This window comes from Metopolophium dirhodum, chromosome 5 (assembly GCF_019925205.1).
Source record: "Metopolophium dirhodum isolate CAU chromosome 5, ASM1992520v1, whole genome shotgun sequence".
Lineage (NCBI taxonomy): Eukaryota > Metazoa > Arthropoda > Insecta > Hemiptera > Aphididae > Metopolophium > Metopolophium dirhodum.
This window is the reverse complement of record NC_083564.1, coordinates 27,281,491-27,547,587: the sequence shown is the minus strand read 5'-3', so window position 1 is coordinate 27,547,587 and position 266,097 is coordinate 27,281,491. Positions and strand designations below refer to the sequence as shown.

The 266,097-nt window shown below is 28.9% G+C and overlaps 13 protein-coding genes and 3 non-coding genes across 24 annotated transcripts; 7 read left to right on the top strand and 9 right to left on the bottom strand.

The window, feature by feature from the left end:
- The first annotated feature begins 31,036 nt into the window (after positions 1-31,036).
- Positions 31,037-45,737, top strand: LOC132945921 (zinc finger protein 12-like). 3 transcript variants are annotated; one of them, XM_061015744.1, is made up of 6 exons: positions 31,037-31,702; positions 36,070-36,177; positions 40,634-40,855; positions 40,916-41,533; positions 43,351-43,503; positions 43,561-45,737. In XM_061015744.1, the coding sequence occupies exons 2-6, from the start codon at positions 36,090-36,092 to the stop codon at positions 44,364-44,366; spliced, it is 1,887 nt and encodes a 628-aa protein (XP_060871727.1). In that variant the 5' UTR covers positions 31,037-31,702; positions 36,070-36,089; the 3' UTR covers positions 44,367-45,737. The 3 variants fall into 3 exon arrangements, with proteins under 3 accessions (XP_060871727.1, XP_060871730.1, XP_060871729.1); XM_061015747.1 differs by having other exon boundaries at positions 31,039-31,702; positions 40,916-41,449; positions 43,561-45,736; XM_061015746.1 differs by lacking the exons at positions 31,037-31,702; positions 36,070-36,177 and adding an exon at positions 39,873-40,512.
- On the top strand, positions 31,721-34,235 carry LOC132945922 (wee1-like protein kinase). Its single transcript, XM_061015748.1, has one exon. It carries the CDS (start codon positions 32,204-32,206, stop codon positions 33,776-33,778), a length of 1,575 nt encoding a protein of 524 aa, XP_060871731.1. The 5' UTR covers positions 31,721-32,203; the 3' UTR covers positions 33,779-34,235.
- A 2,730-nt stretch (positions 45,738-48,467) lies between the features above and the next one.
- LOC132945923 (zinc finger protein 14-like) lies at positions 48,468-58,338 on the top strand. Its single transcript, XM_061015749.1, has 8 exons — positions 48,468-48,794; positions 52,326-52,454; positions 52,656-52,790; positions 53,440-53,568; positions 54,325-54,471; positions 57,149-57,229; positions 57,298-57,427; positions 57,544-58,338. Exons 2-8 carry the CDS (start codon positions 52,326-52,328, stop codon positions 58,251-58,253), a joined length of 1,461 nt encoding a protein of 486 aa, XP_060871732.1. The 5' UTR covers positions 48,468-48,794; the 3' UTR covers positions 58,254-58,338.
- A 145-nt stretch (positions 58,339-58,483) lies between these two features.
- LOC132945924 (uncharacterized) lies at positions 58,484-59,722 on the bottom strand. 2 transcript variants are annotated; one of them, XM_061015750.1, is made up of 4 exons: positions 59,404-59,719; positions 59,198-59,347; positions 58,960-59,140; positions 58,484-58,897 (listed from the first exon to the last, which is right to left on the bottom strand). In XM_061015750.1, exons 1-4 carry the CDS (start codon positions 59,572-59,574, stop codon positions 58,566-58,568), a joined length of 834 nt encoding a protein of 277 aa, XP_060871733.1. In that variant the 5' UTR covers positions 59,575-59,719; the 3' UTR covers positions 58,484-58,565. The 2 variants fall into 2 exon arrangements, with proteins under 2 accessions (XP_060871733.1, XP_060871734.1); XM_061015751.1 differs by lacking the exon at positions 59,198-59,347 and having other exon boundaries at positions 59,404-59,722.
- LOC132945925 (large ribosomal subunit protein bL34m) lies at positions 59,625-60,247 on the bottom strand. Its single transcript, XM_061015752.1, has 2 exons — positions 60,044-60,247; positions 59,625-59,969 (listed from the first exon to the last, which is right to left on the bottom strand). The coding sequence occupies exons 1-2, from the start codon at positions 60,076-60,078 to the stop codon at positions 59,735-59,737; spliced, it is 270 nt and encodes an 89-aa protein (XP_060871735.1). The 5' UTR covers positions 60,079-60,247; the 3' UTR covers positions 59,625-59,734.
- A 3,975-nt stretch (positions 60,248-64,222) lies between these two features.
- On the bottom strand, positions 64,223-67,639 carry LOC132945939 (17-beta-hydroxysteroid dehydrogenase 13-like). Its single transcript, XM_061015775.1, has 6 exons — positions 67,457-67,639; positions 66,665-66,997; positions 66,106-66,235; positions 65,781-65,898; positions 65,570-65,683; positions 64,223-64,336 (listed from the first exon to the last, which is right to left on the bottom strand). The coding sequence occupies exons 1-6, from the start codon at positions 67,637-67,639 to the stop codon at positions 64,234-64,236; spliced, it is 981 nt and encodes a 326-aa protein (XP_060871758.1). The 3' UTR covers positions 64,223-64,233.
- A 1,951-nt stretch (positions 67,640-69,590) lies between these two features.
- On the bottom strand, positions 69,591-71,832 carry LOC132944612 (uncharacterized). Its single transcript, XM_061014055.1, has one exon. It carries the CDS (start codon positions 71,774-71,776, stop codon positions 70,181-70,183), a length of 1,596 nt encoding a protein of 531 aa, XP_060870038.1. The 5' UTR covers positions 71,777-71,832; the 3' UTR covers positions 69,591-70,180.
- Positions 71,833-78,974: 7,142 nt separating this feature from the next.
- Positions 78,975-85,328, top strand: LOC132944268 (uncharacterized). Its single transcript, XM_061013525.1, has 3 exons — positions 78,975-79,474; positions 82,219-82,646; positions 85,034-85,328. Exons 1-3 carry the CDS (start codon positions 79,268-79,270, stop codon positions 85,122-85,124), a joined length of 726 nt encoding a protein of 241 aa, XP_060869508.1. The 5' UTR covers positions 78,975-79,267; the 3' UTR covers positions 85,125-85,328.
- Positions 85,329-85,801: 473 nt separating this feature from the next.
- Positions 85,802-88,976, bottom strand: LOC132944266 (uncharacterized). Of its 4 annotated transcripts, XM_061013523.1 has the most exons (3): positions 88,839-88,976; positions 88,663-88,711; positions 85,802-87,092 (listed from the first exon to the last, which is right to left on the bottom strand). In XM_061013523.1, exon 3 carries the CDS (start codon positions 87,049-87,051, stop codon positions 85,999-86,001), a length of 1,053 nt encoding a protein of 350 aa, XP_060869506.1. In that variant the 5' UTR covers positions 87,052-87,092; positions 88,663-88,711; positions 88,839-88,976; the 3' UTR covers positions 85,802-85,998. The 4 variants fall into 4 exon arrangements, with proteins under 4 accessions (XP_060869506.1, XP_060869507.1, XP_060869505.1 ...); XM_061013524.1 differs by lacking the exon at positions 88,663-88,711 and having other exon boundaries at positions 88,839-88,970; XM_061013522.1 differs by lacking the exons at positions 88,663-88,711; positions 88,839-88,976 and adding an exon at positions 88,092-88,348.
- Positions 88,977-89,168: 192 nt separating this feature from the next.
- On the top strand, positions 89,169-92,144 carry LOC132944269 (SUZ domain-containing protein 1-like). Of its 2 annotated transcripts, none has more exons than XM_061013527.1 (5): positions 89,169-89,421; positions 89,709-89,764; positions 89,842-90,013; positions 90,077-90,156; positions 91,939-92,144. In XM_061013527.1, the coding sequence occupies exons 2-5, from the start codon at positions 89,733-89,735 to the stop codon at positions 92,066-92,068; spliced, it is 414 nt and encodes a 137-aa protein (XP_060869510.1). In that variant the 5' UTR covers positions 89,169-89,421; positions 89,709-89,732; the 3' UTR covers positions 92,069-92,144. The 2 variants fall into 2 exon arrangements, with proteins under 2 accessions (XP_060869510.1, XP_060869509.1); XM_061013526.1 differs by having other exon boundaries at positions 89,170-89,508.
- Positions 92,145-92,898: 754 nt separating this feature from the next.
- LOC132944270 (uncharacterized) lies at positions 92,899-97,385 on the bottom strand. The gene is made up of 2 exons (XM_061013528.1): positions 97,006-97,385; positions 92,899-93,313 (listed from the first exon to the last, which is right to left on the bottom strand). The coding sequence occupies exons 1-2, from the start codon at positions 97,109-97,111 to the stop codon at positions 93,144-93,146; spliced, it is 276 nt and encodes a 91-aa protein (XP_060869511.1). The 5' UTR covers positions 97,112-97,385; the 3' UTR covers positions 92,899-93,143.
- A 24,681-nt stretch (positions 97,386-122,066) lies between these two features.
- Positions 122,067-126,769, top strand: LOC132945682 (protein FAM200C-like). Its single transcript, XM_061015446.1, has 2 exons — positions 122,067-122,106; positions 126,261-126,769. The coding sequence occupies exons 1-2, from the start codon at positions 122,067-122,069 to the stop codon at positions 126,767-126,769; spliced, it is 549 nt and encodes a 182-aa protein (XP_060871429.1).
- Positions 126,770-145,240: 18,471 nt separating this feature from the next.
- LOC132945454 (G-protein coupled receptor dmsr-1-like) lies at positions 145,241-264,755 on the bottom strand. Of its 2 annotated transcripts, XM_061015200.1 has the most exons (5): positions 264,629-264,755; positions 228,710-228,825; positions 181,331-181,894; positions 149,136-149,421; positions 145,241-148,532 (listed from the first exon to the last, which is right to left on the bottom strand). In XM_061015200.1, the coding sequence occupies exons 3-5, from the start codon at positions 181,876-181,878 to the stop codon at positions 148,146-148,148; spliced, it is 1,221 nt and encodes a 406-aa protein (XP_060871183.1). In that variant the 5' UTR covers positions 181,879-181,894; positions 228,710-228,825; positions 264,629-264,755; the 3' UTR covers positions 145,241-148,145. The 2 variants fall into 2 exon arrangements, with proteins under 2 accessions (XP_060871183.1, XP_060871184.1); XM_061015201.1 differs by lacking the exon at positions 228,710-228,825 and having other exon boundaries at positions 264,629-264,751.
- Positions 199,010-199,081, bottom strand: Trnag-ucc (transfer RNA glycine (anticodon UCC)). The gene has a single exon. It is a non-coding gene; the product is annotated as a tRNA-Gly (tRNA).
- Positions 216,697-216,768, top strand: Trnag-ucc (transfer RNA glycine (anticodon UCC)). The gene has a single exon. It is a non-coding gene; the product is annotated as a tRNA-Gly (tRNA).
- On the bottom strand, positions 232,353-232,424 carry Trnag-ucc (transfer RNA glycine (anticodon UCC)). The gene has a single exon. It is a non-coding gene; the product is annotated as a tRNA-Gly (tRNA).
- Positions 264,756-266,097: the final 1,342 nt, after the last annotated feature.

Genomic DNA, 266,097 nt, shown 5'->3' with positions numbered 1-266,097 from the left:
GCACATCGCACATGCCCTTTCGGCGATCTATAGGTTCGCGTGATTTTTATTGTTATTTGTGATTTTATAATAATAATAGGACGCATATATTTTAATCTTAGATCATATACTGTGGATAGAGCTTCTACATTATAAACGCGTACTACGAGTTGAAGACAACATAAAGACAGTCGCAAGGTGACTGATTTATATTGCGCATGCGCGTCAGTACTCGTCGCATATTTATCATTAAGCTAGCGGTGATATCTTAGATCATATACAAATAAACGAATAATATTGATAAAAAAAATTAACTGCAATTGCTTCAGATATGATAGGTGACACGATTGTATTTTTCGCGGAATCGTTTCTTCTATGTTTTTAAGTAATCTTAGAGTAAAATCACTCATTACAAAAAAGATAGAGAATAATATTTTTGAGGGAATATCATATCGATATCTCTAAATATTGTTTCAAAACAATTTAAATATAATTTAAATTTACAACATTTTTTTGTTTATTTTAAAAGTCGAACACAAAGTCAAATAACAATAAAATATAAAATCGATAAGTCATTCCCTCTAAAATATTATTCTCTATCTTAATTGTAATGGGTGATTTTACTCCGAAATTACTTAAAAACATAGGAAATTCGGTTCTGCGCAAATGCGTTTAGTCTATGTTGCGTGTGGGTCAGAGAGAGAAAACATAGTGCGCTGACATCCGCTTAATATTAGCATTTTTCATACAAGAAAAAATTTACAAAATATTTTGATTTGTTTTGAACTGTTTACAGACATTTTCAGTTTCCAATTAATTTTGTTTTTTTTCTATGAATGTTAATGAAATCTTATTTGTTAATTAAGGAGCTTGAAAATTAAATACAAGGATCCTCATATATTGTTATAATGACATTTGAAAAATATTAAAACATAACCACAATATTTTTTTATAAACATTTATAGTTCAAATCTTGACAAAATACGTAAAAATCACGAAAATGTGCAAATTATTTTGTGTTAGAAATACATAAAAAATGTTCATTTTAAATCTAAGGTTTGAAAATATAATACAAGATTGCTCATAAGTTTGACACCTTCATAAAAAAAAATATCTACAAGAAAGTCAAATTACATTTTTATGAGCGTTTGAAGTTCATATTTTTACAACATTGGATATCTCTTGTAGCGATTTTCTTATTTTGTTGTAATTCATACGAATAACTGTAGATACATGAAATTTATACTATATGTTTATTTCATCAATTTCTATACTTCACAAAATTTTCAAAATATTTTGACTCATTTTGAACTGTTCACATTAGCAATATTCAATTTTATTTTTTTCTTTAAATGTCAATTAAATGTTATTTGTTGGGTAAAAAAGCTTGAAAATATAATACAAGAATCCTGATAAATTGTTACTGTAGCAATTAAAAAATATTAAAAATCATACGCACATTTTTTTTACAAGCATTTAAATTTCAAAATGTTGAAAAAATTTAACAAATTTAAAATTTAAAAATTTATAAAATGTAGCTTTAATGATTGAAAATTTAAAACATTCCACGTAAATAGCTTATAATATATAAATGACTTAATTCACAATAATATTCATCAAATATACTTATAATTTATAAGTAATATCAATATCATAGGTTGACCGTCTTTTCTCAGAATCGTTTTTCTTATGATATTATATCATTGAATTCAAATTTAACACAATCCATTACAGTGACCCATTTGTAACATACTGTACTGGCGGTGGCGTATTTACGGAGGGGTCCATGGGGTTCGGACCCTTCCCATTGACTCGTGTCTCGTACATGTTAAATTTTGTGTTTTTATATGATTAAGAAAAACAAATTTTGTCATACGATACGAAGGATTTTGTAAAAACTTTTCGTCGCTTCAATCGTCAAAATTTAAATTAATATCGTGATTTTTTTTTCTGTTATAAATTTACATTGCCAGTATTACATTGTGATTTTGAGCAAGCGCAGTATTTACATTGGCACAGAAAATCTCAAAATCCCCGTTTGAGCAACTCCCCGGATGGTGCTAAAAGTGTGAAAAATACTTTACGACCTTTCTCGTACCTACCAAATGTACAAAAAAAATTTTATCCGAATCGGTCGAGCTGTTACGGAGGAGTCCGTACATTAATACCGTGACACGAGATTTTTATATATTAGATGATTAAAAATTCAAAAATTTTACATGGACTTATAAGCTCCTTACAGCTCTGTGTTCTGAAAATGATCTGGACCCTCCCCATAACAAATTCCTAAATACGTCACTGTGTACTGCAGAACAACACTCATTTGCCCACCTTTTTATTTATATTTAAAATTACTTAAATATTTATATATTATATTACTGTGTAAGTGTTTTGTGGACACACAGTATATTATTTACCGTTTGCACTTCATGAAATGGACAACTTTTCATAAATAGATTTCGTACACGATTAATTAGTTATACTGTTTCCGATTAGAAATCAAAATTATATTATAATAAATAAACATTAAATATTATATTTTATGTTTGACTATTAAAATTTAAAAGTATCTAACTGATACTTTAATTTTACAGTAAAATCTAGACAAATTTGTTACTTGGAGTCGTCAAAATGACCTCCCACTAAATATAAATAAATGCAGTGTTATTACTTTTTCTAGTCTAGATAATGTTATTACTTATAGTTATTATAAAATAATTGTAGTTTATTATGCATATTAAAATATAATTTAAGATGTTAGGATTCATAAACAGGAATACGATTAATTTTTAAAACATTGACCCATTTAAACATTATTTAATTTAACTGTTTCTACTTACCTACTGTACTATTATTACTAAAGGCTGATACCTACCTACTACCTATACCTGTATATAAATAAAAAAAAACAAAATTATATAGCAATATTATATAGGTAATATAATATGTACCTACCTATTTATCAATATTATAATAATCTCCATTCAAATTTTATATTTTTTTATTATTATTAATTATTATTTTTGACAGCTGTATCCAACAATTAGGTATAGGTTTGGCGAATTTTTTTTTCTGGGGATTTTATCCTAGGTTTATTGTATTTGTTATAATAATTAATAACATAATATGCAGTATTATATAACATAATTTGTATATGTTATAAAATATATGCATAGTATATAATATACAGGGTGATTAATTTAAATATTTAATGTAAGACACTCATTATTTCAGAAAACACTTATGTTGTTGGAACTTTTTATTTTATACATCTACCTAATTTTAAATCGTTACAAAAACAACTTTTTTACTAATCAAAACCAAATTTCGTGTAAATAATTTATTTGCTACAACTTTACAAGTATATTTAAAAGTCATGCGTGCTGACCAACATTTAGCAGGGTTCTCTTACACTACTCCACTCTGCTCGTCAAAACTTTGAAATATACTATAACTTATAAACTACTGGTCCAAAATTCGATTTTTATACATCGAAGCACTCCCAAAAATATAACTGCTTTAAAATAATGAATTAAAACAGTATGTTTTCACAAAAAAGTAAAAATAAAAAATTATAACAAAACAGAATAGTAAAAATGTTAGTAAAATTTAAATTTTTAACATCTTAAAAATAGGTAAAAAAATATTTTCTATAACGTTTATAGGTTTTTAAATTATGAGTGTCTTGCGTTAAATAGAATCACCCGGTATTTGTATAATATGATATTTTTTATTTAATTTACTCCACTCTACTCCACTGTCCGTTAATTAACCGTTATCGGTCGCCGGTTCTTAGAATTTGAACACATTTTAAATGAAAATAATAATATTATATATTATTATTTTTAATCATAGAATGTCCGTTGTACATTTTCGGTTCGATGGTGCAAAATATTTCATCGATACATTATTATGCGTGTTTTAACAACTATTATATGGATAAAAAATTATTTTATTGTCAGGTTTATATTTTAGCCGGTGGTTGATGTACCTACGCCGTAATAATATTTAGAAAGTTTATTGAACTGAATAGACTCGTAATAATTATTGTGCGTGTAAACGTGAGCGATTGTAATCGCTCCCGATTGATAAAACTCGATCGTTTAAAATATTAAATAATATTATAATATATTATATTATTATAATTATCAACAATGGACGTCGTAAATTAGTTAAGTCTCTATTGACTCAATTATAAACGGTTTAATTACATTATTATATTATTTTCTCGGATAGGGACTATTATATTATATTATAAAAAAAATTAATAATAATAAAACACGAGGACGCATGACACTATATTATTGTGAATCACGTGAACGTGCGAATGGTTCGCAGTTGTATTATAATAAATTTATATGTAGTGGTCGATTTAGGGGGGGGGGGAGTGCTTGGGAGCTGAAGCACCCACCACTCCACATTTTGAACTCTTTTTTTATTATAAATTACTAAGATAATTACTCAGTTCCTGTATAGAACTAAACGTACTAATTTTAGACCACAGATGTGGTGTGACCTACTGCCATAAAATAGGTTAATTTGGTTTTTACCCTGAAGTTGTTCACCATAAGTAGGTAGGCCGTAGGCATAGGCAAATATAATCTGGTTGAAATTGATATTTTGATAATATAAATCTTATAGTAAATATAATAATATTATACTTGCAAGTTGCAATTTATATTCATTATTGAGTAATTTTAGATTCTGAGTGGAACGATGAATGTATTGATTTTACAATGATGTGTGTGTTTGTTTTAATTTTTTTTTATTTTTGTGTCTGTCATCACCTTTTAGGACAGTAAAAGTGCTTGGATTTTCTTCAACAGTAACTTTTCTGATAGGAAAGTGAATCTAGTTGGTACTTTGGTGGGGTCAAAAGTAAAAATCCCATTAATTTTCATAAGCGACGTGAAAAACAAAAGAAAAATTAAGGAAAACCGGGAATTTTTACGCAAAATCTGTTTTTGAGAAAATCGATTTTGGTTTTTGGTGTAACTCTAAAACTAATGACCGTAGGGACATGAAATTTTGACTGAATGTTTCTAATTGCATTTCCTATACACCATAAAATTTTCCAAATATTTTGACTTATTTTGAGCTGTTTACGGACATAGTCAATTTCCATTTTTTTAGTTTTTTTTTCTGTCGAGTAAAAAAGCTTGAAAATTTAATAGAAGGCTCCAAGGTTATTGTTTTAAAGGCAGATGAAAAAAATTAAAAATCCTTAGTCACAGTTTTTATTTATAAGCATTTAAAGTTCAAATTTTGACAAAATATGGAAAAATCACGAAAATTAGCAAATTATTTTGAGTTGAGAATTCATAAAATTTTTTTTTTTTGAAATCTAAGACTTGAAAATTTAATATAAGATTACTCATAAGTTTGTCTACCTTTATCAAAAAAAAAATGTCTACAAGAAACTTAAATTAAATTTTTATGAGCGTCTGAAATTTATATTTTTACAACATTTGATATTCACTCGATTTCTCATGTAACAATTTTCTTATTTTATTGTAATTAAAAAACGAATAACTGCAGATACTTGAAAATTTTACTGAATGTTTATATTAGCATTTTCTATACACCATAAAATTTTGAAAATATTTTGACTCTTTTTGAGCTGTTTAGTGTTTACGGACATTGTCAGTTTTCAATTTTTTTAGTTTTTTTTTCTATAAATATCAATAAAATTTTATTTGTTGGGTAAAAAGCGTGAAAATGTAATAAAATTTATCAAATTTATAATTTATTAATTATTTTGTAGTTAAAAATGTATAAAATGTTTAACTTTTATGGCTAAGGATTAAAAATTTAAAACAAGGCTCCACGTAAATAGGTTATATATAAATTACTTTATTCGCAACAATATTATCAAATATACTTGGTAATATCATAGGCTGACTGACCGTTTTCGCTCAGAATCGTTTTTCTTATACAATGATATTATATCATTGAATTCAAATTTAACACCATCCATTACAGTGACCCACTTGTAACCTACTGTACATCAGAGCGACATCCACTTACCCACCTTTTTTTCTTTGAAATATGGTTCAGCAGTGGCAGTGGTGTAGCCAGGAATTTTGTATAGGAGACTTTGGGTTTAGGATTATTGTAAATCATTTTTTAATATAATATTATAATATAGGCTAAAATAAACACACTAAATTTGGGTGGGCTATAGCCCCCTTAGCTCCTCCTGCTACGCCTCTGAGATGTAGAATTAAAAAAGTGGGTTGGCTGGCCTAAGGCAAAAGTAAATTTAGGATGGGCCCAGCCACCCAGTCCTACTCCTTGGCTTTACCTATGGACCTGGCCAATTTGTACCCAGACAATCATCATAACCGTTGGGCTTGTAAACGAATCAATCAAAATGCGTGTTTGCCTATAATAAATATTATGTACATAATTTTGTATACTTTTTAATCTTCCAGGAAATATTCTATCCTAACCTAACCTAACCTATAAGAAGTAAGTACCTAGACACCAATAAACTCTATGAATGTACCTTATGTACCTAACCATTGGCGCAAATAGGGGGAGGAGGTCTTGGGGGGACTTAGTCCCCCCAAATGTTGGTCAAGTCCCCCCAGTTTAAAATCTAGTAATTAGTACTCATTTTTATATTCTGTGGTACTAAGCAATATGGTGAGATGTGCTTGAGTCCCCCCAAAAAATTTAGTCAATTTGCGCCTATGTACCTATAACTAATATACGTCTTATAAATCTCGTATTAAGCATAATATATTAAATAATCTGTAATTTTTCTACTGAAAATTAAATAATATTATAAATTAGTAAAGCTTGATGAAAAAGATTTTACTTACCCTAGAGCTTTAATAAAGTGTTGATACTTTTTAAGACAAACACAATATATTACATTTTTAAGTATATACTTAGGTAGGTAATGAAAATATATGTTCGAAAGCCGATATATGGGTTCGGCGTTCCGTTTGATATCTTTTATACTTTTCCAGAAAAAAACCTAATTACGAATAATTCGTCGAAATGATTTTATTAATTGTTACCTACTATATAGTGAAGTACTGGAGGTCTGGAGCACATGTTAATCTAAAATTTTTGATTTAATTTTTGATCTAATACATAATACCTATGTACTCAATCCCATATTTAAAAAAAATCTTCTTGTATTGACAGATCGAAATCAGCCCATTAATTATTTTAACTAGGTAGGTACCTACCTATAAATTATTAAACAATAAACATAATATAATATAACACCTGATGTATGGCTATATAAGTATATAACTATAGGTGTAGTTGAGAAATTTGTAACTTCAGACTTTTACGTAGATTTTTGCTCTACTTTATAATTTTATAATAAACACGATATGAAAATAATGTAGGTCCTAAAGGTATTGTAAGGGAGAAGGGTTAGGAATATTACATAATTATTGTGTTAGAAGTTTAGGAGGTATTACATAAAATAGTAGTAAGAACATTTGTATGGTGGGATTATGGGATTAGAGTACTTATATCATATATGTTGTAAACGTAGATATTATTCAAATTAAAATTTCTTTGAGGCGTTCTGATTTTATTTAATTACGGATAATTAGCATTCAAATAAAACAAGTTCGACAATAACATAACAATCATTAGTCAATACATTTTTAATCCTTAATATATAGCACCTAAGATTTAAAATTAATTTATTCATCATTAGTACCTTTGTTATAAAATATATATCAATATTCAATGCAAAGTTACACAACTAATTAACAACCGATATTTAATTATATATTTATATTTTTTCCAGTTTTGATTTATGAACAGGCGAACAGCTTTCTTATTTGGTACTTATTTCTAAATACCTTCACTATTATTGTAACTATTCTACTCAAAGAAAATCACTGCCTACTAAGTAATAGTTTAATGTTTAAAGTCAATTCTAAAAAAAAAAATGTTTAATACTATCACAGTGTCATATATTTGAAAAAAGTATCTACTGTACCTAAATATAATATCGTCAATTTATATAATATATATGTAAACATTCCCCCCACTATGACAATATTTCAGTGGGCGCCCTTGACCATCTACCAATATTAAGGTAGGTTATAATAATATAACGTTTTATAAGTTGTAAGTAGGTTATAAAAACCATAACGATATAATTAATATAACTGCAATTAGGTATAAATAATACCTATATATACTGGTGTATTCATCTAACCTATATAGATACTAGATAACTAACTATCATTATATAAGTTATATTTTATATAATTAATTATAACAGATGTTGACTACTGATGGTATACAATTTTAATAATATTTTAGTTTCTTAATTTCTTAAAATCTGTGGTATTTTTTGTAAAACGAAGACGTTTTGAATTGATGATACAACAATATTTCATACACGAGTTTAAATTGCTGAATTTACCTTTCACGGCGTTATAGTTAAGTTCAATATATTTTTCTTTATATAAAATAATAAAATAAATTTAAGTGATACTAAAGAATAAAAAGTTTATATTATATTATTTTCTCCTTGTTAAACATATACTTGAAGTTAGCAATGTTACAGAATATTATACAATACATTGTTCTATTGAAAAATATGTCTGTAATTTAAATAATTGTATATTAGTTAATAATTGGTAATTATTGTATACCTTTTAGAACAAAAACCATATTTTCATAATAATTTAAATATAATTTTATGATTATAAGTGCCGCCATAACCGGTTAATATATGTTCAATAGTTTAGTATTTAATTAATTATAATTTGGGTAACACAATAACACTATATAGTAATGTACAATATATACTTAATACTTATGAATTTAATTTAATTGTAATAACACATAGTCACAAGTACAATATATTAAAGAAAATTATTAAATGTACGATAATCAATTATATAAAAAATATTAATTTATGTTATGTGGAAACATGAAATTAAATCCCAAAGTTTTATTATTTTATTTTTAGTTTTATAATAGTTAACTAATTGATGATTATATTATGAATTATGATGATTAAAATGTTAAATGTTTTCATAATTATAGAATGATTACAAATATAATATTTATTATGATTTATAAATCATGACTACTTTAGGGTGGTTTTATTTTTACTCAAGTACTATATTTTGTTTTGGAAATAATTTTAATATTTTAACCATTTGTATTTTTTTTTTAACAAACTTAATAAACACGCCTAAAATGTTGAATAGGTATATAAGATGAAAACAGATAATTTCCATTTTTACAATTTATAAAGTATAATGACTATAGGTTAGTCTATTAGTCTATAATGCTATATATCTCATCATTAATGAGACTATACTAAGTAATAGCAAGACCTATCATAACGTACTCACGCAAAACATGGCCAATAACGCTTGAGAACGAGAAAAAACTGGCTTTAGTAGAGAGAAAGTTTCTAAGGAAGATATGTGGACCGAAATTAAACAATTTAACACAAAGATATGAATTAACGTCAAACGAAGAAATATACAATGCCTTTGGAGAATCAAATATAATTGGAGTAATCAGAGCCAAAAGACTAATCTGGCTACTTGGGCTAGGCTAGGTCACATACTAAGGTCTAACATGATTGCAAAGGAAGTCCTAAATTGGAAGTCACGAGGAAAGAGGCACTTAGGCAGACCTAAACAACGATGGTTCGATAAAGTCCCAAAGAATCTAACAATGCTAGTAGTTAAAAACTATAGGGAGGTAGTAGCAATGGACACAGAGAGATGGAAGGAAGTGTGTATTGCAGCAATGGGCCTAAACAGCCAAAACAAAAAAGAAGTACAATGCATTTTTTACCGTTTGTTTTCAACATCAATATGTTTTTGGGCTGGGTAAGATATCTTTATTTACTGACCGATTTTGCGTAACGCTTTGTTTATTACCATAGAAACGAATAAAATGTACCTAATTCCCACCAGTTATATATTATATAATTAATGGTTACTTATTACTTTATTAGTACATATTTACGATTCGTACATTTTCTTCGAATTGGAAAATATCGAGTAGCGTGCCACGTTTGTCAATTTAAATACATATATAGACAGATTTTTTTACTAAACCCTTGACCATTGGGTAATTTATTACATTGTTATTACTTATTATTTATTACCTATGATATTCAATTGTATAGAAATTAAAAACGAAATGTTAACAATTTATATTTAATGACAATAAAACAAAAACAAACAATTTTAAATAAGATTGTCCATTTAAAATTAATATTAAAATTATAATTTATATCATCTTCAATAGTCTATTTTATCTCGTGAGTCAGTCAGTGTATAAATAAGGTCAAGTAAATAAGATTTTTCCTCTCTTATAGGAATAATCAAGGTTAGGTTATTAAATATACTAAAATAACAATTATTTTTAGGTACCTAATTTCAATTTTTATATAATATTTTAAATTGTGGTTTAATGAATTAATTATATCATATAATATATAACAATTTTGTTTTAATTTTTTTTATGAAGACAATTACAAAGATTCAAGTAATACACAACTGTAGATCTCACTATTTTTCACAAACTCTTTAAGAATTATAATAATTTGTGCATTCTTTTTAAAATACAAGGACATTGTATACAATTAAAATATAATTATATTTTTATAAATTAAAATGCATTTATATTGATTTATATTATTAAACACGAACGAAATCAATAACAACTTGACACTATGAATTGTTAATAGATTGAAAGATATAATATCATTTTTTTGAATAAAAAGGCAAGGTCGGGAACGCGAGGCCGGGAACGCATCTGGGGCCCCGGCTGTATTTGTATCGAGGGGCCCCGATAGTACTATGAATATTGGATATTGAATATTATTATATATTAAACCATTACAATTTATAATACTATTACCATTTTATCAAAAATTACTGATAGAAAGCAAATCAATTACACAATTTTAATAGTATTAAAAAATTTTAAGTTGTATAATATTATAATGTATTATTTATATTATTTATATAATCTTTTGGAACTCTAAATAATAATACTATAACTATGTAGTTAACTTAAATGTGTATTTTAAATAAGGTAGTTTTAAAAAAATATAATATTTTGCACTACAATTATAAGCACTTTTTTTTTCATTTTTTGAAATAACATTTTTGTGGGCCCTTCTGAATTAATGCATCCGGGGCCCTTTAAGTACCAGGTCGACACTGTTTATAAGTTAAGGGTTAATATATTATATAGTAAATAAAGTAAGTTATGAAAATATTTACTATCAAAATCTAATAAGAAATATTTATTCTAATATAATTTAAATAAGAATGCAGCATTTCATTATTTAACCAATACGATGTCGCACCTTCGTAATTACCGATATCTCACCCTTTTATACGGCTGTACATCATGCATGTTGGTCTGTCTATATACTATAAATACTTTAATTAAGAAAACGTATTGACTATTGGTAAAATAAAATACACCAGCAAAACGTGTTGGAACTTTTGTCAACAGTTGTTGTTTTTAATGGCCGACCATATAGTTATTTTTATTACCGATAAATAATATAAACTTTAAAATATTACATTTCCATTAATAGGTGAAGTTCCGAATAATATTAATAAGTAGTACTGCAGTGTTCAAACATAATTAATTATGTTAAATTAATGATAAATTAATAACACAAATATTTAAAATAGTATACAATATTATACACAATAGACATCTTTGATAGTTAAACGTGGTATGAAACACATATTTATATTATATAAATTAACATAATAAATAATAATACGGAGTATGAAAGTACGACTGTTTTTGAGTGTTTTTATATTTTAAAAAATGTTCTAATACCAATTATGCTAATAACAAATAGAAGCAAAATTTAGATTACATTTTCATTATTTAAAATTGAAATAGTATTGTGGTTAAGTGTCACTCCATAATAGCCTTCGTTTATACCAGCCTATGAAGTTGAAGGTTGCTGTGGCTTGTGACGTTCCCGTTCCACTCGATCAGGTTTTCCAACAGAGCATGACATTCTTTCCCTGATACAAAGAAAACGAAATTCTGGAAGTTAAATATAAAATATAAATAAATAATGGATTAGGTACCTATGTAATATCTTGCGTATACCTGGTATCAATAATATCTCGAATTTTGTTATATCGATTTTTTTTTTTTTTGGGGGGGGGGAGTAGTAGCCCTCTTGCCTTGGATTTTTTTTCAAATAAATAAATATGTGAAAATGTTTATGTACAGTGAAGTGAAACTTCTAAATAACGGACACTCTCGTTCGCTGAAACTGCAGTATCCACTATTTGGAGGTGTCCGCTTTTCTGAGGGTTCAGTAGGAAGTGTGTAGTTGGTTCTCGAGAAAACATCTGCTATTTAGTGGTGTCCTTTAGGAGAGGTTTCACCGTATATATGTATAATATATTTTTTAATACCACATCCGACCACCCCTTCCACAATAGATTCTATGTACGCCACTGTAATACTGTATACAAATAGTATTGCCGCACAATATGAAGGAGAGCAGGGAAGTTGACTAAGGACAAGTTGACTTAAGGTTTGGTTAATTATCCTGCCACAAGCAATGGTTAGATTATCTTAAATTTTTACATGTAATTCATAGTTTACTAAGAGTAAATGGTAATTTTTTGGTTTCTTAATATTTAGTACTTTATGTTTAAAAACAATGTAAGTATGTAAGTTTGTCAATTTCATAAACTTGCCACATGATTGGAGCAAGATGACATTTCAATGGGGCAAGTTGATTTTTGATTTGGTTCTTTCGAATAACATTTTATAAATCTCAATTAAATCTTTTAAAATAACCTTAATCAGTAGGTATATTATATTAATATCAAGATATAATTTGTTTATTGTATAACTTTTTTTTAGGTCTAAGTACATACTTGATTAGCTTCATCGACACATATAGAATCTTCAAATATTTTAATAATTTTACAAATAATTAAAAACCATCTTTTAATAGCATATTCATCACGTGACTTTCTTATCTAGTATATGGATACCTACATTTGTAAATCATATGAAGCTCTAAATGCAACCAGGCAACCCTTAGTATCGAATATAAATTATAAAATCCAAATACCACTCACTCTTCGCTACATATCAAAAACTCCAAACGTACAAACCTAAAATTTGGAATATAGTGGTTCCTCTAATGCTCTAGATGTGTGATAAGAAAGGATTTTCTGATATAGGTACCTGGTACGCATATGACAGAGGTTGCCAAACAGGGATCTTGAGATTCACGGTGGAAATTGAAACTTTTTTTTGTTTATAAATGGTTGCCATTGGTTGTAGATTATACCTAATAGTATAATAGTAGAAATGAGTATTATTTTTTTTTGTGTATAAATGGTTGACATTGGTTACTCGGGCAGATCAGGTACAACCAATACAAGCATGCATCAAATTGTCGCGCCTATATAGCATCGAATAAAGAAACTATATCTTAAAACCCATGTGTATAGTTTATGTATACAAAAACTACTCAATTGAATTTGACGAAAATCTCAGAGATTAATTTTAGAGATGTCAGAAAAATTTAAAGAGTAAGTATGGTTTAATCCACGTTAAAAAGCATATACCAAGTGCTAAATCCAATCCACGACTTGCGGTTGCCCATCTATAGGTCGAATTACTTCATAAAGTTAAGTACACTGACGCCGATTTGTCCATGAACTGCAGAGGTACACTCAAACCAAGATAGTATATTATACTTTATAGGATTTTCCACAAAAAAGCTATACACCGACGTAGCCAGGATATTCAGCTATATATCTTATATATATTATAATATATTATAATATATTTATAATTTATTTTTCCCCTGACCTGCTCCCATGGCACATCTTACTATAGGACTAAATCATAATTTCCTAATACGATCGATGTATTATTAACAAATAGTTTTACAAGGACGTGAATCCAATTTTAGTAGGTAATTTTAAATATTCGGGAAGACTAACAAATAACGGTGAGAAAACTGGAATATTTGCGCAACACCCGTTTTCAACAATATCTGTCAAAAAAATGTTATTTGTTGTAATTAGGAAAGTTTAATATTTAATGCAAAGCGTCCCTTTATAACTAATTATAGTTGTTTTTACAGCAACTCAAAATATTGAAAATACACAGACTACATTTCTTTATAAATATTTAAAGTTTATATTTGTTCAAAATATGTCAAAATCACAAATACAGTGAAACTTCAATATTACAAAGTCTCATGAAGCATAAAACAAATTCGTATTATAGAGAATTGCATTAAATAGTATTGAATTAATATGGTTCTAATTTGGTTTTTTTCTAGAAAATATTTCGTTAAACTGAAAATTTTGTAATTGGTGAAGTTTGTTATAAGGAAGTTATATACTCCATGTAAATTAAAATAATTTTTTTAATTAAAAAATCATAATCTATTTTATTTAAGAAAATTAAGTTCCTGACGTTTGAAAATTGAATAAAAAATTCCTAGCTTTTCCTATATTATAATTTGGAATTGGAAAAAAAAGTTTAGTAAGTTATAAAAATATCAAGATTTAACTATATAATATACTTAATTATGAGAATATATATACAAACAATATATTATATATAATATTTACATATAAAAATGGAGCGTGAAAAATTGCGTTACCTCATCAATCAAGAACGGCTGGTCTGATTTGGCTCAAATTTTTTTTAAGATGTTCGTAATTCCCAGGAGACGGTTTTTACGATAGAAAATTAGGAAAAGTAGAAAATCTGGATGCAAAAAATACAACAGTGGGGCAACAGTGTATTACCTATATATCGCAGGTTGCTATTAGTTAATCAGGCATGTTTGTTGATTTGTATTATTATTTTTTGTCAATATAAATATATATATATATGAATGTTTGTGTGTATAGATTAGACCTCTGGGAAGAAGACAGGCTAATTTAAAAATTGTTGAATTTGATTTTTTTTTTATTCATCTGATATTAGTACGGTTAGGTTAGGTTAGGATTTTGTATTAATTGATTATATTTATCCACCATAGGTGGAATTCGACAAACTTGGTATAACTTTGATACTTTAGAGTTAAATTATACACTGACATACAAACAGTTTGTGGTCCGCGATCTACCGCAGGTAGATTGTCTACCTGATAATATACTGTTGTGAATCAGAATTAAAAATTCCGGGCAACGGAAAAGTTAAGATACATTTTGAACACCATACACCGAATATTAAATAACGAATTGAACAAAGTTTGAGTCATATAGAGTTGGTACATTTAACGGGCAACGAAGTGCACGGGATCAACTAGTATATTATATATGTGCACAATTGTTTTATAGACGTTTGAAGTTAAAAATGTAATTAAATTGGATAAACGAAAAATAATGAACTTTCCTTTAATAATTTTAGTTATTTTGTAGTAATTTAAAAAATATTAGTTATTACTATATTAGGGTTTAAAATTACATTTTTCAAATATTTAAAATAATAAATTGTAATTTGTAATCTACTGCACATTGTGTTAAGGTGCATCTCTCTAGACCTATGAGTATATTATAATATAAATGATACGAAAAAATAATGATTATTATATTATATACGATATACCTACTATATTCGACGTTTTCTGCAGAAACTAGTTTAACATACCCGTATATTTCTAATAGAAAAATAAATTATTAACGGTAATATAAACAAATTAGGTAATATATAACCTTAGAAATAGTGTCTGGCACACCGTTTCCGCTCAGAATCGTTTTTCGTATCTAATGATTTATTATTGAATTCAAATTTAACAAATCTATTAGAATGACCTACTCAATGACAAGGTACACTCGACACCTACGACCTACCTACTTCACATCTGACAGCAGAGCGACTTCTGTATCCCCACGGCCCTACCTGGATCGCAACTATATGTCTATGTAGACATATTAACAAAAGCATACTACTTGCGTCCGAAATTATTATCAGTAGGTGAGTTACGTCCCTCAAAAAAGGTTAAAAAAGGTTAAGTCTTAACATTCATGTTTCGTTAAAATGCAAACAGATTTAGTAGATACAATTATATAATATATACTCATAACTTATAAGGCTATAATATAATTAATATTATATATAGGTATAGGTGTGGTAGGTACATCTTAATCGATTATTTTCGAGTTATTATAGTGAGCGAGTGTACTTTCGATGTTATACGATGTTATGACCTAATTGAATTTACATCAGTCAATTCAATACGAATTCATACAATTATATTAAATATGACTTAATGTTTATAATTTATAAATATGTTTTAAGTATATAGGTAGGTAGTCCATATATGTATAGTAATTTAATTAATACCAGATAGGTGTAAACTATTATCAATAAGTTATTGATATACGTCTGTGCTTAATTTAAAGCAGTAAAACCTATATAAATACTAAATTTAACGTTATATTATGTATAAAAAAGTATTATCAATATAAATTAATATAATATATGAAATAAAAATGTCATACTATAATGGTGATAAAAGAGAACCACACATTATGTAATTGTAAACCTGCAGAGCTTGTTCATTTTGGAACACAAAATTTTACATGCATGTTCTAAAATCTAAAGTCTAAATATTTATATTATATAGCAATGCAGCAATGCAAAACTGACTTACAAATATAATAATTCAATAATTCAATTTTCAATGGTTAACAATAAATTCTTCAATAATTTTAAATATAATATAAACTAATCTAATTTGACTCTATATCGTAGGTAATTACTAATTATAAAAAGAGAATAAGGAATTTTAAAAGAAAAATATAATTATTTTATCAAGGATTTAATTGTACAAATAATTAATTGTAATTACATAATTAGAATATTATATAATTAGAAAGGAAATATTAACATGGAATTTATATAGTTTTTAATGATTTATGTGATAAACAAAATTGGTACCTAGTATCAAAGATGATGAAAAATGTACTTAGAGATATAACAAAATATTAAAATTTATTACAAAAACAAAATTTATATCCATTTTTTTATGTAAATTATATATTTTATATATTATTATTTATTACAATGTTTGAATGGAAGATAGATATGTTTTTGCTATCAGAATATTAATATTATTTTTATTCGCTAGCGTGAATTAATTTATAACATAACAAAAATAATAAGTTATAATTTTTCATTGCTCTTACGATATATAATGATGTACAATAATTATACCTAACAAACAATCATTTTTGAATATGAATAATAGTACCTAATATTATAGACTAATACCCTAAATACTAATGACTGTATAATATAATATAAACTCTGTGGTACCTACTACCTACCTACAACCTACTAGAGCACCATTCATTGGCGCAACTAGACATTTGAACTAGAGGGTGCTTAAGCTCCAGGTTTTCTTGTGACTCAATGGGACCTAAGACCCAACGATTTTTTAGGGGGTGCTAAGGACCCAAAGCACCCCCCCCCCCCAGTTGCGCCAATGGCACCATTCACACTTATATAGACGATAAGAATATATGAATAAGTGTATGAACGCCAAATATAAATGTTTTTAAATAATAAATTAAGCAAAATAGTAAATGCTTAAGTTCCAACATCATGACATAATCTATAATATGGATCATTATATTGAAAAACGTACTGCCTAACTGCATATTATTAATAAATAATGTCAAATAAAGAATTACGATAAAAGAATTAACCAGTTTTAAAGTCTGATCGAAATGTTATCATCCCGATATTACAATTTATTTAAGATTCTGTAAATTTGACGTTGTTTGAAGAAAGTAAGACAGACAATAGTAGGTACATTATAATGTAATCTTAACAAATGTTAATACATTTGCTAGAATAAACAATGTCAAGAATATATTTTGTTTTTCTAGTTGGTAGAAAAACAGAAGTAAAATATACTGTATGTGTGTATACCTATAAACCATACATCCATACACATAAACGAAAATATAATACGTATTTTTCTTATTTTCCTTAGTATATACTACGTAAAATTAAATAGCCTTTTGAATATCTTAAAAAACATGGCATTTATAGCATACTTATTATACAGACCCAGTGGCATACTTAAAACTTTTTTTTTTTTTACATATAATATTATTATAGTTTTTCGTTATTATCGATCATAAAAATACATCTCATAAGAAATTAATTCTTACTACAAATTTTTTTTTTTTTTTTGGGGGGGGGGTATCCCCACGTGTAGTATGTCACTGTACAGATATATAGACTACCTAAAGGCTAAAGCTATAGATGTATTTATTCATCTCGTTTCGTCTAATTCAGTGCAAGATCATAGGTATACTCAATTTAAATAATTAGGTATTAAAATAAATTTTAGAATTTAAAAGGGTTTTTAAATTAGGATCTCAAAATCATGTCATAATTTATAAATTATAACCAAATAACTAAAATAGTGGTTAAGTGGATGTCGCTCTGCTGTACAGTAGGTTACAAGTGGGTCACTGTAATGGATGGTGTTAAATTTGAATTCAATGATATAATATCATTGTATAAGAAAAACGATTCTGAGCGAAGACGGTCAGTCAGTCTATGATATTACTAAGTATATTTGATGATATTATTGTGAATGGAGTAATTTATATTTAACCTATTTACGTGGAACCTTGTTTTAAATTTTCAATCCTTAGCTATAAAAGTTGAAAATTCCATAAAGTTTTAACTACAAAATAATTATTAAATTATAAATTTGATAAATTTTGTCAAAATTTGAACTTTAAATGCTTATAAAAAAAATTGTGTCTATGTATTTTTAATATTTTCCAAGTGCTATTAGAACGATATATCAGGGCCTTATATTAGGAAAAAAAACTAAAAAAATTGAAAACTTACAATGTCCGTAAACAGCTCAAAAAGAGTCCAATTATTTTATAAATTTTATTGTGTATAGAAAATGCTAATACAAACATTCAGTGAAATTTTCAAGTATCTACAGTCATACGTTTTTTAATTATACAACAAAATAAGAAAATCGTTACATGAGATATCAAGTGAATATCAAATGTTGTAAAAATATAAATTTCAAACGCTCATAAAAATTTAATTTTATTTGATTGTAAACATTTTTTTCTTGATAAAGTTAGACAACCTTATGAGGAATCTTGTATTACATTTTAAAATCTTAGATTTAAAAAGAAAATTTTTTATTAATTTTCAACTCAAAATAGTTTTTAATTTTTGTGATTTTTCCCTATTTTGTCAAGGTTTGAACTTTAAATGCTTATAAATAAAAACTGTGACTACGGATTTATATTTATATTTTTCAAATGTCATTGTAACAATATAGTAGGCCTTGTATTAAATTGTCAAGCTTTTTTACCCAACAAATAAAGTTTTATTGACATTCATAGAAAAAAGACCAATAAAATTGGAAACAGAAAATGTTCCTAAACAGTTCAAAACAAACCAAAATATTTTGAATATTTTATCATGTATAGAAAATGTATATATAAACGACCAGTGAAAATGTCATGTATATACGTTCATTTGTTTTAGAGTTACGCCAAATCCAAAATCGATTTTGTGAAAAACCAATTTTGCGTAAAAATTCCCATTTTTCCTCATGTTTTATGTTGTTTGTCCCGGCGCTTTAAAAAACTATTTGGAATTTAAAATTTTGACTTCCCCAATGCACCAACTAGATTCACTTTCCCGTCCAACAAGATACTGTTGAAGAAAATCCACAAACCGTGATGAAAGACACAATAAAAAAAAAAATAAAAAAAAACACACATTACTGTAAAATCAATACATTCATCGTTCCACTCAGAATCTAATACATGTTTTTGATAGAAACATAACATTTAATTAGTAAGAGAGGTTAATACGCTCAGTCTCAAAATATTATAAAATACGGTGAATTGTGGGGGGAATCTACATTCTACATAAACAAAGTTATTTTTGATAAATAATTTTTATCCAAATATGTTGTTTTATAACGACTTAACATTATGTAATAGAAATATTTTCAAAAATGACTTAATGTTGCCAAAAATAAAGAGTTACGTTGTTTTACCCCGTATATAGGTATACCTAATATTCTTTTAACACAGAACATCGACAAAATATCTTCGGCAATACCTCGTTATCGAATATCCTCGTTTATGATAAATTTAAATAAAAATATAGCTGACTAGATATCTTGCTTCTAAATTAGTTTCAAGTAAATATCTACATCATATTTTATTCATAAATCGATGTATGTCTATTTTCTATAGTCTATTATGCAAAGTAGGTACTATATAGCTTAGATTGTTATTGAAACTCTTTGTAAGACATTGTTTGACTGAGTCGTGAACTCGTAACCTATGTATGGAGTTTATCTCACTAGAGTCTAGACAATTCTTAATTTTCGTAACGATAATATTTTTTTAAACTATGAAACCTTAAATCGTTTATGTATTATGTAAAAAAATTAATTAATTATGTGCATCACCTAGAAATTTTATTTTTAGATGAAAAAGAAACGGTCAAACTATAATAATGCTTATAATATTATAAATACAGATATACTTATTGTTTGAATGACTGCAGTATTATTAATACTGAATTGATGATTTTTTAGCAACTTATACCGGCTACTAGTACCGTGTTTATTATGTTATACTGTATAGGTACCTACTGGCTACTATTATATGTATTGGTATTAGGAACCATTATATTATATTTATGTGAGTTATGCTTATGTTGTTATATATTTATAACTTATGGAGACTAATAATCGTGCGGACAGAATAATATTACCTATTATACTTTACTGCTGGACCAGTCGTCTGGCTTATTTTTCTCTCTTTCTCTCTCTTTTATGTCTGTCTAATACCTGCTCAAGGTCGTAAACTAGGGCTTCTCAAAAATGTTTTACATTCTCAGATACATTAATTTTATATTAAATAATACTGAAAACAGTTTAAAACTGAATAACGTAATGCGTAAATCGTCATTAGTAGTGTTATTTTTTGCACAACAATAATTTAAGAATAGTGTACATTAAAATTTTCAATGAAAATTAAATATTAAATGAAAGTTAATTTCTATGTTTTGGATGCACTTTTAACAATTAACATAAATCGTTGAATTCAGATTTTCTCGTTATATTTTTTACATGATTGGATCGCTGGGCATGTTAGGAGTTATAAAACCAGTACGACTGCAGTATTTAATTTAAGTCTAAAAGTAAAACAATCGTTTTTACTTTTAAATGGTTGTTCAATATTGATACTAAGGCATATAACTCCAGTACTCCACAGCCCACGTAACACAATTAATGCATGTTTTGAACAGGTTTATACAAATTATATTTTCAATAATTAAAAAATTAAAATTTATTAATAAGATAACTTATAAAATGTATAAGTGGTTTTATTTGTATTTAATATAAATCATTATATAGTATTTACAATTTTATTCTGTATGAATTCATTAAAAGCACTTGCATTCCGAAATTTGTTAGGTACCTAGTTAGTAATTTTTTTATTTTAAAATAATTATTAATCTTTTATTTAAGATGGTACTGCAATTTATTATCAGATGCTATAGGTGGTTAGATATTGGTGAATTAAGTATTACAGACGAAAAGTTATTCCATACCCAATAATAATAATAATATATTCGTGACAGGAAAAATTAAAGAGTATATTGTAAAAATAACTCGTCTCAAAAATAAAAACCATGATTTATGATATTTACGATTAAGATGGTCGATATTATGTAGATACTCCATTTTAATACACCTAGCTATTGCTTATTAGGCATGTGATTACGCATTGATTTGATTGCATTCATCTTAAAATTTAAATAATTTTTATAATTTTTATAATATTAGTTTAAGACAATTTCATGTATTATTCACATTTTTTAATGTTAAACCTTAATTCACTATACGCATTTACATAAGGACATATAGTGCGCAGATACACTTTCAAATAGGTCTTAAGTATATTAACCTTAGTTTAATCTCTGTGTCTTACTAAAAACTAACGTGACCTATTATATAATAATATATAGGTTATAAATAATAGGTAGATACCTCATGGGCGTTGCTTGTGGGCCATAACTCATCACAGTCATTCCTAAATATTTACTTAATTTGTTCATGTTTAATACTTGGCAAAACAAGACAATCATTGTTGAAGCTGATGATTATTTTTATTTTCTAAACAGGATTAGTATCACTAATATATTGTATCTACGTATTCATATGATGTGATACTTCATATAGATACGGTGTAATCTCTCCTAGCGAAACCTTTAAATAGCAGACACTTGAACACTTCCAAATAGCGGACGTTTTCCTGGGAACCAATTTTCTACAAACCGAACTTCTGGATAGCAGACAAAATTTCAGCAACCGAAAGACGAGAGTATTTAGAAGTATCGCTGTATATAAGTTTTCCAATAGTCTATAGATATAACAGTTAAAGATTAACAGTTTTGTAAAATATAAACAAAATCGTTTAACGCCGTGATATATAAATATCCAATAGGTAATCAATGTTTTCATGTACAATAAAATGTGAAATTAATAAAACCTTCATCGTAAACTATTAAAATACTCACCGTAATTCGTATAATAGATACATATTACACATTTGCGTCCGAGATTGTGATCGAACATGGTAAGTTATAGGTATACTATATTATATTTATTGCACGTATAAATGTGTTATAATGATTATAATGATAATTTTGAAATTTGTCGTTTATTCTCAGACCGCAAATTGTTTGCCTCCTTTGCATTTGTAGACCCGCAGTGATCATAATCATTTAAAAATGTGCTCCACAAAAATACTTATATACTCTTAAAGAAGTACCTATACGAAGGAGTAACGTTTATAAAAAAAAAATATTCACGATATAAGTTTATTATTATAACATATATGTATAATCTGCGTATTATACGATCTCGCTGCGTCGTCGCATACTCGAATAATATAATATATATAATATGTGCGTTTTACATACAAAATATATACAATATTATATATACCGACGACTATTATAATATATTAGGTATAGTATTCGAATCGCGCCATTTGTGTGTGGCGCACAACAATATAACCGGTTAGTCGGAATCGTCCGCTCTGGGACCTTCTGCAGGGGAGGCACATTCGTTGTTTTATATAACACGACGATATAATATATTATATTATATATATTATATGTATATATATTTTCGTCTGAGTCTGGGATTGCGATTATTGCCGGTTTCGTTTTCATTCGATCCGCACAGCTAAACCGCCCGATGGACCACTTCCGAGCGTCTGTCATCCGTAGTAGTGTGCCTATAACGCATACGCCGCATAGTTTATAAAAATAATATTATAATAATATACACACAATACGTACCGTACTATATTATATTATGCATAATAAGGCGATATATGCATGGCCTGCACATAAGCGTCTATTCAAATATAAGTATAGGTACATTTATAAAAATGAATGGCATGTATTTAGCGACTGAGCTAACGTCCGACCGCTGACAATTTTTTTTCTGTTTATTCGTTCCATTCCAATAGTGCCTTTTCGCAATCGATAATCATACATATTATATTATAATATATTCTGCGAGTCCAAATCTGAATTTGTTTGTTTTGTCTGTCTACGGTACCTACATGTAGGTACATACGTTTTATTTTAATCATTGCGCGCTGCTGCAGTAGGTATACTCTCTGATTTTTACAAAATGTATCCATTGTTATTTATTTTTTGTTAAAATTACAAGTGTTTAAATTTTATTTCAAAGTGTACAGTAGCGAAACGTTTTGCAGTATGTCAAGGATAATATGGTAAGTCACATTGATCATTATTCATTAGTCATTATTACATAACATCTTATACATATAATTAAACTAATTTAATCTGTCAATTGTCATACGGCTTGAAAAATAATCTTAATTTTATATTAATTATAATATCCCATTAAGAAAGAATTTTTTTAAAGCATAGTTATAAATAATTTGATATCATTATTTATTTTAATCAAGGTTTGTCGTCCGTGTGTATAAGTCTAATATAATTAACAATTATTAAAAAAAAAAAAAATTAATCCATCTAAAATTACTTAATAGTATAATTAAGTAATAATACATATAGTCATTGTATCAATAGGTACAGGTATGAGGTAAAGGTATATTGTAGATAGGTAGCTCACTAGTTTGTATTGTTATTTCAAACCTTAAACATTATCTAAACCTATTTTTATTTGAATAAAAAAATTTAAGAAGATAACTGAAATGCTTCATAGTATAACTAATAAATTGTAACACATTTTTAATTATTTTATTTTTTAACAAACAACAATCGTAATTATTACGATCGTCATATAAAATCCAAATATATCTATAGTTCTGTTATATTTTTCGAAAATCCGTTCAAGGAATACTTCTAAAGTTCTAAAGGATGAAAAAAAATAAATATTAGGTACCTACCCATTTCTTGTCAGGTGGCACTACTGAGGGCCTTCCTTTTCTAATATTCTTAGTGTCATATAAATAAAATGTTGTCATCATACTTACTGATTATTGTAAAAATAGATTGTAAATATATTCTTCTTAATAAAAAAAAAAAAAAAAGGTAGGTACCTACCTACCTACTTAAATCAATAATATATAATAATATATACGTTGAAAATAGAAATTATTATTTTATTATGTTATATTTGCCTAAATATATATGGTAGGTACATAAAATCTAAGAATGATTATTTTACAAAATTATATACTTATTACACATGTTGCTATGTTTGTATAATATAGTTAATATATCTGTTTAAAATATTGAATACTCAGTTTAAACCATTTAAGTTTTAATCAAAAGTTGAAAGAACTCCAGCTCTTAAAAAAGTCATTATTTGGCATTTGCTAATATTTAAAGTAAAATAATTATTGTTTATGCACCAGGCGTAGAGAGTATAGGTATCTAATTCTGATTGAAGTAGATCAGCGTCAACCTTGACTATACGTTAAATTGTTATGTCATCAGCAAACATTATTTTAGTGCTGTTTTGGAAAAAAAATTCATTTATGAAAATAAGAAATAAAATTGGTGCTAAATGAGATCCTTGAGAAACTCCCGAAGTAGAATGTGTTGAAATAGACCAAAACTCTTTGTATGCTACTATTTGCTGACCATCTATAATAAAATAAGTAATCCAGGATAAAAAAGATCCACATATACCAATTTGTTTTAATTTTATAAATAAAATCTGGTGTTTTATTTTATCGAAAGCCTTAGCGAAGTCGGTGTAATATGTGACATCAACATTATATCCATGAGAGATAGCGTCAGATACGAAAAGTTAAAAGTTAATAGTAAGTTAGGACTTGTTAGGTAGTAAAGTTTTTTATTTCGTCGGAAACCATGTTGATCATCTACAATTACATTATTTAAAATAGGTAAAACTTTATTAGCAACTATTGATTCAAATACTTAAGGTATAAGAGAAAGCAAGAAGATTGGTAGGTAGTTTGAAATATTTGATAAACCAGAAGCAGACTTTGGAATTAGTCGAATACAATTTGTTTTCCAAGTTATATGGAAAATACCGGTATATTATAGGTATTAGGTAAATATTATTTGGGTAAAAATATAATAAAACATATAAAACATAATATGTATACTATAAACTATATAAAATAGCTTAAAACATGGCAGTATTACGACTATTACTTATAATATAAGAAAAACATGTATATCGTTTATGTATAATGATCGATCATAGGTGTGAATTGGGGGGAGGGACTTTAGGGATTAAGCCACCTCCCAAAATATCGATAGCTCCCCCAAATATTTCCTAAATTATTTTTAATCTTATTTAGTATTATTATATTGTACGCGTGAGTCTCCCCCCTTCCCACTCAAATTTCAAACGCTATTTGCACCTAAGATAATAATATATTATATATATTTCATAATTTGAGAAACATCTGCTCCCACAAAAATGTTTCCACCTCAGAAATCAGAGGGACAGATAATTTTATAATCGTACTCGTATGGTTTTATAAGTTATATGTATATTATAATATATGTGTATAACATATTATTATAAAGTTAATAATTAATGTTATTATGTTAACACAATATTATGTTTAGTGAATGTGAATATGTTTTATGTAACACCGTGTTATTATTTTAATAATTGGATCTAACTTTTAAATACAAACTTTAAGTACCTAGGTACAGATTATTTTCTTCGGTGAAAACCTACAATTTAAGTATAGGCTTATTTTTTAATTAATACAATATATTAGTGTTTATAGTTTTAAAATAACTATCATCAAACATTTTAAACGTACCTACTAAGTATTATTTAATTTATAATATTATTGTCATAATTTGTATTATTATCTATTAAATTTATTTGTCACTAAAAATGTATAAATAAATAATTTCATTATGGGTACAATATTTTTTTTCTCGACCATTGGCGGGTTCTCAATAATTAAAACCCTGCAGTCAGATAACTTTTTAATTAAATTTATTACATTGACTAATTTATTATAATAATAAATAATCTTTTACACTGACTCTATTGGTTTTTTGCTCGCTCAATATCTATGAATAATATGATGATTAAAATTTATAATTAATTATAGGCGTGTCCAGACATCTATCGTATGTACCTAATATGGTATACTTCTGAAAAGTTACGGTAAATTAAAGTTGTCGATTTACATATGCTAACTTACTATAGCTAGTAACTCACTGGGTAATCGCCTTATCAGTTATGTTAGCTTAGGTCTAGAGTCACACAACGTCACCCACCCTAGTCGCCGGGGGTTCCGGGGTTGAGCCTCAAACCAAGAGCTCCATAGGACCCTGAGATTTGCGATCAAAGCCAGTAGGTGTGGGAAGCTTCTTCTTATTGTCATACCTACCTTGTGGGCATATCGTATTTTAAATGCAATATTTAAAATGTATATATATACCTATCTATGATTACGTAATTTCGAAACTAATGATTTGATCAAATGTTTGTGTATTCAAGCAATTTCCGTATACTGTAATATTGACAATCAAATTTCAATAACTATTAAACTAAACATTTTTAAAACACTTAAATACAGATATTTTGGGGGGACATTTATTTTAGAAAAAGGTGTCCGCTAAAGTATATTTGTTCCAAAATTGCCGTTTATGATGACTATATATAATATATATGTTTATTGTTTATAATAAACGTCTATCGATCAGAACGGTTGGATTGGAAAACTTAGATAGTTGAATAGTTGGGTCCAAACTATAGAAGCACTATACAAGTCGTCATTATAGGTATATTTGAATATTTTCTTTAAAAGGTTTGAAGTCCTTTAAAGAACAAAATATTATGATATTTGGGAGGGGTCTTTTTTAACCGGCTTATAGTCACATACTATATGTAGAGTGTAGGTACATACTATATTTACATCCGTCAATCATGTAAATTGTAATCGTGTTGCGGGCTACTTTACTTTGCATAATGCTATAGCCAGTTGGGCCTCTGAAAATTCTACCTAATATCGGCCTACATTATGGTTGTTTCAAATTAATGATACAAATAATGAAATAAAGATTAACGTTATCTAATTGATGTAATCAGTAGCGGATCCAGTAATCACCCAAGGAGCTAGGCAAATTTACAAAAATAATTAAATTACCTTTTTTCAGCCCGATATTATAATACAAAATAACATAAAACACAGCCCAATGGGGGGGGATAATTAGTATCCGTCACTTAATAATATATAGGGTACCTACCAGCTATTTATTATTATCTACGACTCTACGAGTTTGTTACATAATACATAGGCATAATATATTTATGTAGGCACTAATTTTTAAATTTATTAGATCGGAATTCGGTTTGAAGATTTTTTAATGAAAAATTTTATATTTTTATTACAGAATTTTAAATATTAAAACTACCATTGTGTTGAGTGTGATACTGTCGTGCATGCGTATGGGGATTTTCAAATTTATTAAGTTCAATATTATATTTAACTACCTACTTTAAAGTTTAAACTAGTAAAGTAACTATACGTTTAATATGGTTCTTAGCATAGACGTACTCACGGCCCATGGAGAGGAGCGTTCATAGGGTTTAACCCCCCCCCCCCCACATTGATAATTTATTTATGCCCCTGGTTTTTTGTGCACCAATAGCCCCTTACATATGTTCCTAGAAATTGTCCACAACCCCCCTTCCACCCATTGAAAATTCTTGAGAACGTCACTGGTTCTTAGTACTGGAGTAAATATATTACGTAGAAAAGTATCACAGACCCAGGGCCGTAGTTAACCTATATGTTCTTCAGACATAATAAGCCTCATGATCCTAGGCTAACAGAGCCCTACTAAAAAATCTAATTTTGTTTGTGCTATGAATGTTTTTAAAATGTTTTATTTAATTTATAATAATTTGAAGATAGGTGATTAAATTCCAAATACTTATTTATAGTTTATACATTGTATACCTAACTATAAATAAATAAATCTATTAAGATGTAATACCATATAATATCTAGATTGTTTCAATGTTTTAATAGATTTTTGATTATTGATTAGGTAGTACAAACTGGAGGTTGAAACTGCAACTATATATTGTGATATAAAGTTTTTTTTTAATAATTAATGATTTATTCTTGTTAGAAAAATGATATGGGATTACAATTACAGCCCACAGGTATACAAAAATATATAATATTATTAGGTACCTATATAAGTTTAAATAGCCAAATGTTTAATATACATCATAGACCCGGTGATCTTTTTAACGTAACTCCGTTATTTCAATATTTTTGATTCTCGGCGAAGCGATGAATGTTTTGATTTTAGTATTTTACAATATGATGAGTGTTTTGTTTTGTGTGTCTATGACCTGTGTAGTATGTACACGAAAAATAGTTGCAATAATACTTCGATTTTCACTTCAGTATCTTTTTTGGTGATTAAGTAAATCTAGTTGGTACTTTTGATGGGTCAAAATTGTAAAATTCCAAGTTGTTTTTAAAAGCGTCAAGAAAAACAAATAAAAAATTAAGGAAAAACAGGAATTTTTATGCAAAACCAGTTTTTGGCAATATCGATTTTGTATTTTTGATGTAACTAACAAAAAACCCTTAGTTATAATGTGCAATTTTCACCAAATGTTTATAATAACATATTCTATACAACATAATTTTTTTTAAATATTTTAACTTTTTTAAAGCTATTTATAGACATAAGAAATTGTCGATTTTTATTTAATTTTTTAAAATAGTTTGATATTTAAATTATTGTCAATAAAATATGAAAATTGTATACAAAGGGCCTCATAATTAATTAATATTGTAACAGAAAAATCTAAAAACTGTTATATAAAATATAAAACATATATTTTTTATTTCAAATTTGAATGAATTTAGATATTTAAATACAGAATACCAATATTAGTTATTTCGTTATTCGTTGTAGTTATTTAGAATTTCAGAAACATTATTCGCGGGGACTTATAAAATTATAAATATTTGAATTAATTAATAATTTTAAGCTCATACCTATTGATATAAAGAACCTATTCACATTATTCTACAGATATGTGGTATTGACCGAAAAGTTAATAATAATAACATAATATCATAGAAAATAAATACTTACAAGTTATAAATTACCTAAAACTAATAAATTACTAGTCTGAAATATGATCTGTATAGGTCAAAATATCCAAAAAATATTGTGCTTCGAAATAAGAAATTAAAAATATATGTTGTCATAAAAATAATTTAAAAATGGTAACGTTAAAAAATAGTAAAAATCAATTTTTTTAGAAAAACTTTATTTTGTAACGTCATAAAATCATGTTAAAGAAATATTTTCAAAATGTCAATGTTTTTTAAATCACGAGTGTCTTATACTTTAACGTAGGTAATGGAACACCTTGAATATGCAAGATTCTGGATAATTGTGTTTAATATAGATAATATAAATGCTTTATAACTATCTTATTTCGTAATTTTAATTTTTAATATTTTCATTCGTTATTATATTTTGTTCATTATAGATTTATTAATTATATATGAATAATATATTATATATTTAGTTATAGTTTTGAGATAGAATCATCTAAGTACTTAATTAAGTTTTTTGAGAAATATTATTATCATTATTATTGTCAAAAACCATATTATCTATTGTTTATCTATATTTGTAAGCCTTTTTATATTATTTATTAATAACAATTAAATTATTTTATTTCGATAGAGTGAATAAGTAACATATTAGTATATTATATTATTGGTTCGGTACTTCGGTACTTAAAAAGATTTTGAAGTTGAACATTATAATATTCACTATAATATTTAGCATTTCAGCAACCCACCCCTCGTCCCATTCATCCGTTATGCTAATTGCCAACGGTGTAATTATTACTTGTCAACAAATAAATTCTAACCCTTTGAATATAATATAGATGCATATGGCCGTAGGTGTCACATGTTATAAACATTAACACACAAAGCAAGCGTTTACTAAACAGCTATTATATTGTCTATCCTATTTGGTGTATTGTGCGCAGGTAGAAATTTACGCGATTTATTTATCTGCAATAAATTATACAAGTCTTATGGAAATATCTGGAAAACGGATAACAACGCAATTCGCAAACGAGAAATATTATTTAAAAAAAAAAGGACTGTTTAAATGTGTAGTGTGCGTATATTAAAATAATAACAAGAGAAAAATGATAATTTCGGACCACTTTTTTTACATTGCAGACACACACACACATAAACATTTATTTTTATTTTTATTATTCCTCCCGACGTAGTTCGGGTTGCTAAAATATTGATTGTCGGATTCGGATAGCTGCTCCGCTCCGCTGCTGAGGACCAGGCGGCGACGGCGGCGGCAAGAGTGAGTGTAGGACGCTTTTTTTTTAAGCAACCTTCTCCTATACACAAACGCACACACGCACACAATAGTACGTCGCAGGCGCATACAGGGTTCGTCTGGGACGTACATTTGGCAACGCCGCCGGGTTGTTCGGCGGCATCGCTCCCTCTAGCGCGCGCCGTACGATCGTCTCGTCGCCGTCGTCGTCTCGCGCGCCGGTGGTATTTCATTTGGTTTTTTTACATTTCATTTTTCTGTCCCGTCTTTGCCGCCCGCCACCGCCTCCGCGCGCACCGCTCATTCCGGTTCTCTATGGCGGAGGAGAGCGCGCGCGCGCGCGCGCGCTTGCCGGGTTTTTTTTCGTCGCCCCTTACCACCACGCCCCACCTCCTCTTCACCTCCGACGTTTATTACGTACGCCGTCGGCCAGTCGCACACGCACCGTCGTCTCCCCCGAATGTACTGTAGCCACCGCCACCGCAGTCGCCGCCGCCGCCGCCGTCGTCGTCGCAGCCGGTGTTTACTGTACGGTGCCGTTCACGAGCGTGTGTTGTATTATCGGCAGCCGCCGCCGCGGAGCTTTTCGAGTCTCTGACGACGCGCCGCCGGGTAATCGCGATCATTCTCAATTTAAATTTTTCATCTCACCTGCACAGTTCGCGTGACCTGTCATCTTATCAGTAATTGTAAAAAACAAAATAATAACAACAAAGTTGATACGTGAAAACAAATATTTGTATTTTGTATTTTTGTGTATATCCTCGGTTCACTGTAGAGTTGTACTCGTCCCGGTCATGAGGACCGCCGACGTCCACGGGATTACCGGACACATTTCTACACGGTAATATCGATAATATGCACACATAATAATAAATAATTATAATAATAATAATATGTCTATTGTACGTCTGACGTCGACGATCGCTGCGAGGTGGCGCGTATCGAAATTCAAAATTTGTCTCGTCCGCGTAACAAATAACAATACGATTTTTTATTTGATTTTTTAAATTTCCGTATGCAGTGTGTACACTGCAGCGCTATCACCGTGTAGGGCTACACTGCGCGCGCGCCGTTTTCCCTCGCAACAAACAGCAGCTGCTATCAAGTATCAACATTCAACACGACAATAATATTAGTGACAACAGTCGGTTGAAGTCGAGCAACTTACCACTTAAAGGCTAAAGCTCCGCTTTTTATCACTGTTTTTTTGTTTTACTTAATGCGTTAATGATTAAAAATTTCAATAATTCTAATAATTATTACTTTCGGTTTGGTTTTCAAAACGGTTTTTATTTTTGTTTTTGTAAGGCGCGTGTGATATTTGCCGGCAGGCGTCAGTGCAATGGACCCGGGCGGTGGTGTCAACAAGATGGAGTGTGACGATGATTCGTTTTTCGTTCAGAAAATGAGAAGACTCAGCTTCGACGCTGACAGAGCGATACCATCATTGGTCATCGCCAGCGCACCGTCGCCGCCCGACAGTCGCCGGTCTTTTTCGCCTGAGATTGGTGTTGACTCTTCGACACCGTTCCTCAAACCACGGGCCCTGCACAAGGTGCGCCTCAGGGGCCAGTCACCATTGAGCGACACCAGCAGTGAATCTACGCGTTCTAACAAGTTTCGGTTGTCGGTCAATCCCTTCACACCAACTGGCATTGAAATATTAAAAAACAAACATCGGAAAAGACTGTGCACTGTAAAACAGAACATAAGTTTCTCCAGTTCTGAAGATCATTCAAGTCATGACAGCAACAGTAGTTTTTCCACTCCGCCTGACAATAAAACGTCTCCTTCGGTCGATCCTTCCATCAGAGATCTTATGAATGAAGGCGAAGTGACCAATGTCAGTATTTATGATTTGCAGACTTCTCGTTTCAATGAAGAGTTCAGAATGGATGATTTTATTGCTACTGGTGCGTTTGGTGAGGTATACAAGTGTACAAATTTATTAGATGGAATCACATATGCTATCAAAAAGACCAAAAAGACAATTTACAAAAGCCAAGAATACTTTATTCGTAAAGAAGTTTATGCACACTCTGTAATTGGACGACATCCAAACATAGTCTCGTATTTCACAGCTTGGCATGAGAGAGGTCATATTTATATTCAAACAGAGTTTTGTAACGATGGAACCCTAGAGCGTATGATTCATGAATCTGACCATGTGTTTTGTGATAGTGCTTTAAGGCGATTGCTATGTCATGTATGTAAAGGTTTAGCTCATATTCATTCTAAAAAGCTTGCACATTTAGACATTAAAGCTGCCAACATTTTAATATGCCATACTGATGGTGCATTGTGGTTTGCTGAAGATTTAGATGATGATGAAACAGTTGACAAAGATATTGTGTATAAAATTGGAGACTTTGGACATACAATATGTGTTGAAGATGTTCGAACTATTGAAGATGGAGATTGTCGGTATTTACCCAAAGAACTATTACGTGATGATTATTCTCAGTTACAGAAAGCTGATGTATTTTCAACTGCGCTTACTGTGTATGAGGCAGCAACTAAAAAAGATTTACCTAAAAATGGACCAGAATGGCACCGATTAAGGGATGGTGAATTTTCATTGCCTCAAACTCCAGTTTTTAGTACTGGTCTTGAGAAAATGCTTAAAAAAATGGTTGACTTGGATCCTAAAAATAGGCCGAATGCATCTACAGTGGTTAATCTTTTACTTGATAGAGGAATGGCTGCTGTAAAACAACAACAAGACGAAATGGAAGTATGGAAGTTGAGTTCTAAGTTCCTTGCACCTTGTTACTCTGTTGAAACACAAACACCATCAAGAACAACAATTGGGCAGAGAAGATATGAAAATTCAAAACTGTATCGAACAAGAAAAGAACGAATTAAACGATTGGTCGGTAGAAAAATGAGCAGATCATGTAGTACTCCTAATGTTTAACTATAAACCATAATGTAATTTATTTAATTTATGTATTTGTTTTTTTTTTTCTCTATTTGATTGAAGTAATTATTTCAGAAGTATTGTAAGAATGATTTATGTATTAATTTGCTCCCTTCACTTTTTTTTTTATAATTTTTATAGCATTATTGTATTTTATAACTCTGTGATAAGACGTGAAAATTATTTTCAAATGTATTAAGTACCTCATTAGTAATTATAAAAGAATTAGAAGTCCAAAAACTACAAAGGATTTTAATGCCTAAAAATAATATTTATAATGTATTGTCAATTTATAATTTAATTATTACTTAATTTTTCAATTATCTTTATTTTTATTTGCAAGTATAATTAACATTAAGATGGACAATTTAATTTAAAAATTTCTGTTACAAAAAAATAGTAATAAGTACTTATTTTTTTATTATTATTTGTTAATATATTTTCTTGTTCTAAATGTGATTTTGTTTTTTCTTAGATATGTATGTTCAATATTGGTAATATTTGTGTATAAATTATATAGGTACATTTACAAAATATAACATCACATTTACCTATACCTACCTAATTGATTTTGCTTTAAAATATAATTAGGTATTCAGCTTATATTCTATGTATTTATTTTATTTTTTTTCTATCGAACTAAAAGTAAGTTTCATTATAATATCGCTCAAAGCATAATTAAAAAAAGTAGGTACTAACTACTTACCTACCTAATAAAAGTATAAACAATATTAATAAAATTTAATTTAAAAAATAATTCACATGGAAAAATGTATTAAAGGATATTATGTTCTAGATTAAATATCACAGTGACACTACTGTACAATACAACTTAGAATCAAAAGTTTACAAACAATATGTAAATTAAAAATGATACCAGGCAAACAGTATTTTTCTATTAATTGATCTATAATACAACTTGATATGAATTAATGGAATCTATCATCTGCTTATATACATATTGGCTATCAAGTATATTTAGGGCTGTTCTTACAATGTCCGGTAAAGTGTCGATTAATGCTAACCGACTGATAACAGATTTTATTACCAGCTGAATTTGGCACGTTAAGTGTCAGTTAACTTTAACCGGACATTGTATGAACGAATAAGCTAAGTTAATACTATTTCAAATTAATTTTAAATACATATTTTATACTTCACAATTTTACAAAAATATTTACTATTAAAGATTTTAAAGAATTCAAATAAAATGTGTTTAGCTTTTAAATCCTATAGTAGCTTGTTTTTATATTATACTGATAGGTGAAAATAAAAATAAAATTGAACATTATTATATACCTAACTATCTAAGAAAAGATATTTCGTTAAATAAAAAATAATATTTAAGGTCAGTTTGTTCTAAAGTGTTTATTTAGTTGATTGATCTATATTTACACAAGTAAACCACTATAAGATATGAAGCATTGGCAGAGTGGAGGTAATCACTAGAGAATTGCAACTGTCTTTCAAACCATTGTCTATTTTTTAAATCTGACCAGTTTTGTAATAGTACCTGAAACATAAATATTAATTATTATTACTGGATCTCACATTTTCCCATATGAAAGTATCTACTTAATAGAAGAAATATTTTTCAAACTAGAGACCTATATGGGTAACAGGTTAGCATAGCAGGTACTAGGTACATCATTATTTTAATTTTGAAATAATATCAGAAGGCTCTGTTTAACCATTACTACTACAAACATAGTGCCTACCTAATATCTTGTATAATGTACAAGACACAAGAACAAAAATATATTTTACAGTATTTTTTTGATAAATAATAGGTAGGTATCCAAATATCTTATCTCTAAAATTCATATTTTATATTTTACAATAAATAATAATTGGTAAATGATTAGTTGTATTCTGACTTAGCTTTTGTATTTTATGTATTTTGTAACTAAAATACTAAATATATTAAATATATATATGCATTTTATTTCTTACGCCACAGATTAATAACACCTATAAATTGTATATGCCACTGATTTTTTTGTAATTTTTCAATACCTACCAAACCAAATGTCTTTAATATTAGGTGTAACTGATTTATTTTTTTAATAATAATATTAAAGGTACCTAATCAATTAATTACTATTTTACCTATAGGCTATGATTATACTACAAATCTTCTGTTAAGATTATTATTTTCTATTAGCTAGGTATAAGACCTTGTGAGTTAAGAGTTTTTAAAAATATTTGACTAGCAAAAACTTTTTGCTACAATTATTAAAACATTTTTGTAAATTTGTAATAATAGTTGTTATTTTTAATTTGTTTAGGAAGTGATGACGGGGATATTATGGCAATCAATTTCTCAGCATCATTTGCAGCATGTCTGGCAGCAGGCCTCAAAGTTCCTCGGAATTTTATGTACTGCATTGCCCAAGGTAAATTAAATACCTAATATTCAATTAAATTGAATTTTAAATAACTAATTCTGTTTTTCAAATTTTGGGTAAGTACCCCGGTAAGTACCTACTTACCAGCTATCACGCGTAAGTTATTACGTTTATTTTTTTAGTAAATTTTCATTAAGTACTTGGTATAATTGAGAAGGTAGTAAGGTACTTACTATATTTTTAATTAGTACCTATAGTGAATATGGATCGTAACATTATTAACATACCTATTAATGCTATTATAGAAGTATTTTTTTCCATACTTGAACCAATTGAACTTTGAAGCAGAAATAATAAATAAATATGTGGTTTTGTTTTTAATATTACTAATAGTGGGTAAGTTACCCTAAAATAACAATATAGTTTTAAATGTACCAACTCTATATGACTCAAACTTTGTCCAATTAGTTATTTAATATTCCGTGTATGGTGTTCAAAATTTATCTTAACTTTTCTGTTGCCTGGAATAAAAATTCTGATTCGCAGCAGTATATTATCAGGTAGGCAATCTAAAGTATCAAAGTTATACCAAGTTTATTTTGATATAATACGGTGGATTAATATAATCAATTAATATATAATCCTAACCTAACCTAACCGTACTAAAATCCGATTAATAAAAAAAAACCAAATTTAACCCTTTTTAAATTAGCCAATCTTCTTCCCAGAGATCTGCACGCTAACATTCATTTATATATAATATAGATGATCCTGCGCACTTCGTGGCCCATAAAAAACTACAAAAAGATTGTGATTGTTCAACTCTTTTTTGGTGTAACTCACTGCAGTAAGTGCTTATACCTGATCCGATTAACCAATTTACAACCATTTATAAACAAATATTTCCATCGTAAATCTCAAAATCCCTGTTTGAGCACTTCTATTAATTGGTGGTAGCGTGATGTTATATAGCCTATAGCCTTCCTCGATGAATGGACTATCCAACAAAAAAAATATTTTTCAATTCGAACCAGTAGTTCCTGAGATTAGCGCGTTCAAACACAAATTATACAGCTTTATACATTGGTATAGATTTGTTTAGTTTTAGATTCTAAGCGAAGCAATGAATGTATTGATTTTACAATGGTGTGTGTTTTTTTTGGTTTTTTTATTTTTTATTTTTTTTTTTTTGTGTCTATCATCACCTTTTAGGACAGTAAAAGTGCTTGGATTTGCTTCAACAGTAACTTTTCTGATAGGAAAACTTTGAGGGGTCAAAAGTAAAAATTTCTTAGTAGTTTTCAAAAGCGACGTGAAAAACAAAAGAAAAATTAAGGAAAAACGGGAATTTTTACGCAAATACTGAATGTTTATATTAGCATTTTCTATACACCATAACATTTTATGGTTATAATATTTTGAGCTGTTTACGGACATTTTCAGTTTCCATTTTTTTTTTTTTTCTATAAATATCAATAAAATTTTATTTGTTGGTTAAAAAAGCTTGAAAATGTAATAGAAGGCTCCTAGGTTATTGTTTCAAAGGCTTCTTATTATTTTGGAAATTTATAAAATGTAGAATATAGAATGTAGATATTTTAACATATACATTTAATCCATAAGTTATAATCCAAGATAAAGAAAATTTTTTTATCATGTTATAATCTATATAATATTACAATTTTCAGTACATAATTACATTTTTGTTTCATTGTATTTTTTCTGCACCGCTAGGTACATATTAAGTTTTGGTTGTAACAAATATTAAAAATGTATAATATTGTTATATTGTAAATTAAATATTGTTCTTTTACATAAAGGTTTTTATATTGCAAGTAGCATAACAGATACCTAATTTAGATTTGTTAATAAATAATAATTCATACATGTTATTATTATCAATATCATTTATTCTAAACCGGGAACTTAGAAATATTGACCACAGATTTTAGTTTTAAATACACCATTAAGAAATGCTTCTAAAACTATTACTTGTTTAGTTTAAAATTGAAAATGTTTCATTTTTAAGTTAAAATTGCTTAAATTATTCGTGGTAAATAATTTATTGATCAAGTATATTGCGAACGGCTTTGTAAATGGTTGGTCCTCACAATACTGTGTGAGTGTGCTTGATTTTTCGTATAAAAAATACTAATTTTGGTCATCTCCCTGAAATAGGCGTATTTTTTTCATTTTCCCCGGGTGTTAAAAAACTTAGATCCAGCCCTGGTTAGGCTATACATAATATTGTATTTTAAAATTAAAAGCATTATTTCAACGAGTGTCCAAGATTAGGATTGTCTATTGTGTTGTTTTTATTACACCCATACCTGTAGGCTGTAACTTGCGGTTATATAGGTAATAGGTATTAGATACCTGTTGTTATATACCTACCTATACCGTCCTGTAACCTGTTAAAATGTTCAATGTATAATATGAAAACCACACCACTATGCTACAGGTTGTAACAAGAACTGATAAAAAAAATAAATTATGGTAGGTACCTACTTAAATATATGGTAAAACTTGTGAAAATTATATGGTTAATAAATAATTTAAGAAATATAATCATGTCAGGAAATTCCCAAAAATTAAATTTTGAAACGAGGTTATTACGTTCCATATTAATTTACTCAAAAATATATTGATACTTTAAAAAATGTTTATGCATTTTTATGAATTCTCAACTCAAAATAATTTGCTAGTTTTTGTGATTTTTCCGTATTTTGTCAAGATTTGAACTTGAAATGTGTATAAAAAAAAAACTGTGACTAAGGATTTTTAATATTTTTCAAATGTCATTGTAACAATATAGTAGGAGCCTTGTATTAAATTTGCTAGCTATTTTACCCAACAAATAAAGTTTTATTGACATTCATAGAAAAAAAGACTAATAAAATTGGAAACTAAAAATGCTCCTATAAACAGTTCAAAACAAATCAAAATATTTTGAAATTGTATCGTGTATAGAAAACGCGAATACAAACAACCAGTCAAAATGTCATGTATAAACGTTCATTTATTTTAGAGTTACACCAAAAACCAAAATCGATTTTGTCAAAAACCGATATTGCGTAAAAATTCCCGTTCCTTAATTTTTAATAATAATTTAAGTTTTAAAAGCTATAGTTGGGCTAGAACTCTGGAACAGTAGTTATGTTCTATACTTCTATATGGTTGTATAACAGAATCGTATACAGAATAGATTAAATCATTCCGTGGTTGTAGTCTATAAGTCTGTTTCTCTGTTGTACCTTACATAATATCTTTAACCATGGTCTGTACTCCATACATAGTTTGTATATTGACTATGCGTGATTATAATGTAGCTTTGATCAGTTTGATCATAATATATATTATACTATATTATGATCGAAGCTATACAGACTTTAGAGTGTACATCACGAAGACTAGAATATTGATATAGAAATATATCACAATATTCTAGTCTTCATGGTCTTCAAAATCTGTCTTCATAATTGAGGCGTTGACATGGAAAAGGTACTAAGTCATAAAAACCAAATTTTACAGGAGAAGGAAAAAACTGATTTTAGCATATTGTATGATTTACAACCAGTGCCATCTTGTGTTCAACGTAATTATTAATATTTAAAGAAATTTGAGTTAGTTCTTTTTCCAGGCCATTGGCATATGTATTTAGTACCTTTTCAACGAAAAAACGAAAAATTGATTTTTTTTGACTTAGTACCTTTTCCATGTCAACGCCTCAATTATTATATAAGGATTGATTACAATTACGGGTATAGATAATATTATCTAATATCTATAGCCGTGGCCCGTGATTACAATGACATTATTTTCATCAACAAAAATGAACATGAAAAATTGAAAATTAAAATAATAAAATAAAATAAACTTATTGTTAATTTGTTCGTATGAATATTGGTTTTTTTTTATGTTCGTACAAATCCGAATGTCTGGGTTAGCAATAAATAAATTATAATTAAATAATTAATACAATAAACAATAACACGACTGAGGCAGCGATACCATATGACGATGTCATATTGTGCATTTGTGCTGCTATCTAAAATCTAAATGTGGCCGTGATCATATGTTTAAACGGCAACGTTGTATTCGAACTACGTAAAACCGGAAAAAGAGAAGAAATAAGAAAAAAATATCCAATATTTTGTGATAAAAAAATGTGCTTTTTATCAGTTATTTAGTATTTTTTTTCCTCAGCACGTTTCCTTTTTTTCGGTTTTATTTTTGTATTTATTTAACTCGATCGTCAATACAAAATTATTCGTTGTAGGCACATTATCGTGCGGTTTATTAGACACCTTTATATTATTTTCTTAATTTAATGTATAATACCAATGATCATCAATTCGCAGGAAACACCCAAACCTGATGAAGGTATTTTACACAATTGAGTGGGAAGGTTCGGCGTGACTAATTTGGTCGACCTGCTTGCTGTTGTGACTCACTTAAACGTGCATACGCGATTTTGAGTGTGTATTCTATTTTTCTTTTGTAGAGAATGGTGCTCCATATGTTATATACAACAAAGATGGCCACCACCAACAAGGGCCAAACAGCAGTAATGGTCAGTGGGGTCCAGGGCCTTCACAAAACGGTTACCCAGCTCTTGTATCATCTCAACATGAACCAGCTGAACAATCGACTGAACAGGCATCTCAATCAACGATTGCTTCACCTTTACCATCACCATACCCTAATACCAATCATTCAATTCAAGGTAGGTAGACCATGTAGTTTATCCAATACAAATATAACTTTATTTAAATATCTTGAATAGGTTCTGGAAATGGTGGAGAAGATGAAACACCACCAGAAGACAATGTTGTTGAATCTGATCGAACCCAACCAGGCCATTATGGTCCGGCCGACCCTTCCAATTACTATTCAGGTGTAAGAGGAGGCCCTCCACATATGTTGAGTCCATCAAGTTTCATGTCCTATTTAAAACAGCCTGGTGTCATGTTAACTCCGTTAAATCCAGCAGAAGCATCTGGTGATTTCCCTAATATGCCAGACCTTATTCACCAACAACAAGAAGCATCAGGGAAAAAGGGTTCTGATCTGCGTCTATTCAAATGTCTTTCATGTGGCAAAGACTTTAAACAAAAGGCTACGCTAATGCAACACGAGCGCATTCATACTGATTCAAGACCATTTGTGTGCAGTGATTGCGGTAAACGGTTTCGTCAACAGTCTCATCTTACGCAGCATGTTCGTATCCATGCTAATGAAAAACCATTTGTATGTGTTTACTGTGAGCGAACCTTCAGACAGCGAGCAATTCTCAACCAGCATCTACGGATTCATTCGGGTGAGAAACCGTACGGGTGTGGAGACTGCGGCAAGGCGTTTCGGCAGAAAGCCATCCTGAACCAGCACGTCCGCACTCACCAAGGCGAGCACTCTCATTCCTCGTTAAATAGTAGTGATTCCTCAAGTTCACCTCCGCCCTCGCAACTTCACAATAATTTAAACGCTTTTCTCAAGTCTTCAGCTGAAGCGTTTAGAATGAAATACTACCCGAACTTAAGCGATAGCGCACAAGACGAACAACACTTGAACAACTCTAATTTTAGAAATGTTGCTTCTAGATTGCTTCAAAACAATCTTAAAATTAAGCATTCAAATTCTTCTTCCTATAATTCTTCATCCAACAGCCCTAAAACTTCTCTTAATTTATTTGATATACCATCAAGATCTTACCCTAGAACTATTGTTAGGACAAATATTGCTCATATCAGAAATGAAGAAAGTCTCCCTTTGAGAGTTGTAACTGAAATTGAAAAAAAATAAATTCTGACCCATGTTAGGTCAATACATGCAAAAAATCCTAAATTAAGTACTGTTTTCAGGATGGCTTGCAAAAAAAGTTTCTCTGCATCCGTATGATAAAATATTATGCTACCTATTATAATTGCTGTTTACTAATACACGTTTTACTGCCTATTGTCACTATTTCTCAACGTATTAACATTTTTTTTTTTAATTAATCAGATGTTATGTGCTTTTTTAATAATGGAGTGATATTTTAAACCACGCCTGATCTGTTTTGATAAAATGATAAGTTAACTTGATCAACATCCTTAAAAATGTTCTTATTATTATAACTGTTTTTTTTTTCAATATTTTTTAATATAATTTGTAACATTATATTTTTCTTGTAAATATAACAAAAGATATTAATTATTTTATGAATAATTAATATCTAGTATTATTTAGATTGTCTATTGAGAGTTAATTATTATGTACGATAAACAATTTAAATAAAATTAAATTAAACGTGGAAAATGATAACAATAGGCCTGAATATATTTTATTTTCAGTTAAAATTTATTTTCCACTTATTGTTAGTATTAAATTTATAGTTAATTCGTTAACTTAATTTACATATTTTGTCTTATTTATGTTTTTTTTAAAATTATTTTATCCTTATAATATATTAAATAGGTATATTTCCTTTTGTGTTATTCCTTTTAATATGTACAGTTTTATAATTGAAAGACAAATATAAAATGAAATCCTAAATGGTACCTATTCCTTATTATTAATGTCGAGCACAACTTGAAAAACAAGAAACATCGTTTATAAAACTTATTCATTGAAGTGATGAGTTTTAATGGTATTATTGTGTTGTCTGTCTGGTGGCTTCAATCCGGTTCGGAGCGGCATGTTCTTTTAAATTAGTTACGCTACACATGGATTATTGGTGACAACGTCCAAGGAGAAAATGTCGCTCCGCTCAAGGAAGGTGAGATAAAGCTCCATTCGGCAACACAGGAGTTTTATGTCTACAAAATTAAACTTTTAATTTAGTTAACTATTTTAAGTTAAATGAAGAATATAAAGTTTAAACCATTATAATTGTGTGACTTTTTTCTTTCGTTTATAACAAGTAGACATAGAACTGTTGAATATTTTACATTGTATGAAATATTTTTTTATAATATCTTAAATTGAATTTATTATGATTTCATTTTTAATTAAACATTTTTGTGTTCGACAATCATTTAATTCCTTTTTAAATTTGTTGAGTTTCTAATATTAACACTTGAATATTTATTTTCAGTCCTAAAATTAAAATTTGAACACATCATTTTCTTTTCTTGACAGGCCTAAATGAGAATTCCTAATTCCTAAACTTTTAGAAGATTTGAAATAAATTTTTAAAAAATACTGAGGTTCTCATTTTTATGATATTTTTAATTTTTCTAGACGTTGGTCCACACTTAGTGTATAAAAATGGGCAACTTTGGCCACAAGATGTGCCATTGCCGCAATCTAAAAGTGGACAGTATGATTCAAATGATTCGTGTTTTTCTCCAGAAAATGCTCCTCAGTTTCCTGCATATTTTAAAGATGCCAAAGGTAACCAAAATTAATTGGCTTTTATTATTATAAATTAATATATGTATTCCTCTTTAGGTGTTGTGCATGAAATTTTTGGCCAGGCTGGTAAAAGTCTACCCGATGTAATCCAACATGGTCGCAGTGCTGGCATGCCACTTTATGTTCGTTGTCCAATTTGTAATAAAGAATTTAAACAGAAATCTACTTTACTTCAGCATGGTTGCATTCATATAGAATCTCGACCTTACCCATGTGTTGAGTGTGGTAAACGATTTCGACAACAATCACACCTCACCCAACATCTACGTATACATTCAAATGAAAAACCGTTTACGTGCATTTATTGTGGACGGAATTTCAGACAACGTACTATACTAAATCAACATTTACGTATACATACTGGTGAGAAACCATATAAATGTTTACAATGCGGCAAGGATTTCAGGCAAAAAGCCATCCTTGATCAACACACAAGAACTCACCAGGGAGAAAGGCCATTTTGCTGTCCAATGCCAAACTGTCGTCGTCGGTTTGGTACCGAACAGGAAGTTAAACGTCATATTGATAACCATATGAACCCTCATGCAAATAAGCGTAGATCCGATAGCGGTAAACCAGGCAGGCCACCACACTTAAATACTATACTCAATCAACCATCGGGCATTGTGAAACCAGAGTTATACTTCCCACAGTGCTATGCAATGCCATCACCTTTTGCAAACCACCATCATCCCCAACAAAGTTTTGTATCTTCTTCTCCGGTTAATCATGTTCCTCCACCTCCACCAGAATTTAAAGGTGCAACAGTAGTTAACAATACAACAGACTTTAAGTCACCTGCAAACCTTACAACTGCTGCACCAATAGCAGTTGTCCAATAAAAATTGAGTTAAAAAAAAAGTGTATGGTTACTTGTCAATTATGATTAGTACATAAAAGTGGTGAATGTGATATATTCTAAACTTTTGGAATGGATAATTTAATTATTTTTGTTAATGACAAAACAGATTAGTCCGTAAAACATTAGTTGGGAAGTTGTTTGTCAAAAAGACATAAACCCTTGCGTTACCATGTTGTTTTCTCTAAAATATTCTTAAACTAATACATGTTACCAATAAAATATAACACATAAAACATAATACTATGGTCGTGTCTGTTGTATATAGTCTTAACAGATTTAAATTAATGAAACATATTTAAATATTTTTCCCTTAACATTTTTAATTTTGTTATAGAATTTAAATTTTTGTTATTTTTCTTCATATTTTATGTTTTTTTTTTCGATAGACTAAATCTTACCTTACCTACTCAAAAAAATGTCTTACTATTGGATAAATATTATTATAATATTAAAATTAAAATTCAACTAACAATTTTATTATCCCACCATTCAAATAACTTAATGTTGAAAAATGTGGATAAATACTAAATAGATACCTATTTTTGTACTTTCTTCATTAATTCAAAAGTCATTCTAATTGAATAGGATAAAGTAAATTATATTCACAATACCATATTTCTGCTAATATTGTCAAATAATGTTTAAAATTATGAAGACTATATTAGTCTATTCTTTATTTCCAAAATTATTTATTATATGTACCATTTTGCTCATTAATTATTACATTAAGGTCAGTTTAATACCTACCTAATGGAATTAGTAAACTTGCTAACCATGTATGTATCTTTAAACCGAGAAAAATGTATACTATTCAGTGTTCTTTGTATGATCATATTTTTGTTTCCCGTTTAAACAAATGTTTTGTAAATATGATGAAAATAAATAGATTAAACAGACATTAAAATGTATATATTATTATGAATGTATACGTTTAAGAGGTTATAATTATTTTAAAAATAAGATTTTTTAATATTTATTATTTAAAATTAGAATAGCCCTATGATATAGGGAAATTTATTTATTTTTTTTACGTATCAAATTTGTTAAACCACAAGTTATGTGTTTTGTCTGAAAAAAATGCATATTATAATGAAAAATAAATTATGTGCTATTGTAATAGCAGTATTGTATAATGTAACATTCTTGTGAATCTTTTATTTTTATATTTAGTTGTTTCAAATGTGACAACAAAAAATATTTGTGATTCCAAAAAATGAAAATTATATTGTATAACCAATTGAAAATACAAATGAGCTTCTTCAACAATTTTATCTTCCTTTCCTATAATCAAAATACAAACTTTAAATTTAAACACCTAGCTTAAATGGCGTACCGATGGGTGGGGGGAGGGAGGATGTTTAAATCCCCCCCCCCCAGATAAAACAAAAGTCGAGATAATAATATTTTTAAAGAATTAAGTCTTATTCAGAGTTGTAGGTACCTATATAAAATTATTTTTCTATAAACTTTTCAATAAAATAAATAATTTATGTAATATTGTTTTAATATTGTTTTACAATATACTCAAGTAGTTACCTATTTTAGTATATTATTAATTGTTATCCAGATATTTATTAGTTGTTTATAAACATTTGTATAGAATATATTATAATATAATATCATATATCTCTGAGGTGCAACTACTTGGTCTCATGTCTTCATGTGTATTATTTGATTCTGTTAATTATTCATCTAATTTACTTAATTTGCTATATTGCTTTATCCTGAGTGATTCATCATCACCTAGTCGGAACCGCTGAAACTATGAGCATGAAATTTGGACAGTAGTTTTGTTTTGTGATGTTATACGTCTCAATATTATGTAGAAGCAAACATGCAGATTTAGTAATATATATTTTTGAAATTTTTCAAACCAGTGACTTAAACAGGGGTGTTAGTGTTTGTAACAACCTTCCCCGAGCCATATTTATGCTAAGAACACATTTAATAAGTGCTCCAGATATATTAAAAAAATATGTTGTCATATTATTTCATATTTAATAATATTATGAAGAGCATTTAAGATGATTTAAGATAATATAATGATCAATCATAATAAAATAATGAAGACTGATGACTGATGAGTACAATGGAGTGTGTGAAACCCCGCAAGTTATACTTAAATTTAAAACAACCCCCTGAAAATAAATTCTAGGTTCAAAGTTCAAAGTTCAAACTATAGGTATCAGAACTACGACGTCATTAAAATAAATAATAATGTGAGTACTTCATACTTATATTAATACTTTTGTAATTATATGATAAATTGTTAGTTGTTTTTTTTTATCCTAATAGCCGAAGTGGAGGATATTGGAAAGTGAATTTAGAATGGTTAACATTAAAATATTGTATAAAAATCATAAATTACATAAAAAAAAATTATTTTTTGTTGATATTAAAAGTATTTGTCAACAAATACCTTCCGTTCTTATACAACCTTCTCAATTCCAAATTGTTCCACAAACTACGGCCGTAATAATCCTATATACCGTATGATGTGCATAGCTAATGAACTAAGTGGATAAATAGTTAAAAGTAAAATGTTTGGACCAAAAGGATATCGCACCCCTCCCCCGCCCCTTAGAAGATAAATCAAATCCACTACTGGGGTAACGAACTACGGGTGTCCATGTGTGTCAAATGTTATGTTTTTCAAAAATGTAAGCATAATAAATATGGTGTATAACTAAAATTTGACAATATCGGCGTAAACGACTTACGAGTGTCATTTTAAAATTCTATCGATGCCATAGTTTCCATTATAACCGATAACCGGTTGGCGCCTGGCGACTTGCTTCCGACAGCCCAACTCACAACTACTACCTACCTATATAAATTAAAATAATGGCTAATGCGTAACATACAGTAACACAATAAAAATGTAACATTCAACACTACAATTTTAATAGCAAAAATAGCACGCAGTAAGCAGTACGTACAGCCCGTAGACCACGATATAAGATATAATTTATTAATTTTACATTTTATAAACAATATTGTTTATATAATATCATCGGCTACAAACTGCCAGTCGCAGGGGAGGGGGGGGGGGGCGTAGTGTGGTGTCGTGGTTGTATAATGTATTTGACTTATACTGAAGTAAAATTATTATTGTTAGGCAGTCTGGCAGTAAATTGTGTATTTGTAGTTTGTACCTGGCTCCATCTTATCATCAGCGTGGCATTAAGTTGTCACCAATGCAATTTAATTAAATATTTATTATTATATACAAACATATTACATAGGTACATAATTATTATGCCTATTGATTATACTAATACTAAATAGTAAATACGCTACTTATTACATCGTATAACATACGAACAAACAGAAACCATTATTTTAGAAGTTATAGCCATCCTAAGTTTGCGTTATTACGTTTATACGCTGCGCGCCACACTACTTTAATGCCACGTGAAGCGCCTAAAATTAATTTCAAATTTTTTTTGTACGTATTTTAATTTTGATTTGTTGTGTAAAACCACCTTGGGTAGGCCTCGGAATTAAACAAAGCTGTTATGGCCAGTCTGTTAAAGTCACATAAGTATATGTATATTATAGTGACTCCATTCACGTGGCATTAAGTATAGTGTTGCGTGCATGCGTATTAAACCTAAGATCGCAAACTTTGGATGGCTATAACTTCTAAAATAATGGTTTCCGCAATTTTTTTTTGCACCATCGTTCTTAACTCGTTGAAATACGTATATTTTGAAAAAAATTCCAAAAATGTGCTGGGTAGCTAAAGTGAATTTATGCCACGGTAATAACACGGACTATAATTATAATTATAACAATTATTATTATAGTATTATACCCTGTGCCCTGAATAATAATAATAATATAATATAAAAATATATTTAAAAAGTTTTTACCTGCGACTACCTGTATGTTATCGTTGACCCTAATAATTTTATCATTTTATCTCGTGACAGCAGTCAGTGGTCACACTGAATCGTTGGCAGCAGTAATAAGTATAACTTGCAGTCATACACTCGGACGGTTCCATCGGCAGACCGAAGGGCGTCGAAAATAATAATATTCTTATTTTCGGAAATGCTTTGGCTCAATAACTTTTTATTCCATGCGTGTCACTACTGAATCAAAATGTAAAATATTGCTGACACACGTCCAGTCACCCACTACCAAGTTATTTACTATTTATCATTTTCGCCATGGCCCATTTGAATTATCCGTCCTCCGACGGGTTTATTTCTTTCTTTTCGCTTTTATGACAGTGAGCAGCTGACGAAAATCGTTCATAAACGTTACGCAGATATTGGATGAACGTCTTGCAGATTTTCGGCATTAATAATTCGCTAACGACGTTTCACCACGTTATAATTCGACGAATACGACATTAAAATAATAATTTAGAACGTCCGTCAACATTTTCTCAAAGACAACCGTAAGTATATATTCCGTATCGATCGGGTTGTATAATTTACTGATGAACTGTATAATATGAGTTTTCCGTTGACGTAATAATTTATTACGTTTTATCATTTTACTTTGATGGTATTATTTATAATATTTTAGTCTATGAATGGATGTCTGGTTGATGGTTGATCCATTTAACTGGCTGCAAGTGGCATAATTACCTGGAGGATTTAGGTGTCGTATCCCCCCTCTCATAGTCTCTTAACTAAATCTCTTTTTTTTAAGACTCACACCACTTTTATGTACTTAATTAACACTACAGTAGTATAATTTATAGAAATAATATTTAAAAAAAGCCCAATATCCTATGCTAGTTGCACATATAGAACATAACTCCGTAATTAACACTATTGAACAAATATTTTTATTTATTTTTCAAGAAGACGATTGATAATGTTCGTATGGGGGCAATGTATTATGGTACAAAAATAAACCACTGAGCACGTCAGCAACGTCGTAAATTATGTAATTATTTGTTTCCGTAATATTGGCATATTATACATAATATTATTTTATTACCACAATGTTTAGAGGGGCAGGGCCGTCCATTGTCTACCTCCCCCTGACACATTTTTTAATATTTAGTCTATAAATTTGACATTTGGTCGAGTTTTCGGCATCGTCAGTTTTTTATAGTAAGTATTTTTATTAGTCAAAAAATATTTGTATATATTTATATTTATAGCTTTTATTTGTATTTATAAGACTACATCGAATACTAAAAATAGACGAGTTTATCTACAATCGTCAATCAATGTGTTGACAAATTGCCATCGTGAAGCGCGACTGTACCCGTAGTCTGTTGATACTTTTTATCGGTATTGTAAATATTAGAATTTGAGCGGAGCGAAGAACGAATTGGTTTTACAATGATGTGTATTTTTAGATTCTGAGCTAAACGATGAATGTATTGATTTTATAATGATGTGTGTGTTTTTTTTTTTTGTGTCTGTCATCACCTTTTAGGAAAGTAAAAATGCGTGGATTTTCTACAACAGTAACTTTTCTGATAGGAAAGTGAATCTAGTTGGTACTTGGGGGGGGGGGGGGTAAAAAGTAAATATTTCCCAGTAGTTTTCAAAAGCGACGTGAAAAACAAAAAAAAAATTAAGGAAAAACAGGAATTTTAATACTGTTTTTGAGAAATTCGATTTTGGGTTTTAGTGTAACTCTAAAACAAATAACCGCAGGTACATGACTGAATGTTTATATTAGCAGTTTCTATACATCATAACATTTTGATTTATTTTGAGCTGTTTACGGACATTTTCAGTTTCCATTTTTTTTAGTTTTTTTTTCTTTAAAAATCAATAAAATTTTATTTGTTGGTTAAAAAAGCTTGAAAATTTAATAGAAGGCTCCTTAGGTTATTGTTTCAAAAGCAGATGAAAAAAATTAAAAATCCATATTCACAATTTTTTTTATAAGCATTAAAGTTCAAATATTGACAAAATACGTAAAAATTACGAAAATTTGAATATTATTTTGAGTTAAAAATTCATAAAAAAATGTTCTTTTTAAATGTAAGACTTGAAAATATAATACAAGATTATCCATAAGTTTGTCTACCTTTATCAAAAAAAATATGTTAACAAGAAAGGCAAATTAAATTTTTATGAGCGTTTGAAATTCATATTTTTACAACATTTGATATTCACTCGATTTCTCATGTAACGATATTCTTATTTTGTTGTACTTAAAAAACGAATGACTGTGGATACTTAAAAATTTCACTGAATGTTTAGATTAGCATTTTCTAGACACGATAAAATTTATAAAATAATTTGACTCTTTTTGAGCTGTTTACGGACATAGTCAGTTTTCAATTTTTTTAGTTTTTTTTTCTATAAATATCAATAAAATGTTATTTGTTGGGTAAAAATGCGTGAAAATTTAATGCAAGGCTCCTGATATAATCTTACAATAGCAGTTGAAAAATATTAAAAATACATAGGCACAATTTGTTTTTAAAAGCATTTAAAGTTCGAATTTTGACAAAATTTATCAAATTTAAAATTTAATAATTATTTTGTAATTGAAAATTTATAAAATGTTCAACTTTTATAGCTAAGGTTTGAAAATTTAAAACAAGGTTCCACGTAAATAGGTTATATATAAATTACTTTATTCACAATAATATCATCAAATATACTTGGTAATATCATAGACTGACTGACCGTTTTTACTCAGAATCGTTTTTCTTATACAATGATATTATATTATTGAATTCAAATTTAACATCATCCATTACAGTGACCCACTTGTCACCTACTGTACAGCAGAGCGACATCCACTTACCCACCTTTTTTTTTGTTTGTGTATCTTCACAAGGGGCAGTAAAAATGCTTCGATTTTCTACTTCTGCATCTTTTCTAGTAGGAAAGTGAAGCTAGTTGGTATTTTGTGGCGTCAAAGAAAACAAAATTGCCAGTTGTTTTCAAAAGCTTCAAGAAAAACTAAAAATAAATTAATGGAAAACTGTTTTTTTTATATGCAAAACCAGTTTTTAACAAAAACGATTTAGTTTTTTGGTGGTCTTTAAAAATAACCATAGATACATGAAATTTTAACCGAATGTTTATATTTGCATTAATTTCTATACACCTTACAATTTTCAAAATATTTTTCATTTATTTCAAAATTTTCTATTTGGGAAAATGCATCGTGATTCATGGGAGCTGTAAAACTGTAAAAGTATGATTACTTGTTAATATTTTTGTCGTCACTCGAAATAAAATTAGATGTAAAGCGAGAAAAAAAATGTTGTGTTGGTAAATTGATAGGTCTTCTCCCCAACCCATGAATTGTTCGGGACGGCCCTGCAGGACTTAAAGACACTTATAAATTATAATACACACAAGGGGTGGAGGGACGGAGGTATGTATAAAAATGTCATTCCATCACCCCAAAAACATGATCAAATTACGTCACAGCTTGCTATATTCATTTTTTAAAACATTTTTAAAAATCACAAACCTGAGTATATTGGCTATAAAGTTTTCACACTTGGTTATTTTCCGGGCGGGAATACAACATACCAGTATCAAAATATTTGACAATTTCCTAGAGTAAGAATCAATGCCCCAACTACACATTATCTACTATTATAAGTTATAACTAAAAATATTATTATAAATGGTAAATATTGTATATTATAATATATATATGTATACAGAGAGCGGCATAAGTTGGTTCCCGAAAAACTGCTTATTATTATTAAATTGAGGAGTCGACTTTTGCTAAATTCTGTATATAATATATGCAATTATGATATATTATAATATAATTATAATTTTTATTATGTTTTTTTACAATTCAATACACATATAATTTCACCTACCTACTGTCATTAATATATTATTGTAAATTGGAATATTATTTCGTAAATAAAATATTACTATTATTGTTATGGAGCGAAATTATGTAAAAAAAATTATACTTTTCGAGAAAATGAGTGGTAATGTGAAAATGTACAATGCTAAAATTATTGAATTTATAGATGTCAGCCAATGATAAGATTCGAAAACTTTGTCGAATATGTGGTGATGTTGGTTCCATAAATATATTTGGATCATTAGGACAGTCATTAGATTTATCTGAAAAGATAAATACACTATTGCCAATACATGTACGTACTTGTACATATTAAATATTTAATACCTATATTATTATTCAAAAGACATTTTATTGTACTGTTATTATGATATAATTAAATATATTAATATATATTAATGTATTATAAATAAACGGTTTTAATATAATACCTATTTAAGATTTTAAGGATTATAGTAGTAATAATAATTTTTTAATTTTTTAATTTGAATTGAAGATAGCACTTAACGACCGGCTTTCAATAATGGCTTGTGATGCTTGTGTCAATCAAATAACTACAATGAATCAAATAGTGGGAATAGCTATTCATACCAACGAGTTGATGATCAAACTACTAGAAAAAAAAGATAGTGTAAGAGATAAGCCATAACAGCAATGATTAAACTATAGTCCATAGTTAAATATAAATATATAATATAGATAGATTAATTTTTTTATTATTAACAAGTAGGTAATAAACTAATAACTAATAACTATATAATTATTATAACTCAGCTCAAGGGCGCCCGCAGGTGAAAATTCAGGGGGGGGGGGTAGCCTTAATTTTTATTAATAATCAAACACTTTTATAATGTATTATGTGTATTTAAAAAAAAATATTTAAACTTTAAAGGTAATTGTATAATATAGTATTACATTTTACACTTTTTTTTTACGTGGTACGAGGACCGGAGCGAGAACCGCGTTAGCATCACTTTCGCTCCGGCTTCAAACATTTAACACTTATAGTAACTAATTAAACACAAATTGCCACAAATTATAACGAAGTATATCTACTGTCTATAAATATCAATACATCTTTGTACCAAAAATGGTTTTTGGGATTTTGGGGTTTTTGGATATTTATTTTGGATATAATTGTAGCAGGAAAGCTAGGGGGGAGTGGTCCCCCCTGTGGGTGACCTTGCGGCTTATCTATTACAATAAAAATAAAAAAAACAATTATTATACGTAGTTTTAATAATATTCAATGCATTTTTGTATTCACTAATTGTGTACAGACTTTTCAAGAAAGGATGCTGAAACTTTGTCGTATCTGTGGAAATCCTGGATTGTTGCAAATTTATAATCAATTTAATGAAAATTCGCCGAACTTAGCTGATAAGATGAACTCATTTTTAACGCTTAAAGTAATTTTATCCTAACTTAAAATAATATACATTTATATACCATTGTATACTATCGGTGTTACTATTTTTCTTGTTATTAATTTATTATAGGTACCTATTTATAATCTATATTATAATATTATATATATACATTAATTTGATGAACATTTTTACCCTAATATCTATGTTAGTTTAGTTAAAAACTGATACCAATAATCTCGTTTCTAGGGTAGTCATATTTCTGACTTTAAGTTATGTGGTTCAATAGCGTAATTAGGAATTTGCCTTAGGGGGGATCAGTAGCGGATACGAATGATACGATGCCCCTTGGGTGACTTCTGGATCCGTTACTGGGGGAAGGGAGGGGGGAGGGGATAGACTTCTTACATACAAAATACTAAATAATAAATACTACATTTTCAAGTACAGTGGTCAGTGGTAGCTGGGAATACTATTTCATCAAAAATTCTAAAACTAATATGTAGGTACACACAATTATTACATTTTTCTTTAAAATTCTACACAATTTAGTACCTATACAATATTATAATAATATTAATATATTATTATTATTTTGTTTGTAATATAATATAATGTACTTACATAGTTTTTATTTTGTACGGTTTATAAAAGAAACTCTAATTTTCTTGTATATATAATGTATTATGAAGGCTCTGATCTATTCCCGTCACCCCCCCCCCCCCTTGATTACGCCCCTGATGGGAATATGTGACTGCATATCATAGACCTTATACTCTGTTGCATATTTATTTTTAGGTGTCCCCTGCTGATCAGCTATCACTGAAAATTTGTCAAAATTGTTTTAATCAAGTGGAAGATGTGTACCCTGTCATTGAATATTGTCATAACACTACACAACTAATGTCGATGATTGTTGGAAACGTACCACAGGATAATATGACAGTAAGAAGTTATTATATTCTAACTTATAAGTTATGAGGATGTTTCACCCGCATGTATATTACTATACCTACTATAACCTACCGTACTAACATTTTATATATTTTATTACTTGTTTTTAAATAGTTGACTAGTTATCTTAAGTATCATATTTATTTATTTGTTTTAATTTTACTAACTTTATCTATAACATTTCCCACGTTATCTAAAGTCGAATATGTCATATGCAAATAATAAATAACCCGCATGTATTGTCACCGTCTTCCGAGTGCGTAAAATAGCAATTCTCATTTAGCTTTGTTAGTTTTAATTTGAGTGTGAATTTACCTATTATAGTATTATCAAACAATAGGTAACAACGTATTCTGTGGTTTTTCGTTATTTTAATTTTGAAACGAGTTATGAGTATTTTTAATTTGTAATATTTTACATTCTTATATTTTATTTTGATTTAACTTTCTATTGCCCGGAACAAAATTTCTGATTCGCATCAGTACATTATCAGGTAGGCAACCTAACCTGCGGTAGATCAGGAACCCTGTGCTGTTTGTACGTAAGTGTATGATTTAGCTCTAAACTATCAAAGTTATACTAAGTTTGTCGTTTTTACTTAATTCCACCTACAGTGGATTAATATATAATCAATTTATACAAAATCCTATCCTAACCTAACCGTACTAAAATCCGATGAATAAAAAAAAAACAAATTTAACCTTTTGTAAATTAACCTATTTTCTTCCCAGAGGTCTAATCTACCCACAAACATTAATTTATATCTTATATATATAAAAATCTCGTGTGTATAATATATTTATCTAACTATATAAATACACAGACTATAACTATACAGACTAAACTCTGGAACTACTTATCAGATCTTTATATATATGTATATTGACAAAAGATAATACAAATCAACAAACATGCACGATTAACCAATAGCAACCAATAATATATTATACACCAGTGGATTTTCCTAAAATTGTCTTTCATATAAACTTTCTCCGTGAAATACTCTTACGTTTAAAAAAAAATCAAGAAGATCTGATAAGTAATTCCAGAGTATTTACAGACATTTTCATTTCACGTTTTAATAGTTAGGTATTATATTATAATTTATATTTAAAAAGTAAAGAAATAGTTTTTTTTTAAAATTATTATTATTATAATAGCTTAAAAAACCCACGGCAACCATTTATAAACAAAAATTTCCATCGGAAATCTCAAAATCTCCGTTTGAGCACCTCCCGGGTTTGGTCCTCTCCCTTTTTAAATTAGCTTATCTTTCAAGTTGGACCAAATTACACACAGTGAAAAAAAATTCATGAAGATCGGTCCAGTAGTTTCGGAGTTTATCCCGGACAAACATTGTGACACGAGATTTTGATATATATAAGATTAAATATCGTAAAACACTTCCAACAAACACAAGAATATGTTGTTACCATTAAGAGGAGGCCACACGGACATTATTGTGGTCTCCGTCTTACAAGGGTGTAACATAGACACATAGCAAATATACGCTCAGCAGATAACGTTTAGCTGTGTTAGTTTAAAAATTAGAGTGAATCGACCTATTATGAAACTTGATGGTAAGAACATTATCTGGTGGCGTCCTCTTAAGTTTAATAATAGTTAAATTTAAAACTCACTCTAATATTAAAACTAAATACTAACGAATAACGATGCTAAATGAGAACTGGGCCTCGCTACTGCCATCAACTTTAGCTGAAAAAACCTAAAGTATTGACAAAATTAAAGTTAGTTAATGTTGTCCTGACAATTTAAAAATTGTGATTTGAAAAATTATCAGATAATTTTCAAATCAATTGGTCTTGGTGGCTTGGTGGGGTAAGGGAAGCAACGAAGCATCATCACTTACGTCTTTGTTTGATCTATATAGACCGATTTTACAATTTCAAAAATCAATTTGCTATATTTGACTATTACGGGGTGCGTCCACGTCTTTTCGTTTGACCGATACGAATAATCGATTATAGGTCGCACTTAAACACTTAATTAAACATAATAAAATAATATGTTCTTTCACACAAGTAGACAACACACACAAACTACTAATTAGGTACATAGGAATCATAGGATTCATGTCATGTCTTATTCATTTAGGTGTCTACACTAATTATTTCGGAAAAATTCAACTTTTTAACTTAAATATTAATTTTTTCAAGTAATGACATCAAATTATATAAAAATAATATTTTAAATAAAGTTAAAAATGTTCGAAATAACGCGTGTACTCTTAAATGGATCATCTGATATAGTAGTATACCTACATACCCCACTTGCTTATATATTCCAACTAGTAATCATAATTTGGACAATAACTTCATAGTCAAAATTATAAAATTAAGAACGATTTTTCACCAACAGTCGAAAATTGAACAACTTTTAGCAAATGAGATTAGTTGTTGTCACATTGTCTTTTAAAATCAGATATGGGCAAATGGCCACATTGCCGCGCTACCACCCCCTGAAAAATGACGCCATTGCTATAATTATTTTAGTTTATATAGATAGATATTATTTGCATTTGTTTCAATATAACATAAACATTTAGTACACAGTTAATCGAAAAATAAATAATAATATTCTTTAAAACTATTACGTAAGTAGTAGGTATATTCTAATTATTTATTTTACAACATATATGTATGTATAGGTCGAAAATGCCTCGTTAGAAATCGCTGAAACCTTTCAAGACAATTTTATCGAATTTGATATTAATGAAGTAATAATCCAAGTGAGACCCTTAACTGTTAAAACATTAATATATTTAAGTATCATTCAACTAATAATATATTTTCTTAGGAAAATAACAATAAAGAAAATGAGTTTGGCAATATTATGAAGGAACATGATACTGAAAATATTATACATACGACTTTTAGAAGTACAAATCAAATACAATGTTTACGTTGTACAAATATTTTTACCTGTGGTGAGCATTATTATAATAAGAGTTTTTCCCTATTACAGTTTTATAGTATTTTATAACCTACTACTACTAATATAATACAACTAATTATTGTAAAATTATTTGTTTTTATTATATAGGTACAGAATTGAGACGCCATATTCTGTTGAACCATAACTTGAAAGACTTGGATTGTCATCATTGTTTTCGTCGCTGTTCCAATTTATTGGAATTTGAAAATCATGTAAAATTACATTTTAAAGCTGAACACCCTTACTATCCATGTGATTTATGTTTGATCAGCTTCAACAGTTTGGCAAGTCTTATACTCCACATTAAGACACATGACATACCACATTCCAAAGAGTGGGCACTTATTTACAACCTATCTGATAAATCTACATCTTTTAACTGTAAATATTGTAATAAGATTTTTATACATGAAGCATCAAGACAAATCCATGAGCGTATTCATTTTACATGCTTAATATGTGAGACATGCGGTAAACAATTGCCAAACAAGTCTCAGTTGAGTGTACATCAGCGTCAACATACCGGGGAAAGACCTTACCAGTGTATGAACTGTGGTTCTTCGTTTAAATGCTTGTCAACATTACGCCAACATGAAGTTGTACACTACGAAAAAAAATACAGCTGTGAAGTCTGTCTGCGTAAGTTTAGCCGGCCAGAAAAGGTTCGTATACACATGAGAGTACACACAGGGGAAAAGCCCTACAACTGTTTGATATGTCATAAAAATTATCAACAGAAAAACGATTTAAATCGTCATATAAAGAAGAAACATGAGGAGGATTATGCTATAAACAATATCAGACTAAATTTGTTTTAAAAATTTAATTACTCAATATTTAAAATAATCAAATTATTGGTTACAATTAATATTCTCATATATTTTTAATAATGTACATTTACTAATATTTTTATTTTTACTCTAGATAATTAATGTTCTTTTTATCATATATTAATTATTACACTAGCAATTCAATTAATTTTAATACCTTTCATATATACATAATTTATTTATCTGAATAGACTGAATAAACTAAAAATTTAGATGTATACTTTTTTAAGATCATTGTTTATTTAAAAATGAAATTTCTAGTCAAATATGTGTTTATATTTTCATTAAAATGAATTAAAATTATAACTTTTTTGTGGTTTTTAATTTTCTCTTAGAACTTTCATTAAGTGCTTGCATACTTTTTGGATTTGAATTCAGTACCAGATCAACAAAAGCCATGGCTAACATTAGGCCATTGGACATAAGTTCTTTTATAATTGGTTCTTTAACTGATCTATAAGTTAAAATAGCATCGATTGCTGGTACAACAGGTGTAATATATTCAGGGAAGATGCCTTTTAGCATCATTTCAGTTATATCTTGCGATGAAATGATTTCTGTACCAACAATAATTCGAAATAGTCTGGCGTGCAAACGCGCTTTCATTAAAACCACTTTGTTCATAGATTCTTCTAAAATATTAAAAAAATTGTGAAACATTGTTGTAGAATAATATCTATTGGTAAATATTTACGAGTATTATCTGGAGTATATACAGCTTGGCCGCTGTTTATAAGAGCAATTAGCATAGCAAGTGTTTGTAGTTTAACGTAAAATAAATTGGCACCAGCAACATTCACATTGTTTGGCATCTTCACATAGTTCTCAATTAGGTAAATATCACTTTCAGGTAAATTTTTCATGAGTGCCGCAACCTGAGTATAAACAATTTATATAATAGAAATAATATTAATACATAAAATATTGCTTACAGAATTATAGACATCATCTAAATTAAATTTGTTCATCTCTTCTGGCATGTAAAGTATTTTCCAATCTTTAAGAATGTTACCATCTCTGAGTATAGTGGTACAACTCAAATATCGACCAGACATTTGTAAAGAAACAATTTTTTTAATAGACTAAAAATAGTTATCTAATTAGATGCAATAATAGAAATACAGTTTATTAAAATTACCTCTCGCCTCACTTCTGAAAGTAAAGGCATGTAATAATTGACATTTCGACTATGTTTTCGTTTAATTTTACTAACTTCAATTGCTTCACTAAAACAGCGCATCAAGCACAATGGACGACATCCAAAAGATTTCAATATCACTAACATAAAAATGATAAATAATAAAGGCATATTACAACATTCTAGATATTTTAAGTACAAATAAATGACTCTACGAGCAATTGGTTATTATTCTTTTTTTAAAATTTTATTTTAGTCTAAAAAACATGATGAGCACATAATTGCCAAAAACTAACTGTAAATTATTTTAACATGAGTAACAAAAATAAAATTAATGACTGAGGACATATCGTCCTTTGAGTATTCTGCGCTGCAGTACTCTGCGTCCCTCTTTTGTCGCCATCCTTGTCCACCAACCATGTTTTTTAATACGTTTTGCTTCATTGGGTCGAGGGAAATGATGACGTGTTTTCGTGCGAACAAAGTCAATAGACCACGAGTTTAATGCTGACGGTGTTAAAAAACTGGTTGGTGTAGTCCCATGAGGAGTGACTCCGACAACTTTTCTAGGATGAATAATAATCGTAAAATAAAAATACAGATGAGTGGTATAAATACAGTTTGATTGATTACAACTTACTGGAAAGTGCTACGTAGAATTTGACCTAGAAACATTCTGAATGATTTCCAAAGGATGTATGGGGAATTGATGAGTTATAATCTGAATAAAGCTTACTTGTTTAGCCGATTTATATTGAAAAAATTGAGCCGGTTCCGACGATCGACCTACACATTAATTGTAAGCAAGAAATTGTATGCGGATTGTGTGGAAACTTATTGATAAAAGATAAACTGATTGTTACCGTCTTAATGATAAGCTAGTGATAATAATGTAAGCACAGTAAACACAATAATATGTCTTTAGGCACCATTATAATATCATCTACATCAGTAATCATTTATCGAGGACAGTACCTAGTTCATAACCAAGATAGCGCTATACCTATAATATTTATAAAATTAAATAAGTTGTAAATTGTAATAGTACGGTATTAGCATAGAACAATATAATATGATATTAGGTATTAGCAGGGGTATGAAACACTGTGAATTGGCCGAATCGGGCGATTGTATAACTATATTATATCTTAGTCCGTGGGTATTAGCGTTGATTATAAATACTATTTACAATCAATGGTATCAGGTATTTTTTAGTAATTGTTCTGTGCCCCGTGGTAGCACCTACCACGGTCTTAGATTATTACCTTCTTTAGGCGTCTAGGCATAGATATATGTATAGACGTATATTCGTATAGCCGTTAGCCAAAAGCCATTAGGTAGTAGGTACCCTACATATTATATATATTACACATTCAGTAGTCATTAATCTTCATATTGATATTATATAAAATATGAAATAGAACCACATGCAATAACCTGAAGTATATTTTTTGCACCAACAAGACTATGTAGGGTTTTTCAACACACCACTGTGCTTGGTACTTTGGTAGAACAAAGACCACAGACTTCTAATAATTCAGTACCTACCTAGCTATTTTTTCTGATTTTCCGGAGTGCAACACTTGTATTTGAATTTGATTACTCTAAAATGATTGTAAATTTGGGGGTGAATGCAAATTGTATTTCCTTTATACTAAATCTTATATTTTCAGTTATTCTTACAGGTTTTTTTTTATTACAAATTAACGTTTATTTACTATCTGTATATATTATAGGTATACAATATTAAAATAAGAAAATTACTAATGAGATAAAATTAAAAAAAATAGAAGGACAGGAGAGGCGAAGACGCCTATATTGGCGGCACCATGTGGTCTGACGAGTTAGGTACCTATATTTTTATTACATGAAAACCGCTTTAATGTTATAGAACGAAACTAAAAATCAGTCGTTCTACTTCAGCACCACGATTTAATATAGTACCCGGGTTGGTATGTATCGACGATCGGCCCATCGAGACTTCTAAGCGGCCATTTACATATTCAGTGGACCAAAATTACGTTTATAATTATTACGAGCTTATAGGTGACCAATCGTATTTCAAACATGAATTTATTTTCGTTCGCTCACACAACCGGCCCACCGAGATTTTCCCTGATAGTGCCTGCCTAGCCACCTATAGGTACCTGTCTTAAATCGTGATCAGCATTCAGCACTGTGGGTATGGATGATCAAATACGAGCCTTAAACTATTATAGGTATAACGCTATAAGTTATAACATATTTTGGTTTTTCTTTTAATCAATCCATTATAGCTATGACCATTGATTATAAATCAATGCTATGACTTATTTATATTTTGTTGTTATTACTATCCATGTTAGTATCAGCACTCACAAACAATAGTAGGTCTTTAAATACCTGTACACTATCGTCTATCACTATGCCACAACTAAAAAGTCATAATATTTTTGTTGACACCTTATTATTTTGTTTAGTGTTTTACTGAACATGTTCAGTAAGGCCCATTATCTTCTTGAAGAATAAATAAAAATAAAAAATTAATAAATATGTACGACGATATAACTATATAAATAAATTATACGGTATATACAATTTTTCTTTTCTACAACTTAATTTAAAAAATAAAAATGTTTTCTAACATCTACATGGAAGAATAGTGTTTTGAAGTAGATCTATCTATTTTCATAGTTCAAATTTACAGCCACGCATTGAAGTCTACGTTTTGCCAGGTATCTTACTATCTTAGTGGTACTTTACGTCCTAACGTCCTGATACCTATACACATTAATCTGTTTTGTTGACATTTATATATCATATATTATGATAGATATTAATAGTGGGTAATTGTATATGAATATTCATATAGTTATAGTTTGTATGTGGTATCTATATTCTATACCACTATAAATTCTCAGACAATATAATCAAACTCGTAACGGAAGTATTGAAGTGATGACAATATTATATCCTCAATACAAACAATAATATGGACACAATTTATAAAAGTCTAAACACTCTCAACGAAAATGTCTTCAATTCATTGTATTATCGTATCGAACCAGGTTAGGTATACTTAGTACATCAGTTAGGTACCTTCCTATACCACCTACACATTGTTTGTAGATCACGTTCGTGTAGATATATTTATTTTGTTACGTTTTTTTTTTGCTTCAATAAGCTATTATAACTTATTATAGTTTTACTAGGTAGGTATATAGTAAGTAGACATAGTATTTAATGACTACCTATACATTTTATACATTTAGAAATCGATACGATCGTATCAAACGTATAATAGTTATATTTGTCGACGGCCTGTGCTGTATATTAGTTGGTATAGTTATGTTCTACTTTTGAGCTGTAAATCAAATTATTTTTAGTCCTCAAATGAAACATCTGATATCGAGGTGTTGAAGGATCACACGAGTATAACAGGAAATTAATATAAGTTCCTTGGTATAGTAAGTAGTGATGTGGATTTTACGTAAAACATTTTGTTGGTAATTTACCGAGTAATTTTACTGCTAAATTTTTATTAAAATTTGATTTGTATAGTGTGGGTAAGTACCTATTGAATTTTGTCACTATATTATGTAAAGACTAAAGAAGGCAATAAAAATATAAAATAAGGCGATAACGTTACATATTAAAGTATATTAACTAGTAACCACATATCGCTGCAGTGACGCAATAGTTAACGAAATATTATAATTAATAATCACAATAATTCTTCTAACTTAGCGGTCTTTATCATTTTATAAAAATCTTTATTCGTAATCGAATTTCTGAATGGTAAAAAAATGTAAACGGTAAATATTTTTTTTTGTAAATTTATGGTTAATTTTATCTCAGTGATAAAATTTTACACGGTAAATTTACGAGACTCACATCACTTATAATGAGTAATACTACTAATACTAGAATGAAAAACTATTTAATTTAAACGGTCGATCGTTGTAATATTATTTTTACATTATTATTATTTTTTTTTGTTACATGTTATGACTTTATATTGCTTAATGCTTATTGCTAAACTTCTGCTGAAGTGCAACTATATATAAGATAAAAAACCTGGGGAGTTTCATCCCGGTCTATCTATACTATACCAACAGGCAACATGTGTACAAATTAGTGTGCCATTTTCTCCTTGCACCACTATATTTAACACATGTCTAAAAGAATTATTAATTAATGTATATAATATTATCATAGAACAATATAGAAGCGAAACTCGATCAGCTGATTGGGGTCTTGGTTACCTATGATCTGATATTATGTAATCGTAATTCGTAATACCGTCAATGATCATAATTATGCTGCATTATTAAAAATCATAGGTTCCATTTGGGATATAACAGTGTGTACTTTGGCACACCTATTTTTTTCTGCGTCTTATTGTAGTTATCGGCCCGCCATTAAATTTAAAAACGTTTCGACAGCCGTTGCATAAAAGTTAAAACATATTATAATGTGTATAATATTAAATGTATATTATAATTTCCAACTTGTTTAGTTCAATAAAATATTAAACATATAATGATAACCCTTCAAGAGGCTTCAGCCCCATATATACACCATACATAAATCCATCAAATACATGTATTTACTATGATGACGTAAAAGTGACCCGGCGATGAAAAAAATTGGCCTGCTTAAATGTTTGAACCTCATTAAAAAAAACTCAAAAGACACCACTGGATAAAAGCTGCAAGGCTCATTGCAAATTTTAATTATATACAAGTGCGACTATAAGTCGTTTTTCTTATGGCGGATAACACAATTGCATAAATATCTTCATTAGGTTAGGTTAGGTTAGGTTAGGTTTGTTTGTTTTCTTCAACATTTTTACTGACGATATCTGTTCATCAATTCCACATCTTTTGGGAATCCAATGATATTTACATAGAATACTCTGTTGATTATCCACTGTAAGTTATCAGGTAATGTCCTGAAAATAAATGTAATTAAAAGTGAAACAATTACCTATTAATTATTATAGTTATTACCAAATACTTTGAATTGTGTTAAAGGTTAAATGTAATGGTTAAAGTATTCATTATTACTTATAAGTTATAACAGTTATAAGATAATAACTGTTATCTGTATTACAAATTCCAACAATAAATGTATTATAAATTTATAATAATAACCATAAGTAATATGTTGTAATAATTGTAGTTAAAATTTGAATCATATACCGAAATACTGTATTCACAGGCGCAAATAGGGAATTCAATATCAGTGGAAGGGGGGGGGGGGCTTCAGCCATACCATTTTTTAACTAAAAATTATAAATTGAGGTTTTGTCCCCATACCTTTAAATTATCCAAAATTATCATTGAATTATTATTTTGAGTTATAATCACTATCAGCTCTAAAGTTGCAAGATAAAAGCTTAATTAAATTTAAAAAATCACAATCATATAAAAAAATTAATGTACACAATTTTATTTTAATTAATATTTACAAAATTTAATTATTCTTCTTTGAGTTTTTGCAAAATCATTTAAGACCGATTCCACAACAATATTTATGTCTTTTTCTATACCGAATTAGTATTACTAAATAAGCCCAAACTACTAAAACGAAATTGATATTTATATTGTCTACATTATCCTGCTAAACACGAACAAAATGTACGTTCTCACATTCTACTTGTGTAATGGATAAAGTAAACATAAATATGTACATGCAAAGTGGAGACTACGATATGTATTTGCGTATAAATTATATTTCACCAACACGTTGTATAGTTGTTGGTGGCAGAGCGGCGGTTGCTGGCCGATAGGCGATAAGAAATCTTTTGCAAAATACCACAGAATAGTAATAGATTTATGGATATAAGATTATAATATAATATTTTAAATTTCTATTGTAATTGTATAATATTAATATAAATTAATGAGCCATTGCGTTAACCACAAAAAGGGCTCCATTGTCAAAATACGAAGGGGGGCCCATCGGGAAATGCCCGGTTTCCTGGTGGCCTATCCACCCATGTACTTACCTAATTCAACTATATTAGAATTTATCAGATAATTGACCGATTTATTAGGTTAAATACATAAATAATTGAAATATGCATTAGTAATTCAAGAACAAATTTGTTATCACCGTTTAAAATATGTTATACCTATTAACTATAATGTAAGACGTAATAAGTCTTGAAAAATGCACATACCTTACAAGTTTAACAGGAAATATGAAGTGATTTGGAACTGAAAAAATTCTTCGATTTTCTAGTATACCATTCATTACGATTTCACCAACAAAAGACGTGGGCATTTCTGGTAATCTAAAATACATTTAGTCATAACTCATAAATGTATAAGTTCAATTATTTCTGTTATTAAAGTACATACCTATTATGCTTTAATATTTAACGTACCTACCTGAGCTCTAAATGTTTAGATATTTCCGGATTTGTCTCTATAAAATACGGACACACCGTCGTCGACACGACGGCTGATTTCAATGCTCTCAGTTCGTTGTGCAAACTCTCCATCATACCTAGACAAATATATTATAATATTATACAAATATTGAAATATTAAAATATATTACTTATAATAGTAATAATTCTAATAATCTAATAGGTACTATCAACAATTCTGTCATAATATTATGTGATAAAACCAAAAAAAAAAATAATAATTTCATAGTAATATAATATGTTTGATTTAATATTAGTTTTATAATTTACTATTATTTACGTACCATTCGTCGCCCATTTGGTGGCCGTGTAAGTAGATATTCCGGACAATCCACTCATCGACGACATGGACGATATGGCGACAATTTGTCCGTGATTTCTTTCTAACATCGAGGGCAGTAATTCCCTATTGATCTATAACAATATTTTATTGCAATCTAAAAATCGTTAGTGGACACTATTGGGAAGTGGGAACTCAATTTAATATTCGATATAAGTAGAGTGTTTTATAATGAAATCAGTTCAGATATCGAAAACAATAATTCAAATACGAGTTATGAATTAAAAATTGAAAAGTTAAAAATAGCTCTGTTGTAAACTCTAATTTTGTGACTTAGTACAAACTAGTGACGTATTAAATATATTTTCTGACTTAAAAGTTTGTTTTTCTAAAATCTTCAGATATGGCACTGGTTAATTGAAAAGTGATGAAAGGTAAAATCGACGGAAATAGCACGATACCATAGTATTGTCATCGGCGTGATAGAGTACTATCGTCATGGCGCCGCCTGTGCAGTAACCCGCATGGGTTATATAGGTCGCTCACTATAGGCAAGGGCTCACCCAAATTTGTCCCAGGATATTGACGTTGATCAGGTCTTCGATGAGCTGATCCGATTCGGGATTGATGTACATATGGGCCAGCACGATGCCCGCGTTGTTCACCACTATGTCCACGGGGCCCAGTTCTTTCACGACCGTCGCGTGCATGTCCCTGATTTGCTTCCGGTCGGTAACGTCGACTTTGTAACTTTTGGCCATCCCGCCAAGTCGATTGATCGCTTTTGCCGTCTCGGCGCACCCTTCGCCGTCGACGTCAACGCAAGCGACTTTGGCGCCCAACGTGTGGAACCTCATGCAAAGCTCGCGGCCCAAACCTCGAGCTGCCCCGGTAACCTATATAAGTTGATTATAATGATTTGTATTAACCTATAATATAGGATTCTAATACGCGTCGTGTGCAGATGCGCCGCATTTAGGGGATGGGAACGATCGTCGTGTAGGGCTGAATTATTGTATTATTGCACACAAATTAATTAGCCCCACTGCACCGATGAGTGTAAAATAGAGTAAATTCTAAATTCGTCAAGCTTTGACATTGAAATAATGTTATAATAATTAATAAAATATTAATATCTATATTAGGTATATATCACAACATAAAAGCGTATCCGATATCCACCTAAATATTGTATCAACAAACATAGATTTTGTCATTTTGACAATAAAAATTAAGTTGATATATAGGAATCACGTGAAAAAAAACAACTACAATAAATTATGAATATAGGTACACAAACAAACATTTAGAAATAAAAAGGTATCATATGGAAATTGGATTTTTTTATTACTCACCAAAACAACTTGTCCACTGATGTTTTTTCGTGGAGATTTATAAAATAGTTTTATTGTTGCCCATAGAACAGCCGGTATTATAAGTAGAACGCACAACAATATTTCAAATATTAATCTTATTGGATTGGCTGGGATTTGTTTGTACTGACATTTTTTGGGAGACTTATTTCTTACAATTGCCATATTTCAATATTTGTATATTTTCAGTTAAGCAAATGTAGGTACCTATCTACTAGATATTTAAAATGAACTAAAGTAATTTAAACCGAACAAAGCTGAAATAACAAATACTTAAAATTATTTGATGCCGCAATCGATCATTTGATTCAATGACACATTAATTCAAAAATCACTGAGTAATTTACAATTGAATTTTATGTCAACAAGAATAAGACAACGAAATGCAAATTAATTTCACAGATAACTAATGGAAGTGGCGTGAAGGTTAATATGGTAATATTATTTTATATTAGTACTTTAATATTGTATACTTGGGAAACAAATATTACTTTTAATAGTTTAATGCCAAGCTTGGTTAGTTAGTACTTAGAATTTAATTCTTATGAAATGTTTAGACTTAAAAATTATTTATGTAAGTGATTTCTTATCATCTCAGTTTAATCATTAGAATTACAGTTCGTTTTCCGTTTGGTCATAATCATAGTACAAACAACAAAATAATATTACCAGCTACCTACGGAAAATTTCCTTTTATTATTATTTGTTTTTATAGTAAAATATATTATAATATATTACTTATTATTTAATAGTTATTAAATATTAGTTATTACTGACTGCGGTCGTCAATTTCCTCTTGGTAGTTGGGAAATTGTTACACTTCGGCAAGATTGTAGTTTAAAAGTAAAAAAAATACAACAGTATAAATTATAGTTATAACAGATTTTACATTATAAATACCCAACTGCAGAATCAATTTTTATGTTGTACGTTAATTTCATAGAGTATTTTACACCTTAACATTTGGCGTAACTATAAAAATATACTCATCTGATTTTTTGTCGAAGTATTAGAATTTTTGGTTGAGTAAAATTTACAGTAAAAAAATAAAAAATAAATCTTGTTCATTTTTTTACGTGTTGATAATTAGTATTAAAAATATAAAATATATAAACTAAAGTATTTGAAAATTAGTATTTGATTTTATATACAGATGCTTTGAAAAAGTATTTAAAATACATTTAAAAATTGTTTAAAATACATATTTATAAGTAATAAGTATTTAGGTAGGTACTTAAAAAGTAGGAGAAGTATAATGCTAACGCGGTTCCTCCTCCGTCCCTCGAATAACTCGGAAAAAAAAGTACTTAAAAAGTATTTGAATACTTTTCTCAAATACATTTATCCAAGTACTTTACAAGACTGTTAGTTACTTTTTCAAGTTGTCTTAAAAGGACGTCGAACCCGCATGTGTTGTCTCCGTCTTACACACGTGCGACATAGCACATTGTCGTTCGCTAGTTTCCATAGGGTGCTGTAAGTTTTGATATTAAAGTGAATTGACCTAATATCAAACATTTAGTTAACAACTTTATCTGTGTTTTTTCGTTGGTATTTTACGATATTTTAATTTTTAAGTGAGTTATGTGTATGTAAAATATTAATATTTGAAAATGCTCACAACTCACTTAAAAATTGAAATATCGTAAAATACCAACGAGAGAACACACATATAATGTTGTTAGGTACCTAAATGTTCGTTATAGGTCAATTCACTTTGATATCAAAACAGACAGCACCCTATTGAAACTAGCAACGAAAATGTGCTATGTCGTACGTGTATAAGACGGAGACAATTTCACATGCGGGTGCGACGTCTTTTTAAATCGATGTCCGTTGTTTAGTTTTGTAGTTTCATTACTTAACCATACAATATTTATAAATTTATAATAATATACCAACTGTCCAACTACCTATATTTTTCTTGTTATTAATAATAGTATCATATGAATATAGTGTTGGAAAAAATTATCTTAATATTTGAGTGAAGAAACAATTGATAGGAGCGGTAGTACGTTTTTTTAGTGATAGCTAACCTTACACCGTTATTATGACAAGGTCACTCCACGGCACTAATAAAATAATATAGGTATAGATTAAAAATATGAAAAATATTTTATTATGCTTAGTTATTCATAAAATGATTTTTATTAAACAAAACAATAGAATAATGCTTATCATTTTATTAGTATATGCTTAAAAGTAGCTCATAAGACTTATAACTTATAAGTTATAATAATTATTACAAATATAGGTAGGTATAAATTCTATAAACTACCTATATTATCCATCATAATTCATAATGTAGATGGCAGATATCACAATATTAATCAAAGATTGATTTTTTATACATACAAATTTACTATAATATCGTTGTTTTAGACTAAGAATAAATATATTTATACTATTATGGATATTAAAGTAAAACGATGATACTTATCTATAAATCTAAAATGTAAGCGTATCACTATATTTTAAAACGTGTGCTATATAGTCAATATTACATTATCTTAAAATTGCCTATTATTTTAGTAATTAACACTATCAAATATAATAATATATTTATACATACAAATAATACTAATGGACATTTTAAATTTTAATTAATTTGTATCACTCGGTAATCATAGTTCTAAAATGACAAAAACATCTTCAATACCTATCTAAATATCATTAAAATGTAACAATTATCAACTAGTATTTTACCTATAATACTTTTGGAGTTGCCACTTCTAATGTGATTGTAGGCAACGGTTTGCGATCGCCTACCTTACGCATGATCAAGGAACTGTTTGATGAAAGTGTAGACTTTTGAACTCCAGGTTTGATCACAGTTTTCACGGAAATCACACTTTTTACTGTCGCCGAATTTTCCATTGTCTTCACAGCGACCATTTCGGTTTGCTTCGGAGCCGACCTCGAGACAATATTTTCAATCGATGGTATGCTTGGCTTTTTTGTGTCTTCTTGTATTTCCACCAGCTTTGTACTCGTTGTAATTCCAGACTTTTCTACTGTATCTGTTGGCCCTACTGCAGTCTGTGGGTTTTCCAATGTTTTCATAGCGACCATTTCCGTAGGGCTTTTGCTCAAATCTACCGACGTCGTTATACTAGTTTGGGCATCTGCAGCCTTTCCTGTATCAGCCGCGTCCACAGGTTTTTTTACGACCTTTAAGACTTCGGAGAATGTTGGTTTTTCTACAGGTTTTATGGCGATCATTTCAGTTGGTTCGTTAGTTGTTTTCGTATCTACTTGCGAGTCCAAAACATTTACGCGCGATGCGTCCACTGCGGGTTCTTCAACAAATCCCCCGCTCGTCGCACTGTCCGTAGGTTTCTCTATAGTTTTTATGACGACCATCTCGGCGGGTTTGACTTCTCCGATCTCCACAGTTTCTACTATTTTTACGGTGGTGTTTTCGTATGATTTATCTTCAGTGTTCTTTTCCGGTGTTTCGTTGTTTTTAACAGTTTCGTCGTTTGTAATTTTCTCTACTGTTTTTATATCGGATGATATGCTTACGGGCTTTTCTTCGAAATTCGTTGAAAGTATCTCATCTGTCTTTATGTTGGTCTCCGAATCGCCGTTCGCGATTTCTGATGATGTTGTAGTTGCATCTGCAGATTTGTCTACTGTTTCTATTGCAGCCGTTTCTGTAATATTATTGGTTCCGACGGTCGCACCGACTGCAGGTTTTTCTACGGTTTTCACGGCTACCATTTCAGAAGAGTTTACCGCGACATCACCTGCTCCAGTTTCCGCCGAATCGAAATTTTTCTCAAACGCATTCTGTGCAGCTGCACTCGGCGTTGTAACTTCAGGATAACTCGCATGGCTCGCGATGGCTTTTTGACCACCAAGATCGGCCGGAACGTTCTCAAACACGGGCACTACATCAGCCACGATTACCACGCCCTGTAATGAGTCTTGACTTGACGTCGAGTACAGTTCTTCGTATCCCTGCGATGATGTCGGAAGGTATGTCGGTGGTGACTCGCTGCTGTAGGGTACTTCCGGGTTTGCCGTCGCTATCGTACTGCAGTTCGCCGGTTTCTTGTGATGTTTTTTTTTCGATTTTACACCGTTGTGGCGCCCGAATATTTGTTGCACCTTGTTGCCTTGCAGTATAGCTCTCTGGGCGAACTCTTCGCTCGCCAACAATATTATGGCGACATCGTCCACATCCACCTGCACATTGAATTCGCCCTGTTGCCTCTGGTCGTACGTTACCGTAGGGGCGGCGTGCAGGGCCCCACAGAAAACTGCCAAAACACAAACGATCTGCAACGCAACCACCATCGTGCTGTATAACTACACTACTGCTGCTCCTATTGCTACTGTATATGATGGCTTGGCAACGATCGAGAAGGTATTTTTTCCCCTAGCGCACTCACTGGTCATGTCTTCGTATAACCGGTAGTCGCAACAACAAACTGGAAATTACAGTTTAAATACACCGTACACGGAACTTTAATTTTGTCTATAGCCGAGTTTGTATACGTACAGGTACCGTTATAATATTATATTGTGTTTACACTGAATTGGTTAATTATATAGTTGTTCTGACCGCCATCGGTTGAGATTTAAGAAAAGTATTATTAGCATTTGGACGGTCATCGAACTCACTCAGTCATGATATTGACCTTTAACACATTACCGAGAAACGAGTAGGTGACAATTAAGTACAGAACTCGTTCTTAAAAATCATTAACTTGTTTGTATAATGTGTAGGTAGATGAAGACTGAAGAGGTATGCGCAGTATAATAGCTTTTCAATCTAGTACATAGGTAGGTACCTACTATAGCGATTCAATACATATCTGTAAATCTCAAGTGTATTAGTGCGTGAAATAAAAATACGTTTTAGCATAAGAAATCATATAAGGTCATAATACATTAATACTTTGATAGCGAAATATATAATACATAGTGAATAAATTTAACTAAATTTAATTTTAATATTAATATTTCAGACTTTGATTATATTTTGTACTTCTAGAATAATAAAACTGTCCTGTTCATGGTGTCATATTACTTTGATTTCGTGTCATACAAAAACATAATTGAAAAAAAATATTCCTCTATTACGGCTGTGTATATTTTATCATTATATATATGTATTTGCAGTCTGCCAACGTATCCGTTATGAGTGCACGAAATCGTGATTTTCCGTGCTTGCTAACGGAGCCGAGTTCATCATCTCGAGTGAATTTCAGCGAATCAATTCGACGGTCATGGAAATGGCTGTCCGAAATGTATTTCACGCGCTATTATTTATATTTTATTATTTTTGTACGTGCACGCGGTTAGGTATGCGCAAGCAGCACGCTTCATTAATGCATATACACGTAAAAAACGTACCTGTAACTTATAACGTTTTAGTTATAGCTTCATCTAAGTAGGCACTTGTTTTATTCATATAACCATTATATTATATAGCTATATAGTGGTGTGGTGGTCGCGGGGAAGGATCCATCGTTTCAGAATACACTTTTAAAATTTTATCTTTTATACTGTGCATATAGATAATAATATAATAGTCAGTCAAATGATGGATAAAAGAAAAACAAATTACAATCGCAGTTTTTTATCATACAATAGTTTATGTATAAGCTGTATTCCATATTATTATTCAATAAGCAAATATGTAATACTAGAATAAAAATACGTGGCAGTGTGGGTGAAGTCTAGCGATACGAAAAGGAATTTTGGTTTTTTTTTTAGACGAAGATTAGAAAAATATGAGTAGATTTATTTTCGTTAATTTGTATATACTCTCCGTAGATTTTACAATTCCAGTTATCATTTTATTAGGAGGTTTTTAAGATTTCCCGTGGCTAGGTATATGACAGTTAATCGATATTATGCCAGTTGTGTAACTCTATAGTATATATTATATATTGTATATACCGTAGAGGTAGTTTAAGTAATCGGCAAAAGTGATAATGGTGCCCATATTGAGTATTTGAGCGTGTGTGGTATAGGCACTATAGGCATTGGCGGACTATGGAGGTAGGTAAGCACTCGGCATTATGCGTTATATAGGTATAGGTACAACGATTTAAGGGACAAGGGCACGGCCTTGATACACGCCTGCAGCTCTTATGGAGTGGATGACTTTTTGGAACTTGTATTTCACTCGTGGTTCATATTGTTCGAAATAAACAAGTAAAATACGTTCACAGGATTAAAACAAATAATTTATGTAAATTGGAGCAATTAATGCTTTTCGAACTCCGTGTTGCAGATGTTGATCGGTCTCAGTGGCTGATGATTCGCCAGAAAAGTTTAAGAGTCTAGACAATCATGCTGGATGGCAGACACGCGTGCACATTAATGTATGTATTATATAAATAAAGAATAATAAACCATTATAAACACAATACATATTGCGTGTTGTAGGTCGCGTCCGGTGTAAGTAATCGGACGACCGGATAAACAATTTTATTATTAAAATTATTACATATCAAAATATACTGAAATATGATATGAGTGATATGACACATATTATCGAAGACGTGTTTACAACGACCAAATATTATATTGAGATCAGCTTGTCGCCACATAAAACAGGTTGTTTCATTTTTATTTTGCTGTAGGTACATAATATTATAATGTAGAATATACGTTGCCTGTTCGGTATTTTATTTTATCTATTTCCATTCGAATTCTTAAATGCATTCCTCGTCACGTCCACGTACATAATATATATATATACTATTGACGAGCACGCTTTTATTATGGATCGAACGAATAACAATAATACGTTATCACTGCTCATCAGACAATATACGTATATTCTATAATACTTTCTACAATTTATAATAACATAGTAGTTAACCATTCGTACACGCAACCAAATATATTATGTATTTATAACATTCATAATTTCGTCATTCGTAATGGTGTTTTAATGTTGCATATATCGCCAATTGAACTTATATATTATACTCTCAGTAACAATTTCTACACAAGTTAAGTGAGCCAAACAATTCGATTTCGGATTTCCCAACAGGCACTATAGGGTTGTTGACTAAACAGCATTTTGTTATTAATTTTATTTTATATTAGGGACATTTAAACTTAAGGTACCTACCTTAAGTTTAAATATAGGTGCCTACATAACTATAATAGTTGTATTAAAATTTCCACCCGTTACCGTTAAGGATGTTTACATAATATTATACCTATGTAATATGTTTGTTATAGCATTTATGTTTTTATACTTTTTTTTCTAAAAAAATATTTCCATATTTTAACGGTTATTACCTATTTATTTATTATACGTATTATTTATATTTTGTAAATATAACGTATTTTTATAAACCGATAACATTTGCGTTCCTATTTTAAAATTTAACTGTTATTGTGGGTGGAGTATATGAGTGAAAATAGAACCATTGTTCGAATTGACTTCGACCGAAATATAATGAACTTACGTGTGTATAGTTTAAACTTGACCGTCGTTGTTCAACCAATCATAACATACATTTATATTTTATATACAATTTTTTCTATAACTAGAATAATTCCTCACGTACGTTGGACGGTCGTGTGACTATTTTTTTAGTCTGCCATTATTTCTGTAGATATTCTTGGTACCTATATTTGGTCACGTTTCATTTGCTAAATAAGTAAATCGAAAATACATTGTCATCTAACGCACACTGTAAGACTACAGTTATAGTTGTTTCAGGGTATAAAAAATTATCTGACTGTGAAGACGGGTGATACCTATGTGTAGTTACTAATTTGTATCATTATTCTTTCTCAATGGTTCTATATAAATATAATATGTTATATTATATAATATGTAGTTTATTCATATAAACAAATAATTAATTATGATTTAAAATGAAGTTGTTTGTTTGTTGAAAATAAGTAGGTATAAAGTAAATGAGTAAATAAGTAAGAGCCTGCAAATTGTTCTTGTATAAGTTCCTATGGATCATAAATGCGCACGAAGTCGAACCCAACCGATGGGAATATATATTTTTTTACATTAAAATATAAATACAAATTATACAATACAGTCGATTAAAGTCTATATAGGACTGCATTTACATTCGACTTTAAAATAACTAGACGAAGGTGTTTAGGTTTAGACACGGAAGTATGAAACATTATAGTTACTATAATAGGTACTCTAGCTATGTATACATTTTAAAGATAGGTACCTAATTATATATTTTCTACTTTAATATAGGATATATTTTAACTCGTATATTACCCACCAGTAGGCAGTATAAATTTAGAAAATTAGAAAAGTATCAAATTATACGCTTTGTAATAAATTGCTGTGATAATTATTTCGGAAGTTTTGGTATTGTATATTTGTACATAAATTATTTACGATTTTTAATCGATTCTGATGTGTGTGTGTCTATTGGACAACGAACACATAACAATATATATAACATTTATATATATGGTGCCTAATACATATTATCGCGGAAAGAATTTTGTAGAAATTTGCAATTTGAATACAATATATGTAATTAGGTACTAATTACACATCACTAGGGGGCTCCGTTGTATGCAACCCGAATCCCATGGTCTTTGCTCCGCTTCCACCGACCACCTCGGCGAAACACACCTCGAACTTGTGTCTCGACTGTCTCTATATAAGCCGATTGATTCGTCTTCTGTTTGCCATTCATTCGCCACCAGATATTCCACAAAGAGAAATAACTTGTACAATGATGTCCGAGTTTCCGAACGGAACAACAACAAAATCACAGTTTGAAACGCATTCAAGTTTGGCCCACATTTCAAACGGCAACGTGGCGGATTTCAGTACGTGATAGAAATATATAGGTATACATATTGGCGTATGTGCGAAAAGTATTTGTTCCGGATTCGATCGGCCTACGAAATACCAATATATATAGAATACTAGGTGTATATATATATATTGTCTTTCTTTTAAATTAAAAACAACCCTCGGCTGCAGTGGCCAGTATTGCGGGATGGATTGACACGGACCCGTTTTGACGGATGACGATGGTACATTTGCATATTAGTATATATATATATATATATATATAATATATTATATATGAATATGATCAATATGGATTACATAAAAATTGACGAACGGATTCATATTGCGTTATACCATATGTCTGAGATCTCGTTGACCCGGGTCCTATATATTTTGTTCATACACCCTAACGTCTATTGAGAAGATTTGCGGCAACGATGAATTTGACAGTGGCAGAGATATAGCCGGGGTTTAATTTGGCGATTTGGCCAGCAATTCCGGAAGTTGAGAACTTAATATGTATGTATTTATGTATATATCTATATATTTACAATAATATGTATTTATAAAATATATACGAATAACACAATAATATAATAAATTAATATTTATATAAGCGGTAAAATAACATTATAATATAAAAACTCGACCGTATTAAGAAAATACTATCTTATGGTGATGGTTGCAGTGGATTCGACAAATTTCCATTAATTTGAGTTTGCATGTTGTATAATTGTTGTCAAAAGTTAATCATATCTTAAGATGAGTTTGATGTGTAGTAACAATATAGATGTAATATAGGTACAATATACTACCTATGTAAAATATACTTTCATTATTACATATTATAATAATGAAGATATATTGAGAGAAATTGAGTTGTATATAATATACTAATTTACTATTATATACCTAATATCCTAATATATTATATTTATATATTTAAATATGTACATTGTACATGGATATAACTACAACGAGTCTGACTAAGTCTTAGACACCAAGAACTGTTAATTGTACTTATACTCGTATGTAGGTACAACGATTTTATCTCTTTTTAGAATATTTTTTGTACATCAATGGAACCACAGCGGGGTATCTGAACGCGAAAGTCATTGACACGGTTTAAAACCATAGGGAATATACAAGAGAGGAGGCGATAAGAAGACAGATATAGAGAGAGAGTGGTTGCGATGTACAACAGGAATCATACGATATGTTGTACAAGTACAAGTACAACTAAAAAACATAATTATTACTGGGTAAGCAAATGCAAAAATATATTTGTAAAAATTGGTTTTAGGTATGATTTTTGTGAATAATATGTATAAATATATATTAGTATGTATGATAATATATCGAATGTTAACTAAAAAAAAGAAAGTTTAATTATAAAACTTTTAACAGACCTGCAAGGATAGGAATTTGAAATTATCGAATTTTAATAAACAAAAACCAATGCATTAATTCTCCTATTTATGTAATTAAATCGTGGGGGGTGAAGGGTTCCAGCTCCCCCCCTTGAAATCGTATGCAAATTGTTTTTGTTATATTATGATATATAGGTACTAAGGTTAAAGTATTGTATTAGAAAATATTTAACAAGTATTACATATTATAAGTTATAATTATATATACTATACTTACCATTCAATACATTATACACATACTGTATTATATTTACGAAACACAGCATATTATACTGACGGTTTCTTTTTTAAACAAATTTTTAGTACAATTATTCAATGTATATTTTATGGCCCTCAAAATAAACTGATATATTTAGTTGACATCATACCTCGACCCTTACTCGGTACTCGGCGTGGATGTTTATAATATTTAACCCTAACAGCTCAATTTTCTATTATACTCTAGAATTATACTGTCGTCGTGGTCTATTATCCGTGAAGTCACTACACACGCATGCAGATGTGGATCTATAAATTTGAAATGAGGAGGGGGGCTACATTTTTTTCCAGAAAGACGACAAATATAATTTAAGTATAACTAGGTGCCTATATTAGAATTAGATAATACTATTCCTTACAAAGTTATGACAAATTTGACAACAATATTGACAAATAACAATTATAATAATTCTATTTTAAATTTAAGGATGGGTCATATTATAATTTATATCAATTATATCGTATATGTATTTATTATGTACATTGTACAGTATACCTATTATACGTATTATGTGAAAATTTAAAATTGTAAAATACATTAGGTACATTGCTATGTATTATGGTTTAATAATTCGCAATCCGCAGAATATTTGTACAAATACCGATCGAACTATAATGTGTATACATCAATATATCATACAAAAAAAAAAAAATCGCCAGCTCATAACAATTTATAGTAAACAAATAAGGCTTTCATTTGAAAAAATAAGTTTGTGTCACTTGTCGAATGTCTCAAAAAAAAATATCAAGAAATTAAAATAATTATTAAACAGTGTCATTATTATAATTGAAAAGTATAATATTCGTCTTGAGACCTGAATATTCGAAAAATCAGAACTTGAACGAATGTAAAGGATAAAACGGGGTTGAACATGGTCGGTGAATCACCCTGTATAATATAGGTACGGTCGCGGTCGAGGTCGCTGCAGCAGCAGCTCTGCAAAGTGATATTGCTATTTGCGGGTCGGCGTACCGCTGCTCGAACTGGTCCGCGCCTGATCGCAGAGGCGACGAGCCGGACCGCGGGCCACCGCAGGGGCGGGCTCAGACGCTCAGTCGCGCATCAGACGCTGTGCGGACCACTCGTTTCCCGATATCCACATATGTAACAGGTACTGTGATATTATCGCTTGCCTGCTGCAGTGTCGTCGCGCGATATCGCCGCACATACGGGACGAAATACGCCGCGTCCGTACATCATCGCGACGACGCCAATACACAATTATTACAATAAATTATTGTACGGTGCACAACGCGGTCGCCGTCGTAAATATTGTAACAATTATTTGTTGATTCTGTAATATTATCATCTCGTCCGCGCTGCAGCTCGCGGCGCACATGACCCGCGCTAGCATGCGGTACTCACAGCGACGGTGGTGCAACGCGGCTGTCCCGGTGCTGGTGCTGTCGGCGCTGGTGCTGTTGACGCATGGCGCCACGATCAAGTTCGACCAGAGTCAGACGGGCGACTACAATCTGCAGATACACTTGAAGAACATCGAACTGTACGCGGTGTTCGACGACTCCGGCGGTGGCGACGACGAAGTGAGCAAATGTTACAATTAGCTGTATAATATAATATTACGTCGTTACAGGGTAGGGATTGGAATCTTAAAGATTTCTTGTACGTTTGTACTTTGTTCCTTAGAGAAGCGCAACGATTTCGGTTTTCGGTTCTTACACGAACTGTTATTATTTACACCGACAAATTATAACTATTTTATTATAATATTAAACTATATTATATTAAGAAATTAGAATTAGCTGCATGGGGGGGGGGGGGGGGTGGGGGCTTCTATAATTTAATATTTGGGATGACTCAGCACCCTCCCCGCAACCGCAATCAAACCCATAACTCCGCTATGTAGGTTCTTCAAATTTAAAAATGTCGGATTGGTTAATATCGATTTTAACTAATTCCAATACAATCCAAGAATGGTTCACAGCTACATATCGTCTGTCGAGTCGTGACCAGAAGTCGAGCTGCAGAAGTCCCAACTCTAGAAATCATGGATATCATGATCACAATGACAAATATCAGAATACAATAAAAGGCACACGGTACGGTGGATGACATATATATTTGAAGCCGGCCTTACCAGTAAATAAAAATTTAAATAAAAAACGACTAAAGCCACAAGGAAAAATGTCTTTATATTTTACTAATATATTTAAATAAGGAATATTTATTTATATTTTTCTAACATATTTCAATAAGGAATCTTTATTTATATTTAAATATAAAATGATAATTTTAATACAGGATTTTGGTTCCAATACTTTTATAAAGTTCAAGTTATTTTCGGTACGGTTCCAGTCGTTGGTTGTAAGCTTGAGAGGTTATATGATTGTTACCGTTATAACAATACATTTAATACGATTATAGGTAGGTAGGTACCAACTATAAATTATCGATTCAATTTGACCGGCGCCGATAATATAATATAGTTGTAGAATAGAATGTAATTGGCGGTCTATAAGATCGAATCTGTTTATAACATTATATTATTGTGTGAATTCACATAATACAGACAACACGCTGTTATGATATGTTGTGATTAGAATGTTACGATTGGGTGCCTTATTCTCTAACAAGTCTTTTAAGCCATTTCCATGTGTATGTAGGTACATATCTTCACATAGGTATTCTATTGTAAAAATAATATTTACAGATTGTGCATTTTCTAATAAACTAAAAAAAATATATTTTATATTTATACGTTATATCCTATATATAATATATATAATACACATTTTATTCGATCTACAGAGACTTAAACGCGCTGTTTTACATAAATAAAGTATTATAATAAAATAAGTTATTCATGTTACTGTGAGCCTCATCACAGTGTGAGGTAAATTTTTTAGACAGCCATCGTTTTGAAACGATTATGTTATAAACAATAGTACTAAAAATAGTAAATACTGAATACTTACTACATCCATAAAAAAGTGGTTTTACAATGGTGTTATTTTTTTTTTTATCCTGTATACAAAATTTCTACCAGAAGAAGTGCTTTGATTTCAACATATAGTACCTTATCTTTTAGAAAATTGGATCAAAATGGTACTTTACAGAGGTAATTTTTCGATTTTCTCAATGATTATACTTAATGCCACATGAAAAACTATACCGACAAATTACGAAAAACCGCTTAAAATAGGATTTTAATTTCTAACGCTTTGTCTACCACCGTAGCAACGAATAAGAAATAATAATATTATAATATTAATTCAACTTAAAGGCTATAATAAATTATAAAAATATAAAAAATCCAGACTGATAAACCGTCTCCGCTCAGAATCATTTTTCTTATACAATGATATTATATCATTGAATTCAAGTCAAATACAATCCATTATACATTGACCCACTTGTAACTTACTGTACAGCAGAGCGACATCTACTTACCCGCTTTTTTTTTCAAATATTATATTATAATTTATAACCTACGTTTTAAAAGCAAATTTTTCGACTCGGTCGTATAATATAATATACTTAGGTAAAATCCGTGTACGGTGTACCCACCTATATAGCATACGAAAGAGTCATAGCAAATAATATATAACTTATAGCATTAAACATTTTAGGCATTTTTTGGTGTAGAATCTTTAAAAGACTGTAGGTACATTTATGGCCATTTAATGGTTAAAAACTTCTTATTTTTTTTGACAAAAACCTATATATTTTTATTTCATAATTAGATGTAGATTAGTTTGCTAAAAGCTAAACTGTTGATTATTGGATTTTTTTTTATTCATCGTAATAGTGTAATACATTTCGGCTGTGCGTTGCAACGGCCATTAACTACCTTTATAAAATATTTTTCTTAATCTAGTTTGGTTCTTTAAGAAATAATAATAGGTATTGGTTTTGGTTAGTTTCTGGATGGCTCCTTCTATGGCGTTGCGGCGTTGGGTATTTTGCTTCCTACGAGTTCCTCTGTGAATTTACGGCATTCTATTATAGAAGTACCTTACCGTTCTTGTAACTCAACAGATTTCGGGTGGTGGCCGGTGGGTCATACTTGGACATTAGAAAACCTCGAGTTTTCCTGGCATGTCCAATTCGTAGTCTATTTAGAAGAGTTATAACTATAAATATATGTAGGTATTCAAACTACCTATGAGGCTATGCGTGTACAATTTTTTTTTAAATTTAATAACAAAACATGACTACCATAAAAAAAGTATTGCCAGTTATAGGGATATAATCCATCTAAATCCGTCAGACACGCATAAATAATGCTGAACACGCCTAACCTATACTTAACACGATTTTTGCGCAGTATGAAGACTTACCTGACTACACGGATGAAGGTCCGTCCAAACCACCGCAGAACTCGTCCACGACTTATACTCCGACATCGAGCACGGCGGCCACCGCGGCTGTTGTAAGTACGAGTTCACCGGCGCTGGCGTTACTTGACCCGTACTCGCCGTCCAACAGCGACAAAATTGTTCAGATGGTCGAGGCTCTAATCGCTAGTAACGGAAACACTTCCGACTTACCTACCGAACAGCCACCGTCGTCGGTGATCGCCGTCACATCATCGCCGTTGTCGTCGCCACCTCCATCCGGTCAGTCACCGTCGACTGTCGCCACAGCTTCCGCAACCGCGTCCGCAACGAACAGCACGGCCAACCGGAAGTGCGGACCCGGATATTTCAGGGATCCGATGGGCCGGTGTCGGCGCATCCGAAAACCACATTTACCGTGAGAATAGAATACATACATATATATTTAGGAATATTATGCTATAATATTATAAGTCACAACGTACCTACCTATTAATAGTCGCTCCCCAGACTCCATTATATTTTATCCTATACATTTCAGACTACAAATAACAATAAAAAAATGTAAAATAGGTAGGTACCTTCCAATATAAATATAGCTAATTTTTAATTGAGTTTCAAATGAGAACCATTCTTTTTTATTTTTAATTGTTAGCTGACGGTTTTTTTTTAAATAGTTGTTAAAAATATTTCTTAGGCTAATAGTAATATAATATAGTATGTTGCATATAATATGTTTGTTTGTATGATGGGTGGAAATCTTCCCCCTCCCCTCTAAGAGATTAATGTATTATGATACCAATGTATGGTATGGCAGTTGGTTGGAGACCTGTGTCGGAGAGCGTCCTCCTGAGGCCAGACCGTTGAATTGTTAAATAGAATCTGAAGTGTTGTTTATAGTACTTTTAGTTTATCCACTGCTAACTATTTAAAAGCAAAAGTCAAATAATAATAGTTAACATAGTTAATGGTAGGTAGGATTTACCTAATTATGAAAATCAAAATTCCTACGAGTAGTTTTTGAGTTATTAAAATTCAAGTTCCCAGGATAATGTCCATCATGTAATGGCCATAGACATTCAGTCTTAAATTTGGGAGTGCTAAAATGTTTTAGCCCAAAGTGACCCATGGGGACTTATAAAACAATAGGCCCATGGTATAATACTATAATGGGCTTGTAAGATTGTTATGGTGATTTGAAAATTGTAGTCATTAATATTAATAATTTGTAAAAATGGCCCAAGTATAATAAATACTAGGTCCAGTTTTACGTCTATTTTTTATTTATCTAAAACCATTTTTAAGGTCTATTATCCTTAATACAAATATTTTAATAAGTGAAAAATTACTCATTCAAATTTTGAAATAAGTACACCAACATTTTCTACAAAATTACCCACTAAATAGTTTTCAGAAAAAAGGGGGCTTATCATTTGAAAAAACAGAAGTTTGTATCGCCACAGGACTTTCCTTAAGCAGGTAGTACAAAAAAATTCAAGAATTTTAAAATAAGGCCCATGAGTATATTTAAAAATCAGAATTTGAATAAATTCATTGTTAAAGGAAAAAATGGGGGTGAGCATGCTTGGTGAATCATTCGGTATATAATAGTATGTATACATAAAATATGTACGACCGTGGTATTATTAGTGCATTACCAATACAAACTGGAATAAACTCATTCTTATAAACAATATTTTTCTCCCAAAAAAAGCTGGCGAACCCCCTGGACACTACTGTAAATACCCTGTAACACTCCTAAATATTTTAGTAGCCCCCCCCCCCAAATTGTAACTTTACACGGGGTCACTTTACATTGTATAATATAACCCCCCTAAAAATTCAACCAAATGTCCGCCTATAAGTAAGCAGCTGCAGCAACTACTGTTGTATATGCGTTTTCGAGAACCAATCGTAACGGTTTTTGCGATCAATTTTCGTCGGTGTACGTCGTACAAACATTTATAGGTACACATTATTAAAATCAAATACCTGCCTCACAATAATTATAATAATATTATTAGTTATACCGTTTTTCTGGGTACCTACACGAATAGCACTTTATACTATTTATAGGCGTACATGTGCATATAATATTATATTTTACAGTTGTACAAATTTGAGTGTGTGAGTGCGACTTCAAGTTTCAACATAATATTACACATTTTAATATCATTTATCGCCGCACGAAACCAGTTTGAATCGCAATAAACCAGCCGTCATGTACCTAAGTCTATAGTAAATCGAGCGTCATTATAATAATATAATATATTTTATGTAATAATAATGGTGATAATAACTACAAATACATCATGTTTCTACGTTTCTATAGAACTCGTTCCGGGCGCCGAACAGGGTTCGGTTGAAATTTCAAATTAGATATAATATGACTTGCAAAGTATTGCTAACGTCTAGTATTATATGACATCAGAAATGTTGTTAATAATATTATTGTTTGATTGAAAGGTGTTTGTGTGGCATGACTTTAATTTTTGTTTGTTTGAAGGTAAATTTTCCATGCTGCGTCTGGAGGTCTGGACGCTGCAGGGAAGACGTACCTACCTTTATTGTACTATAATATTGTTTTAATTAAAACGGTATAGGCGTTTATGTGCCTGTACATTAACATTATCCGTCATTCGATTTTATCTCTTGCCTCTGCAAATTCATGTATCGGAAGCCAAATTGTAAACCGCGAAAACATCGCTCATAACGTCTGCAGTTTCGGAATTGATAATCCGTGATTTTAACACCACATTACCACAATTAATATTATATAATATCTAATTTGTTTTGTGTTTCTAGGTTTTTGCAAATGGTACACACTCCAGGAGTGATCAAGTCATTCCAACCACAGCAAAGGACCACCGAAGACGTTAGTGTGTTGAAAAATTAAAAGAAAACATAGACTAAATTAATTTTGTTTTCATAATATGCTCACATACTGCTCCGAACGAATTACGTTTTAATATTTATTATTTATTTATTTATTATTTATCTCTAATCGTACCTACTTAATCATAAGAGTTTCCATATATTATTATAATATTTAACCGTGTAATTATTTATACATTTTTTAAAATAAATGCTATTCACATGATATTGTTTGAACTTAAATATCCAAATTTGTAGTCATTATTAATTTTTTGTTTCCAAAAAGTAAATGCTGGATGAGATGAATGTTACATATGTTATAGATTTAGTCATGTTTAAATATTTTAATTCAATACTTATGAATTTGTATAACTGTTGATTACTTATTTAAATGTAAATCTAGGGTAATTTATCATAAATGCATTTTTACAACTTAATAATCATTTTATTTATTCAAGTTATTTATCTGATATCAATAGTACACAAGAACATTATGATATTTACAAATATATTATTATATTACTTTTTAGATGGATTATATTTAGACTGTCTCTACTTGACAGTTGACACTTTCTAACTGTATTCTTTATTTCTTGTCACATATTATATTCATATAAATTCTTTACTTTCTTATCCACAAAACTGAAATCAAAACTAACTATTATTATTAAAATTTGCTTAATAATAAATTGTAAAATATTTTTTACTACTCAACTTCCTTTAATCAAATAAAATATATATAATAATGTGGTTAAGAATTAAAACGCATACCATATTATAACCATCAGTAAAAAAAAAAAAAAAATGTTGCTTAACAATTATGACAAATTGCATATAATACACACTATTACATTTAAAATACATGTTCTTAATTGGTTTTATGATAGTTTAAATAATTATCTTCTAAGTTTACAGCCAAGGCTCTTTTCTTTGTAGTTGATCTTTTTTCTTGCAGATCTACTAGGTCTTACTGAAGAGGTTGAATCATTCATATCTGATGCAATGCTTGTTTCACTAGATCGTTTATTACGTTTTCGACATGTGATGTTTCTTAGCATACTTGAATCAATAGGAGATGATATAAAATCACTGCGCCGTACTTCAGTTTCATTAGATGTATTATTCATACTACTACTTGAAGTAGAAACAATTATTGACACATCAGCTTGAGCTTCATCGGATGTTATTAATCTTGGAGAACTATTACCATACTGGGTTACATTAATATTGTTGTTAGAACATTGGATTTGATTTTCTTGCGTATTCAACCAACTCGGGCCTTCACCTAAACTTTCATTTAATTGACGTTTAGGACTTTCATTAGGAACGGCTTTGGAGTTTTTCAACATAGCTGCAACATCTTTTAATCTTACATAAGGTTCCATATTAAGTTTACAGTGAGGTGAGCTTCTATAACTAGATCTTCGTTGACTTTTTGGCGTTCGTTCGGAACTAGAACTTGGGCTTTCAATGATAGGTGACATATTTAGTTGTATTGAAGCAGTTGGTTTAGTAATAGTTGTACCATGGATTATAGGCCTTACAGTTTTAGTCTGTTTTTCTTTCTTTTCCTGGTTAAATTCTTTGACTTCCAATTTACTCATTTCATGAACATTTTCTAACATTGATGGGATACATTGTGACATAGTTACCAATGAAGGTATACAGCTTTGTATAGTTTGTTCAAGTACACTAAGTTTTCTATGCATAATATTTTGCTTAGTAGACAGTTGAATATTTAAATTTCTAATGGTGGTATTTTCATGTTGCAAAGCAAATTTCTCTAATAACATACTATTCCTAGTCCTTGATAATTCTTTATTTTTGTCCGATAACTCTGCAATACGCTTACGTAAATTATTATTGATAACCAAGCAGCGATTAAGTTTTTTGATAAAGATGCTATTAGACTTGCTACGATTTTGTCCCAATACTGGTTTGGGTGCCATGGCAAAGCAATATTTATGTACTTGTTAATTTTGTTTTGGGCCTAAAATAAAAAAAAAAATATACTCAGTTAAAAAATTCATATAAAATAATCAAATGACCTTGAAACATAAGGATGTTTTAGGTATTTTGAGACAAACAAGTTCTGATTACTGTAAGTATCTCAAGTATTAATACTAACAATTTTTAAGTTACTAAACGTGTACAAATAATTAATTAAAATGAACAACCATAATATGAAGATGTTAATTTTTTTAATAAACACAAACGTGACTGTTTATTTGAAAAATAAAATTATGAACATGGTTCTGATATATTTGGAGATCAATCCAATCACAGATCAAAATACCTAGATTAGAAGAGGCAATATTTATAAATTATATAAATATTTAATTTGGCTTAATATAATCAATTGGGAAGCTGTTTTAAGATGTCTAAGCCCCAATGTCATTTGTCTCAATTCAATATGTTCTAAGATCTTATAATATTATGTATTATTGTTATGTTAGTGAATAAGTTTTAAAATTAGGTATAATGTTAAATAAATTAATATTCAAAAAGTTGTTATCATAAGTAATACTATGCCACCAATAAAATCAAACATAAGAGGCCATCAAACAATTTAAAATTAAATCTTATTTTATTAATCACATTGAACAATATTGTACATATAATTATTTAAAAAGTACAAAAAAAAGGTATGATTTTAGTTATTTATTAATTATTTGAAATTTTGTATTTGGTCTAATTTTTTTTTGTCAATTATATTATTGTTGTAAAGAGATTTAAATATTGAAGAATTTTACTTGCAGTAAGCTCCTTAAGTATTCATTAAACAATAGACAAATAAATATTGTTAAGGTTATTTGGTACCTATTGAATAATATTAAAATTAAAATTAAAAATTAAATTTATTAATGACTTAAGAATATGGGCACTCACCTACTAGTGAACGAGTGTTTGGGTCACAATCGAAAGAATAGACAAAACTGGATAATAATGATCAGTTAATAAAATTGTAGTTATTATTGTTAAATTATACCTGAATAACTAGATACCAGAGTAGCTATTAGAGTAGACTTGAAATAAGTAATTACTAAAATATAGCAAATACTATTTAAAAAAAAAAAAGATTAAACGGTATAATAAGTAATGAGTAATTACTAATCACTAATCAGTAATGACCAAACACATATTAATTATTATTATTATACGAAAAACTAAAAAGATTAAAGATTGCCGATTGGCACAATAATGAACACAGATTACAGAATATAGATAAAGAAAATCTTTATCCATAAAAAGGTTGTACATATTTTCAGATGAATCAAACGTAAATAATGTCCAACGGAGTTACATTGTTACAACTGAATTTCAAAAACGACATCAGATCGCCTCACAAAATTACCCACAACGCACAAGATAATAAGACGATTAGTGTCAACAAATCGGATCATAATATTTTCACACAAACCGACATCTTCCAAAGAATTTACGTACATATAGGTACTATATTATACAAAAATATTTTTTTTTTTAACATAAGCCATGACGAAAAATGTTTTTAATGGCATTTTTTTTTAAGATTTGTCATATTAATTATTATTACTTACAGGTGCATCAAATATTTAAATCAGCATTTTCCTTGTTTTTATCTGCGCCCTAGTAATCATTAATTAAACACTCAGTTGTCGTCTATCATAATACATTCATTTTGTAGCATCTACATGGCCCGCAGGCCGCAGAGTGTCGAGCCAATGGGTAAATGAATAATTGGTTTGTTTATTACTTTTTTTCGTTTGAATCGCCAACGATGATTTGCGTATTATTCGTTTGTAATTTGTGTATAGTTTGTACGACCTCCGCGGCTCCGATCGGTTTTCAGAATTTCAAACTTTGGACTTTTAAGTTTTGAACGGTAGTGGCGGTTGGTGTCCGAAACGGAAAAAAATTAATAAATCCAGAACGCGTGTTGCCAACCAAAAAGAAAAAATCGTAACGCACCTGACGATTATCGTCTGCTCCATGACTTTCTCTTGTAATCTCGACGTGTTGTCAAAATTGTCGTCGGGCCCAAGACTGCTATTATATCACAATATAAAATTATTCATTAATCATTATTATTCATTGTATACCTCGGCTATCGTCGGATACATTTTTAACATTTTTCTCTTGCGTCGAACGGTAATTAATAATTATAACGACAACGTTTACGTGACTTCGGCATTCTACAAATTCAGACGTATCGTCGTACATCATCGTTATTATTTATAGCTACAATTTTTTTTCTGCTCCCGCCAACTATGCCTCGACCCGCCAGCCAGTGGACGTCGTAGTAAAACGCACACGCACAACATCCGATCCCGCGCTGAGTGAGTAGTATGTACAATATTATGGCGACTTGTGAAACGGGCACAACTGAACCCTATGAAAGCTGGGAAGCTCTGGACGATCCGTCTGTAAGTCGTGTTTGTGTTACTGTTTTGCCCCGTTGAGCCTGGTGGGTCGGTCAGCCGGCCCACCGTCTGGTGCGATCTGTTGTGTCGGTTTGATTTGCGTACAGATCTAGCCAACTCGCCGATTGCACCTACAGAGTGTACCTAGACTTCATGCACTGTCGTCAACTAACGATTCCTTCTATTATTGCTTTCACATATAGGTTCTCAGCACTCAAATAAAAAAAATGCAACTGGCGTCTGCTACCAAAAATGAAAAGTGATTATTTTTAAACATTATTTAGTCGTGTGTATCTTTTGGACATATAAACTATTTTTCTGTGCAAACATTTTTAGCAATAGCAATGTTGTAATATTGCCCCCTGGCTTACAATTGTCATATAACCATCATCAACAGATGACAGTCCCTCAACAGCCCACTGTCAAAATACTCAAACGACCGCAGAAGGATAATGCTGCAAATGATAATGCCGATAAACCCAAAGTACAAGTTAAATCTTTGGAACAAGTATGAAATTTAATGTACAATCATTGTAACAATCATTCTTTAACTCATTACATTTTACTTTAGAGAAAACAAGAGTATGCAGAAGCTAGATTGCGAATAATGGGCGAAGAACGTGAAGAAGAGTTGAATGCTGATGATGAAGGGTAACTTTAAACAATTTATGTAATAATTACATAAATTAATCTTTTAAAGTAGTGTTAATGTGGTACCTATTAATGACCCGACTGAATAATTGAATTAGAACATAAATTACATTTAATACTGTCCGTATATTTGAAATAAATAAATAAACTAAAGAACTCAATGAGTATTTATTTACTTATTATCATTGTTAAATATGTTATTTCAATGTAGGTACTAAGTATCAAGTACATATTTATATATTAGTTCATACTAAAAAATTTATTTGAAAAATAAATTGACTGGTATAAATACGACATTTAGTTTATTTTATTCCCTATACCTATTTTTAAAATGTAAGTTTTAATACTTAACAATCATTAACAATATTAAGTTATTACTCTTGTTCTAAATTACCTGTATTTACTATTATTGTGCGAGGGTTTTCAATAGTTCGGATTCAGAACGCAGAAGGAAAATTACTTTGACTGCCAAGTATATTTTACTTAATTGCTGATTTTTTTTTTTACATTATTTCTCTATGTTAAACGCAAAATAACTTGCTAATCAAAAAATAAGATAATCTGGACCTTGACATTTTTTCAGATCATTAGAACTTACCTTAGAAACTAATTACCTACACTTGTTATTGTGAGTGTGATAGTTATGAAATTAGTGAGAACCTTAATAAGAGTATTAATATATTAAAATATTTTACTACTTATATTCTAAGAAATTAATATTAGACAAGACAAGACCTGATTTAATAATGAAAAAAAATATTTTGTTCTATAATCAAATATAGATGACGATGTGGGATTCAAAGATTGAAAGTCATTGGGAGGTGAAAGTTAACAATGAATCCACTAAGATTTTTAAAACCCTAATTATATACATTAAAAGTCCATGGTTAGATATGTTAATTATTTTATTTTGTTTGTATAATATTAAATATCTAAAAACACTAGAGAAGAATTTATTTTTTGAATTAAAACTCACTAGAGTTTTAAAAATACGGATGTGACCAAATATTCCATACAATGTTATAAGTTTCATTAATAAAAATGTAATTTAGTGTCTTCTTTATATTTATTTTATAAATGTTTATAACTTCAAACTTATTTTACAAGTATTAATTTAGTTAAACTGTCAAATGTTTTATTTGCTATACAATTAATAACATCCAAAGATGTCATCATTAATATATAATTTGTGTTTATTGTAGCCATGATAGTACTAAAACGAGTATAACTTAAAGATGTTTTATTCTATAATGTTAGAGGTCATATATTGGACTGTTTCCAGTAAATAAGTTAAATTTTTTTTTATTTTAATATATCCCTAAAATATAAAATTAAATTATGTATTCAAAAATACTTAAAAACAAATCATATTTTTATTTAAAGTTAATCAAAAGAACCAATTTAATATAATATTTTGACCCAATAAAGAGAGGACATTTTTGAATTATTATTTTCAAGGTTAAAACTATAAAAACCGATAAGAAATAAATTGTTGTATAATTGTTTTTCTTCGTTTTTAGAAATGTATTAATTTTTTTTAATAACATGTAAATATTAAATGGCAGTTTTATGTATTTAAAAACTTGGTCCATATTATACTATCCATACTTGAATAATATACATTTTGAAGTTCTTTTATCATTAAAGTGTATTTATACGTCAGGATTAAAAGTAAAACTAATATAAATTCTTATACTTGCCATATTTTATCTAAAACTCATTTAAGATACTATACATGTGTTTTATTTTTATTGTGTATTTATTATTATTTTTCATTTTTAGGGCCAGTTCTTCAGGTAGTATGAAAGTTGAAGTGCTGCGACAGCCCATAGTCCGTGTTGCTGTTGAAGACAATGTTATTCGACAGCCTCGTGGGCCTGATAACACCAAAGGTTTTAATCATCGAAGCTAACGCTAACAATTTAGACAATTTAAATTAAATACATTTTTTAAGTGCAGGATTTTCATAATAAAACAACTATAATCTATATTGTACTTTTCTAATGTCCAGTTGTAAATATTAAGTACACTATAATGATAATACCTCTGGAATACACAATATCTGTAGCAAAAAATAAAAGAAACAAAAAATATTTAATTCTTTCCAGTGATACATATTTGATAGTTCAAACACATTTAACCATTGACCCGATCTAGTCAGACAATGCTTGATACATTATAATATTTTCATTAAATATTCAGTCAGAGGTATTTTTCTATGATTGTAAATTTAAATGTAAATAAAAAAGCCGTGTGCTCAATTGACGCACTCTATTTTGTTGATCAATTAAAATTAAGTATTTTTAAAACAAACGTTCTTAACTACATAATTAAAAATTTGTTTTGTAGTAATTTCTGTATTGCCAATATTAATCAATTCAACAAATTTAAATATCTAAATACTGTATTATGTTGAACTTATTCAAATTTGTTTAAATTAGGATTCACCTAAGACAATATTGAAATTTACATCATTCTTCTAATTTCTAGTGACTGTTCTTTTTTTTTTTGATCATTGTTAATTTTCGTTCAAGTTTTAATAAATTCAATAATATTGTTGTAATTTATCGATTATTGTAAATTAGTTTTTTGTTTCTTAAGTGATGTAAATGAATACGGTGAAGGTATTAAGGTATGTATAGGACTGTAGGACTATTACCTTTACAATTTATTTATATATTATATATATATGTATACATATTATATATACATATTTTTTTAAATAAATTTAATAACGAGTGATTAACATGTATAATTTTAATATTTTATAACATGGTTAAGAGATTATATTAAACCTATAGTTATATAATTGCTGTGAACATATTTTTGTGTCTATTTTTATCATAATCCTACACAGAGTTTGACAATAAATTAGACCTGTTGAATTTACATCTATTTTGTTAAACTTAAAACTGTTATTTGTCATAACATACGCAATAATAATTTATTTTACATTCACATTCCATATGGATGGTAATCGATGATCCTTATGCGAATGGTTTATTTGGGATTGAATACAGTATACTGTTTCTGGGTGGTAGTGTTGTTTGAACTGGGCACCATGATCTAGCACATAGCTGATTTGGCATTCCTTGAGAATTACACATGCACAGGTTGCAAAAACCCACAAATACCAATTCTCCTGGATCGCATGGACCTATAAAAAAAAATGTATTTAAACATTTTACAACATAAAGTAATAATTTTAATATTGGAGGGTTAGGTTTTTCAGAATTTGTAAACTTATCAAGAGAATGATATATTAATTGTCTTGTTTTTAAATATGAGTACCTATTTGAATGAATATGTTGAACTCATCCATGTGTTCATATTATATATCATATAATATCATTAATTGCTTGAAAACATTGCAAGTCGAACAGAGTAGGTACATCCTACTTCAAACGAATCGTGTATATATAGGTAGAAAACACCAACATTCTATTAAATTGTACCTACATGCATAGCATAATTCATCGACGAAAATTTTGTAAATAGTAGTTATAACATAATGATTTAGTTTGGACATTATGATTGCATTCTTATGCACATTATGTACTGTTATGATAGTTATAAATAGCCAAATAGGTACCTACCTATTTGCTACTCTTGTTTCATAAATTTAAGAGGACGCCACTACCAGTAGTTTAAGGGGTTTGATTTAGGCAATTATAATGACATTTTGAGAAGAATGTGTTAAAATTGTAAATCTTAAATATCTTTCAATAGTGATGCAGTTTTTTAAAAGTGATCTCATATAAGCACTAAAAATGGTTATTACCTACTTATTTGTTATTAGTGATATGTGCCGCACTCTTTTTACACTTGGAAAATGATGAGCTAACTCACCTCTGCGGAACGATTAAATACATTTGAAATTTAGAAATCTCAAAAACAATGAGATTTTTATGGAGGGGGGGGCGTTCAAAATTGGCGATCACCGATCGTTTACTGATTACTAAAGAAAAGTATAGGTACAGTGTTTCAACGACGATGTGTACCTGTATATTACCTATACATTATAAGACATAAGTTATAACTATCGTCACTGATGTGGTGTAGGTACCTATTTGATTCGGCGGTGGTTAGGAATTTAAAATAGTGTTTGATATTTGGGGGGGGGGGGGAGACTTAGCATCCACCCATTACTTGCACCTATGAAATATGACTCAAGAAAAGTGTTTAAGCGTTAGTCAGAGAGAAAAACCTAATTGGCATCAACGCGTATCAACGCTGCAGGTATGTCGTATTCAATTTATTTTAAAATAAAATAGTGTACATTCTAATGTTATTTGTTTTGTATAGGTATAATAATATACACATGTCAACGTATACTGTGTGTCTGTGTAGTTTACGGACGTGGTGCGAACTATTAAATATAATAAGGTAAAGTATTTTTTTTGACATGTCAGCACCCACACCATTTAGTCTGGACTAAAAAAGATAAAATTTTAATATCTACCAATATAATACATCATTGTTAATAGTGACAACGTTACCTACTACCTTCCGATTTTCACCTTTCTAGGCACGTACTATTTACCTATCCACCCAACTAAGTCTTGAGTTCCATGCTTCTAAAGATTACCTTCACGTCGGAATATATATAAGGAGTAAGTTATAGGCGCCTCTCCTTGCTCTACATTTTTGATCAGAGTGAGAAGAGTTTTTTTTTTTGGAAAACTATTAGAAAAAAAAATGAATGACATACACACGCTAACAAAATAATTTCCAATACATTTCTGCAATAACAAAAACAAAAACAACAACGGCAGCGACTGCAATATATTTTATAGTAGGTAGATATAAATTATAAGCACCCAGGGGAAGACTAGGAATGAAAATTGGCCCCGGGGAAACAGAAAATTCAGGGCCCAACCTAGGACTAATAATAAAATATTTATAAGTTATCGGCCCGGATTTCTTCAAGAAGCCCAAATGTTCGGGTGGTAGTAAACTCTCCTGGGTCAATATTATATTATGTTTACCTCAAGAAAATGTGTAAGCTCTCCCGAGTTGTTATAAATGTTATTGTTACTCTATGAATTGGCTACACTGCAGAGATTGTGATTATCATTTTAAATTGTATATTATAAATACTATAATACTATAATATCATTGCTCACAGCCAAGCCCGGATTAAGGAAGGGGGGGGGGCAAGGGAGGCACGGTCCCGGGCCCATTGATTTTTGGGGCCCATATTTATCCCCAAAATAAATTATTTTAACGCGTCCAATACAGATAAAAAAAAACTATGTAAGTAGGTAGGTATGTAGGTAAATTATTATTAATAAATATAAAATAATATGTTCTCAATTTTATATCACAAAAAAATACTATAAATAATGAACTATGTTTGTCAACAATTTTGTTTTTTTGTTTTTTTTTTTTTGAGCATTTTAGATTACCGATTTAATTATTTAAGTATATAAAAAGGTAGTTATAAGAAATACATATTTAGCTCTTGTAAGTTAGGTATTTCAGTTAAAAATATTAATGCATATATTATACTAAAAATGTAGAGGACCATAGTTAATAACCTAGTGAACCAAAATTGATCATTTTACTGTCAAAATGTTCAGAAAAAAAGCTTTACCAGAAACCATAAAAATATGGTGGTTACCAATTTAAAAAATAAAGTCAATTTTATTATTAGTACAACTGCGTGTTTAAAAATTTTGAAAATGTTATAAAAAAATTGCCTGTTAAAAATAGAGAAACACGTCTTTTTTTGTTTTAACGAAATTCCATACACATTTTTAAAAAAAAAAGCTGCGTACAATGACATAAGATACATCCTGCATATTTTTTGTATTGTAAAAAGTTATACAATAATATAAAGTCGTTAATATGCAATGATACAATTATTTTGAAGTTAAAATTGAAAGGGGGCCCACTCGCCCACTAAGTGTATGGTGTCCCGGGGCCCAATTGATCCTTAATCCGGGCTTGCTCACAGCAATTTTTTATTATTGATTTTTATTATTATTATTTTTATATAATAGACTTTTTTTATGAATCACCCTGTATAATACAATATTATTCATTAGTATTATTTTACATTCTTTGTTGTCTTAAAAAAACATTGTATATTATTTCATTATAACTATTATCATTATTACCATTATAAAGTTGTTTTGTCCTAAATCTAAGTCCCTAGGATCCATAAAAGGATTATGTTACCTACATAGATTTGCTAAATAGGTAAGTAGGTAAATTCTTCCTACAGGTACAGAAGAAGTGGGTTTAATCAGAAAAACTGAAAGTTGATTCTGTACCATCTGTAAAAGAGGTATTTTCCACGTTTATTCTAATACAAATATGTGTTTTTTGTTTATACTGTTACTTTTATTTTATATAATATTCCCATTTGTTTAATTTCTACAGCCACATATTTCTTACTTGCCACTACATTATGCGAAGCAGTTGAAATTGCTAATGTGGAAGACGTTATTAGTTATATCCTTAGATCATATACAAGTAGTATATAATCTAAGGTTATACCGATGGGGGGGGGGGTCCTATGTTTCCCTAGCTTAGTAACACTGAAGTAGACCCGGGAGGGTTTACATGTTCCCGTCAGGTAGTGTTGGACTAAACCCGGGAGAGTTTACATATCATTAAAATCGTGAGAGTTTACAATCGCCCAAATTTTCGGCGATCCCAGGTCGGGATCCACAACCCTAGCTAGTGCGCCCCTGTACATAAGTATACCTATAATATAAATAGGTACCTATACTACAGTATATAATGACAATTTTCAACTGCAGTCGGGTGCGACTAAAAAATGAATATTACCTGCACAGCGTGGAAAAATGTGGTTAAAGGTATTGGCGTTAATATACGTACCGTCGGGCCTGACGTCTCTCAAGCCGTGCACGGACGTTGCGGCGCTGAAAACAACGACGATTAATAACAATTGTAGCCGACAGAACGCCCTGCCGCCGACTCGCATTTTCAACGCGGTCCCGGCGATTTGTCACGGGCGCAGTCGCGAGCTCATATATTCCCAACACGAATTGATATTACGCTGTTCTGCGCGATTAACAGGTGTCCAATATTATTAACCGTACTGCAGGCGACTCGGCAGCGGCACACCGTATAAATGCAGAGATTATACGGAGAGGCACCCGAGGTAGGTCGTATATGTATGTAGGTTATACATTAATTTTCGTTGATTATTACACGTAATAACATCTCGTGTATGAGACATTACAACGGCGTCTATAGATATAATATTATACGCGTTTGTATTATACTGTATATTATACAATATTATGCGTCGGTACCTATAGCGCGTTAATTGTTACGATATGATCTTATCGCACGTATACCTAATAAATATACAGACATATATTGTTGTATGCGCGCGCTTGCGTCGACCTTGATTATCAATCAGTAAATTGGCCTTAACGACCCGCGTTCAAAACCAATAAACGCGAGCCGTCCGTAATACAATTATTATCATAATATCACGTACGATTTCCCGCCTTACGCACCAATATACCTACCGCAGACTGCAGTGAGTTCAGCAGTCGATACTGTAATATTTAGAAATAAAATTATGATGTTGCACCTCGCACCATACTCTATTATTTTTATATATTATTGTACCCTGTGCTCGACTTGGTAAAATTAAAGTGTGGGGGGGGGGACTGTTTACTTTTATAAAAGAGCGTCCCCAACACTTGTTAAACGTTATTGACATAACACTGCTGTTGTTCCGAGAGCGACGACGACGGAGGCTAGCGGTACCGGCACGGACATCGACGCCGCCCCGACGGTACCTGCAGTGACGGCTGTGGACTGCTGCAGGAGTGCTGCACGAAGACGACTCGTGACTGCGTGATATATCATACATTTGGGTGACCGCAGAGCTCACCATAATCTCTTTTCCATGGTGAGTGACGGTTGACTATAATCGCAGGGTGGCCAGGAACACGGACGTCAGCAGCGCCGGGCTCGAGGAAACGAAACGTTTCAGAGTTAAGCGGTGCGCGACTCCACGGCGGTGCCAGGGCGAAAACCACGGAGAGTGTCAGGACAGCGGCGCGTTGCGGTGACGTCCGCCGATTCTCTCCCCTTTTCGCCCAGCGGTCCGATCCCGCCGTCTGATATTATAGTCTTTGTCGCTCGCTCCGAGCTTTGGTCACCGTCGTCGCCGGCACAACATATTTTGTCTTCGCGTCCAGAGCAAACGCGCCCACGACTCTTGTCCGCGGCGCACGACTGGCCGTGACAACGGTGTAGACCAGTGTAGGCCATCATCGTCTGTATCACCACTCGGCACTGGCTCGCCATCACGTACCCCCCCCCCCCCCCCCCCACATCGCATGTCTGTTTTTTCCATTAAAATAATGATATTATTGTTTTTTGCAAGTTTAGTTGTATTGTATTTCATTTTTTCGGCATGATTATTATCAAAATTGTAAATCACTCATTCAATCAACTTAAATTGTTTATTAGTTTTTCATTAAATTTTGATGTGATTAAATTATTCTGTTTGCACAGTAACATGTTGATTCTGGTTTTTGCATCAAACAATACGATTTTATTCTTTTCAGCATAAAAATGGCCCCACTGAACATGATTATGTTCACGTGCAGGGAGTGTGAGACCCACTGGGACCCATAGAGAACATTACAATTTTTTTGTTACGTACTAAATTTCAATAAAATAATATAATATTGAAGGTTTTGGCAACGTGAAAGTATATTATGTTTACCGGCGTGGTGACATTTTTTCTGCCCCAAAATGTGAGAACAGACAGAAAACTGAAAAGGGAATTAAAAAAACATGCACACGTCATTTTAAAATCAGTACATTCTTCATTGGTCGGCTCAGAATCTAAAATAATAATAATTATGACTATTGTTCTATGAACCCCACATTATGTTTACGTAAAAGTATAGTATAAAGTATGTACACCGCATCGATCCACAAGAGTCTGACTGTCAAATCCGCACACGCTGTAAACTGTGTATTTGTGTCGATGATGACGATAACACTTGTTGTGTACACAATAGTATATTAAAATAACATTTAGAACTAAATAAACTAATTTAGTAATACATTTAACATTTAAAGAGATAGAAACTGTGATTAAATAAAAAAAAAGGCGGGCAAGTGGGTGTCGCTCTGCTATACAGTAGGTTACAACTTACAAGTGGATCACTGTAATTGATGGTGTTAAATTTGAATTCAATGATATTATATCATTGTATAAGAAAAACGATTCTGAGCGAAGACGGTTAGTCAACCTATGATATATTGATATTACTAAGTATATTTAATGATATTATTGTGAATAAAGTAATTTATATATAACCTATTTACGTGGAACATTGTCTTAAATTTTCAATCTTTAGCTACAAAAGTTGAATATGTTATACATTTTTAACTATAAAATAATTATTAAACTTTAAATGTGAAAGTTTAAAATCGAAGCAGTTTTACTATCGAAGCAGCCCCAAACGGTAGTGACAGACCCAAATAAATAAAATTAAAATAAAAAAATAAAAAAACATACGTCATTGTAAAATCAATAAATTCATCGCTCCGCTCAGAATCTAAAATAATTTCAGTTTATATGAAAAGGTTTTAAAAAAATTGGGTGATTAAAGTTTTGTATACACCATAAATATTTTTATGTGAGTTGCAAATTGATGATCAGTAACTGTACAATTTCCCTGGATTGTTTCCCGGTAAATTTAGATTTTCCGAGTAGAGCATTGCAAGTGAAACATAGTGTGATTACTGCGGGAATAAATTAAAATTGAGATATTGTATATAATATTACGATACTCAAAAAGGGTTTCGCTCGTGCGATCTAACTCGCAATAAATTATTTGTCTCCCCAGGGCTGTGTCTTCTCTTTTTTTACGCTAACTCGAACTTTTTAATATATATTTTTTACATAGGTACGTTTACCTATAGCTATCTTTCAATATATTCGAGTAGTTGTACTTTATATTATATATTACATTTTATACTCAAACGTATTTTGTGGTATGAGGCTTTTGTTAGACTAAAAAAAAAAAAGTAGGTACCAATATATTAAAAATTCTACTTTTTATATAATTTCAGCACCAAACGCTGAAACGTCAATTCGAAATTTCGTACAACACTAAGTATAGCGCATAGTTAATCATATTGAAGAATTATTTATTTAGATTGGATATTACACACCCCCCCCTCCCCCAATCATTCTACTGCACCCGCAGTATCGTGCGTCGATACGAGTGCATCGATTATAATAATTAATTTAGTTACCTATAATATAGCTATATTATAATCATCCGCGGCACACAACTCATACAAATATTATTGAGAAGCCAAAACATGTACATATATCGCTTTATAAGTTATAGAGAAGAAATCGTATAGTAAGTTGAATTATAAATAATTATATGATTTTGTATTGCTGAAAGTTCATGTATATAATATAATGCATATACATGTAGGTAGGTTCTGGCTCCGCATTGGCATATTATGTACATTGTATAGGCTCTTAGGCTCTATTTTCGTGTCCAGTGAACGAAACTACGTCGTCGTGTACTGACGTGTAGTACGAATGGCAAGAGGTGTGTATAGACCCGCATATGTTCAAAAAATAATTGCGTTCGAATTTCACAAAAAAAGTGTTTACGACACACACCTTCACAGCACACGAGTTTGACTAACGTGTTTACCAAAAAAATAGTGTTGTAATATTTTTTTTATATGGGTACCGACTGTGAATAATAAAAATTACTTGTTAGGTGATCTCTGTAATGAAACGGTAACTGTTTTTTTTATGTTATTTTGTTACTAATATAAATTAATTAATTTACTATTGTGTACTGTGTGCATTATTCTGTGTCAGCTATTTTCGTGTTGGCGGAAGGCGTATATAATCCGCCAACCAGGCCAATAAAGTGATAATAATATAATTAATTTTCAAACGGTTAGTGGGTGTCGAGAATTATATAGTTAAAAATAAATTTGTTTTATTATATTATTATGATTATGGAAAAATATTTTGGCACTTGTTTTATTCTATAGAATTTTGTAATATGCGTGAATATGCACTTGAAGGTCGTTTAAATAACAGCTGTGGCATTGGTGTTATTATTCCGGAGCGGGCTTTTACATTTTTAAGATAAAAACAATTTCATATAGCAGCAAAAGTGGTATGTACCTAGCTAATATAATATTTATAAACATAATAGGCATAACTGCACAAAGATAACAAAATACAGTTTGTTAATTAATTTAAATGTCATGTCACTAGCCCTTATGCAAAATATAGTTTTTTTCAAAACTCGGATATAGCCATGCTAACCTACTTGTTGATAAGCCTGGGCAAGTTAATGATAATTTTTAACTGAGTTACGTTAAGGTGATGGAAAACATTTTAAAAAGTTAACCTAATTTAAAAAAAAAAATAATAATAACTTAACTCAGTTAAGTTAAAAGTTATATGAACATTTTCAATTTACTTATTATTATTATTTTTTAATATCTATATAAATACCCAGCAGTAATATGGTTTAAAATAATAAAAATCATAAATATTATTGAACATAGGAAATGGCCAATAGATTTTCTATAAATATAATGAAATTATTAGGTACTGAATTAACAGAATTATGTAGTAGGTACCAAAAGCATACGAAATTGAAAATGGCGAAATAAATACAATATTTTGATTTATAAATAAATAAATAACTTTTTACTTATTTGTTATTAGTATTTATTAATTATTATTATTACAATATGCCCATTTGCCGCAGTATATGATGGTATGGTATATCTTTAATCTTTACATATACGATACACGTATTTATTATAATATAATATAAACCTAAATGGCTATTGCTGTAATATGTATTTACTGTTTAATTAAGTTATTTTTCTTGAAGAATTCTGGTTAGTGGAACAACAAATTAATATTTATCTATATTTCTAATTTCCTATTCTAGTAAATGTTTATGTAATATGTAATAAGCGGTATCGGTATAATAATTTGAGTCCAGAAAAACGCTGCTTGTTCATATGGCTGAAATCAATTTTTTATTTTAGTAATTAAGAGCAGGTGTAATGTGTATATTATAGTGAACACATTTGAGATAATACAGTTATCTATCAGTTATTTTATATTAATATATAGTATAAAAGATTTTATAATCGTGACAATAATCTTCAAACCTAATATTTATTGTTTAAATATATTCATAGGCGCAAATTGACTGAATTTTTTTTTTTTGGGGGGAGGGGGGCTCAAGCCCCCTCACTATTTTCGCCAATGAATATATTATAATTAAGGGGCAATAAGATATAAAAAAATTGCGCTGTTGACTACATTTGATTACAAACTGGTTTCCAAACACATTGTCCATTTACAAAATATCCAAGGCCAAGCGTAGTGTCATCGTAAAAATATTTATAAAAATATTGTATTTTGTAATACTTAGAACCGTCGTATAAGTTAAAAATAAAAATAAATAAAAAAGTGGGCAAGTGGGTGTCGCTCTGCTGTACAGAAGTTTACAAGTGGGTGTAATGGGTGGTGTTAAATTTGAATTCAATAGTATAATATCATTGTATAAGAAAAACGATATACTAATTTTCATAGAAAATTATGACTTGTCCCCCCAACCATGTCCCCCTAACCATGTCTTTGGAGCTGCCCCTGACTGTGATAATATTATTTTGTAAACATCGCCTGCTTTGTAAATGGCGGCCGAGCCCGAAGGAGACGGCTATCTAGTTGTTGTATAATATATCTATGGTCTGATGGTCATGCATGAACAATATAGCAAAATATTGGCAAATTATATATAATCTCGGGGGGCAATGATAACAATTTGTTCGCCTCTATTTTATTTCAGATTGTCCTGTATTATCGTAAGTTGTATTTGATAAAACAAAATGAATAACGATGAATCGCATCTATACTAATAAGTAATAGTTACTGTAGTTTGCAGTGTTTGTATGCGTCAACAATATTATAATAAACTTAAACATTTTGTCAGTGTCGCAAAGAAATAAAAAAAGTTTTAATGTCGTCGAAACCATTAAATTTAATATGTACATATTATAATAAAACACTTATATAAGTTAAAATTACATTTTAGACTTCGGGTCGAAAGCATATAATATAATAATATTAGTTTTACATAATGGAATGTGCTATTTATCGCAGTTCAAAGTAAATGAGAAAAATACCTAAATTATTATTACATAATAGTATACCTATACCCACCTGCAAGTACTGATTTTTTTTATCTTTCAGTTTGCACCGTAGAAATATTGGCAGTTATTATCTGCATCACGGAAAATTCGGCAGATACGGCTTTGCTTTATACGGTGTTAAATCCTTAGAACTCACGTATTCCAATCATATCATAATATACTATTATATTATAGTCATATGCAACTATTTGACGTATTTTATACGTACCTACTATTACTTATTTTTTTTTATTTTTAAATGCATCTGAGCAGTAAATAGGTTTTAAAGTTTTAACAATAATATTATATTGCCTAATATTCCCCAATACTTATTAGGTACCTAACTATATTGGTTAATAATATTAACGTATAAATATACTTGTGAACTATTGTTTTGTGAATTATCTAAGTAGCTACCTGGCTACCTATATAATAATATGAATAATGAATACACATTATACATTATGGATCAGTGGGTACGTTATTTACAATGTTATTAAGCAAGTTACTCGCCTATATTAAAAATGGAAAGGTTAAAATAATATGTTTAAAATTTGGATATTGACGAAAAAAAGAAGTTCCGCATGAACACATTCTAAAAATCAGACCAAGGAGTAAGGACATTGTTTTTATCGCAAGCGTGATCAACAGATCTCTCTACCCATCCTGAGAGCTGATTTTCACTTATTAATGTTATGACTTTTTTTTTATTTTATTGGAGATAACAACGATATGATATGATTGATGATGAATGGTCTTTTTTACAATTTATCTAAATAATATACGGTGACAATACGAACTTTCAATCTCCCATCATCGATCACAGTGATGGTTGGACCTTTTGAATCGTCGCGTCGTTCAACGGTCGACCGCTTTATTATAATGTTTAATATAATAGGACCTATATCAAATTTTGCAATTCGACGGGACCTAACGATTGATTAATCGTTAATATTATATAATGTTTAATAACGACACACGTCTGTTTAGTAACCGTTTACGCTGCATTTTAATTTAGAAAAAAGTTAACTTTAGTAGATAGATTGTCTCTCATCGAGTCGTTAATGGTTACGCACAATTGTCTTACCTAAATGAAAAATTAATTTTTTAAGTCTCACGTGTGCGTTATCATAGCAAAAGTCAATCATACATTACAGTTTTACTAGGTTTTCTGCGCATGTGCCTATACCTAACCTGTTGTGATTATCTCTTAAACATTTTTCTTTCAACTAGTCACCAAGAATACTAAGGTCAACAATGTAATAGGTATTGTATATTGTATATACGTAAATACGTAATACACTAATATCACATCATACTATAACTTTATCACAACAAACGAGGCACACAAGACAAGGTTCGACGGAATAGAAATCCCGATTCCCTGCAGTATCTACTCGGTGTTGGCACACGCTTGTTCGATGCGATAAAATTGCGTCCTTCCTTCTAGGGATTTTCGTTTGTGCATTATACAGATACACTTTAAGTTCTACATATATATATCTTTAAAAAACGAAAATGCACGGTGCTTTGGAGAAAAATAAACTCAGCCCGCGCACTCTATTGTATTAAGAAAAATGCATTGCGACGATAGTGAGGTTCAATGTATTGTATTCCGCCGACAAAAACATCTGTTGGCAGGCACGAAAAAATACAAAGGGTCGAAATAAAAAACAGATATATTTTTTACTTTTACACCAGCAATCTTTTAATCGTATTTATTATATTTTGCTTTGTGGTTTTTCGATGTGCGTGCCTATACTACCTACACATAGGCAGACGTGTATAGAGTGATACAAAAAAAATTCTACCGAACGAGAAATCGTTGATTTTCAGTACAGTGGCGCCGTAGTAATTTTATAAAATTAAATGTATGGCAAGGATCTCCGACAACCAACTACCCCACCCCACACCAGCATCACAAAACTCACTAAGAAAATTTGAAACCTGTCACAAACAATTTGCCACCCACTTTTATTTTATTGTTTTATTTTTTATTAGATTTCTATTCTTTCTTTAACCAATACGTATGTAATAATATTAAAATTATATTTAATTACCTGCAACGATAGTACAAAATACAAAAATATAAACAAAATGCTACCTTTTATATTATATCATAATATTATGCATACAATATTAATAATTTATTTAATCTCTTATATGGACCTACCCCCCAGCCAAATGTTTATATGTATGGCAGCTGGACAAAAGGACTTCCGGGCCACTGTTTCATAATAAATATACAATATATTATAGAGATTGATTTTTTTTACACTCATTTTCTCAGTAAATCGTTGTGATTTTAAATTTGAATGTACAATGTACATTTGTTTCTTGCACACATATTATAGGTTCTGCCCATTATAATATTTTGTCAATATTTGCCGTAGGTAGTTAGCTATACTTCCCGGGATACATATAGTACAATTAATAAATCTGTACACTACATGTCACGTGTCAATGATAATTGACAGTTGGATATACCAGTGCAATAGCAAATTATTAATTGAACCTAAATCTCGGTGACTTGGAAGTTCAAAGTTTAAACGCGGTGATTCAACGATTTTAATTTATAATGATGACAGCGTACCTACGATATAATGATGCTATTTATTATAATGTATGTATTATTGTGAATATTCTATACAGCACAATTCGATCTTTGGACGATCGACTGTTAAATATGTATAATAATTATCATGTTATTAAAATCGAGTACGGGCAAGAAAATTGTATCACAGTTAATGTTATCAGTGCATAAATAAATGTATACAATATAATATTACGCTCATGCCGTATACATAGTCAATGACACAAGTCAACAGGTTTTAAATTTATAACACTATTGGTAACCTATATTAGTTATATGAAGACAAAATACCAACCAAATAACAATTAATAGATTGAAATGTTTAGTGGAACATTTTTTTTGGTGTCCCCTCAGTGTAATGTGTCCACGTCAATATATTCGTAAACAAAGGATTTTCTACATTTATATCGTTACAAGTCTAGAACATGTAAAGTTTACTGTTGTTAAGATTCAATTTACCGATATTATTAAATGGAAATCAGAGAATAAAAAACTTAACGCAAACAAAACCAGAAAACAGTTTTATATAATAAATTCATCTAATAGTTCTTCATAATATGAACCCAATACCCATGTATTATTAATTTATAATTATTTCACATATTCAGTGTTGTGTATACATTTGCATAATATTATAGGCAGTGTTGGGAAAAGATAACCAAAATGTCATCTGGATAAGATAACAGATAATTCATTCAACATTTATCTAGATAAGATAAAATATAACATCATTTTTTTTATCTAGATAAAGATAAAAATACACATACATTTATCTAGATAAAAAAATAGATAATTTTTTAAAAAATTATACTATAAATAATGTAATTTATTAGTAATTTCTAATTAGATAATATTTATTAATTAATAAATCCTTAAAGTCATTTCTCAACTAAAATAATATACAATTTTGATTTTTAATATAACTTGAATAAAAATAAAATAACAAATTAAAACTGACAATATTTCAGTAAAAATTTCTTTTTTTAACTATAATAATATTGGAATTTGGAACCACTACTCGGTTCTCGTAAATTAATGGCTATTTCAGTTTTAAAAATATTCTTATTATTATATTATTTATCTAGATAAATTAACACAGATAATCATTACATTTATCTAGATGAGATAATTAGATGATTTAATTATTTTTATCTAGATAAGATAATTAAAGAAATCATTTAGATAATTCCCAACAATGATTATAGGTATACTGTGTATACTGTGTCTCAGTGGAAGTGTACCTTAAGTTATGAAAACAACTTCATTAAAAGGGGGGAGGGGGTTGACTATTTTATTTTTATTACGTTTTTAATTTAATAAAAAAAAATATGTATGTTTCTGGTTAAATTGTGTGTATTCTAGTAATCTAGTCGATAATAAATTAAAATAGCTTAAAATTAAAAAAATTACGGTATAAAGTTGAAAAGTTTTGTAGATCATCGTCAAATGTGGTAAGTTCGGTTTTCTTTAAAAAAAAGTTAAATTGCACTTAACTAAAAAAATAAAAGAGTTGGACCCCTCTACTTTAAAGGTTTTTTTTTATCAAAACTATCATATGACATCGGTCAGTAACTTCCCCCGGGACGTATTGTATAAATATATATTTGTGTGTACCTTATCATCTTTAAATCTTTGGCGTAATTTTATTAACTATATCTATGGCAAAGGAAAATGTTGTTTTGACACATTTATGGGATATATTATATATTATTATATATTATCGCATATTGATAACCGTTTTAATGACTATTTTTCCAGTTTGGTGTTATTACTTATTATCAGGGGCATTCAGGGCTCATAATAGGGCATTAATATGCTCTTAAAAACATTCATATAAGCGCTTAAATATGCACTAAAAATACTAAGATATGCAAAAAAAATGTGAGTGCTGTCATGGGACACTCGGTAGAAACTAAATTTTTTTCCAACAAATATTATAGATTACAAATACATTTTAGTGGAACCATTCAGAATAAAAGTAAATATCAATAAGTAAATATGAAAAATAAATGAAAATGAAAATTATTATTATTACTATTTAATTACTATAATTATGTTAATCATATTCAATAATCGAAATTACAGGCCTGTGATAACTGAAATATGATACGTATGTTTGTGATGTAATTTTTTCCAAATATCTTGAAAATACTGAATCGATAGTGATGTCATCTCTCGTTGTAGATTCTGCTGGATTGTTTATCATATTATGTAAATTGAATGTGTCCATAAGGAAAGTTTTAAAAGTTTCCGATTCCTTATCATTAAAATTGATGTTAAAATTACCAAATCGTTATAATTTATAAATTATAATAATTATAAACGCATAATATGCAGATCTTATTACGCTGTTTAAAATCCTCGCGTTATATCCGTTTTCTATTACCTAGTCTACACCAAACGTGACGCACAAAAAAATGTAATTTGCACGGCAAAGGTAAAGCACTCTTTAGGAGTATATGCAACAATCAGATTATTCTACGAAAACAATTTCATAGGATAAAAATGTTTACGCGTCATGCAAGGAGATTATAATATGTTTACAATATGTAACTAAAAGTTTATGTTTTTTAAGGACCGTGGTATAGATTTCAGTGTCTGGTTGTGCATTGAATACGCGTGATATACGCGCCCAGCACTTTTGAGGATTTCCACTTTTTCGCCAAGCACTATGGGGGGATTCCCACTTTACGGCCCGCTGGACGGAAAAAGGTCGCTTTTCAACGCTTTAACCGCGGTCGAAAACCAAGCTTTTGGTGCAGGCGTGATAAAATAGTATATTGTGTGGCAAGGGCGGGAAGTGAGCTATTTCAGTCGCGGGACTGAAATTGCCTTCCCGCACAAGCCACACATACTATTTTTTGTCACTCCTCTGCATCCATCGATCTCGGCAAAGGTAATGCGGGGATCTATGCAACAAGTAACAACTAGACTATAATTGTACGACAACAATATATTTCATGAAAGAAACGATTTGGTTTTATTTACTTTAAGCGTCACGCTTGGAGGTTATAATATGATTATGAGATGTAACCAAAAGTTTATAATTTGTAAGGTACTGACGACCCGGCGCAGGTATAGATTTCTGTGATTGTTTGTGGAGGGTAATAAATGCGCGTCGCGCGTGAAATGTGCGCGCAACACTTTTTGGAATTTCCACTTTACCGCCCGGCAATATTAGGGATTCCCACTTTACCACCCGCTGGACGGAAAAATGACGCTTTCCAACGCTATCGAAAACCAAACTTTCGGTGCAGGCGTGACAAAATAGTATATTGTGTGGCAAGGGCGCGGGCGAGGCGTGCGGCACGAGAAAAATTGGATGTTTTGGCTAAAATAACTGTTTAGTATTATTATGAATTATAGTATTTCGTCAGGAACGTTTTTTCCCGGCCAGTCCGCATCGTGCCATAATAAACTTCGTTTCAAAAATATTAAATATAATATTATGAAAAAAAATTGTTGAACCTTTTAGAAGTAAAAAAAAAATTAAATAATATTTCATCAGAATTGTTTATTGTGTTGTAATACTCAAACGTTTTGAAGGCTACAGTACTCAAATAGATACAAAAAGCAAAATACCATTTAAACTTCAAAATATGCAAAAATATGCAACATAATAAAATTTCGTATTTAGCTCCTTGGTTTTCTGAAACAAATGTATAGCTCACATAGGCATCTCTGGGGCCTCTAAAAAAATATGCAAATGCTAGAAGTTATGAGCCCCGCTTATTATATTCATATCATAAAGATTGCCGAAAATGAATCCTTATCATTTGTTTTCAACTCAAATATCCGTGCGTTTTCGATATTACGTGGCTCGCTGGATCCGACAAAATGTGAAATCGTTTTCGGCTTATCGTACATCTATATGGCGGTTCCTTTATTAGACGGCACTACATCGTTCGAAATCGACATCCCGAATTGTTGTCGTACATAATTGACAATTGTTCTCGGAAACACTGATGTATCGATTGAAATTGTATAGGTATTTAGAGAAATTCAGCCGTGGACCACACCTTGCTAGGGACGGCGTGCCGCATCACGAGCGACGTTCCACCGAATAGTAGATTAGATAATTCATTTCAAATGTAATGTTTTAATAATTTCGAATTTGTTTGTATAATATATTAATATACGTTTGTACTGGGGTTGATGCACTGGGGGATTTAATTTTAGAACCGTTTTAGTCCGAAAGGGGATTAGAATTCCGGGAATATTTTTTATAATTAATTGGTTTGTCTCTTTACGTATTATATTATAGTAACAGCAAATAATATACAGAGACACGTATTTTATAAAGGTTTAAAATATATTATAATATAAATATTATAACGTCTATTTTGCAAAATGAATAATTTCATTGTTACTTTTTAATTGAAATAAAATAATAATCATGTAGGTATGTTGTATACACTTGTATGTATAATATAGGTACATGTTTTAGCAATGGAGTAGGTACTATCAGGGACTAAAGGGGCTTCAGCCCACGCTTATTGACCACGTTAAAATATAAAAATCTCTATTGAAAACTTGAAACGTAAAATAGGAATATTATACAGGTTGAGTCAAAAAGAATACCACAACTTGGAAAATTAATATCGCGGCAATTCAGAATTAAGGTTTAGTTTATCAATAATTTATTGTCTTATAACCTTTATAACCAAAATATCTCCTGGTCACCTATTTTAATTTATATAAAATAAGTTAAATGTTATAATAGTACCCACATATAAGTGTAATCATTTATGCGTATCTAATCGGGAATTTAATGTTTATTATTGTCATTATTTTCTAGTAATTATTATGTTAATTATTTAAATAAATAGTAACAGTCATTAATTTTTTTTTAAATTCATCACAAATATATTTTTTGTCTACGTTAAAGACTAAGTTTGAGACTTAGATTTAGGTACCTATTGATTGTAAAAAACACTGCATTGATGTCACGCCTCAAATGATCATTAATAGCATTAAGTCATTGTGGCCCGACTGATTTCCGGCTTTCTTTGTCGTCGGGCGAGTTGTTTTTTTTTGTTGTTCGACAACATTCTTGCTTATTAAAATGAGTGTTCAAGTGTTTTTCCTTTTGCACAGTGTTGCTGCGCAAAGTTCAGAACGATGTAGTCTTGACGAATTGACTGGTTGTCGTTATTGGATAGTGACCGAACGTTGTAACGGTCGCTTTGTTCACCGGTAAGGAAGTTGTCCACATGCAAAGGAGATTGTTCACCGACGAGAAAAGGATTTCTAAAGCACAGTGATTGTCGATTTACAGGTTTTTGTTGAAATATGTAAATCTATTGTTATCTGTTGTACATTTTTTTATTTGCATGTAATTATGTTTCATTCACTTAAGAGGATGTCACACCCGCATGTGTTGTCTCCGTTTTACAAATGTACAACATAGCAAAAACTGTTTTGCGTGGGACGACTTTTGTCGCACCATATTTGCTGTAGAACTACTAAATTTTCACAACACGCAAAGAAGAACTTTATCTGTGCAACAGCGTGCTTTTTTTTAATAGTACTATCCAATCATTTTTTATAAGCAAATGAAAAAAACAAAAACCAAATGTTTAGAAGCAAATAACTTTTGTTGTATTTATGTTATCTTAAATGGGCAACTCCCGAGTGCGTCCCGTTTATCATATCGTACCTTTTTAATAGCCCAACTGCGTCCGCGATAATATCACAAATTATATTGGTATATCCCGTGTGCGTCCGCGATATTATCACAAATTATATTGGTATATCCCGTGTGCGTCCGCGATGTTATTGCTAACATTATTTCATCAGAAATAGGACAATTTTTAAAGAATATATTTGGATTATCCATGCTGAATGAACACGATATTGAAATAAGTTTTACTGAAGATTATATGTCTATCAAGCCTGATGATGAAAAACTAAATCAGTTTATGGATTATCTCGTAGAAAACTATATTGATCCACAGTCAGATTTCCCTCCTCACACATGGGCAGAAATGAGCAGTAGCAGTGAACGAACAACAAATGCGTGTGAAAGCTTTCATTCTAAATTTAATTCATGCTTTTACACCCCACATCCGGACATATATTCCTTCTTAGAAATATTAAAAAAAATTCAAATAGACACAAAAATTGTAATACAAACTTCTAATCAAATACCTAAAAAAAATAGATCAGTCAACGAAAAAAATATTAAATTCATTGAAGAAAATATACAAAAATACAAAACTCTAGATATCTCTAGATATGATTATGTGAAAATCATGGCATTAAAAAGTCAACCAAAAAAATAGTTTAAATATTAACCCAGCATTTTAAAATTGTATGTAAGCCTAAATAATTTAATACATTTATATAATAATAAACTTTTAATTTTATAATAATAATATAATATAATAAATAAATAACCAAATAACCAAATATTTTTGGGGTGTAAGCCAGTTCACCTCCTCGTGGTGCACCCTGGGTAACTCTAAATGAACTGGGACGCATTCGGGCTATGTGAAAAATATGACCTTTTTTCTCGGGACGCACTCGGATGATACCTTATTCTGGACGCACTAGGAACATTAAAAAAGGGTCATTTCGGGACGCACTCGGGCGACGCCCTCTTAAATATGGACACGCTGTTGAATAGATAATTTTCCATCCTATATGTGTAGAAATTTGGAGGGAGCCACTACTTCAAATATAGAAAGATAAAAGTTGTCGTCCCGCGCAAAACAGTTTTTGGTTTGGTGTACATTTGTAAGACGGAGACAACACATGCGGGTGTGACGACATCCTCTTAATAGTTAATATACATGTGAAATTGATTGAGCAATTAACTGATTGATTTGTTGTTATTTATTTGTATTTGTATAATATAATTTTGTAACAGGGTTTTTCCCGGTTTCCCTGTAGGCGCATATCCACCTATGCTTTCAGAGTGTGGAAGGAATTAGAATACTGGGTTGATATCGTTCGAGCGTCGCAAGGTGGTCACATTGAACATTTAAGATGTTTATGTATTTGTTCTCTACTTTGTACAATGATTTTAGATTCTGAGCGGAGCGATGAATGTATTGATTTTACAATGATGTGTGTTTTAATTGTTTTATTTCAATTTTAATTTTTAGTGGAAATAATGCTTTGATTTTCAACTTCAGTATCTTATTCCATGAGAAAGTGGTGCATTGGGAAGGTTAAAATCCCATATTCCCATTAGTGTTAAAAGGCACCGAGAAAAACAAAAATTAGGGAAAAGCGGGAATTTTTACGCTAAATCGGTTTTCGACAAAATCGATTTTGGTTTTTGGTGTAACTCTAAAACAAATGACCGTAGGTATATAACATTTTTACTGGTTATTTATATTAGCATTTTCTATATATGTACCATATGATTTTCAAAATATTTTGACTTGTTTTGAACTGTATACGGACATTATCAGTTTCCAATTTTAAAGTTTTTTTTTGTCTATGAATGTTAATAAAATTTTGTTTATTGGGTAAAAAAGCTTGGACGTGTAATACAATGCTCTTAATATATTGTTACAATGACAATTGAAAATCTATAGTCACAATTTTTTTTTATAAGCATTTAAAGTTTGAATTTTTACAAAAGGCGTAAAAATCTCAAAAATGATCATTATCAACATAAAGTCAGCAAAATATTTGTTCACTGCTCCGTTAATCTAAATTCTAAACATTATAAAATTGAAAATATGTTATCATTAAAAAAAAATAAAAAAAAAATAATGAAAAAAAATAGTAAAAATAAATTTTTTTTTAAATTTCTATTTTTTTCAATAAACCGAGTGTGTTAAAAATTTCTAAAAATCATCATGTTTATATATCTTTACCATAAAAATATTATTTTCCAAAATGCATCCAAAATAATGCAATTATATGCAGATAATTATTCAAAATAACAAAATTATAATCTAGCTACTAAAAAAAATTATCAAATAATTATATAATATAATATATAACATACCTGAGATACCTACCTATGCAACATAGAATGTTATCAACAATTTATAAACGTTGTATTAAACATAAAATTATATCATATTATATTACAATAACAATTTATAATGAAAACAAATGTATAACTGTGCTTACTTTTTATTTAATATGTTTATCGTTTTGCCATTAAACGACTCTTGGATACGCTACTGAGTACTATAGGTTTACAATTGGAAATATATTATTATTTACTGTATATTATATCGTGGTCTAATTAATTTTTACTTTAATAATAGACAATAGTATCAATTCATTACTTGTCTTAGAACAATGAAAAATGGACACACGACATTATGTGTGGCTAAGTTGCCTATCTAAGACGCCGTGTAATCATGGTTTAATTATTGAAATGTATTACGAAGACAACGTTTGTGTTAATATTTCTTATGAGACCAATTCAAAGTTATTGATCATTACTTAAGTAAGTGGAAATTTTAAGACCTATTTGAGTTTAATTATAAAGTCAATGGATAAAAAATTATTAATTAATTAACTTTATAGCAATACCTATATCATAGGCACGAAGTCAATATTCCTGAACTATATATATATTATGTGTATTGTGTTTTTATTATGGTTGTTTTTAATCAAAACAGTATTGAACAGAAATTGTATAAAAATGGAAAACACTAAAACTAATAAAAGCCTTCTTTCGGATCGTTTTTGCTCTATATGCATTTATATTTTGTTTTGTATTCGACTGTGTATATAATAATACTATTCCATTTTTCCTATTGTATTTATATATATACTTTGTTAGTGAGTTATTTGATACATAGTTTCAAGTCCAAATAAAAAATCAAGCTATATCACAACGCGTGTTTAAATAACGCACCAAACGCAGGTATTAAATTAAGTTATTATTTACTGAATTTATTGATACAATAAGTGTGTAGAAACATTTTAATTTTAGTGTAATTAATAAAACAGAACATTTAGATGTTGATATTTTAGATTCTGTATTGATTTTACAATGATGTGTGTTTTTTAATTTTAATTTTTGTGTCTGTGTACACGATGAGTAGTCAAAATCATGCTTTGATTTTCTACTTCAGTATCTTATTCGGTGGGAAAGTGAATCTAGTTGGTGCATTGATGAGGTTAAAATGCCCAGTAGTCACAATAGCGCCGGGAAAACAATAAAATAATTAAGGAAAACCAACAAAATCGGTTTTGGTTTTTGGTGTAACTCTAAAAAAAATTATCGTACATACATGGAATGATCACTGAGTTTGTATTAGAATTTTCCATTCACCAAAACATTAAAAAAAAAAATTTTGACTTGTTTTGAGCTGTTTACGGACAATTTCAAATTTCAATTTTTTTAGTTTTTTTTTCTATAAATGTCAATAAAATTTTATTTGTTGGGTAAAAAAGCGTGAAAATGTAATATAAGGCTCCTGATATATCGTTCTAATAGCAGTTGAAAAATATTAAAAATACATAGGCACAATTTTATGTTTATAATCATTTAAAGTTCAAATGTTGACGTAATTTGTGAAATTTAAAATTTACAAATTATTTAGTAGTCAAAAATGTATAGAATGTTCAACTTTTATAGCTAAGGATTAAAAATTTAAAACAAGGCTCCACGTAAATAGGTTAAATATAAATTACTTTATTCACAATAATATCATCAAATATAATTATTAATATCATTGGCTGACAGACCGTCTTCGCTCAGAATCGTTTTTCGTTTACGATGATGTTATATCATTGAATTCATATTTAATACCATCCATTACAGTGACCCACTTGTAACCTACTGTACAGCAGAGTGACACTCACTTGCTCACCTTTTTAGTTCTATATTTTTTTACTGAATATTAGATAAAATAGAAGAAGAAAAAGTAGGGATGAAAGCAAACTAAATTTTAGCAAAAGAAAATATTAATAATTGTGTTTGCGAAAGAAAAGACAAAGATACACAATAATATTATGTTGTATTAATATTACACAACCCCCGATAGACTTTATTCGCATAAACCATAGCATAGTTACTATATAATAATATTGCGTGGATTACAATAAAGTATGTAACATAAAGTATTATTTTCACGCAATCAACAATTGAAAACGAATAAAATGTATAGGTTTAATATCAGTCACACACTTATAGTAGCTTAAAGTAACTTATTTATATGTAGTTATTATTATTCTATATGCTCCTATATAATACTATAATGTACCTACACCGTTTGTAAAACGAAACACTAAATCTTATCATGACATGATACACATTGTGTACGCGCCATAAGATATAATAATACATTATATTTTATTATAATATATTATATATTATATATAATCTGTACATAAACTCAAAAAAATTCAGGCTCGTTTGTTTAGTAAAAATAAAACGTTAATCGTGTAAACACAGCTATTATGTGCACAGTTTATTTTAATAAAACTGTGTCATAACTGAATTAAGCTCGCCATTTAATACGATATAACCATATAGGTAAACCACCGCTTGTGTACTGTTCATTTATTTATCTACGACTTGTATACATCATCCAATTTGTCAACGGTAAAAATAAATATACCGACAAACACAGATATATGATCCTTATTGCTAAATCCCACGCATTATCATATACGTGGCATATAGAAATAATTTAATTTAATTTATTATATAATATATTCCTTTTGAAATTGGATTTGAAAACTTGCATAAATTGTTCGTAGCAATACGAAAACCTAGTTTACTGGGTGATACAAAAGAGAACCAGAAAAGTCGAACGCGTTAACTCTAAATGACTAAATGTATAAAAGTGTACGTGATGGGAGACTTTAATTTTGTGACGAATATATTATATAATAGCACAGTAATAATAATAAAAATATTGTTATTATATAAGTATATAAGGCACGTCTGTAGTTAATAACACAGTAGGCCTGTTGCAGGGACAGCGGCAACGAGTACAATAAAATAGCATAATCGTCATCGTCGGCTGTGGCGGATCAATACGATTCGAGATTAAACAAAGCATATTACAATACAAATATATTAAATGAATTTACAATTGACTTTACCTTTGAAAGCGTTATTACCATAATAAATAATAATATTTACCATGCCATTATGGACAAACAAAGGAATCCGTTGTATCAAACTATAGATAACCGTTATGTATTGATAAGTTTTTTTTACTTTAATATTCGATTCGAATACAAATAAAAATAAAATATCAAAAACACTATTTTCAACATACCAAAACTGTTTTAAACACAAAATACTGATGAAAAATAAAAAATATACATCGAATTTAGATACGATCAGCGTTCCCAACCGTACGATAGTTATCGTGCACATACGATAATTTTACAAAAAAAATTTGTTATCATTAATTTACGTTTAGTTAATTAATAGGTGTATAAATTAAAATATAAATACAATAATTGTTTAAAATCACATTAAATTTTCTTTAAAATTGTATAGCAACAAAACAACAGCACAAATAGCTAGTGTTGAAGAACATTCTTAAAGAAATAATCAAGTTTTTGATACGAAAATTATTCGCTAAATTTTGCTGAATACGATAATTTTTTAGGTGGTGTACGATGTATCTATCAAAAGAGGTTGGCAACACTGGATAGATTGCTTATTGGTTATATACACTCATACGACAGAATAATATATGAAATTTCATATATTCTGTGCTCATACCACAAACTCGGGTGCACACGTAAACGTAACACTCGTTTTTGTCAGATAAGAAAACCTTTGCAATATATTATAAAAATTAATGAACCCACAACAATATCTAGAACGACGAACAACATCGAATACGCCTGTAAATGTGTGTATAGCACGTGAGTACCGTGCACGTCAGTTTTCGTTTCTGGCGTGTTATCGTCTTTTTATTATTTTTTCGTATTATTATTCTTTATCAATAACCGAAAAACTACAGTATTCCGGGACACCTGTTTCAAAATATTGTACTCACTACCCACAATACCGTTGTTTTTTACTGTAGTGGAGGTACAGGTACTATAATACCGTACAATGTACATTATGTGTTACTATGACGGATAATAATATAATATACAAGGTGATTAATTTGACAATTGAAAATATTTACAATAATTTCGTGAATTATTTTCAACTTTTTACTTTTTTTTGTTAAAATTTGATAGATATAGGCAATACCTGCGTTTTACATAATATGTAGATACAATCGTTTTTGTCACTTTTGTGCTTAACGTTAAAATCACTATTGACTTTTAATTATTAAATGGCAATATACCTATATTTTTAATTTTGAAAACAAGAACGATTTTCAAAAAATTTTGAGAATAATAAGAATATACCTAGGTAGAGTTTTTTATGGTTGTATAATCGTTTTTATTTTTTAAATTATTATTAATTAGCATTTCAGAGTTTCTAAGTTCAGACGAGTTTACTCACTAGTGATGCACATCAAATTTTGCAGGGGACCCTTTGCCAACTCACCTTTTATCCAAACTATATATTATTATGGTTACTAAAAAAAAAAACTTATCGTACAGTATTCGTTATATTTACTAGAAAGTAGGAATATTATTCATTGTTAAAAGAAACACCATGTAGAATGTAGATGTACAATGCACATGTGCTACAAACGGGTAGTCAGTTTTCTAATATTATCTATTGTTATTCTATATTTTGTAAATAAAATTATAAAGTGTATATTATAGGTACACCACCACTTTACGCTTTGTGGCGTCTTTCTATAGTTTTAAATTGTTATATCATTTAATTTGAGTCAAATTCGTTTAAACGTAGTATACTTAACAAAAAACAAAATGCTTTATAATAAAACGTGGATGCACGAGTTTTTTGTATTATTTTATTATATAGTGTAAACAATGTACCGCCTATATTGTATACTATATAATATTATAATATTACAATATATAAGTACCTACTACATTTTATTTGTATTTATTAAAAAATAGCGAACAATGTGCAAAGGAACTCGCAATATCTACATATTATATACAAAATGCATGCAGGAAACACTTTTGATTAAACTTTAAATTCTATTTATATTACCTTGTCATAGGTATAAAATCATAAACGAGATTGTACAGTTGTCTGTCATAAAGAAAATCTTCTAAAATGAAAATGCGTGTATACTTGACGAAGAGGATGTCTGCGGCGCACCGATACAGAGATATATTTATTAAAAAAGTTCGACTACAGAATGAATTGTAACGTGAAATAGCGACTTGTTTTGATTTTGAGAGTGTATAGTGATGTTCTTTTTTTTTTTAAATACAATTATTATGTGATAATTTTAATTTGGTTAATGTTCGTACATATTATTGGTATATATTTTAAACAATGCCATTATCGTCGAAATAATATTTTACGTACAAATCACAGAAGCAGGTACAGAAAAAAAAGTTATAAATTCAAAATTATTTTCCACTTCATAATATTTATTAAGTCAAAAAGTAGGTAATCACACGATTCGTAAAAGTTTGGTGATTACTCAAGTGCATGTTCTTCTATTGTTATTTGTTGTTAATAAATATTATTGCAAGACATTGGTGTTGCACTTATACTTAATTTATCGTACCCAAGGTATATTGGCACAATTTTATCCACTTATAATAATTGATAACGAAGCCATCAGATTTAATTAAAGTATTTATTTCGGGTAAAATACGAATCTGTACTGATGTTGTAATTATATAATATTTGGACTGAAAAGGAAAACAAATATTTATTTGATATGATTAGATTCGCAGTATTTCAATACGGTATTAGTAATTAGCTGCAAATTCTATAATATGGTTTGTTTCCGATGTTTTCGGATAAAGTTAATAAATGTGGTGCAGAGAAAGAAGACTCGAACAAAGTACCTACCTTGTGGATACCTATATTGAAGAATATCTTTCAGTTTCAAACTGTACAATTTAGTTACATGTAAGGCTATACCGACTTTGTAAAATGTAAATAATGATTAACAACCATATTCATTATAATATAATATTATGTTTGTACACTGTAATAATCGCCGAGCAATGTTTGTAAAACTTAAGTAGAAAGAAAAAATCATTATAAAAATAGGTTTTTTTTATTATTTATAATAATTATTTACAAACACAATATATTGATTTTTGTATACACTGACTGCTAGATGCTTAAACTCAGTGTATGATATATATTATACCGTCGAGTTTCAATTATTTAATTTGTATACGCTCACGGTCGTAAATAACTATATTATAATCATGAAAATATGAAATAATGTCAAGAACCATTCGGTGTATATGTTTTGTACCTACTCATTTATAAGTTTTTTTATATTTTCCGTGAAATAATTACAAAAGTGTCATAGTTTTGGTGAATTACTCATACATTATTATTCTGCTGTGAAATTGTGTATGAAAAAATAATTATAAACATCTAGGTATCGATTACAAAAGGATCTAACAATTGTTCATATTGATCGGAATACCTTCAACTCCATGACTCAGAGTGGAATTAAAATAGTTACATTTTATTCCATACATAAAATCTAAAGTTGTCCTTCAAAATGACATTAAGTATCCACCAAACACTTATACTGACCTTCTTAAAATACAAATTTAAAATTTTGGATGTATATCTTAATGTGTTTCAATTATAATATAACTATTGAAAAATAATTATTTGTTTATATAGGTATTTGTTTTTATGATAGCCAATGGCCAAGGATTTCCTTTATAATAATAAAAATGTATATACTATTTATTATAGTTTTTATAATTTATAGAATAATCTTGAATAATTTCAATTTCATCGTTTTATAAAATACTAGCTCCCAGAGACTCGGCCGACGGGATGACCGCAGGTCGAAAAGGGGAGAGAATCCGCGGACCACAATGCAGCGCGGTCCTGATCCTCTCCGTGATTTTCGTCCTGGGGTCCCGTCGGCACAGTGTCTGCCGCGCCGATGGCCCCTCCGCCGTGGAGTCGCGCACCGTCGAACCCTGAAACTTGATCAGTTACTGCGGGTCAGGCGATTCAGCGACGTCCGTGTTCCCATAGCTTACTTTAGGCTCTATCGCTCACCCATAGTGCTCTGAGATCTCCGCCGTCGCCGTCACGAGTCGCCTTCGTGCAAGCTGCAGCTGTCGTCGAAGTACCGACGTTTTTTCGTTTCCCACGCTGGTCTAGCTAGCCGTCGTATGTCGTCGTCGTCGCCGTCGTCCGTCCGTCGCTCATTTCACGACCTACGCTGCTGGGACATCGCCGAGCAGCCACAGATGGTCTCGCGTATCGGCAACCGCGAGCTCGCGACGCCATCGACCACGACCTCGTCTTTCCGCGAGTGGCCGGAAAACGTACAGGGTGGCTTACCACCGTACACCGTAAAGTGCTCTGTCACGTACCAATCCCCCATGTCGCCACCGTCTTGTCTGGTGTTTCTCGGTCCGAGGAGGAGGGAGGGGTGGCTGCTGCTTCACTCTCCTCGGAAGCAATCGCACAGCATCAGGCGTGTGACCCGCCTCACACCCTTCCACGTGGTGGCCATTATTCGCATGGCGCATCCACGTGGAGGTGTGGGGTCCGCTGGTTTTGGTGCTTCTAATTCAGTTATCCTGGCCAGTCCATTTCCGTCCCTCTCTTTGCACTGGCCCTCGGCCGGTGTCTCTATCATCTGTTCCGAAACTGTAACTGCCTCTGCGTCTCCGCCGGCCATAGCCTTCGATGAGTCTTTGTCGCAGACAACTTCAACAATCTCTCCCAAAAGGGTGTTCACAACGTCATCTGGGTCTTCTTTGTCATTGATATCATCTGGAACTTCCTTTTCGACGATAGGCTCTTGATTGTTCTCGTTTTCAATATCCTCTTGATTTTTGTCGTAGTCCAAATGCTGCCCTTCGTCGACTTTGACGCAGACAGCTTCGACTATCTCACCCAAAAGGGTGTTCACGACGTCATCTAAAGCTGGGTCTTTCATGTCATTGATATCCTCTGGGACTTGCTCTTCATCGATATGCTCTTGATTTTCGTCGACAGTAAATTCGTCAATAAGCTTGTTAATCATCTCCCTCAGGATTGCGTCTACATCGATCTCCGTCGTGGCCATGTTATTTTATTTACAGTGTTTTTTTTCGGTATATTATGGAACAAGTATCTAATACTGTTGGAGACAAAATTGTAAGTGAGTTATAAAAAACAATTTCGGTCTAAGCAGTCACCGAAAAATACAAACATTGCCCAGACGACGGTTACGACGTCGTTTATTGCTAGCCAGCGCGAGTACGACCGCGTCGTTCATTTAACACCTTTTTTCCCAAACATCATTATTATCGATACGTACTTATGCCTACGGGTAGGTACCTATAATATAATATTATTTTAACGAGGATTCGTCTTTCGAATTATATTAGTGCTCGTCTTTTACTTTTAGGTGAAGTATTTTACATTCACTGGGCGGAACGATGAATGTATCGATTGTTTTACAACGACGTGTGTTTTTTTGAGAACGTGCGTACACGTTTTATAGTAGTTCGGACTTCGAGTTTTTTTGCCAATTTCTAATAGCATTTGCATTTAATTGGTACTTTTAAAAGGTGTCAATATATTCTTTGTTATCATTGCTGGTTTTTTCGAACCTATCGATTATCTGCAGTTAGAAAACTTGGATAGTTATTAATAATTTCGAGTGGTATTTATTATTTTTCATGTTTAAATATCTTAATTTATAAATCTAGGATCCCTAGGTTTGCCGATATTATTTTTCTTCATATCATTATGTCCTTTTGTGCGGCGATCAACAATGTGTATTAGTTAGTCCTTTAAGTATTGTTACGCGAACACCCAAAACAATACACCAATAATACCATAATAATTTCGCATATAATAATAATATATTATGTATTTAGCAAACAAATAATTCCATTCAACGATACAATATATTATTAAAGTAAAATAAATTGTAGTGATAACAACTCTCCTTTAAGCTATAACTATAGTGTGTGTTGGTGGGTATAATATAAGTCTGAGTGAAGTACAACACTATATAGTTTTATGCTAAGCGATATTTACAAAAATAAAAATGTTTATCAATCGAAAATATTGTTAAGACTAATGTTATTATGTATAATAATTAATTTCTTTCTTTCATATTTATATTTTAACATAATTTAACATCAATAAAATATATTAGTTTTTATCTTTAAATATAAAAATACAAAGTTCTTCGTAAATATACTTTTTTTTTCTGATAATATTTTTTATACATCTTCAAACTTATAATCTCTAAGTTTTTCGTAAAAATACCTTTTTTTCTGATATATATTATTACAAAGCAGAGACCTGGGGGACCGCCCATCGAATTTTTTCATTTGCCGTCTCTTACGCTAGTACAAAAAATCACCAAAGGAGCACCAAACGGGTCTCTGCTTTATAGTTTTAGAGATTGGTTATATTTACGTGTTTATGTTAAATATAAGGTTAAACAGCATATCGCAGTTATTATTAATATATTATTCGAATAAACTGTATACACTTTGAGATGGTTTGTATTTAGGCTTATTTTTAGTTGTTATATACAATTAGATACATGTAACCATAATTTTATGATTGACGTCAAAGAAAAAGAAATGCAAAGATACCAATTATTTCATTATAAGGAGTTAGGAGTGAGAAAAGGGAAATAAGATCTTTGAAAGTCGGAGAGAGATCCAGGGTGAAATATTTGGATTATGGCATGATACAGCATTATAAGTTATAAATTATAATGCTGTATCATTCTGTATAATTTATGACAGTTGGTTAGCTGGATGGTTTGTTGAATATCTGTTGAATTTTATCAGATTTACAGAATTTTAATGTGTGATGACATTCATATTATGAGATGGCTATTAATTAGTGTATTCAAATATACATACCTCTAAAAACATTAGAAACTTTGATGCTTTTTAAATATTATCTGTTAACACCTAACAAGAATGTTAAACGTGGTCTTTATTTGTATTTTTTTTTTTATGTAGGTATAAAATTATATTTATTATTAAACACAAATATTAATAAACCTCCTCCTTCCAAAACGTTAAAATTTAATCAAATATCCTCTAACGGTTATTGCTTGTACGGTCTATAGTACCTATAGGTCACCGTACAAGCGTATATTTACAAGCGTCCATCTACAAGGAAACCCAAACATTATATACATATTTTACATTTACGATTTGCGTTCAAGAGTATAGTGTTTTATATAATATAATAATATAGTCTTCTGAAAAGCGTATAAAAAAACTTTATTTATATATAAGATTATACAGAATAATCGAGTCTTTCATAAGACAACTATGACGCGCGCACCCGAACATAAAAAAATACTTAATAAAAAGAAATGAGGAAACCAGCCTCGAGGGTATAATACACAATGCGAATGACTTCACATTCTCGGTACGTACTGCAGCGTAGTGCATGCGTTCATATATTATATTTAGAACAATAAGTATCCCATAAAAACACATTAGAATATAAAGTTTCAAAGGAAATGCATTTTTACTATCGAGAGAATTTTCCAGCGTAATTTGATCATGTTCTATGAATATTATAATATACCAGTGTTAATATTAAATATACATTTTCCCCAAATGTTTCATTATTTTAGTCAGTGATAAATAGTATTCGCCAAAATAAAATATTTACGTATTATTTGAATCATTTTCCAACACGACTTTTTTTTTGTTTCGTTATTGTTTTGGTAGCTGATTAAATGCATGTTAATACTTTCCAATGGGCAATGACAGCATAGTGTGTTTATCTTATTTGAATTTCAAACACTATAGCTGGCCACTCGCAGTTTTTAAAATTTAGAAATAGAACTAGAAAAGCCGCAATTCGTTTATATGGCGACATTCTTATATGTTTCAGGTAAAACACTTATTGCTGAAGTAAAAATGTTCTACACAATTTCTTGTTTGGTGTGATTTCAATAGGCAATCAATTCCGAACGTATTCCAGAAAATAAAATAAAAACCAAGTGTTTGATATTTACAATAAAATGTAAATTTTAAATGAATTCATTCATATTAATTTTTATTGGTATATTATTATAATAATTTTTTTAATTATTCACAGGCATGTTTGATAATAAACAAATGAAATTACTGTTTATACAATTTAATTGAATAATATAGATTATTATGGGTCTATAATTGTAATTTTCAAATAATATACTCTTGCGTCATACTGGTGCTGATAGTTCGTTTTTTTTTTCATTGGTCTTAAGCCCGGCAACTGAGGCCATTAACGGTTGGAGGAACACGTTTGTGTGTTTGGCAGAATGTTCTAGTGGGCCTCCGTAGGTATCCGCTATACCTGGGTGAGAGATGGCGGCCTCTCTCTCCGGGCACCGTGACTTTCAGAAAAAAAAATGTCGCCCGTGGCTGGGATCGAACCGACGTCGGTGCGTGTCGCAACCGACACCTTAGTCTGCTCGGCCATTCCGTCCCCCAGTAGCTCGTTTATTACGTGGTTTAGTGGTTATAAGTTATAACGAAATGGTTTAAATCGTTATATAAATTTTGTTTTGAATGTTATGAAAACAGATACTATTTTTGAAAATGTGGTTATACAGGTAGATACATCTAGAAGTTATCATAGTTTTAATTGGTAACTTGTCGTCAATAAAAAGACGATCTACGAAACAATTAAAAGATACATTTATATTGGATCGTATTCTCACTAGAATTTTAAATTTTAAAATCTAAGCTACAGACGAAGTACATAAATTATTAACTTGGTGGAAATGCTACCTGAATTACGTGTCATTAACGCAAATTTGCAAATAATAAATAATGAATTAATACAACAAATAAAATATCATACGACTTATATTGAATTTAAAGTATTCAATGAACCATTTTTATAATGTTTTAGATTCTGAGTGGAACGACAAATGTTTAATAATTATTTTGTAGTTAAAAATTTATAACATGTTCAACTTTTGTAGCTAAGGATTGAAAATTTAAAACAAGGTTCCACATAAATAGGTAAATATATAAATTACTTTATTCACAATAATATCATCAAATATACTTAGTAATATCACATGCTAACTGACCGTTTTCGCTCAGAATCGTTTTTCTTATACAATGATATTATATCATTGAATTCAAATTTAACACCATCCATTACAGCAGTGGTTCTCAACCTGGGGGGCGCGCCCCCCTAGGGAGGCGTGACAAAATTTCAGGGGGGGCGTGAAAATGTTGAAAAAAAAACACGAAAAATGAAAACGTTGCCGTTATTTAGCAGACTTTTTTGGATTCCTAAATGTTCTAAATTTAAAACTTCAAGGACATACAAATATTCTGAAGTCGTACGATACAATTCAAGCTTTTTTAGAAAAAATATCATTGTGGCAACGCCGTCTTTGTGCGACCAAACCTAATTTCTCATCTTTTCCACGGCTTAATGAACTTCTTGATGATACCGAAAATCACATATTAAATATTATCGAGAATGAGTTTAAGGAATTGATTTCAGCACATCTGGTATCTTTAAAAGACCAACTATCAAAGTATTTTCCTGATATTTCTACAGAGAACTGGCAATTTAAATTAGTATTAGATCCATTCAAAATTGATGTGGACATACTTCCAGATTATCTTCAAGAGCAAACCATCGACCTTAAGAATGATTCACAAGCAAAAGAAGACTTTAAAAATAAGACTGTTGAAGATTTTTGGCTGTGTTATCTCTCTATTTATCCGGAAGTTGCCAATGAAGCTGCGAAGTTATTGGTTCAGTTTTCTTCCACCTACCTCTGCGAGTCTGGCTTTTCGGCGCTTGCTTATATAAAATAGAAATATCGAGCACGATTGGACGTGGAGAGTGATTTGAGATGCGTATTATCACAGATGTCGCCAAACATAAAAAAATTGATTAAAAATAAACAGGGCCAACCCTCTCATTAATTGTATATTTAATAATAGTTAAAATTAATTTTAAATTATAATAATATTTTTTTTTTGTGCAAATAAATTCATTTAATATTAAAAAAACGTCATTGAAGTTGTATTCATATTAATCCAATTACCAACATTAAAGTATAGTTGACATATAAATGTTATACATATATCAATATTATAATAGTGAGGGGGAGGCGTGAACATATAAAATAGTTTGAAAGGGGGCGTGGACCTCAAAAGGTTGAGAACCCATGCATTACAGTGACCCACTTGGAACCTACTTTACAGCAGAGCGACATCCACTTACCCACTTTTTCTAATTGTTGACCTTTTAAAAGTCGGCATATTAAAAGTGACTTTATTCTTTAAAACTTGTTACGGAATTCCTATTTATACCGTATAACGCCTACTGTATTACTATAGTAGTATAGTACCATTTTTTTTTTATTCGTATGGCAACAATAACACAGTAACATTTAAAATACAATAAATAAAATAAAATAAAATTTATAAGTGATATTGATAACAGTACATTACATTATAGTATTATTTTAGTAAAATCTAGATTTCTATGTCCAAGGCCCTTATCCATTCAAATGCTTCCTTCGTAACTTTATCAATCCCATTAATGCCCGACTCGAACCTTCTATTCGGGCATTCGTCTGTAATATGTCTGATAGTCTGGCTGTCATTTCTACAATCACATTCTGGACTGTCCTTTAATTTCCACTTGAACATCATATGTCGACATCTTCCGTGTCCAGTTCTTAATCGGTTACATTCTCGCCGTGGAAGTTCGAACCCTTTAAATCTTTGTGTGGTGTCCTTTATCAAACTTTTATGTAATGTCGTATTGCCCAGTCACCCCTTCTGCCATTGTTTAGCATTGCAGAATTTGAATGAATGCAACTGGTCACTGGATTAGCTCTCTGGCTTTGACCCATGGTGGTTTTTTTGACCTTGTCTATCAGGCACATTTTCTATAAGTATTTGTAGAGGATTGAGTTTTTGTAGGCATTGGTCTTAATAAATAGTCTTACTAAAATGCTTCATTCCTTCTGATTTCTGGTGGTGCGATATTTGAAAGAACTGGCAGCCATGGTATCGGCGTTGATTGTACTACTCTGCTTATTAACCGCATTGCACTGTTTAAAAGCGTATCCATCTTTCCTGAGCGTGCGTTATTCGACCAGACTGGATATCCAATATTATCCAATATTATATCCTATAAGGACCTTTTTGCATGTTACTGTGTAGGCTGGGTAACAGCGTTTTGGTGGTGGTATTAGTTGCGTAAAAAAAGAGGACTTCTTGTTTTTAAGTTGTCTGTTCTGGTTTATTAGCGAATGCAGGGAGGGCCATGAGCAGGCTACCGCCATCCTCCCCATAATACCATTATGATGGTAAAACAACTATAATATTAGGCAGTAAAATATATAGACTGAGAGATTATCCCCGCCCAGAATCGCTTTCGCATGCAGTGATTTATTATTGAATTCAAATTTAACACCTACATACAGTGACCTACTATTAATGGTGAGATACACTTGACACTTGTACTGCAGAGCGGTTACCTACTTGCTCACTTTTTAATTTACTGACATGTCGAAAATAGTTTCAAGGCATCAATATTATAAAACCACAAAACTTATATATGGTTGTATATATGTAACTCAGTTATAAGAAATAATAAGCTGTGAAAGTGACAACAATAATAATTATTATGCAAACTCGAAATTCATCAGTACAGAACTAATAATATTAATTTTTATTTACATTTTTAATTAATATTGATCTCTTATAACAGAAAGCCAGAATTTGAATGTAGTTATTGTTTAAATAATTTAATCAGAATTTGCAAGTCAACTACCTAGTCCACGCCGACAACCCCTACATCGTCTGAATAGATTCTGGTGTCGTAATCTCTTATAAATTAGTAGTAGTTAATAAGTTCTGAAGAGTTCTATCAACGAATAGCCTCCATCATCAAGTTAAAATCAATTTTTCAATTTTTTATACAAATGTAATCACATTTAGTTATTGTTTTCTTTTTAAATAAATATTGTAATTTTTCTAAATAATAAAGCTACCCCTATATTATCCTTGAAAGTTAAGCCATACAGGCAGCTTAAACTTTTTGGAATTATTATAACACCATTGGTCTGTGCTCCATTTTGTAAAAGTTAATCCAAAACTTGTTAATTTAAAATTTAAAAGTTCCCAAATTGGATGTTATAATTACATAATATGTAATTTCATTTAGTTAGTAATAATATATTAATATTTATAATTGTTTCAGCTAATTTTTTTTTTTATCAATAGCGTCATTATTTTATATAATTAACACAATAACAGCTTATCTCGAAGACCAACTGTTATTTTAAGTCCACTTTATTCATAAAGTTATTGTACAATACAGTAAATTGTTATAAAGTAAACCTCTTATAAATCATCATTTGCTTCGATAATAATCTTAAAATGTTAAAGTGAAATTGTAAGAATTGTATAATATACAAATTATCATAAAAGAAATATTGTTAGTTAAGGTTTTAAAGATATTTTAAGTATATGCACCTATTTAAAACATGACTGAGCATTGGAATTTTTAATCATTAGTTTAAGCCCTTAATGTTAAAATGTTATTAACTTAGAAATATTTTCGTAGTTTGTAAAATAATATCATATATCTACCTATATTTAATTTTAATTTAAACATAATACGCTTTTCAGATTTTTCGAATACTTAATTGGGGAATTTTTTTCAACACGTTTAGTGCTTAGATGGGATCAAATTGCTAAAAATAAAAAAATATTAGCAAAAAAAAAAATGGTCATTATTTTTTGAAAATAATACTTTTTTCTGAAATTCAATCCTCAAACGCTAAAAAACTTATTTAAACGATTTGCGAGGTTTTTGAGTTGTGGTGGGACTAAGAGAGAACGAAATTGTATTAAAATCATTGAACTTAGGGAACTGACAAAAAAATAAAATTCTCTAATAAGAAATAGAAATGTAAAGTTTATTATTCAGTACGGCTAATATATATATTACATTACAAAGCGAATTAAAAACAGAGATAATAATATGATAATCGCATATATACCTACATCAAAGTCGTACCTATTATAGTTATTAAATTTACATTTCTGTATTATGTTTATCAGTGATATCTAATTACGATACTCAATATTCTTGTATATCAATAAGTTTAAAGACTGAGATAGGTATACTTAATTCTTTTATCACAGCAACGTACTATGATAATTTTGTATCATAACCAAGTTAATAATTTATACATGTATTGATTTATTTACTTCAAATATACAATACATATTAATTAGTTACGGATTTACAACTGTTTAAAACTAAAATAATCCGACTGTTGACACAGGAAATGGAAGTTTTTATTTTTGTTTATGGTGTGTTTTGTCAAGCAAAATGCATAGTTTGAAAACTGTATTATAGTGTAGTTTATAATCTAAATTTTGTTTCATCGCTGGTTATAGTAACATCTAATAAACAACGATTTACTTGTATTATGTTTTTACATTTATCTCGAAATTATAACAAATAAATGGAAACAGTATTCGTACTGGCTTGTCAAACACACGAAAACAAAATACAAATTCAATACTTTTCATTTTTCCAAAAATATCACGTAAACGGAACCTCACCAGATCGCATAATTATGATGTATTTTCCCATTTATATTATTATGGTGGTATAATAATGATATTGTAACGGAATCCACGACCACAGTTTGATATTCAATAATCTTTAATTTATAAATAATACATTTATTATTTTTATACTCGATCCTAAAGCCTCTAATAATAATTATTGATATATGGATATTTCTGAAAATGTATAACTCACAGAATAGTTTCGTTTTAGGACGATCGATTTTATATGCATAATATATCCGTATGGGTAATTATTATTACTGTAATATTATACGTATATAAAATGACAATTTCGATATGGGTCAGCTGAAAACAATTAATTACACCGCGATGTTATTATGACGTCTATATAATATACATATTTCAATATTTGTGTAATACATGTGTAGTGTGCATGTCAGCAGCGTTTAGCCGGAGTGAAATCAATTAGGGTTGTTGGCAGCGTCGATATGATCCACGTGTAAGCAAAGAGATTATCAGCTTCGACTGATTGACATCGGAATAAAACCGATCGTTTATAATAATAATATAATATATATTGATATATAATTATTCCGTGTGACTCTATTTTAACGTAAGACACTTATTTTTTCAAAAACTAGGAATGTTTTTGTAAATATTTTCTTACATGTTCCATTGTGATTTGTGGAGTATTTCAATGTTGCGAAAATCGAATTTAGAACAAGTAGGTAGGTATAGGTTAACAGTAGGTAGTTAATCCAAATTAAAATTTGGGAGAATATTGTGCTTTGGAATACTTAATGTTTCCGTTCAAAAAAGTAAAACATAAAAATTATGATGAAAAAATAGTAAAAATATAAATTTTCATTGAAAAATTTTATTTTTAATGACTTATTTAAAAACAAATAATTCAATCATTTTAGAAATATTGAGTGTCTTACGTTCAAAGTACCTACCACCTAGTATAATATATTATTGTAAATATAATTTATATATTATATAGGCGTGGTGGTATAGAGACATGCATTTAAAATGTTTTTGTTTATTGTCCGAGAGGCATAAATTATCATTATCTTCATTAACAGTTATTACACCCCCTCTCCATTTAAAATGTCTATGCACTGATTAATCATATGTTAACGAAAATCGACTGACAATAGACTGCAATGGGTCGATCCATCAGAGTACCAATGTGTGTTATGATGGTCGGCCTATACATAAAATATACTATGTACATATCTCTAATATTCTTTATTTATATATTTTTTTAAATTATTACTGTAACGAATAACAAGTGTAACGCATAACTGCATCGAAGTTTGAGGATGGAGGTCGATTCATTTCACTCATAAAACTACTAAAATCTGCCTTTGATAATATTTTTAAAATGTTCAGTAAAGATTTTTAAATTTAAATTATTGTATACTTCAACATTTCCAAATAGTTGTTATGTTTGAAAAAAATTATTTATTTGTTTTACAATAAGTTGTGTACAATTAATGTAAGCTGATAAATAAAATAGGAACCTATCTTAATTGTTGTGTTTGATACTTAATAGTTTTAGTCAGTACTCAGAGATACAACTGCTTTTATAAAAAAAAAATTTCCTGGTCCAATAAACAACAAAACAATTAAGAGTAATAGTAGCTATGATCAAATTATCAATAAATATTATTATTTTAAAAACCAATTACATAATAATATTATAGTATATATTATATAATATAAATATAATGGACATTATTTATTCAAAATAAAAAAATAAAAAAAAATATTCAAAATAAAATTTTAAATCCAGACTAAGTATTTATGGGTGTTACAACGTGGTTCAAATGTGTAGCTACATATTGATGTATCATAACTATATACAGTAGGAAAACCAGTGTATTTACTATGTAAATGCATACGTTTTGGGCGGGCTCAAGCTAAAATCACATCACATTGTATGCAATACGCGTATATAATAGTCATAATAACAATAATATGATGTCCATCGATCGCATAAAAATAAAGTGCCATATATTTCCCCCTTCAAAAAAAAATCCCTACACATATGTGTGTCAGTCTAGCCTATTTCATATTGACTGTTATAGCGAGGGACAACGGCCACTGCGAATGTCGGTGAATCATTTTGCACGCGGGCTTTTGCAGTACGACGAAATAATGTATGAAATATGATTTTGCCCCCGACCCCGGAAAACAGATATAATACGGTGGCGTTTGTTTTTTCTTTCTCTCTTCTCTATTATGTATCTCTCCCTCACACTGTATAAAATACTATATTGTATGATATTTTATATTGCAATATGGGGCCGGTGAGATTTTACACACTAGGTTTACAAACAGGGTGATTCACCGCAAGCATGCAGCTCACCTCCATTTTTTACGTTTATAATACTTTAATACTTTAATAGTATAATTTATTCGAATTCTGATTTTTTGAATTTTTAAGTATAATTAAGGGCAATATTTTTAAACTCTTTGATTTCCACATAATTTAAGAAATATTTTGTGACGATACAAACTTTTTCAAATTAGAACCAGCTATTTTTACACTAAATTATTCAGCAGATGATTTTATTAAAAATGTGAATGTATCTAAACCTATATTTGAACGAGTAGTTTTTGAGTTTGAAAAATGTACACACCAAAAGATAATAGTCAGAAAGTCCTTAAAAATGCTTTTACAAAACTAAAGGATAGATGTAATATATAATCTAGCAATTAAACATGTAAAATGTAAAATGTATACAAAATTACGATAGATTAATATTATTTACTATAATGTTCAAATCATCAAAGCTCACATATCTCCAAAACCTATTATCACAGACGATGGACCTCTTATCCTTAACATTTAAAGTGAAATATCTAAAGACTACTCATTCAAATTTTGGTTTGGATACATCGACACTTTTAAAAATATAATCTGCTTAATTTACAGGGAAAAAAAGTGATTGTAATTTATACAAAAGAAGTTGGTATCATCACAGAATACTCTTTAAGTGGAACAAAGAACTTAAGTGTTTGAAAACAATGTCATTAAGTATACTTGACAATTCCAATAATCAGAATTTGAATTAATTAATTACCAAATGAAAAAATGAGGTTGAGGACTGAGCATACCTGGCGAATGGTGAATCACTGCATAATACACTAATGCTATATTTAAGCTATCAAACCAGAGTAATGTTTTCGATTAATTCACGATTTTCATTTTGTCACTTACACTAATAAATATATCGCTCGAGACATGAACAACAGTCTTACTATTGTTTTTATGTAAGCCACCTGAAGTCTTTTTTTAGGGTTCCGTACGGTAAAACGGGACCCTATTGCTAAGACTGTCCGCTGTCCGTCCGTCTGTCACCAGGCTGTATCTCATAAACCATGAAAGTTAGAAAGTTGAAATTTTCACAGATTATGTACCTATTTCTGTTGTTGCCATAATAAACAATACCTACTAAAAATCCTAGAGTATATTATAATATAAGCAGTGTTGGCAACATGTTTATAGATGATGGAACTCTTCGTGCGCGAGTCCGACTCGCACTTGGCCGGTTTTATTTTAACGATCAATGATCTTTAACAATCCTACATATTTCAAACGTGTACATAGGTACATATTATTATATAATTAATAAATAATTAGATATTTTAATTGATATATTATACAAAACATGTTCGGGTCATCACTCCCAATGGAGAGGCCACTGTCTTAGTCTAATATTTTATACTTAGTCATATAAGGTCTTCGACGTTTGAGACGTCTTGTATCCTGAGAGTTATCGAGTAGTTGAATTGCTGATGAATTTATGTGTTGATCCAACCTTTTCGTGTATGCGGGTAAACTTAGTATTCTCGTCCCGGACGGTGCGGTCATCAACAAATCTCGGTGGATAATGTCATTTTTATCTTACTAAATCACGAATGTCGTACCACATTCCCATAAATGAACTGAGTGCATAATATAGTATAAGATATAAATCATTAGTATTAAACAGATCGATGATTCGTTTGGATTTCTATTAAAATAAATAGCTTTCTGTATAATAATATAGTCATCAAGTGTGCGCAAAAATCTTTCTTTCAATTCCATAAGATATCTCGAATTGTTAAATTAAATCGTATGCATAATTTGTAACTTTGAACGGCAATTCAATTACTGAAAGCAAATAGCCGCCTCGGTTAGAAGTCGTTAATTGAAATTGACAATTAAATGTCCTTTAATCTGAAAATACTTTATGGAACCACTTAAACACATTATTTGTTTGGAAATTATTCAATTGTACTGTAATTTGTTTAATATTGTTTTAAGTACAAATCGGTTAAATAATAACTATACGTTATGCGACTTACAAAATATATTGAAGTATGTAGAAGTGGTATTTCATTATTTACTATTAATCATTATGCAGAGGAGATGAGGGTACATAAAGATTAAGGTACCTATATAAAGATTCAATTACAATAATAGCTTTGGTAGAGATATCGAAAAATAATTACAAATCGTAAATGTATCAGCATACAAACTTAACAACTATAGATTATCTTGTGAATGTGCTTCACAATATAGGTACTAACAAATTAAGTCAATTGTTAACTTTTATACTTAACGAGTAATTTAATTCCTTTTTTTAAATACGTGATCGAACTGAATAATAGAAAGTAAGGTAGAGCTAGCACAATACAGTGGTATTTTATATACCTACTTAAATGTATAAGACAATAAGTAGTAAATGTGTTTAAAATATAATATAGGTACATTTTATAATTTTTAATTTGTAAAATAAAAAAAAAATTAACTCTCATTGAATTGCTGTCTTCTTATGCATGCCCTACGTTTTCTTTAAAGTTATTTGTCTACTTTCTGAGTTTGTAGCCGTTTTTTTCACAATTTTAATAGTTTTATTTTTAACGTTTTTTTGTTTCTTGCAAATGTGTGGAACGATTGTGTTATTTAAAATAAATAAATTGGACGGTGTCCGGGCAAAAGGGAATAAGTCTATTTTTACTATTTTTTTTTTTATTGAATATTCTTGTAGATATTATTATAATCCACATCAATTGACATTAAAAAATTAAACAAATTGTTGGTTCATTTTTTTATAAACCTATGAGAAAAAAGGAAAAAATTATCACTCATTGTAAATAGAAAAAGTTTTTTTTTAGTTTTCTCAAAACAGTGTTTTTGTACTTATTCCATTTTGCCCGGGTACCGTTCTTTTATATTGTACATAGGTACATAGGTACGGCACTGTGAAGTTAGGCAAGCAGGTACACAATTATTATTCGAGACTATATTTATTTTTTTTATGTAGTAAAACAATTTTAAAATATCGTTTGTTTGGACCTCTTGGACTTACAACCACACATATTAACAATTATTATTTCAAAAGTTAATCTTCACAAATGTTTTTAAAATGTTGACATATAGCATAAATAGTAGCGGTACAATTAATAAATTATGACCAATTATGAATACATATATTATATTAGGTATTATATTATAATTTATATAATTTATAGTGTAGGTATGTAGAATATATAGGTCACTATACCAAAAAAAAATCACAATCCCTATAATTGCCAATTCTAATTAAAATTGCAATAATTCAATGTCGAACAATATGTTTGAAACAGGACCTGAAATAAACTCGGGATTAGACATATTTCAGTTTACTTCAATAAAATACACGAAAAAAGTCAATTTTTTTAAAGACAATAAATTATGTTAATGTAATAGATAGATTTTTGTTTTATCCCTAGGCTGTTGTAGACAGAATTTACTGTATTATTGTTACTTTTTTTATAAGAAGGTTTATGTTACAACGATACGCGTATTTTTTTTATTACTTCCAATTTGGTATGATATATATATTATGTAGGTATACCAAATCGAATTAGTGAAAAGTTGAGTGAGCATTTGCAACAATTCAATCTGTTGAAATTGTAAGATTCGTCTAAAACTATTTTCTTTTCATTTACGGAGGGATGGTCATTGTAATATTATTTAATTATCCATCAGTTATCTTATTGATTGTGTTCGAAGTACATATTGTTTGTAATATGTATTAAGTTTGATCCAATGTAAAAAATATACAATAAATTAGTAACTATAGGCAGGTTGTGTAAGATATTTTCTCGTAAAAAATAAGAAAATTGTTCATGTTTTACTTGATACAAAAGTTTAAATAAAATAATCATTTATATATTGGTAAATTTTAATCTTTCAAAGACGGTAGGTTAACTTTATTGGATTAACAAAACGTGAGTTATTATAACACTTTTCGACGGTCAGAAAATATGTTTAAATTTGGATTTATAGGTAAGTTGCTTAAGTGTTGCCAATTTTCCACCACAAACATGAAACATATTATAAGTAGTGTTATTGAGACGATGGGTAATTTGGTTTCGAAACATCCAATATCGTCTTTTTTCAATTGACAGTAAGTTATGTAAATTTGAAAAATAATAAATAATTTTTTAATAATAATAAATAAATCATTATTGTATTATCAAAACTCAAAAAGCCTGCTTAAATTATGTTTTTTTGCTTTTATTCACTTGTACAGCTGTATCTTTACTGACAATAAATTGTTAAATATTTTAAGTGATTTAACCAACTAACATATTATAATTATCTTTGATCGTTTAATTCATTGATCACGAATATTATATGATAATAATTCTTGTTAAGATTTAGACATTTAGACTTATTGTCTTGTATTTTATAGCTAAATATAGTGACGGTTTACAGATACATAAGACAATAAACGTTCAGTTATGTATTATGCATACAGCTTGAGTCACCAAGGAATAACAGTTTACTATGCTCACTTCATTTTTCTTCAATAATGAAGTTATTAAAAATCTGATTTTTGGAATTTTTAAATACCTACATTTAAAGACCATATTCTCAAACTCTTGAGATTTGATGTACTATTTAAGGAGTGTACTGTGAACATAAGTTTGTATCGCCACAGAAAACTCATTAAATTATACAAAAGATTCGATTTGAATAATTTGAAAAATGGTATTTGAGTATATGCAAAAATTTGAAGAATCAAAATTTGAATAAATTCATTATTAAATGTAAAAATGGAGGTGAGCATGCTTGGGGAATCATCCTGTATAAAAAATATAGTTAATTTATTACGTTTTTTCATAAGTTATATACGATTCAAGCAGTGGCGTCATTTCAGTTTTTATTGGACTAGGGCAACTTTTCACTGCTTTTTCGACTCAAAATTATTTTCACTCAGATTCAGTGTTAGGAATAGATAGCTAAACAATTATCTAGATAAGATAAGATAATTTTAACAAAATATTATCTAGATAAAAATAAAGATAACACAAATGTAATTTATCTAGATAAAGATAAATACAACAATACATTTATCTAGATAAGTATAATTTTTTACACTTATTTTTTATTTATTTTTAAAATGGATGGGGATATAAACCTATACCTAATTAATTTTATTATGCTCATTATGGATAGTAGAGATTAGAGAACGATGTATAGTGCACGCTCGCACGCTGGTTTTCGTATTATCGTAATACCGTCGTTGGCAATAATAACAAGAAATATATTCTTCTAATTTTATAAATAATTTATATTATATTAGAATGTTAGTAACATTGGTTTTATAATTTTGTAGGGGCACTATAATATTTATCTAGATACATTTATCTAGATAAGCCCATTTTTTATCTTAGTTAAACATTAGATAAATCGTAACATAATTATTTAGATACTTTAAAAGATAATTTATTTCAAAAAATATTATCTAGATAATTCCCAACACTGCTAAGATTCTCATAGCATATAGTGCTATAGTGGTTAAGGGCAGGGGGGGGGGGGGGGTGTTGTAAATGTGCCGACTTAAGTTTGATGTAAATTCTAGACTAGGGTAAATGCCCCAGTTGCCCCCCTCCCAAATGATGCCACTGGATTCAAGTTAATTCGTTTTATTAGACAACTGAATTATTCAAACCATTAAACCTGATTAAAATAATTATTTACCTATATCCCTTATTGTGAGATCAATAACTATCGTCCTTTTATTTTCTGGAATAATATATAAAATAAAATATTATTTTCTATGGTTTTTTTTCTGTTCATTCCGTTAACAAACTTCTTTGTTCCATATAAAAATTAATTTTGTTCGTAGGTATCTGAGTATAAGAGTGCAATATGGAATGAATCAACAAGTGTAGTATTTATTTGCCAACCTTACTGCGTAGTAGGTATGTAAGCACTGTGGGTATATACCTAACTGTAATTTGAGACGAATGCCCCAAAGGAACGAAATAATATTTTAATGTGATCATTTACGTTACGGGTAAAATAGATATATTGCGTGGGTAGGTATTTGATATGCTTTTAAACAATTTTGGATAGTTTTATCAAACTATTGGATTATATTGTAATTAATATCGAGATGGAAATAGACGATCTAAAGCCAATTGAGTAATTATGTGGTCATAATATTATGGTGTATTAAAACTTGGTTGTGACTTTGAAATGGGTGATCAAATTTGGATTTATTGTAACTTTGAGGACCTGTCTACTGTTCAGTTAAATATGGCTTACTATTAATACTTTGTTTTATTTGGAACTGGATAATTTCAAATTAATTAATGTACTATGTATAAATTAGTGTAATAGCATCAAATTTTTTTATGAAATACCTATTAGTAGGTTCATCTTTAACAATACAATTTAATATGTCGTTGTCAAAATTATTATATATGATAGTCCTAATATATAATGTCACAAAAGTTTTAAAGTATAGTATTTATTCAAAATACTAAATATTGTAATAATTAGATTAGATAGTAGATAACTGTTTTGTTGTCATCGGTACTTCGTTGTCATCGGTACTTCGTAGGAGACCGTACGTCGGCTGTCTATCTAACAATTTGATATTCATGATCGATATTTTTCTGTATCTCGATTGCCTATATTTAACGTGTAGGTAAGCCTACTACAGTATAGTATCCTACGTGATCTATTTATGGAAAGAGAGTAAACACTTCTTATAATATTTGAAGTAGCATTTTATCATATCAATATTATGTTAGTATGTTGTAAGCTTGTCGTTATATGCCTATATTATATGACGTGTAGTTTCAAGTGTGTACCTAACCTTATTTTAAAATATCGTTAAATTAGAATTTTCATGAGTAATCCACCGTAATATTTGATAGGTACCCTGACATTCAACTCTAACAACAAAAATATATATTTAAAACAAACAAAATATGAAACAATAATGGTTAAGAAACTACTTATTGAACGTTCTTAATGACATTTTTTTTTCTGTTAAATTACTATGATACTGTTAATGGTTAACTATACCTTACTATATACTTTATGTGTAATTATTTATCTGTGTAAGTACATATTGTTTAAAAATCTGTGAAAAGGTAAATTTCGTTTTAGTTAAAAGTGTAAATTGATGGATAGGTCATATTAGGTGGGAAAAACCTTAGCTATTTTCGACAACGCATTTACATTTTAATGACTGTACGTTCAAGATAGTATAAACTTACAGTGGGTAAATTCACTTAATAGTGTTGACTTTTATTTACGCAATCCGCAATAATTAATCAACATTTACGAGACTAATGATCGAAATCAAAAATTAAAGTGCCATAAAACTGTACGTTATTGGGAGGTGTCTGTTATGGGATGTTCTACTGCATTATGATTAATTACTTTTATTTGAAAGTTGTGTATAAAAAAAATATGATAACGGTCCTAATGGGGCGATATATTATACACAGTGCGGTGACAAGTGATATATACAACTTTCTTAATTTATTGCAACAATTCTGATAACTAAGTTGTTTGTTAGTATAACAAACTGTTTGTCAAGAACCACTGATTTTCGACGTTAATGTACTATTATAAAATAACATTATTTATATGACAAACGACACTTTAATTACCTATTCAAATTATTGACAATAATATAATATTACTTTACACTTCAATATTATCGAACAAGTTTCAAGCCCACAATTATCATTTATTATTTATCTGAGCCTCCACACATTTTCGAATCAAACTAGGTCATTTGTTGGATAATTGGTGTTAATCTATAATAATTATAAGCCATATAAATATATGACATATCTTCTCGTGCGATTATACACTTATGATTTATAATTTTATTTTTCATAAATTTATAATTAGCATAGATTATAAGTCCTAGTATTTATAATCAATTTTATTAGTAAATACTAGGTAGTAGTAGGTGTTATTAGTTTTTAATATTATTACTAAATCATAATACTATAATAATGCTAATAATAATTATTATTACGCATTACTATAATGTTCATATAATTATTGTTGCTAGTTATTACTTATTAAGTACTTATTAGTTATTACGAACAATTTATGATCAATATCTAATTATTATGTTTTACTATTTCTAATTGTTGAAAGGTCTTCATAATTTATCAGTTTAGATGTGTTCGTAAACATTTTAAAGTAAATAAACAAAAACATATTATTCACTATTAGCACTTGTGATTTTCTCAGATATAATTTCGTTCCATAATTTACACCCCGAAAAAAAAGTAATACTTACATTATTGTGTGTCTCGAACTGTCGTATTTATTTATGTATTCTAAATATAAGTTGAATAATATGCAAAGTCATCTTGGTGAGTATTATAATAATGTAATTTAAAAATATCCTAGCCCCTAGGTACTCTCATGTCAACTTGGCATAAATATGAATGAGGTTCATCCTTTATATTTTAGTTGTGTTATTTAATATCATTCCAATATGAGTAATATCTAATATTAAGTTTATGTAAGGGTGTTAATTAAAGTAACTACGACGTTCCTTTAATCTCGGTGTATTCGCAGGTAATTTGTGAAACGGTCGGATCATAATATATGTATTATTCAGAATGAAATATAAATTGAAATCAAAACTAGTTAGAGGAAAATTCAATAACTAAATAATAATATTATATTATACATATACAATACACTTACCGAGTTTCGATTGACAGTTGTACTTAAATGAGTTATTTTTACACAACAGTTGAAGTGACAGAATACAGATAGGCACAACAAAAACAAATAACACATAATTCGTATAACAGAAGAGTAAAAGTTTGATGCGTATAATAATATTATGTCGGAGAGCTAATCACGTCACTTTTGTCTTTGAAAAGTAATAGTCTTACAAATTTACAATATAAAACAGTGGGGCGTTTTTGTTTTATTCCAGTTTATCCGAGACGACCCAGCCAATACCATACGAGTGGGAGTCTGTGTGTACAGGTATCTACAGTAAACACGTCGTATGCTTTACAGAAAACTTTAATTTGGCATCCGTTCAAAGTTTCCCTATTACTAACAGACCCATACTGAAAAACTTGCGGCACCGACGAAGTCCGCGGAATGCTACCAGCTTGCAATATTGTGCTCATACTGCGCGCAAACGACGGTGGCAATGATGATTTCCAAGCGAAATTGTCTCGGCGTAATAGTTGGGGAGAAATTAGAATTCACCAAATGCTGCCCCACGCCCCTCCCAAAATTAAGCCCTGGATCCGCCACTGACTGAACCCGCGGTGTATTACAATATTATCGATCAAACGCCGAAAGAAATTAATACGTTTATCGTTCCAATGTTCCCCTCAGAATAGGTAGGCTGCAGCGAGTTTAATTAATAATTTTCGTCGGAGAAATTTAAACGGCGGGGGTATACTTGTACGATAGTGTTAATACTATATGTGCGGAAGTAAATCAGTGGGAATATGCTGCACCTGCTGTAACACGTTATGTAATTTTTAAGACAAACGTAAAGATATTTTCTTATTTCCCGGAATCACTATAATAACGTATAAATACGATATTACAATGTGATGTATTATATTATCTCGTAATAAATGTATCCACAGTGACAATGCACGTGCATATGGTTGGGCAAATATTTGCGTAATATTAATAATTTTTATGACAACTCATTGTTTCGACGTGCATAATAATATGTATTATGGGTATTATATTATATAAACGGCTTACGGCACCGCAGCACGTTTTCATTAGCCTCGTTATTTCGTAATATTATTATTTAGTTTATCGACCATATTATTTTTATATTTTTATATATTAATATCATTATCTATATTATAATATTATGTACATGCACATAATAATATCATAATACAGTAAAGTTTAAGTGTACACTGACGTTAGCTCGGTCCTACCTGCTCCTTCCGCTATAGAAACACACTACATTCGAAAATTATCGCAGACTTTTGATTTCAAATGCGCTGAAGCTCACCGTCGGCCACCTGCAGGAAAATCATCGTACCACACCGGCGCCACCGAAATATAGGTATAAACCATAGTACCGTACAATGTACATATTATATAAGTTTTCATGTATATACGTATGTTGTGCAACGCGCATATGTTATTTTACACACACATGCGTATATTAGCTATGAATTTATATTCAATGTATATTAAATGTGTAGGTACAAGTTGTGTTATAGGATACCTAATTAATTATAATATAATATGAATTATACTCGCAACAGAAATTGAACAAGCATAGACGTCGTGTTGTAATTGTTTTGCCATACGTCTATACTTATGTTATTTTATGTGCGTTCACGCTATAACTCTAGGAAAATTAGAGCCTAATTAAATTGTATGCATGATGCTTCGCGCGGGATCACTATACAACACTATCGCACCTACACAGATATTATTATTATTATGATCTTACTTGAAGTAATAACGGTTCCTAGGTTCCCCGATTATATTCAGAATATTTTTTTTTCATTTTTAAAGTAATATAGTAGGTAGTATTGTAGTAACAATAAAAAACAAAAAAAAATATTTTAAAAACTTATTATTAAAAAAATATATTTGATTAAGAGGATGTCACACCCGCATGTGTTGTCTCCGTCTTACAAATGTACAACATATCAAAAACTGTTTTGCGCAGGACAACTTTTATCTCTCTGTGTTTGTAGTAGTGGCTTCAAAATTTCTGAACATATAGGGTGGAAAATTATCTATGCAAAAGCGTGCCCATATTTAAGATAACATAAATACAATACAAGTTATTTGCTTCTGAACACTTGGTTGTTTTGTTTTTTTTTTATTTGCTTATAAAAAATGATTGGATACTGCTAGTAAAAAAAAAAGCACGCTGTTGCACAGATAAAGTTCTTCTTTACGTGCTGTGAAAATTTGGTAGTTCTACACCAAATATGGCGCGAGAAAAGTTGTCCCGTGCAAAACAGTTTTTGCTATGTTGTACATTCGTAAGACTGAGACAACACATGCGGGTGTGACATCCTCTTAAATAAATTTAATATTGTATTTAATTAACATCGGTGACAATGACCATTAACTACAGTATTTTTTTTATTTTTTTAATTAGGTTATACTATTTGGTTTTGTTAAGAAATTTAAAATGTGTGCGGTGGTGTCCGCGTCATGTTGTTCCGAGTGCTGCGTATCTATGGTGTTGGGTATGTTGAGGCTGCTGAATTATTAAAATTAAAAAATATATATATATTTTTTATAAAATATTTTAGTTTTTTGCGTCTGATTTTTGTCTGTGCTTACTAATACCTTACGTGTGCTTCAATCCAAACTAATTTTAAAACAGTTTTAGGCTAAAAACTGTTGGGCTATTATATAGGATTCAACAATTCCTAGGAATATTCAGACGTAGCCATGGAACAATTTCTTGCCATTTTAGATGTGATATGTGGTTCCGAGGACCAGGGTCGTTTAGTATAATAAATGTTTATGTACTAATAAGGTGGTTTTCATTTGGGCGAATGACCCAAAATCTTGTATCGTTTGGGTGAACTCATAATTACATATTATTTGGATGAAATTTATATAGATGACTAATATGTCTAATACGAATCCCATAACAATCTAAGATTATCTGAACGTGTTATTATTACCATATTTTTTTCTTGATTTATAAAACAATATTACCCACGATTAAAAGTGATATTTTTTGAATATCATGAATACATGTGTAGGTGTGCAATTTTAATGGTACAAGGCAAAGTAGAAAAATGGCGTTTTCGAAAATATATTCTACCTATATTACTTTTTTTCCATATCCTTTATTCTTATTTTTGTATTAAATATTTCTATCGGAATTGATAATTTCGTCTTCGGGTAACGCGATTAAAGTCGAACGTATAATAATTTTACCCGGATTTTAGTTTAAGTCTATATTTGCTTTCATTTTTACACGCTTTGCAGTACTTCTTATTTGATCCAATATGTCAAAGACTTCAGGACGTAACAAAAAAGTTAAAGATAAAATTCAGCCAAACGACCAGTTAGATTTTGGCCTAAATGATTTCTTGCTCGTGTGCTCGGTTAAGTTTTGGGTCATTCGCCCAAATGAATGACGCCCCATTAATATACTGTTATCGCGGACGTGGGCACGTTTGTTATGTAGGTACAATAATAATATTGTATTATGGTCAGGTTTAGCTGGTTGTGTTGGACAGGTACACTAAATATGTTTTGTTTTGCCACCGAAACGTTTGGTAACGGTTACGTGCGATCACGTTCGTGGTTTCGTGTCAGGACGGTGCCCAGAATATCACCGTGAGTCTGTTCATGCGTTAAATAAGTCGGTTGACGAAAAAACACGCTGCAATAAATTTAATACCAACACGAATAGAGTCACACTACATAACAATTTAATATGGTATAATATTTTTACATTATTTTGAACGAATATTCAACGTTACATTTTATCAAATAATAACACGATAATATATTATATTTTATTATTCATTCAAACATTTTGTACAAACTCATTTCGAAAAGTAATGTATATTTCATAACAATAGGGTAAACATAAACACGGGAAAATCGTTTGAAACATATAATAATATATAATTTAATATCATATTATAGGTACATCAATATGTTATTATCTCTTTTTTCACTAGGTAACTTATATTTTACATATTAAATATTCTGAAATATCCTGCTGAGTGCGGGGCTTAAAAATACACATTACACACATCTATTGAAATAACGTTTCAAAGTGAATCAACTCAAAGTTATACCACTCGATATTTTATAATTATTTCAATTCTTTTACATTTATTGAACATTTCATAACACATATTAAAATTATTAAATTTTAAAATTTAGGAATTTCTATCAAATTTAAATTTCTTAGATTAAATATTGAATTAAGTAATTTTTAAAACATTAGATGATTTATGTAGGTTATAATATTATAGCCCTATACAAAACTGTCTTTTACAATCATATAAAAAGGCAACTTTTATTGGTGAATTAATACAATTCCTACAAAATTATCAATAATATAACTTGAATGGTTTTAATCTATTATAATTTTTGTATTTTTGTAAATGTTTGAACAAAAACATTTTATTGTATTGTTTTTGTTTTTATTATAAATAAAGTGGTTATTTATATATTTTAAATGTCATATTTATATTTAAAAAGTACTAGAACTCGAATATTACTAACAATGGCAGTTTGTATTGGTTCAATAAACTTACTTCCAGTATGTTGAATTAATTTTTCACTATAGGTATTATGCATAAATTATGAATTAATCAAACTCTTTTACTGTGCCAAACCTTAGAATTATATTCTGAAAATGACATATTGAAATTGATGTTAAATTATTTTGAAGTAGGTATGTTGACTAATAGATTACATGAACTGTTTTAAAATGCATTATAATATCAATATGTTTTATCAAATAATGGATAGGTTTTGTTATTCTAATATAACATAATATGAATATTTTATTTTTTTATTATTTTATTATTTGTATTGACAACTGCCTTAATACATTTCTTTACCTAATATTTAAATCGATAAAAAAGAGTAGTCACTACCCAATAGTTCAAAATTATCTCATGTAGTCAAAAGTCATGAAAGTTAAAAAACATTTTGAATAAAAAATACATAATATTAAAAAAGTTTAATGATCTCATTGTGAGATTATTTTTTTAACCTTATAAATAAAGAACAAAATCAATTAATTAACTTTGTGTTTTGTCCAACACAATAGGTTGCTATTTTACAGATGGACTATATCTCATTTCCATATTAGTAATTATAAACATAAAGTTTCACTGTATTGTATGGAATTAAGTGATGTCAACTGAACTACACACAATATTGTGTAAATTGAAAAAAATAAGGGTAAGACCAAGGGTTCGCTCTTGCGGCAGCTTCGAATCTTTCTTTAGCTTCGATGATGAAAACATCAATATGTTTCGTAAAAATATCCATTTTTGGTTTCTTTTTTATTTATTTTCTTGATATATATGTTTTAAAAAAAGAAAAGTTTCCAGGGCTTCTATAAGCTACTACTAAACTAATTTTCTTTTTAAAAATATCATTGTAGAGAATTGAAGTAGGTATATCTACCTAACCCTTATGTTTATTTTGTATAATTACATAGTTTTGGTTAAGTGTTGATTTTATAATATTAATTCAATAGTTCCTTATTTTAAATTATTTATTTCTAAATTAATAAGTATTATTATTCATTCATATATTTCAATCTATTTTTAGTTTTGATAAAATATTTTTGCTTGTTTTTACAACAAGCTTTACTTATAAAGAATTGGACAAATTAATAAATTATAAAATACATTTGCTTAAAGTTAACAAATTAATAAGAATTTCACATGAATAAACTATTATCGAGGTTATTATAGGTACATTTAGTTCAGATGTAGATCAATAAAAATTAATATTATATTAAATAGGTATTTTTTAAATATTTACTCAAGTATGTATAACATTATGTATTTTAAAACCATTTTTTTTTTGTTAATTAATAAATATATATTATATATTATATTATGTATGATTATATAACATCTATATATAATATTGATGCATTTTATAATAATTATGTTACTATAAACCGATATATATAAATTAAGTTCAATAAAGGTATTAAAAACTTTTATACCTAATTATAACAATAGTATTTATTATGAAAAATATTTCCAAATTCTATAATAAAAAAGTAAAAAATTAATGGGTGGGTGTTGTGTTGATTCGGTTAAATAGTCATTATATGGAAATATGATTTTTAATCAAGAATTTATTAGGTACACCACCAATTTAATTGTATGCACAGAAGTATATTATTATTTATGTGTATTTAAAATATCTTTTGGATAAAAAAAAAATAAATAACTTTTGAATATTAAAAATCATAACCCCGTCAATGCAGTCTAATTTATATGAGTCAACAATAGTTATGTTTAAAAACACACCCTAATATATAATGACAATTATAGTTAGTGTTAAATTAAGAAAATTTATTAAATTAATAATTATAGTAAAAAATATGACATTTTGTCATATTTGAGCAACTTAAGCTTATATTAAAAAGCTATTGACTTGAATGGTGATTATAATTTGGTTAAACGTTTATGTTTGAACATATTTAAAAACTATGAAATAAATTAACTTACCCGTAATTTCCATCAGGATTAAAAAGCGGGCATATTTAATATTACATAACAATATTCGGTTAATTTCCACGGTTTCAATCATGCTGTCCTAACCTTCCTCCAAGTCTTATACGAATGTCTCCAAAATATTGTTGGGCTTAAACATAATGCTAGGCTGGGCTTTGAATAATTGACCGAACGCTACTCGAAACTGTTTGCTCATGCAACAATAAAATACAAAGTTTAACGACGCATTCAAGAGAGCTAACATGTCCATAAGCTCGCCAAATAGACTGTAACAAGTTTGAAAAAAACCCCTCCCCAGTATGCCACTTAGTAGACCCAGTATTCCTTGCGGGAACTCCGTGGCAAGAAATAATAACAACACCGCAATCATTATACGGCTAGTTCGGTCCATCCTTTTCTTAAGTTTCATATTCCTTATACGAGCCATTTGTTGCTGGGTTGGAAGTCGCTTTGCTTTCCTTTCAGATGCTTCACTCAACGCGTTTATCTAGAAGTTAAAATTACACTATTGATATTTTCGATTGGACGATTACCCTAATATTTAAGTATAGATTTGTTCTGTATATAAAATAGATTTCAGAGAACGTTGTTGAATAATTTTTAAATTGTTGAGATAAAATATGTTAGGTTAATAAAAATAAGAATACTTCTTAATTTGAGGGGAATACTATGAAAGATTATTATGTTGTCTACGATGGTTTGAACTTTTAGTGAATATTAATGGGATAATTTGGTAATATTATATAAAGAAAGAAAAACGCATGAATAATTATTTCAGATTTTGTTGTTACAAACGTTGAAAAACGTTAACAAAAAAAATGATTTACACGGTGGTAAAAAATTAGTGCATTCTGGGTGGTCTACAAACATTTTATATTCAAACATCCTTTGTTAATTTTTGTTTATAATGTATACTTGGAACAAACAAATTAATAAAACGATGTTTAAGGATATCACAATATCATATTAGTTTACACCAGTATGGCGATTTTGGATCTTTGGAAGAGCCCATAATACAATATGTTTTAAAGTGATAATTGCTCATCCATTATTGTAGCGACGTTATAATGTGACTAAAAGTTACACTTACCAGAGATATGGTAACGACGGTTAGTATTAGGCAAGGCAGTAGTTTGATGATCACAGCATATGTCCACAGATGTATCATGTACAATAATTCATGGTTCACTCTTGCTATGGTGCTCAAGCCCAAATGGTACAACGTGGCCACAGTGCCGTTTTCGACGACTTTCGTTTCCAGTATTTCAAACACTAGAAATGTTGGGCTGCAAATAATGAACGGCAGTAGATACGATAATTTGATGGCTATACTACATCGCCGGTCGGAGCATATGGCGTGCATAGAGTTGGGCAATCTGTAAAACGATAATAATAATAGGTATATCAATATTTTTATTATTTTCATTTCCACCTGAAGAAAGTCCAACTGAGGATTAATAAATTAAAAAGGACGATTACGAAAAATGAATTACGATTGTTGGCATTGAGATTTATGACCAGAAAGGAAACATTATGATTAATAGTTTGGAAAATAGTGAGAACAATTTAAGCTCGGTTAAGCTCATTAATATTACGAAAATTACCGTTGTAAAACTGTATAAATTCTTATAGTTGACTAACGTTATCATTAATCTATATATTTTTGTCCTAAGGAAAAAATGTACGGAAACTTAACTTACAAATAGTACCTAATAAAAATTATAATGACATAAAGTAGGTACATTACATTTTAACAATAAACTGCTCTAAGATTTTTTGTATAAAGTAAAAAATAATTGCATAGATTATTCTGAATTATTAGAAATGATAAATTTTAAAACAAACTAACGTGTGTTACTTAATAATAATTTATTCTATCCACTACCCAGCTAATTCTGCTACCATATTTTTAAATTAAAATTCACCGATTGATTGGACGTTACAATAATTAGCAAATACATATAAGATAGACCTTTTCTAAGTAGTCTTTATACATTCAAAAAATAGTCTTGAACTAAATGTTTAGTGTTCAGTTATATAAAGTGTAATATTTATCTGTATTGATTGTAAATTGTTTATGGTTTATTTTTATTGTACATTATAATATATACTTGTAATTAGACTTAGGTCCGTATTAAATATAAAAATGTGGGTAAGTGGATGTCACTCTGCTGTACAGTAGGTTGTAAGTGGGTCACTGTAATGGATGGTGTTAAATTTGAATTCAATGATATAATATCATTGTATAAGAAAAATGATTCTGAACAAAAACGGTCAGTCAGCCTATGATATTACTAAGTATATTTGATGATATTATTGTGAATAAAGTAATTTATATATAACCTATTTACGAGGAATCTTGTTTTAAATGTTCAATCCTTAGCTATAAAAGTAGAATATTTTATACATTTTTAACTACAAAATAATTATTACATTTTAAATGTGATAAATGTTGTCAAAATTCGAACTTTAAATTCTTATAAAAAAAAAAATATGCCTATGTATTTTTAATATTTTTCAACTGCTGTTGTAACGCGATATATCAGGAGCCTTGCATTAAATTTTCCCGCTTTTTTACCCAACAAATAAAATATTATTGATATTCATAGGAAAAAAAACAAAAAAAATTGAAAACTGACATGTCCATAAGCAGTTCAAAAAAAGTCAAAACATTTTTAAAATTGTATGGTGTATAGAAAATGCTAACATTCAGTGAAATTTTCAAGTATCTACAGTCATTTTGTTTTTGAATTATAACAAAATAACAAAATCGCTACATGAGAAATCGGGTGAATATCAAATGTTTCAAAAGCTTATAAAAATTTAACTTGACTTTCTTGTAGATATTTTTTTTTTTTGATAAAGGTAAATAAACTTATGAGGAATCTTGTATTATATTTTAAAATCTTAGATTTAAAAAGAAAAATTTTTATGAATTTCTAACTCAAAATAATTTGCTAATTTTTGTGTTCTTTCCGTATTTTGTCAATATTTGAATTTTAAATGCTTATAAAAAAAAAAACTGTGATTAAGGATTTTTAATATTTTTCAAATGTCATTGTAAAAATATAGTAGGAGCTTTGTATTAAGTTGTCAAGCTTTTTTACCCAACAAATAAAATTTTATTGACATTCATAGAAAAAAAACCTAAAATAGTCGGAAACTGAGTATATCTGTAAACAGCTCAAAACAAGTCAAAATATTTTGAAAACTTTTTATGTATAGAAAAGGCTAATATAAACTTTCAATGAAAATTTTATGAATTTACAATCATTTGTTTTAGAGTTACACCATAAGCCAAAATCGATTTTCTCAAAAACCGATTTTGCGTAAAAATTCCCGTTTTTCCTTAATTTTTATTTTGTTTTTTCGGGCGCTTTTGAAAACTATTGGTAATTTTAAATTTTGACCACTCAAAAGTACCAACAAGATTCACTTTCCCATCAAACAAGATACCGAAGTTGAAAATCAAAGTATTATTTCGACTACTAATCGTGTACACAGAAAGAAAAAAAAAAAAAGAAAAAAAAAAGACATCATTGTAAAATCAATACATTCATCATTTCACTCAGAATCTAAAATAAAATAAAATGAAAGGTACCTACTACCTATGTACGTAGGTATATTTTTCTTGTAATGTAGTATGATACCTATTGTTATAGAATATAAAATCAATTCTATAGTTATTGTTCTCAAACCATCCAGTAGTTCAGTATATGATAATGGTTTAAACAATAGCTGTAATTCTGGAAATTACGCAGTGTATTAAAATATGTAAAAAAGGCTTTAAGAATTGAGTAAAAGTATATTTTATTAAGAATATTATTCTTAAACAAATGAAGACATCAGCTGTTTAAAACTTTGATTATTAGTTAACGTCAAATTATGATTTTGAAAACAAAATACATATAAAAAACAATCTTATAAGTTATTTTTCACGATGGTACCGTATTTTAGACATAATCATTAATCAGGTAAACTTATTAAATAAACTTAACTGGATAATATTAGTGATTATAGATTTTGATGCCAGAATAAAGCAGAAAAAACAACATTTAAAATGCACTCAAAAGACAATATATAATATTTAATAATTAATTAATGGAGCTATTCTTTCGTCCTTACATAGTTACATTAATAAATGTTTAAAAAAAAATGTATTAATAATTAATGTTATGTTATAAATAAATTGTTTAATAATAACAATGTTATAACTATATATAACATAATGTACTGTCAATTTCACTTTTTATTTTAATCACAGTCAAACTCTGTACGCATAGAGAACAAGAGGATCTGTAATATATGCACAATTTCTGTATAATAGACTATAGAATATAAAATATTAGTAGGTATATTTCTGTGTAATGCAGTAAATCCCTGAATACTGTACGCTCTCGGTCGCTGAAACTTAGTCCGCTATTCAAAGGGTTCAATTTGATGAAAGTTTGTAGTTTGTTACCAAAATTTCGTTGGATATTAGAGGTGTCCGTTAGGGGAGGTTTCGCTGTATTCCGATATTTTATAAACTAAACTATATTATATTTTAATAAATTGCTGAGCACTTTTCCGTTTGATTAATTACAGTGACTCCTCAAGACATTTACTGTATAATAGAGCGGTACCCACTTGCCCACCTTTTTTTAGTTGCTAATTATAAAATAAATGTTTTAAAATAACAAAAACCAAAATTATTTTTGAAAAATGCTGCTATTTATATGGAAATAATTACACACACGTACCTTTAAAATGCTATCAAATGTAATTTTTAAGATTGCATAGCTATTTAGCAATTTATCTTCTAATTATTACCGTTGGAATTTTACTAAAACTAGCTGTACTTATGCTACTAGCTATACCATTGTATATAATGGTCTTTGCTTAGTTAAATATTATATAATATATTTTATGAGATATTTAAACTTCTGTATTTATAAACCTAAAAATTGGTCAAATTTTGTTATATTTTATATAATTTTAAAATCTTAAAATTGGTATCTAAAATGTAAATTACATTATTACCTGCATTATGATTATTAATTCCCGAGTCTACCGCGTCGGGGTTTATTGGTGCGGCCATTTATCGCACGCTGGTCATTCGCTTTAGGGCGGGTACCGGGAGAACACCATGTAATTTTAATTATGGAAAACCTAAACTTTAACCGAGGTGACAGATTATTCACAGATTTCTATCACGACAGAATAAGCCAACTACTATAATATGCACAACTCACAGACACTATCTAGAGCAACCTAAGCAAATGCCAAGGTCCGTGAGATAATATATCGATCAATTTTAATATGGTGGTATTATGGCGTTACATAATTTTAGTGTAGGCAGTAGATAATTGTTGATTTAATAATTTTGATTGAATCCGTAAAATGTAATATAATTTTCTTGTGACTATGGAAACTCATCTTTACTCACAGTATGATAAGATGTTAAATTGAGTAACTTACCCACCGGCTACCATACACGTTTTGTACGAACACAAGTCTATAACCACATAAAGTTAAGTGTTTTCTTTTAACAGAACGAATTTTCAAAAGTCTTTACACTCATATAATGTAATCTCGTGTACAGACAATTTTTAAAAAATAATTTACGATAGGATAATTTCATATTATTACTATACCACATTATAGCAGAATTAAGTATATACCTAACTACTTTAGTAGTTTGAAGCGAAAAACAATTAAATTATACGTCCGTGGATTATTTATTTTATGATGTGTTTTTGTATATTATGTAGTATAATGTAGCTATTGTATTGGCATTTCGTTTATGAATAAAATTAAATAGAACATTTATAGACTACATTCTTGAAACATGCTACAATTCCAGTATAGTGCTAAATTGCATAAAATAATTTGGTCACTTATTAATTATTTCATAAGAAAATTAATTTAGTAAGTTTAGGGTGCGATGTGAAATTTATCCATTGAATGAATTTTATTTATATATTAAGCTTATATTATAAGCCTTCAGGATATAGGTATTGTTTGTTCAGAACTGTTATACGTAATTTTGTATTACAATGTATATTATATGTATAACCATTTTTAAATTTAAGTTCATAGTTCCTTAGTCATTTAGTGTTATCAGATTATCTCTTAACAATATTACAATATTACAATAAATAATTATATTTCACTATATGGATTTTCCCCCTTAGTATCGAGGACCGGAGGAGAAAATATTAATTAGTTGCAATAAGACGTTCGACGGGAAAGTTATAATCCGTATTGCTCTAAATATATTATTTATTCAACTTTTAATAATTAGTAATTACCTACATATTATATTAAACAAGCGCCTACCTAGTTTGAAATTATACTAATATACAAATTTAAAATTATAATTAATATTTTGAATATCTACCAAAGCATTAAAATAGTATACATAAATTAATAATATAAAACTTGTATTACTAAAAAAAATTCCGAAATAATAAAATATTTTTATTCTTAAACCAGTTTTTTTTATCAAATGTAATAATGTGTGTAAAAATACATATTATACTTTTGAATTCACTTGATCTTCCAAAATAATAAATAGATTTAAAATATGAGAGAATTAATAGAGTTTTTGACTTGTGTTTACCCATCCTCAGATCCCAATCCCAATAACTTGGTGCAGGTTGACGTGACAATACAAATCCGAGCATTTTGTGAACATTTAAATAATATAATATATTGATTTCAAATTGAAATATTACGTTTATAATGTGTTACAAATAATGATCCATTGTAGTACAATTTAATCGAATAACATAAAAAGCCATTTTGTTAAAAACAGGCTCACTGTATTTTCCACGGTTCATGTTACGTTGTCGTGAATCTTATAACCTCTTCGAGTACTACTCAAACATTATAAACAGAAAATATTTTCTATCCCTATGAATCGAAACATTGATTTATATAAACAAGGTGTGCGCATCATAAATTATTAATGTTTTCAAGTATATGTATGTCCAAAATATAGTTTGTCCTGCGTAATGTTTTGTTTTAAAAAAAATTATGTATTGAATGTTAAACTCAGAAATGTACGTTATTGCGTCCACCTATTGGCTTCTTCTTTTTGTACGACACGGAAACAATTGGTATTGTAGCACTGTTAGGAGTACTTATACTGTAGATTTTAAATAATGATAATATGATCCATTAATACTCATAAAATATCGTTTTCATATGGAAATTAGTTGACAGGCGACATTAATAGAAATGTTATTTCGATCAAAAGGGATTATTAGATCGCAGTGATGATTGTATATTGTGCCTTTAGCAAAGTATGGTGAAATCCCGAAACTGGAGATTTATAAGCTTTACGCATTTTGACTTGGTAACCTATATGACTATACATGTATATAATATTATTCTATGTATTGTGTTGAGTATAATATTATTTGTAATATGTTTATTTGTGGTCACTTATTTTTCGAGTGAAGTGTCATACACAATTGTAGTATTGGTATAAATTATATATAATATAGGCAGGTCACAGGGTGTAATATAAAATGTTTGCTGGGTTCTTAATTATTGTAAAACAATCGTTAAATATATTTAATATTTTGGTCACAATAACTGACTTTCATTTGTATTCCATATGGACTATTATTTTTATGTGAATTTCAAATTTTTACAACCTTACTTACATATGGTTATGTTATAATATAGCATTTACAAATTGATAAAATATGCAAAAAAAAGAGTTTATTATCCTCGTTAATATGTTATGATCATTTCAAATGCAGTAAAACACCCGAACCTGCAGGTTTTTTTAACGGTTACTTTTGTTATTAAATAATCTATATATGCTGATAATGATAATTTATTTACGTATTTTGGTATCAAATTTTAGATTTTTGGTATGTTTTAAGTTATTACATGGTGTCAGGGTCAGGGTCAGGGTGGTCCAACCTTTTGTAATTGTCAAGGAATCTGAGGTCTGCCAAAGAAAATAATATATTTTATTTTATAATAAACATAATATTATGCAATATACAAGTTTTTTTTCATATTACATATTAATATTAATTTATAATAACTATGATGATTAGATTATTGTTTTTAAATTAAACCTAATATTTGTTTATTTTCAATCAAACTTTAAAATTATTAAATATATTTACTACATAATATGTCTTCTAAAGGGGGCCAAAAAAAGAAGATTTTGAGTGCTGACGGTTTGATCACTCTAAGGCCTAAATTGTAACATTGCAAGTTGAATTAAATAGTGAATGATTTTAATTATAATAACTGGACTAATTATCTTCCAGTTCATGATGATGACAGTCCCACTACGATGACATACACTCTGTAACCTAGTATACTCAAGTTAGTAATATATTATTATGGAGGACAAAATATAATATAAGATACACATTTAAATTTGTATTTGTCTCGGGTTCTTTCTCAACTGGTTTTAATGCGTTTGTAAAGTACTTGAGAAAATATACTCGGACTTTATACTTCATACGCGTGATGGTACAATTCAGACGAAGTTCTCGAATGTTATCATACACCATGTCACCATATACTCCCGGAAGACGAAATGAAAATAAAAATACAATAGGCAATAAAGAAATACGATATAACAGTAAAATCAAAAGTCACACAAAGCAATTTAAAACCCGTAATTCTATACTGTTTTGACGATTCGAAGCAATATATTGGAACGCGGTGGTATGTGATTCGTGACTGTATGATATTCTGTTTTATTTTTCAAACACCTATATGTACACTTAAGGTTTATCGATGTTCACTGTTCACAGCAGCGTGAATATGATTTCTAATATAAAAGCTAGCTTTGTATGAAAACACACTTGGGGAATGCTAAGTTCATATTAATTTTTAATGACCAGATGAGGCCTATAATATTATAATATTGTATACCAAGTGCGATCTCGTATAGTGTTTGGGTTTTTTTATGCTTCGAAAAAAAACTATATCACCGATACAACATGTCGATTATCCGAAAGAAGATAATATACCCTCGATAAGCTTCTGCATTTGGATACAAACAAACATATTAGACGAAAAGACACTGTATGATATAATATCGTGGTGAATAATAAAACCATACCTTCGTATTTTGTAGTGACAGTTTACATTGCATTTGCATGCATGTTTGTTCGTTGTAAAAATATGTGAATTTAAGTTATTTTTCACCTTGAAATATAGAGAACCGTATTCGTGTCAAGTTTATTTATTGGCGTGGGTTTTAAAAACTGTTGAAATTCTTCAAGTCATGTGAAGCAAGTTTTTCTTATAGATGTCAGATACCGTTGATTAGTTTACCAATAAATTCAAATCGATTTAAATTTTATTTAATAAAACAAAACTCAAATCAATATAAATACTCAGATTTTGTACTATAGTATAGCAATCTAACTAAATATAACTGATATTTACATTTTTCATTAGGAATACCTATCTTAGTGGGTGTACAAATCGCATATATATTATATTACTTACAACTAGATTAAGAATATGATTGGAAATTGGTTGTAGATTGTAGTTACATTTTTAAATTTCATTTAAAACGAATTAACATATATCGTTATATGGTGTAAAATGAAGATGTGGAAATATTTACCAATCGAAAAATGGAAAGATTCTACCAATAGCTTTCAGCTTATGAATATATACAATCACTTAATAAACTATGTTGATACTGTTGATAGACTTAATATTGATTTTAATGTTTTTAATTTATTTCAAAAGAAATAATTAAATAATTCTCGCAAAATAAAAATTCTATCTATATGCTTTTTTTCTTAACTATAGATTCCATGCAAAATCAATCATCTCTTATACAATATACAGAATAAGCAGCTCTGAAGTTTTTGAAGTGCTTGAAAAATTGTATAAGTAAAAAACTATTAAATGTTGCTTCCTGTTATATTATTATTATCTACTTTTATAGTATTCATCGATTAAAATATTTTATCAAGTATGAATCTGTATATTTTGCACACAACTCCAGTTTATTTAATTAAATCAGGAACGGAATTGGCCGACTCTAATGGGGTTATTAGCTTATTGCGTTTTGATTAGCATAGAAATAAGTTTCAAATTAAATTATTTTAACAAGAATGTCATGAAATCGTTTTCAAAAATGTTATATTATAATCTAACCATAATTCCATTTCAATTTTATTGACACTCATTTTCATCAGTCTTTGTCTATACATTTTATCGAAATCTACTAAGAAATTGCGAAAAAAAAAACTAAAAACATATTAGAAATTAGAATTTTGTAGCAATAGGTATACTGTATCCACTTTTGTAATCTATATACGTGGGGGTTGTACGAACGTTTTGAAGTACATTTACTAAAAGTAATTCTTGTGAAAAAAATACATCAGTTTTAAAAATCAATATCTTTGCTATAGATACAATTTATAGTTTTGAGTTTTGTGTAGGTACATTATATAGGTAGATATTGAATATTGATATATTCCTACTAATAACTAAAATTACTGAAAACTCGTGAAAACTCGTTGAAATGGTTAATTTATGTAAAGTAATAACCAGGATAAAATTGAGGTTACAAACAATTTTTTACAAATTATACAATGTGCACACAGGACTAATAATAAGATATCTACTAGATAACACACGTGTCCCTCCCCCTACCGACTTAATAACCTACAGTAAAACTAAAAATAGCTAATGGCCTCAGCTGCCGGGCTCAAGATCAATTAAAAAAAAAAAAAAGATATCTACTAGATAGCCTATAATGTAGTCATTAATATAAAAAATACACGGATGGTCGGAAAATCGGCAATATTTTACCTACCTACTTGTTAAACAATATTTTTTTATAATTAATTACCTGGGTATTGGGCAAGAAATAGTTTAATGTTCAAAGGGTACTGGAAATCAGGGCCACAGTTAATAACACATTATATTATATAACAAAGATCGGGTCGTTGTCAATACGTACTACTACTACTACTTACTAGCGTCGTATTGGTAGACAAATAGTCGCACCCAATGTTAAAATTGTTAATTCGAACGATAACTCTGATAAGACATACGATACCATAATACTGAATATTTGTATGTAAAGATTAGTGATTTCAATAGTATTAATAAATTCATTTTAATATAAGTTACATTTATTAATTTGCAAAAGCCACGATTTTTTTTTTTTTTTTTTTTTTTTTTTTTTTATTGGGTAACCCGCGGCAACATAGGCCATTGGGTGTGGGGAGGGCACTGTAGGTTTTATATTGGGTAGGTTTGGTAGGTTTTATATTGGGTAGGTTGGTACACGTGTGTGTTGTGTTTGGCAGAATTTCTAATGGGGCACCCGTAGGTTTCTGCCGTGCCCCGGGGTGGGGGGATGGCGGCACTTGTTCTCCGGACACCGTGACTTGCACGGAGAAAAATGCCGCCCAGTGGTCGAGGATCGAACTCGGACCGGCTGTGCCGAATCCGTCGCGTTAGACCACTCGGCCACCTCGTCCCCCGCCACGATTTTATTGAATACAATGAAAATACATGTACAATTATTATTTAGGTACAGTCAATTTATAATAAATAATAATTAAAATAGTAAACATTAGTAAAAACAACTATTTTTTAAATAATCACCAACAGATTGTACAAGATCAAACTCAGTTCTTTCTCCTTTTTCGTATTTCTTTATTTAATTTTAAATATAATTCTGTCTGACTAAAATCTGTTTGTTGGTCTTCTGTGTACCTATTATGCATCTAATTTAAATTTAAATATTTGATTGTACTTCCAATAAAACATGTACAATTCGTGGATATTTGTTTGTGACGTAATAGAAGGTGTTTTTGAAATGTTGATGAAAAGATTTGACGGCATTTGTTGTTTCAGAACGTAAAACCCATATGTGCGGAGAGAACCTTGCATCGTTACAATTAAAATATTCAAAAATATAATCGTTAAAATATGGTGTTCGTTTAACGTTTTATGGCATATGATTCATAAAATCACTCGCAAAGCAGTCACCAACTTCGTGTGAATTTAAAAATAAGGACTACCCGGTGGAAATTTTTAAAATATAGAAATATAGTTGTAGAACGGTAAGTGAAAATGTATCTCACGAGATGCAAGTATAAGGAAATTCATAAAAATATTGAAGTATAGTTGCCCAGTTATCGGGACATCGGGTACACCTTTTTTTATAAAAGTAAAATTTTGGTGACCCAATTACTGTTCTACATTTTTAAAAAAAGGTTCATTGTGGCCCAATGAACTTTATTGACGTTTAAAATATATTATTTTTAACATATTATTTTCTACGAGTGATCTTTGAACTTTATAGAAAATTAATTGTGTTCGTTATATCACACACTTAACAAAATATTATATGGTACATATTAGCAAAATTAATTCAAAAACCTATTTAAATAAAAAGGGGTAAGTGGGTGCCGCTCTGCTGTACAGTATGTTACAAGTGGGTCACTGTAATGGATGGTGTTAAATTTGAATTCAATGATATAATATCATTGCATAAACAAAAACGATTCTGAGCGGAGACGGTTTGTTAGCCTATAGGACATTTTATATTATATTTATATTGTTATTATTAATACGGAAACCTGTAAGTTGAATACATTTCAAATACCTACGAATAATATTTTTTGAATATAACACAAAACTAAAATCGTTGTTCTTCGTTTAAATATCTAATTTCGTCCAAATTTGAACATAAAATAACTATAAAAAAAAACTAAGTTTTTATATTTTTTGTTTACAAAATACCCTATGGACGCGTGGAACCTTGTTTTAAAATTTCAATCCTTAGCTATAAAAGTTAAGCATTTTATACATTTTTTAGGATGAAAAAAAAAAATGCAAACTAAAAATGTCCATAAACAGCTCAGAACAAGTCAAAATATTTTGAAAATGTTATCTATAATATAAGAATTGATAAAATAAACATTATAGTGTAAATTTCAAGTATCTACAGTTATTTGTTTTTTAAAATAAGAAAATCACTACATGAGAAATCGAGTGAATATCCAATATTGTAATAATATGAACTTCAAATGCTCATAAAAATTTTATTTCAGATTCCGGTAGACAATCTTATAAGGAATCAGGTATTAAATTTTCAAATCTTAGATTTAATTGATTTTTTCAAAAACTGGTTTTGCTTAAGAATTACTGTTTTTCCTTAATTTTTTTCTTGTTTTTCCAGTCGCTTTTGAAGACCACAGGGAACTTTATATTTTGGCCTCCTCAATGCACCAACTATAGATTCACTTTCTCACTGGAAAAGATACCGAAGTTGAAAATCAAAGCATTATTTCGACTACTTATATTGTGTAAAGGCACACAAAAAAGAAATTTTAATAAAAAAGAAATGCACACATCATTTGAAAAATCAATACATTCATCGCTCTACCCAGAATCTAAAATACACACACACATATTTTTAAAACCAATACAGCTTATGAACCCAATTTAAAGTAATAAGATATGTACCTACCTACACACGTGTTTTTCAATGAATAAATAATTCAATAGATTTATTATTTTTGCTGCATAATATTCCAATACATATAGTCACACTTAATATTATAATATGAAAACGAAAAAGCTGTAATATTAATGGAAATATTTTCTGATTTACATTATTTTTAACACGAATCCCGGAAATGTAATGCAATAGAAGTTAAAACTATTTACTTTTATAATTGCATTATACGGTACCTACGTATTTCTAACTGTTTATTTTTCTTTTATATATATTTAAAACTCTATTGTACTAGATACGAAATGTTAGTGAAAGAGTAAGTACGTCTTATTATTATCGATATTAAATATTAATAAAGTGTTTAGTAGTATGATTTTAAATTTAAATAACAGCATATTTTAAAATACACGTACTTTAAAAATGAAAATTTAGGGTTGGCATGGTGCTTTCAGAACTTTCATGATCAAATGAAAAATAAATAGTAATTCCATACGCATATTATAGGTGTACATGACGTGGATACTGTGCAGCGGGTTCTCTGTTATCAACAACAGAACAAAATGATCAAAAATAATTCATTTCTCGGAAACGAGGTTCATAGAATTATCTTTTGCGCCACACGGCGCCGTGGGGCATATTATAATATAACTTCTCCCACGTGGTTGTGTTGCATCTAAATTGGCTTTTTTCAAATGTACATAAAGTACCATAATAATATGTTATTACTTTGGAGGCGGGTAGGTCTTTTTTTGACCAAGATCAACTGAAAATAATAATAATAATTCTTCTCAGGAGATCGACTGATTGAAGAATTAATGAGTGGTGTAAAACTGTAAAGACGCTATAATAATAACAAAGTATTTATTTGGTATTTGTACGCGTAGTACGTAAGTATATGAAAAAAATCCTGTGAACTCGCTTTTACTGTATATTACTAGAGTAATTAGTAGGTTTAAGTGTATTTCGTAGATCACTGTAATGGATGAGTTGAAATTGAATTCAATAAAAAATAATTGTTTACGAAAAACGATGCTGTGGGAAGGAAACATATCAGAATGAATTTTTAGTGATAGTCCATATCTATATAATATTTATAATACGAATTAGTATTTTCCTGATTGATATGTTGAATTAATAGTTTTTCATTGGCATTAATAACATATTATATACCTATCATAACATGAGTCAATAGCGATTTACCGCATAATGGTGTAAATAAGCTCGCGCCAATGTATTTTCGATATTTTTTAATTGCTATAAGAAAAAAGTTTGCTGAACCTTGTATTAAATGGTCAAGCTTTTTAACAGAGAAAAAAACATTACCAACACAACCCGAAAAAAAACTAAAAAATGTTAAACATTTCAAGTCTTTATAAATGGTTGAGAAAGATCCAATAAATTTTGAAGTTACATCAAAACAATGGCTAGAAAATCTTAGTATAAATATTCGGTGAACATTTGAAGTTTTACAGTTATTCCTTTTTGAATTACAAAAAAAAAACATGGTGACAAACAATTTTGTCGAAGACTGGTGTCACAGTTATTAAGAAAGTTGCGAGGAATTTCTTACTTTGACCTCTCAACTAGATATAATACCAGGGCTGCCTACACATCACCAGCCACGTTGAAGATTGAAGAACATATATTCTGCTCCAAAACGCGACAACAGACCCAAAAAATAAAAAATATATACTTAGTGATAAAAGTAAAGCCAATACATTTCTCACTTCACTCAGAATCTATATATATATAATATTCTATATTGGTTAAATAAACACAATATTGTTAAATCTTACTCGTAGACGTAACTTACTCGTAACTATTTTATATAATATATACAATATACACTTTAAGCATATTTCGGGAGTAATTCTGAAAAAAAAAAATTATAGTTATAGAATTTAATTTGAAAACAAATATAGTTTCATAGGTACCATTTCGATTAAATTAAATTTGCTATGTTTTGTTTAGATTTAGATTATTGTAATTCTGACTATTTCTTACATTATTGTATAATATATATTATTATTTATTATTTTATTATGTGTAGTGTGTACGTAGGTATAGTGTTAAAATACATCAGTACCTACGACTTTATAGTACTTAAGTGGTCGTTTTATAAATAGTAAAAATTTAAGTTTATTGAGCTAGCTATTTGCACTAAACAAAATAATATTTTCAAATTGATTTAATAAAATAACTTATTTCATCAATATTTAACTATTTGATAAATATTCATGACTTTGTGGTTATACAATAAGAAGTTTTTATACTTTTATTAAGTATTAATATATAAATATAAATTTGGTAGATAAGAATTTAAATTCATTAATATGAAATAGTTTAGACGATACAATCTTTTTAATATTGAAATAGGTAAAAGCAAATGGACTAAAACAATATTAATTAATATAATATTAATACTTGATAGTATTTGAACCCGTTCCTATATTATAATTAAATTTTTGTCGGTAAACAATGTTAAAGTATACAAGTTTTAAGATAAAATATTTATGGAAAAATTAAACCTTTTCCTTATTCAAAATTCAAAAGAACTTATATAAGAGTTACAAGTTATGGTTATTATATTATGGTCGTTACGGATATAAACAGTATCTAAATATTTTCGAATAATAGTCTTTAACGAACGAAGGAAAAACTTTGGTATTACCCGAATTAACTTGCCGTAGGTATGCAATTTTCAAACTTCACGGTAAGTCTTTACATCAGGTTTATTTTGTAATTTTTAACGGTATATTAATATATTATTTTACTAACGCTATTTGCATGAGTATGTCTGCACAGGGACTTGTTTACCATTTCGGCACGTGTAGTCGTGTAAAAATGCCTTTGGTACTTTAAAAAATGCCTCTGTCTGAGTAAAAATGTTGGTAAAATCTTGTAAATTTTTATTTATATTTGTTGATAGGGATTTGTCCAATAAATAACCACATCACGCTGTCCTCATATCCGTGCTCATTGTTGGATAATTGCCTGTTTTGCTATCGATACCCAAGGAAAATTATCTATAAATAAAGATTTAATAAAAATATATTTTACTTATTTAAAGGTAAAAATTATCCATATTAGAGCAGGTCATGTAAGAAATATATACCACAAAAAAAAAACACACACACTCACATCATTGTCAAATCAATAATTTCATCGCTCCGCTCAGAATCTAAAATAGTTATGTTATAAATTATAATCAATTTTTGATTGTTTAAGAACAAATACCTATTGAGTTACATATTAATACAAATACGTATGTATTCATATATTTAAAAGGAGATAAATGTTTAAACCATATAATAATAACAAGTATCTATTAGGTATATAAAACAAAAAAAAAATGTATCTACCTATAACCATTTGTATCGATGATAAAATAATAATACACATTTTTGGTATGCTGCAATAGTGATGAATAGATTTACTCAATATGGACGTCCATGAAGAAAAAATGTCCACGATGCCAACAAATATATCTATCCATTTCATAAAATGGTATCCATATTGTGAATAATACATTTTCACACGATATGAATATTTTTCATGATATGAACAACCACTTTACGTAAATAACGGTTTCATTAAGTGGATGCGAGTTGCGATGTATATAATGTATCAGCTGGTGATGATGACATATGGTCCATAAAAAAAGTAAAACCTGCGCATAGTTAGCTTAAAATTTAAATAACTATTGGTAAAAGCGTATTATGTTTTAATAATTTATAAAAACAAAAATACCACTGAGATTTATTTGGGATACAAAACATAATACTTATATTGAAATTATAAGCGAATTGTTTATCTCTTCGATGTTTATATTGCATTTTACACAACACAAAGATTATACCTTTCACGAGTTGTTGTTATTATTTCACTACTGTTGAATTTAAACAATCTACCTCTTGATTTCATAATCTATCTATTTATTTATCTATATATATATATATATAAAATTACTTGTCCAGAGTGATTCATCATCGCCTAACTGGAACCACTGGACGGATCTGGCTGAAATTTGGCATATGGATAGCTATTATGACGTAGGCGTCCGCTAAGAAGGGATTTTTGGAAATTCGATCCCTAAAGGGGAAAGTAAGGGGTTGTAAGAATATAATGGTGGTGCTATCTATCAAGTAATATCTTAACTAAATATACAATATTGGTTTTAAAATACAAAACGTACGAACTTGATATTTGGAATACTTAGTAGTTCCTCAAATGATCTATATATGCAATAAGAAAGGATTTTCTGATATTCGCTTTTTAAAGAGGCGGTTAGATTAAAGATTCATGGTGGAAATCAAAACTTTTTTTTTGTTTATTAATGGTTTTCTTTGGTTGCAGGTTATATATGTAAATTATTTCACAAAGCTAGATACAATTACTCCGGTTTGTCCGTAAAAATAAAATAACCCCCCAAAATATATCAATTTATAAATATTAAATACTCCCAAAAATCCGGGATGATCAACTATGCCGTCAATACTATTTTAGGTACACTGTATACAATTTTTTTTCAACTACAAAGCTGTACTAATATAGGCTATATTTTATCTTCCACCTCGCTGTGTCCGCAATCTCCCGCAGGTAGATTGCCTACCTGATAATATATTGTTCGCATAACCATAAGCGAAACTCACGGGAAACGCCACGCGGGATGGCTAAAAATTAAAATATAGTATGATTTTGCTTCCATACCTATGCAAAACGAATTACACCCAAAATGAGTTGATTAATCACAATTTTTTTCAGCTAGTACAACATATAAAGGGTATAGGTATTGTGGATGGTTAACTGAAGAGATCGTTTAACTACATCACTGATCACTAATGACTATAGAATAATGGCATATTATATCCATCAATGCGATTATTATCGTGGTAAATGCTATATAATTTATTCGTTGAAGGTATGTATTAATGAAAAAATCTAGCAGAAATTATAACTACACAATGCACAGTCCAATCATATTATTATAATCTACAAGTGAATAAAATACCTGAGTGCATAAAGTTGATACATTTAATTTAATAGTTAGCTTGAAGTCACGAGTTTGTATTTGATTAAGGTTTCGTTCTTTGGAACTATTAAATTATGTTGGCAATTAATGTGTCTGTAAAACGAGTTTAATTTTAGATTCTGTGTAGAGTGACGAATGTACTGTAATGTTATTTATACCATTATAATGTTTTATAATGGTATAAATATTAATTTTTTTGTGTTTCTGTTATCAAAACTTTGACAATGATGTGAGGGTTGATGGTGGGGGGATTATTGTGTTCGAACTAATAAATTCCTAGTAGTTTCCAAAATAATCAAAATAAAAAATAGGGATAAACCGAAAAAAAGATTTTTTAAGCAAAACCGATTTTCAGCAAAATTAATTTTTTTTATTGTAATTAAAAATAGATATATAACTGTAGGGATTTGATTTTTACCAAATATTCACATTTGTATGACTAGAAAATGTTATGATTTTCTAAATAATATTTTGGCTTTTTTTAAGCTGTTTGTAGCCTGTAGGCATTTTAAATGTTCGTGTTACAATATATTATATTGTGTACCTACTTTTATGTTTTTTTTTACATCTAATATATTCTTGAACAAAATAGTATATGTAACGGTGAATTGGTTTGACAATTGGGTTTCTCCGTTAACGCGATTTGTCTTACTCGTATGTTTGGAACTCTTTATACAAGCTAACCATAAAAGCTATACGAGTTTTATGTAGATTATATTATATTGGTTTTCTTAACCACGAATTTCCTATTATTTCTTTTAAAAGAAACCTCTCATGAGAATTCAATAGATATTATGCCAATATATTATTAGGGGGGTGGTCAGTTAATGTTTATTTTTTTTAAAAATTGTTTATGTCTTACTTTGAAATAGTACTTATAATAGTTTTACTACTTATAATATTTAAAAAATAAAAATTTCATAATAAAATAATCCGAAAACAAAAACAGGTGCCATATTTGCCTTAACTAGCGTTAAGTGTTACACACTAGTAACACATTTTAAAAAAAAAACTCAAACAAGTTTAATATTACAATCAATAGCAAATTAAATAAAGTTAATTGACAATATGACGTGTAACATATAATATTATGTTCATATATACACTATATTTTTATAACAGGTTATACAGAACAATAATTATATAGGCCGTTCGCCACGTGCGCAGTCGTATTGTCGAATGTCGTTATCTATCAGCACAGCCTTCGTTATTATACCAGTCTATTTCATCATTTATTATTTTTGGACATTTTTTATGTTTACCCTTGTCTAACCTTATATTTGTGATAGTTTTGCTTTGTGGTAATTTATAAAACTGTTTTCATTTGGCAAACAACGAAATAATTCGTAAGTATTCGTAAAAATTGAGTGGGAGGTACATATTATGGTGTTAATTAATATGTTTTATTACCATAACGTCCTAAACAATTGACAAAAAGAACTGATTTACATAGTCTTAGTTCTAATAGGATATTTTGTGTTTATATTTACATTTAGATTCTAAGCGGAGCGAGGAAGCTAGTGGTTTTACAATGGTGTTTATTTTTTTTTTTTTATCCTGTATACAAAATTTCTACCAGAAGGAGTGTTTTGATTTCAACATATAGTACCTTATACTTTAGTGGATCAAGATAATACTTTAGGGAGGTCATTTTTCGATTTTCTCTATAGTTATTAATGCCACGAGGAAAAACCACCTACAAATAACGAACAACCGCTAAAAACGGGATTTTAATTTCTAACGCTTTGTTTATCACCATAGAAACGAATAAAAAAAAAAATAATATTTTAATATTAATTCAACTTACAGGTTATAATAAATAATCCTTATCTATACTAATGTTATAAAGAGGAAAGATTTGATTGTTTGTATTGAATAGGCTCCGAAACTACAGAACCGATTTAAATGAAATTTGGTACATAGATAGTTTAGACACTGAGAAAAAACATAGGCTACTTTTTATTACTAAAAAAGGGCTGTAAGGGGCTGAAATGGGCTTAAAGGAGCTGTAAGGGGCTATACTAGTTCGAATTGAAAAATTATTTTTTTGTTGGATAGTCCATTCATTGAGGAAAGTCATAGGCTATATAACATCACGCTATATTCAATTAATAAAAGTGCTCAAACAGGGATTTTGAGATTTATGATGGAAATATTTGTTTATAAATGATTGCTATTGGTTATAGGAGAAATAATTAATAGAAATAGTATTTATTTATTATTGGTTGCTATTGGTTAATCGGGCAGATCAGGTACAAGCATGCATCAAATCGAATTTTCACACATTGCCTACCAGGGTGGATGAGTTGCACTTACTGCAGTGAGTTACACCAAAAAGGAGTTGAACAATCACAATTTGTTTAAGAGTTGTCATTTTTTACGGGCCACAAAGTGTGCAGAATCAACTATAGCCTATATTAAAATATATACGTTTGTGTGCAGATCTCTGTGAAGAAGATAGGCTAATTTAAAAAGAGTTAAATTTGGTTTTTATTCGTCGGAATTTAGTACGTTTAGGTTAGGTTAGGACTATGTATTAATTGATTACATTAATCCGCCGTATTATATCAAAATAAACTTGGTATAACTTTGATACTTTAGAGTTAAATCATACACTTACGTACAAACCGCACTGGGTCCGCGATCTACCGCTGGTAGATTGCCTCTACCTGATAATATACTGCTGCGAATCAGAATTTTTATTCCAGGCATCAGAAAAGTTAAGATAAATTTTGAACACCGTACACCGAATGTTAAATAACGAATTGAACAAAGTTTGAGTCATATAGAGTTGGTACATTTAATGAGCAACGAAGTGCACAGGATCAGCTAGTATATGTATAAAAGAACAGTCCTGTTTTATGTAGCTATTATCTCATGACACAACTAAACTTTTTTCCAATTTGTTTTCACAGAGTTGTTCCAAATTCTATCCTGAGTGTCACCACGTTGCCTGATTTTAATTTTTTTTTGTCTAAGGCATGTGGAGAGGGTGTGTACTGTATTTAAAGGTTACTTTTTTTTAACGTGTCATTAAAACAATTAAGCGATTTTTTTTCACAAAGTTATTACAAATACTCCTCCAAGTGATTATTTTCAATTGTATTGTTATTTAGGAAAATGCAAAACCTGTTGTTTAAGAAGCCTCGAATTTATTCGCCCAACACATAAAGTCTAAAGACTATACAATTAAATAATCGCCTGCACATGCTATAAGCAATTGCTTACTAATTTACAGAAATACACACAATATAAAAAACCCACCTGGACCTATTGGCTCCAACTCTGGGGTCATGCCAAAAATTTGAACATATAAAAAGTTCAAACTTTTAAAAATATTCCATAATGACTCAAAAATAATAACAGTACTTGAAGAAGCAAAATGTTATTAATTTCATAAGCCGAATTGTATAAATTGCATTATCAAAAAAATTTAGTTTTAATTTTTACATTACTTAAAATGTATTTACTTTATGATTTAAAATCGATTTTCGAGATACGTCGTAACGCCCATGCCCCATATACGTAACAACGCATTTTAGATGTGCTCATTTTTTCCCGGGCAATGTCGGGTGATACAGCTAATAACAATATAAAAAACCGTCTCTGCTCAGAATCTTTTTTCTTATACAATGATATTATATCATTGAATTCAAGTTAAATACAATCCATTAAACATTGACCCACGTGTAACCTACTGTAAAGCAGAGCGACATCCACTTTTTAGAGATATAAACACCAAAAAAATAACATAACGAAAATTCGTCAAGACTGTATTGTATATGTTTAATTGGACAGCCTACACAACAAATAATTGGCTGTAAACAACCTTCAACGGGAAATGTTATACGTAGAATTTTATTTTTATAAGAAATAAAAAACAGGAGTAAAACAGTCGTCAACCATAGTAACTCAAGAAAAATTATATTTTTGGAAATGTACTTGATTACCTACGAGTAACTACGAGTAACTTCAACGTCATAATATAAAATAGAAAAAGAATATTTAAATTGGTGCACATTACAAAAAAAAAAACGCGAAGATCACAACCGTCAGCCGTAAATAAAAAAAACATGAACTTTATAACGATAGTTTAGAAGACTTAATCGATATTTCTGATAACACAACATAACAAAGGGTGTAATGGCTGGAATAGATAAAACACTAAAAAAAAAACAAGAAATACGAAAGAAGCAACGGGATTTTCGTTTGAAAATTAAAAATAATAAAGTAAATTACAAGAAAGAACAACAGTTACTGTTGAACTATCTTCCTCCTAGACGAACAGTGAAGTGGAAAAAAAGTTCAATAGAAGTAAATATGGGTTCCACCTCTACTTCGAACAGTTTAAACAAAAGACAACGAGGTAGACAGAATATTATGAGTACTGCAATTGTAATTGCCTAACCTCAGATAGTACACAAGTAAGTGATCAAAAATATATTATGTACAGTCAATAATACATAACAATAATACGTATTCATGCATATAACGCTCACATATATGTTGACAGCTACAGTAATTTTATTATTTTTAATTGTTTTGGGATATCCTCTATAAGCTTTGTGGGATTACACACAGTACGCAAAATAAAATATTACACTAGATATTACGTTTTTGATCAACTTTATATTATTGTATCAACTAAACCTTTTATAATTTTTCATGTTTATTTAAATCTGGTCTTAAATTTTCTATATCACATTTAATTAATTTTTTTTAACAACGTTCTGAACAATAATTCTGATTTATGCAAACAGTAAACGTTGTTTTCATTTTTAATTCCTTCAATTGATACGTCTTGTTGTATTATCCAAGTACCTATTATAATATGACACAAAATAACAAAATATGAAGGTTTGAACACGTTGGCTATCATGAGGTATAAATGGCCGCCGAGGATTTTTTTTGTTGGTTTAGGTAATTCTTTAAATTACATTGTATAGGAACATATTCAATTTTGTGTCCTAAAATATATCTCAGACACTTTCAGTTATATTTCCTAACTAAGAATGAGATACAAAAGTGAATCTCATTGCCGCACGGAGTTAGGTATTAACTATAATTATTTGTATTACTGTTACATCGAGACCCAAATTTGACCACTCGATTATAAAAATCTTCATAAATGAGGTCAAATATTGGGATCCCAATGTTTTTTTTTTAAAATATTTATAATTCATAGCATATTAGAAGCTTATTTACTTCATAAAACAAATTAAAAACATTTTATTTTATACATTTAAATTTAAATATAATAATCTGAAAATCTAAAAATTATAATTATAATGACTCGTGCGATGTACAAACAGATATAAAAAATTTGATATCATTTCTTATGACACTACACGTGTTTGATAATATTTATTTTATTTATTATTATTACAATGTATAAACTATGAACATATAAAAACTTTGATTGAACATTATTAATTAATTAGTTGAGAATGTATGGAAAATAGGTAATGGTTTTATGAAAAAAAATTCATAACAAAAAAACCAAATAACTTATTTCGTTGCTACAATTACTAAAATGATGAAGCAATACTGTTTAGTAGGTATTCGAATCCTATGAAAAAGTATCAATAAATAAGACCCATTCCTGTGCATCGCTTATTACACCATTGGTACTGTGTGACCCAATAATGGATCTCCTTCGTATTTTTTTTTTATATTTTTTTGATACTCAAATTCATGGCAAAATAAAATAACTATGTTGAAAATTATTGGTTTTATACATCGTTTTCTTACGAATCATAGTTTAAACATAAATATCCAAGTTTATTATTTGTAAAAAAATGTATAAAATATTTATGAATAATATGGAATAACAAATATATTAATGTGGTGTAATAGATTTTCGTTACATACTTTTACATAGGTAACTCTTTTTAAGATCCTTATATTGTAAATTGCGTAAGTATGTAGGTGCATATCTAAAAAATATTGAAGTTTTTGAAATGGGTTTAAATATTGTTTTTTGTATGTCAACTTCCTTAATTAAATCACGGATTAATTATACTATGTTTAAAATTCTTTTGAAGTATGTATATAATATTTCTCATATATTTAATGAATTCAATCTTTTCATGAACTGGATAGTTTAAGATAGTAAAATTCATCCAGATCGTGAATTTAAACAAAAGTACGATATCCATATTATTATTATATTATAATATGAATATCAATTTCATAAAATGGACAATACCTACGTTGTACAATTCTAGTGTAATTATTATAAGAAAAATTATTATTGTTAGGTTATTATAATTGTTTTTATTGTCGTTTTTATGAACAAAAATAATATAACAATATATTATATTATATTTTAATTAGGTAATTTCAAGTTATTTAAACAATTTTATATCTACTTGTACAGTTGTATCGACTTTATGAACGTTACGAGATATGAACACAAACAATTATTAAGTACTAAACAGTTTTATTATGTCAACTAGTAAACTTATTTTATCTTATTGTTTATTATTTTACGGCAGCTGATCAATTAATACAGCATCATTGATAATAAATATTAGTATCTATAACCAATGATAGTATGTTATTTTTAAAACATTAAAAATACACACCCGCTTGATCGGCAAGGAGTTTATTCCTTTCATGAGCTAGAAACAATTCCTTGCCCTCCTAATTATTTTAATCAATTCACGCACTGAAAATTCTCCTTTTTTTATTAACTTTATGAGTAGTGTCATACTGACATATATAAATATATTATTACTTAAAATTAATTAAATTATAATATAATATAACATTGATAATATATTGTTATATTTTTGTCCATAAAATAATACAAGAAAGTATAAAGTAACTTACAAATTACAATAATTTGCTAGGTAGATGTTCATTGTTCATATTATGTATTTTCGTTAAAATCTAAGACGTGGATGAATTGCACTATCTAGACATCCATTTCATGAAAACATTGATTTTACTCAGTGAATGTGATATATTATAGGTACATTATATATTGAGTACTATTCAATCTATAATAATATATTACCTTATTACCTTAACTATATTATGTAAATATAAAGTATAAACACTAACCACGAATTTGTATTAATCGAAATGGCTACAACGTATTAACGTAGGCTCACATTATACCCACACAACTGTCTTTTGAGCAAAACGATGTTAATAAGTTAAAAATAAACCTAATTTCTACTTTTATATCAAATACTAATTATTATAAAAAGTTACAAAAATTGTTGTTAGTAGATTTTTTACCATTTTTTTTTTATTTTGTTGCAGGTCACCTGATGGTTGGATACATCGAAGCGGAAAATAAAACGAAATAAATGCATTTTAAAAAGAATTTTATTTCTTATCTCATTTTATTTACTTGTCGTAAAATGCTGCAGCACTTAGGTGTGTAATCAAGATTGTATGCAGCGTGAAATTAAAACATGAAAAGTGCTTAAATAGCAACAAACAATTAGCGATTGTGTCTAATGTCTATACATAAAAATAAAAACACATCTTACTCATAAAACAAATCTGTGTGTAGATAATAAAAGTACCGATAAAGTTATGCATTTTGTATTTTAATTTTCAATGTAACTATGTAAATAACTCAGTTTAATCATTGTATTTAATTTTTATTTTTGTCATGTTTTCGTGTTAGATTTACAACAGTTTTGGTACAGATTTGGTTTTTAGTTTGATAGCGCTGAATGCTTAATGCTGAATAGTGGTTCAAGAAAAAATATCAAAATGACGGCAAAGAGTGACATTATCTTAGTATTATTTATTTATTGTAATAAATAATTGTAGAATTATAAGAAATAAAGTCTGAAGCAGTGCATACAAATATTTCTCATTCAATATCGCCAGTTGCTGTCAATATTTAACAGAATGGTTTGCTGTTCAATTTTGTCAGCAGTCGAGCTAAGTTATTTGGCCTTCAGTCAGTTGACCAGTTGATAATCAGTACACTTAGGTCCTCGAGCGTAAAATCAAATATAATTCAATGATTTGTTGATATAGCATGAAATTATTACGTTATACCTATTAGATTTGTTACATACATTTTTAGAGTATTTTACAATTTTCAAAAATGAAAAAAGCATTAATTATAATAGCTCAACTCTGAAATGTCAGTGTTTACAGACATTGTATTACGTTTATCCTACATACACCCTATATTATACATAACAATTTAGTTTTATATACGTTTCAGTGTATGATATAAATATTGTAAGAAACCATACATAATATTTAACTACTTTTTACATAGCTGAATTGCATTGCCTGTCTATCTATCGTCTGTATATTTTTTTCAACAAATATTGGTTTTGTCTTTCAAAATTGCCTTACACCGTTGTCGTCAAAAAGTTTCATACACGTTGAGTCGTTGAACAAATCCATAGAAATGCGATGCGAAAAATATTTCTCTTGATTTTATATGTAAATCATAATATTATATGTATTACATGTGCCATGTGGGGTTTGTGTTGATACGTGGTTACCTATCTGATTTGCTGGTGTTTACGAAAAATCTACATAGAATTTATAAATCTGGTACGGTGTAGACTGCTAAGGTTAGATCATATACTAAACAGGGTGTAACAGGAAGACCTGACAAAAAAGAAATTATGCTACTTTAAGTCTTAAACGTATGACTAACATTTTTAAAATTATATGATAAGTATATAGGTAAATAATTTAAGAAATATACTTACGTCAGCAAATTACGAAAAATAATATAGGTACTTGACTTAAATAATTGTTTTACCATCAACATTTTTCTTATGATCAGATTCAAAAATTGGCTAATTTGAATTTATCCAAAAAAATTTTAAATTTAAATTTTTATTTCCAGTTTTAAAAAATTTAAAAAAATTTTTTTATATTATTATACGTGTACTGAAACTGCAGTGGCGCAACTAGAAACAAATTTCGGGGGGGGGGGGGGCGGTTACAATGTTACATTATTACAATATATATAAGCTATATACATAAGCTAAAATATACTAGGCCTCAAAGAAATTTCGGGGGGGTTACAACCCCTAATCCCCCCCCTTTTTTCTGGTTGTGCCACTGACTGAAAGTGACTAAATTAGATATAAAAAAAATGATTAATTATTAATTAGAACAAAAATTATTTAATCTATCAGGTCTTCCTGTTACACTCTGTTTACATGGTGTTGGTATATGACCTAAGGTGTAGAGGGTTTTTTTTATAAACAAAAAAATACTTTATAAATAAATTATAATTGTTCTGAACTTAAACACATAGTTAAGGTCCCCATACACTGCGGCGGTGGCGGTGGCGGTGGCAGGGGCGTATATAGGATTTTCTTGAGGAGGGGGATATCAAAATTTTTTAGTGTTGATGCAACCTTTTGTTAGTTACTCCATGTAAGGCTAACAATAAAAACAATAATATTGATTTTAATTTTACTCTGTTTTATTAATTTATAAAATAAACTCTAGTTTTCTGTTTTTTAAGCACAACTCATCAATTACTTCATCTGTTGTAATTTCGACCTCTCTGTGACAAGAAAGCATGAATATTTATATTAGCATTTTCTATACACCATAAAATGTTGAAAATATTTTGACTCTTTTTGAGCTGTTTACGGACATTGTCAGTTTTCAATTTTTTTAGTTTTTTTTTCTATAATTATCAATAAATTTTTATTTGTTGGGTAAAAAAGCGTGAAAATTTAATATAAGGCTAAAAATACATAGGCACAATTTCTTTTTATAAGCATTTAAAGTTCAAATTTTGACAACATTTATCAAATTTATAATTTATTAATTATTTTGTAGTTAAAAATTTATTTAAATTTAAATTTATTTATATTATTTATTTTTTTTATGGCTAAGGATTGAAAATTTAAAACAAGGCTCCACGTAAATAGGTTATATATAAATTACTTTATTCACAATAATATCATCAAATATACTTGGTAAAATCATAGGCTGACTGACCGTTTTCGCTCAGAATCGTTTTTCTTATACAATGATATTATATCATTGAATTCAAATTTAACACCATCCATTACAGTGACCCACTTGTAACCTACTGTACAGCAGAGCAACATCCACTTATCCACCTTTTTTAATATTTATTTTAAAATTTACGAATTCCTTATCGTTTTCTGTCCGCTGTCGCAATTAGTTTCGTGTTCTACGTATATAACAGTATAATAGGTTAGGTACTAGCGGGTTTTACCCGACTTCTCTCGAATATAGTCCTATTTTAATTTTGTTGTTATTGTTGGGTAATATCACTCGCAGCCCACAGGATAACAAAATTATAAAATATAAATAGCAACAGTACTGCAGCTTAAACTTTATACCTAAACTAAAAAAAAAGGTCAAGGGAGGGGATCTATCCCCCATATCCCCCCCCATAAATACGTCACTGGGCGGTGGCGTTAAATTCTATTGTCTTGGTTTTACCGCCGTGGTGAGCGGTGAAATGTGTCCTGCATCAATTCACCGCCACCGCCACCGCCACTGCTGCAGTGTGTGGGGACCTTTAGGCAAAAGTGTCTGCCTATGTCACAATTATTATTATACGCAACTATAATAGAGTAAATAAACTAATATAACTTTTTAAGACATATTCAGTGAAATGCGTTAAAATTATCTAGCAGCCAACGACAGACGAATCTAATCCTATAAATATGAGCAATCAAACAGCGATCTTAAATGCAATTCGTGGAGCTAAAATTTTATATTGTAAATGAAATCCAGACAAACGTGTCGTAACACATCGTCACATCCAACAAGGATGCTACGAATTCTAGTATGGTTTATAAATAATATAATAATAATGTTTTGTAAATTACCGAAAATTCGAAGCCTGTCCATTATCTTTACAAAAAAAGTACTCTAATGGAACTTATACGTACACTATACGATATAATTTATATATTGTATATTTGTACCTGTATATTTTTATTCTCAGACACCTCTAGTCTCTCTACCTACGAATAAGCCGATATTTTGTTTTCCTAATGTATACACCCTCGAAATCGTTGACTGTAGACTTTTCTTACATTTAGTCTCAACCTGATTCCCCTCTATGTGTAGACACCAAAAACATTTATTGGGATAAACAGCTAATGCGCACGTTGCTTCAAAATAATAAACAGTAATAGTCATCGCGGCGGCTGGCTTATATTATATGGTAACGAACAAAACAAATCGGCCGAATAAATGTAATTGACCTGGAGTAGAATTTAATATTAGCCTAATGCACTCAAGTCAAATATTTGATTGAATCTTTCAGTTCAATTTACTACATTTAATCAAATTAAAAAATATATATATACTATATGCACTCAATTGAAATGCAAATGGTTTTTAGCGTATTATGATATTCATTTGATTTATACACGAACATCCTCAATAAAAGTAAAACATTTATATTTAATACATAATTGTATTATCAAATAAGTTCTTGTATTACAGTGGTGTAATAATTGGTAATTTTTCGTGGAGGGCGTCCAGCTAATTTTCCAACCACATTTAAGGGGGGGGGCTCCGCTACCGAATATTTTAATATATATATTAGATTTTTAGATAGGATTTATTTATGGGGCCTATGGAGGGGGGGGGTCCGGATTCCATGGACACGTAAATACGTCACTGTTCGTATATAAAGATGAAACATGATGTAAATGAACAACAATAATAATATATTATAACAACATATTTAACGTCGATAATTCTATATATTTTTCCATTGATTTAAATATTTAATATTTAGAGGCTTGCATTAGTTATTTTATTTTAATATTACTCGATTAATCAAGTTATATTGTACTTTTATTAATTGATTTATGTTTTATGAATTGTTATAACTCATAAGATATCGCTCTCGTTTAGTATGATTTATATTTATTTTGCCAAAATAATTGTTAAATCCTGGTTGAATACATTTTTTTTTATTACGTGCTTTAAATTTATTTTGTGATTGGAATACACTAGAATACAAATATTTAATTACTCGTCTTAATATCTTATACGTAGGTATATTGACAGTTTGCTTTAAAAGTTCTTCATCGATTCATAATGGTCCATTCGAAGTGATTATGGTATAATACACCAGGTACCTCCTACCTACCTACCTATAAGATATAATACTGTGTTTAATACGAAAGCACATATTATTTTTCGTATCTGATAGAAAAAATATTGTACAACGGGGGTAATGTCCCGAATGTCCCACCTAATAAACGAAGTAAAATGAGAATAAACGATACATCACGATAAGCAAATCGATGTTATGCCCTGAATTATTTTTTATGACACGATACGATACACAATGCGTGTATATTATAATAAGGCATTGTTTGTGCTGTACATATCGTAATAACCACTTAAGACGTTCCTGGTAGATTGTTGAGGTAAAAATAACAAACCAACTACCTACGTCCTACTTATACAAGTTAAATTAATCCTTACAAAGCTTGTGATTTTGAAAAGTAATATTATAGGAGTGATTATATAGGTATTGTATTATTATTATCGGACTAATACTAGTATTTTCGATACCTAAGTTAAAAATTAGTGAAATTAACTAGCCATATAATATTGAAACATTTACATGCATTTATTTTGGTTGCAGTAATCAACACATTTATAAATATCCTATAAAGATAATATTATAATCGTAGTAATGATAACGTCGGTATAAAGTAATTAATCATGATTCGAGACTATCGATTTGGTTATTTAAAAATAAATAAAAATACCTATCGAATAGAGAATGTATAATATTGCTGCAGTGTGTTAAAAATTCGCCAATAGGAACTCACTGCAATCAAGACGTATAATGATAATTGTTATGTGCGTTATATCGTAGCTTTGTACGAGCATGCTTAGACGAGAGTCTTTTAGCCTATATAGGTAACCGGTGTAAATCGGCGAGTTAAATCGATATAGTAATATGGTCTGCGATACGAATATTATAATATACAGCGAAACCTCGATAAATCGAACGTCTAATTTTCGACAACTCGAAGGAATATCTTCACCCCTGCATTTCAATTAGTACCTACCAGTGTTCGGATTAGATAAGTATTTTTTATCTAGATAAAAATAAAGATAATGCAACTCTAATGTATCTAGATAGAGATAAAAGATAACTTAACTCATATTTATCTAGATAAAGATAAAGATAAATACTTTTTTATCTAGATAAAAAAAAGATACAATTTTTTTAAATGGGTTTTAAACAGGGCTTGCAAACGTTATAATAACGTTATGATTATAACGTTATATTTGATAAAAAACGATTGAAATTTGTAAACGTAATTATAACGAAAAACGATAAACATAAATAAATAAATAACACAAAACAAAACATAACGTTTAACAAAATATATGATATATCATTAAACAAAACATAACGCAAAACGGTATAATATATTGTATTCCATTAAACAAAATAATTAATTTCCAATTATTTAATAATACTTAGTATTATTCAATTATTTATTCGATCCAAGAATTAATTTTATCCCGTATCCGGCCTATCCGGGAGATCCCGTATTAGATTTATTTTAAAATTTAATAAGAAGGTATTAATAGAATAATTTAATTACCAATAGCTAATAATAGTGATACTCTGATAATATTGTACTGTACTATCTGTAATACGGTCGGAATTTATACCATTCAAGTTATTCAACTATTGTGTTCGGTGATCAGTTTGCTCAGATTTGTTCAGTCGTCAGTGTTTGAGTAATTGTATATTTTATATTTATTATTTTATAATAAAGTCCTTAGAGCCTAGGCAATTTATTAAATTCAATAATACATTATCACTTATAACTTAAGATTAATTATCATCATACTGTTTTATCATTTATTTTGTTTCCATTTCTTTACGAACTATGTATATTGTAATTTAATCTGTATCACTGTACTCTATATTTTGTAAATAATATGTAATTGGGTTATCTAACCCATTTAATTAAATAAATAAAATTACACAATACCTACTTAAAACTCAGAATAGGGAAATTATGTCCCCAAAAAAGGTCATAGTCATATACTTTTTAATTGCGGCCTGTGTACTTTTAAAACGGGTATCTAAATGCTTTTAAATATTAAATAACGATAGACGCAACAATTGTATAACGTTTTAATTATGAATAACGTTAAACGCAAAAATTGTATAACGTTTTAATTCTGAATAACGATAAACACAAAAGTTGAATAACGTTTAAATTTTGAATAACGATAAACTCAAAATTTGTATAACGTTTTGATTGTAAATAACGTAAAACAATATTTTTTTTTCAAATGCAAGCCCTGGTTTTAAATTTAGGTATATTTTAGTTGGGCACTAGGAACATAATAATAATAATGATGATATAAATAAAAATAATTACATTATTTATAAACCATAAACTTGGTGTGAGAATCTGTATAAATATTTAAATGCGTTTGTACAATTTCGCGATTTTTATCAATAAAAAATGTATCTAGATGAATTTATTTAGATTAGTAAAAAAAATATCTAAGATGAACGTTTAGATATCTTGTAACTATTTATCTAGATAAGATAAAATATGAACAAATAATTATCTAGATATTCATCTAGATAAATTTATCTAGATAAGTCCGAACACTGGTACCTACACACAATTTTTCCTATAACTAGAATTTTTTTTGTCGCCCCCAACCGATTCGAGTAATCGACGTTTCACTGTATGTAGGTACGGAATCGCGTCGTTTACGTTTTATTTGACCGTCTGCACGATACGTGTTTATCCGGGCCGGCATATATATTTTTACTCACTTGACGACGACGTATCTCCACATGGCCAGGACGAGCGTGAGCGCGATGGACGTGGTGTGCAACACCTGCGACACGTAAGTGTGGAGCAGAACGTACACGGCTCCCACGTGCGAGAACTCTTCCTTCTTGGCGGTGGTCAGGTACATGTAGCACGCGAACGGCGTGTACTCGACCATGAGGGCCAGGTCGGCCAGGGCCAGGCCGCACAGTATCCGGTTGATGGGCGAACCAGCCAGGTCCTTGCGCGTCAGCACCGCGATGTTGAGCGCGTTGGCCAGCGCGCCGAACACGCACAGGAACAGGCTGACGTAGCCGTGCGCCGCCCGGAACAGTAGTGAGTAGCTCTTCACGGCGCCGCCGCAGTTGTAGCAACCGTTGTCCATCGGGTGGTGATGGTGCCCGTCACCGCCGTCGTCGTCCGGATCATCGAACGACGTGATGTTGATCAGGTACTGCAGATCTTCTTGCGTCAGGTTCAGGCTGCGCAGATGCGCCATCCACGTGTAGTTATACCTCGCCCTGTTAGACGACATGTCCGTGCACATCATGGTTCGGCTGCATGCGCTGCAAAAACCGCAAAATCATTAACCATCGTGGTTATTGATGTCGTTCGGGACGTCATGTCATTATAATATTATGATATACATTTCACGTAATAAGCACAAAATAACATTATGGTCAATGGTATGCGTTAGGTATATATTTTTAAAATTAAAAAAAAAAATTATTATTCTAATACAGTATCAGTATAGATGCAAGCACACCTCCTCATCACCTATAGCATTGATTATGAATATTATTTATAATCAATGTTTGTAGTTATTTTTCTACTTTCATATATAAAATACTCTTTTTCCGTGTATTCTTACGAATTGTTCTCATAATATTGAAAACCTCTTACCTGAGAGGCATATCAAAATACCTCTTCGCTGAAAATTATACTAAAATTTATTAAACAGGTTAGGAGGTACTAGGTACTGGATACTGAAGTACCCAATATTAGAAATTGTAATGGAAATCAACACTTTTCTAGAGAATAATAGGGTGTATACTAGTTATCTTTGTATGCCGCTATGGGGTAGCATTATCTTTATAATTATTTGTTGTTGTTATTATTATTTTTTTTTATTATTTATTCTTCAAGAATATAATAGACTTCACTGAATATGTTCGTGAGGGGGCCCAAGAGTCCCCCATAAGTTATTCATCGATATTGTGTGAGCTGAAAAACATTTTACATACATATTATAATATTATATACGAATATGAATTTGCATACCAATTTGGGTACCTACCTACCCATAAAAAATGATAAGACTTCATGTCTATTTTTCATAAACAAAAAAGGTCTACTGAAAAAAATCAAAAGAATAATTTCGAATGTGTTCAGTTATAATTTATATCCTACATTATTTTTTATGTTCGATAAGATATCGAGCGAACTCGTTTAATCTAGGACAGGACGCGATAACGCGCCTACAACATTATACAGGGTTATTATTATAACAGTGAACGATCATTATATCGATAAATATTACAATTGTTGAAAATATTATTTTTACATTATTTAAGTATACTATAAAAAAATATTGTAGTTTTACTATTACTTTCTTGATTTTTAATCTAGTAAGTATGGTAATTTAAATGAAAAAAGTCTGAATTTTAAAAACTTCAAGAATTTGTGTTAAATAGGAAAATAATAAATATGTAACTCAGTAATGATAAGTAGGTGGGTAATTTAGCTAACTATAATATAAAATATTAATGAGAAGGATTTGATATCACACTCAAGCGGTATAGCCACTTGAATTCATAAAAACGTCGGCGTGAACAGTCCCAAAATATCTATTTTTTTTAACTTTTCTCCTAAACTATGATAGCTAGAAAGTTGGTTGATAACTCATTAAGAAGAGATTATCAAATAGATACTAAATGTGGAATCAAAATTTTTTTAAAAAAAATGATTTAATTTTTCACAGATAAAAAAAGAGTTATTTTTTGTTAGATTTTCATTTAGCGAGGTAGATTTCCAAAACTGGAGAACGGATTTTGTTGTTAGGGGTCTTGTTAGATTCACATTGGCTAGGAGTGTATATTTTCAAAACTTTATCTCCAATCGTTAGTTCACTACAAAGCTGTAAAGCTGAAAAACATCAAAAAACGCCCAATAAAATTTGTTTTAATTTTTTTTTATGTTCTGTAATGAATTAACTATTAAAGATAAAGTTCTGGAAATCTTCACTGCACTTCTCTTAACCAATGTAAATCTAACAAGACCCCAAACAACGAAATCTGCTCTCTGGTTTCGGAGAACTGTTTCACTAAATGAAAATAAAAATTATTTTTTTGTGGGGCTGTTCACACCGACATTTTTCTGGATTCAAATTGTCATACCGCTTGGGACCGATTTTCTAAAAATTAAAAATCAAGAAAGTTTACATGCCGATTCCTGACTTGGCAAGCGTTTTTATAGATTCTTATTTATAATTTTAATTTTAATTTTCTTAATTATTTTGATGAAAGCATATATTTTTAATTTCATATTCTAAAACATAATATTTTCTTACTAATTTTGTAATTTTATCGTATAAAATGGAATTTCAAACGAGGCGTTAATTAATTATAAACTATAATTTAGTAATGTAAATAAGTATAACAAGTATTTAAATAATGAGGCACAGAGTTGGGCTGCATAATGTTGGTGTACTACTCCGCTCATCTAAACTATTTATTTAACCGTTCTAACCGTGTTAATTTATTTTTCGTCAATGTTTGAGCCCTTGTTGTGTTTCGAAATGTCGAGGCAAGTGATAACGAAATTTCAACCCACTCTGAGTATGCTATATGGGTACCTATATTGGCCATATTACAGTAGAGGGACAAGTCAGTAATTATTCCTGTGGTCGAATTACGATATCACTCGCGTACACTTTACTTCTGTCGGCAAAGTGAATTTAAGAAAAATTCTGTGGTTCGTATTGTATATTATGTATTATATTATCCAATGTGTCATTCCCGCTCTCAATATTGACTCGTCTGTCTGTCAAGAATTCCATTCGAAACTCTTACAACTAATGTCTTATTACGTGGGTCGAGACAGCGGATAAACATTACAATTTATTACGTGTAGCATAATAGTACAATATACACACATAGGTACCTTTATATAAGACGTGTTGTATGTGTTCGCATATATTATTATACCATAACGACTAATTTTGGGTCTCAAGACGTTATAATATTAACAACAACGCCACGGCCCATTAATTTCTTGTTCGATGTACGACGGGGCGGCCGTGCATTATATGCTTACAACTTTGAACATGATAAGTATACATAGTACCTACCATACTATAAACTTATGCCCGCGGTCGTCATCGTCGATCATCGTCGTGACACGTATATCAACGTCGTACGCGATTTAAATAATAATAAAATATTTGATCAACTCCCCGCAAACGAGTAGAGGTTCGTACAACTATATCACAAGCCGCATTGGAATATTTTGTCTATTCTGGAAAACAATATGGGTAGTAATATTATTACCAACGAGTGGATATACGTGCCGATAAATACTACGGATGTATACAACAATATGTACCTATATACGCTCAATAATATTATGACCATAACGCCGTAGGTCCGCAGTGTCTCGCTGTGTTTATATTTTTGCGCGTACAGCAAATAATAATATTGGTGAATTACTACGAGTGTAATATGATATACAGGGGAGTAGAGGCAGTATAGATATTACGAGCGTAGTATTTCGTACCCTCGTGACCACTCGAGCGCAATAGATTAGGACACGCTAAAACTACCGCCAACATTGGACAGAAAAACCACGAAATCCCATATAATATATTATTATTATATACGCGATGTATACATTATACGATGGTAATAATATTACACTATAGTGTACAGCGTAACTAGTTTTGTACGCTCGACATAAAATGGAGACGAGTCTAAGATAATTATCCGCGATAAAATAGAGAACACGCTTCAGCCTAAATTAGTTATAGCTTTTTTGACGGATCGCTTTCGTTTACCGTTTACGGCCCCAGAAACACATCATAATCATAATGACGTGTTCGGGGTGCCGCCATCGGGTGACTTACCCCTCCCGCCAATCAAACCACACGAAATTCACCTATTGTATAATGTGTGAATACAGATTGTAAATATAATTGTTTTTTGTTATCGTATAATTGTATTGTTCAATACAAAAGAAAAATAATATCGTGATTTTTAAAGCAAATTACGTATACGCATGTTATTATAATATAGGTTTTTAAGCGTAGTATTATTTTATTTTATTATACAATAATATACTATTATTATATACGCGATGTATACATTATACGATGGTAATAATATTACACTATAGTGTACGGCGTAACTAGTTTTGTACACTCGAGATAAAACGGAGACGAGTCTAAGATAATTATCCGCGATAAAATAAAGAACACGCTTTAGCCTAAATTAGTTATAGCTTTTTTGACGGATCGCTTTCGTTTACCGTTTACGTCCCCAGAAACACATCATAATCATAATATCATGATTTCTATGGGATACGCATATGTTGCAAGGTTTTTAAACATAGTATTATTTTATTTTATTATAAAATATATTATTGTATTATAAATATTTATAACGACGTTTCTCGAAATAATTAGTTATTAACGTTTTATTCGATAGTTGTTTTACTTTAGTGAGATCCGATTTAGTCATCAAACTCTAATAAAACTTTATAATGTAATTAGAATGATTCTGTCACTACTTGATTCGATTTAATTACAATTAATAGTCAATTGGAACATTTTTAAATCTGGTTTTTGTGTTCAAAAAGTTAACTATGAAATATTTAATATATAACCTATTTGTTTGATTCTTTTATCATGAACTATGCAAAATCTTATGTTTTTGTTTGAATGCATAAGAATTATATACTATTTAAAATTTATCGATGATTATCAAAATTTGTTTTTACAAATTTAAAAATGCGTTAAATTGTTTTAAATATTGCCCTGGAAGTGGTTACGAATTACGGTACAAATATCATCCTGTATGTATATTATGGATTTAAGAAAGCTTATAAGAGGATTACTTATATGAAATTACATATGCAATAAAAAACATAGACGATTTAGACGATGACTGATGAGACTTATATATTAAAAGTTAGAACTGAAGTTTAAATTCTAAAGATATGATAAAATAGTATATATTTAAAATTTATACTAAAAACACGAAAACACATTTAAATAAAAAACGGTTGCTGTAAAAAAAACTACCAACTACAGAAACATAATTAAAACAATAGTTGAAGATTTTCAAAAATATAATCCTGTTACAACTGGTTATTTTTTATAAAATGTATATTATATTTGTTAGATTGTAATCTAAGCGAGAAATGTTTTTGTTTAATAATGGTTCTTTTAAGTGGTCACTTTTTTTGGATCAGATAGTAATATAAAAGCTCTAAAAGTTTCAAACTGCAGTCTATGGATGGAAAATTTCACTTAATTGTTTAACGCTTAGAGTGGTAATTTTTTTTGTTCAGCAGTTTCAGTGTTATGTACAATTACGTTAAAATTATTTTGTAGTAAAGTGTTTCTTTTACATTTTAATCTCAAATATTATGTCATATTATTATACTGTTCAGTATGTAAGTAACGCTTTTTTCATTATTTTTTTAAAGATTTTTTTTGTCACAAATGTTTATATTTATAATCAAGGGCATGAAATAGTCAAAATATTTTATTATATTTATTATATTCGCTGACAGGTTGTAGTTGAAACAATTTGGAAAGTAAATAAATTATTGAAAGTTACAAATTCATAAAATGTTGCCATAATTTATTTGCGACGATACGTTAAATGAGTTTTTAGAGTAAAAAGGATATTATGCTATTTTGTGATAACATTCCATACGCAATTTTCTCAAATTAGTGTTTGTATATTGGCCGTAAAAAGGCGCGTCGAAAATAATTAGTAAATAATAAACTTTCTAATTATTAATTTTCATATTTTTTCTACTAAATATCAAACTTCAAGTTTCCAAAAGTTTTTAAACTTAAAAAAACGCATCGATCATAATTTATTATTGTTTTCTCACTTTTTACACCAACACAGATTGACAATAATTCTTTCACATACTTTTTTTTTAATTCTACAAAATAAAACATTTAAATAGACTTAAATATAAATAGTATGATAATTATTATCATATTTATAGGTACCATATAAAACGTTAATGGAGATCATATAATCGAATCGATGTAATATTAGTACCTAGGTACGTATGTTATATAGAAGGTAAGTATAAATTACTTATCTAATTGGTTGGAACATAGAAATTGAAAAAAATTGTATTTTACAAATTGAAGAAAATTATGCATATGTATATATGTATTTTTTATATTTTATATCTTAAAATATCTATTATTGTCATTGCAGTCGAACTCCGAAATTTACTGTTATTATGTTTCGTTATTACAAAATAATATTTTCAGTTCGATTTTCACTTACTTTGTACTTTGTAATGACATCAAGAAGTCATGAGTGATTCCGTGATTGGAGTATCGTATTATAACGGGTATATATTTGTTGTTATACCATAACCACGTTTTTCTTATATTTTGTATATATCGGTGATATTATATTCCAATTTTATAGAGCACTTTAATTAAAATACAATTTAGACACCATATTTTCCAAACTAGTTTTTATTTTAATACAATAGTAAATAGTTATGAAATATGTTGTCTCATATCAAAATTAAATATATATCGAAACTGATCTTTTGTATAGATGAGATTATATATAGTTACTTTACATTTGACTGACATTTAATATACGTTATTCAAAATTTCTTTTAATTATATGAAAATAAGTTGTAGTATATTTTTTATATTTGTGTAAACATAATTTTTAGAATCCTAATTATCATAATATTATGTGTACATTTTTTTTTTAAACAATATTTGTTTATTTTTTATTTATCTCCAAATTAAATTACATAATTCTGACATTTAAAAATAAATACTTTGATGTTCGCTTCTGTGCCGGGTCTCAGGATTTCAAACGGTTACTCAGGTAAACCATTTTATTTTCTAAAGTCTTCGTATTTTTAACATTCTGTAAGTATATGCCTATGTTTAACTGTTTTATATGTGTTCTGTATATGCTGAATACTGGGGGGCCTTCTTTGACTATTAAGAAGCTGTGAATTTTTTTTTATTGGTCATAATTCTAAAGCATTGTAAACTATTGCCATTAGCATTTTGTGGGTGGTTGGGTTTGAGGAACACGTGTGTATGGGGGGGGGGGGAGGTGAGGATTTATCGCTAAAAGCACGGGTGGTCACCCATCCGGGAGCTTAGCGACGCCGGACGATGCTTGTCCGCAGCACACATTAGCGACTGCGGCCTACCACCGGCCCACACCATTATATTAAATTAGATGTCGAACTATACTGTTGGTTTTCAATTGTATTTTCTAAATGGTATGAGTTTATTATTATTCAATAATTTCCCCAAAGTTGTAATTATGGTAATCACCAACTTCTCAATATAAGTAACAAATAACCATTTTGTGTTGAACTAAAAAAAAGTAAAGCACATCGAAAGCCGGGTACATTTCAGTATATAAAATACAATATTATAATACCAGAAAATATGAAACATTCTATCGAATGTCATTTAAAAATGTAATATTGTTCTTTTGTAGTTTGTTGTGTATCATTCTGTTGCATCATAATTTGTCACGTTGTGTAATAGCATAACGTTTGTGAAGATTTGACTTATTTGACTTTTTCTCAATCAGAATTCGATAGTTGCGTACACCATTATGTATTTACAAATACAAAAACATGTTTGAATGGCATACAAATCAAAACAGAAAACCGTCCGTGAAAAGAATTATGTTAAAGTGTATATATTTTACAATATTTTGTCAAAGTAACCCATATTTTCTTTCGTCATTATATTTTTGTATAAAAAATAATAACACTTTAAAATATATAAGACAAATGTAGAACAAATATTATATATAATTTAACTATAAATGTTTGTTAATTTTTCAGTATTTACCAATATGTCTGTGTTAATTATCATGCTCAAATACTTAACTGCGAGTGTTGATATTGCGTATTATCAATCAAATATGAATGGTAAATGATTATTATTCATTCAGAATTTAAATATCGAGGAAAATTTATGAAAATCAATTAATGGAGTAGGTTGTGGGTATGTAAATTGGTAATACCTCTACGAGTACCTATCATTTGGATCTAGTGTTTGCAGGTACGAGTTTGCTAGTTTTTAGTGTTTTCTTATTTTAATTTTTGATAAATGTTTAAAAATAATTAATTTTGAAAGTGTTGCCAACATATGCGGTGGTTTCATTCAACATTTTCATATAGTTTGACTATTTTATAAAAATAAATTTACCGTGTATTTAACATACGGTCTGATTATTTATTATTGAAATAAAATTGATAATACTTTTTAGTCAACTAACTTTTTTTAATAATTTATACAATATTAATATTATTCTATTTATCTTGTAAAAGTTAGATACATATCATTGCGATTGAGTATCAATTATCAATACTTATTACAGATGGATAATTAAAACCAGTGCATCGTGCCAGACTGTGTTCAACTTAAATTAACTCAAAATTATCATTTAACAGTAAACTTCCATACTATTTTGTGAAATAATCAGGACTTTTTTTTATTATTATAGTTCCATCTAAATAGGTAATAAGAGAGATATTTATATTATGAATTTATGAATAAAATTAAATACTTCATATTCGTCAGGTATATATTACTATTGAGTAATAATATTATAGCATTAAAAATAAAATATTTTGATTACTTTGTGCAAAACATACATTTGAAAATCAGAAACAGAATATAAAATCAAGACATCCGAGACATCTGAAATGTTACAAGATCTGAATTTTTCATCCACATTTATAGGTGCCTATAAAGTCGTGTCGCGTACTTATTGAACACTCCGTAAATCTTAAATTCTAGTCTTTTGTATTTTATATATATTATGTATACTTGCACTCTCAAGAGTATTTTTTCATCGTAGAATAAACCGTCATCGAGTAAACGGTAAACAGATACTACTTTATAAAAGGTCAGGAAAAATATCAGCCTGTACCAAATTCACACACCCCATTTTATTTATTTGGAAAATTCATCTCTGATATTTTTAATTTAGGTCGAAATATTTCTTTGTTTCTGCGTATTATTGTTGTTTCAATAATAAAATATATTGGTTAATATATTATACATGTAGAAATAAACAATTAAGAACATAATAATATTAACATTTAAAAATTAAAAACTATAAATTGGTAATATTATAAAACTAAGGTCCGGATTTTCATACTCTAAACAATCTACATATATTTTGTTAAATATTATAAGAAAAGTATACAAAATTATGTTTTTATAAAAAATAATCAATGAACATCAAAATTTGATATAATATGCAAATTAATTTATTTTATAACAAAAAGTTACACAAGGAAAAAGGTGGGTATGATGACTTGCTATTTATTTAATTACTTGTATTATCATTGTTTGTGTATCAAATTATCAAAATTATATTATTGAATGTGTATTTAACGTGACAAACTTCAGACAGTTTTTAAACAACATCACATATTAAAAAATAATATTTGGTTAATGATTAAAAAAAAATGTGTATTTAGACGCCTCAATATTAAAATTAATAAGTACTTTTTGGCTCACCGTTTACAAAATATTCGGAGATAATATATTAAAGAAACGTGTTTACAGCCGATTAAGGGCTGCATACTTGTGTTTTAAATGATTGTGGGTCCAATATACGTCTAAATCAGCAGCTCTCGAACTGTTGTAAGCTACATTGTGATACGCAGAAGAACATAATATGACGGTAGTAAGGAAAATCAATAAATTTATATTTTTCCTTACATGGTTGTAATGGATCTAATATTATTTTATGTTTTGTGTAAATAGGTACTAAATATAATGTTAAATGAACCGAAATTAATATTTGTGTACATTATTTGTGTTAAAATATATGCATTGACATTTTTAAGAGTACTATTTTTAGTCATAAGTATCTAGTACATGGCAGATCCATAATTAATCTTAGTACACATGAGTATATAAGTACCTAGAACGTGAAAAAAAGTTTAAGAATTTCCGGTCTAAATAAAATACTTTTTGTATTCAGTTTTGTAAAATTACTTTAATAAATAAAAGTTTTAAATTGTTGTAAAAGATGATGACAAGATGATGTTTTGATGAAGATTTTTTATTTTATTCTTATTAATCAACGTAAATTTTATAGTTATGATGTTTACACTATAATATTTATTTCTCGAGCAGTTATTCAAATTGGTTATCATTTATCAGACTGTTGACTCGCTACATAATCAGTTTTTAGAATTATTTATTTAACTAAGCTAGACTGAAGATACAATACATATATTTTTGTTATAAAATAATACAATCAAAAATTAAAATCTGTATATATAGTACATACCTACAATAAATAAAAATTATGATTGCTTCAAAATATGGACTCATATTAATAAATATTTTTTTCTTAACCTACTATTAAATGTAAGAGGTCTCTTGGCCAGCTGCGTTTTAGTTAGTGTGAGTGCCAAGTGGTCAATTGGATTAGAGAATGTGTGGAAGTCAGAGATCGATTTATTTGGGTGGATTATAAAGGCTGCATGGGGTTGTTGTAATATGAGAGGCTAGTTCATCGTGTTTGTATTTTTAGTATTTACATCATTATGGAAAAAGGGGTTGCTTTCAATTTCTCAGAATTGAAGTATATTTATATTTTACTTTTTGGCTGTAATTTAGAGTTGAATGAGCCGTCATGGCTGGTACCATAATTTGTTTATAAATTATGATTTTAGTACTTAGTCACAGTTTTGAGCGTAGAAGGTTTCTCAATAAAGACGTAGGTACCTACATTTACGTTTATAATGATTTACGTTATGTTTTAATATGTCGATATACAAATTAAGTTCTTAAGCTAAAATTTAAAATATCAGAATACATTTAAATAAATGCATTGTTATATAATAAAAGGAGGATAGACACTGAGCATGTTTGGTTATGGCTGGTCTCTGTATTTGGCTGATACTGCTTTGAATGTAATTTTTTTGAATTAAACATAACTTACGAAATACCTACTAATTATTGTATTATACGAGCAGTAAACACTAAACTTTGTTACACCATTTATTTCTAAAATGTGATGTACCAGCTATTTGCGGGGATTATTAATTTTTTTTTTATGTTTTGACAGTCAGACATGTTGAACAAGATATTTTTTAAAAAAAAAGGTTTTAGTAGGTATCACAAATGTATATTTATTATTTAATAAGGTTTATGGCGATCATTCCGATTATTGTAATATTAAACAGGAGATCAGTATACGGATATTATGTATTATTTTGTATTGTTACATCTGTCAATAAATATTAAGGATACTTATTTTAAGATCATATTTTTAGTGTGTATAGTATCATAATATGTAAATAACAGTTATTGTGATTTATTTATTCTATAAAAACATAATATACCATTACTTTTCTTTGTTGGTTTGTTTACCTATTCAAATCCGTGACATATGGTCTGTACTTATCGTAATATCTTTGAAATGGAAGGATTTGTATGATTTAGTAGCTGTATTGTAACTGTATTTAAATCTGATATCTAACCATTTAAGTAGGATTGTGGATGATGACGTAGCTTAGGTATTCATTAATTTGATAACTTGATCAGCTTTATTAAGTTATAAATCATACCGTATTAATTGCTTTATTTCCGTATAAAACGATATGTTTTAATAGCTCTTTAATGATCATATAAACACTTAAAGAGACATTTTTTTATGTTCCGAAGGATTAAATGACCTAATGACTAAATATAGATGTACCTGCACAATGTGCATAACAATATGCACAATGAATATTATATATTATATTATACATGTTTACTGAAAGCCTTCTCAAGTATATCAATAGGGATCAACAATTTTAAAATATGGCATGGCAGAAACATACGGGTGCCCAATTGAAATTCTGCCAAACCTAAAAACACACGTATTTTCACAACCATCCGTTCCAACCATTAACCACCCACTAAAAAAAAAAAAAAAACAGCTAATAGTTAATATAATTAGCTAATAGTTGCCGGGCTTAAGCGCAATAGAAAAAAAAATTTTAAATAATAATTGTTCGAATATATTATGTATTAACTCTGACAAATAAATTAAATATTTCGCCGTAATAAATCGTTTTTTTCCACCAATATACCAAGAAATTAAATGTCAATATAAGCTCATTCAAAAATGAATATACCTTTAGCTTGAACAGGTGATAGTGTGTAAAGATATCTTGTAATAAATTATTTACTATATACCTATACCATTAAATTTGTTATAAAAAACCCAGTTAATTCAATTTAACTTGTAACGTATTATTATTTATTGGGAGGAAGGTTATTTTTTCCACGATATTAATATAACAAAATTAATAATATATTTTGAGAGGACAGATTGGCCGAGCGGACTAAGGTGTCGGTTGCGACGCGCACCGTCGCCGGTTCGAACCTCGACCACGGGTGGCACTTCTCTTCGGGTAGTCACGGTGTCTGGAGACAGAGAGAGGCTGCCATCCCCCACTCGGGCATGGCAGATACCTATACGGGTGTCCACTTGAAAATTCTGTCAAATTAAAACACACGTGTTTAAAGCCTACGGTACCCTCCCCCACTGTTTAAAAATACCCAATGGCCAAAGTTGCCGTGGGTTAATTAATTAAAAAAAAATAATATATTTTGAAATTAATTTTCCCAATTTATTGACTTTTGATATTATTGAAACAAATAATATGTTATTAATAATGATACAGTTATTAACTTTAACTCTAGGTGTGACGTGGTATTTCAATTCAGTCACGAATATTCTCTGAGTGTACGCACCAGCCGGTGTCACTAGTTCCCGGATGGGTTACCACCCGGGATTTTTTAGTGAAAAATCCATGCTACACATACACAGTATTACACACATGTGTTCAAACCAACAGTACCCTTCCCCACAGTAGCAGTCTAATGACCTCAGTTGTCGAAGCCATAATTTCAAAAAAATAAATAAATTATTAACTAGAAGCTTTTATCAAATCCATTACAACATAAAAGTATTTAGGTACAATGCCTATCTATAATAATAATATAAGATTTAAGACTTTTTGAGTGTACAATTTTTTTTTTTTTAGTTTATTTTTTTTACAATTATTTGTCCAATAGATCAAACAGTGCCTTAAATCTACAAGACTATATGATTTGAAAAATATTTATAAAGATTTTATTTTTAAATTTTAGAACTAGATATAAGATTAATATTATATAATAATTCATCAATATTATTTATGTTCTAACTATCTACGATTTAACCATAAGCTCAAGATTAATATACCTCAAAAGTCTTGACTGATAAATATTAAAATTGTTTAATGAACATTTTTAATTTTAGGGTAATGTTATTTTTGTTTTGCAGATATTGCTTTAAAAAGTATTATTAATTATACTCTCTCACTTTGTCCAGATTATTACTTTTACTTTGCAAACTGTTTGTCTGAAATAAAACTCACTAATTACAAATTTATTAATTTCATTATTTTACTTATAATTATGTAGTATATAAGTAAGTGAATCCTTGAGCATACTACCATACCTAGGTATTCAAAAATAGGTATTTTAGGAAAAACAGGATTTTTTTACGTCAAATTCGTTTTTGACAATATCGATTTTGTTTTTATGATGTAACAAAAAAAAATTGAAAATATGACAGTTTTACATAAAATTGTTTTAAATATATTGTCTCTTTTTAAGCTATTTACAGCTATGATAAATTTGTTTTCAAGTTCTTTTGTGGGTAAATAATATTTTGCTGGGTCAAAAAGCTTGAAAACCTAATACAAAGTTCCTCATAAGTTGTTATAAAAGCAGTTCAAAAATACTAAATATACGCATAGTCACGATTTTCCTCGAAAATACGATTTAAAGTTAAAACTATGTAAATTATTCTGTAGTTAAAAATGTATAAATTTTCCAATTTTTATAACTAAGAATTGAACTTTTAAAACAAAAATTGTCATAAGTAGTTTTAATCAAAATTTACTTGTACATTGCCAGTATCTACAGTCACTCAAGAGAGATCTTTTTCAACCTTAAAAAGGTTGAAAAGTTATCTAAGATCAATAATGAATGAAGTAATGTATTTTAGGATATATTTTTATAAAAGTTATAACTTTTATAAGTTATAACATAATTATATTAGATTCTGAGCGGAGCGAGGAGGCTAGTGGTTTTACAATGGTGTTTATTAATTTTTTTTTATCCTGTATACAAAATTTCTACTAGAAGGAGTGATTAGTTTTCAAAATGTAGTATCTTATCTTTTGGCAAATTGGATCAAGAGATCATTTTTGATTATCTCAATAAATATATTTTAATGTCACGGGAAAAACCACCAACAAATTACAAAAAACCGCTACAAATGGGATTTTAATTTCTAACGCTTTGTTTATCTGATTATTCTGAGCCTCGGAATTGTTTTTCGTATACAATGATTTTATATCATTCAATTCAAATTTAACACATCCATTACAATGACCCACACGACACGTCCCACACATACTGTACAGCAGAATGGTACCCACTCGCCAACCTTTTTTAAATGAAAATTCAATGACTAATACGGTACAATTTAGTACTTACAAATTGTAATTCTTTGACATTGGATATTGATGTAATTGATTACCTACATACATACAAGATCAAACTGTAAATTAAATTCTGCAATAAAGTAGCATTGTTACTACATATTTCTGTTTTACTATCTTTACTACAGTAACTTTTTAGTTATTATGTTATACTTAATAATATTTATAATAAACTAAATAATTATATTTAAAAGTAATATTATTTCATTCTTTATAAATAAAAACATGAAAACTATGAGAGTACACGAATTAATATAATAATAAGAGAAATTTGTAGTCTGATTGCATAAAATATTATAAATGATGTATTGAAATATGATCACTTTATATAATTTATAACATTAATGCAGTAATACATCATCGTAAAAAACCAGCCTTTTAACATTTATTTTTCGTATAACTAGAAAAATGTGAAACTATTTAAAGTTTCTATACAAATTATAATAAAACATAATGCATGACTAATTTAGTTTTTATTTGACAAACACGAAACACTTACAATTTTCGGTTAAAAGTTTGTAAAATATTATGAAAATTGTGTTAAAAAACATAAATGTAATAAAAGTGTTATAAGTATAAGAATACGGAACTTTGAAGAATGTTACCAATTCAGTATAAAAGGCTAAAAAGGTCAAACAAACGTATGGAGTCGTATAAACATTTAACATAATGCACTAATAATGCGTACCTATGCCTACAATATGTAAATATGTAATAACATATTATTTTAGAAGTAGGTACACATAGTACAATTTTAATATCAATAAAACCATAGTTTTGACAATACAGTCAATACCTATAATCAATGTAAGTGTTTATTTAAAACGAGGTTAGACATAGGGTTATATTTTAATAATTTACAATTGTTCAAATGCGCTTGCTATTATACTTCTCTTGGATATATTATAATCTTGTATTTGTTGACATTTGTTAATTATATAAACATACAATATATTATATTATCTATAAGACTATACAGTCTTTTATCTAATTTTTTTTTTATTTATTGTATCTTTTATCTTTATTTTTTGGCGTTAAAATACTATAGATACTATAGATACTAAAAATTAATAATTTATCCAAATAGTCGCCTAATTTTATTTCCTGAGCCGATTGCTGGAATTACAAAATTAATTGCAAGATACGTTTAAAAATGATAGTATATGTATAGTAAAAATATTGATTTTGATCTAACGAAAAAATCCCCATATTGTTATCGAACACGAATAATGAAGTATGTATAATGTGGTGTAGGTCAGTGGTGTGCTAAGGGTAGGGGTCAGAGTGTGTATTTAGATACCTATTGTAAACTAAGCATAACAAGTAGTGTATTGTAGTTTCTAATAACTTTTTACTTTCTGAGTTAGGTAATGTTAATATTTAAAGTTATTAAATTAATATAAATCATTGTTCAACTGAAATAAAAGTATACTAAAGCTAATAACATAACTAAATAGGTACTAAGCTATTTCAATTGTTATAACCTATATTTTTTATTTATATTAAAACTTTATATTTCATTAACTATATAATATTGTGTAATACAAAATATACAAAACTTGTGTGGTGATAAGTGTCTCATTGAAATAAAAAAAAATACGACAGATCATTAAAATTGTTTCCTCATTTATCCAAATTTCTGGGGAATTATCGTATAAAATTAAATTGTAAGTTGCAAATAACTCCGTCCACAGATTTTGTTTCAATGGGATGAATACACGAGAGGTTGATTAATATATTACGATGTTTGTGAAGGCGATTTTGAAGATGAGTGGTAAATAAAAAAAGTTATGGTACCTATGTATATACATATAGAAATTCTATAATAATCTGCCATGGAGTCCGTTATAATGATAAAACGGTTATAGACTTATAGTTTGACTTGAAGTACGCAATTCTTGGTTTAACCACACTACCACAGGTGTATTCTAATTCTTAGTTCTTATAACTTACAAACGGTGTCTTCTACAGTCTCACCAATATTGTGTTCAAGTTATCTGTAGAACGTTGTCTTCATTGCTCAAGTGTATGTTTTGCTGCATCTGCCAACTGAACAGACCCAACCAAATATTTAAATTCGGAATGAGTAGTTAATTAGTTGTACAGTTGTACCTAAAGGCTAAAGTTTAGATAATATGAGGAGTAGTGGATCAACATTTCAGCCCACCCTTGTAGTCCACCATTCCAATCCATTCACTGTACTACTACTACACTAACTGTAAATACTTACTAAAACTTAACTACTCGTTCAAAATTAAATGTTTATGTTTATACCTAGGTACATAAATATTCCTTAAAAAATTCCCTGCTTTAGGATATGAAATTAAACATCCGTATATGTTATATGTATCATTACAAAAATAACAACTTCAAAATATCGATAACGATAAATATAGAAAAATGTATTTATTATAAAAAATGTTGTTTTATAATGACTTCGAATTATGTTTAAAAAATATTTTTGAAAACATTACCAGTATTTGAGATATAATTGTTAACTTTTCACATTGTATTAATACCTACATAATATGCCAATTTACAGATTGCATAAAAGTGTGTTCATTTAATGGCTTACTAAAATTTAATGATCCAATCATTGGCTGCTAAATTAAGTTTAAGGGACCATTAGTTCACTATTGATCAATATAATTGTTATGGCAATAATTTATATTAACGCTTTAGTTTATAATTATTAATTTCAGATAATACACAAAATATTGTTACTGGTGTGCAGAAAGTAATGCGTACATTTAGTTGTAAATTGAACGAAGAACAAATTTATTACAATTAAAATCTTTATAAAAATATTCAAAAATAAAACAATTTAAAAAGTATAAAAAAAGGGGCAAAAAATTTCATGCGATGGCCGGGAATCGAACCCGGATCAACTGCTTGGAAGGCAACTATGCTGACCATTACACCACCAACGCAGTTGAAATCTTTGTACAAATAACAATTATTTAACAATAATAACCCATTCGGCTTTCACTGTCCACCGAATTATTTTTTTTTATTATCTCTCATAAAAAAAAATTATCTAATGACTAATAAAATTGTAATGTTTATGTATACCAACATTTTTATTATTATAGTAGATTTCTTAGAATGTATAATACATATTAATATATATATTAATGTGTGGGAAAATGAAATTCAAGCCATTCAAACAACTATAATAGCTAGGGTTGGGATTTTATAGCACTTAAAATTGCATAATTATATGCTATAATATTACTTTAAATATCGCTAAATATGCGCTAAAAAAATTTCATTGCATTTTTAAGGTCATTTTTACGTAATATTACAAATATTACGTTCATTTTGTGTATTTAAACTAATTTTGTTTATTTTAAGCTTTTTTAATATGTGTTGAATAGGTAAAATAATCATATTTATTTTTAAAATATATTTTTTCGCTCATCTAAATACAATTTTTTAGGTCATTTTTGCATTTTTATGTATTTTTTATTTTTTTAAATCCTAGCTCTAATTATTATATATTTTACCTATGTATGTACCTATATGGCTATATATCTAGGTAAGGTAAGTAGGATATAATAATAATATTATATTAATATCCACTTTCGGATTACCCATTAGACGACGTAGACACTATACCTACATCGCCGCACCAGCCTAGTAGCCCCACTCGTGAGCAGATGTAGACTCTCCTAACTCGACACGGAATTACCTACCAACAATTTTTTGTTGTAACCTCAGGCCCGAAAATTATAGGTAGGTAAAAAAAAATCGATTGTAATATCGGTCCGATCATTTTTACGGATAAACTGTAATAAAGATGACAGATTTTAATCTGAAAATAATAATTATTATTTAAATAATACATTTTATTTCTTGTAGGCTATTAGGTAGTTAGATATTAACTCAGCTTTCCCAGATATAATATATTCCGTCATAACCAAATTTATATAAAAAAAATAGAAATACAAACCAAAACTTATATCAAAATAAACAGTTTATATGTATTATGTATATTATATTTATCAATGAACCATTTAAATTACAAAATTCAATAATTAAAAAAAAATAATTGAGAAAAATCAGTAAATGAATACCTACATAGTTGTCTACTTTAAAAAATACATTTAAATTGAAAATAAATTAAACGTTTAAATGTATATAATTGTATACCTATGCTGTTTAATGAATTTTAATAGTTTTTAATGATATGAAAATGAAATTAATATAAAAAATTTTCAGAGAATAATAAGAATCATCACTATAGTGGTGGTGTCCTCTGGATAATGCTTAATGGATCCCAAAAATATTATAAGGTAAATACTAATTAGTAATTATGTATGAGAAGATCAGGGCATATTTTTTTTATTCCAACTAAGTTTACATAGGTTTAATTATTTTTACCTGAAAAAAATCGGGCCTTAGTTTACAAAATTACAAATAGACCTTTCAAACATTTTTTTTCTCAGGCCAAGTTTAGAATCACACCAACTCGTTATAGGGGTCCCGTGAAAACAGAAAACCATTGTTTTTTTAAATTATACATAGGTTTATTTCATTTACTGAACAAAAGTCAATATGAATATTACCTGTATAATGCGTTTGCAGTAAAAAATATTATTTAAATTTTTTCAAGTTATAAATACTGATTTATATTATTATTCTGTTTTATATAGAGAGATTGTAGGTACCTATATTATCAGACGGCGATTAACATTCAAATGTTTTTAACTATAAGCATTACAGTTTAGCTTAAGTTAAATTCTTTTTATTTTTGATAAAGAATCACTTTTTTTAATAAGTAGTAAATATTAAAATATTAATCAATTGTTTGAACTAATGGCATTTTTTTGAGTCTTTTAATTCGCGAAAACTTCGAACGGTAGAAATATTATATCTACTTGAAATTTTGTGAACAACCTCCTTACACGGTTACACTCTTGTTCTCTTATCCAGTGTTGAGCCGAGATAAATATAATTTTATCTAGATAAAGTTAACTAAATTATTTATTTATCTAGATAAAGATGGAAAAAAATTTTTTCTAGATAAATTATCGGATAATTTTAGATTCTGAGCGAAGCTTTATCTAGATAACGATGATTTTTATCTTAGATAACTGTGTAAATTAATAATCTCTATTTATCTAGATAAACTCAACACTGCTCATATCGAATATTTGACTATCACATTAATCAGGCTAATTTCGTGCATTTGGTATGTGCAAGTATTTAATATTAAAATTATATCAATTGTTGTTGAAGAAGATGCTTGAAAAGTAAAAATGGAAGAAGCTAACAAAAAAATGTCTTTCTCAGATGGCTAGCTGGCTGCAATATATATTTTTTAAATTACAATAATTATTAATTATTAATGAACTAATCAATGAGATAAATGATGATATCCGGTAATGTTGTGTATAATACAAAAATGCAAAAAGATGTACCGTACCGTTCGTTCTACATAAAATAATTAGAAGGGTTCTCTGAAATTTTTAAATAATTAGTTGAGGTATTGCAACCCTCCCCCCCCCTCCTACCCCATAGTCTATAGTCTACGTATAAGGCCGATCGCACACCAAAAGAGCAAAACTGTGTTAGACAATGCTAGTCATTTTCGTGTTAGTCAACTAAAAACAATTTGTTTTTATAAAGTGCACACTACCTAGACAAAACAAAAATCAGTAGTCATCATGTCATCTGATGAAGATGTTGCGATTTGCATGTGGTACACATTACAAAATGTAGAACAGAATCATAAAAAGAAAAAATTATGGATTCATCCGTTAAATAAAACACGTATCACTCATAATGTAATTTTAACTTAAAAAAATGGATGGTCTTTTTTCCACTAAACTTACAAGTATTTCCCCATCACAAGCCATTATGTGATAAGTATACAAAAAATATTATTAAAAATATATACGAAATACAAAATACAAAACAGCTAACTTCAAAAATTGATTTGCTATTATTTGCTAACTGTTAGCTAACTACCGGCGTTTGTTTGGAGACGATCGGACAAAGTGGGTGGGTTACCTGAACTTGGCCCACCCAAATAAATAATGCTTATAACTGCCTCAATAATGATTTGCTAACTTCTATAGTAAATTTGCTATTATTTGCTAACTATTTGCTAACTTTTGGTATTGGTTTGGGTCTTATCATAGAAAGTGGGTGGGTCAAATTCATGGACATTGATTTTGAGAATAAAATAAAATAATGGCACACCTATTACACAATACTTATTACCATTGCTATATTTTCTATTTCTTATTAAACAGGAAATTTTTATTTTATCTCGATTTCTAGGTATTGTGTTTAATTAAGATTTAAATTGCACGCCCCCAACGCTCTCAACTTTTATTATTCAGTTTTTAAGACATAATTTAATAATTATACCACTTTATTCTTATTTTATGATGATTTTCAATTTTTATTCTTTAGGGAATACAGTTTAATTTTCGATTATGAACTTTTAAAAAAAGTCAGCATATTTTCAAGACTCAATAAGTGGGTAGGTAGGTAACGCTGGTTAAAGAAATTTTACCTTTTGTTTTGTAAGAAGCTGAACCAACATCAGAGTTTGTTTCATCGATATAATGCCACAGGAAAAGTTTGTTTCTCATATAGTAGCCTACCTATAGTAAGTGGTTATAATAAATAAATAATATTACCTAGGTACTTAATTATTTTTATAAATGAGATGTTAAAAACAAATAGATAAACCAAGGTGGGTATATCATTTTTTAATTGTACGTTTTTCATATTTTCAATATTTTTTCGATGTTTTCCGTAAAACTCTTGAAACTTGGTGCAGTTTATACCTACATAATATACCTGTGATATACCAATATAGGTACCTACCATAATATATAACCGTATACTCGTACTACAGATTTTGATGTGAACTGTAAGGTGTTAAACATAATCACGTTATCTATCACTTACCTATAAACGTTATCTATTGGTCAAAGTCCCTTGAATGAGAATTACAAAATTACAAAATTATAAAAATTATTGTTACAAATGTATAAATAAAAATGTTATATCAACTATATACTTTTCAGTAGAGATCTTCACAAGCCTGCGTATATTTGTGCATACCTATGTGGCAACTGGCAGTATGTGCAGAAAAACATCACAATATATTATGTTTATAATTTATACTCCAAAACAAAATATTATCGCAATGAAGATGGAAGGACCAAACCACATGCAAACAAAATTGATAGATACACAATGCCAACAGTATCAATAGGTATAGGAGGTACCTATTTTGTTACTTGTTGTTGGTACCATACGGGGTCTTCCAAATTTCATGTTGATAAAATTGTGGGGATTATGTTGTTATAACGCGATCACTACCATTTTTGTCACACAGAAATTGGGAAACTACGTACATATCAAATAATATATTTACATATTTTGTACAATTTATACAGTTTTTAAGGACATTCCAATTTCCAAGTACCCATATTGATTTTGTGGCTACACAATAATACATATTGATAGGTACTTACGTATAGTATGCATAGTTTATTTTGATAAAGCTATTTAGTGATTTTACTTATCTATTTATTATTTGACGTGATATATTTTCATTTAAATTTTCTTATTGTTGGTACAACTTTGTGATTCCGATCGACCTTTTGCACGGTATCCGAAGTCGCGTAGAATTTTAAATCCGGATTAGTTAATACAGTAGATAGAAACTCCATTTTTTCTAAATCTTTATGTAACTCTTTAATTTTTATAAGTGTCTTTAAGTACCCAGTTGTATATTCGCCTCCAACTTCTGGTTGATAAGTCGTCATTTTTTCAATATAGAATTAGTTTATGTTAGTTTTTGTTTTACAATTACCATAGATTCATATAATATTATAACTATTACTCGTTTTATTTAGGCTTAAATAAAGCCAGCTTTGTCATGGTGTCTAAAATATTATTAGACATAACCTGATGATAGTATAATATTCAAATTCTTGCGTAGCTGCTAATATTATTTTTCAAATAAGATTATGAATAGATCTACCAAATACCAATATAGAGCTATGAATTGAGTATATTAAATATTTTTTATAAATTATAATACATTCATTAAAAGTAGGCACAGTATAATAAAGCCTACAAAGTTTTAGCTGGTTGAAATATTTAAACATATCTTAAATATCGATGTAAAAGATACATGTATCGTGAATGATGATACAAAGATAGGGTATGGACCAATGCCCAGACGTAACAAGCTTCGTTCACCTCTGTATTATTAGATAGTAGTAATTATCTATCTATATTATTATTTTAAAGTGATGAACATATTATTACCTATTTCTATTTGAATAAAAATGTTTAAGCCAAACTTTCTGATATTGGTCCATGGGTATATTATTACATACCTACTCATATACATCATAATACGCAGGAAATTAATTACCTATATGTAATTGAATGAATAGTAATTTAAAATATATAATATCATGTTTTCATTTTTATTAAGCTTTATATATTTATAATTTGGTTATCAAATAAAATATACACTTAAGACTTAAACAAAACGTTGCTTATTATTAAATGCATTTAATTATAAAATTCACATAATTCATAATAAATATTTAATGGAAATATTAGATTAAATACCATATGTTATGTTATACGATTTACTGAATAAATAAAATGTTATTAACGGAATTTTAATATTGTGCAATATAATGTATTTATTTAAAATGCCTAATTGCCTAAACTATTTTCTTTAAACCACTTGGATGTTAAAACTATACTCAAAAATAATAACTAAATTCTATACATTAATTACAAATATTTCTGATTCGTTCAAAAAAATAACACAACTTTTTATCACCGCGCTTAGTTTGGAGTGACTTTGATTATCGAAGTTTGGTAGTTTAAATTCAATTGAATTTATCGAGTGAACAATTTACATTATGAGGTCAAGAATTATTTAGTCTTAACATTTCTAAGCAAAATTAACAAACAATTATTCAACAAAAGTATATTCTTGACTAAGTATTGATTTCATTAAATTTATAAAATATTAAAAGTAGCCAACCAAAATGGTAATTGGTTGAGTCTAGAAATTTTTTAAATTTTATCATTAGAAATTATAATTTTAATTTTTATATTGTTATATTGAATGTTTATATAAAAAAAAAAACATTGAAATTAGCATACAAAATAAATACTTATACCTATAATTTATAAGTCTGAATTTCGATTTTTGTATTTTATAGGTAACTACCACCATTTATATGTAAGTATAAAAATTAATAATGTCTTTATATATATATATTTATATTCTTCGAAATAGTTTTTTTTGTACACTCTATAATCTATAAAGACACTAGAGACTACTAGATATGATTTTTAAAATATTTATTTAAAAAAAAAGGTAACGGCAATAACGTTTGGATAAATACAAAATGTTACAATTTACATTGATAAATCGATTTTGTCAAGTTGAACCGACACGTGACGAGTCGTAATAATGTTTCTATATTTTGGGCTGATGAAAAGTTTAATTTAGTCTTGTTTAAATATTAGATGCCTACGTCAAATCACTGAAACGAAAAACGCTTTTAGGGTTGCGGCTATTATATTATAATCTCAATTATTTTATCAGACTGGGAAAAAATGTAAACCTCTTGTTTTTTCTACCTTTATAGTTTATATTTCTCGTCATTGAAATATTCTTTGTTACAAATCAGTAAATTTAATTTATCTTCGTCATGAATCAAAAAATAATAATTCAGATAAAATATTTTGTAAAAATTAAAAACTAAAAATGAATTTTATATAAAATGTATATTGTATACAGAGGGATCCACCATTCACCAAGCATTCTCACCCTTTGCCCCTACCTTTAATAATGCATTTTTCAAATTTGGAACCATGATATTTTTAAGTATATATTTTAAGTACCATATTTTCAATAATATACATTTTTAAAAACATTTCATCACAAACGTCCCGTGGGGATACAAACTTATTTTTTTTAAAAATGAGATTCAACCTTTTTACTAAAAAATATTGTAAGATAAATTATTATTTTGAAATTTTTGATTTATTGGAATCAAAACTCAAATTATTAGCATCTGAGTTTTTGCAATTTCTATATACTAAGAATAATTATTATAGTACTTAAAATGGGTTTACAGAAATATAAAAAGGATTTAAAATTGGATCTATAGACTGTACCTAGTATATTTTATTATACTCGGCCAACTTTTACTTGGTATAAAATGTTGGTGGATTGATATAAATTACAAAAATGATTAAATCATTGTAGCCCCATTAAATAACTTAAAAACTATTAATTCAAACTTAGAAATATTATCATTTTCAAAAAGTCATCTAATTAACAATTTACAAAAAACAGTGTGATTCTCTTAAAAAATAAAAATAGGCAACTGGCATAATCTCAGTACACTAAATATTTAAACAGTATAAAAATCAGAATTTGAATAAATTCTTTATTAAAATAAAAGCGGACAAGTAACCGCACTACAGTAGATGTCGAATGTATCTCAACGTTGAGGAGTGATTTACTGTAATGTATTGTAATGTATGTCTTCAATGATAAATATTTGCATACGAAAATAATTCTGGCGAAGACATAGGTATTTCAGCCTAAATTTCTAAGTATATATATAGGTATATATATATATACACTATGATATATTTATAATGTAGGTAATAAAAAAAATGTATTTGAATATTAGTCAATGAAAATTGGTAGGCAGAACTGATTTTTTTCCGAAAACATTGTATATTTTTTTATATTTAATTATTATAACAGTACCTATATATTTAATAATTTATATTAATGTTATAACTTTTTGTGTCAATACCGACTTGCCGTGGAATGATGTGAATGAATTCGTGGTATAAATAAGCAATAGCATAAAATGTTCATTAATATTTTGAAAATGTCATTGTGTATAATATAAAATATAATAGTATACTAGGTAGGTACGTAAAAGTTTCAAATCCCCACGCAAAATACTTTTAAATTAAAACTAAATAAATAATAATTTTACTAAACATTTTCGGGATTTTAAACTACAAAATAATTTGCAAATATTCTCAATTTTTTCCAAAATCTAACTCTAACACGTCTTACAAAAAAATAATAAGCAACTAATTTTTCATTTTCAAACTTTTTGACCCAGTGGATAATTTTTATGGACATTTAAATGGTGATAAGCCTATAAATAGAATATTAAAACAATTCTACAATATGTAAGAAATGATAATATATACATTGTACATACGAAAAATGTTTCAAGTATCTACGGTTATTTGTTTTTGAGTTACATCAAAAAACAAACTCAATTGTGTCAAATATACTAGGCTTGCATATAAATTCCGTTTTACTTTAATTTTTTTTTTTTTATTCTCGGTATATTATGACTTGTTTTAAATTCACTTTACATTTTTTACTTTGATCCCTAAGGTGGTAATAGTACCAACAAGACCCAATTTGCTACCAGAAACCACTCTCAAAGTTGAAAATAAAAACAATTTTACTGGCCCAATAATATATTGACACATACATTATTGTAAAAACAATATTACATTCATTGCTTCTGGCAGAACCTAAAATATATTTTTAGCGAAATAACTAATAAGACATATTTAAATTACACAAGTAAATGGATGTATGTATGGATGCTTACATTTCATTTTCATAAACAATGATTACTGAGTATCTATAATGCAAGAAATATAAAAATTATGATTTAAATAAACTGTACATTACTTTAAAAATAATATTTGACTAACATGTATCAAACTCTCAAAAATAACATTCTGTCTAGAAATTATAATTTGTACCTTTTAAAAGAATGTTGGAAAAAATACTATAGACGTATACCTAGATGGTATAAAACGTATAGACTCAATAGTATTTGATACTGCAGTAGACAGAAGTGTGCAGTAATGTCGCTTTCTACATGTAATACAAAAACATTTTTCCGATTAAAGATTTTGATTCTATCTATACCAGAAAAAATGTTTAATAGAAATAAACATTAAAACATCTTGAACCTCAATATATATTTTATCTAAATTTCTACTTGAATATCAACGATTTTAAGATTGTGCATTTTAGATTATAACAATGTCATATTATTTAAAGTTTTGTATGTATTTACTTAATGTAGGTAGTAGAAAAAATGCTCCAAAATTATACCATTATACCTTCATAAATTGAAATTTGACACAGGTGGTACTATAAGACGAATATTGTTTTTAGATTTCCCAGAAGTTTCCTCGCTACGCATTTGAGTTCAATTCCCTTTTAGGAAAGAATAAACTTTAAGCATTATTTTCTAAACTTTTTAGTAATCTCCAGATTTTCATACTATTTTATATGAACATGGTTTTTAATTGTTTTATTATAATATAATATATTTATACATTTTTAGCATTTTAAGTTCAAATCTTGAGAAAATACGTAAAAATCACGAGAATGTGCAAATTATTTTGAGTTGTAAATTCATAAAAATGTTTCTTTTTTCATCTCAGATTTAAAAATGTAATACACGATTCCTCCTAAGTTTGTCTAATTTTATCAAAAAAAAAATTTCTACCGGAAAGTTAAATTTTTGTGACCGTTCGAAGTTCAAATTTGTACAACATTGAATTTTCACTCGATTTCTCGCGTAGAAGTTTTTTGTATTTTGTTGTAATTCAAAAACGAATTGTACGCCTGTAAATACACGAAAATCCCACTGAATGTTTATATTTTCATTTTCTATACACTATAACATTTTGAAAATATTTTGACTCGTTTTGAGCTGTTTACAGACATTTTCAGTTTTACATTTTTTTAGTTTTTTTTTCTAGTACTACTCTTAGTAGGTAGTTAAAACCACACACACACGTGTTGCTTATCTACCGTAAAACACCTTAACGAACCAACCTTACCAACTAAAGTTTATAATCTTCACAACAGCTAATGGCCATGGACACCGGGCCTAAGTTCAATTAAAAAAAAAAATTACTTTAAGAGCAATAATATTATCATAAATAATATACTTATAGTGATATAGCCATATAGGCTGACAGACTTTCTTCACTCAGAATCATTTTTCACATGCAATGGTTTATTATTGAATTAAAATTGTTAATCCATTACTAGTGCATGGCAATTTTAACAATTTTAACGTAATCTTCAGATAATATGGGTCAGCATTTTTTTTCGCATTTCATTTTCTATATTACACCGCACAAATAGGATATTATTTGAATTATAATTTTGGAAGGCTCTTGGCTTTATATTTTGATACTACTATTGCGAACGTTTTTGATTTCTTTATTTATTTAGTTTTGTCAAAAAAACTAAGTGGTCATAAAATAGCTATTAGCTATAGTGACGTAAAATTTCGATTCTAAAGTTATTGTTATATATTTATGTATATACTATTATTTATTTAACGATATATTCTTATGATTTTGACTGTCATATAAATATATAATAATATTTAATCCCGAATTATAGTGAATCTTTTTAATTCGTTGCCACTAGAACAAACAAATCGTTTATTATATACATCGACGATTTGTTATTGTACATATTATACATATTTTATTCGATTCTATTATATTATACGTAAATCATTCGTTGTATTCGTTGCCACGAGAACAAACAAATCTTGTATTTAAATACTACAAAAAATAGCCAAAACACTTGTACGTCTGATGGCGTCGTCGATAAAGAATGTGTTGAAACTAAATAAGCTCTCCGAAAGCTCAACCCTCTGAAGCCAACTGCAGTAGGAGGTGTAAGTGCCGCTGGAGAGTTAGATTAGGGGCCCACATTTCTTTTTCACATTTCTTGTCCAGTCAATTTTCGAAAAAAATAGCTATTTAATCCGTTCTACGAGAAACTATTCGATTTTAATCAACAGGTAATAACCGTCCACGGTTCGATCCCCGGCCGATGACAACATTTTTTTCATTATTTTTTAAACTTATTTTATTTCTTGTTTATTGATTGACGTTATATATTATATTACTGTTACGTAGCATATGGCAACTATTCAAGCGTTGTCTACTTAACAGCGACCCACTCAACACTTATTATGTGATATGTCTGTAAAGTAGACTGGTCCACCTTTTATTTTTTCAAAATTATTTCATAAGATTCATAAAATTTTCTATTTTAATCTTTTAGATCCAAATTTTTTATGAGAAACCACCGTCAAAGTTGAAGATTGAAACATTTTTTATATTTTGAATACAGACATATCATCATTATTATAAAATCAAGACATTCATTACTCCACTAAAAATCTAAAATATGTATTTTAATTAAAATATAATTATTTTACATATATAATAATAAAGGTTTATTTTTCATTTATTTTAACTAGTTATATTGTTATGCTCAAAATACAAATTATATCCTAATATGAGTTAGGTATTCATATTAAAATTGGTTTTATTATAATAAATATACTGTTTTGTCTGTCCCTATATTGTATTTTGTTGTCAAGAAGGAGAATGATTTTACTGATTTTAGTTGTGTGTTATAATTAAAAAATATTATTCGTGGGTACTTGATACTTATAAAGTGTACTATTGTATACAAATATGATAACAAACAAATAATAATAATTAAACTTAACCGGCTACCGTATTAATAATAACAATTTAAATACAATATAAAATACCCTTGGCCGACAAACCGTTTTCGCTTAGAATTTTCTTATATCAGAGTATGATGAAATGTTGATATACTGTGAATCCGATGAGTTTATAGCTAGTTTTACTTGTTTATCAGCCCTTTCGTTACCGATTATTCCTAAGTGTCCAGGTATCCAAATTATGATTATATTGTTTTTCTTTTGATTTGCTTCTTCTATAGTCTATTTTGAATATGAATTGCTATATCACCAGGATTGAATTTATTTTTTACACTAATTAGTGAGCTTCACGAATCGCTTAGAATAATATGTTTTTGGTTTTCCTTTTTGTTTATGTATTTTATGGCTAGCAATATAGCAAGTGCTCCGGCTGTATATATAGAGCATGTTGATGGTAGTTTGAACGATGTCTGTGAATTGTTTTTTGTTATGGCTATTCCTACCCTTTTGTCACTTTTGGAGGCATCTGTACCTATATAGTTCTTGAAATTCATTTTGGTTCTCAAGAATATTTTTCAGAAGGTTTTTGTATATGGAGTTGTGCTTTCCTTGGATAGAGTTTTTTAATACTATGTTTTGAAAATCTATTAAAAGTTAAGTATAGATTATAATTATTTTATATATACAGACATACAGTACATTTTTAAAATCATAAATTAAATACCATAAATACATTCAAAATAAATTTATATTTAGTTGCAATGTTTTATTTCAATAATAAATATTTATATTGTGTTAGGTAAACAGTTTATCCTTTTTTTTTTATTTGTAATCTATCTCCATTCAAATAAATAAAATATGTAAATTGTATAATAGAGGCTTTACAAAAATAAAAACATAATTTTTAGTATGATAACTTTTGGTAGAGTATACAAAACGAGACAAGTTCTCAACCCATTGCGTATATTTTAAAACTTATTTGCATAATAAGTTTAGCAGAATAAAGCTGATAATAGTCGTGCAAATTAAATTTTGGTACCTATAATTTTTAATCATCAACTTTCTAAAATAATTCTTCGAGCAAAAATATTGTTTGTAATTGAACATGTTTTGAAAGTTATTTGGTCATGGAAAAGTTTTGATCAAATAATTATTTGAAATATGATTTCAATCAAACATACGAATAAATTAGTTACATAATAATATACAATTTATGCCAAAAGCATAATAAGAATATGTGCTAGAATAAGTTTGAACATGAAAAAAGGTGAGGGAAGAAACCATCCAGTGACCGCACTTCCTTTTGCTTAAATATATTATTATATATATATATATTTTTTTTTAGATATTATTATTATTAGATATATATTTTTTTTTTCGTTAATCATTGAGAAGATCTCTGCACCAGTTTCTTTTTATACGCCGTGGTGGATTTCCAGGAATCGTGTGAGTGGCTAGACCGGAGATTAGAGGGTTTGAGTGAAAAGGCAATTTGTTGAAAAAGCGTTTGTAGTAAGTTTTAGCTTCTTCTTGAATGGTTTTGATTTTTAAGTCAGAATGGAGAGTAAAATTATAAATATAAAATGGAGCATTGGCGATGGAGAGCAGAATTTTGTTTTGAACGGTTTGTATTTTGTTAAGGTTGGATTTTTTGGCATTGCCTCAAAGTTGTAGGCCATATATCCACATAGGCTTAATTAAGGATTTGTGAATGAGCAGTTTTATATTTCATTTAGTATGTTTTTTTGATAATAGTGTTTTCAGCAACCAGTGACGCACATTTGAAGTTAGTTTTTTTTCCCTTACGTGTTGCTCCCAAGTGAGACGCCGATCAATGAATAACCCTAGGTACTTAACTGATTCGAATGTAGGGATATGTATATTAGCTAAAGAAACTTTAGGACAGGGGGCAAGGCAAAGAGTAAAGGTAATGTCTTATGTTACCTACCTTTTATTTTATTCCATTTTAATCTAAATTTTAAAAAGCCATTCAATATTATATAATACTATATACCTACTTATAATTTAAACATATTATTTTTTATATCGATAAATATATTTATATATTAATATATAAATATATTTATATTTATGTACTTGTACTCGTCAAACCCAATTCAGTTTGCTGACTTGCGAGTATAGTTATTAGATTACTCTGAGTGTTTTGGAAGCACAGACAATTTCACCTAATCAGCAATATAGCTAGTAAACATATTAAATTATGTGTATAATGCATTATAGTAATGATATTCGTAGATAGTTGTAACATTTCACGGTTATACTGTTTGATTTTGAACCCGAGCATACATCGTCGTGGAGAAGGGTTTTGAAATTATACACCAATACATACCTGTCATAACAAGAAAACGGGTTAACAAACAGGGATAAACTTACACATGAATCTCGTTAATTTAACGTGTTAATTAAACAATATTTTTCAGATTGTTAACTCGGGAAATGTTGGTTAAGCCCCAGAGCAGAGACCATTTAAAATAAAATGAATGTTGAAAATGAGCCATGGTTAATTGTATAGTGAAATATAATTGTATTTTACTGTTTTTATTCAGAATTTGTCTAAATTAAAAATAAATTTGAAATATGACATCTCATTTAGTTGCTAGTTATTATATACAGCTAGAAAAAATATTGTGTACAATATTATTGCATGGCGCGTAATAATATTTTTTTTTTTCAAAACCGTAATGATTTAACTTAAAAAAATTATATATTTAAATCTGTTCTGCATAATTAAACAATAAGCAATATAGATGACAGAAGATAAAGAACAATGACATAAAACATTTGAAGAGGAGACCATTCAGTATCAAAACCTCGGAATATAATGATAAACATTTACAAACAAAAAATTTAGCTATAGGTACAAACATTAACAATTAATTTATAAAAATAAGTACCTATATATAGGCATGTATGTTCTCAAAAAATAATGAAAAATATACAGCTGATGACATATTTTATAGATACCTATAATGGCTTATACCCATATAATACAATGGTAGTATCAACTAAAAACACTAACAAAGCAATTCATTACTTTCACAGAAAAATCAACAACACGCATATTGGGATTGGAAAAAAGTTACCCAATAATATCAACTTCAAAAGTATATAATAGTATAGCCTTTCAGACTTTCAAAATAAGTACCTATAAATGACATAATTTAATGAGCTTATAAGTAAACCATTGTTCAGTACTCTGTTGTATTGAAATAGTATTTGGTGTAATGATGATGTCATACCAGTAGCGTGTATAGGAATTATTTTCACAATGGACCAATTTACCACTAATTCAAACATAGCACTAAATATTATATCGCCATAAATATAAAATGTTTAGGGAGCCGAGTGGTTACATAACTTTATAACATCAATAAAAATAGAGATTGTGCAGAGTAATTTTACAAATATTATATAAAATTAATTTTTATACATAATTTAAAAAAAAATTAGGACTGTTTCGTCTATAATTAGGTAATGTTATAAAACGGTGAATCATCGTCAAAGCAAGTCCTGATAATCTAACACACCCTGGTCCAACCTTTTATAGTTGACGGGCCAATTAACACTTTTATAAATATACTGAATCAAATGAAAAAAATCTCTCACCACGAGAATTCGGATTCGCTGTGGCTGCTATACAAACACGATACGAGCTGAATTCAATCATAGTTTAAGACGTTACTCATTGCACGTACACCTAGGTCTTATAGTGATTTTTAGTTTTAATAGATTTTTTTTATACAAATCTTCCAGGGGGTAGATAAACAGAAAAAAGGTTTCGAGGGCCGTGGGGTGGACCCCCCTGATCCAACATTATTCCTTGTTGATCCCTCAAAAACGTTTTTAATCAACCTAGTGTTGAAAAATTACTGTAAACAGTGTTAATACAACAATGGACGGAGATCAATTTCTAAAAAATAGAACGCACCATCGACGTATGTAAAAATAACTCAAAAGTATTGATGGTTATCAACTATACAATTTAAATTCCAATTTCCATAATTCATATATGGGCTATCAAAAAACAAAAACTTAAGGTATGACATCAAAAGTACGAGGGTATGGTCATGTAGACATGTAGTATATAATTATTATATAATAGGTTCATAAAGCAATATGCATCACATACAATGTTTCAATTGAACCTGTAATTTTACTATGGGCCCTGGGGAGCCCCATATACGTCACTGTGTCATATAATAGCTATTACCAATACTAAAGAACAACTTGAAAAGTAAGATATTTATTTAAATGTTAATATATTGCTATTTATTTTAATTTCATTATATTTGTCAAGTAAATTTACATTGGAAAATATATATCAACATTCAAAAGTAAAATATACGGTTTGTTATGATTTTAAGAAAATGCAAAGTATAAAGTATTAAATTCCCATTTTTCGACAAAATGTTAAAATGTCATTTACGGTGTTTTAGATTATAAGGGCAGTATGATAGTAATATAAATAAATTATAAAATATTTTAGAAATAGAGGCTAACTAAGTTGCTCTGCTCAGAGTCGTTTTTTCGTATCCAATGATTTATTTAATTTTAATCTTTTATCTATATAAGAATATCTACAAATCATTATTCAACCATAATATCATCATCGCGTTAGATGAACGTGAGGTAAATTAACGCCGAATGTAATAGGTAAATCGCTTGTTTTAAATAGTTATTCAATTACATTCGAATTTTTTTGTGGTAAAAACGTATAGTCTATAATATAATAATTTTCCATACACCTAAATTTAAACATTTCTTCTGAATTTTATTTTACCGGAAATCGATTAGTATAATAATAATATGCCATGGCTTCAACCACTATCAGAAAAAAAATAATAAGTCATGGCCTGAGGATCTCGGACCTGTCCGTCTATCAAGCTGAATCTTGAAAATCCATAAACGAAAACCAATGTCAGCTGATTTATTTTAATCCAGCCTTGGTAAATACTAAGTATGGCATAATAGTAATTGATATGTAAATATTAATTACCTATAGTAAATATTAATTAAACAGTATTATATAATAATCGACCCGAATTCGGTATAACATTCAATATTGTACCGCGGTCACAATATGTTCGATACAGTATACCTACATAGCGACAGTAATTGATTTTTGCGGTATACTATAAAATAATAATATATATATATATTTGTCGTAGCCGGAAATTTGTCTGCGGAAAACGAGTGGAGCTTACCAATGCCGACGTTTAATACGTTTGTACTTCAGTGGATTTCGGTACCAATAAACTATACTGAACAGTTAACAGCGTATAAATAGTGCCACACCGATTATGTTATCGACTTGTCAGTTACGGCGAAGTATACCTACTTATATAGGTATGCTTCGGAAGTTTATTTCGACAGATTAACACCGGTGTGCGGTAGGCATCTACTTTATACTTACAGGTAATTCCAAAAAAAAAAAAAAAAATTACACAAAAGAAACTTTACAAATAAGTATCTGCAGGGTAGGTACTTTGAGACTTGAGTATTAAATATCAATACAACTTCACACTATATATAGGGACATACCAGATTATAGGCTATAGCTGCGTATATTGGATACGCGTGTAAGTACTAAATACTTGTATTATATATTATGCAAGCCAGTGTTCTATAAAAGTGAGTTTGAAAAAAAAAACTCGTCCTCGTCCTTTTTGAAAATAAAACGGAACTGGTTGTCCTATCTCGATATTTTTTTTTTTTTTTGTTAAATCTTCTCAATACCATTTAATTTTGAAAGAAACCGTTTACAAATACTTTTCCAAAATCTAAAAAAAATAAAACAAAAAAATTGATACAATGGCGTACCTATGAATACTGATTATTGACTAATAGTTACTATTGATTATACATTCTAATTCCTAATTCATTTTTATTATTATGATTTATGTTTAATGTCTGAAGTAACGTGAAATATCTCCCCTCTTACAACTGCGTTGGTGGTGTAATGGTCAGCATAGTTGCCTTCCAAGCAGTTGATCCGGGTTCGATTCCCGGCCATCGCACATACTTTTTTGCTTTGTAAATATTTTTTAATGTATTACATTACTCCTAAAAGTAAATAAACTTCTATAATCGATGAATGTTTAGGTATTATTTCTCCGGACATTTTTTTTAAATATAAATCTTCTACGTTACGGTAGGGTTTGAGTTTTTTCCTAGATTAATTAAATTCATAGCGAAACGAGAAATGTACCTACTTTATAATAATATTTTATAATATGTTAACAATTTTTTTAGTATTATTAAATAATAAAGTATTTCACATTTTCACCAAGGTCGTTTGGTCCATTGATAAACAGTAGGTATTGCTCTAAATATGCTGTAAATTGTAATGCATCTTATTTTTAATAATAAATATTAATCAAAGTAATAATTCATAATAACAAATACACCATTTAGGTATAATAAGTGGTTCTTTCCAACTTGTGTATTAAAATCACTATTTTGAACTAAGTTATTGTTACATAACACTTATGAATTATGATATGCTTATTAATATAGTCATATGGAAATAATGTAATAGTATATTATATATTAGTATGCAGGAGAACTTCACGCGCTCTTCGTGTTGCGGTTCAAAAAGTAACAAAAAAGTATGTTGTGAAAATAATGAACTGTCAAAGACCACGTATAAAAATATTTCTAATAAAATGAGATTTTATCGTTTCGGTATCTACATTACTATAGATATATTTTTTCATTTGAAGAAGGCCACGAAACGCATTACTTATAGAAGCATTATTCAAATACAAGTATATAGGTTTATTAATTTATTATATATTATAACGGCGTGTTTGACACGTTAAAACGTGAGGTGTAGAAATAATGTTGTTTCTCCGTGTCGTTATTCACATAGGTATTATTATCATGTTCAAAACATGAATTCTGATCTAATTTGCAAAGAGAAATTCTTACAGTTCAAATGCGTTTCAAACGTCCCAAAATATGTGTTCGTTTCTGTTTTAGAACAGACTATAAAAAAAAAATACAACAAACTTTAACAACCATCATACTTTGCTATTTTCCCCCGTTTTACGCAGCGCGTAAATATCGTGCTCGTGGCAGGCGAACAGGACACAAAAGAAGAGTGCACGTCACATACAATAATATAATATATAAAATATATTATCCTATAACACAGCAATGGTAAATGCATAATGTATGTTTTATATATATATTATACATAAATAACACGACGAACACGCGTATTACACAATCGAATGCCTGCTACTGAATTAATCATATTGTATATAATAATATAATATTTATGCCATATGCCTACATAATATGCGTATGATTAGTTCCACGCTATACGTGCCTATATTATAATATTATTTGCTCGTGGATAATGAGTGATAGTGAAAAAATATAATTTAAAACGGACCCGGAATATCATCCTTACAGATGGTTTCTCGCTGCCATTATCATAATACCTATATAGGTTCCCGAGTGTTTTTCACTATCGCTCCAAGCAGGTGATTTTGATGCAACGCGGTCCGATACTGATTTACTGGCGAGGGCTGGGATAATGATACCAATACATTAGGGTGTCCCGCATGACATAAGGGACTAAGGGAGATATTTTTTTTAGGCAACGACAGGTTACTACTCGAGTCGGCACGGTTTATCGTGGTCCAAAGTTCATGAAATTTAATTTACGATAGTTTTGATACAATACAAAAAAATCAAGAGGGTTTTCTCTTTGATTTAATTGAATTTTCTGGGACATCCTACTATACGTAAATAGATATCACTTTTTTAACATTGACAAATATTTATTATTTGTATATCAGACATTCTATTATACCATTATCATAGCAGGCCGTACAAGTGTGAGAATACTGCAAATATTATTAAAATATTTATACCTATTATTATATACATACTATATTATTACAATTATTTATTTTCAACTACGCAACCGACATTCCCGTCAACTGCACTACGGTACACGTATTTTCTAATGTCCAATTTGGGTTTTACAGGCTGTTAGTCCGTAAGGCCGGGTTTTTATCTTGTTCATACTAACGCTTTGTTCCGACAATAGACAACTGTATAATTGTATAATATTTATGATAATTTAAGGAATAATAACAACAATAATAATTTAGTTGACTGTTTTTAGGTATGGCAATAGTATTTACTTCTGTTATGTCGTCATCATGTGTGGGATATGAGGACGTGGTGGGGGCATCATCTATTGTTGGTTTTTGTGTAATATAAATATTGTTGGTCATGGTATTTGGTTCTTTTTTGCAGTGATTAGATGTGTGGCCGCTTTGTTTACATGCGTAGCAAGTAAGAGTGTCGTCCGTTAGAAAAATTCTGAAGTCTGTATTGTCATATTTGATTATTATCGATCCGGGTACATTTGCTGTGTCGTCGGGGTGAATATATACCTGTCTCCTAAAACTACTGATGTGAGCGAGCTCATCTTGAAAACCAGCTTTAAGGAAGGTTATTGGAGATAATGTCTTGATGTTTTCTAGTAATAAGTGTTCGGTAATTACTTCATGAGGTATTATCGGGTGTGCGTTAGAAATTATAAATCTCTTGGCAGGGTTTACTAGACGACGAAATGGTATTTGATTTTCATTAACGGTTATATACGAATAGTTTTGTGTCAGTTCGTCAACAGTTATTTTGTCTCTAAAATATATACAAAATCTGTTGTTCGAAATACGGGACGCAAAGATGATGTTTTTAGGCGGTGTTATTTTGCTAAATGCTTTAACATATTCTATTTGTGGTATTTCGTTTATCGTATTTAATATAATGGCTTGATCTTTCTTAGGAAACGTTGTGTTGGCTGTTGTTTCGGCAAAGGTTTTTGTGTTGTTTATTTTTGGTGGTGATGACAGTTGAGATAGTTTTTGGTTGTGCATATTAGATAAAATATCCGTAGACATTTTATCGGTTTAATTGGCCGCTATGTACCGGCGGCCGGTGTAATTTTGCGTTGCAATTACGAGTAAGATAAGATTACATACCTTTTTCGCTGTTGATTTTTGTGTGCATGTATATACTGATATTGCTATCGGGAGCTAAGAAATACGGAACACACGTGTGCTTGGGACGGAGGTCAAACACGTACAGTCAAAACTCAAATATATTAAGCCAAACAACGACCAATACAAATTTACCCAATAAACAAATCAAAAGATCTCTACCAACATCAAGTTGTCCTACATCTCCAACAATTTCTGAACAATCAAACACACAGCCAAACATTGAGAAACCTAATCAGACCAAAAACCTTGAACATAAGTTATTAGAATCAAAAAAAAACAAGAAAACACCTCAAGATCAAATTAAAAAATTAAAAAAAAGCAATTCGCTTGAAAATATTGCTACAAATGATGAGGACCACCTAAAATCTGCACAAGACCTATTTTCCGAAAACGAAGAAATCAATATCTCTTTTTACCAATTCAAATACATAATTGAAAATTTCTCCAATAAATCAATTAACATACATTCTCTCTGTGAAGAAGCAAAAGTTGACATACCTTCAATGTTAAAAACCATCGAAATAGTCAGACCTAAGATAAACGACCGAGCAACAAAAACCAAACTCACCAAATTAGCAAATCTACTATTCCAAGCAACTCCACAAGAGTTATACTCGTAAAGCCCATATACAAATAAATTAATCAAATTCTCAAATTCTAATGAATGTAAATCAAAAAGAAAACAACCTCACACATAACACAAAACTAATACAATGGAACCTTAATGGCTTTCAAAAAAAAATAAATGAATTAAAAATACTAATAGCCGAGCATTCGCCCGATTTCATATGCTTACAAGAAACCAATTTTACTGACCAAACCCACAAAACTTTAAGGAACTATATATGCTACACTAAAAACAGAACTAATGGTTTAAGAGCCAGCGGTGGTGTAGCAATCTATGTCAAGTCATTCTTTCCTAGCAAGCAAATAAAAGTAAAAACCCATCTCGAAGCTATTGCCATTTCTATACATCTCAATGAAATAAATTTAAATGTATGCAACTTGTATTTACCCAACCAAACTAAAATCGAATTTTCCGACATCGAAAACATAATTAAACAACTCCCCAAGCCATTTATGATATTAGGCGACTTTAATGCACATTGTACCATGTGGGGATCAGAAAAAACAGACCATAGAGGCAAGATAATTGAAAAAATACTAGAAAACGAAAACATTGTAATTCTAAATGACACATCCCCCACCCACATTAACCTAGCCAATGGAACCTTATCATCTATCGACCTAACAATGTGCACATCCTCCTTAGCCCAAAGACTCAAGTGGAAAGTGCTGCCTGATATCTATAGCAGTGACCATTTACCTATACTCACAAACTTCATGCACAGGATAGGGGATACTAATACGAATAAAAACCGTAGATGGAATCTAAAAACACCCAACTGGACATTATTCAGTGATATTATAGAGGAAGAAATTACCAAAATACAATATAATGACCAATCCAATATAGAAAACGCAGTCAAAATATTAACTAACATAATCACCTCAGCAGCAGAAATATCAATCGGTAGCTGTATAAACCATAACCAAAAACCCAAAGTTCCTTGGTGGAATGATGAGATTAAAAGAGCTATAATCAATAAAAAGAACGCCTTAAACACGTACAAAAAAAATAAAACCTTAGAAAATTTCATACAACTCAAAAAACTGCGTGCCCAAGCCAAATTTTTAATTAAAAAAAGCAAAAAAAAACTCATGGAAAGAATTCACAACCAGCATAAACTCCAAAACTAACTCATCCAAGATATGGAACAAAATCCATTCATTGAAAGGTATAAACCGAAACCAAGAAATTCATATAACTGACGAACAAGGAACAACATCAGCTCCAGAAGATGTCGCCGAAAAAATCGGCGCTTACTTCCAAGACAATTTTAGCAACAAAATCTACACACAAGAATTTATTAACGGAATTAAAATACCATTCGAAAACTCACAAATAATCTCAATGATAAACCCGAACAATAGCGACCAAATTGTCTTGAACTCCAGTATAACACTCAATGAAATGGAAACTGCACTAAATAAATGCCAGAGCAAAAGCCCTGGCCCAGACAGTATCCCTTATTGTTTTATTATAAACCTCGGCATAACAGCAAAAAAATTTCTATTGAATATATATAACAATATATGGCACACAGGAGTTATACCTAAAGAATGGAAAAAGGGAATAATAATTCCTATTCTTAAACCAGGGAAAAACAAACATTCCACTGAAGGATACAGACCTATCACACTCCTAAACACAATGACAAAAATTATGGAAAAAATTATAAACTTAAGATTAACATGGTTCTTAGAAAAAAACCAAATACTTTCTAAAGAGCAAAGTGGATTTCGCCACACTAGATCAACAATGGACAACTTAATTACAATAAAAACTGAAATAGAAAATGCATTCGAACATAAACAAATACTCGGAATGATCAGTTTGGATATAACAAAGGCTTACGATTCTGTATGGAGACATAGAATACTAGCTCTACTAAGCAAAATCTTAACAAACGGCAATATGTTCATGTATATTACAAACTACCTAAAAGAAAGACAATTTCAGGTCAAAGTATCACATACCCTATCAAAGACGTTCTACCAAGAAAATGGCATCCCACAAGGATCATCACTGGCAGTCACACTCTTTCTCTTGGCCATTAATGATATTGTCGAAACAATCAAAGTTCCTGTAAAAGCTAATTTATTCGCCGATGACTTTAACATTTTTTGCAGAAGCAAAAACCTAAAAACCGTCCAAGAATTACTCCAAATAAGTGCTAACAGCTTATCAGATTGGTCAAAAAAAACTGGCTTCTCATTCTCTAACCTCAAATCCAAAAGTATTATATTTACAAAACAAAAAAAAATAAAAGATCTCAATATAATACTAGACAACTTAGTTATACCTCACCATAATAAAATTAAAATTCTAGGAATAACATTCGATTCCAAACTCAATTGGATACCTCATCTAAAAAATATTCGTGACTCGTTATCTCAAAAACTCAACATAATCAAAATAATTGCCCACACATCATGGGGTGGTGACAGCGCATCTCTTTTAATGATCTATAAAGCGTTAATTCGATCTAAAACAGATTATGGATCAATACTGTTAAAAAATGCCAAAACCAACCACTTAAACATGGTTCAAACTAAACTAAATACTGCTATAAGACTTTCAATAGGGGGATTCAAATCCAGCCCAATTGAGAGTATTAGAAACATTGCTAATGAAATCCCACCTAACCTTAGAAGAGAAAAACTACTGCTATTATATTGTGCCAGAACCAAAAGAAATATCAACAATCCAGCCATCAAAGTAATAAATGCACACATACAGCAAGCCGAAAAAGAAAATATAAAAATAAACAATATTTTAGAAAGAAAACCGTACATTTTTCCCCCTTGGAACACAACATTCAATGTTAACCTTACTTTAACTCAATTCAAAAAAGAAAACACAATGCCATACATATATAAAAACATGCTCAACAACATATTGCAAGAACACCCAAACAGTGTACACATATACACTGATGCATCCAAAACAAATGACGGTGTTGGTCTCGCTATGATAATAAACAATCAAACAATAGCATACAAACTTCCACCTCAAGCATCAATATTCACAGCAGAAGCGATGGCAATATACAAAGCTGTAAAATATTTCCACACTGAATATTCAAACCACCAAACAAAATGTATAATACTTAGCGACTCACTCAGCAATTTAATTGCCATCACAAATACTCGAAACCAAACAGATATCACTAAGCTAATACAAGAAGAAACTTTTCTTGCAGAAAATAAAAATATATACATCCAGTTTGTATGGATTCCGGGCCACATCGGCATTCCAGGAAATGAAATGGCTGACCAAGAAGCCCATAATGCAATCACCTCCAAATTAACTGCAACCATAAAGTCCATCACATTTGCAGATGCAAAAAACGAAATTAAACTACACACAAACAATAAATGGCATTCCTACTGGCGAAAACTCAACACCAAACTCAATAAAATAAAAAACAATATAAATCTATGGATAAATCTTGAACTCAGTAGAAAAGAAGAAACCATAATAAACCGTCTCCGAATTGGTCACACACACCTAACTCACAGCTATTTGATGACCAAAGACGATCCTCCACTATGCGACGCGTGCAATGTACTTTTAACGGTCAACCACGTCATCACAGAATGTCAAAAATACAACATGTATCGAAATCAATACCACATATCAGAACAAATTTGTCAAGCACTAGGACCAAACCCACAAGACGTTAAAAACTTAATTTTATTCTTAAAAAAAACAGAATTGTACAATTTAATTTAATGTAACCATGTAAATGCTAAAATACTAACAATGTAATCTAAAATTCATGTACTAATGGCCTAGTTGTCGATGTATATTTCAGATCAATAAAAAAAAAAAAAAAAATAATTTAGTTGAAATGGGTGTAGAGAGTAGAGTAGTAGACATACCTACTTGTATGATAATTATAATCATACTCCACTTCGAGAGACACTTAAGTCAATAATGTACGGTTAAATCATACGCACACGCACAAAAGCACATACTAGGTAATTTTCAAAGGGGAGATCGACTAAAACCAGGATCTAAAATACATTTTACAAACGAGCTCATCCTGGGTGAATGTAGTAATATTATATGCAATTTGATGTGCTGTACTAATTATTTAACAATTATTAATTTCTGGAAAAAATTCACATTTATTTATTATTTTGGTAAATGTAAGTTTGTGTATAAACATTTTTTTTTTATTGAGTATATTATATATTAGTTCCTTATTAAGATTCATCACACCCGCATGAGTTGTGTTCATCTTACAAACGATCAATATGGCTAATTTTTATTTGACAGAACCAATTTTCAATAGTTGGCTTTAATTATTATTCATAATATTAAATATGTAATAATGTTAAATTAATTAAAACAATTGTTAAAAATTGGTTATTAAGTGATTTTGTATAAATGAAAACTTTATTATAATATGTTATGTGTAAAACTTATTTTTAGTGATATATGTCAACATGTACAGTTAATTTATTATTTACTAGTCATTGTATACTGTAGCTCATTTAACCCGCCACAAGCTCTGCTTATTGGGTTAAATTAATCAAGCTGTAATTTTTTCATATAATATTATCATAATATGTAATGTAAAATTTGATAAATTAATAAAAAAAAAAAAAAAAAATTAAGAGTAAATCTACTTATTATCAAACTTAAAGGTAAGATCATCAGAAAATTATTTATACTTGTACGATGGTTTTTATGATAATTTAATTAAAAGTCAGTCATGAGTTTGTAAAATATTAAAATTTAAAAATGTTCATAACTCGATTGAATATTAAGATATATATGTATTATGTATCGTAAACAAATCACTCACAAACACCGATAATATTTTTACTTTTAAATTGTATAACAGTCCAACTCACTCTTATCAGTTATAATATTAAATCTAACATCACAACGACAACATATATTTGTTCTACTTTATGAAAATTTACTACCTATGTTTTTCGTTTGTAAGACAGAGATAACACATGTTGGTATTTCGTCATCTATCCAAAATTCAAGATTCGAAAGAACACAGACTTATTAGATAGAAAACATTATTTTTTTTTGGTTTTATTATTTGTATAGAATCTTTCTTGCCCTCCGCTCATCTAAATTTGTGCACAAACGTCGGATACATATTATGCAATATTATGGGGTTTTGAGTTTCTGGGCATACCTATTCTGCCCTCCTAGTGGAACAAGCAGTAAGTGTCAAATTGTGAAAATTGAGGTTAGTTCATATTCGGTATAATTGGACAATTTCGCGTCTCTTTTTTTTCCTTAGGAAAAACACCGTAACTCCACTAGAAATACCTCTAAAATGCATTATAAAATGTCGTATCAACCAAAATATTGTCAAATACTAGGGAAATACACAGTATGTACATATGTAGGTAGCAATTTCTAGAGAATAAAGCAGTATGACGTACAATGGAGATACTGCTTATTTCATTAGTAAAATTATTTCTCAATGTGTATAGTGCATAAATACCTAGTAATCATAGCTAAAACGGATTTGCACTTTGCGATATGTTCACTTTATCGTCTTTATCATTTATCAATGAATGGTCGCGACTCGCGGTACTAATCAAATAAATACGTATGTGCCAAAAGTGTTGGGCAAATCATATTTTATTGAGATTAATCAGATACCGTGGTACTATCTATAACCATTATATTGTGATAATTGTTCTGGAGATACTGCATTTTGTAAAGTTTCTTTTTCTTTTTATACACAATTAATACTAGATCAAAAGGCAGTACCTATATCCTTAAAAATGAAAAAAAAAACCAAAATTGTATTAATGAACTAAGTACAAAAAAACTTTCAAAAAATTAAGGATGCCTACGACTAATAAGAAATGAAAAAAGAAGTGTGTAAAAATAATGATTTAATGGTGAAAAACAAAGAAATTGAAAACCTCATTTTCTCAACAATTCAATTTTTGGGTATACTGCTTATTGTTCCACTAGTATTGGTATTCTTAGCAATGAACGACTTGATTTCCTGTCGATCTCCACAAGCACCTACATTTTTCTTTCAGATCTTCTCTGTATCCTTACTCAGACCTGATTGCACATTACCACAGATCCATTCATAATTTATGAGACTATAAGAGATAGTATACTGGAAAAATCTATATATATATTATAAATATATAATCATAGGAAACTAATTTCCCCATAACATCCTTATTTATCCACGGGTTCAAGTCCTAGATGTTAGTCGATCAATAGTCTAATATTGTACTCCAGGCTGCGAATATGGGTCATAATTTTCTAATTTTTAAGATAAAAACTCTATTCTCTAAAATTGTCTTTCTAATTAAATCAGTTTTAAATTGTATTTTTTATACTTTAAACTATACCTAGTATCTAATTTTTTCCATTTCTAATCGTGTCCACTCTAATGGTTTATTGATTATAGAATGTAAAAATATTGTTAATATTTCACTATAGTAATAAAAAGTGGTGTTCTGTACTACATTGCACGTTTCGCATGTGGGGTGTAAAACTATACGGTTGATGGTATTTTATTATTATATAGGCGTATACCCTACGACACAAGGACGCTTCGAGTTTCTGATTATTATTAATTATTTTCAATAATATAAAGGATGCGACGACGTATTATTTACCGTCAGCCTTTGTCTTTTCAGACATCGAAATATATGAGGTTGTGTTTCCCAGGTCCGGATAGGCGATTCATACATAATACCTATTATAATATAATATTATGCCAACGTAAATCATAATATACTGGCCAAATACGTGAACTTTTCGGGAGGACTTTCATATCTCGTAAGATACCTATTATGTATTTTTGTTTTGTACGCTGGATCGTACAATATTACGAGTATGTTAGCATATTACATCCGTTTTGAATAATAATAATAACTATTGAGTCAATAATTTTTTTTTTTCGTGATCATTTTATAGTAGGAAAAAACGGCCTATTACCTATATATGATACGTAAGTCCTAATATGTGGCCGAGGTACCTGTTACCTGTGTCATATTGTTATGCAGTTTTCTGGTCACATTAAGATCATCCTACAGAACGATTCTGAAAAATACCTAGGAGTGCATGTCAAATTCACGATCAAATTGGAATCATCACGTTCGCCAGAAAAAACTACAAATTAAAGAGAAATTGAGGAAACTTTATTGGCTGATCGGTAGACACTCCGAACTAGACCTTACAAGCAAACGCATTTTGTATGTAGCGATAATTAAACCAACCAATATGGACCCATGGAATACAAGTAATACAACTGTGGGGTTGTGCCAGTAAGTCCAATATTGAGATTATCCAACGTTGCCAAAACATTGCTTTCCGTACTATTGTCGCAGCATATACCGGTACGATAGAAATGGCATTATCCAGGACGAGATTACCAAGTTTGCCAGACAACCCGATATAAGGATAGATCAACACACCAATCCAGCAGCAATTCAACTACTTGATAACCCTCAAGACATAAGGCATCTCAAACGCCAAAGACCATATGACTTGGTGTATAATATTAGACTAAGACCTCTCCACTGGGAGTGATAACCCAACATGTTTTTGTGTAATATATTTACTAAAATATCTATTCATTAATATTTATGTAGGTACACCACTGAAATGTATTGTTAAAGATCATTGATAAATGTTAAATATACATAAACTGAATCATAGTATAATAATATGCTTAACGAACAGAAAAATCCAATGTATTTTATAATAGGAGCAAGCCAATTCGTTTTTATAGTCTATAATAATGTATTTTTTTTTTGTAGCGAGTGTATAAGGGTATTTCTTAATTACATATTGGTTCCATAACTATTAACTTTTTAATCCGGGCTGAATTACACAATGTCCATAATCGTATATACATAGACATAGGTTCTACAATTTTTTTCTATATTTTTGACTTTTGTGCTGTATTTCTGTTTCTATAAGGATTTCTTTTTTTTATATTATTTTTGTTATAATAATTGTTTATATATTTACATATAATTTTGACTTTAGACTTCGTAACAAAGGCAACATCATATTAAATCATTGCAAAGATTTTTTTTTGTGTCCATCGTGGATGGCAACAGACAACAGTATACATCAGCTCAAATATAACACTAATAATTATTAATAATTTATTCGTACCAATTTAAGATAACTTATAGAAAAAAACAAAAAACTTTAACAAATGGCCACAGAATAGATACGAATAATAGATAGGTACCTCTAAAATCCGATATTTTAAAATCGAAAACAAATATTTTCGATATATGTTTTGATGAAAACAAATATTTTCGATTTAAAGTTTAAACTTACCGAATGCCGTATATTATATAATACTAATCCTTGATATAACAAACATTATTATATATTTATATCCGTATATATAGGTTATTTATGATCGCCAATCACGCTGTATAATATTTTGCTTCCTGAAAATAAAAACGCTCCATTGTCAATATAAAAAACTGTGATGGTTGAAAATAAAATGTTAAGGCTAGGACTATATCGGAATAAAATAATATGTCAACAATTATTAAATAATTAAAAGTATTTGGTTGTTCAAACAAATTAAACAACGCCTCTTATTGAAATTAAAATGATTTACAAACAAGCCCGGATTGAGATATCTAAAGCTGACCAGGCGCCGATACTTGGTTATAAACCCACATCAATAAAATATAGTAGGTACAGGACAGTATCCCTATTTGAATGTGCACATTGGTGCACACATAAATTTATAATCACTCGCTGACCGCTGTTTAAGAAATAATATCATATCACTAATGTCACCATTGATTAGTTATACATCAATGATGATAGAACTCTATAATCTAATTTTGAATTATAATACTAAAATGTTACCATTTTTTAAATAGTATAATTTAATGATTTGAAATCGTTGTTATTGTTATAAAATATTAGATAGCCATAATGACACTACAGACTAACGCTTTACAAAAAAATATACCTATTTGTATATAATACTAAGTATCTACTAATTAATACTGTATATCATATAACTATTTTCAATAAATAAATTAAATTTAAATTTGGGTAAAAAATATGTAAATATTAACAACATTACCAGGTAGGTACATATATTTATATTTATTAATTAAATAACTGAATTAGTAACAACTAACAAATTATTCTTTAATTTTAAAATTACTCTAAATAATGAATGTACTATAAAAAAATGAAGTTATATGTGTTACTGTTAAATATTTAAAAATAGGTGTTCATAAATATTTACATATAGGTACATATTTTTTCCAACAATTGCATAATTTTTAGAAGCCTTAAATTAAATCACTGTTTATTTTTTTTCTCTTCCGTTCCACAGAGCTACTTTTTCGTTTCCGATATACCTAATTATAAAAATTACAAATTACTATTTAATATAATTTTAAGCTGAAGATACTATGTCCCCTCTAGCATAATGTTTATAAATTTATAAAACCTACATATCGATTCCGCTGTCTATTGATTTCACCGGATACTGTTCATCTATTGATTCCACAGTCTCAAAAAATTATAACGATAAGAAATAATAAAAAATTTAATCCGCAGTATATTAGGACGTACCCACGCAATTTATTATATTATCTCACAGACTACGTCGCCGACAAAAAAAAATATTAAATGTTAATATTTAGTGTGATTTTCTTGTTATGAATAACGAATTAATTGTTAATTCAAAACTATAAACTTTTTTTTAAATATTATTTTTACATAATTAGAAGCATTAAAAAAAAGGTGGATAAGTGGATGTCGCTCTGCTGTACAGTAGGTTACAAGTGGGTCACTGTAATGGATGGTATTAAATTTGAATTCAATGATATAATATCATTGTATAAGAAAAACGATTCTGAGCGAAAACGGTCAGTTAGCATGTGATATTACTAAGTATATTTGATGATATTATTGGGAATAAAGTAATTTATATATAACCTATTTACGTGGAGCCTTGTTTTAAATTTTCAATCCTTAGCCATAAAAGTTAAAAATTTATAAATATAATAAATACATTTTTAACCACAAAATAATTAATAAATTATAAATTTGATAAATGTTGTCAAAATTTGAATTTTAAATGGTTATAAAAAAAAATTGTGCCTATGTATTTTTAATATTTTTCAACTGCTATTAGAACGAAATATCAGGAGCCTTATATTAAATTTTCACTCTTTTTTACCCAACAAATAAAAATTTATTGATATTTATAGAAAAAAAAACTAAAAAAATTGAAAACTGACAATGTCCGTAAACAGCTCAAAAAGAGTCAAAATATTTTCAACATTTTATGGTGTATAGAAAATGCTAATATAAACATTCAGTGAAATTTTCAAGTATCTACAGTCATTCGTTTTTTAATTACAATAAAATAAGAAAATTGTTACATGAGAAATCGAGTAAATATCAAATGTTGTAAAAATATAAATTTCAGACGCTCATAAAAATTTAATTTAAGTTTCTTCTAGACATTTTTTTTTTTTTGATAGAGGTAGACAAACTTATGAGTAATCTTATATTACATTTTCAAATCTTAGATTTAAAAAGAAAAATTTTTATGAATTCTCAACTCAAAATAATTTGCTATTTTTCGTGATTTTTCCGTATTTTGTCAAAATTTAAACTTTAAATGCTTATAAATAAAAACTGTGACTAAGGATTTTTAATTTTTTTCATCTGCCTTTGAAACAATAACCTAGGAGCCTTCTATTAAATTTTCAAGCTTTTTTACTCAACAGATAAAATTTTATTGATATTTATAGAAAAAAAAACTAAAAAAATTGAAAACTGACAATGGCCGTAAACAGCTCAAAAAGAGTCAAAATATTTTGTAAATTTTATGGTGTATAGAAATTGCTAATATAAACATTCAGTCAAAATTTCATGTCCCTACTGTCATTTGTTTTAGAGTTACACCAAAAACCAAAATCGATTTTCTCGAAAACAGATTTTGCGTAAAAATTCCCGTTTTTCCTTAATTTTTCTTTTGTTTTTCACGTTGTTTGTGAAAACTACTGGGAAATTTTTACTTTTGACCTCCCAAAGTACCAACTAGATTCACTTTCCTATCAGAAAAGTTACTATTGAAGAAAATCCAAGCACTTTTACTGTCCTAAAAAGTGATGACAGACACAAAAAAAAAAATAAATAAAAAAAAATAAAAAAAAAAACACATATCATTGTAAAATCAATACATTCATCGCTTCGCTCAGAATCTAAAATAAAATAAAAGCAATACAATTTTTCTTAAAAAACCATTTTTACCATTTTCTATTGTTATTATTTTTATAAAACGTTTGTATATTTGAAAAAATTAAACAGTGGAATCATATTATGTACTTCATACGAACAGTATACTATAAGTCGATATAAATATTTATAGCCGGCGGAATCACTAGCCAGCACAAAGTCGATATTATTTACTAAATTGTCGGAATCGATAAATGCCCCTATAAGAGCATAGTACTGTGCCAGAGCGACTTTCCCAGGGTTTTCTTACTAAGTAGATTGTTTTAAAATTTTTTTTCTATCAAGGAAAACGTTTAATTGAAACTTGTAGACTTATATAAATTGTAAAGGTACAGCACCCATAAATCTTAAACAAAGGATTTGATTTAAAACGGCTTTATATCGAACATTTTATCGTATCGTATTTTTGTAACTTTTTTGACGTTTTTCCACTGCTGTATTCATAGTTCATACAAATGTTTAAGAGTTTTCAAATATTTAGTTCATTGGTTGTATAACATTATAAGTATATGTATATTAAAAAATATGACGTTTCAAGTTTTAACATTTAAAATGTTTTTATTTAAGAAAAATCTGCGATCTGCAAATTAAAGTATATAGTATTATTATTACGTATTGTAAGATGTGGACCAGCATGGTCCAGCATTCAGCAGACGTAGTTGAAATGTTTAAAAAAAAAATCCAAAAATTATATTGCGATGGCCGGGAATCGAACCCGGATCAACTGCTTGGAAGGCAACTATGCTGACCATTACACCACCAACGCAAGTGCCCTAGGCTGAGTGATTAAACAATAGTTAGCAGTTAGCACCCATATCATGAATATTATATTATTATTATTTAGGACGACCATTGACCATATAATTATATACAAATAAATAATAAATAATTTTAGGTTGATTAAAAAAAAAAAAAAAACAATTGGTATCTGGTAATGAGATTACCAGTATACCGTCACATAATGACCTGGGAATCAACTCGTGCATACTTAATAATGACCCGGGAATCAACTAAATAATACATAAAGTAGGTCTCGGGAATCAACTCACCTACTGCGGCATGTTATATACTCATCGGCTAGGTATCGCTAACAATTTTATTGTTCGACTTCACTTGACAATCGTTACACAAATATACGTAGCCTACTATATAAACTGTGGCTATACTTTACCGCTAAACGCAATTGATGGTTTAAATTTATGTGATGTTAAAATATTTGAATCAGTATTTATACTTTTGAAAATATTTGCAACGTTACCAGTAAGTAAAAGTACGGCTGAAAAATAGTTTCCACACTACGGTGAATTAAAACCTATCTCCGAAACACAATAGGACAGTCACGTTTAAATGGACTGGCAAATCTTCACATACATTGAGAAATACAAATTTAAGAATTCGATGTATTAACAGTTCTTTCTGAAAAGGGACCCAGAAAACTTAAGTTTTAAATTGATTTTTCATAATATTTAGTTATAAATATGATATCATAAATGTTAAATACATAATAATATAACATATTACCTATATGGTAAAAATAAATAAAAATTAGTTTTAATTGTTAACTTGTGTGTATAAGGAAAAAAGAAAAATTATTAAGCCCCCCTCCCCCCAAACAAAAATTCTGGGTGCGCGCCTGTACGTAGATTGTAGGTACTATAGGTGGGCGTAGCCCGTTTCGCCCAAAAATGAGACCCTGCCTGTTTCGCCCGGGCACCCGATCAGCCCAAATTGTGTTTCTTTATGATTCCCGTTTCGCCCAGAGAAGTTTAGACAAATTTAAAATTAAGTTGGCAATAGTTCAGTCAAATATTATAAGCGAACGTCAAGAAGGAATGGTGCTAAAGTTTCTGATCCCTAAACGACGACTGTTATAAAACCTATAGTACACGGAAAAAAAAAATTACTATAATATTATAGTTAAACAAATTATAGTAAAAATAACTAAAATTATTAACTTATTATTACTATAGAAATATAATTATTAGTTATGGTTGGGTTTACTATATTTCAGTTCGAATAGCTATAATAACTTGACTATACAATTTTTGTAAATCTGATTAATCTTATAGCTATCCCTATAGCAATTATTATGTACAGTCAATCCTACTATTTTTATAGTACAAACAACTGTTTTGTTTTTCCGTGTAATAAAACTACGGGTAATTAAAATAGGAAAGAAAAGAAATATCGTTTATAAATAATAATACATAAAATCGATAGCAAACAACATATAAGAAATCCAGTCGTTATCGAATTGAGATCGAGCAAAACCTATATAAAGCGAACCGAAAAAATTATGCATATGAATTTATCAACGCGTTGCATCATCACCGTAGCTTATCTTATCTAGTATAAAATACCTACTTATAACTTATAAAAGTAATGGACAACAAAGATTATCTTTGATCGTGGTCAGTGCGTATATGCGACGTCGACGTGTAAACACTAAACATAACAAGCATTTTACTAAAGTGGCTGTGTTTTTAAAAACTAAAAGAGACAAAGATATGGTAATGTTTAATAATTATAAATACAATTTTGGTTCAAATAATGTAAATACATGTGAGATTCGTTGGCGTTGTGTAAAACGTTCATGTTCTGATACGTTATATACTTTTGGTTCTAAAGTTGTAAATGAAGAAAATATTTTAATACCGGATCAAGATCGCTACAATCATATACCATGCAATGATTCAGATATAAACCGGCAAATAGTGAGTACAACTTGTAAACGGAAAGCTTCGGAAGAACATTTTATGCAACCAAAATAAATTATTTTAAAAGAATTAACACAAAACTCTCTACTTGCTGATGGCCTAACATCAAACGATTTTAATACAATTAGAAAAGTAACCGTAGTGGTAACCAAAAAACCACTAACCAAGCTTTATTTAATGTGTATACTAATTGTGCGGTGAGAAATATAAAATGTGCAGTTGACTTATCAATCGAAAATGTGCACTTGAGAAATATATAAAATATTCATTATTCACTTTGTTAAATTAGGAAGAATGCATTCCTATAAAAAAAAACAAGTTAATGCAATAATGTTTGATAAAAAATATAATCTATAGTACCTAGGTATTAAAATTTAAATAGTTGATATTTTATAGATGATGATTGTTGCCGATAAGCGGTTGACTAACCTAACCTGTATTATAATATTATGTTTTTGTTTATTCATAAAGGTACCTGTGTTACCGATTTATTATATTTAGGTATCGTCGATCGTCATCAATATTGTAGTCGTTAACTCTCTATAATTTCCAAAAAGTAAAAAATGTTGATGTATTTGCTTGAATTATATTTTAGTATAAAATAAAGTATATAATTTGGGGTAGGGCGAAGCCCCCCCCCCCCGGCCCCCACACACACAAAAACAAGTCACTGTAGCATAAACTATATTTATACAGTTGGTATAAATCCTTACAATAGACTCGATAAATCCTGGTGGTGCCTACGTTGAAACGATACATAGGTATTATAGTGGTTGATACATATTTAGTACGAGCTATTAACTGCCAATGAATAGGTACCTATGATTATTTATTACCTACAGTAGTACTATTTATTATTGTACCTAGACACCTAGTTATATAGTATTAACGTAGGAGGGTACCAAACCATACCGCAGTGAAATCATTTTATAAATAAGCGTATACGGAATACATAATATTTTAGGCACGGTTTCAATTATGTTTGATTACTAAAACAGATGTTATCGCATTCGAAATATATTATTTCAACGCTAAACCGTAAATCACATGTATTACTAGCACTTGACCCACATTACATGGCCCATAGGTACATTAAACGTCGAGAATATGAAATTGTATAAGGCGCAGTCAAATGATGGGGAAATAAACAGTGGCGATAAACAAAAGACAGAACGCGTGATTTGATTGAGCAGTATAATACATGACGGAATTCATGTGAAGAGTGGAGACAATTGGAGTCAAACGACCCTTCACTAAGGATTCTTAAGGGTATATCCGAATATCTATCCTTCTTTTTGCATAAAAACAAAATGAAATCGAAAAAAATGTTATTAACAATTCCAACTATTAAAACTATATAATATACTATTATATTATTTATGAAAATTTGATTTGAATGTATATATTACATGAGATAATTATGTAATATATAAATAATTGAAATTGTAGATACAAATTTCATAAAAAAAGAATATTTTTTTTTCTTATTACTTAACCCGCGGCAACTTAGGCCATTGGGTGGTTTTACTGTGGGGGAGGGTACTGTAAGTTTAAATACGTGTGTTTTAGTTTGGCAGATTATTTAGTGGGTTGCCTTGGGGTGGGGGATGGCGGCACTTCTCTCCGGACACCGTGACTTGCCCGTAGAAAAATGCCACCCGCGGTCGGCATCGAACCGGCGCCGGTGTGCGTCGCAACCGACACCATATTCCGCTCGGCCACTCCGTTACCCCCAAAATATATTATTCATTTTGTTATATTAATATCGTGGAAAAAATTACCTTCCTCCCAATAAATAATAATACGTTAAAAATTAATTAAATAATTAAATTAAGAGGTTTTCTTATAACAAATTTAATTGTATAGGTATCTAATAAACATTTAAAATCAAATAATCTATTACAAGATATCTTTACACACCATCACCTGTTCAAGCTATAGGTGTATATATAGAAAGATATATATATAAAGATTTATTACGGCGAAATATTTAATTCGTTTGTCATATTAATATAATGTAATAATATAATATAATATATACCTAATGTTTGAACAATTTTTATATAAATTTTTTTTTTTTAAAGACGCCTTAATGCGTTCGGCCATTACGTCCCCCCCCCCCCCCCCAAAAAAAAATAAATATTAAAATTTAAAAATTCGGTTGTTATTTAAAATATTTTATTTTCTTCATAGGTAGGTTAGTAGGTAGGTTGTTCTACCATTTTGTTTAAAAAACATTATCTCACATTATTTAAAATAACATCAGTAATAAATAATTGATAATAAGCAATTAACTTTAAACCTAATTGTAATTATACACTATATGCTATATGTTAATATTTTTTCTCATATTTTAATGTAAATTGTTGTTTCGTTTCACGTTGTGCTGAATTAATTTTTTAACTCTAATTTTTATTATATCTTTTTTTTCTATCATGTACTAAATAATATTACTTAACTGTATATTTTGTTTATTAGTTCTACAATTCTCAATCTATTTTTAAATAATGTATTATATTTTTTTGATATAGGTAGTAGTATTTCTTTATCATATAACATAAGAGGCAAAAGCTGAAATTGACAAATTATACTTAGTAAAAGTACCTACTTCATAGTAAATTAATAAGGTTTGAAATGAAATCATTTTTTTACAATATGGCGTTATAAAAAATGTCACTTTTATAAAAGTGTTTATACAGCGTGATTCGTAAAGCATGCTCTCCCACTTATTTTTAGGCAGCTGAGTATTACATAATTATAGTGCGGTTATATATTATTTTATAACATAATGTATGGTTATTAGCTTATTACTTATTAAAGACATACCGTAAGATAATTGCTTATATTATATAGGTGATGATTATTTTTATTAAAAATTAGGTACCTATATAAAAATATATCTAATCTAATGTAACATTGTTTGCACGCAACACGACATATGATCGAACGATGTAATTAATTAATTAATTTCTATTCGTATTCTATGGCAATCGGGCCGTGTAGAGTGCATAATATAGACGCTTGAGAGAATTTCACTCTATCTCGGATAAGATTTGAATGTTCTCGTTTGAAGCCCATCTCGTGATCACGTCGGATCGTTCTACACACAATTTGATAATAATAATAATTAATAATATTATGCGCGTCGAATTTGTGTGTGCGTGCGTCCGCAAATTTCCGGGTGCGTTTGTATAATAATAATAGTAATAATAATATCTGTTCGGAAAACCGCAATCCCGTGCAGCTCGCTGAAGCCGGAATCGGAGAGCGTGGTTAAAATGGATTTTTCTTTTGACGGCGCCAAACTTAATATGACGCTCAACAAATATCTATATATAGATTATTTAATATTTATATAATGATATTATGTCAACTGAAGGAAAAGTTGGTCGTCGATTGAGATCAAAATGCTTTCCGGCTGACATGATATTAATATGCATATGAATGAACTGATGAACTTATACAAACACATCATGCTCGCAAGCACGCAAAAGTGTCCATGGCCTACCTAGTACTCGTGTAGTAGTGTACGCTATATTATACGGTACCTATATATATTATTTTATATTTTATGTGATTTATATGTAATTATTGAATCATTAACATGAGGTTTATAACCGTAGAAGAACACTGCAGTTGCATTATTTAAATTTTTTTAAAAGAGGGAAATATTGTATCTTATAAAAAATCGAAGTTTGTTTTATACTTTAATATTTTTTTGTCACTGATTTAAGGTCCTGATGTCTCTCTGTCGGAGAAAAAATATTATTTTTTATTTTAATGTATGGTGTATATTATCTATATATATATCAAAGGCAAAAATGTTTATACTCATACACCTATGTCTTTTATGCATTCCTAAACCGTTCACCCCGATTGCGATGAAATTTGATACGGAGATAGATTAGACCTCGGGGAAGAAGATTTTGTTGCGAAAAAAGTATGTTGGTACTTTTGAGTTAAATTATACATTTATGAACACACCACGCGGGGTCCGTGATCTACCGCATAATCACAAAAACCTAGCAATAGCAACGCATTGACGTGTCACCTAATATATTACATAACTACAGTTTAGGGTGTGCAACCTTATAGAGGAAAAATAATTTCGAAATTAACTCACAGCTTATTCATTGTTTTGTTAAGAAAGATACATAATAATGATCCTGTAAAAACTTGGACTTGATTATATTATGACTAAATGGGGTTAATTTACATTTCTTAATCTTTTTAAAGTTAATTATGAAAATTACAAAAAGATTAATATAAACAAAATTTTAGTTATAGTTAATTTAATTGAAAAGTATTCTAATTATTTTTTTGTAAGATTATTGTCTTTTACAAAAAATATGAAAAACTAAAAATATTTAGTAATTCGGTAATATTCATTATTTTTAAAGATAAATAAAATACAGAATCATCATTTTTTATCTTTTTACAAAATAAGAGTGTGCGTAAATCTAAAGTTACATTTTTTAACCACCGTATACCTACTAAATTTTTATATCCAATTGATCTATATAAAAATAATTTAAATACTTTGAAAATATATAAAAAAAAGTTTTTAAACTGTTAAGTAGGTATAACCTAGTATAGTAAAGTCAACCTCACTAACCCCCGGTCCGTAAAGCTGATTTTAAAATTAGACAAGGATAAAAATCTGTCATATCCTTTCACCCAAATACAAATTATGCCACCTAAATAAGTACAGTGAACGTTTCACATTTATAACTTGTGGAAGAAAAAACTCGTAATAATATATCGATTTTTACATGTCATGATACTGAATGTAAATATCACTGCAATATTAATCCTGGGTTTTAATCGTTAAATATATAAAAATGATTTTAAGATTTTCCAAATTTTTTTAAAATCTTTTCTCCAATATTTAAAAAAAAAAACAAGTGTATTTCTATTTGTAATCGATAGTCCATAGTATATAAGGGTGGTGTTGTGATTTTTGTCTCGTATACGTATCACACTCATACTTCATAGTAGGTACGTAGTGAAGCCACCCGTGTTGCATCCTTGACATAATAACGTGAACTAATAAATATTATTTAAGAAATATAAGCTATATTAACACTTTTTGTTTAGATTTTCCAAAACATAATTACCTTTTATAAAAATAGCATTAAATATCCATGCACAACAACCATGGGGTTTCAGTTCAATACGAAATATCTACAAGAGAGAGCGCAGTAATTAATTTTTTATCAGAATATAATAGTGTTGAAAAACCATTGAAAACTCAAGAATATAATTTTTTTTTTTAACAATGTTTTCTCTAAGTGCCAAGTGAAACATACTCGAATACCCACTTTACAAAATTTCTAATAATAATAAATTCAATATTGTGTCGTATCTACTCAAGATGTCTCTGCCATTATTTTAATATTATTTCTTTTGTTTCATCATCAAATTTAATTCAACATTTGTAAAAATTGGAGTTAACTTAATAATACATTTTTCAAACAAATAATCAAATAAATTTTACTTTTAAATTATTTAAAATGTAAACACAATGCAAATAAGAACATAAATACCACTACGGCACTACCACATCACGAGTAAATACTATATTATATTAGTTGTATACAACATGAAAGTTTGACAAGCCTATCACAAATAATAATATATTTTACAAAATCGAGGAAAGTACATGTTAAATAAGTTAGCACATTACGTATAGCTATTAAAATAAGTTTGTTAATAAATGTTGTACAGACAAATATTGTTAATAAAGTAATTAAAATATTTTTAAAACACTATTCAGAAATATGATAGGTAATTACTGGTTAGCTGTAGAAAAAAAATTAAATATTTAGAATGGATAACACCAAATAAGTAAAATCGTTAAAGTGTTATGAAGCTCGAACTTTGACGGTTGATTGTTGTTTGTACGAATGTTATTTCATTACTTTTTAAAAAACATGTTAATTATTTGTATTTAAGTCTATGATGTTGTGTATCCAAATGCAAACATATAATTGGACTGAATATCCAAGTTAATTACGCATTTACGATTTTAAATCGATAACGATGAGATACAATTAGGATAATGTGGAATTAATATATATATAGGTAGGTAATGAAGAGAGTAATTATTTTAACACAGAGCAGTCATTAAAAAAAAAAAAATACTAACATTGTCAGGTACTGGAAAGTTTTTCATTTGGAAAATGTAAAATTTATATATACCTATAGTTAGATTCTAACATTTTTTTAAAAATTTATGTTTGTTTGTTAGTTGGTGAACTTTTTAGAATAGTGGAACTCTGAAGTCACTATATGTTTATCTTTTGATTTTTAAATGGCAACCTATATTTTTAATTAAGTAATACATGGCAGAATATTTTTGTAAAATCTTAGAAAATTTAATGAATAGATTTTTTGTTAATTATAATTTAATGTATAGATGAACATCATTGAATGTTTAGTGGATCACACATTTCACGGGTCGTTTTTTGACATTTAATTTCCTTTTTCTAATCTTTATACCATATATTTTTTATATATAAATAATGGAACTTTAAAGGTTTTTTTGTCATAAACTCAAACCATTTTTGCGTCATAAGTTCATAATAGATCAAAAGTGGATTCATCTATAGGTAAACCTGTAAACTTTAGGACTTAAATTTGTTTCATCGACTAATCTCTCGGAAAAGCCAGATCAGTGAATTTTCATGGAAGACCGGTCACTAGTTTCAGCACTAATAAGATGATAACACAAATTCATAAATAATATACATGTATTGTAATTTATAGATAAAAACATAATAATGATTTCCGCATAATATTGTAAAATACTAAAACATATAACATATAACGACATGAAAAGTTTTACTAAAAAGGAAGAATACATTTTATGTTTTATGTTTCAAATAACAACTTCATATAGTATTATTATTTATCAACAAATGTAAGTCATTTAAATGAGTTAATCTTCATATTTTATTTGCCCTCACAGTTATACAACATTTTACTATATCGTGTCATTTAATTATTTCTCATTTGCGTTTAATTTCATTTTGGATAAGTATTCTTCATACATTGAAAATTGAATTGAAAGATAGATATTTGATAGAATGCCATGTTATATTTCAGTAAATACATTTTACTATCTAGTGTAAAGTATAATGATATATTCATTTGTGTAAATCGTGTAACGTGTGACAACCAAAAACAAAAAACAATTTAAACAAAAAAAAGTAAATACCTATTTTTACTTTTTTAATAAACCTATTGTTTGATTATTTTAATTTAACAATTATAATAAAATATTATTATAAAATATTTCAATTTAGTATCTTGTAAATGTTATTTATTTCTCAACAAATCATAATAACTTTTAAATTATATACGATGACAATAATAATAATGAACTCGTTCTCTTAAAAAATATTAACATTAATTTAAGTGTAACAAGACAACGATTTTAAATTAATTAGTACCTATTTTTACTATTTTTGTTCTTATCACTTTTTACATTTGGTAAACCTCTACATACATTACTAATTCCATTTTTCTTAGCACAATAAATTCTTTTTAAGAATTTAAATGTATACAAAATTAATTCTGTATTGTTAGTTAGTTAGTAATTACAAATTAGTTATAACTTATACATATTTAAAGTATTGATTAGTAGTGTACCAATATTTTGGTGAGCAATCTATTTACAACACTGCCACTCAAATCCACTCATCTAACTCTGAATACATAAGTTATAACTAATTCGTTCAACATTCAATTTTTATGTAAGTACCTATAAAAATTCTCAGAAAAATATTCAGATTTTGAATATGAAATTAAAAATGTTTGCTGTCATTACAATAATTAAAATTAAAAATTAAACAATAAGAAATAGTCAATATATTATTATAATTGTGTTGTGCAATTTTGATTTGTAATAACTTCAAATTATGTAAAAACAAATATTTCCAAAAACATTGATATTTTATGAGATAATGAGTAGGTATACTTTTAAAATAATCACCATAACTGTTAAGTATGGAAAAGTCAAAAGTGATTACATTTTTTATATTCTTTCATCAGATTTAGTATGACAGAACAATAGGCTCAAAAAATAGAATTATAAAGTGACTAAAAAAAAATAAAAATAAACTTTCTTATTTATTTCTATTGAATAGGTATACAATTCTCACTTTTAAATTTTTTCCATTGGGTATTAAATTTTTGATTTAACATTTCATACAGAACCATTTGTTTTATTAAACATTCTTTATTTGTGATGTTTTATTTGCAAACAATTTGGTCCAACTATTATTAAATAATAGATAAGTTCCATTAAAAATCAATTTTTACTGCAATTCTTGTTGTTATCTGCCTATACGGTTTTAAGGGTCATCTTTAACAAATAACTACTTCATGCACCTTAAACTCTCTTATCACGTTTGATTATAATATTAACGTGATTTAAAGAATAATTGTATGAGAAGTAAAATGCTAGTAATATTATACTACTATGAGTCAATATTATGGATATTGCTGTTAAACAATTGACAAACACTGAAACACCGCTTGTTGTTAAATTGTTTTAGATACCTACCGAAGAAATGTGTTTGTATTCAAACTATGATTTTTCAAATAATTTAATTGAAAATCGTTTAAAGATAAACATCTGACATTCAACGAAAACTGTCGAAGAAATTTCATTAAGCGCGATTATTAAATAAATTTAAATGAGTGGTTTCAACGGTGTTCTGTTTAGATCGGCTTTTAGGAATCCGATGAATAATTAATTATTTTACTTTAAAAATCATTTTACTTGGCTTAAGTACATCATAATATGAGAATATATTATATAACTTTTACATAAAATAAATTTAAACTTATTTTTATAAAACTATTTACAATCAAATAAACGAAAGTTTCGATTAAAATAATAAGTAAAAAAAAAATATAGAAGTTGGTATCATCGAAATTGTTGATTTATTATTTTTATTCTTGGAAAAAAAACACTTTTAACTTATAAGTAATGAATTTCCACAGACTGACTTAAAATTTCCTAAGTTCAAAAAAGTTGTATGACAAGAGTTAACAACTACTAAGAGACTTTTACGGTTAGCCACCTTGCTAACAAATTACTCATTACGTAGTGGTGCCACGTTAAAAAAATACAATATAAATGCAAAATATATTTAAAAGAAAATAAATTGTATAATTTTCAAAACATAACCAAGCCACACGAGTGTATTATAAGTTATAATATTATGCGTTATGCATTATATTATTTAAGAGGATGCACGTTAATTGAATATATCCGTTATACTTGCTTCTTTAATCTGTCATATTATGAATATTGAATAAAATAAAATAATTTATGATGTTACACGACAGATATTAATTAAATTTAATAATTATTTAGGTCTTAGATTATATCCATAATATTAAATTATTAATATGAATATGGTTCTAGCACGGTTACAAGGCTTTATTTTAATATAAACAATAATTTAGTGTTAAACAAATATTATATAATTCGATAATGTAACAATAAATATTATATAAATATGATATAATAAACATAAAATATAATATTTCAATTCATAATAAATTATATTATAATAATTTTGATAAATAAAAATGATATCTATAGTGTTTCTACTGCTGTACAGCTATTGAATATAATATTTACATATATTATGTATTTTTGTAGTTTAAAGTCTGAACAATCATAAACCACTAAGTTTCGTAAACAACATATTAACTTTCTAACGTATATCCTTATGGCTTATGTATATAAATAGACTGTAATTATTATTAACACACAATTTACCTCATCACTTATATATTTGTATTACTTTATGTATTCGCGATAGCTACATTAAGCTTAAATAGTAACCCCAATTTCATTTCGTGTCTAAACATAATTTTATAATTAAAATTGATTTTATTTTTAATCTTTTTTTGTTTAAAATTAAAAATATTCCAACTCATTATAATAATTTTTTTTATACTTCACTCATTAAATTAATATTAGATTGATTATTAAATTATAATAATACTCGTCGGAAGTATATTTTTTTAATTTGTGTTTAAAAATATATTTGCCCGATTTTCCTTTACAAGAAAATATGTTTATCTTCTTAAGAAATTAATATTTTTTAACAAGTCTCAAAGTTTATTAATTATTAATAATTGTTATATACTCTTAATAAACATTTTAGAATATTTTTCCAGGATTATAAAATTCTATAGGTACCTACTTTCAACGAAGATCACTCGAATATAAATATCAATTTTGGAATTCATCATAATATTAATTTACTTTACCCCCTAAATATACATTTACGTATCGTTTTAATTGCCTTATAGCTTACATATCTACCATACATGTATAGTATACATTGTATACAGTTTATAATTGTATATTATTTATAATATATGGTTTCAACTTGGTTCCCAATATAGACGATAGTATTATACTATTATTTTAAAATGTAAAAAGTACAAATTCTTTTATTTACATAATAGTATTTTTGATGTTCAGTCTGTATGAGTCTAAATATGTCTGTTATGTTTAAGTAAACTGTTATCATTAATTTATTATGTCCGTGAAATTAGAGTTATTGATTATTTTAAATCATTACTTAGTACACAAACTCATTTACTAACCTCCTAAATTATTTTGAAGATACGTATATCGGTATATTAAACAGGAGGGCTCATAGGAGAATCGCATAATTTCATATTAATGTTTGGAATTGTCATGAATTAATCCAAAAAGACATTTAACATACAGACATTGCTATATATGTATAAGTTTAGCATAATGGCTTTAATTCAATGTCGAATGCAGTTCACACTTGACCCATCCATATGCATTTTTGTTGACGCATCAAAAAAGAAAACATTCAAATCATTTCAAAGTTCAAGAAGCAATTTCTGGATACTCACCTCCTAAAAAAGGAGGTATCAAGACTCAGCTCTAGGAACTAAAAAGTTGATATTCCAATTAGAAAATAAATCTGTCGGAAACTATCAACTTCAAATATAGTTTATTTATTAACTATATGTTACTATAGTCAGTGATAATATACCTATTCACATTATTTTTCTTATTATAATAATAATACAAAACCATATGTTTTTATTGGATAGTATTAACATCAAGCTCTTATGATCTGCACTCATTTAGCTTACGCGATTAATATATTGCTTGTGACCAAATGACGGCGCTCTTATGACGCGCGCTTACCGCGGTCTGCGACCAAATTACGTGGAACAGTCTAGGAACTAGGAAGTATATTTTGTACAACTACTTTGTACGCACAAGTTGACAAATAACGTATCTTTTTATAAGTTAAAAAATAGGGGAAGTAGCTCTACTCTAAAGTTGGTGTCGACTTTTGTGTGTACCTATATACCTCTCCATTGAACAAATCACTGTAAGTGTTATACTTGAATCAAATGACCAAATCATAGCATACAAAAAACGATTCTGATCCAAGAATTTCAGCATATATTTTATTGCATATTTATTTTGCTAACAGTTATTCATTTTTATATCAGTAATAGGAATGATAAGATGAATTATTTTTTGCCAAAAACCAAAAACACACATATTTACATCAATACCGACGTACCACTAACCCATATGTAAATAGTTTGTGGTATAAATACTTTAAATAGTATTGTGTTCAATAAATAATATAACATTTAATGGCCATAGTCGCCGGGCTTAAGATCAATAAAAAAAATAATAATAATAATAAAAAAACGTGATAGCTAATACTTTCAAGTACAAATAAAAAATATTTTTTTGGATTACATAAAAATAAGTAAAATTATTATTTTTTGTAAAAAAATTAAATGTGAGAAACCTGTAGTAAATTTTAAGTCCTTAGCTATTAAATGTACTATTTTCTTAAAAATAAAAATTATGTCATTCATAAATTAAAAAAATAATAAAAAATAACTTTAAAATTATCCGTAAATGTCTAAATAGTACAAAAAGAATAAAAATTACAGTATTTCTACAAAATAGTATTATACATTGTGTGTGAAAAATTCAAGCCTCTATAGTTATTCATTTTTGAACTGCGATAAGAAAATCTATCGATATTAGGTATTAATCTAAATCTAGTTTTGTGTAAAAAAAATTGTCTAATATACCTATAGTGTCTTCAACGCGTTCAGCTAGGTATACCTACCAACAAAAAAAAAAACTATGCACATCGTTGTAAAACCAGAATAAATATCTTTGCTCAGAATTTAAAATAACATTTTAAGTTAAAAATTTGAATGAATATGACTTTGCATATACGTATTATACATGTACCTGTTTGAAAAATTGGGCACTGGGGGAAACAAATAAATTGCTGTTTTTAAACAATTCTGTTGTACATTTAGTGGTTATACAATGTTTTGATAATTAAATTAGTTCAGTAATTAGTGATCCGTTTTAGATGCTACATTGCTATTTGTGGTTAAATTTGTCACATCTGAGTGAAAAATAATCCTTTTTTTATAGATTGGTGAGGACATTTTTAAATATTGCCAACTTTTCAATTAATTACAGAATTTTAAATAACACGCAAATACAATGTTTACTAAATACATATTATATTGAGCTTATGGAGACGCTAAACATGATAGGCTGTAGACTAACTGCTGACTGTTGTTTTCAATAGATTATCTAGATTGCATATTGATGAATGAATTACATTTTTAATAATGTAATACTGTAATAATAAATATCAATTGTAGTTCAAAGAGCCTTGATTGAACTTAAAAAGTTTTAAATAGTGTATAAAGCAATAACCAGAAGTCAGGATTGAAAAATATAAATAATAATATTTTTTTTGTTTGTTGAAACAATAAATTACAAGTTAACTGTTTTTGTTATCGCCATAATATCGGTGGATTATAATAATGCATTTTATATTCATAATTGTATTTTATAATAATACATTTATTTTTTCTCGAATAAAACAATGTCTCGGCATCCGTCATCGGTTATTTACTTACGGGAGTTCAAGCACGCTCCGGGGTTGAATGATAATTTAATTATTATAAAAAATATTAATTGGATTTAAGCCTTTTCGAGCTTATTTTATTCGAAATTGACAGTGAACTGGTAGGCGATGTTACTTACCTTAATAATAATAATAGGTACCTTTATATTTTAATATTAACGTATTATATTATTACAAATCTAAGAAATAAACTTACTAATCTTGGATATTGTATAATCTTTGAATAAGCTAAGATATTACCTGTGGATACAAAGCAACGCATAGGTACATAATGTTTAAAACGAAATACTAAATAATATGTATTTACAAATTTGGCCGTTTTATGGAAACATTTTTCACTACCAGACGAGCGCAACACTGCAGAGCACTTTTTCCCAACCAAAACCACTCCTAAATATTGATCTGTACAAAACAATATATCAATTACATTTATTTTTCAAAAATATAATTTTAAATAAAAACACGAACAGGATATTATGTGAAACATTTAATGTAATGTTATTTAATTTAATGAGCGTGCAGACGATTCGCTACACATCTCAGTAGAGCGGTCAGTGTCGTATTATTATCTGATCACGGACATAATATACGCCTAGGGAGAAAATAACTTATCCCTTACGAGATTGTGCGTTGGTGTTCACATATTATATGCGACGGGATTACAGCTGATACGTCATGAATTTCTGAGCAATCAGATTAGCTGGCGTGACGGACTTACAGTAAGAGGGCCTGCACAATTTGACAACACTGGATTTTCTGGTACGTTCAATTGAAAACGGTAGTTTACAAAACTCTCTCTAGAATCTAGGCACAGACAAGTCTAACAGTTATTATGGTTTATATACTATTTAAAAACAATGTTATTTGAAGCAGTAATGTACCCACGTTAAATCACTATACTTACGAGTGCACCAAAGACCGTACTAGTCCTGCTAAATGCGCTCTTTGCTCAATGGACCACACAGCCAATTTCAGAGGATGCCCGACATTCAGAAAAAAATTTCAATAAAACCTCTCCAAAGGTTCCGCCTGCCAAGGTTACTGACCACCATACTCAATCTGAGTCCGAAACGCATGTGGAGGGTGGAAGCTACTAAAAACCAAAACACTTCCACAGAAAATATCTCTAGAGTTTTTTCCAAATCCATCTCTAATCTAAATGCTTTCATCAGCCCACTCATCATACTTCTTTCCTCTGTTTTAAATACACTCATCGCCAAAAATACTATCTAACATTTTTCTTTTCTATTCTATTTATTCCTCACTATAAATCTTATCAGGTATAGTCCAAATAAATTAATATACATAACTAATTATGTTATCGGTTATTTGTATATTTTAATAGGGTCTCTGACCCATACTTGCTTTTAATCAATATTTTATCACTTTCTTAACTACTTCGTTCACTTTTCATATTCATAATGTAATTCATAATATTTATTAATTAATATTGCTGTGTATATTTATTTCTTAAGTTGTTCCCTAAATTGTTGAGCTACAATAGTATATTGTTACTGGAAGCTAATAAAAATAAAAAAAATAATGTACCCACATTGTCTTTACATCATGCCATACGAGTTACGACACGCCTTGCAGGGTTTTCCCAAACATGTCCTGTTTATCTTACAGCTCGTTGGTGGTGTATTATTATAATGAATTTGTTTAGTAATGTAAAAAGTAGTGCAAAATGTGTTTACAAAAAACTTATAAAAATGTACTGCTCATATAGATGGGCATTTTTGTTATCTATATCCCGTTTCCAATTATAAATTAATCAAATTAATTGCATCTCATTTACTGTTGATAAAAATACTATCCAACAATGCATAATTCAGTAACAAATTAATAACAAAAAATATAAATTATGTGAATAAATGTCACTGATCATTCAAACCGTAGAGAATACTTGATACTGCATCGTAAGCAATTAATAGATATTGTCATAAAATAATATTTAAGAATATGAATATGTTTAAATTTTTTTTTCGTGAATTTTCAATTTATAAAAATTAGCTATCTAAATAAATGATAATATGTTAGGTTCTACTTTTTTATATTCCCTGATAGTAAAATAAATAAAACTTGGCATTTTTATATAAATGTGCTTTTAATCATAATGATATATTTTTATTTTTTTTAGTGCCAGACACAAATCTTTTCACTTTCATAGTTTATACATACCTCCAAACATCAAAATGTAATAAATCTATCAATACTATTCCTTTAAAAAACTTGTATGACAACATCGTAAATTATTTTGTATCTATCGTAGGTATCAACATTGAAATTGAAAATTCAACGGGTTATAACACAATTTATGCACCTATATATTATTTTGTTTTAAAAATAATTTAAATATTATATTTTTAAGTTTATGTTTTTTGAAAATCGATGTCATTCTTATTAGTATTAACTTTTACTGAACAAATTATTTTAAAATGACCATTTGAATTTTATTGTACTGTATTTAGTATAATGTAAGATTTTTAGCACGGTTTATAATTATTTAACCATTCATAATGTAATTAAATTCACTCAACATTAAATAATTGTCATTGAATTAAATTACTATAATATAATATTATTAAATATATTAAATATTAATATACCTACTCATTCTTATTTATTTTAAATTAATGTTTTATATCTATAATTTGAAATAAAATGTAAATAAAAAAATCCAAACATGATACATAGATTGTGTACTGGATTGAGTACTTTGTTGATACTATTGTATAATTTTGCTTATTTAAATATAGGTTAGTGGTGAATATAGTTATAACTTTATAAGTATTAATTCAGTGATAAATCGATATATTTTAAAATTATTTAAAATTAAGCATAGCTCATCCTGATGAATCTAATGTTTAAAATGACTCAATCATAAGATAAATAATTATACCTTTATACCGACACTTATTCTATTAAATAAAGTAATGTATATATGAGTAAATTTGAGTGAAAATAACCTATCTTTATAAATAAAATATATATAAATAAAAAAAATATAATATCAAATATTATTTAATTATTAAAACAATTCAATTTAAGTTTAAGTTACTTATCCTAGAATGTCCAAAAAGGAAACAACACATTTTTTGGATATTTTTCATGTGTCTGTTGTTGCGGTTGTGCTGCTAAGAGTATTACATAATATATTCAACGAGATAATATTATACGGTTATTCTAACATTTTAAAAATTCCACATCACTGAGATAATAAAACTCTACTAAAGAGAATTTTGTATAATATACTTTTAAATAAAATACAAACAATGTTAAACTATTGAATATGACTGTTTATATTTGTCGAAAAATCTTTCTTACTATAATAAAAACGTACAAAATAAAAATACACAATAAAAGCTATTTATATTTAAATTATTATCGTTTTACTTTACAAAAAATGTACCTAATTACTACAGATTTATTTCCAAAACTGTAAATGAATTACATCTTTACTGACAATTGTCTACATTAATTGTTTACATTTTAATCTATTTATTTCAAACAATGCAAAATATTTTTGGTCAATTTACAGTTATAAATATAAAACAATAAAATTAATTACCTACTACTTTATAATGTATTAAAATAATTTTCAGGAACAACTGTATATATTACATTTTATATTATAATGATTATTACTTATCGTTTATCACTAATATAAATATCATGTTGTGTATAGCTCTTAACCAATATGAAAAAAGGTGGGTAAGTGGATGTCGCTCTGCTGTACAGTAAGTTAATTTAATTTATTAAAGAGCTTTTATTTATTATAATTTATAAGTAGACAATTAAGTAACTTATTAAGTAGGTAGTATTTACTAATAACTATCGACATTTTCGATAACATACTATTAAGTTATTCTATATTGCTACAAGCTTACGGAGACTGCCATAAACCAATATAAAAAAAGTGGGTAAATGGATGTCGCTCTGCTGTACAGTAGGTTACAAGTGGGTCACTGTATAATGGATGGTGTTAAATTTGAATTCAATGATATAATATCATTGTATAAGAAAAACGATTATGAGCGAAAACGGTCTGACAGCCTATGATATTACTAAGTATATTTGATTTTATTGTGAATATAGTAATTTATATATTTACTTAATTACATTTTAAATTTGATACATTTTGTCAAAATTTGAACTTTAAATGCTTATAAAAAAAAATTGTGCCTATGTATTTTCAATATTTTTCAACTTCTATTGTAACAATATATCAGGATACTTTTATCGTATATAGAAAATGTTAATACAAACATTCAGTGAAATTTTCAAGTATCTACAGTCATACGTTTTTTAATTACAACAAAATAAGAAAATCGTTACATGAGATAACGAGTGAATATCGAATGTTGTAAAAATATGAATTTCAAACGCTCATAAAAATTTAATTTTACTTTCTTGTAGACATTTTTTTTTTTATAAAGGTAGACAAACTTACGAATAATCTTGTATTACATTTTCAAATCTTAGATTTAAAAAGAAAAATTTTTATGAATTCTCAATTCAAAATAATTTGCTAATTTTCGTGATTTTTGAACTTTAAATGCTTATAAATAAAAACTGTGACTAAGGATTTTTAATTTTTTTCATCTGCCTTTGAAAAAATAACTTAGGAGCCTTCTATTAAATTTTCAAGATTTTTTACTCAACAGATAAAATTTTATTGATATTTATAGAAAAAAAAAACTAAAAAAAATGGAAACTAAAAATGTACGTAAACAGCTCAAAATAAGTCAAATATTTGGAAAATGTTACGGTGTATAGAAAATGCTAATATAAACATTCAGTCTAAATTTCATGTATCTACGGTCATTTGTTTTAGAGTTGCACCAAAAACCAAAATTGATTTTCTCGAAAACAGATTTTGCGTAAAAATTCTCGTTTTCCCTTAATTTTTCTTTTGTTTTTCACGTCGCGTTTGAAAACTACTGAGAAATTCTTACTTTTGACCCCCTAAAGTACCAACTAGATTCACTTTCCTATCAGAAAAGTTACTGTTGAAGAAAATTCCAGCACTTTTACTGTTCTAAAACTGGCTAAAAGGCGATGACAGACACAATTAAAAATAAAAAAAAAACACACATCATTGTAAAATCAATACATTCATCGCTTCGCTCAGAATCTAAAATATGAATATTTCATAACAATATGCTGTTATATTTACTGTAAATTAAATTTATTATAATTTATAATACAAACATGAAATAATAAACAATCAAAGAAAACATATAGAATTTAATAACTAAACTAACTTCATATAAACTTTGGATTAATTAACACATTTTTATTTTGATATTTTATTAATTTATATTAAAATAACAGTGTGTTCATTTATTAATCCAAAGTTTATATAAAGTTAGTTTAGCTATTTAATTCTATATGTTTGATTTTTCTTTGATTGTTTATTATTAATTCATGTTTGTAACTAATGTACACCCTACACATCTGTAATTACTATTAAGCAAGATAGATTATGGAGGAATAACCGTAGGATCTATATCAATCGTGTTAACATTCGTCAGGTTAAAACGTGCCTTGTCGCACGTGATGTGAATAAAGATATTGGATATAGATTAGATGGATTTCATGTGGCTTAATTAATAATATTAAACAAACTATTTCATATAGGTATTCTGACACATTTGGTGGTGTATATAGGAATTTATATAATAATTTCAGGGAGGGGGGAGGTAAAATATATTTAATTAATATTGTTAATAATATTATTATTATAAATTAATCGCCGTATTATAATGACGAACCAGCAATAAATATCTGGGGGAGGGGTTGAACCTCTAAACCCCTCCCCACTATATATGCCACTGGACACATTGTAAAATATGGTATAATACTACGGCTTTTCTATAGAAGATTTTTACACTCAATTGAATACACCATGCATCGGTATCAATAAAATGCGTTAAAATACATTTTTTTTAAATAAATCAGTAATATATAAATATTATAATATTATTATTTATTAATTGTTTAAATAAATTGTTTGTAAATATTTGTTACACAAACAATTTAATTTAGTTAAATGTATGCAATGCTGAATGCAGATTATAGACGAGCTACCAACATTTTAATTTTTTTTTATGAATCAAAAGTAGAATAAAAGCAATAACTCATAAGTTTTAATACCCTTTAGTTTAAACAAACTAAATATGTTCAAGTCGAGATTAATAAAAGGGTAAACTCAACTAAACAACAAGTGACAAATGCCGTCGTGGTCATCTTCAAGGGAAAAATAGACTCATTTATATTTAATATTTTGATAATTGTATGGACCAAATCAGTACATTCCATAGTCATAATTTTATCAACAAATTATTATTAATTTAAACACATGTGAATGATTACAACAACGATGAAATAGCTTTGCTTATTTCAAAATAATTACCACGATTATATTGATGTAAGCGTTAATATAATAGCGCAGTAATAATGCAATAAAAAAGGGACAATTATAATGTGTAACAAAATATTGCAAATATTGTTCAGTATTAAAAATGATGAACTCCATAAATCATTAAATATTAATCATTATTTGAAAATGTCTGTAGGTTTGGTTTAATTTATAATACCTATGTAAAATGTATTAAAAATATTTTATTTAAATTTATATAGGTAGGTGACAGATATTTTGTAATAATATTATGATCAATCATCTTCATAACATTGTACTAAACTTTAATTTTCGAACACAATGGTATATACTACCTATATATTATACTTAGGTCCACAGTAACAGACAGTTTGCAGTCAAGTCTTCTGTTTTGTGTATAAAATTAATTTAAAATCCATTTTCCTATTTAAAAAAAAAATTATGAACAGGATACGAAAGTTGTTCTTTAATGCATAATATATATTGTACCTATAAAAAACGCTGTGATACACATCATACATAATGTAAAACAAATCTTCTTCTTCTTCCAATTTGTATAGTTCATAAAGGACCGTTTCTACTCTTGTTTCTTATAAGACTCCACCCTGTCTCCCTCGTCTCTGCCTCGTCATGTTTGTCCATTCAGTTTCCCAATAAAAATGTTAATCGGTATACCTTCAGACCTCCATATATTATGACCAGCCAATTCTTATCTTTTATTTTTTAAATACGCGTTGATAATCAGTTTTTGAAATAAAAGTTTGGTAAATGTCTTGATTTATTCGTTTTATATATTTTCTATACCTACTCAATTATAGGTCAATATATACCTACTATTCTTTCTCAGATGTTCACGTTTTTCCTAATAGACTCCTAACGACCAGGTTTCACAAATAGGTCAATATCGGGCGTTGAATGCTGGAATATAGGCATTCTTTTGATCATTTAGATAGAAGTTTCAAATTAAACATTTTTTCCAGCGTATAATATCCTTTGTTTCCTTATGAAATTCTCAATTAGGTCATTGTGCATAATATATTGTTTTGAATGTTTTATTATATCATATAGGACCTGAAGTCTTTTATTTGCTGAAATACATATCCATCAACTTGCAGATCAGCGCCATCTCTCAATTCTTTTGATATTACTAAATACAAAAGCTGATTAAATCAAATAAAAAAAAAAAAAATGATTTACAAAATTTTACCTAAACCTTGTCATTTTATGTTTTATTTGTTTACAATTAATGTTTAAATAGTTCCATCGTAATGAATTACATCAACATTGCACACTTCATATATTATGTCGGGCATATTATCGCATATTATTATGTATATTTAAATGGTGTATTATGCATATTGTGCATTAGATGAATCTTAGCGGGTCATTTATCAGCAAGGCAGCCATATAATGGAAATTAACATAATATTCATCGATGTTATTGCGTTTATGAATTACTTTAATTAAATTTTGTTACCAATATACAATGCTATGTTGCCTACGGTAGGTATATGTCTATATTATATCACCAGGTCATCTAGACTATAAATGATTTGGTTCAATGTGAAACCTAGCAGAATCTGCCGGGCTCAGAAGACATAAATATTTTACAACTTATACAGTATGAAATCTCGACATTATGTCTATTCTACGGTTCACCGAATCAACTCTTAAAATAGGGGAAAATGATATCATTTATACTGTCATATTATTATTATTATTATTATTATTTAAGTACGTACTAAATATAAATTAAGGGATAGCGGCGTTTTATTCAACCCAGATATCGATTTGATGCTTTTCTGGTCATACTAAATAATGTACGTTGTGAAAAATCCTAAATAATTTATGATATGAAGTGATGACAATACATTATAATAAAATACAAATTATTGTCATATTACCTACGGAAACCATGAACTTTGAAATAAATTAGTAGGTTTTTAATATATTTGTATAGTATAGTATGTATAGTGTAGGTATACTGTTTCTGTTTCACTTTAGTATTAGTCACGGTCAGTGGCGTACATACAAATTATTTTCACTATGGGCCAATTTATCACTAGTCAAGCATAGTACGACTAATATAGCCATAACTTATCAAAATTAGGGATCTAGGTATAATTATGACATATACAATACAAATAAAAATTGCACAATTTAATTTTATAATTATTATGTAAAATTTATTTTTTAATTATTTTTTAAAAAATATTGACAATTTTATATATATATATCAATGTTATCTTACTATGAATTTAACATAAAAGTCATCAAAGCAAGTCCTGAAAATCTAACATTTCCTGGTTGATTCCTTAAAAACGATTTTAATCAACCAGCTAAATTAATCACGGTGAAAAATTGTAAACAGTGTAGATATACATGAAATACTTCAATTGAACCTGCAATTTCACTATGGGCTCTGGCCTAGGGAGCCTCCCCCCTTTATACGTCACTGATCACGGTCGATAACGTTTTTTCATAATTATTATACAACATTAATGGTATGTGACTTCGGAAAATTATTACTAGTAAGCCACAATATTATGACGATATCTATAAATTAGTTTACCTGGAATAAAATAATATTAAAATGTTTGTTTTTGTAACACTTAATTATTTATAAGATAGCTTATGTATATAAATAGCTATGTAAATATTTTACAAGTTAAATTATTTAGTTTCCACCAAGTATATTAAAATATGACCCGCCTTGCCACCAGTAAGTTGTCCCTTGATCAGAGCGTACAGACTTTGATATGACGGTTTAGAAAATGCGTCTAGAAATAAAAATTAAAACCATCGTATAAAACTCGAACTCACAACGACCATAACCCTGCACGTTGTGAAATTTTAAACTGAGTCCCAAACACTAGACCACCGCAGTATCGTCAATTTAACCTCGATGCATTCCTATATATTTGGGTTGACGTTCGCCTTTTATGGTTTATGCGAAATATGTGACCGTGTCAAATAATTATTATGCATGAGTTTCAAGTTAAGTCATAGTGATATGCGAGTATTAAATATAAGTAGTTAACAGGCCATCGGGGATGAAAACAAACATGGTAAAACGATATAATATTGGTACCGATATAATAGATTTAACATCTCCTTGAAATATAAAATTATAAATTATAATCATTGAGAATGATATTGATAATATTATGATTTAAATAATCTTAAAACTTAAGAAATAAGATAGATAATTGTTGTAATATCAACCTTCACAAAGTGGCCCTATTTATTTCAATAAATATACATATTACGTTTTATTTAAATTTCAATACAATTACATAAACCATCAGATAGGTATGGTATTTCAAAATCAAAAATAAGCCCTTAAAAATAAAAATGTACTCTAAATACATGATAGTATATACTACCCATGGAAATATCAACGTTGAATACATAATATATATTATATTATATATTATTTTTCTGCAGTTAAATAATAAATAGCGTTATATATTTTATATTCATCATTAGAAACTCCATTCCTAAAAAAAACCACAACTATAAGAACGGCAAAAAATAAGTATATTTCGATGTAGGTATATCGTATATCTTTTATTATATTTATTTATATTGTATATACATACAAGGTTTTTAATATGATTCAGGACAAAGAACAAGTATTGTCCTATGGTTTATATTTCATACCACGTATGGTTATACATGTTAAATTTAATATTTATGTTATATGATATACATTTATTTATATAGACATTTTAAATACATTTTAATAACGATATCAAAAAATAATATTAAATAACATGAAATATCGGTAACGCTTTCTACTGAAATATATTTTTATATAACAATACAATATATTATAGCTAATCATATTTACCCAAATGAATGTTTTATTTAAACTATAAATAAAATATTATGCCAATACTCAGAACCGTATAATTAATATCCAAAATGATTTGTTTTATATTGTGAGAAAAGCTAAAAAAAAGTATTGACTTTACAGTGAAGATTTTCTTTTATTCATTATATTTTCTGTGAACATTTTTTTTGGGTGAACGAAGTACCTACCTACTCAAAAAGTTTTATGTCGTAGTACCTTTATAAATTGAAAAATAGTCTATTATATACAATATATGGTACTTTGAAAATGTTTTAAAAACAGTTTCTTTAACCGTTAAGAGAACCCTTCCAAAAATTTAGAAGAAATGTCAGCGTGCCCAATTTCAACCAAGCCCTCCTTACAATTGATCATTTAAATATTTTCGAGCGTTTTCAAATATTGTATCACAACACATAACTTTGTGCAACGAGACTAGTGAAAATGTCGTATGGCCTGCGTATAAGTATCATAATATTATAATGTCTAACCATTATTTGCCGTGAACGTTTAAGTTGTTCAGTGTATAAACTGTGTATAGGTACTATATAATTATCCAATGACTGAACAGTATTTGCAATAATATATGTATAGGTGTATTTAAATAAGTAATATAAGTTTAAAAAAGTATATATAATATATGATATATAATGCCATGCAGTAAACACAAACACAACTACTTTTACTCAAATATATATATTTTACTAGAATACTTATTAAGAAACTTTATTTTATTTAATTAAAAATGTTAACTGTTCGATACAAAATAACAAAATATTATTTATACTATACTTCTATTTATTACCAATATTCAGTACTAATCAATTTTTAAATTACTATTTTTAAACATTTGTATAATTATTTTGCAAGCCAGACAAATGCATATTATTATTATTGTTAGCAAAATATTAGAATATGAAAATATTATAATTTGTTTAAATCACTTACTAGTTTCTACTTAGTAGTACTTACCAAGTGTATAGGTGAGTACCTAGCTATATTTATTAATTATTAATTTATGATAATTTGTTATACTGCATTTAATCAACTTTAAGCTTTTACCAAATACGAAATCAGTAAATACCAGAGTTGCAAAGGGATTTAAAAAAATGCATTTATTAGACAATAGGAAAGTGTGTATGTTAAAAAAAGTCTCTATATAGTAGAAGCTAGAATTGGATTTTAGACCGCCAAAACTCGAAAATAATACAATATTCCTAGTATCCTTTGGGTTTGGCGACTAGTGATTCGTATCGATCTTCGTGTCGTCCGAAAACCTTTTAGTAAAACTCAAAAACGAACAAATTAGGTATTTTTCAGTACATGAATTTACGCGTATTTCCGACAAAATAAGAAACTAGGAGTCCTACCTATCACATATTATACGCTTTATTTGATATTGATCCATAAAGACGTATTTTTATTATTTAACGCATTACATAATTTTAGTCTTAGGTATTAACATATTTAAAACATGATTCTAAACTGAGTTTTTTCAAATGTTTTCATATTGTGTTAAAAAATATTACAAAATGACTAGGCTTTAGTACATTATTTTAAATTCATGATATCTGCTCGCAATTAATATTTTAATTATCTTGCTAATTAGTACACTGTTTGTCAAAATTCAAAACAAAATTTGTATTGTAAAAGTTTAATAACGTGCAATTGATAATACTTAATAATACTTAGGTACTAAGTAAGTTGTTATTAAAAAAAATTATCAATCCTTCGGATCATAACAGTAAAATCGATTACGGACTTGATGAGAAAATGGTTGTTTTATTTTGGCGTATTGTTAGTTACGTTTAAACATTTGACATTTCTATTAATACAATTATTGGTACCATAATTTAGATTCTGAGTCAATTTTTTTTAGATTCTGAGTGAAACGATGAATGTATTGATTTTACAATGATGTGTGTTTTTTTTTTTATTTTTTTTTTTTTTTATTTTTTTATTTTTGTGTCTGTGTACACGATAAGTAGTCGAAATAATGCTTCGATTTTCGACTTCAGTATCTTGTTCGATGGGAAAGTGAATATCGTTGGTGCATTGGGGAGGTCAAAATTTTAATTTCCCAGTAGTTTTCAAAAGCGATGTGAAAAACAAAAGAAAAATTAAGGAAAAACGGGAATTTTTACGCAAAATCGATTTTTAACAAAATCGATTTTGGTTATTGGTGTAACTCTAAAACAAATGACCGTAGATGCATGAAATTTTCACTGGTTGTTTATATTTGCATTTTCTATACACAATACAATTTTGAAAATAATTTGACTTTTTTTGAACTGTTTACGGACATTGTCAGTTTTCAGTTTTTTTAAATTTTTTTTCTATAAATATCAATAAAATTTTATTTGTTGGGTAAAAAAGCTTGAAAATTTAATAGAAGGCTCCTAGGTTATTGTTTCAAAGGCAGATGAAAAAAATTAAAAATCCTTAGTCACAGTTTTTTTTTATACACGTTTAAAGTTCAAATCTTGAAAAAATACGGAAAAATCACGAAAATTTGCAAATTATTTTGAGTTAGAAATTCATAAAAAATTTTCTTTTTAAATCTAAGATTTTAAAATCTAATACAAGATTCCTTATAAGTTTGTCTAACTTTATCAAAAAAAAAATTTCTACAAGAAAGTCAAATTAAATTTTTATGAGCGTTTTAAATTCATATTTTTACAACATTAGATATTCACTCGATTTCTCATGTACCGATTTCCTTATTTTCTTGTAATTCAAAAACGAATAACTGTTGATACATGAAAATTTCACTGAATGTTTATATTAGCATTTCCTATACACCATACAATTTTGAAAATATTTTGACACTTTTTGAGCTGTTTACGGGCATTTTCAGTTTTCAATTTTTTTAGTTTTTTTTTCTATAAATATCAATAAAGTTTTATCTGTTGGGCCAAAAAGTGTAAAAATTTAATACAAGACTCCTGATATATTTTTACAATAGCAGTTGAAAAATATTGAAAATACATAGGCACAGTTTTTTTTTATAAGCATTTAAAGATCAAATTTGGACAGAATTTATCAAAATCTCGAAAATTATCAACCATTGTAATTAATAAATTATAAAATGTTCAGTTTTTATAGCTAAGGATTGAAAATTTAAAACAAGATTCCATGTAAATAGATAATTCGGTTACCAAAAAATCTAAAAAATACACAAGCACAGTTTATTTGTATAGTCATTTTAAGTTCAAATTTGGACGAAATTACATAAAAACCTAGAATAACTATTTTAGTTATTTTGTTGTGATTGTATAATATTATTCGTGGGCACTTGAAACTTCTAATTTGTAATATTTTCATCGATATATTATGATGATAGTATCACGGTTTGTTGTTGATGTATAACGCGTTATATGTACCTAATGGATATTGTGATATGATTAATTTGGAATTTATTATAGGTCAATTTTTTTTTTAATACCATAGATAAGTGTATAATATGTCTTATACCTAGACTGACATATCGTCTCCACTCAGAATCGTTTTTCTTATACAATGATATATCATTGAATTCAAATTTAATACCATACATTATACAGTGACCCACTTGTAACCTACAGTACAGCAGAGCGACATCCACTTGCCCACCTTTTTTTTTTATAATTGTTCTCAGTGAACAATCCGAAAAGGTGAATAAGTTTCATGTTGCACCTTTTAAGATCAGTAATCGAGAATGGATTGGTGTTTGAAGAGGTCAATTTTTGACTTTCTTAATAGTATCTGTGGTCTTAGAAAAAACTTTAAACAACTCCAGGCGAGAAATGTTTAAGATATTTCATACCTAGTGTTGTTTTAATCGACATCCACTCAAACTAATTTTTGTTTTTAATGTAATGACATCATAATATAATAAATGTATGAACTGACAACTGTACATAACTATACAATCATTATGATAAAAATGTGCTATTGAGCTACTCTATTGAGATAATAGATATTTATCGTTATTAAATTTATATATTCAATTAGAATTAAAAAATATATAAGGCATTGAAAAATGTATTATATTAATGCTTTTATTGTACTAAAAATATAATATAATTGATATTGTACAGTAGATACATATTTGTTGGCTTGAATAATGCAATACTAAATTCGTTTACATAACAATTTTGAGGAAATTTAAATTATAGTATAGTTTTTATAAAAATAAACTCTTCAACAGATTTGTACATTTAACTGTTACATAATTTAGTGTAAATAGTGTGCACATTTTAAAAGCTTTTATTTACTAGAAAATTAAAAAAATATGTAAAATAACGATTAATTTGTATTATATAATTTATATCATATTATTATTGTATACAATATTGAAGTACGTGGCTGTATCACTCATTGAATTGAATATAACAATGGAGGCCCACATGAATAGAAAACTAAGAAACCTAAAAGTTTAGATTATTTTAGGCTATAAAGAGAATCTAAATGTTACGTAAATGTTTAAACACAAATAATAATTAATATATTTATATAAATTAGGGTTAAGAATTAAGACATATGGTGACCTACCGTGAACATTTTAAATTATACTAAGAATTTTTCCATAGATTCTACTATGCCGCCTTTTTACATCAGTTTTATCTAATAACTACTGAGATACAATTTATTTTCAAACCCTCAGTAATTTAATATTATTTTAATAATTCATTAAAATTTCAACAGATAAACACGGAAAAAGGAAACAGGAAAAGGATATAATAAGTTTAAAGCTATTTCCTGAAATTAAATCTTAAGTTATACGAAATTGTACTAATAAAAACAACATTTAAAAATATAAATATATATATACATTCTTTTTTTATCAACCTCATAGTTTTTTTTAGTTTAAAAATCATTTAATTTCAAAATGAGTATTAAAATTAATATAAAATATTATGCCAAAGGTGAGCATATACCAGTAAAAAAGTTTTTTTCAAGTCTAACTAGTCAGCCGATTTTATAATTAACTTAAATGTTAGTAAATTAGTTACATCAACTGTCCTTTGTATAATAAATTATTTTTTAGATTCCAAGCGTAGTGATGATTGAATTGGTTTTACAATTATAATATGTATATCGTGTCAGGTGACACAATTATATGTGTATCGTCCCATGTGTGTGTTTTTTTTCGCATCTGAAGAGTAGTACAAATCACCACAAAAAAGTTTTTGAGTTTACAACATTATGTGCTCTTTATGTACATAGGACCAAAATAATCGGTGAAACAAAAAAATGTTTGACGATGTTATTTACCCAATGATATTCAAACATATTGTAATGATGTCTCCTCAAAAAATGTTTGTATTTTGCTGGTAATTTGCAATAAAATATATTGATCGTTGAAAGTTGAAACATTTAAATTTTTCTTAAATTATCATATTCTATATACAGTACATTTTTTAAAATATTTAGACTAATTTTAAGATAATTCATTTTATAACAGGACATCTTATTCACATCGTTCTACTATGGTACATCCGAAGAATTTACTTTTAAGTTAATAACAATAATTAATAATATAATTGATGTGTGGTTTTTGGTAAAAATAAGATTAACATACTAATAATATAAAATGTATAAATAGTACTAAACATAAAATAATATAATTTATGTATTCTTGAAAAAAGCATGGAGGTTGCACTTTTGCTCAGAACCGTTTTTCGTATGCAATAACTTATCATTGAATTCAAATCCGACACATATATTTCAATGAATAGTTGTCTATCGAATATGATCGATCGAAGATTATTTCAAAGTCAATCTCAGTAATTTCTTAAAATGTATAACATTTATAAACCGAACCATTATCGTACTCGTAGAAGATAATTTTTATTCTGACAACTTTTTAGTTATATTTCAAATTTATTATACAATATCAATATTATGACTGCGGTTAAATTTGTATGGCCCAGTTTTGTACTGACATGCAGTCGATTACCAAAAAACAAATATATTCTCGGAAGATTTTTATCAAAAATATGTTGGGCAAGGGTGGTATAACTGAGGGTCTGTATAATATAAATACCATACTTGAATTTATTATTCTTAAACCTATAATTGAGGAGCCAATGATTAACAGTTTATTAAAATTTAACATATTATTTTGAAAATTGTTATATTGTTGTTAAATACTCGGTTAAAAAAAACTTTTAATTTTGTGAAAAGTTTGAATTTGAACAATTCTTATCAGTTAACAATATCTTATGAAATGTTCCTATATATAACTTTATGATCGTATCTAATTAGTTAATATTATTTAACTTGGTGAAATTTAAATGGACGATATATTTAGTATTTAATTTTTGTGAATAAATAAACCTAACATTAAGTTTATAATTAATTAATAAACACAAATATGAGTCTGGTAGACGTATAATTACATTATTTTTTTGCAAAAATAATAATAAAATTGTAAATGTGCATATGTTTCCGGATTTCCGAGTTTTCCGTAAATGATTTGAGAATCATGTTAGTAAGCAAAATCTAAAACGTATTTTTCGTTTTTCGAATTACTGAATTTACGAAATAGTTTTCACTTAGTGAAGGTTATCTTATTTAATCTTAAATATATTCCAATAATAAAGGTACCAAGAGAATGTCCATCCTTCATTACCTCTGTTTTTACATGACACAAGATTTATGAGATTTTCAGGCCTAACCTAAATCGTGTGACATCAACACTTTAGGGTATAAATAGGGATCAACAAGTTGATTAGGAGGAATTCATTTTTTGTTGAAATTAAAATTGAAGTGTTTACCAATAAAATAATTAAAACTACCATGATATAAGTACCCTTAAAAATCCTGCATTCAGCAACCGCAAAATAAGTTTTCGATTCCAATCAACGAATATTGAAATATCAAACTTCAAAGTGTGTATACAGAAACACCCTGTTGTTTATACTACGTCATAATATAATAATATTATCGCTGATGTTTACGTATTTCGTCGACAAAAATAATAACAGTACTGTATAAATAGCGATCACTTACCCGAACGAGGATGATGATGGCGACAATGGTTATTATTATTTTTGTGTATTGTGCGATGATTCAAAACTACACTCACCGCGACCGGTAACACGGTATATACCAAACGATACGGCAGTGACGACGGTTCTATAACGACTGCTCGGAGACTACATCGCGTAATATCACACGCGCTTTGTATCTGGCCACCCGTCAGTGGCGCTGCCGCCCGCTCAGAGACCCTACGCCAAAGTTTCCGCAGAGTTAAGTGTATGTATACCGTTTTTCGGCGAATAACGTAAGTTATAGCTTACGACCATTATAACTCGTTACCACTAGGCACACTATAATAATAATAATAATAATATCATATCTAACCTTTCATTGAGTATACGTTAAATGACGACTCTTCACTTTGGTTTTAAACCAGGGCTTGCAAACGTTATAATAACGTTATATTTGACAAAAAACGATTGAAATTTGTAAACGTAAGACTTAGTGCTATAACGGGAAGCGATAATCACAAAAAATAAAATACCGCAAAACAAAACAAAACGCAAAACGTAATTTATAGAATATCATGAATAAAAAATAACGCAAAACGAAATATTTTAAAATCTATTTATTTAAAAGGTCTATTGGTTTCGTAGAAATATTTATTTCACGCAATAAATCTAAGAATTGGTTATATTATATTCCGTTGCCGGGTCATTACCTACCCGCATTAGTCATTATTTTTAAATTTAATATGTATTAACTCTATTTTGAATAACGATAAACGCAAAACTTCTATAACGTTTTAGTTGTAAATAACGATTAACACAAAAATTGGATAACGTTTTAATTCTATATAACGATAAACGCAAAACTTGGATAACGTTTTAATTGTAAATAACATAAAACAGAATTTTTTTTCAAATGCAAGCCCTGTTTTAAACATGTATTGGTGTTATTTACGAACTTTGGCCCTTCGTAGCACAGCTGTCGACATTCAGCGTAAATCCGCTTATACGATGGGTTTCACGTTTAACAATAACGTATATTAAAACTAATTAATTTAATTACCTATTATACCGATATTATAAAGAAGAAAAAATTGTTTGTTTGTTTGTTCGGGGTAAGCTACGGAACTAATAAACTGATTTTAACAATTTTTTGCCATAAGAAAGCTACACTATCCCAAGGATCTAAAGGCTATCCATTTTTATCTCGATAAGCAGTTCTTAATTATTTTTATTGCAAATTTAAGCATTTTTTTTAGAACATGGACAAATTATTATAATATATTTTTGTTTTTTATAGAGTTGTTATTGGCTACAAAAATATAATAGTTATTATTATGATTGAATACAATTTTAGACCTGTATTATTTTCCTTTATTTTGTCAACACCATCAAAATGACTGTATTAAAAATCTTTAATGGAGATTAGGATGAGATAAATTGACAGGCATTAATTAACGGGAAACTGTTTATTTTAATATATTATAATGG

What these genes read in the sequence shown, in the direction of transcription:
- LOC132945925 (XM_061015752.1), bottom strand. Translation starts at nt 60,078, where the DNA reads ATGTTTCTAGGTCAAATTCTACGTAGCACTTTCCA. An exon ending in ATTCTACGTAGCACTTTCCA is followed by an intron (nt 59,970 to 60,043) that starts GTAAGTTGTAAT and finishes TATTCATCCTAG; the next exon opens with AAAAGTTGTCGGAGTCACTC.
- LOC132945923 (XM_061015749.1), top strand. Translation starts at nt 52,326, where the DNA reads ATGTCAGCCAATGATAAGATTCGAAAACTTTGTCGAATATGTGGTGAT. An exon ending in ACTCATTTTTAACGCTTAAA is followed by an intron (nt 53,569 to 54,324) that starts GTAATTTTATCC and finishes ATTTATTTTTAG; the next exon opens with GTGTCCCCTGCTGATCAGCT. An exon ending in TACAAATATTTTTACCTGTG is followed by an intron (nt 57,428 to 57,543) that starts GTGAGCATTATT and finishes TTTATTATATAG; the next exon opens with GTACAGAATTGAGACGCCAT.
- LOC132945682 (XM_061015446.1), top strand. Translation starts at nt 122,067, where the DNA reads ATGGAACAAGTATCTAATACTGTTGGAGACAAAATTGTAA. An exon ending in TGTTGGAGACAAAATTGTAA is followed by an intron (nt 122,107 to 126,260) that starts GTGAGTTATAAA and finishes TAAAACTTCAAG; the next exon opens with GACATACAAATATTCTGAAG.
- LOC132945922 (XM_061015748.1), top strand. Translation starts at nt 32,204, where the DNA reads ATGGACCCGGGCGGTGGTGTCAACAAGATGGAGTGTGACGATGATTCG.
- LOC132945924 (XM_061015750.1), bottom strand. Translation starts at nt 59,574, where the DNA reads ATGCCTTTATTATTTATCATTTTTATGTTAGTGATATTGAAATCTTTT. An exon ending in TAGATGATGTCTATAATTCT is followed by an intron (nt 59,141 to 59,197) that starts GTAAGCAATATT and finishes GTTTATACTCAG; the next exon opens with GTTGCGGCACTCATGAAAAA. An exon ending in ATATACTCCAGATAATACTC is followed by an intron (nt 58,898 to 58,959) that starts GTAAATATTTAC and finishes TTAATATTTTAG; the next exon opens with AAGAATCTATGAACAAAGTG.
- LOC132945939 (XM_061015775.1), bottom strand. Translation starts at nt 67,639, where the DNA reads ATGGCAATTGTAAGAAATAAGTCTCCCAAAAAATGTCAGTACAAACAA. An exon ending in CACCAAATGGGCGACGAATG is followed by an intron (nt 65,899 to 66,105) that starts GTACGTAAATAA and finishes ATATTTGTCTAG; the next exon opens with GTATGATGGAGAGTTTGCAC. An exon ending in TCTAAACATTTAGAGCTCAG is followed by an intron (nt 65,684 to 65,780) that starts GTAGGTACGTTA and finishes AATGTATTTTAG; the next exon opens with ATTACCAGAAATGCCCACGT.
- LOC132944612 (XM_061014055.1), bottom strand. Translation starts at nt 71,776, where the DNA reads ATGGTGGTTGCGTTGCAGATCGTTTGTGTTTTGGCAGTTTTCTGTGGG.
- LOC132944268 (XM_061013525.1), top strand. Translation starts at nt 79,268, where the DNA reads ATGACCCGCGCTAGCATGCGGTACTCACAGCGACGGTGGTGCAACGCG. An exon ending in CCGGCGGTGGCGACGACGAA is followed by an intron (nt 79,475 to 82,218) that starts GTGAGCAAATGT and finishes ATTTTTGCGCAG; the next exon opens with TATGAAGACTTACCTGACTA. An exon ending in ATCCGAAAACCACATTTACC is followed by an intron (nt 82,647 to 85,033) that starts GTGAGAATAGAA and finishes TTGTGTTTCTAG; the next exon opens with GTTTTTGCAAATGGTACACA.
- LOC132945454 (XM_061015200.1), bottom strand. Translation starts at nt 181,878, where the DNA reads ATGATGTGCACGGACATGTCGTCTAACAGGGCGAGGTATAACTACACG. An exon ending in TGGAGATACGTCGTCGTCAA is followed by an intron (nt 149,422 to 181,330) that starts GTGAGTAAAAAT and finishes ATCGTTTTACAG; the next exon opens with ATTGCCCAACTCTATGCACG. An exon ending in CCGTCGTTACCATATCTCTG is followed by an intron (nt 148,533 to 149,135) that starts GTAAGTGTAACT and finishes TTTAACTTCTAG; the next exon opens with ATAAACGCGTTGAGTGAAGC.
- LOC132944269 (XM_061013526.1), top strand. Translation starts at nt 89,431, where the DNA reads ATGTACAATATTATGGCGACTTGTGAAACGGGCACAACTGAACCCTAT. An exon ending in TCTGCTACCAAAAATGAAAA is followed by an intron (nt 89,765 to 89,841) that starts GTGATTATTTTT and finishes AAACATTTTTAG; the next exon opens with CAATAGCAATGTTGTAATAT. An exon ending in TTGAATGCTGATGATGAAGG is followed by an intron (nt 90,157 to 91,938) that starts GTAACTTTAAAC and finishes TTTCATTTTTAG; the next exon opens with GGCCAGTTCTTCAGGTAGTA.
- LOC132945921 (XM_061015744.1), top strand. Translation starts at nt 36,090, where the DNA reads ATGGCAATCAATTTCTCAGCATCATTTGCAGCATGTCTGGCAGCAGGC. An exon ending in TACCAATCATTCAATTCAAG is followed by an intron (nt 40,856 to 40,915) that starts GTAGGTAGACCA and finishes TATCTTGAATAG; the next exon opens with GTTCTGGAAATGGTGGAGAA. An exon ending in GCACGTCCGCACTCACCAAG is followed by an intron (nt 41,534 to 43,350) that starts GCGAGCACTCTC and finishes TAATTTTTCTAG; the next exon opens with ACGTTGGTCCACACTTAGTG.
- LOC132944266 (XM_061013523.1), bottom strand. Translation starts at nt 87,051, where the DNA reads ATGGCACCCAAACCAGTATTGGGACAAAATCGTAGCAAGTCTAATAGC.
- LOC132944270 (XM_061013528.1), bottom strand. Translation starts at nt 97,111, where the DNA reads ATGCGAGTCGGCGGCAGGGCGTTCTGTCGGCTACAATTGTTATTAATC. An exon ending in GAGAGACGTCAGGCCCGACG is followed by an intron (nt 93,314 to 97,005) that starts GTACGTATATTA and finishes TTTTTTTTATAG; the next exon opens with GTCCATGCGATCCAGGAGAA.